Below are 213921 nucleotides of genomic sequence, written 5' to 3' on the forward strand. Positions count from 1 at the left end.
AGTGAGAAGTCAAGACTTCCCTAGCCATGGTGCTCTGACTCAGCCGTGCTCTGAGCAAACTGCATGCTTGATCTAAAAGCTCCTGTCTCCAGCCAAAAGCTCCTCTCCTTTAGCTGAAAGCTCCACCATTCTCAAGCCTCTGATCCGGGTAATATGCTGCCTTCACAAGCCTTGGATCCCTCTTCCTTCCTTCCTACTAATCACTGCTACCCCCTTCCTAAGCCCCCCCCTTCCTCCTCCTTCTTTCTCTGCTTCTCTCTAAATGTTTTATTTAGGATTTGTTAGATTGTTAGATAGCTGTAATTACTGATTGCACACACATATGTTAGTTAGGCACATTACACTACACTTTGAATCGGAAACATGTTTTTAATGTGGATTATTTTATCCTGATGAGCAACTCTTTATAATAAAGCCCATTGAACTTTTTGAGTGTGTCTCTCTCTATCTCTGTTTGCGCGCCAAGATCCTACATGGTCACCATCTCCAAGAACCAATTCAGTTTGTGTATGATGTGACTTTGCCTCTTTCCCTCTGAGCATGTACAGAGTGCGAAACCAGGTATAGTTCATAACATTGTCTAAATAAAACAGGATAATCCCGTGTTCCCCCACTCCCAGCCAGCTCCTTGGAGGAATGGTGGGATACTAATATGAAAGCTGCATACATTAAAAAATATCTTCACACATCTTTGTGAAAACATTTACAAAAATGTGTGATATGGCACATTGTACTGGTGCTGACTAATCTGTAATCATTCATTCAAATTTCCATATCACCCAAAACTTGCGTCTCCGGGTGGTTTACAATAAAAATATAATTAAAACAAAATGTAAACATTAAAACAATTTAAAATTTAAGGCAATGTTAAGTATTAAAACTATAAAAACTATAAATCTAATTACATGCAGGTAATCACTTGATGTTTCATCAATCAGTGGTAAAATATGCATGTGCAAACTGGCCCTGAGCTGAATCATAGGAAGTCACCATCAGGAACCCTATTCAGACACAGCATTGTACAACATGAATTCATATTTTGGAATGAATGAGTGTACTTGAGTTCAATTTAAATGTGAACCTGAATACAGGTCCCTTAAAATTCAGGGGGAAGTACTACTGTACATGCACTGAACATAATGTATTAATAACTGTACATACATACAGATCCATATATGCACACAGATGGTAAGTGCATTGAACACAATGTGTGAATAGGCTAGGATCATACACACTTTAGTTCATCATAGCTCAGGCCATATATATTAAACTGCAGTATGTTACAACCAAAGAACAGTGGCAGATATTATATGACACACTAAAGCCTCCAGAGTAATGTGAGAAGCCTGGGCCACAGAGAAAGAGCACTGTGGCACTTCCCAGCACCAGTACTGGATCTATTTCAGGACACATGATGCTAGCAAGGGGAGGAGTGTACAGCATGGGCTCCTCCCAGGCAGCTCAGGGCTTTGAATGGTGTAGGAAGTGGCTTCAAGGAAGCAGTATCCATGCTGTCATCCTGCACCACCCATTTGACAGGACCGCGCCAGCACTGTGAGAGACATCCTGAGAGTAGGACTACCTCCTCGGTGGCCCTAGCATCTATGGGGACAAGGGCAGCCAACCACCACTCATAACTCCCCTGAGATCATCATACCAGGAAGATTCCTCATTCAAGAGGACTTGATTCAGAGGACCTCATACCCCGAACTGGTTACACACCCCAGCTTCAGAACCTCAAAAAAATCACCACTGGCACCCCAAGAGCAGAGACACTGGTAAATTCAGCAGGTCCTAGATCAGAAGGCTAAGTGTCTACCTGGTGGCACAAAGCTGCCCGTCCCAAAGCCCGACTTGGGGCAGAGGGTGGGGAGATACCAGAAACAACACCTTCCCTGGGTGAGGGCCCCGCTGATGCTCCTGAAAGGGATGGAGTGGCAAGAGCAGCTAAAAAGCTGCTCAGTGTTTTGTAGCTGCTGATGCAACACCTCATTCTGCTTAGCTTCTAGCAATGCCTTTAGCTGGATAGCTCATCTGCTCTTTAAAAACCTTGCCCCCTGGCCTGCTGGACAGCTCCCCAGCCTTGCCAGTAACACAACTCTGAGCCCCGCAGCAGTGGTAAGAAGAATGGGACAGATGCCCAGTGGCTGAATTCAAGAAGCTTTCCAAGTGGCCTGGACAAGAAGTGTGTGTGTGTGTGTGTGTGTGTGTGTGTGTGTGTGTGTGTGTGTGAACTGAGGAAGTGAGCCACAATTCCAGATGTGGCAAGGAAAGGAAAAATGCCCAAATAATGCAAAAATACTAGATTAGGAAGCAAACTGATGAGCAGTTGATAGAAAGGCCACAGTCCCAAGCATACCTACCAGGGAATAACTTGTACTGAGTCAGTGTGACTTACTTCGCTTGGCATGAAGCTTTCAAGTTAGACCCTGAACATGAAGCAGAACCAATCTACTTAGATTTGAGGAAAGGAAATTAGGATGTCTGTGCACAAGTCCACCATCACGCAAGACCCTACCTCCAGTGGATTTACCAGTGCACCCTAGATTAACAATCATCTGTTCTTATATAATGGTGGTAATGATGTTATTACCACCTGGTAATAGGTGGTAATAGCAAAGCTATCCAGCTTCCATGATATGATCTTGAGAACCACTTTGAAATTATCAACCTCATTGATAGGGAACCAGAGGAACTGTGGAATTAAATCAAAGAAGTTGTTAAGGACAAATGTGAAAAGAGACTGCCAAAGACCAAGAAACAGAAGAAAGTAAAATGGATGTCAGAACAGATGGTGGGAATTGCCAAGAAGAGGAGAGAAGCCAAAGTCAAGAAAGATAAACCTCAGGAAGGAAGTTAATAGGGAATTTCATTAAGCTGTTAGAAGAGACAAAGAACAATACTACAATGATATCTGTAAGGACCTTGAGGATGGAAATAGACATGGAAAAACAAGGCATGTTTTTCAAAAAATCTCTGAATTCAGAGGGAGGTTCCAACCTCAAATTGGTATGTTAAGGGATGCCAAAGGACAGATAGTAACTGATTCAGAGAAGATCAAACAGAGATGGAAGGAGTATACTGAAAATCTGTACAACAGGGACGTCAACATCCAAGATACTCTAGAAGATATTCCCTATTTGCAAGAACCTCTAGCATGGGAAGATGAAGTTAGATCAGCACTCTGGTCATTACCAAGTCGGAAGGCTACAAGAACTGATGGAATAGCTACAGAAATATTGCAAGCAACAGAAGGAGAATCAGTCAAGGTTCTAACGAAACTATGCCAGCAAATTTGGAGAACACCACAGTGGTCAAAAGAATGAAAGAGGTACACACCCATACCAAAGAAAGGAGACTTAACAGATTGCACAAACCATCGTACAATATCCTTAATTTCACATGCTAGCAAAACAATGCTCAGGATCATCCAACACAGATTAGAGACCTAAGTGGAACGGAAAATGCCGGATGTTCAAGCTGGTTTCAGAAAAGGCCAAGGAACAAGAGACATCATTGCTGATGCACGCTGGATAATTGAGAAAGCCAAAGAATACCAGAATTAAGTCAATATGTTTTTTATTGACTACAGAAAAGCCTTTGATTGCATCGACCATGTCAAGGTGTGAAATATCTTTAGGAAAATGGGCGTCCCAGAACATCTCATTGTTCTCATGAGAACCCTTTACACAAGACAGGAAGCCACAGTCCAGACAGAATATGGTGAAACAGACTGGTTCCAGATCAGCAAAGAACTAAGACAAGGCTGTATACTTTCTCCTTGTTTATTCAATTTATATGCTGAACATATACTGAGAAAAGCTGGATTGGAAGAAGATGAGCGTGGTTTTAAAGTTGGAGGAAGAAACATCAATAACCTGCACTACGCAGACAACACCACTCTGATAGCTGAGAATATAGATGACCTGCAAGCTCTAGTAATAAAAGTCAAGGAGCTCAGTGAAACAATGGGACTACAATTAAATGTAAAGAAGACTAAACTAATGACAACTGGTACAGCAACCAGCCTCAGAATTGACAATGACGACATTGAAGTGGTGGATAGCTTCTGCCTTTTAGGATCGACCATCAACAATAAAGGATCCAGCAGTCAAGAAATACGCTGAAGACTAGCACTTAGTAGGGTTGCAATGAAGGCCTGGAAAAGGATATTTAGATGCCATGACGTGACTACACCTACAAAGTTTAGAATCGTTCGGACTATGGTTTTTTCCATGACATTCTATGGATGTGAAAGCTGGACGCAAGATAGAAAGAAGCAAGATAGAAAAAGCACTGATGCTTTTGAACTTTGGAGACGACTTTTGAGGATACCATGGACAGCCAGGAAAACAAATCAATGGATCACAGAATAAATCAATCCAGAATTTTCACTCCAGGCACTAATGACCAGGCTCAAACTATCATACTTCGGACACATTATGCGAAGACCCATCTCTCTTGAGAAGTCCATAAGGCTGGAAAACGTTGAAGGAAAGAGAAGAGGACGACCAGCAGCAAGGTGGATGGACTCGATTACGACAGCAATGAATGCACCACTGAGATACCTTAAAGGCCAAGCTAAAGATGAATCATCCTGGAGAGAATCTATCTATGTGGTCGCTAAGAGGTCCACATGTGGTCGCACTCCATCAATCAATCAAGCTATTGCATTCCAGTTACTGTAATTCTCCTAGCCTTTTCTTTGTTCCTCAATTTGCAGCTATCGCTTATTTCATTTAAACAACTTTAAAAACCAGTATTTGCACTACATAACTCCCTCCTGTAATTAAAAGAGTGCAAGCACAGTAATCTAATTTTTTTTAAAAGGAAAGGAAAGGAAAAAGAAGGACATTATGGTCTCAACAGCAGAACAGACACATGTTGACTTGGAAATTGGATTTACTCCCAGGAAGGTGTGTGTACAATGCAGCCACGATGTCACTGCAAACGATGACTGGAGGAAAGGGGAACAAATAATTGAGCACAAATTCAGGAAGTGATTTATCATGAGAAAAAGGAAACACTAACAACACATTCAGACATGGTCCTTTCCAGTTCAAGGTCCACGGAAGTCTCTGCAGAAGACTCTCATGGACCTTGGTCATCTTCTTACTACATAGGTTTGGTAAGCTGGAAGTACACAGCAGAATGTAAATGCTACTGTTCAGTGGGAGGGGCAAAACAACCAGCATTGCCCCACAACATTCCACTCTGGTGCCGACAGAAAATAGTGGGATGAGCTAAAGCAAGAAGTGCAAAGCACAGACACCCCATATAGTTCACTGCACAAGCCCACACAAGCTTGCTCATAAAAGCCCTCCATCTGGAAATACCCTGGGCATTGAGGAACTAAATGAGAAGCACCACTGCCACCAGCTGTCCAATCTGGGTGCAGAGTCATTGCGAAATAACTCAGATACTCTAGCCAGCCCCAGGACAGCATCTCTCCAGTGGCTGTTGTCAGTGTCTCCTTTGTGTTTCTTTTTTGACTCTCTGGGGACAGGGAATCATATTATTCTTTTTCTATGTAAACTACTTTGATAAGGTTTTGTTGTTGTTGAAAAAGTATATTAGAAGAAAAGATGAAGAGGAAAAGGAAGAGGAAGGAGGGGGAGGAGAAGGAAGAGGAGGAGGAGTCAGTTTAAAACAGAAGCTGAAAAAGAAATGAAAAAAGAAAAACACAGAGCACAGCTCTAACAATCAAACCTCTTGAGTTCATTTTTTCACTTCTAAAAAAATAGCAAAATTAGAAAAAAGTGAACTGCATCACAGATCTGTTGTAATAATCTTGGGGAAAGTATTCTGCTCCCACAGTTTAAGTGTCATTTTAAAGTTAGTCCTTGCCCCCTAGGTGCAAAGTTGTGATAACAGAGTGGAATATATTGCATGGTTATGGTAACATTACAAATTTGGCTCCATGCACTTTCAGCTTGACACTGAGCTAAGGAGAGTTGTAGCCAAGCAGAAATTCAACAGGTGCAGCCTCCCTCCAATTACTTGCTGGAGATGTACCTGATTAATGTTTGCCCAATGCAGCTCTATAAGTTACAGCAGTGCCTCAAAATGCTGCCTATTACAGTAAATGTCCTGGCAGAAATTCAACAGGTGAAGCATCTTCAACCTCTTGCTACAGGTGCATCAGATGGATTTCTGCCTGATGCACTGTGACACTAACCACAGCCTTTTTGGAGAGAATTTCTGTTGAACTTCTGCCTGAACACATGCCTCCCTAGCTCAGTGTGGATTTGAAAAATCAAGACAATTTGTAAAGCCAGCATAATATGCGAGGCTATGCAAAGACTTCACTGCTTACACACTGTGGAATTTAATATGAGCACACTTTGAAATTTCCATGCTTCTTAATACATGGATCCCAGAGATCCATCACATTCTAGAAACACATTTTATTACCACACACCAGTACCTAGCACTACTGAGTTCTCTTTCTGGGTAGGGATATGCAGATAAAGGGATGGGTCTATGCAGATATGTCTTGGTTCAATTCCTCCTGGTTCTTATTGAGCTGATTGGGGCACAGGAGCTAAGAAAGTTCCAGAGCAAAGGCGCTTTTACCCCGGGACTTTCGGGCCAAAGTCCAGGGCTTCCACATACCCCAAATCCTTTTTAGTCTGTTCTGGGTTGTGTGGTGGCATTAAAAAGGTGTTAAAAATACTGGGCGGGTGGGCCTCCAAAAGCCTTTAGGCCCAGGTTCCAAAATTACCTAGGTGCACCTCTGTTCCAAAGCCACGCAATGGCACAGTGGGGAAATGACTTGACTAGCAAGCCAGAGGCTGCCAATTCGAATCCACACTGGTATGTTTCCCAGAATGTGGGGAACTCCTATATTGGGCAGCAGCGATATCGGAAGATGCTGAAAGGCATCCTCTCATACTGCACAGGAGACGGCAATGATAAACCTCTCCTGTATTCTACCAAAGACAGGGCTCTGTGGTCATCAGGAGTCGACACCGACTCAATGGCACACTTGACCTTTACCTCTGTTCCAGAGTTTCCTGCGCCATCACAGAAGAGTCAGGGTAGCATTTTGCCTTTGCACAGGGCAGTGCTGGCTCCTGGTGAGTGAATCCCAGTAACTGCCTGGTGTGACCACCCTCAGCACCAGTCATAACCCAGCGTATCAAGTCCTCGTACAGTTTTAACATGAAGATTGAGGGAGGACGGGAAGAGGTCTTTGGATATTAGCAAAGTCTCTCATACATAACTAGCATTATAATGGAAAGTACAAAAGAGCTTGGAGAGATCCTGCAGGAATTGATTTTGCGTGAATTCATTGGAAACTTTCTATCCACTCTGACTCCATAGTATTCCATTTGTTAATTGCACATTTGTTAATTATATCTCTGCCCTGGTCATGCACAAAGCAGGGTTTGAGTGTCTAATTTTAACATCAAAAAGGGTATGCAGATAAGGTGAGCTATGCTTTCCCTTGCCTGCCCGTGGCCTGCTGCTTCAGACACTTTTCTCCAAGTCCTGCTCCAATACTGGAAGTGATCCAAGCTAGGAGGAGTGTGGAGGAAGGAATTTGGGTGATAAACAGCGAGGAAACAAGGCAGGGTGGTGGTAGTTCAGTGCCCCTCACCAGCATGCCATTTTTGATGTTACATTTAGACCCCCGTCCCTGAAGTGATAGGGGCAGACATGTGATGGCTGCCTCTGTCTTTTCTAAAAAGCCCTGAGAACTGAAGAGAAACACTGTTGCGTCTGAAGCAGAGCTGGCCCAACCACAAGGTCAGCTAGGCAACCACCTGGGATGCCGAAAATTCCTGGAGTGCCTGCCTCATTTGTGTAAATGCCACGGGTGCGGGGGAGAGCAAGAAAGCACTGCTGCCTGCACTTTGGGACAAGGCACACAGAGGCATCTGAGCACCTCATCAACTGGGCGGTATCCCCTGAATTCATGGGGACCCCAACTGAATCCACCAGTTGACATAAACAAAGACACAGCTGTAAAGAGGCAAAGTCAGGACAGACAGATGTGAGTGTTTCTAGCCTAACTGAGTGACAGTGCATAGGAACTGGGGATAATATTTAATACAGATTAACCAATGAGACTCTGTCTTTGACTAATGCCAGAGTTAAACTATTTGAATCATAGCTGGAGATGAGAGAATAATATCCTGGTCAACACTCGATCATGAAATGCAATACTCTCAATGTTTAAAATCCCCCACCCCAGTGGTTTATCAATTCACCCAGGCCAGCAAAAGCCTTCAGCCAGCCCTGATCTGGAGTAATTGATCTCCAGAACACTCTACATGAGGGGGGGTCCCCCCTGAATTTTGTTCCCTGAAAGCTTCCTTCTTGTCCCCTCATTATAAACAAACAAACAAAAAAACTTCTATAGGATTTTTAGGTATTTTAGTGAGGGAACAAGATGGAAGCTGTCAGTACCCTGTTGGTCAGCACCCAGGAGGAGGAAGAGCAGTACCTCAGTTCTGCCTTATGCCCCTGGAACTTCTCATCATTCAGGGAAGTATGGAGCACCAGTCAGCATATGCCTGAGTTTTACTGATTTTTTTTTTTAAAAAGAAATGACTTTTAATTTCATTGTGGTGGGGATCTTGATCATTTTATATCCTGTAGACCACTTCAAGTGCTGAGTGCTGCTTTTGCTGCAGAAAAGTAATCTAGAGATACACATATCAGGCACTATATAAATATGATAAATGAATGAATAGACAGACAGACAGACAGAATATGACCATTAGGTATTAGAGACCTGTTCCTGAATTCTATATTCAATCATTTATAGCCAGGATCCAAAGAGTGACTTTTGTGTGTCTAAGGGTTCTGGCATGTCCAGCAGGGCTTTTGACTTTCTTTTTGGACAGCAGATCCCCGCCTCCATTCCTCTGTCTGCCTTATCACAAAATACCTTGAAAAGTCCCCTCAGTTTCAAAAGCTAGCTGGCATGTGGCATGAAGGGCTGCTGTGCATGGGCAGCCATAACTTTGCTCCTGGCCCCAATCATTACAATGATGCAACAAGATATTTTTATTATCTGATGGACAAGTTCTACCTTGGTGTTCTACTCATTTTGCTCCAGTACTGCTGGGAATGGTTGGACCATTCCCCAGGTTAAAGGGTGGCAATTCAGTTCCTGGCAAAAGAGTACAAGAGAGGTGTGATGGGTTTGGGCTCATGCCTGTCTGCAGGAATAGAGTCCAGAACACCTGGACCAAGGGGCATGGCCCAAGGCTGCAAATCCCAGCAAAACTAGAAAGCAGGAAGAAAGAGCATGGAAACCAAACATTCTCCCTGTGTCATATAAAAAAATCTCAAATGGATGTAGTTCTCCCACCTACTCTGCCATGTTGAGCCACTTGGTTGAGACAAGTTAGGGAGCTCTATCTGAGAGATTCCTTCCATTTCATATACTTTCTCACTTGGCACCAATCCATCAAGAGGAGCAGCAGAAGCACTTCCAAAGCAAAGTCCCCTACTCCTATCCATCTCAAGAGGTCTAGAAGGAGTTGGCAGTCAGTTGTGTCAAAAGCTGCTGAGAAGTCAGGAAAGATGAGCTAAGCTGAGTTATGTGAAATGTTCATCTCTAGATACAAACAGCTGATCAGGGCAATCAATGCAGTCTCTTTCCTGAATCCTGACTAGAATGGACCAGAAAATCCATCTCTCATCCATGCATTCCTGGAGCTGTACCAGCACTGTCCCAGGGGAAGAGATCTGGTCTTGTGGTAGCAAGCATGACTTGTCCCCTTAGCTAAGCAGGGTCCACCCTGGTTGCATATGAAAGAGAGACTAGAAGTGTGAGCACTGTAAGATATTCCCCTTAGGGGTTGGAGCCGCTCTGGGAAGAACATCTAGGTTCCAAGTTCCTTCCCTGGTATCTCCAAGATAGGGCTGAGAGAGATTCCTGCCTGTAACCTTGGAGAAGCTGCTGCCAGTCTGTGCAGACAATACTGAGGAAGATGGACCTATGGTCTGATGTTCCACTGCCTGCTTGATTGCTTTGCGCATAAGAGGCAAACAAACAAGTGTCACCAACAGTTGTTCCAACAGGCAGGGTTAAGGGAGGGCATCCTTATAAACACGGAAGATAGACTATCACTAGTGATTGCGACGATACATTGCCTTTAGGTTCATGTGCCTAAAAGTCAATTAAAAGCAACATACAATGAGAGATGTGAATATATACAAATCCCAACCCACACCCCCCTTTTCACACATTCAGTTTTGTAAAGAGAATGAGAAAGAGGAGAGGCTGTGAATGAAGGAGAGTGCTGAGAGCGGGGCTAGAGCTACCTCTACCTTTCCTCTGTGGTGTCCTTGGCAGTAGCTGAAGAAAAAAAATGGAGGGAGTGGAGCAGAGAGTCCCACTCAAACCTAGAGTCAAGTGGTAGGATCAAGCGAAGGAGTGAGCAGGTGAGCAAGTGGGAGCACATCTCAAAAATATTACCACTCCTCCAAATCAGCTATCAAAGCACCTTGTTTCGGTAGGGCCATCTCTGCATGGAAACCCCCAAGGGCATGTTGTTTTGCTTTTGAACTAACTGTAAGCTTTTTGGGGCAGAGACCTGTCCTTTTCCTGCTCATGGTACTTTGTAACATCTTGTAGATGGATGATGCTGTATGAAATACTAACAATAATAATTTTAAACATTATACAGAAAAACATACTCTGCCTTCTCCTAAAATACCGCTATCAAGGTTTGGAAGATAGGAAACAAATATATAAGCAATAATACAGGATCAATCATGAAGTTAGCTGAAAGGTTTATTGTAAAAACCTACAAGCATAAACCTTTATTCAACCTACAAGCATAAACCTAGACCCACACAGATAAAACATTTTTTGTTTGCAGTGTTGGTAACATTGCATCGTCCAAAAGACCTTGTTCATTTATCAGCTTTGCTTAAAAACCTTTTGTTCACAGAAAATAATTCAGCTGTATCTAGTATCAGCTTGCAGCTGTTCAGTGACAGAAGGCCTCAAAAGCTATGGATATGAACATGGGAAAGCCCAACCCAAAGCAGAAGGAAGACACAGCAAGGAACAGCTGCACAATGGTGGGGGTGTGTGTGTGTGGAATTCTGATTCTCAAGTGTGAGAAAAATAGCTATAGTTTCTTTAAGCATCAGAAACATCATCCCTGAATTTCTCTAATCATATTTCAGCTGAGAAGAGAGGCAATATTGCTTCATCTGTGCCATCAGGGTATGTGTGAGATACTTCTTGTGGGCATACATGCTGAAACTGCAGAAGGAGAGGGAAATTTAAGCCAGATGCTGCGATCTTCAAAAGAGTTTTGAAAAAGCCAAGTCAACAGATACGAACCTGACAGTCTTTTGCATCAGCTGTTTTCAGACCAAGTTCTGGGGAACCCTGTTGGCTCCTCAGAGGGTTTTAAGCAGGGCAGAAGTTCCTCCATGAGACAATCAGTAATGGCAGATAGGCTTTCACGAAGAACAATTTGCTCACCATTATCAATCTTCCTCTCCAATGTATTACACAGGAGGATATGTTCACTTATTCACGCAACAGGTCTGGCGATCATGCCTCATGAGTTAAGTGGATGCCATACTCATCAAGTGCTTTTCAATTATGTTTCAATTTTTGGAGTATCACTTTCAGAGAATATTATATTTTGCAGACCATTAAGCTGTGACTAGCCTTTTAAAAACTGGGGGAGGGGAACAGGGAAGACCAATACTTACTACTATTAAACTACTATCCAAAGAATAAGCTTCTGCTTGTTGGAACATGCATTTTTATACTATCCTAGCACACTTGCGGGGGGGGGGGGAGTGATTATCATTGATCTCCCCAGTCTCCAGAAGTGTTCTCTGTCTTCTAGAAATATATCTCCGAGGGTCACTGTGCCCTCAGTCCATTGCTCTGGATGCATGTCAGCAACTGTCCACTTCAAATGGTGAAGAAATTACCATGACCAGGTATTTCAGGCAAGAAAGGAAAATAAATATGAACTCCTTGTTCAATTTCTCTAAATAATCAATGACTATTGAATCAGAGAAATAGCCCTAGCAGAACATTTCTTAAAGTAGAGAGAGATGTCAATTTTCCTGATTGGTTAAGTCAGAAAGAATTTTTTTAAAAATGAAAAGCACACATTTTGCACTGAACCTATGTTATTTTCAAAACCTTGTAGGTAGGGATTCACAAATTTAGGCTTAGCTCACTAGCCAGCCATTATTTGTGGTTGCCATCAGTTCCTTCAGATCCTTTTCAGGCACACAGGCAGAGGTCTGAAGTGGGTCTTCCATCATTTGCACTGGGGTATGGAGATGGTAGGAAACAGTGGGACCCCTCCCCTACTGATCAGAAAGGATTTTGCTGTTTCTTACCTTCTTAAAAATGGCACTGGAAGTGAGGTCTCTGGTGATCTGTGCGGTTCTGGGTGTCCTGCTCACCAGAGGGCTGAGGACACTCACCACTGGTGAGCTAGCAACAGAAGAACAGTCCTGCTGAATCAGGCCCAAGGCCTATTTGGTCCAGCATCCTGTTTCACACAGTGGCCCACCAGATGTTTCTGGGAAGACCACAAGCAAGAGATTAGGGCATGCCCTCTCTCCTACTGATACTCCCCTGCAATTGGTATTTAGAGGCATCTTGCCTCTAAGGCTGGAGGTGGCCTATAGGCACCAGACTAGTAGCCATTGATACACCTGTCCCCCATGAATTTGTCTAAGACCCATGAATTTGTCTAAGCCATCCAAGCTAGTGGCCAATGCCATCACCACATCCCATGGCAGAGAATTCCATAGATTAATTATGTGCTGTGTGAAAAAGTACTTCCTTCTGTCAGTCTAAATTTCCCAACCTTCAGTTTCATGGGATGGCCCCTGGTTCTAGTGTTACTAGAATTTTTCATCCTCTAGAGAGGATGAAAAATTTATCTCTGTCCACTCTCCCTACTCCATGCATAATTTTATACACCTCTATCATGTCCTCCTATAGTTGCCTCTTTTCAAAACTAAAAAACTCCAGATGCTGTATGCTTGCCTCATAAGGAAAGTGCTCCAGGTCCCTGATCATCTCTGTTGCCTTCTTCTGCACTTTTCCCAGTTCTGCAATATCCTTCTCATAATATGGTGACCAGAACTGTACACAGTACTCTAAGTGTGGCTGCACCATAGATTTTTGTAAGGGCACTGTAATACTAACATTCTTATTTTCAACCCCCTTCCTAATGATTCCTAGCATGGAATTTGCCTTTTTCACTGCTGCCACATACTGAGTTGACACTTTCAACAACCTGTCCACCACGACCCCAAGATCTCTCTCCTGGTTATTCACTGACAGCTCAGATCCCATCAGCATACATGTGAAATGGGTTGTGGGTGGGTTTGCCCCAATATTTATCACTTTACACTTGCTCACATTGACTGTAGGGACAAGTTACATATTTTTGCTAGGAGATCAGCAATTTCACATTTGGGTTCCTTTACAATTCTTGGGTGGATGCCATCTGGCCCTAGCAATTGGTTAATTTTTTAGTTTTCAAGACAGTTGAGAACATCTTCCATCATAACCAAAAATTGGCTCAGTTCTTCAGCCTCCATGCCTGAGAATCTCAGTTCTGGAGAGGGTATATGGTTAGTATCCTCCACCATGAAGACAGAGGCAAAGAACTCATTCAGCTTCTCTGCGATCTCCTTATCCTCCTTAATAATCCTTTTCATGCCCTCATCACCTAGGGGTCCAATCACCTCCCTGGCAGGTTCTCTGCTTCTGATATAATTAAAGAAGTGTTTGTTATTACCCCTGACACTTCTAGCTATGTGCTCCTCAAACTATCTTTTAGCATCCCTTATCAGCTGTGGTGGTACAGCTGCCAGCGGGGAAGCAGCTTGCCTAATCCCCGACAGTAAATAAATTTGTAGTCACCTTTACTGGGCAGCAGCGATATACGGAGGTGCTGAAAGGCATCATCTCGCACTGCTCGGGAGGAGGCAATGGTGAACCACTCCTGTATTCTACCAAGAAAATCTCTAGGAGTCAGCACTGACTCAATGGCACAATCTTTTCTTTTTTCCTATTGACTCCTTGTATTTCTTTTGCTCCAGTGACAGGAGAGGTGAGAAAAAGCAGCGGTGGGCAAGAGGAGGGGGGAGAAATAGCAGCAGTGGGCAAGATAAAGTTGTGGCTGGGGGGAGAGAAAGCGGCAGCTGTGGGGAGGAGAAAGCAGCGGGCCACGAGAAAACGCCCGAATGGAAGCACCGCCGGCCTTTGGAGGCAGGCGGCGGGAGCACGAAAAAGCTGGCCGGCCCCAAATATCGCACAGATGCTCTGTGCAGAGTTGGCAAGTCATTCTTTAAAGCAGGAGTTCCCAACCTTAGGTCCCCAGATGTTATTCGACCATTGTGGCCGAGGATGATGAGAGTAATTGTCAAACAACATCTGGGGACCAAAGTTGAAAGTCTATGCAGAACATTTTCCTCAAGACAACCAACATTATGTCTTATGTATGAGAAAAGACATATGCTCAGATTTCAAATTAGGCTCATCCATTGGGAAGCAAATGCTTGCCTGCGAATGATAAAGAATGCCCACTTATTAAAAGGATTCACTTTCTTCACCCTGGCAACCAGTACTGATATCAGTAATAATAGCTGCTCCACCAGAACAAATCAAACTATAACCAGGGGACTGCCAATTCAATTTAAAAGCAAGTAATTTAAAAATCTCTTCTACAGACAGATGTTCAGCCAGTGTGTTCATCCAGTACAACATAGTCTGCAATATTATCTGAATCAGGAACTCTTAAAAATACAACCCAACAACTGTACCACACCAGCAATATAATATCTGTACTGCCCACCCCCACCCCATGTAAACCGCTTTGAGGATGTTTTTTGTTGGAAAGCAGTATATAAATAAAATTTAGTATATTTAAGTTAAAACTGTTTTGAATATATTATTTTCTACAGTTTGGTCACAACAGTAGACATGTTTACAATTCTCTTCTGATCAGAATAAGGAACTGGTTGTTTTGGTGGCACCATTTTTGCCATCAAATGTAATGGAGGCAATCTGAACCATTGATAGGAGTAGTGGTTACTACACCATACAGTGTGGTTCTTTTTCTGTAAGTAGGGAAATCACCTACAACACCGGAAGGCCTTTTGATGAAACAGTCATACTTTTTTTAAAAAAGTCTGTTGCTTTTGATCATCTTCAGTCCTTTCCTAGTTATGAAGAATTTGGCAGGTTTATCTGCTAAGGCTTTGTTTGGTGTCTGAGGAAAATCTGGCATCATCCATGTGTTAGTCTTATTGCAAATCACACACAGTAGTTGTTGTGGGTTTTGAGTGCAAGTAAATCCTGTTTCCATACTTGGTGAGCCTTTACACAAAACTCATTCTTTAACATGTTTGAAATGTTCTCTAGTTGTGTGATTCACTGACCAACTTGATGCCTCCGCCTGCTTTTTGGCAGTAGGAGTCTGAGAAGATACTGTAGTTAGAATCTTTCTCACAAATGTCTCCATTTTTATAATAGTTCAGTCAAGGTACCAATATACAATCAATCAGACACAATTGCCTGATAATCTACTATTTATTTTATTACATTCTTATGCTGCCACATCCAAAGGTTCTGGGCAGTGCACAACAAGTAAAATATTTTAAAAAAACTGCATTTAAAACCAACAGATTAAAACAATATAAAAACAAATGTAAAACAGTTCAGAACCATTTAAAATGTTTAAAAACCAATTTAAAAACCTTGGAAGGCCAGGCCAAACAAGCAAGTCTTTAGGGCTCTCTTGAAGGCTGAGTGCAAACTACGGATATCTGCCAGGAGCTCATTCCACAAGCCAGGGGCAGCTACAGAGAAGGCCCGGCTCTGAGTCGCCATCAGTGACAGTGACAGTGACAGACCTCTCCAGATTACCTCAACATGCGATGGGGATCATCAGAAGAAGGCGCTCTCTAAGGCAACCTAGACCTAAGCCATTTAGGGCTTTAAAGGTGATCACCAGCACTTTGTATTTTGCCCAGAAACATATTGGCAGCCAGTGCAACTGTTTGAGAACAGGCATAATATGGATCCTTCAGGTTATCCCAGAGACCAGTCTGGCTGCTGCATTTGGAACTAATTGAAGTTTCCAAACTACATATAAAGGCAGCCCCATGTAGAGCGCATTGCAGTAGTCAAGCCTGGAGGTTACCAGCTGATGCGCCACTTGTTTTGAGGTCATTCTCTTCAAGGAATGGACGCAGCTGTCGAATCCACCGAAGTTGATAGAAAGCGCTCCTGGCCATAGCCTCCACCTGAGTGGAGGCCTGGATCCAAGAGCACTCCCAAGTTGCGAACCTGTTCATTCTGGGGGAGTGTAGCCCCATCCAGCACAGGAAGATCTAACTCATACCTCAAATTCCAATCCCCCACAATGAGCACCTCCATCTTGCTTGTTATCCAATTTGTTATCCCTCATCCAGCCCATTACTGCCTGTAGGCAGGCATTTAGGGAGTGAATGCCATTTCCTGATGAAGATGATGATAAAGATAAATAGATTTGGGTGTCAGCATACTGATAATACCGTGTACCAGATCTCCTGATGACTTCACCCAGCGGTTTCATGTATATGTTAAAAAGCATTGGTGACAGAATGGAACCCTGAGGGGTTCATTATAATAGCTTCCATTTCGAAGAGCAATCATCACCAAGCTCCACCATCTAGAATCTGCCCAAGAGGTAGGAGCAAAACCACTGCAAAGCAGTGCCTCGTATCCCTAACTCCCTCAGGCAATCCAGAAGGATACCATTGTCAATGGAATCAAACGCTGCTGAGAGATCCAAAAGAACCAACAGAGCCACTCCCTATGTCGATTCCCTGGTAAAGGTCATCCATCAGGCCAAACAAGGCCATCTCAACCCCATAGCCTGCTCTAAAGCCAGTTTGAAATGGGTGTAGATAATTGGTTTCCTCCAAAACTGCCTGGAGCTGATTAGCCACGACCCTCTCAATCACCTTGACCAACCATGGGAGATTGCCCTATAAATATCAGTTGCTGAGGGATCTAGGGAAGGGTTCTTACGAAGTGGTCTAATCATGTCCTCCTTCAAACAAGGAGGCATCCTGCCCTCCCTCAGCGATGAGTTAATATTAACTAGGCCATCTCCAATTCCTCCCCTTCTAGATAAAAGCAGCCAAGTCAGGCAAGGATCCAGACAACAAGTGGTAGGCTGCACCGCCCTGAACAGCTTGTCCTCAGGCATCACAGACTAAAACTGATCCAATCTAATAATGCAAGAGGGATTGCTGGACACCACCTTAATAGACTATGTAAAAACAGTGGAGTCCAAGTCAGCCCCAATACAAGAGATCTTGTCTGCAAAGAACCCATTAGAGTAAGGACTGGTTTGAACTGGAGGGAGCCTGAATCAAGCTTCACACAACCCAGAACAACTCCACTGAACATGAACCTGTAAAAGCAATATGTGCAGACCAGAATTGATTTTTGCTGTACACTGCTTCCGCATAAACCTTCAAATGGGCTCTATGTTGTGCCCTGTCACATCTGAGCTGAGTTTTCCTCCATTCACATTCCAGTCACCTACCTTGCTGCTTCAGACCCCACAACTCGTCTGTACACCAAGGGGCCACTTTTAAAGGAGCACAGAAGGGAGGCTTAGGAGCGATCGTGTTTACTGCCCTGGTGAGCTCCCTATTCCAGCTACTTACCAGGGCATCGACAGAATCACTGGCAGCACCAACAGTAAAACCTTCCAAGGATTAACCAGGTGGTGGTCCACCCATGACAATGGGGAAACCACAAGATCCCTCACCCACAGAACACACTCGACCAAATCGAGTGTGTGACCAGCAACATGAGTTGGTCCTGAAACTAACTGGGATAGGCCTATAGTTGTCATAGCCGATATGAACTCCTGAGCTGCACCAGACAAGTCAGCCTCAAAGTGGGTATTGAAGTCCCCCAGCACTGGAGTCTCAGTGACTCCAACACCAACTCCGAGACCAACTCAGTCAGCTCAGTTAGGGAATCAGTTGGGCAGCAGGGTGGACAGTACACCAACAGAATCCCTAATCTATCCCTAGTTCCCAGCCTCAAAAATACACACTCAGTATAAGTCAACTGTCTCACAGGGGCCCTGGTAAGGGAGATGGTATCCTTATGGACCACAGCCACTGCACACGTGCGCGCACACACACCCTACTTCTGCAAGCCTGCTCCACAACAGAGTAGCTTGGTGGGAGAAGCTGGGCCCAAATTGGGCCACTAGCCTCCCCCATCCAGGTCTCAGTTATACAAGCCAGGTCGGCTTTCTTATCCATGGATGATTTTTATCTTATTCTGGACTGACCTGGCATTGCAGAGGAGCACGGCCAGGTTCTGTGGATAGTTGGAACTGCTTCCCAAGGCCTGAGAGCTGATGAGGCAGCCAGAAGTGTTAACAGTTACTAAATTACTAGTTTCCTTTCCCCTGTAATGGCCAGCTGCCCTGCCAATACCAATTCTTCTATTCCCCACCACAACAGTAATAGCTGCCCCAAAGCTACCGGATGCAGCCCCCATATCACCCTTCCCAAGAGAGCCCAAACACATGACAGCAAAAGGCCTGGCACACCCCACTAAAAGGAGAATGAACAAACTGTAGCCCAGATCTCCAACCCAGCATTAATATAACCTCCCCACTAGGCCTGAGTCCCACACCAAAGGCCGGCCCTCTTTGGAGGCCGGCTTCAGCAGCTGCCTACAGGTCAGCCAGCAGCCGCACTGCCAAGGCTCCCTCCATCCTTATAAGCACCCCAAAACTCAGTCACCCTTCTCACAGGTGGTTCCAAGCTGGGGCAGATGACAATTAGTGCCCACAGATGGAAGTTCTCAGCCAGTCAAGGATGAAAGTTGCAAGCAGCCCAACAAAATAGCTGCTAAGCAGAGCTGATCCAGCTGTCCATGCTGGGCTAGGGAAGCTGTGATATATCTCCAGGCTGAGGCCAAGAGACAGGCTGACAAAAACCAAGTCCCCATACCTTCTCCTCCTGTCCACTCCCTGATGCCGCCAGGGCTCCCTCTGCCCTTAATAGTTATTTATTTATTTAAAATATCTCTGTACCACCCAAAACATGCATCTCTGGGCGGTTTGCAATTAAAATCATTTAAAACGTTAAAAACATTTAAAACTCAGTATTGATTTTTTTTTTTAAACTATAAATCTAATTAAAAGCCTGGGGGAATAAATTTGTCTTCAGTGCCTTTTTAAAAATTGCCAGAAGTTGTAAGAATAATGCCTTCTTACGAACCAAGACATACAGTTGCAATGGCTATGTTCAGCAGCAGACACATATGTGTGTGTGCATATCTCATGTGTATAATGGGGAGCCATACAGATATATATTTGTTATGGATTAGTCCAACTTAGGTGAAAAAAGAGGGGGGGTGAGAAAAACAGAAGGCAGGGGGAAGAGCAAAGGCCCATGATTTACCACTAATTTACCACTTTATTTATTTATTTATTTATTTATTTATTTATTTTTATATTTTATATCCCGCTCTTCCTCCAAGGAGCCTCACAACAACTCTGTGAAGTAGGTTAGGCTTATTCCATAGTTACAGTCAGCACAACAGCACAACATATCTACTGGTGTATAGTTATTCCATATTTATAGCTATTGGACTATGTCCACATACTACCAACCTGACGCACTGCAAGGTCTCACTAGTTGAAATGCAGGGGCCTACAATGCACCCCAGAATCCTCTGCAATGGCAAATATGCAGGGGTTTCTCAGCAGACAAATCGATATAGAAAAGATTCCCTGCATACCCAAATTCTGAAAGCCACTGTTGTATATACCATGCATTTTCCAAGGGTCTCTTTCCCAGGGATAGTTGCTTTCTGGTACTTATTCCAATCCTAGTAAATCACTGTTGCTACATTACCTTTGTGGGATGTCTTTTAACCATCTTAATGTGAAAGTTGTTGTTAAAGGTGCAATTTTTAAGGACCCCTTGCTTTAAGGTCCCCCATTCAGACAATATTTATTTATGTATTTATTTGATTTTGATACCGCCCTTTCAAAAATGGCTCAGGGAGGTTCACACAGGGAAATAACAAATAAATAAGATAAACAAAATGGATCCCTGTGGCATCTCAATATGCTAGGGCATCTCATAGGAAACACTCCCTCGGCCATGTGGGTATATGATTTGGGGTGTTTCCCAAGGCTTATTTTGGGGTGTAACCCCTCAGTTAGTGTTTTCTGGGAGTATCTTGTGTTTAAGCATGTTGTGTAAAATCAATGCTTTGAGCATGACTGAATTGTGAATCTCAATCTTCTAGTGATGCCTAAGCTTATTTGGGGGGTGCAGTGAGAAGAAAACTTAGTTTCTCATTTAGGCGGCTCATGAAGCTTTTTGTCTTTGTATGAATAAGGAACTGGGAGCGAGAGACTACGTTTTTGTCATGGACCAGAGGATTCTTCAGATCCACACCTATCCTGTCATTCTTTGGGGACTGTGGTGTGTGTGTGTAGCAGAGTAAACATTTAAGAATGTTATTGCTTGATCTTGAACATTAACAGTCCAAATGTAAGGCAGACATTGAATGCATTATCTTGCAAGACTGCAATATTATGCAGATAATAGGAAGTCCCATTGAAGTCACTGGAACTTATTTCTAAGTAATCATACACAGGATTCTAATAGCTATTTTAAGTATGGTTACAGAGAAGTAAGCCTCACTTACTTTCTTCTAAATAAGGATGCATTTGATTGGGCTAGCACTATGAACACTTCTTGGGGAGCATTTAGTTAATTAATGTTATCCTCTTTTAACCTCTTCATTAGGAAACAAAACCACACAAGTCAGTTTACAACATAAAAGCATTGAACTCAGTGACACTTTTCCAAGACAGACAGTATATATGTGTAAGATCATCATGACATAAGAACAAAACAAATTTTTCAAAACCTCCAGATTTTTCTCTTTCAACACCTTATTTATCAGTTCAGTTACTAAGATAGCAACGTTTAGGGAATTTTGTTCAAAAGTGTTTCTATTCTTTTGCATTCTCCAACTTCTCAAGCAAACGTAGGTTCTTTATGAAGTACCTGCAAATGTTCAGTTTCCAGTAATGAAGAGGCAGCGGAACTGACTTCCGAGTAAACATGCAAACAATCGGCCTGCAAGTACTGCATTTTCAAGTGCAATCAGCAGTAATCGCTATGGGTATCCCCCGCCCTCTTCCCCCTGGCCTTAAAAGGCCTATTTACAGTTAGCAAGGTGCCCCTCATCACAACCGACAGAGAATGAGCAGTGTGAGGGGGTTTAAGAATATAATAAATAAAAGTGAGAGGGTTTAAAAAGAGGTGTGTGAGAGAAAGGAAAGCATCCTTCCGCCGGCACCCTCTTGATTGCTCTCTGAATGCAGAAAGCGTGTTTTGCATACACACGGCAAGAACTGTAACTCTTAATTTTCCCCTATAGGGATGAATAACAGCCATTCACATTTGCGGGAGAGAGTCCTGTACTGTGGGCTAACCCGGTTCTCTCTCCTTGCCCCGAGGATCCAGGCAAGCCTGATCGCCTTGCATCTTTCTCAGTCGGCAGCACAGCCACATCCTAGTTTCTGTTTCTGCTCACGTTAGAGCGTACTGGAAAGGAACGGGGCGAGGAGATAGACGGATGCGACTGATAAGAGCAAGCGTGAATCTCCCCCTCGCATTTCCCCTTAACCGGATGTCGAGGGGAAATGCTTCTTCCACACAGAATAATCTGCCCGGTAACAATCAACAGCGCAGTAGCAAAAACCCCAGATCTATTGGCTATGCAAATCTAAGGAGGGGAAGTGAGCACTGCTCCCCCCACCCCCGACACTCATCAGGCTTTTAAAGTGATATTTTGTACACTCTCCTTTCTCACGTTTGCTAATTTCCCAGAAGGAAGAGCTCATCAAAACCCCAGAAACGTCAGCAGCCCAGCCGATCTCAAACAACCACGCTCTGCACACCCTCTTTTCTCCCGTTCTTTGTAATAGTCACACTTACTTGGGAGTCAGCCCCATTGAAAACAGTGGAATGTTATTCCAGGGTTCAGATGACCTTCTTCCCAAGTATGTATGGGTACTAGACTCCATGAGATGACCGGGAAAAATACTACATGCATTTTTATTTTATTTAAAGAATTGGAAGTCTCCAATGCTGGCCCAGCTACAGTTATGACTAGCGGCCAAAGTCATGTGGTGTTAAGCCCTACTAACTTGGCAAAGAGGCACCTTTTGTGGTGATTCTCTTTATTTAGCAGGGGGAGAGTAACTGGCCCTATCCAGCCCCAGGCACAGTATCTCCAGTGACTGTTACTGGCATCTATCTTATGTTTCTTTTTAGATTGTGAGTTTCTCTGTGTAAACTGCCCTGAGCCATTTTTGGAAGGGTGGTACAGAAATCAATCAATCAATCAATCAAATAAATGTGATGTGCGAGGTCCATGATTGGATATCCTGGCATTTTCTAGGACTTCAAAGCAGTCACTTCCATAATTTGATAGGGGCTGCAAGTGTTGCTGGAGGGGTCCCTCTCCCACTCACGCACACTATTGCAGTGGCAGCAGTGTAGGGGGTGGCGGAGTATAACTGCGGTACAATAAAATGGCTCCCTGTCCCCAAAGGGCTCACAATCTAAAAAAAAGAAACAGAAGTGAGACACCAGCAACAACCACTGGAGGGAAGCTGTGCTGGGGATGGATAGGGCCAGTCACTCGCCCCCTGATCAATAAAGAGAATCACCACTTTGTAAAGGTGGAACATAGGAAGCTGCCATATACTGAGTCAGACCATTGGTCCATCTAGCTCAGTATTGTCTACACAGACTGGCAGTGGCTTCTCCAAGGTTGCAGGCAGGAATCTCTCTCAGCCTATCTTGGAGAAGCCAGGGAGGGAACTTGGAACCTTCTGCTCTTCCCAGAGCGGCTCCATCCCCTGAGGGGAAGATCTTACAGTGCTCACATGTGGTCTCCCATTCAAATGCAACCCGGGTGCACCTTTTTTAGCAAAGGGGACAAGTCATGCTTGCTACCACAAGACCAGCTCTCCTCTTTGCTCAGTTAAAGGTAAAGTATGTCATTGAGTTGGTGTCATCGACTCCTTGTGACCACAGGAGTTCCCAAAGTGGTTTACATAAATATTGTGGTTGTCTTTGGTAGAATACTGGAGGGGTTTACCATTGCCTTCTCCCACACAGTACGAGATGATGCCTTTCAGCACCTTCCTATATCGCTGCTGCCCGATATAGGTGTTTCCCATAGTTTGGGAAACATACCAGCGGAGATTGGAACCAGCAACCTCTGGCTTGCTAGTCAAGTCATTTCCATGCTACAAGTGTTCTACTACTGAGCTGCAGTCCCTCTTCTCCCCAGGTCGTGGCCCCAATGAAAATCCCCCCAGCAAATTTGTTCTAGGAGGGAAGCTGCACTGCTGCTTAAGGTGGGGGAAAACACAAGCCAAGGAGTGCACAATCTCAACAAATATATTAAAAATAGTCCAAACAATGTTTTTAAAAATGCATCTACAGAGGCTGTGTTTTCCTGCTGAACATTGTACCCCACCAGCTGCTGGGGTTAATTGGTGGGATTTTTCTCCCAGAAGCCCTTCTCTCCCATGTCCCTCCTGCTTCAAAACTTTCGCCTTTGTGGCAGCATTGTGCAAAAAAGAAAAATGTCCCCCAAAAGAACCGAAGAACTATCAGTAATGTGTAATTCCATGCTCATTCTTGCCTGATATATGTTTAAGCAGAAGTTCCAGCGTGTCCAGTGGTGCTTACTGCCTGGTAAGCCAGCCTTGAATCCCACTGATTTAATCAAATTAAAGAGTTAAGGACATGCTCCGTTAAGAAAATCAACAAGATAGGAGGAAATGCTTAACTCTGGCTGGACTGCACCCTTCCTTTTTAAAGTAGCTGAAGAGAATGCACATACATACCAAGAGCAGCAATGGAATAAGCCCTATGAACTCATCGTGCTGGGGTAGAAAGTGATGTTTCTGCCAAACAAGTGGGAGAATTGAAACACCCACTTCAAATGGCAATGGCATGGATGTCCCTGCAAATATGTGGAGAGTGTAGGAAGTTGGTTTTGCAAGGGTGTGGTGCTAGAGAATGGAGCAGGGGAGCTCAAATTGCCCTTCCCCTTTCTGTGTTTCCTAGAAAGTTATACCAGTGTGAGTGCTGAAAGTGAGGGCAGTCCTAGAAAGTTATATCAGTGCCGGAGAAGAGCTGGCTGTCAATCCCTTGCACATTCAAGGGAAGGGTGTTGCAGTGGTGACCACACACAGCTCAGCCTTTTAAAAGCATCACAGGCAGCCTAAAAAACATTCCTCACACCCTTGTCTTGCACGACCCTCCAGGGCCGGACTGGGGACACAGAGGGAGGTGGAATGTATGTTGGGAGGGTGCCGGGTTTTGAGCAGAATGGGTGCAAGGGTGGGAGTATTTATTGCTGCTGAGTGTGGCAGGGCGCAGGGGCGCCCTGTGGGTGAGGCGCACCAGGAATCTGCCCTGTTGGCCAGTCTGAGCCTGCGACTCTCTCATCTTTACCACCCCAAAAGTTGTTGCCACAGAGTGTGAAGTTTAGGGAGGGATTTACCAGGGCTGTGTGCCCCCCCCCTTGAAAGTTCACACAGCCCTCTCTTCCCCACTGGAAGACCTTTTCTGTTCAATATTGTGCCCTTCTTGGGTGCAGGAAGAAACTTACCTTTTTGGCTTATGTTATGTTACTAATTCTGTAAAGCATACTGATGAAGTAACTAATAAACATATGAAGCTGACTTATTATGCTACAGAAGACCATTGCTCCATCATGCCCAACAGAGGCACTCTTACCCCTGGACTTTCAGGCCAAAGTCCAGGGCCTCCACACTCCCAGGGGCCCTCAAATCTTCTTTAATCTGTCCTGGGTGGTGTGGTCGCCACGCTGGCGGCCAACCATGATTGTGATCTGCCCTGGGTGGCCAAGTGTGACCTCTGCTTTAGAGACAGAGTAGCGGGGCTGAGGGAAGAAATATGTGGGTTGGGAATATGCTACGTTGCTTGTTTAAATGTTTCTGCTGTGCATAGTTGCATAAATATACCTGTTTTATATTCTTGAATTCTTGTGAGTTCAGTTGCTGTTTGTGCCCTCAAGAACCCATGTGTTAAAAATACTGTGTGTGTTGCAGTGTGTGTGTGTGTGTGTGTGTGTGTGTAGGGGGATTATGCTTAACTTGCAGCAGGGGTGGTGGTGGAGGGGGGCTTCCAAAGGCCTTTAGGTCCAGGCTCCAAAATTACCTTGGTGGACCTCTGTTGCCCAGTATCATCTGCCCTGACTGGTCTTTTCCAAGCTTGCATCTGGAAACCTTTGGATGAAGGTGTCAGGGACCGAACCTGGGACCTTCTGCATGTGAAGCAGATGCTCTACCAGTATTTATTAATGATTAATGATGATTATTAATTCCTGAGAATGTGATGGGTCTCCACAGTGCCCTAGTTTTCTTGGAAATATAATCCAGCAATGCTCTGTCATCAGAGAATCTGGAAAAAGTGTACCAGCAGTTGGCAAATTCTTAACAACAATCAATCTAGTTCTGCACCTCTTCTTTGAGTAAAACTGTAATCCATGAAACCCTACCTGTCCAGGTCCAGTCTAGTGGGAAGTTCCCCTGCACAAGCTCCGCTGGAATGAAGGAGAGCTGTCCATGTCAGAGCCTACTATGCACTTGTAGGCTCTTACACACTCAGTTCAGTCCAGGAAAATGCCCCATTGGAGTATGCCCATAGTCCAGAGGTTCCACTATTTTGAAGGCGGCAGGGACATGATCGATACACTTCAGTCAAGCCAAGTCCTCTTCCCACACTGGAAATGGGGGAAAGAGAAAGAAAGAACTCTGTCAAAAATCCCAGCATTTACATCTATAACACATACAGGGTATATCCATCCAATGTAAACACTTTCTCATTGATTTTGGCAAGAGAGACTGAAACATGTTCTTAAGGCTGCAATCCTAAATATATCTATATGGGACTATGTCCCATTAAACATATTTAGGATTACATTTAATCTCCCCCATGTATTTGTTAGTGGCTGCTGTTCTAAAACATGTTATTCCAAGTGACAGATAATCAGTGACAAAGAGCTGCTGGCATTTGGTTAGATCATGTCCATACTTCCCTTTAAGGCTGTAATCTTAAGCAGGGAAATAAATCTCATTGGAACAAATTGGGCTTACTTCTAAGTAAACCTGGGGCAAATTCGTTTTAGCAGGCAGTGGGGAAAGGAGTGTGGAGGACGAGGAGGAGGAGGTGGGGAGAGGAGAATGGTAGGCTAGAGCAGAGCTTTCCTCTTCCACACTTCCTTCCACTCCCTTTTGAAAATCCAAAGGAGGCACAGTACTAGTGGCAGCTGCCAGGTTACTGGGCAAAGGTCAGGAGCATGGGGTGTGTGCTGCTGCTGGGCGGGGGGAGTGGCACACTTTGCATGCTATCAGGGTGGGGGTGGAGGAAATCGCTGGGAGGAAAGAGGGGAGCAGCATGCTTCATGCATGGCTGGGGGTGAGGGTGCCATGCCACACTGCCTCAGGTGCCAATGGGGGCTTGGGCTGGCCTCAGAGGAGACAGCATTGTTGGGAAGCTGTCACGGACCCAACAAGGTACTCAAGAGAGCACTTTCTTTGCCATGAACCCAACCACCTATTAAGATCATCTGGGGAGGTCTGGTTACAGTTGCCCCCAGGCCTTCTTTGTGGCTGCCCTGGGGGCTTTAGAATGCACTCCCTGTCAAAGAAAGAGCACCTCCATCTCTGATTGCTTTTAGAAAGACCCTCAAGACACACCTGTTTTCTCTGGCTTTTCACTGAAATTAATTTTAAATTAATTAGTTTTATCCGGTTTTCTATCTTATATATTGTTTATATTCTGTTTCATAAACTGTTTTATTAGATATATTTTATTTTATTTTTAAATTGTTTGTTGTTTTAAATTGTGTACAACACCTAGAGAGACACATATCTCTCTGTGACACCCCTGCTAAATTGGCAAAGAGGCAACTTTTAACGTGGTGATTCTCTTTATTTAGCAGAGGGAGAGTAACTGGCCCTATCCATCCCCAGCACAGTACCTCCAGTGACTGTTGCTGGTGTCTGTTTTATGTTTCTTTTTAGACTGTGAGCCCTTTGGGGACAGGGAGCCATCTTATTTATTGTGTAAACTGCCCTGAGCCATTTTTGGAAGGGCAGTCTAGAAATCAAATAAATAACAACAACAACAACAATAATATCAGGCGATATATGATTAAGTAAACCCCCAGCACAGTACTTCTATTACAGTTGCTTGTGTCTATCTTATGTTTCTTTAGACTGTGAGCCCTTGGGAACAGGGAGCCATCTTATTTATTTATTTCTCTATGTAAACGGCTTTGGAAACTTTTGTTGAAAAGTGGTATATAAATATTTGTTGTTGTTAAATAAATAAGGACCCAAGAACTTCAGGAGGACCCACTGCCCAGCCCAGATTTCAGGGGACCTTCAGCAAACTGCCCTCCACAGCCCCCTCTCACCTGGATGGGTCATGAGAGTCACTCTGCCACTACTACGTGAAGGCTACAGGCACCGAGGTGGTCTCAGCTGCAGACCAGCTGTGGGTCCTTCTGAGGGCCCTTGGCAGCTCTCCAGCCCCCGCTAGCCCCGCCTGTGTCTTTGTGTGGTGGCAAAGTGACACTAATAGATAATACAGCAAAAAGTTGCTCTTTTATGATGGGTGGTGGTGGGCAGACATGTCTGCTGTGGCCACTCCTACCTCAGTGGCAGTGCCATTTTAGATCTCCCATGCTCCGCCCTGATGTCGCAAAGAGGTGTGCCCCCCAAGGAGGAAGCTCATCTGCTGCCCAGTTAGCTTTCCCAGGCACTTTGTGTGTGTGGGGGGGGTGTGCATAGCAGGATGGGGGCCTCATGTAGGGTTTTGCCCCAGGGCCTGCTGCAACCTGGTGCCAACTCGGAGCATGGGCACAATTGAGCCAGAGCCAGATGCAGGTTTCAGGGGGGCCCGTCGACAAATTGCCCTCCAAAAGCCCTCCCCCCCCACCATGAAAGTTCATGATGGATGGGAGAAGGTTTGGGTGTCACTCTACCCCCACCACACAAAGGCACAGGCAGGGGCTGGCATTGCTGGGGAGCTGTCAAGAGCCCAGGGCCCTGGGAAGGTGTAGCAGGTTAGGTTGAGAGATAAGTGACTAGCGTAAGGAAGTGTGTGGAGGAGGAGAGCTCTGCTCTAGAGTTGGCAGTTTGGGAGACAGGAGCGGAAAGCGGCGGGTGTGAGGGTGCAATTTGGTCCAGGGACTGCCAGTTGCTGACTCAACATTGCAGCCATCAGCTCAAAAGTGTGTTGAGGTTTCCAGTTTCAGATTGACTACAGTTTCCAGTTTGCTTGGCTGTTGTTGCAGGTATACTTTCAGGCTGCCCTCTCATGCATACCTGCAGTGGAATCTATGAATCTTTGTTCTGATGTATCATCTCATTGTGTTCTATGGCCCGCGGGTGGGGGGGGTTACTTCAAAGAAAACATGCATAGGATTACACTCTTGCTTAACAGTGGTTAGATCATGCCCATATTTGTTTGGGCATTAGGCATGTATAAGATTTATGCCATTAAGTGTGCATAAGATGCAGTAAGGTGTATTTTTGAGGATGCAATAATTAAATTTATATACCACTTTTCTGAAGCTCAGATAGGCTTCAGGCGTCCCGCCTGTCAATATGTTTTGTTTACTCCCTAAGTAAGTGCGCATAAGCCTGAAGCCCGAGGTGAGAGATGTCCGCAAGTGGAACTTACTTCCGAGCCAAGATGCTCTGCATGAATTTCAGCTGTGCAACTGCAAACCTGCCTGTTGCAAAAAAAAAAAAAAAATTGCGCGCAGGAAAGAGAGCGCCACCATTTGCTGGCATGTGTGTGATGTGCTGGGGCCGCGGGCGGACTGGCTCAGGGCCTCCTCCGGGACTGCGATCGCTTTCTCCCTCCGCCGTTCCTTCCTGTCCTCTTCTGCGTTTGATGTTAGCGAGCGGCCAGCTGCTGTTCTCCATAATAACAAACGGGGGGCCGAACTCAGCGTGGTTGTGCGTCACTCTGTTGCAACTTTGGGAGTGAAAAGACCGAGCGAGAGGGAGCAAGAGCTCCATCAGCAGGAGGAAGTAAGAGGAAGCGGGTGAAAAGCTCGACAGCAGCTTTTCCTCCTCTTCCTCCGCCCCTTCTCCCCTCCCTCTCCACCCCCCCCCGCAACTTTTCCACCATCCCAGCAAAAAGGAAGAGGAGGGAGGTAGAGCCGTAGATCTCTCCCTTCTGGAGCCATGGAGCTGCTGTGCTGCGAGGGGGCCGCCGTCGCCGTCACCACGAGGCGTGCTGCGCCCGACCCAAACTTACTGCGCGAGGAGCGCGTTTTGCGCAACTTACTGAGGATCGAGGAGCGCTACCTGCCTCGCTGCTCCTACTTCAAGTGTGTGCAGAGGGACATCCAGCCCTTCATGCGGAGAATCGTGGCCACCTGGATGCTGGAGGTTGGTGCCAACATTGGAGATGTGTGCTTATCGCTCCCCACCCCCTTAAATGTTGCCCTGTTGAATTCGGTGGGGTTTGCTCCCAGGTAATGGTGCGTAAGCACGTGTACCTTCTAAACACGTTTGATCAGGCCCACTGAATCCAGGGACTTGCTCCAAGGTAAGTGGGCGTAGGAACTCACTTACAGAAGCTCTTTCGGCTTATGAGTAAGAAGGGGAGCGTATTTTAGTAGATTTCCTCCCCCCCGCCCATTTCTTTTTATACTGCAGGCAATCTCCCCCCCCCCGCCCCCTCTCTGAAACTCTTTAAGTAAATCTTGGCCCTTCCATTTCCTGCAATGTTTTCCTTTACTGAGGGGGGAGAATGAAGAAAGCTCTTAAGAGTTTCTCTCGGCTGCATGGAGGTACAAGAAGGCATATAACGCGATCGTTTATTGCCCCCTCCGGCCCACACCCGGTCTGGAATGCCCTTCCGCGGCTGCCTGGCTTTTTGCAGGGAAAGGGGGGGTGCAAAAAGGGATTGTGGGAGAAGGAAAGTTGCAGAAGTCGTTTGCAAAAGGACTTTAAAAAGATAAATTGTTCTTCAGATCGGCACAAAGGGGAGGTTAGTTTTAAGAGGCCATCCCGGGGGACAGGGAGCTCCCCAAAAATAAATGCACAAAGTTGGGGTGTCTTCTGTTCCCTCACTATTATTTATTCTGGCTTTTTTGATGCCCACGTATGCAGTACTCAAGACATGCCATGTTTCGCCATGTTGCATGGAACTTTCTGTCTGGAGGCAATGACTTAATCCTGCCTATCCCAAAGCAAATCTGCACCCCAACTTTGAATTTATCCCCATAAATTGGATCCAGACTCCTGGGGTCCCTGGTTAAAAGATCTGTGTCTCTTCTCCCCCCCCCCTTTCATCTTAGGCAATGAGTCTGGGCCCCATGCTCTCCAACTAAGCTTCCTTGTCTGGTAGTAGCTCCATCATTTCTCCTAGAAATTAGTTTTTGGGGGTACCTAGTGCAACCCCAACCTGCTGCATTTGGAAGCTGAGACTCTGTTCTTGGTTTTCATGTGAAATTTGGCCATCTTTTATATGACCCTGATTTTTAAACATTTTTTGAAATAGTGTTCTCTTGCTGAAAAGCTTGGTTTTTTCCCATGCGCTCTCCACCCTTCACCTCCTTCCACCCCTTACTGATTCTCAGTTGGGAGGCAAAGTGTGGGGGGGGCAGCCCTGAGGAATTTTTGAAATAGTCAAGAATAATAAAGGAGAACTTGGGGGGGCTATTTCTCCAAAAATGGGGTCTCTGGGGTAGTTTGGATATTTGTATTTAATTTTTGAAAGGATGATAAAATGCAAAAATCAGAAGAGGAGGGAAAAGCCCAGGCTTGTAAATATTGGTTGCCAAGTTTAGAAGAGGGAGTTTCTCTCTCTCTCTCTTGCTTTCTGTATTGGATGAGATTTTAGCTCCCACACAGTATGGCTTGATTTCATTTCTTACTGAATGAACCAAAGGAATGTGAGGGTCGATTGACAGCTTCCTGGCCTCTTCCCCCTCCCCCAAATCTACCTCACTACCACCCACTCATTCACCTTCCATTAACTCCAGAGCAGTCTTTTGCAAAATCCTCATAGCAAAGGCACTCCTTTTTGTTTGAATTAAAATTGCAGGCACAGTTCACTTTTACAGCTGAAGGATCAGCTTACCGTGTAGAAGAATTGACTTCCATACTGATCTGGCCATGCCTTCTGTTTGGAAGAAGACCAGCCAGGTCACAATGGAGCAGTGACTCATTCAGAGGCATGGCAGGCAGCCTCTTCTGTAGGGTGGCCATTTTTGCTAAGAGGAGTCAAAGGCTCTCCTGGGTTCTCCACAGTTTCTCATGGTATGCACTTACGGGATTACTGCTCTTGAGAAAGCCATTTGTGTCCATTTCATTCCATCCGTCATTTTTTTCATGCCTTATTTAGTGACACCCCCTCCTTCCCCCCCTCCACTTTTTTTGCAGGTCTGTGAAGAGCAGAAATGTGAGGAAGAAGTGTTTCCCTTGGCTATGAATTATTTGGACAGATTTTTAGCTGTGGTGCCCACCAGAAAGTGCCATTTGCAGCTTTTAGGGGCAGTCTGCATGTTCCTAGCTTCCAAACTGAAAGAGACAATCCCCCTCACAGCAGAGAAGCTTTGCATATACACAGACAATTCCATCAGGCCTCAAGAACTGCTGGTAAGCTGCCCTTTCCTCCCTATTTTCCTTCTCCCAAACACCTCAATCCTTTGCTTTCTTGATGCATCAAGTGTTGGTAGTACCCCATTATAAAGACAAGCAACTTGAAAATACTGGCTCTGCCAAAGCTTTTCATTAACTGATTAATCAAATTTTTTTAAACTGCAGTGGAGAGAGCCCTCCAAATTGATTGGGAATTCATTTTTTAGACTCAACAATTTCTTGTACATTTAATTGAAAGGTTGATTAGCAAACAGTTCCACGTTTATTTTGGACTGCTTCGCTATAAATTTTACATAAGTGTATTTCTAAAATAAAACAATTTTAAGAAAAGAATGTGGTGAAGAACTCTTTCTGTTGAAGAGTCCATGTGCTCTAAAACCCTGGGGAGAAGCTTTTCTAGCAAAGTTCCTTTGTAAAGGTGGCTTCTTGTTGGGATTGTGCTGCCACCTAGTGTTAGACATGCACAAGTAGAAATGACTTCACCTTTGAACCATTGCCAGCCTCTTTTCCTTGTTTGCTTGCATCTTTCCCTCCCCCTTAGATTTAGTGTGGTTGCCTGGGGGGGTAGGGGTTGGGGAAAGACCCACTAAAATACCAGCATTGTCTTAATTGGCTTGATTCAGGTTACATGCACAATGATACAAATGTCACAGATTGCATGTATTGGAAAATAAACGTTGCATGCATTGTCCCTATGGCATTCTTCTTTATTCAAATAAGCTTTTGCAGACTATGTAAACTGATGGTCATGTTGAAATTAAAAATGATGACTCAAAGAGGGAGAGCAGTTGTCCCTATTGAAACCAGCATAACATCGCTCTGAATGGCTGTTGCTGGCATCTCCCTTGTGTTTCTTTTCAAGTTATGAGCCCCTGGAGAACCATCTCATTCCTTGTGCTGTGTAAACTGCTTTTGAGAACTTGGTGGTGGTTGTTGCTGAAAAGCAGTCTATACATCTTTATAACAGGAACAGCCTTTTGTGGCATTACAATTATCAGAAGGTTCATTCTTGCTCATGTGTCACACTTTGAGGTCATTCACTCAATCAAAAACTGTGTTCTCCCCAGGTTGAGAGCTCTGTGTGTTCCCAGTCATTGGTTGTGTAGAAACAAGGTAGGAAAAAAACCTGGGTAGAAGAGGTTGCATGTAAACAAGTTTGAAGGAAAACCTGGGTAGCTCTTCTTCCTACCTTGCTTCCACACAATATCTTCTACCCAGGTTTTCCTCCTACCTTGTTTCCTCACAACCAAAAATTGGGAACACACACAGCTCCCAACCTGGGTGGAACAGTTTTTGATTGTGTGAATGACCTCTTTGAAATCTTGAATTTGATCCTCCAAATCTCCAGGACTAGGAAAGCCTTTTGCTGGACACCTGAATTCCAGATAGTGCTACATTAGATGCATCTTTGGCCAACATAGTTCAAGGGCCAGTTTATATATACAGTACAACATAGTCTGCAGGTAAAGCTTTCCCTGGGTTGCATCACTTCAGGTTGTAGGGTGAGAGACGGCATGTCCGAACACTTCCAATGTAAAAAGTATTGCTGAGAAGGGTTCAACCTGTTCTCCTTGACAAGTTATTTTTCTGTGTACACTGTGGGTTCTGCCATAAGAAAAGATCAGGCATGCAGTTTCCTCCCTACATGCGTTCTCTCTCTCCCCCCCCTGTAATCTAGTCAAGTCTGTGATAATTACACAACTTCCATTTTTCTTAGTTAAAAACTAGCTGGTTAAGAGTTTGTAGTTTATAGCTTTGACACTGTGAGAAAGTTTTCCCATCAGAATGTTTTGTGCATTGACTCCATCGTTCCATCTCAGACCATGAAGAGAACTGGAAACAATGACATTTATTTTATGTTTGAGATAAAGTCTTCCTGATGTTGTGAATTGTCCTAGAGCTGGAACATTTCAGTGTTAACGAAAATTGGATTTAAAAGCCACTTTGGGCATTTAATGATATGCATATAGGGAGGGTGAGTGAGTTGTCCTTTTATTTTTTATGCAGATAATTAATATTTGAAATGTGGTCTCTCACATCCTCCCTTCGCAATGGTGATAAAACACAAGTATCTTCATGCAGGGATGATACGCCTATTCTTGCTGCTTATGTTCACAGTGTGTGCAGATAACAGAAACCTGACTTGCTTGTGCTTACTGTATTGGCATGTATCTAACAGTCAAAGCACATCTAGTACTGTCTAATACAGTCAAAATACTCTGCTGTCACATAACCTTTCTTCTGAGGAGGAGAGCTGGTCTTGTGCTAGTGAACATGAATTATCGCTTTTGCTAAGCAGGGTGTGCGTTGGTTTGCATTGGAAAGGGAGACTGTACATGACTACTGTACGATATTTGCCTTGGGATGGGTCCATAGTCCACTGAAAGATGGCATCTCCAGGTAGGGTTAGGAGAGACTCCTGCCTGCAATCTTGGAAAAGCTGCTGCCAGTCTATGTAGTCAATACTGAACTAGATGGACCAATGGTGTGATTTGGTATAAGGCAGCTTCCTGTGCTCATCTAGCCCTGGCAGGTAAGAATTCCCTTCAGGTAACTATACAGGGAAGACTAAAACTCTGTTCAGGCATTCACAGTATGCCTGCTGAACATGCAAGTCCTTACAAGTCCTGAAAAGGGTCAGAAGTTGGAGCAAGCATGACTTGTCCCCTTTCCTAAGCAGGGTCCACCCTGGTTGCATTTGAATGGGAGACTACGTGTGAGCACTGTAGGATATTCCCCTCGGGATGGAGCCGCTCTGGGAAGAGTACATACCTGCTTACATGCAGAAGATTCCAGGTTTCCTCTCTGGCATCTCCAAGATAGGGCTGAGAGAGACTCATGCCTGTAACCTTAGACAAGTTGCTTCCAGTCTGTGTAGACAATACTGAGCTAGATAACACAGGGTGATTACATGTGGTACAGTAAATCGTATTATGTAAGATACATAAATAGTATTATGTAAGATACATAATCATATTAAATATAATATAAAGTACACACACACTAGGGCATAAAAAGCCTGAAATGGCATAAAAGTGCATAAAAGACATAAAGGATGGACATAAGAACAGCCCTGCTGGATCAGGCCCAAGGTCCTTCTAGTCCAGCATCCTGTTTCACACAGTGGCCCACCAGATGCCGCTGGAAGCCTACAAGCAGGAGTTGATGGCATGCCCTCTCTCCTGCTGTTACTCCCCTGCAACTGGTACTCAGAGGCATCCTGCCTTTGAGGCTGGAGTTGGCCTATAGCCCTCCGACTAGTAGCTGTTGATAGACCTCTCCTCTGTGAAGTTATCCAAACCCCTCTTAAAGCCATCCAGGTTGTTGGCTGTCACCACATCTTGTGGAAGAGAATTCCATGTTGATTATGCGTTGTGTGAAAAAGTACTTCTGTTTGTTGCTCCTAGATTTCCCGGCAGTCAATTTCATGGGATGACCCCTGGGTTCTAGTGTTATGTGAGAGGGAGAAGAATTTCTCTCTATCCACTTTCTCCACGCCATGCATGATTTTATAGACCTCTGTCATGTCTCCCCCCAGTCATCTTTTTTCTAAACTAAGTAGCCCCAGGTGTTGTAGCCTTGCCTCATAAGAAAGGCCCCATATCATCTCTAGGCCCCTAATAATCTTGGTTGCCCTTTTCTGCACCTTTTCCAGATGGGGGGCATAAAAAGGGATGTAAAAAGATTAAAAGACATGAATGCATAAAAGCCTTGGTACTAAAACTGGATAATGGCCAGACTATAAGGCTATAAGGGGCGGTAAGAAAAAAGAAAAGGAGGAGCCATAGAGGATTGTAAGTCTTTCTGTTGAATCAGTATCGAATGAGTAAAGCGTAGAGCCCACCCTAAGTCACCAAGGGTCAGACTAAGGCTGATTAGACTCACTGCTTACAATCCACCAATGAATGCTGGTCGCTGCCACACAACCTGGCAATGCTATGTGATGGCAGGCTTAAAGTCAGAAAACAGAAAGGAGCTGTAGAATTGGTTCACACGTCCCGGATTCTTGCATACAGGGATGCACAAATGTCTCTCTAGAACAAACATTGGAGGAGGGCATACTCAGTAGTTTCGATCTGCCCTAGCCACAAGAGCATAGTCACTCTGCAAATGGAGTCCCTCTATAACTGCCTTCTAGCATTGCTGAAGGGAAGGCATGACAGTGAGCCAGAGTGAATGCCCTCCTGTGCTTTGGAACCTCCAATTGAGTGAGGTATGCTGCTGGAGAGACAGAATATCTAAGTGGTCTACTAGTCTGTGACAAGTGAAAAATGTTGCCTGACAAAGTGCGGGGTGGGTTGGGCGGAAAGTCCTGATGAGCAATGTACCAACATAGCTTGACGAGTGAAATATTTTGCCTGGCTGGTAAACTGAGCCAACATTTCTTCACCCCTAGGCATACTTGTGTATCAGTTGGTGGGCTAATTAGAATTCTTGTGGGCTAGTAACAGTTGAGGACTTATTTAGAAAGATGCTTTCTTTGCACGTTTACCAGAACTGGTTCTGTGAAATAAGATTGTGAATTAATTCTGCCATGAGTCTCTAAACAAATCAGAAGGGGATAATCAAGCTGCCCAGTTGGATCAGTAGAAGGCTGTGGGTGCTGACAGCGATAATCGGGTTTGCTGCTTTACTCATGGCACTGCTCAGGGTAACGAGCACTGAGTGACATAGTGGGAGCTGATATGCAGACTTGATCCACTGGAAACCAAGGAAGAAGCAGTGGATATATTTTAAGAGTAAATGTGAGATTTCAAACCATTTGGGAAGGCACCCCTTCAAAAGCAGGTGGAGAGGGCAGGCTAGTGCAACTGAAGATGCCTCCGCATTGGGGCGGGGAAAATGTTTTGCCTGTGGAAGGCTAGATTGCTTTAGCCTCATGCTTGTCAGTCACCCCAGTCCTTTTATACTCATTGGCCAAAAACACTGGTAGGAAGTGGCAGGTTCATTTCTTACTGAACTGATGGGTGGAATACAACCTGCAGATTTTCTTGTATCTCCAAAAGTAAAGGGCTAGAGATCTTCTTAATGAAAGCTGGAAAGTCACAGAAGGGGTCTAGGATATAATTTTGAAGAGAATAGTCCCTGACAGCCAGCTGCCCCATTTCTGGGCCCCATTTCTTTGTGGCTGCCTTGGGTAAATTGTAAAATGGTAGTTCTGTGGCAGCGCTGTTGAGTTTTTGTTTAGGAAAGAAACAATCTGTGCTTCTGATTTGCATCTATTAATGCCAAGACTTCTTAAAAAACAAACTTGTGGATCTCTCTGTGTGTTTATAGTGCATAAAACCTCACTTCCATTTGTCATCCATATTTAATTTTCTTTTACAAAATTCAGCATCTGGGAAGGACAATATTACTCTTTTGTCTGTCACATGCATACAGTATATTCTTGACATAAGAGCATGCATCCAAAAGGTTTCCCAGCCACTCTTTAACTATAGAAATTTCACTCTCTTTTTTTTTTTAGTATTCTGCAAATAATCTGATAACGGTAATATATGCCCCAGTGTTTTTGCATTGATTCCGTATTGCTTTTGTAGCTAAGAAAAATAATAATGCATCTGATGCAAAGACTCTTGGGTAGGCTCTCCTTGACTATTGCAGTGTGGTGTGAGGGAGACTAGAAGGCAGCCTCCTTACTCAGGGCTCTGTTGGATATTATTATTATTATTATTTATTATTATTATTATTTATTTACACATTTATATCCCGCTCTTCCTCCAAGGAGCCCAGAGCGGTGTACTACATACTTGAGTTTCTCTTTCACAACAACCCTGTGAAGTAGGTTAAGCTGAGAGGGAAGTGACTGGCCCAGAGTCACCCAGCAAGTATCATGGCTGAATGGGGATTTGAACTCGGGTCTCCCCGGTCCTAGTCCAGCACTCTAACCACTACACCACACTGGCTCTATGGCCTATGCTAGCCTAAAAGAACTTGGCAACATAGACCATCACTTAAGCAGGAGGCCTGACAACAGAGGTTCTACTGATCTGGATACGTAAGGCATAATGTAGTAGCTAAGAGACTTGAACTGTGAAGCAGGAAGTCCCTGGCTCAGATCTAATCTCTTTCATCAGTGTGTTACATGACCTTAGATAGGGATGTGCATGTTTCGGGCAGTCATGGGGTGGAATGCGGTAGTTTTAAGAATGAGGCACGCAGGTCCTTACCTACTCCTTCGCCACCTCGCCGCTATTCTGGTTGTAGCGCTGTCCTTGTCAAAAGCCACACATGGCTGCATGCCGCCGCTGCAGCGCAGCTGCACATGAACCTTTGGGAAGGACAGTGATGTGACTGGAACAGCAGTGGGGCAGGGGCGGAGCAGAGAAGGACCCGCGTGCCTCATTCTTAAAGACACTGCTCGTCCCCTGCCAAAACATTTTGGATACGGCTGCCTGGATCATTTCGGTGCCTTGTCAATGAGATGCCAGAACGATTCGGGCACATCCCTAGCGTTAGATCTCTCAACTTGAGGGAGCAGACTGTAAATTGGGGATAACAGTGGTAATCTAGGTTGTAGTTGTGGGAAGGATTAAGGAGCTGATGTATGTGACACACTCTAAAGCCTCTATAAATGCAAATTACTATACATAAAATAACAAAAGCAAAAAAAGATGGGAAGACTAGCAGCCAGCCTGATGAAGCATCTTCCACAGCTTGAAGGACATTGTGATGAAACCAGGTTCCTTGAAGCTTGAAAAGCAGGGCGTTGGCTAAACGCGCCAGACAATCCCAGCCTCACTGGCGAGTGTTCACTTTCAACCCTAGTGAAGACAAGAGGCTTCCAGGACTAGACAAGACGATTTTCTCCTCGTGACTCTCGATGAGGCACCCCAGATCTGGAATTATGAGCAAAATAATATCTCCAAGGTATGGGAATGGACTGATTCATTCTTATCAACTTCTTGATGCTCATCAGTGAGAACATCCTTAACGGTTAGGCTTTCCTGAAAGATGGTTTGTCCACCACTGTCATTCCCCCCCTCCCCCCGGAGTTTGCAGAGAAGGTTGAGTATATTCTGTGGCATATGCTCTGTTCATACAAGATAATGCCCAACGTGTGTGGTCTATACATTATGTGAATTGCTTGTGGACATGTGTGGGAGGATTCTAAGGCAAGGGCTTCATGACATGCCCGTGAGGGTTCCTCAATAGACAGCTCAGTGGGAAAATGATTTCCTGAAGGTGGTAGAATCATGATCTCTACCTCGATGTGAAATGATTTTCTATTTGCCGAACAATCATGGGCATCAAAGCATAGGGAACCAGTAACAGGCAAGTTCTCCAGGGTGTGCCCCATTGAAGTGTCCTTGCATGGCTCACGTTCATTTCAGTGGGGCTTGTGCAGAGGAATATCTCCATCACCATATTTCACTCAATGTCTAGCTAATATGAAGTTGGGTACGCATCTTTGATAATCTTCAGGCTGTCCCTGAAATAGGTTATAAGCTTCCCAATTGAAAATTTGGAATAGATTTGACAGCACTTAACAGTGCTCCAAATGATATCTTCAGAGGCTGATGTTCAGCGCAGACTGACGTGGATGGGTCCGAACCATCCTCAGTGCTGCAGGTGTTTAAAACAGCACCCACAGCGCTGCACAAGGGAGCTGTTATGCTGATACTTAAAACTGCAACTCCAGCTGCACAACACTATGCCCATTGGAAATAATGGACCAAGTACTGTGCAACTGCGAATGTGCAATTTTAAGTATTGGCTCAAGAAAGCATTTGTGCAGCATCGCAGGCATTGCTTTAGATGCCCATAGTGGTATGGGTGATTCAGAACGGCTTGCATTAGCCTGTACTCAATGTCAGCCAAGACTTATATGCCATTAGGCTGCCCTTAGGCAGATTTATATGCCATTGGGCTCTGGTATGAGGTCGTCCAGCTATTATTGGACTATAACTCCCATAATCCCTGATTATTGGCGATTATGGCAGGGGTGATGGAAGTTGTAGTCTGACAACACCCATAGAGCCTCATGTTACAAACATACGAAACTGCCTTATACCAAGTCAGACCATTGGTCCATCTAGTTAAGCATTGTCTACACAGACTGGCAGTGGCTTCTCCAAGGTTACAGGCAGGAATCTCTTTCAGCACTATCTGGAGATGCCAGGGAGGGAACTTGGAACTTTCTGAATACAGATGCTCTTCCCAAAGCTGCCCCATCCCCTGGGGAATATCGCTACAGTGCTCACATGTAGTCTCCCATTCAAATGCAAACCAAGGTAGGCCCTGCTTAGCAAAGGGGAACATGCATGCTTGCTACCACAAGACCAGCTCTCCTCACATCCCTGCTTTGATGTGGCCAAGAGCCAGAAGCCAGAATGAAGCTGTACAACTAGGAACAAGCTTGATGCTTAATGGCTGGCATTGCAAGAGTCAGGGTCAGGCCAGCTCCTTTGATTAAGGATGGAGAAAGGACTGCAAGCTTCCGTTCCTCTTATTCCTCCATCCATCAAACCTAGCCAGCCTTTAGTTTCTTCCACAGTAGTTTTGTAATAGGACATTGTGTGTGTGTGTGTGTGTGTGTGTGTGTGTGTGTGTGTGTAGAGAGGAGGGAAGATATAAATGCAGCCCTTTAAAAAATTGATATAAATTCATTTTTAAATGGATATAAATTCAGTCCTGCAGCCCTTTAAGTTCCTTGGAAAAGATCACCATGACCTTGGCAGTATCTCATTGTAGGCCAAACCTTCTGGGTGGGCATTCAAGACAAGCTACAAAGAAGTGAATCTTGGCAGGCGCGGCCAGTCCTCATTATTTTCCGCAGAGCCTGACATTTTTCAATTAAAAAGAATAAAATCAACAACTTCAAAGCTGTCGGAGGATATTGGGCGAAAGAGAATGCTCAAGAAAGGCAGGAATAGCTATGATATGATTAGCCTCTCAAAGGACTTATTTTTCTCCTTTTTGTGTCTCTTTCAGGAATGGGAGCTGGTGGTGTTGGGGAAGTTGAAGTGGAACCTTGCTGCAATCACTCCCCACGACTTTATTGAACACATCCTAAGGAAACTGCCCCTCTCCCAAGACAAACTGCTCTTGATCCGGAAGCATGCACAAACCTTTATTGCCCTCTGTGCCACAGGTAGGCATTGCCAAAAGAGAGAAATGCCCAGGCAACTTCCTCTCCCCCTCCCCTCTGCCTTTGTGCTCAGGAAAGCAAAAAGCTTGCAGTTCTGAGTGGCTGTTAGTTGAAGCCAGCTTGGATCCGTGACCTCGTGAGCTCTTTCATCCAAGGCCTAACAGATTGGACAGTGGCAAACGTTTGTCGCTGACCTAGTCCTAACCATTACAGTTCAAATGTTGATGACGCTGCATAGATTTCCTGCAGAAATGTACATGTAGTCACAAAATTAGTAGGGGTGGACAAGATGATTTTTTTCACTCCGTTACTCTTTTTGTGTGTGTGATTTTAAAAAAGCCAAATTCATAAAACTCAAACTGGGTTCATTATTGTTTAATTTATTTGTTGTCCCCCCCCCACCCACCCCCCATTGCCTTCAGTGGCTGACCAGGCTGCTGGGGCAAGAGGAATTACCCATGGACTGCAATAGTGTGAAGCTACTCTATGGGCAATATAATATAAACGCCAAAAGTCCAGCCCACACAGGGCAATCTTTTTACCTTAAGGGTCTTTTGCTCCTCCCCTTCTGCTCTCTCCCTTTTTACCTTGAGGGTCTTTTTGCTCCTCCCCTCTCCTTTTTGCTATCTCCCTTTTTACCGTAAGGGTCTTTTTGCTCTCCTCTCCCCCACACCTCAGCTCTTTCTCTGCTTGCATCCTCTTGAAGTATGGCTTACTTCTGACTTCCACAATGTCTCCATTCATTGCAACAAGAAGATTCAATGAGTGGCTGAGGGGTGGGGAACAACCAGCCCCAGAGGTCCTTGGGGCTGGGGGCTTTCCAAGGGTTATGTGTTTCCCCCACCGCCGCCACCAAGTGTTCTCTGGCATACCCTGTCTCTGACTCTCATTGATTACAATGAAGCTGAGATAATTCCATTGAAACTGGTGAGAGAGAAAAGGCTCTGCGTACTCTGCATACTGCCTGGCGGAGGCAAAAAGCAGATCACCCCTTAAGACCCTGTTGCCCCAAGGGTCTTTGGGGGGTGGGCTGCTTTTTCTCCCCACATGCTGTTTTTTACAAGCAGCTAGGTCTCCCATTGAAAGCAATGGGGAAATGGAAACGAATGAAATGATAAAAGGTAAGCTTTTGTTACCCGTTTGTTTGAATTTTGTCATTTGTGGAATAAAACTGGTTCGTTCTTATATTCGTACAAAACAAACACATACCCCTAAAAATGGCTTACTACTCATGTATAATAATGAACTTTATTTGTTAAAAGCTACCCCATAACAAATTGTTCTCTGGGTGGCTCACAACAGAGGAGCCGCCCAGATGTATGTTTCACATTGGCGTGCTTTAGAAGCTAGTGACGTTGTGATGTTTTATGCCATGCCTTTTAAATAGCGATTCAGTATGCAGTTAAGCCACCTAATAGCACAGTGGGGAAATGATTTGACTAGCAAGCCAGAGTTTGCCAGTTCGAATCCCCACTGGTATGTTTCCCAGACTATGGGGAACACCTATATCGGGCAACAGTGATATAGGAAGATACTGAAAGGCATCATCTCATACTGCGCAGGAAGAGGCAATGGTAAACCCCTCCGGTATTCTACCAAAGACAACCACACGGCTCTGTGGTCACCAGGAGTTGACACCGACTCGACGGTACACTTTACCTTTATGCAGTAAAAGTTGCAGACTTGACTTCCCAAAGATGTCTGTTTCTGGGACCAGTCTGTCCTGTTGGGATTTCAACAGCCTTAGACTACAGGGTTTGCTTTCCTTTTGCACAAGACAGAGCTTGAACATGGATTACTTAAGATGATGCTCTTGGGTCCCAAAGAGTATATACGAGTGAGTAGAACAGTGGTCCCCAACCTGGGTTATTATTTGATTTATTTTTATTTATTTGATTTGTATACCGCCCTTCCAAAATGGCTCAGGGCGGTTCCTCCAGATGTTGCTGAACTACAACTCCAATAATCCCCAGCTACAATAAATTGTAGCTGGGAATGATGGGAGGTGTAGTTCAGCAACATCTGGAAGAATCCAGGTTGGGAACCACTGGAGTAGAAAATGAATTTGGCAAGACAGGAGTGCTGAAGCTAGCCTGAATGAAGAAGATTATGATTAGCTTTGAGGAGGAAGGAAGTCCGGCAGTGAAGTGCCAGCAAAGGGCAGAGTCAGGCTGAGCCACCCCAGCGGCAGACCAGTGAGATAATTAAGAAGTAGAGAGGTCTCTTTGAGCTGTGTATCCCTTTTCTGATGGTAGGCTTCTTTGTACAGGGGGTAGGGGAGAGAGAGAGTGGTTTGGACCTCAAATGCAGGCTGCAGGCAATGGGAAGCATTTGAAAAGGTTGGCTCTGTTCTCCAACCTCGCTGGCTAGGAGCTTCCATTTAGCTATCCTGGCAAAGAGCCATTGACAGACCTGTCCTCCATAGCATTTGTAATAACGTCTTTTGGAAGCCATCTACACCACCGGCCAGCACCACATCTTGTGGCAGTGAATTCCATAAGTTAATTATGTGTCATCTAAAATAATTACAGGCCAGCTTCTGAGGCTTTATTTGGAATGGGCTCCCCTAAAATGAGTGAGTTTGGGCTTCCAGTGATGACCATAGAGGCCTCCCCTTCTCAACCTAATCCCCTAATCATTCCCACCCTTGAATGAAAATATGCCGAGGCCTCTCCAGAGGGATTTCTCCCTTCTTGATGAGAAAATCATTTATTGCATTTTTTCTATCCTGATAAATTTGGATTTTCCCTGGATATTTTGCCCAATAGAGTGGTACTACAGGTCGAGTACCCCTTATCCGGACTGCTTGGGACCAGCAGTGTTCCGGATTTCTGACTTTTTGGATTTTGGAGTCTTCTTTGCAGTACAAGGTATAGGTAGAACTCTCGTGAGAGCTCACAAGAGTTCCAGCGGCAAGAAACAATGGTGGCAGTGAGGAGGTAGACAGCTGAAGAGGGAGGAGGTGCTGGTGATGACAGCGGGGGGGGGGGGGGATGGGTGGCCTGGCCCTGAGGGAGGCGGTGGCGGGACAGCCCTGGCCCTAACTGAGGAAGGCGGCTTGATTGAATTTCTAAAGTTAGCTGAGGTGTTTGGGGGTTTTTTTTGGTTATGGTGTGGTGTCCGGATAAGGGATATTCGACCTGTATGAGCAAGGAGGGGCTTTGTCCAACTACTACACTCTGGGGACCATCAACAGGAAGATAGATATTCATCCTGGGAAGGCCTCTAGATATGATTAGCTGGTCTTGTAGTGGCAAGCATGCATTTCACCCTTTGCTAAGCAGGGTCCACCCTGGTTTGCTTTTGAATGGGAGACATGTGAGCACTCCTTAGGGGATGTGGCTGCTCTGGAAAGAGCATCTACATGCAGAAGGTTCCAAGTTCCCTCCCTGGCATCTCCAAGATAGGGCTGAGAGAGCTAACCTGCAACCTTGGAGAAGCTGCTGCAGATGCTCTTCAGAGAACGGCCCCATCTCCTAAGGGGAATATCTTACAGTGCTCACATGTAGTCTCCCATTCAAATGCAAACCAGGACAGACCCTGCTTAGCAAAGGGGACAATTCATTCTTGCAACCACAAGACCAGCTCTCCTTCCACTGCCCCCACTCCATGCAAGGTGAAGTATTTCAACCTGCTTGCCAAAGAGTTTGAGAAGCAGGATGAATGTGATAATGTTGATGGATCGAGTATGAGTATGTAAGAGCACTGGGATAGGAGTCTTTGTGATGGACGAGGGGAAATGGGAAGCTATGAGACATCCTCTTGGTCACGTCCCCCATGCACACACAACTCATAATTTTCATCTTTTTGCTTGCAATTTTGCACCATGAGGGCTAGAAACTTGTTCTATATGAAAGGAAACCAGAGATATTTTTTTAGATGGTTCACTAAATATCCCAATAAACTATTTTATGATCTACAATGTGGCTGTACCTGTGTATTGAACTTACAGCTCTGACCTAATCAAGTTTACTTGGAAGTAAATACCACTGATTTTAGTGAGATATAGCAAAGTATATTTGGTACTGCAGCCTTTGCCTACAGACCAAATACAAAAGGCAAGATGATGAAAGAAGATATAAAGGTGGGGGGGGGATGCCCCACCCCTTACATCTTCTTTCATCATCTTGCCTTTTGTATCTGGCCGAAACCATATGTATGGCAGATCCACACAGCTGCAAAGTAATGAGGGGAGAATATGATTAAGTGGTGGGCGGGAAGAGAATGTTTCACTATTATTCTGCTTGTTGCTTTTCCCCTGAAACACCTCCCCCCCAATCCTCTCGCTTCCAGCTGCTTTTCCCCTACAATGCAACAAATATACATCCAGAGCCTAGCTGGGAGAAAAGCAGCAGTGATGTTGATGCGATTTTAGAGGGGGGAAGCTGGGCAGGAGGAGGGCAAAGCACCCTGTTTGTCACTTCATTTCATAATTCTCCCTCTCCCTGCCAACTTGCAGCTGGTTGGCAGATAACTGGGTCTCCTCCACCCTAAGGGGATGGAGAGTTTCAAAATCTCTCATATGGCATAAAAATCCATACTTCTATATGCCGTTATATGAGAGATCCAGTTTATTTTCGTTTATATTTTTACATTCTGCTGCTGCTAAATATTCCTTGTGTTTATGAAGCAATGCTTACCACAGTCTATATCTTGTCCTGAAAAACTGAGTTAGGATCTGACATTTCTGGACCAGTTTTGACTTTTTCTTTTCACACTCTCACTCTTTCCTTTCGCCTTTCAAGCCCCTCTTGTTAATCTGCCTATCAACAGCCCCAGAACACTGCTGGGATTCTCTGTGCCTTGCCTTTGCTTAAATCCTTATTCATCACTTAATTGCTTCCTGTCCCCTTAATAGTTTCACTTCAGCAGTGGTCTTCTGAATTTTAAGAGAGCCAGGAGGCGGTGGCCAGGCTGCCCTGTCTCCTGAGATGGCTGCTTGTGTCCTTTCTCCAGAGCGGCTTTTTCTCTCTCTGAATCCTAATCAAAATGATCTCCTTGGGGTTATGTTGGCATGATTGCTCTCCCCCTCGCCTGCTCTCACACCTCTTTTTGCTTTTCTTCTTTTGGCCTTATCTCTACTTGCCATTGATTGAATTTTCTTATTTGTGCTGCCTTGAGTGTCCAAAGTCCCCCTTGTTCTGCTCTCTGTGTGGGTTTCCCACACAGGGTTTCCATCTTACAACCTGGGCACTCTACCTGTACCTTTTTTAATGGCACTGATATCACAAGAGAGGCTAATGATGTTGGGAACCCCTCCCCAGTGCTCTCCCTAGTCCCGCATCCACTTGAATGCATGAGGCAGACGGAAGAGGAGGAGGGAGAGCAACAAGCCTCAGGAAGGAAAAGGCAGAGTCCTGCAATGTTGGTACTCTTCCAGGTTGCAAGTTGGCAACAAACGCCTGTAATGCAAATTTTTTTAAAAGTCTCTTGCAGGTTTCTTGGTCTTTAACTATGCCCAGTTAGCATCACACCTTCTCATGTTGGCAAACTTTCTTTAAAGAAATAAATATGAAGTAATTACTGTAAGTTATTTGCTTATAACCAGAAGTCATTACAATCAAAGACACAATTACAATAAATACACAATGGGGTGGGCAGGGAGGAAAGAAAGTGTACAGAAAATAATACACAAGCCTAACACCTATTCAAACCATTAAGTGCCAGTTTGTACCATAACATATAAAATACGGGACTAAAATGCTAAGAAAACATCATTACCTTTGCAACCCATTGTGATGTTAATTAGGTGATCAGCACATAATTTCTGAGCAGCACCACAAAATTTGCAACTCGTTGAGTAACATAACATAACGGTTTTCATCTACCAGTCAACTGATGACAATCTCTTCCTCCACAAGACCACTCCAATATCTGATTAAATGGGACAATGCATCATTTCTGGCATACAGTATGACAAATAATGCAGAATATCCTCAATGGTCCCACTTCTGCAAATATTACATATGAAAGAATAAAGTGCTTTTCCTTCATCACTGAGCCACACATTCCAAATTGGAGCTTTCTTCCAAGGCAGATAAGTGTCCTGCACAAAGACCTCTCTCTTCCAGAGATTAACTTAACACAACGGCTGTACACTTGCTCACACTTCCATTGTACGGTGCACCCAGTTCTCCTGGTTAGTCATTGCCAGTACAGACCTATCAGTGTATCTCTAAAGTTAGGGGTTTTGCCCCAATATGTATCACTTTACACTTACATTGACTCTCAGTTGCCATTGTGGTGTCCATTCATGGGAGGGCAGGCCATGGTGAATAGGGCTATTCTAAGAGATGTTCTGCTTCTGGTTTCCTTTGCTCAGAGGCCTGTCAGCATTCTTTGATTCTCATCATGCAGAGAATATTGCCATCATCAAGGTTATCAGTTGCTGTTTGTAAACAAAATGCTTGTGTTACATGTAACTGAGGCACGATAGACTTCTGAGAGAAAGACAGGTATAGAAGACCATTAACTTATTGAACTAGGAACCAGGTAAAGGGGATTTTAATTGCTTCAGGGTCTCAGTATTTTGTTGCTTGTCATGAGTCTCATTAAATAATACGGTAAATGTAAACTGTACTGAGCCAAGTTCCAGCTGTGGGTCTTTTTAGTGCGGTATATAACAATATTAACAGCATATAGAACTGGATGGTATGGGAAACACCTTGAGGCTACAGTATTGCTGAAGCTAAACAGTGAACCTGGTCACTCGCTTAGAGGGGAGACCACAGGAGTCCTATCCTTTATACTATGCTGTATGTGTGTACAGATGTCTGTACACATGTACACGTGTTTAAATGACTTGTACATGCATTTACTTTAAAAGTGAACGCAAGTACAAGTCCCCTGAAATGTTTGAGGCACAGTTAGGAACTCTGCTACTGTATGTGCGTTGAACAGAACTGTACGTGGATTGTACATGCATTTAGAATAATGTGTGAATAGGAGTCGGGAGCCTCAGCAGCATATATACATAAATATGAAATTTGAGAGAGAGATGAGGACTGTGTTTATGATTGAACTGTTTGTAATGCCGAAGGCCCTTCCAAGTCTCGCCCACCCCTCCTAAATAGTTGCGTTGCAAACAGAAACTACTATTGAGGGAACTGCAAGCTGTGAGGAAAAGGTCCCCTTTTGTACAATTGGGGTTGATTTGATTTAAATCACTGCACAGAAGGACTCAATTTTAATGATTTTAAATTACCAGCCAGGAAGATTCTATTTAATCGTCATTTTCTATAAAAGTGTGTTCTTGTTGTCTAATATAACCCTAATACGTATTTAGAGAAAGATGTAGGTTTCATTTTTATAAGGTAGGTGCACACGATAATAGGCACACACTTCTCATACTGCTGTTTCATTCAGCAGCCAGGCCGTGCATTTTTTGTTGCACTCTTTGCATTTTGTATGCATGTTTTTCTTACCCACAGGAACTTCAATCCCAAATGGGGTCTCTCTTATAGCCTGCTGCCATGATAAGTGTTTCCTTTCTACAGTGGAGGATACACTCGGAAAATGTTTCCTAAGGGCTGCATGAATATGTTCTGTTCACTTTTGGTTTCACTTTCTATTCCCCTCCACTCCGAGTCCCATGCATTTATATCCATCCTCCTCCTCCTTGCTCAGATCTGTTGCATCCCCCCAATCCTCTTCATTGACCTTCTGTGTCTTTGTACTAGGGCGGGGAGCAGGGGCGTGTGTGTTTGTGTGTGTGTTTGTGTGTGTTGCATGTACACCACCTGTAGAATATGACTGATCAGGTCTTTTATCTTTCATCCCCATATACTGCTGTTAACATTTTTATGAATATTAATCATAATTATATTCTGTGGTGATAACTGATTTAAATCCTTTAAAAACAAATAATAGATTTTTATCAACCCTGTGTAGAATTGTGTAGATTTTATTATTATTTATTATTATTTTTATATCCCTCTCTTCCTCCAAGGAGCCCAGAGCGGTGTACTAAATACTTGAGTTTCTCTTTCACAACAACCCTGTGAAGTAGGCTAGGCTGAGAGAGAAGTGACTGGCCCAGAGTCACCCAGCTAGTATCATGGCTGACTGGGGATTTGAACTCGGGTCTCCCTGGTCCTAGTCCAGCACTCTAACCACTACACCACGCTGGCTCACTTTAGTGGCCCATTGGTTTGCTTTACTTATCGTGCAAATATTTCAATACGGCAGTCATGTAAAAATGATTTTGTTTTTGCATTTAAATCTTGCCATATACATGTGAACGCATACGATGTCATTTCTATTAAATATCATGCAGTATGGAATCTCAGGAACCTGAGAAATTGCTGATTCTGATCATGTGGTACCAACTCGGATTTGTTGTCAACATACATATCTCTGTTGCTGGAGAATGCAGACTGATTTCCATCTTTTGAAGAATTGTTTAATATCCATATTGCAAATCAGATTCACCCTGCAAAACCTTAAAAACAGCTGAACATCTGACTTCAGGTACTCCGGGATAGCGTTTTATTTAGGGATGTGCACAAACCACTGCTGGAGCACATTTTGGGAGCGGGGCCTGGGAGAGCTTTAAGAAAGAGAATAAGTCCTTATCTGCTCACTGCCACCACATGCAGCCTCCTGCTGAGACGGCACTTGTCCCAAGTACCCCTGCATTACATCAGCATGCCCATGGCATCTGCACATGTGCAGGCACTATTTGCATGGCCATCAACACCAGCAGCGGACGCCATGTGCATGCTTATGCCATGCAGGGGTACTTGGGACAAGCGCCGCCTCAGCAGGAAGCGGCATGTGATGGCAGAGAGCAGGTAAGGACTTGTTCTCCTCCTCCTTAAAGCTCCCGGGCCCCGCTCCCAAAATGTGCTCCAGCCGCAGCTTGTGCACATCCCTAATCTTATTGATATTCATTTTGGCTGGCGTACTGAATATGCAAATAGGCATTTCTGCTGTGGTTCAGGCACAGCTCTTGTTAATGGGTAGTTCCTCGGTAAAGGAGCTGTGCAAATTTATTTACCAGTCTTTCCTGCAGAAACATCATCTCAGCTGTTTCCTTATCTGCAATGATTCTGCTGTCAATAATACAAGACAGACATTGATCTTTTACTGAGAATGGATTTTCACACTCTCTGAAGCTATTCCTCAATGTATGTGTTTTTGTCTGCCTTAAGTTGGAATGGCGTGCATTGTTTATGATGAGTAAGTGAATCTTTCTCTTCATTTTGACATCACCATCAAGCAACTTAGTTACATAGGTGAACATAGGAAGCTGCCATATACTGAGTCAGACCACTGGTCTATCTAGCTCAGTATTGTCTACACAGACTGGCAGCAGCTTCTCCAAGGTTGCAGGCAGGAATCTCTCTAAGCCCTATCTTGGGATCGTACTGTATGCTTTGGTAGTTTGTTGGTTCAATAAAAAAAATCTTGTCCTATAAAATAAATAAATAAATAAATAAATCTTGTCCTATCTTGGGAGAAGCCGGGGAGGGAACTTAGAACCTAGATGCTCTTCCCAGAGCGGCTCCATCCCCTGAGGGGAATATCTTACAGTTCTCACACTTCTAGTCTCCCTTTCATATGCAACCAGGGCAGAACCTGCTTAGCTAAGGGGACAAGTCATGCTTGCTACCACAAGACCAGCTCTCCTCTCCCTCTGGAGTCTGGACCACCAGCCATTTGGTACCTCAGCGTTGAGAGATTTTTCTGTTGACCCCACTTCTCCACCATTACCTTCGACACTGGCATTATTTTCTTCATGTGTTTGGCCTAAATTTCTTGCCGAGAAGTGACAGTTTGTTGATGAACAACAAATTAACTAGCACTGAATACACAATGTATATCTAGTAATTTAGTCTCTCTTTTCTCCAGGTCCTGTAGATGAACTGGTAATCAGCATGCTTGATGATAGTGAAGGGGGCAGGGCAGTGGTGTTGGGGGAACCATGGGATCATCTCTTTCCAACTGTCATGATAGAAAGAGTACATACCTTCTCTGAGTAAATGGATGAAAAACAGCAAGATAACCCTTGAGGTTCAGTAAGGGCATCAAGCACTAGAACATGATCCTGTCCTTTTGGATCATGTGAAACACCATATCTAAAACTCAGTTGCCTCACTGTCATCTTTAAATGCTTAATACAAAACTTGTAAAGTGCTGTAGCAGTTGTTTGGTATGGTCTTCTTGCCTTGGTGGCATTTATTGTGTTGAGATGAGCATCAGCACGATCAGTATCCCAGTTTTTGCAGTGCAGTCTTTGAAACGGCTTCCTTTCATCCACTTATGACCACTTTTCACAAGATTGCTCCTGTGAAAAGCACCAAATTTTGTTAGGAATCCAATACTGTGATACAAGCCAATCTCAATTCTGTCAATTTTTGCCCAGGCATGCAGTGTTATGTTTTTTTTAATGATATCTACTGGATGCTTTATCATACTACTGAAGATGCTACAGAAAGCATAGACTCCTGTCCATGAAATGAAACTTCCGATGGCCTATATAACTTTGAGTGTAAATGAATCAGAGGAATGTTTTTTTCTTCCTACTCTTCTTTCTCTGGGTTTTAGCATTGTTACCATTGAGCACTCTGGTAAAGTAGATTTGGATTTTAGGAATGCTTATCTGACTACAGCAAACACAGTGGAAAACGCAGGTAAAACTTTGTTGGTCGATTCTGCTGAATATCAGAAAATCTAAACTCTGGAAATACAGGCAGTGGTTGTTGGACTATGGATTTGCTACTGCTGTGGAAGATACCACTGGATGTGCTACTGCTTGTGTTGCAGTTGTATCCTACAACTGCCAGGAATCCTCTAACCTTGCTGGGCAATTTGTTTTCATATCAAACTGAAGATGTTCACATTAGCTCAAAGAAGATTATTTACAACATGGGTGTTCATGAACTTGTCGGGCCATGTTCTGTAATATCTTCTCCAGCTTGTTTTTCTCATTTGTCCACCTGTTGAAAGTCTGAAGTCTGCTAGTAAAGAAGATCCACTGTTGACCTGGTGTGTGTGCCTGTTCTTCTCGTTGGCTCAAGACTTTTTAGCTACTTTCCTTAAGGAAAGTAAGCTTATGAGATCACCTGGCTCTGTGTTTGTGTGTGTGCCCCACACCCGCTCAACTTCACAATGCCCGATCAATAGGAACTAAATTTGCTGCAGCTGTAGGAACACACAGGGACCCCTCAGTGGTATAGTTTGTGATGAAGTGATGTCATCCAGCCTAGTTCAAAATGGTGGATGTGTGAACATTTGAGGCACAAGTGAGCTAACTTGTGGGCGTGGTAATTATAAACTGAGCCATTTTTTTTTTTGAAGGGTGGTATATAAATAAGATTATAGTGAAAGGAAAGTAGGCAGACTGGTTCTTACCAGAACAACTTGTTCTGTCTGCAAAAAATCAAGATGTAATATTAAGAGAACTGGTTGAGTAGTAATGCTATAATTTGTATGCAAGATCCATAAGGAATCATATTCGCAACAGCAAGCAATACTGAGTAGAAACATCCATTCTTAACTTGCCCATTAAAAGTGTTTGTATGCTCAGCCGCTTTTGTCTAATTATTTTTGCAGCTCTTCTCTGAGTTATATCATCTTCATCAAACTTGTCTTCAGGTGCATAGGGAGGGATGAGGTGCCCGTGTTCACATACAGGTGTCTTCCCCACTTGCGGCAGTGCTCCCATGCAGCATGATACGTCGAATAAATAAATAAATAAATAAAATTTATTTGTGCTCCCATGCAGCATGTATGCCCACTCACCCTCTGTCCATTCCACTTCCAACAGCGGGGTTCCCAGCTGGAAGGAGGGCGCACATGCACTCTCGATGGGTTGTGTGTGCGCCCTTCTTTCTTTGGCCAGTAGCTTGACCGTTGGAAGGAGGATGGGCAGAAGGCAAGTGGCCAGAGGAGGCAACTGGAACTATGCATCCCCGCTTGCCCAGCTCTGCACATCCTCCTTCCATCTGCTGGGCTCCCAGCCAATGGGAGGAGGGCATGCTCACAGCCCATTGGGAGGGCATGCGCACCCTTCTTCCATTGGTTGTGAGTCTTGCCATTGGAAGGAGGATGAGCAGAGTAGGGTAAGCAGCCGAAGAGGGCAGTGGCAGGTGGAGCCCTAGCCAGAGGAGCGGGGTAGCTCAGCGGCTTCTCCTGGAGGCTCGGCACGACAGGTTTTTGGAACCCATCTACCCTATCATAGCTCCGCCCCTGCTTGCCTCTCTACATTGTCACTGGAGATCAATAAGTATTATCTTCTGAAAGTTTTGCTGCCATCTCTGGAAATTGCGTGACCAAAGCTTTTCACACAGGCTGGAGGTATGTGCGTTCTGTGGATCTTTGTTGTTCAGCAGCAGTTGTATGTTGGTACATTTTACATTTGTACATCCGTTTGAAATACTGGATGCGTTTTATTTGTGTTTTTCATAGCTTTTGGCAAGTTAATGAGTTATTTAGAAGATGCCAGCCCTATTCAGACATTGTTGTACAAGTGTAGCGATGTTTGTACACTCATACATGTGTTTGTGTGAATGACTGTACCTGCATTAATTTTAAAAGGGGGCTAGGGTACAGCCCCCTCAAATGCGCAGTAAGATAGGAAGTGTACTGCTATACTTGTGTTCAATATGCATGTATAATTGTACCTGTGTGTAGATCTATAGTCACCTTAAGTGGTGCGGTGAGGAAATGCTTGACTAACAAGCAGAAGGTTGCTGGTTCGAATCCCCGCTGCTACTATACATAGGAACATAGGAAGCTGCCATATACTGAGTGAGACTATAGGCCCATCTCGCTCAGTATTGTCTACACAGACCAACAGCGGCTTCTCCAAGGTTTCAGACAGGAATCTCTCTCAGCCCTATTTTGGAGAAGCCAGAGAGGGAACTTGGAGCCTAGCGGCACCATCCTCTAAAAGAAATATCTTACAGCGCTCACACTTCTAGTCTCCCTTTGGTATGCAACCAGGGCAGATCCTGCTTAGCTTAAGGGGACAAGTCATGCTTGCTACCACAAGACCAGCTCTCTTCCCATGCACTATATCGGGCAGCTGTGATATAGGAAGATGCTGAAAGGCATCATCTCATACTGCTTGGGAGGAGGCAGTGGTAAACCCCTCCTGTATTCTACCAAAGAAATCCACAGGGCTCTGTAGGCACCAGGAGTTGAAATCGACTTGATGGCACACATTACCTTTACAGATCTATACCTGTATACACTGAACACTCATGAGTATTTGAACATAACATGAGAATAGGGCTTTTATCTCACTGAATAGCTGAACTTTGCCAGTCATTCTCACCAAGCCACTTGCCCTGGACTTTTTATGTGATATTTTGCTTACATGATACATAGCTTGAAAATAAGTTGGTCACTTTGTTGATCAGCTTCTCTATCTCCAAAAACTATGATGGTTTGCAAGGTGAAGCTGAAATTTATGGACAAAAGATGCTTCTGTTGTATTGTGTATGTATTTGGCCAACTCTTGACTGTCAAAGTCTGTTTAGATAACTTACTCTTTTAAGTACCTTTTCTGGCTCTTTTTACTTGTGAGTGATTAAGTGCCATCAAGTCGGTGTCGACTCTTAGTGACCACATAGATAGATTCTCTCCAGGATGATTCGTCTTCAGCTTGGCCTTTGAGGTCTCTCAGTGGTGCATTAATTGCTGTCGTAATCGAGTCCATCCACCTTGTTGCTGGTTGTCCTCTTCTTTCCTTTCCTTCAACTTTCCCCAGCATTATAGACTTCTCAACAGAGCTGGGTCTTCACATAATGTGTCCGAAGTATGATAGTTTGAGCCTGGTCATTTGTGTCTCGAGTGAAAATTCTGGATTGATTTATTCTGTGATCCATTGATTTGTTTTCCTGGCTGTCCATGGTATCCTCAAAAGTCTTCTCCAAAGTTCAAAAGCATCAGTGCATTTTCTATCTTGCTTCTTCAAGGTCCAGCTTTCACATCCCATAGAATGTCATGGAAAAAACCATTGTCTGAATGATTATAATCTTTGTAGGTGTAGTCACGTCATGGCATCTAAATATCCTTTTCCAGGCCTTCATTGCAACCCTACTAAGTGCTAGTCTTCAGCGTATTTCTTGACTGCTGGATCCTTTACTGTTGATGGTCGATCGTAAAAGGCAGAAACTATCCACCACTTCAATGTCTTCATTGTCAATTCTGAGGCTGGTTGCTGTACCCGTTGTCATTAGTTTAGTCTTCTTTACATTTAATTGTAGTCCCATTGTTTCACTGTGCTCCTTGACCTTGTACTGCAGTGCTAATTTTTGTGTCACTTGGCCCATTCTTAGGGTGAGGAGGAGTGTGTTCCATTCCACTGTGGCCTTTGAAGAAGTTCTGCAGATAAATGTCTGTGGCTAACATATCAATATTTTTGAATTCCCTGAGATGATTGGCCAAGGCCACATAGGTAGCACTGTGTGTTACTTCATTAGTGCTCTTTGCAGGACAGCACAAATCGCCATCATTTGGAGCCTGACAGGTGATGCACAATGATCAGTTAATAGGAGGCAGTTGTTCCTCACTGTTATTTCCCAAAGTCAATGGGAAACTGAATGTAAACATGATCCTGCAAAGCGAAATTTCTTATCACAACTTGCGGGGGGTGTGTATGTGTGTGTACACCATTACTCTACCTTTTTAATGCTTGACTACATCTATAAAGACTTGATCATCAGCTCTCCATGCTCATCCTTTCTCACTAGCTCCAGGGTTTGATTTCTAAAATAATACGTAGTGTCTGAAGCTACTCTAGTTGGAAGGCTTTCACCCTAGCCACACTTTTAATTATTGTGTCTCATATTTGGGGGCTAAGCTCCAGAATTCAGAACAGCTTCATCCCTGGTAAGCCAGGGTTGGTATTAAACCTCTGCTAGTTTCCCAAAACACCTTCCTTTCCAGAAGTTCTTTATGGATTAGTTGAAATATCCCTTTTTCACTCTACTAAACTTACTCAAACTCTGAACAGTCACACTAGCTGTGAATGCCATGCCATAAGGAAGGACCTTCATGAATGCATCTTACAGCACAGGACACTTGATTTGACTGCTGCACTTGCAGTTCCTCAAGCCCAACGGAAAGTTTTTGTGTGTTCGCATTTGTGCATGAAGCAAGGCAGTGGGCATACCTGAGGTGGAGGGCATGTGGATTGAGGTAGACTACGGGTGCTTGGGCAAAGTCGGTGTAGGATGCCCATTCATCTTCAAGGAGACCTGGAGAGGCACTTTGCAAACACAAGTCTTGAAATGTGAGTGGATGCTTGACACTTGGCCATTCCCCTCAGTAGAAGCAGCTGAACTGGATGCCTCATCTTAAATATAGAGTTTTCTTCTATTCAGGTAAATACAGCATTAATTTAAATTAGTATGTAAAACTCAGCCCTGCCCCATCCCCCCACCTCTGGCAATCCTTAGTGGTTGGTGAGAGCCAAGGTCACAGAAATGTTCTTCTGTGCTAGTCTTAAAGGCCCCTCAGGATCTAATCCTGATGGTCCTATGCTCCCTAAGCCCAGTGTCCCCAAGCCTCTTCCTTAAAACTCTGCCTCTTTCCCACTTTTATTCCCCTCAGTTTGATAGGAACATAGGAAGCTGCCATATACTGAGTCACACCATTGATCCATCTAGCTCAGTATTGTCAGACTGGCAGCAGCTTCTCCAAGGTTGTAGGCAGGAGTCTCTGTCAGCATTATCTTGGAGAAGCCAAGGAGGGAACTTGGAACCTAGATGCTCTTCCCAGAGCGGCTGCATCCCCTGAGGGGAATATCTTACAGTGCTCACACATCAAGTCTCCCATACATATGTAGCCATGGTGGACCCTGCTTAGCTAAGGGGACAAGACATGCTTGCTACCACAAGACCAGCTCTCCACCCTCTTGTACCTCACTCAGTTGCCTACTCTGTCATTTATACAGCAGTAGTTTTCTTCACTTGCCCTGTTTGGGGATTTTCTGTCCTTTAAGTTCTGAACTTCTGAGAAATCCTCCCAATGAGTTTTCCAGTCATTAGCTTTCCCAATACATAATCTTCTGTAGTACCTGTATGATGTTTTAATCCCAGACAAACTGATGACTTTCCATTCCCTCACAGAAGCTAGACTGTGAATGCTTTGTTGCCTAAGCAATTGGATTGCTTATCCCTGAAGCAGTTGGATTCATGAATGTTGTGTAAAACCATCCCAGCTCAACCAATCACGTTGGAGGCTCTGCCACCACTTCCAGTACAGTATAGAATAGATACTAAATGTGCTTAGCACCTTTTAGCTCTCTCTTCCCCACCCCATATCTTGAAAAAAATGGCTCACTATTTTGTTTTGGAAATTACTTTGGGAACAGAGTACTGTATAAATAAAATGATCACAGGAATACATGATTTTTCAATTTTTTATTTTTAAAAGGCTACCAAAAAATTGACACAGTTGTTTAAATGCTCTCTCAGCATTTCAGTTTGTAGGCTTTTCAGCTGGGAAATTCCTTTGCAGCCCAATTATATGCATATTTACTCAAAAGTAAGCCTAACCATGTTTGGGATTTGTTTCCATCTTACGGTTCATAACACATTTTAAGCCACACTCCTATGCAGCCTAAAATGGAAACTAATCCCACTAAACTCAGTAGGGCTTACTTTTGCGTAAACATGCGTATTTACACATTATGCTTTCATCTGACTTCAGTGGAAGCTGAAGCCAGCTGAAATGCAAATATCCTGGTTTAAGTGGTTTGGAGATGGTGGCCAGCAGTCATTTGCATAACATCCCCAGTATGAATCTGTATCTTTCCAGGAATGCCAAATATTTTGGTATACTCCTGAAAGCCTTCGTGCCTTTGCCCATTTTTCTGGCTTGAGCAAAACAGCTCGCCTTAGAACTTGAATAAAACCGATGTGGTGTGGCCCAGTGCGTGGAGGGAGGGTGAGGTGTAACTTGAAAATAACATTGTGCAGAAACCCGTGCTTTGAACTCCAGAGTGGAATGGACTCTGTGGGGGTTCAGTGCATCCATTTCTGAGGTGGTGCTTATGCTTTAGATTTTTTTTTTTTTTAACTTTGACAAACATTTCACATAGTTATGGCTTTTCTTGAATATGGTAATTTCAGCTTTTTCTTCCCCTGCTGCCTGCTCTTTTTCCATAGTCTCTTTCTCTTCAACCCTCTAGGTGGCCCAGTTGCATTGTGGCCCTCCATTCATTTGAATGAACTCTTTCCGTGCTAATAGGGTGCAGGGTGACGAAGAGAACCGTGCGCACAGAATTGTTGCACCGCCCCCTGCTCCTTTTGTGGGCATGCCAAGTTAAATTTATATCAGCAGGAAGGTCACTGCCACGGTTTTCAATGGCCTGAGATGAGGTGATGGCTCCAGACAATGGTGCCACACTCTCCGCTTGCCTCGCCAGTTGTGGTAGTTAATTGATATGCTAAAAATAGAAGGCAGTGATACAAATCGCTGCTTGTTGTACAACAAAAGCCAGGGCATGCGTAGCTTTAATAGCCGAGTTTATGAGGCTTGTTTATGGAGCGAGGTTAGCCGAGAGCTAGAGGCGATGGAAGGCTTTCTGGACGCTCTGCTTTAGCCACTCTGGGCCCCCGGCCATTCGCAAGCTGTCTCATTTGCATTATGAATGACATTAAAGGGAGCTAACAAGGTTATTGGGCATAGAAGGTTTCTCATGTGACCACACGTGGAAAGTAGACCTACAGCAATGCTCTTGGCAGGGGCACTGTAGCTCTTTATTTCCAGGTTCCATAGTAGGATCGTTTCTGGCCGAGTTATGTACTCCCAATGTAAAATAAACCCCTGGGATGGGGGTGGGGGGAGTGCTTTCAGATACACAGAAGGTTTGACGCAAACCCTTAAGTGGGAGGGGAATTTGGAGCCGAAGCTGGAATTCTACGAATTGCGGTTCAGTGATGCCTGACACACAGGGCAGTTTCAGGGCGATTTTGTCTGATGCTTGGAGACTCCTGCAATACTGATGGTTGGCACGGCAAATTAAAGGAGAGGAGGACATAATTCCATTCCTAAGTACAAGTTCTCCAAGGCCGGTGGTTGTTCTGCAGTCTGTGCTGCATCAGTTTTGAAATGTGGAATTTAAGTTGCGTAGGAAAGCTGGGGTTTGGGATGTACTAGTGCAGTGTGACAATCTTGTGGGTAGGTTTCCATGCGTTAAGAGTAGGTGATGTGGCACCTCCTGCATCCGTTCTTTGTGCTTGTATTGAAATGCTAGAATTTGTCTCAGCTGCAGAATATGTTATGGGTGGTTCTTCAACCCCAAGGTGCTGGTTTTTCATTTTCTAACAGCAAGTTTCTGGTCCCCAGGATTGTGGGAGAAAATCTAACATTTGAAAGAGATCAAAATACAGTAGTAGCCTTGGCGAAGCCTTTCGTGACATGGGACTCGGGCTTCCTTATTCTGTGTGTAACCTTTTGGGCAACCTGGAGACTGGTCATCAACTGTGAGGGGTCTCTCTCACTAAGAAGAGTTGTCACCCAGAAGACAAGGGAACGAAGATTGACTGGGTGACTTGCAGTGTTCCCTCTAAAAGGGATTCTCAGATGTTGCTGAGTACAATTCCCAGAATCCCCAGCTGAAATGGCTTTTGTTTGGGGATTATGGGAGTTGTGGTGAACAACATCTGGGGATCCCTGTTAGAGGGAACACTGCAAGTCACCCCAGTCAATCTTGTTTCCCAAGTCTTCTGGATGACAACTCTTCCAAGTGAGAGAGACCCCTCACAGTTGATGACCAGTCTTTGAGTTGCCTCAAGGTTACACATTGAAGAATAAGGATGCCCTAGTTCCTTAGTCTGTTGATTTAAGCAAAGGAGGATAGCAGTAGAATGGTACAGTTGGTTCCCTTTCCCAACCCCCAGTGTCCCAGAGCCTCCTCTGTTTCATGAAGTGAGCAGATGTAGCAATCCAGGTGGTAGCCCAGCAGCCTGGGTGCTCTTACCCTCCAAGTAGTAGGTCAGCCTCTCTGGAATGCTTGAGTGTGCAGGCCAGGGTTGCAGTTTTAAAATTGCTGCAGGTTTGGCATGTTTAGGTTGTTCCTCCATAGCAAAGAGGTAGCGCAGCTTGAGTTATCCTGTTCCTTTCATGAGGGAGTAATTTAGGCCTTTCTCAGGCATATCCCTCTCAGGGAAACTGAGCCACATCCTAAACCCAGTTTTGTAAAACAAAGACCACAGTGAAACCATTAAACAGCATAAACCACCTTCTCTTGTTCTTTTGCAGCCCCTTCTATTATACAAAACGGAGTTCTCATGAGGTTGGCTTATATTTATTTTATTGATTGATTTAAAATATTTATACCCCACCCCTCCAGTACACTACTGCTTGGGGCAGCTCACAAATGCATTATGCATTAAGAGTGGCCGCCTTCAGAAGTAACGTGGAATTGTGGGTCCAATGGCTCTCCCCCCGCTCTTCTGTCCATGTTTGGACATACTGGAGAGTGTCCTCTCTGCAGTCAGTAAGACTGCAGAGTGGCAGGGGAGCTGGCTGTGTGGGCTTCCTTCTTTCATGAAGGACAGCCCGCACAGCCAATAGCAGCTGGAGTGTTCGGACATAATGCTGGCACTGCTAAACTACAGGTACAGGGGGCAAAACCTAATGCAAACCAAAGGTATGATTCTCTGTTCAGGGAGGGAAACTGTGGGTCCATTTTTGGCTTAAACTGAGGTTGCGTGCATAACTGCATTATGCAGTTGGCAAATCCTGAGGTGAAGGGACCTCCGGGTTTGTGTTACATGCGAATGTGGCCCGTTTCTCCCTCTAGGTGGCTACAAGAGAAAGTATGCTAATCACACTGCTGCTTCCCTCAGACTTGCACACATCTTTTTAAAAGTATTCTAACTGCTGTTGAAATGGATGCCTGCCTTTAGTAACTCCAATAACAGCCTCTTTGTTTTTAAAAAGAAATTGAAAACATATTTTGTTCTGACTGTCCTTGTTTTGGTGGCCTTTTCAAACAATGTGTGTTTTGGTATAGTGTATTAAGTGCATTTTATTATTAGTTATTGTTGTAGATTTTGTTATTGTTACCTGCCTTGTGTTGCATTTCTAGGAAAGATGGGATAAAAGTGCTTTAAATAGATACAGTACTCATCCTGTCCACATATGTGAGATATGTGCTGCAGTCCTAAACACTCTGATGAGGCCATAAGACGCATTGATCCCAATGAGACTTGTTTCTGAATAAACATGTCTGGGATTGCATTGTAGGTGTTACAGATAGTTTTGAGTAAGACTGCGAATGCACAATTTGCTGTGCTCCCATTGTAAACAAATGCATGACAGTGATGATGATTTTTTGGAGGCATTTCTGGCTTTTGTTAGTGTTAATTTCACCTTTTCACTCCCTTGTAGGCTGACTAGGTATGCAACTGTAACAGCATTAGTAAGGCACTTCTTCACACCATTATTCTATTCTGACTTGGTGTGACTAACTGAAATCTTATGAGATGTGTTTATAAAAATGGAAGTTATGTCATGTCATCTTTTAATGGCAATTTAATTGGACCCATATAGTACAAATTCGCTGATTCTGCTGAAACCATCGTTTCATCTTTTTCAACTGCCAGTTTATCCTCCTCATGGCCTCAGTCCTTGCCCTTTCTCTTTGTCCTGTCCATCAACTAACTATTGAATAGCTACAGGTGACTGTTTTACCTCTAGGACTGTGATCGAGAAACTAGACAGAATTCCTGTAAAAGGAATTTCCTTTTAAAAGCCCAGCTCATTGATTGCAGTGGAGAGATATGCCACATCTCTGCCACTGTCAAGTGGTGATCAACAAGGAAGGCGATGGTAGACCCCTATTTCTATCCAGCATCTGCACAGATGCCGGACCTAGACGCCATTTCTATTCAACATCGCCCAGGTATGACTTGTCTTCTGTTGTGAGGTGGTTAACTGTTTGCAGTGCACACCTGAACCTGAAATATGGCAAAATACTTCTTAAGCACTTGACAGGATGAAACAGAGGCCGGCTACAGATTTCTGTTTTTCCACGTATCTGTTGTCAGTACATAGTAAAACATTCCACTTGCGCTCCTTGCCTGGTTGATACAACCATTCCAAGCTACTAGAGAGCGAGAACTCAAACAACCAGCTTATCAAGTGAATATCAGCCCTCTGTAGCAAAGTATCACTTAGATATGGGCTGTCTCCAACTGTCAGCCATTTTTGTTGTCTGCACAGAACTTACTATCTTTTTGTACAATATGTTGAATAGTAGCAACAGGTCAGTCCTGTTCAGACATTGTGTTGTATGAGTGTACAGACATTTGTGTAAATGACTGTACCAGCGTTTTAAAGAAATGAACCTGAACGCGGACCCTTTCAAATGCATGGTACAGATAGGAAGTGTACTGCTGTACCTGTGCTCAAACGAATGTGTGAATAACTCTACCTGTGTACAATGAGTATTGTGTAGAGTTATGAATAGGGTTGTGGTACTAACTTGTTTTGGGCCTCACAAGCAAGGAAACCGTGCAGCAGGATATAGCCTGCTTTTTCTCCATTCTTGTCTGTGGGCAGATATTTACCAAAGTGATATCTTATCATGGTTTACCAATTTTCTGAGCTCATACAGATGGTCGAAGTATCCTAAGGAATCTTGGCTATCTATATCTTCTTGCCAAAGAGCAAGAAATTTTTTGCTGTACATCAGGTGAGAGATGTCATAAAATTGCCATCTGTACCCACTATGTATTTGCCCTCTACGAAGCATGAAATATCTCTTTGCCTAATTTTTCTTGAAGAGTTCAGCCAGGCCAGAGAGCTCACTTTGCTTCCTAGCTAGCCATTGCTTTCTTTCTTTTTAAAAATTGAAATAATTCCGAAATCTCTCTTTACAGATTTTAACTTTGCCATGTATCCGCCATCAATGATAGCAACAGGGAGTGTGGGAGCAGCTATCTGTGGCCTTCAGTTTGACGAGGGAGAAAGTCCTCTCTCTGGTGACATCCTAACAGAACTCCTGGCCAAGATCACAAACACAGATGTGGTGAGTGTCTCCAGAAACCTGGACTTTTTTTTTTTTTTTTTTTTAAGGAAGCAATTTCAGTATGATAGACGTGGTCGGTGATAATGATTGGAACCAAAATGCACTCAAATTAAAATACAGCTGTGAAACACCATATACTCAGGAGTCATAAAGTGGCCACTCCTCCTACAAAGAGGTGAAATCTAGCTGTGGGAAATGGGATGCCATTGCAAGGAGAAGGGATCAAACTCCCTTCCCTTGATTGTTGCCTACTCCCCAACACTCCTTTGAAATGTGTTCATTTGTGCATTCAGCTGAGTTGCACATGTAGCATGGCATGTGGAGAGAAATGTTTTATCCCTTTCCATTGTGATCAACCCTATCCCCTACAGTGAGGACCCTTAAGTCAAGAAACATGTTCTGTGAATAGTGGGTGAGGGCATGGAGAGAGAGAGAGAGAGAGAGAGAGAGATATTTTTCACACACTTAGATGCTTGACGCCCCCGTCCCTAAACCTGAGATGCAAAGACCTGTATGGGTGATTCCCCCACCCCGAAATGCAAAATCCAAGAATTTGGGCAAGCAGTGAGGGACCCTCTTATGATATATTTTCTGTTTCAGAATGAGGAGTAAAATAAGCCCTCTTTGGTTGTACCCCTTCATGTATTCACTTAATATGTGGAGAGAGAAGCAGGAGTGTACCTGTTGGCCATGCCATTTAGCCCAATGCTTGAAAAGGTCATCAGCTCATGTGCACATGTAAGGGCTTTCACGTGTTGAGGAATTCCAATCACACAGGGTTCCTGATTGAAGTCCCTGTTCACATTGTGGGATACGTGCATAGAAGCCCCTATACAAATGCAACTGGATATGCAGAGGTTGGGGGCATGGCCTGTAAGTGCAGTGACACTGTAGGGCATGGCGCAGGTTCTTCTTGTCTGTTTTCTGCCTACCTCAGGTGGTGCAAGAGGACACAAATGGTAGGAGACCTAGACTAGTCAGAGAGCTGTCCAACAGGGAAAGATCAGGGATTTAGCCAGAAGTCTTGAACCAGCAGGAGCAGGGCTGCAAGGCTAGGTTAGGGAGGTATGTAACCCTGTGGATTCTCCTGAATCTGTTAGCAGCATTTGATATCGTTGAGTATGGTATTTTTCTGGGCTATCTAACAGGAACAAGATGGGCAGGTACAGTGGCCATCAGTGGCTCTAATTCAGTGTTCTTCGCTACAAGGCCAAGAAACCTGTGGCTGCTCCCATCAGCCCTTAAGTGTGGCTCTCTAGCTAATTGTTTGTTAGGCCTGTGTACAGCTTCAGCTGAAGCGGAGTACTCAGCCCAGCCTCGCTGGTACCTCATGAAAGCACCTGTTCCCACCATGCAGTGCTGCTCTTTGCCTAGTGCCAGTGGGACTGCCTTAAGAGAAGCGGAGCCCTCTCAGAAGGCACACATGGAACACTGGGGAGTATAGTCCTTCCCAGCAACAGCTAGGAAGGAGTAATGCCGGGGACTGTACTTACCAGCACTCCATGTTTGCCTTGCCAGACATTGCTGGGCTCAGCAGAGCTCAGTTTCTCTTAAAGCGCACATGCACATACTCACTCACTCACTCTGTGTGGAAGTCAGTGCCAGGGGAAACACCTCTTTCATTGAGGGTGGGGGTTTTTTGGACAAAGAGGACCCCACACTGCTGTAGTTCTTCCTAGATGATGGTCCTGAAGGTAACATTGGATGACTATTGCTTTGGCCCTTGTGGGGGTCCACAATATTCCATCTTGTCTCCGATGTCTGCTGCAGGGTGAGGTGATCCAGAGATCTGGTATGCTGATGACACCCAGTTTTCTCTCTCATTTTCATATGGCACTAGGGAGACTGTGGAAGTCCTGAACTTGTATCTGAGGGCAGTGTTGGATTGGATGAGAGTGAACAAAATGTAGTATAACCTAGATAAGACACACATGCTCTTGGTTGGAGGGTCAGATGCTGATTCTGACCCTCTTATGGTCCTAGATGTTCTGGAACCTGGATATCCCAAGGACCATCTCCACCCTTATGTACCTATCTGGCTCACCCGGACCCCAGTGGTGGCCCGGCTTGCCTCTCCTCCTCCCACTGCCACCTCTAGTCCTTTCGGACAGCTCCCTCTCTCTTGCCCCTCCTGTTACTGCATGCGCTCTCGCTCTCTCTCTCTCTCCCCCTCCCTCTCATTCTTGCCCTGCAGCCACCAAGCTAACTCTTGCTCCCTTCCTCCTATTATGGCACATGCTCTTTCTCTCTCCCACTGCCACGGTTGCTGCCTCGCCCACCACAGTCATGTGTGCGCTCTCTCTTGCTCTGCTCCTGCCCTGTCACTGCCACCACTGAACTCTCACACATTCTCTCTCTCCCTATCCATCTCCCCCCTCCCCTTCTCGTTTCAGCGTGTGTGCAGTCTGTCTTGCCCTCCCTCTGCTGTGGCAGCAGCCACTATGTTCGCTCGCTCTCTCATTCCCCCTCCCTGCTTGGAATGAAGTCTTTCAGAGGCTGTGGCCCCCACTTTAAAAACAGTGAAGAGTATTGACTTAGAGCAACACCAAAGGTCCTTCTCTGTACCTCCGACCAACCTACATATGGCAGATGGGTACACGCAAGGGCCTTTTTAGCAGAGGTGCCACAGTTGTGGAATGTCCTCCTGAGAGAGACCCATCTGGCCCCTTCAGCCGCACTGCAAATACATTAGGGATGAGCACGAACCTGTTTGGAGGCCCTCTTGCAGCCCTCCGAACAGGTTTGAAAGGCCAGAGGTCCGGCTGGTTCGAAGGCGGGGGGGGGATACCTTTTAAGGGTGAGGGAGGATGCTCTTACTCCTCCCGCTGCGTTTCCCCTGCCGGGGCTGCAGTTTAAAAGAGTCTGGCGGGTCAGCAGCATACCTCTCTGCTGCCCCATTTCCTCATCCAACCGGAAGTATCCGGTGCTCATGCGCACATTGTGCATGCGCGCTAGGTACTTCCAGTTAGGGGTGTGCACGGAACCGCCACACTGCGGTCCAGCACTGGGGCGGGGGGTCGCTTTAAGAGTGGTGGGAGGGTTTACTTACCCCTCCCGCCACTTTCTGCCGTGGCACCGTAATTAGTAGAGTAATTGGGGCGGCAGGATACCTCCCTGCAACCCCTTCCCCGCAGCGGCTCTGCAAAGCTCCCAGTAATGCGTTGTGCGCGCGCTTCACGTCACTGACGTGCGCGTGCACAAAGCATTACTGGGAGCTTTGCAAAGCCACTGCGGGGAAGGGGTGGCAGGGAGGTATCCTGCTGCCCCAATTACTCTACTAATTACGGCACCACGGCGGAAAGCGGCGGGAGGGGTAAGTAAACCCTCCCGCCGCTCTTAAAGCGACCCCCCAATCCGGACTGGTCCGGGCCCATCCCTACTTCCAGTCACTTCCGGTCCGAGGCAACGGGGCGGCAGGGAGTATGCTACTGCCCTGCCGGACCTTTTTAAACTGTAGTGCTGGTGGGGGAAATGTGGGGTAAGGGCACCCTCCCCCACTCTTAAAGGTTTGTTAGCCATCTTGGGATCTTTTTAAAACAGAGAGGCAGGATATAAATATTTTTGTTAATGAATAAAATGAATTTTCAGAACTTTTTCTATTAAACTGAGTCCCTTGTATATGTGCATGAGCCCCACATTTAAATATAGATGATAAAACTTTTGCTTACTCTGAACTTGGTAGGCTTTGTGTTCATTTTTTTCTTCTTCCTATTAACAGAATCAACGGGTACCTTTTTAGAAACATCAGTTTGCAGCTCCATTTAACCCTGGGTATATTTGTAACTGTTATAATATAATAAAGGCAACTATACTCTGAAATTTCATAAAACCCAGTTTACCGAAACATATTAGAACCAGGATTTTGATCAGTGGGACTAAGTTAAGGGCACATGTATTTTTAAGCTATTTTAACTCTTGTATTACTATAAATAGGGCCTGGAAAAGAAAATCTTAAAGATGGCCTTTCCTCTAACAATGAGTGATAGCTTTCATGTATCTTCTACCTATTCAATATTTGAAAAATACAGATGTTGAATTTTGGTAATATGTAAATTTAACTGGCTGACATACTGCTCAACTTTGTACTCAACTTGTAACATTGTTTTTGCACAGTTGTGCAAGAATTGCTCAGCTGGAGTTGTGCAGCGATACAGCCATTGAAAATAATGGCCATATCATTGCACATTTTTGCAATTTGACAAATTGTGCTTGTGCACATGCAGCTTTGTAAGATTAACATAGTTGTGTGGTATGTTAGCCACTGTAATCAGTTAAAAGGTAGGTGATTAATCATCTAAATATTTGTTAGTCGCTTTACAGCCCTAGTTAGAACTTTATTCAAGTTTCAAATGCATCGCAGAAAAGCTTGTGGATGCTTTTTAGGTGAACAGCAAGATGTCCTGTATTTTAAAAATGGTACAAATAACCTACTCCATAGGTCTCTTGTGGTGGCTTCTGTTACCATTCTGTAATGTACCAACTTCTGAAAGCCCATTGACTGGTTTAGCTGCACCTAATGCTGTGGCACGGTTGAAGCTAAGCCGGTGTGGAGCTGGTCAGTGCCTGGATGGGAAACCAGTGAGCACCCCAAGATGAGAGAATCACCCCATATTTTCCTAGAAAGAACAAGATATACATAAATAATTTTATATTTTATTCCAAACTCTCTCACACGCGCCCTTCTTTAGATCAGTTATTCCCAAACTGTGTGTTGGGGGCTCTGACAATTTAATGTTAGTCTTTTTAAGTCCAAAGTACCACAGACAGATGAAGCTCTCTACTCTACTTAGCTCTGTGTTGTTTGTTTTTATCCTGCTTTTCTACATACAAATATATATGCAACTATTTAGAACCTAATAATAATTATATAACAATAATTGTCAAAGGACACACCATAATTGTGGTGCCATCACCAGGAAACCTCTGTCCCTGGTTCCCAGCAACCATAGATAAAAAACAGAAAGTGGGGCCTTCAAAGCTGATCCTAAGACTGGGGCCGGTTCATAAAGGCAAAGGTGATCCCTAAGATCACCTATTGGCCGCGGTGGCGCAGCGGGGAAGCGACTCGCCTAGAGTGCAAGAAGCTGACGGTTTGAATCCCCGTGGGTGTCGCTACCGCGATCATGCCTCGTAAAATATAACTTTAGTCTGTCGGTTGGTTGTTACACTGGGTTATGGGTCCTGCCACCTGCGTAGCCTTGGGCAAGTTGCACAGTCTTAAATGGCCCTCCATGGCAGGACCACCATTTGGGGCTGAGGAGCAAGCTTGAGGTGAGAAGGTGAGTAGGGCCCATGACCCAGGGAAAGAACCGACCTTATATTTAAGAGAGCTAGCATGGTGTAGTGGTTAGAGTGCTGGACTAGGACCGGGGAGACCCAAGTTCAAATCCCCATTCAGCCATGAAACTAGCTGGGTGACCCTGGGCCAGTCACTTCTCTCTCAGCCTAACCTACTTCACAGGGTTGTTGTGAAAGAGAAACTCAGGTATGTAGTATACCACTTTGGGCTCCTTGGAGGAAGAGCGGGATATAAATGTAAAAAATTATTAATAAAAAATAAATAAAAGATACCTTAGTCTCAAGCCATTAAGGACTTTAAAGTTATTACTAGCACTTTTAATTGAGACTGGGAACGAATAAGTATAACCATTGTAATCAGTACAGGATTGTCATGATGCCTTACTTGATCATCTCCACTTGCACTCTGATGCACAGTTTCAGCAGAACTACCTGCACTTCACCTTTACCTGCTCTTAAGAGGAGGCTGTGTGTTTCGTCTCTGCACAAGTTACTGCTCCAAGTTAGCCTCTTTCCGGTCAGGGTGCATGTCCAAAACCATGATTCTCAGAGACCTACAGGTGTTGGGCAGGCAGGCAGATTGTGACTTTTATAAGCTCCGAAACTAAATTGAGTTCGGAGTGCCTCCAGTTTTAATACCTGGGGGGCAGGGGGGAGGTGTGCCTCAGCTAAGAGGTCAGGGACAACACTGATCCAATTTATAGGCCCAAGGTGGGTCCTAACATTTGTGAGCTGGAGAGGTTAACTTACCTTGCCATTTCACACACACACACACCCCACCAAGGTGGCTCAGTTCCCTATTTCCCTCATTCCTTTTGCTTAATGTGCGTAGGTAATTTGTTTCAGCTCTGTCTCTCCCTTTCAAATAGCCCAGAAATTGCAGACCCAATGTCTAGCCAAGATTGTGGCTTGGAGAGAGAGGTAGCTGACTGAATCTTAATCTGGATGCCCAGATATGATGCCAGTGGAATGACGGAATAAACATTTGAAGGCAGGCATAGAGGTAATATCTGCTCCCTTGAGATGGGCTGAGCTCTCCTGGTTTGCCAGGCATCCTACAGAATCACACTCTGCTCCTGGATTTCCATAGGTAGGAGGGAGGTTTCTGTAAAATCCTTAAGTTTCTCAGGCAAAAATGAAAGCATTTTCCCATTTCCCCCCCAAAAAGCATATGAACGTTTTTCTTCCAGAATCCTATGTATTCTATGTATTCTACCCTGAGCTCCTAGAAGGTAGGGCCGGACACACACACTATGTAACCATTAGGTAAGCTGTCCACTTGCATTATCCTGCCAAGCAGTGAAGAGAGTAAAATGAAAAAGTGCAGAAATTTGGGCAAAATGATTTCGCTTCCAAAAGCGATTGTTTATTCAGACCCCTTCTAATCCTGTCTGGGCAAAGAAGGAGGGGAGGAGTCCGTATTTTAGTTGTAAAGCACATGTTTTGCATGCACGAGGTCCCAGGTTCATTTCCCAGCCTCTCCACTTAAAAGATCTCTGGGAGCTAGGAGAGACCTCAGGCCTGAGATCCTGGAGAGGTGTTGTTGCCAGTTGAAGCAGACTGTACAGCTCTAGAGGGACGAATGTTCTGACTTGATTTCATGCCGTACGGTAATACTGTGGCCTCTCAAACACTCTTGAGACTTTGCACAATGCCAAATACAGCAACCCACCTGCAAAACAGCAATGCTTCCCTTTCCCACAGAAGAAATGGCATTCATATTTTCATCTAACCAAATGCTTATAGTCACCGTTTGCTGAACAATTTGGCTAATGGGGCGTTTGTTTCTAGCCCTAGAGGGACAAGACTGATTTTTCACTTCAAGGCTAGCCTGGTCTGTGTCCTACAGCTGTAAAGTTGTAAACCACCCAGAGATGGAAGTTTGGGGTGGCCTACAAATTTGATTCATTGATTAATTTAAAGTGGTAGCATGTCTTAAGAGGGTTGCACTCTTAGAAGGAGGTGTGCATGGACCATTGCCCAGGACCCAATAGCCTAGGATAAACCGGCAGGCAGTTCCGATTGCAGGTGTTTGTGTTGCTTGGCACTGGAGGCCTGCTGCCCAGGAGGAGTGTGCCGCCTTCATCTTCTGGGGTGCTTTGGCTGACACAGAAGGTAGTCTTGTGAGGTTTAGGAGGAGGCCAGGATGAGGTACTTTCCTCTGTGCAATGCTCTTTATACTTGGTTCAGTGGAGCAAAGCCAGCTGGACTCCAATATAGATGGTAACGTGGGTTGCCACATAGATGCTACACATATGGACTATGCAGTGTACAAAATCCCTCCTGATGAATTCATTCCCCAGCATCACTTTGGAGACCAGGACCAGGTTAGATGCTGTTAAATCCTCCATGCTGGGCACAGTAGTGTAGGGGAAGTAAAATCTGAGCCAGGGTGACCACACTAATAGCTGTCACTTTTCTATCAAGATTCTTGCAAGCAGGGGGTGGGGGATCCATTTATTCTTACCCAACGTGATTATGCACCTTGCTGCTGCAAAGTGATAGCTTTTGGTGTGGTTACTCTGGAGTCAAACACATAGATAGCATCATCATATTTTGGCAAAGAGGCATCTTTTAACGTGGTGATTCTCTTTATTTAGCAGGAGGAGAGTAACTGGCCCTATCCACCCCCAGCACAGTACCCCCAGTAACTGTTGCTGGTGTCTGTCTTATGTTTCTTTTTAGATTGTGAGCCCTTTGGGGACAGGGATCCATCTTATTTATTTATTATTTCTCTGTGTAGACTGCCCTGAGCCATTTTTGGAAGGGCGGTATAGAAATCGAATGAATGAATGAATAAATAAATAAATAAATAAATAAATTTAGCGCTAGAAGGGGCCTTAGGGGTCTTCGGAGGCCCCCGTTACCACTGCTAACTGAGCAAAGAGGCACCTTTTAAAAAGTGTCCATTTTCTTTATTGAGCAGGGGGATCCACCCCCCAGCGCATCATCCCTCCAGTGGCTGTTGCTGGTGTCTATCATGTTTCTTTAAGATTGTGAGCCCTTTGGGAACAGGGAGCCATCTTCTATCTATTTAATTCTCTAAGGCGTACCCGTGGCCAATCCCCTGCGTGGCAGCCCTTGTGAGAGTTGATGAGCAGCTGCCACATCGCCACAGGCACGCTGCCGCTCACTGGGGGCAGCAAGGGAAAGCGCTTGCTGGGCCAGCCAGGGAGGGAAAGCACCAGCCAGGCCTGCGGGTGGGGAAGAAAAGTGTCCGGCGCCGGCCAGGCCAGTGAGTGGGGAGGGAAGGGAAAGCAAACTGGGAGGGGGAGAACGGACTGGGGCTGAAGGGGGAGAGGAGAGACAAGGAGGACTAGGGGCGCAAATGCTCTGCAGCAGGTCAGCTAGTTTTATTTGTTTGTTTGTTTTTCTATGTAAACCACTCTAGGAACTTCTTTTTTTCAAAAAAGTATATACATACTTCTATATGTATATAAATATTACAGAGGTCTATAAAGATTCTTCCGTATATTCTTGCCATTTCAACCCATTGGCTCTAGTCCAGCCCTCAGGACTAGAGGTCTTCTCCTCCTCGTCCTCCTATATGACAGCCCCCCTTCAGGCATTTGAAGATAGCTATTATATTCCCCCCCACTCCAACTTAGTTTTCTGTTCTCCGGGCTAAACATACCCACTGCTTAGCCTACGATGAACACTTCCTTCCATTGCGCCTCCTAAGACTTGATTTCCAGACCCCCTCACCATCTTTGTGAACGCCCTCCTCTGAATCCATTCCAGTTTACTGATATCCTTCTTCAAATACGGTGCCCAGAACTGGACACCGTATGCCAAGTGAGGTCTGACCAGCACAGAATCGAGTGGAACCATTCCTTCTCATGATCTGGACACTATGCCTCTGTTAATGCAGCCTCAGATTGCCTTTGCTTTTTTAGCAGCTGCATCACATTGCTGGCTCGTATTCAACCCATCCACTAAGGCACCCAGGTTCATTTGGCATGTACTGCTGTGAGGCCAGGTCTCCCCCGTCCTGTACTTGTGCATTTGTGTTTTCTTATCCAAATGCAGGATTTCACCTTTGGTTCTGTTAAACTTTGTTTTGTTGGCTTTGGCCCAATACTTGAGTCTGTCCAAATCAGATTGAATCTTGATTCTGTCTTTTAAGGCAGGGATCCTCAACGTTGGGCCCCCAGATGTTCTTGGACTTCAACTCCCATAATCCCCAGCCAAAGGCCACTGGGCCTGGGGATTATGGGAGTTGGTCCAAGAACATCTGGGGGCCCAACGTTGAGGATCCCTGTTCTAAAGTGTTTGCTATCTCCCCCCACCCCACCTGCTCCAGATTTGCAATCTGCAAATTTGATAAGCATCCCCTCTACCCTCTTCTCCAAGTCATTTGTGAAAATGTTGAACAGCAGAGGGCCCCAGACAGAACCCTGTGGAATTCTACTCAGTACTTGCATTTACCCTGTTTATGGAATAGCCTCCCCAGTAAGGTTTGCCTGGTTTCATCACTTTGTTCTTTTAGATGCCAGGTAAAGACTTTTTTGTTCGCTCAGACCTTTTACTTTTTAAAAAATTTGTTCTGATTAAAAACATTTTAAAAATGTTTTTAAAATTGTTCTGTATTTTGTATTTTCTCTCCCCCTCTTTTTGTGTGTGTCTGTCATGATTTAATGTGTTGTGTGTTTTTATCTCATGTTTTAATGTTTTGTAAGCCACCCAGAGAACAATTTGTTATGGGGTGACTAACAAAGTAAGTGTGTTAGTGTTAGTACTACTTCTTCCGTGATGTCACAGCCACAGAGATGCTCAGCATGGAGGACTTTACAGCATCTGAACTGGGCCTCAGTAAACATGTTGACAGAGGACTGTATGAAATCTTTTAGATTTGCATTCCTCAGAAGCCCTTGCATGCTGACTTGGCAATGTTCAACATTCCCTTTCTATACTGTTTATTTTCCATGCCTACATGTGAATATTCATAATTAGCCAGTGTGTATGTATATTCTCCATTCAAAACTCATTAGCCCAAATGTGTGCATAAAATGTGCCGAAGCTAGTTAACTATACGACCTAGAACACAGTAAAAACCATTGATAACTGATGATGAGCTACATAGTGCTAACAATCTGTTTTTAACCATCCCAGATACATTTCACGGTTGCTTTAAAAAGTTTCTTTTTCCCCCTTCACTGCTTCATTTAGTGTCTGCACTCTTTTTAAGCCTTTTGTTGTCAGGCATCAGCTCAGCTCCCAGGAACACTGCCACTTTAGATGTAGGTTGTATAAATCTTGTTCATTTTAGACATTCCTCATAAATTTTATAGGACAGGTTCAGACCTGAATAACTCACAGATGTGTAGTATAAAACATAAGGCATTAAAGAAGATGGTGTTCTTACCTTTACATTCTTGTCATGTTTTGATAGTGAAGTGTCTCACACATACACACACTCTATTGAAAAATGCAGAATATATATATATGCTGGTTTTTCACTCCCTTTGTCATTACCTGTTTTAGCAATGCAAACTTATATATACTACTACTGGCACAGAGTGTTCTTTCCCTTGTTCATGACTAACCTGTCCCATTAATTTCAGTGGAACTACTCAAACCCCTCCTGTATTTTACCAAAAGAAAACCACAGGGCTTTGTGGGCGCCAGGAGTCGAAATCGACTTGACGGCACACTTTACCTTTACTCATGATTAACTTAGTCTGGGTGCCAGCTAGTGTTTCGGATTGGCCCATATGTATTTTCCTACAAGGCAGGGGATTATGTGCAAAAACATCTTGTTTGTATTTTTGATTAGGAAGTAGTCGAGCCTCCAACTTTTAAAGCTATAATGTGTTGCGCTTTTGTGGACATGCGAAGTTGACCCATATATTTTTAGAGGCAAAGCAATGTTTTGAAATTAGGATCTCCACCTGTACTGTTTTTAGAAGTACACTGAAAAAGCTGATTAGTTCTTCAGGGCACTTGAGATGATGGGCTTCTTAACCCCTTCAGGAAGCAGACAAAACTAACATTCTGCTGTTGCTCTTTCATCTGGTTTTCAGGGTTCTACTCCTTCCTGTGTATGCATTTATCACAGTTGTATCCCCCCACCCCTACCCCTTCATCTTCACAACTAGCCTGTGATACAAGTTAGTTCATGGTTTCCATCCAGTGAGCTTTATGACTGAATAGGGATTTTGAATCCAGTTCAGGTCCAGGACTCTATCCATTGCACATCACCAACACGTATAAAAACGTAGTTTGTGCAAATAGATGACGGCAATTATTAATCAGTAGAACAGCTGAAAAGCATTTAGGGCACTATAGTAGATACACACTGCCATAGATCACACCAAGCAGTTAGAATATTGTGGAACAAAAAGCTCAACAGGAAGTACCTCAAAAGCACTTCCTATTGTACATGGTGTTTATATTATAATGGTTATATTGTGCTTGTATTTTAAATCTTTTTAGTCAGATCTATGTTTTTATATTCTAGCTTAATATTTTAATTGTGTAATTCTTATAGTCTTGTGTTAATTTTTCTGTGTGAACTGCTTTGAGATTCTTTTAATGAAAGTCAATATACAAATTTAACAATAAAATAAATAGATAGCTAGTCTTGGCACAAGAGTACCTGTGCTGTGTGTATTGCTCGTTCTGGATCATTTAGCTATAAGAAAATGTATTTTGGAAAAATTGTGATCATTTTAGCAGGAGGGATAGCATTGCTGGCTGTAAGTTAAACTTGTAAGCTCCTCAGGGCAGGGGCTTTGTATTTTTTCATTACTCTGTAAAGCTCCATAGCACTGATGTTGTTGTAATAAGCATAAAATTATAGGAAGCATATGGAAAGTGTGCATGGTTTTTTAAGTATTGTGAGTTAATTCTCATAAGAAATGAAATCCCAAGGGAAAATACATTTCTCATGAACCAAGGATTCACCACTTCAGCAAATATGTGAATAAAGAAATGTCAAAGAAGTCCAGCAGAGATGCATTGGGCTTCAGAAGAAAAAGCTTCTCAAAAATGAGGGGACTGGTAAAAAGGAAGTTGAAAGGGAAAGTCGGGAGGGTCAGATCACTCCAGAAAGCATGGAACTTACTAGAAGCTCAGTTGGAATATATACCAAGAAGGAGGAAAAGTGCCAGCATAGCTAACAAGTAGAGTCAGTGAATCTATAAAGGGGAAGATTTCCTTCAGAAAATGGAAGTCCTGCCCAAATGGAGAGAACAGAAAGGAACATAAACTCTGGCAAAAGAAATGCAAGGATACAAAAAGGGATGCAAAGAGAGAGTTTGAGGAGCATATAGCCAGAAGTGTCAAAGGGGATAACAAAACTTTCTTTAGCTATATCAGAACTAGAAAACCCGCCAGGGAAGCGGTTGGCCCTTTACATGATGAGGGCATGAAAGGGATTGTTGAAGAAAAGGAGATTGCAGAGAAGCTGAATGAGTTGTTTGCATCTGTCTTCACGGTGGAAGATACTGACCATATACCCTCTCCAGAATTGAGCTTCTCAGAACTGGGCCAATTTGAGGCGAAAAGGGAAGATCTAAACTGTCTTGAAAAACTAAAAATTAACCAATCGCTAGGGCCAGATGGCATCCACCCAAGAGTTCTAAAGGAACTCATATGTGAAACTGGTGATCTCTTAGCAAAAATATGTAACTTGTCCCTACAATCAGGCTCTGTACCAGAGGCCTGGAAAGTAGCCAATGTAACTCCAATTTTCAAAAAGGGATCCAAGAAATTACAGGCCCGTCAGCTTAATTTTGGTGCTGGGTAAATGGATGGAAAGCATACATAAGGACAAAATTGTTAAACATTTGGAAGAAAAAGCCTTGCTAAAGGAAAATCAGCATGGCTTCTGCAAGGGCGGGTCTTGCCTCACTAACCTTTTGAAGTTCTTTGAGAGTGTCAACAGACATGTGGCTAAAGGTGATCGATCCAGTTGACATAGTGTACTTGGTTTTCCAAAAAGCTTTTGACAAAGTTCCCCATCAAAGGCTCTTGAGTAAACTTAGCAGTCATGGGATAAGGGGACAGGTTCATGTGTGTATTGGTAACTGGTTGAAGGACAGGAAACAGAGGGTAGGAATAAATGGACAGTTTTCACAATTGATATAAGTAGGAAGTGGGGTCCCCCAGGGATCAGTACTGGGATCAATGCTCTTTAACCTGTTCATAAATGATCTAGAAGTTGGGGTAAGCAGGGATGTGGCCAGATTTTCAGATGACACTAGAATATTTAGGGTAGTGAAATCCACAACAGATTGGGAGGAGCTCCAGAAAGATCTCACCAAACTGCAAGAGTGGGTACAAAATGGCAACTGAGGTTCAGTGCAAGCAAGTGTAAAGTTATGCATATTGGGGCAAAAATCCAATCTTCACATATATGCTGATGGGATCTGAGCTGTCAGTGACTGGCCAGGAGAGAGACCTTGGGGTTGTGGTGGATAGCTCATTGAAAGTGTTGACTCAGTGTGCGACTGCTGTGAAAAAGGCCAATTCCATGCTAGGGATCATTAGGAACGGAATTGAAAATAAGAATGCTGGTATTATGTCACCTTAAGTGGCGCAACAGGGAAATGCTTGACTAACAAGCAGAAAGTTTCCGGTTCGTATTCCTGCTGCTACTATATTGGGCAGCTGCGATATAGGAAGATGCTGAAAGGCATCATCTAAAATGTGTGCGAGGAGGCAATGGTAAATCCCTCCTGTAATCTACCAAAGAAAACCACAGGGCTCTGTGGGTGCCAGGAGTCAACAGCACACTTTACCTTTAGTACTATATTGCCCTTATACAAATCTGTGGTGGGGCCACAAGTGGTGTATTGCGTACAGTTTTAGTCACCGTGTCTCAAGAAGGATATTGTAGAACTGGGAAAGGTGCAACAGAGGGCAACCAAGATGATCAGGGGCCTGGACTACCTTCTTTATGACCCTTGCATCTGGGGTTCTTTACTTTGGAAAAGAGGTGACTAAGGGAGACATGATCTAAGTGTATAAAATCCTCTATTTGCATGGAGTGGAGCGAGTGGACAGAAATAAATTTTTCTCCCTCTCTCACAACACTAGAACCAGGGGTCATCCCATTAAACTGAAGGTTGGGAAATTTAGGACTGACAAGAGGAAGTACTTTTTCACCCAGTGCATAATTAATCTATGGAATTCCTTGCCATGGGATGTGGTGATGGTGACCAGATTGGATGGCTTTAAAGGGGGCTTAGACAAATTGATGGAGGACAGATCTATCAATGGCTACTTGTCTGGTGGCTGTGCGCCACCTCCAGCCTCAGAGGCACTATGCTTCTCGATACCAGTTGCAGGGGAGCAACGGCAGGCGAGAGGGCATGCACATACCTCTTGCCTGTGGGCTCCCCAGAAGCATCTGGTGGGCCACTGTGTGAAGCAGGATGCTGGACTAGATGGGCCCTGGGTCTGATCCAGCAGGGCTGTTCTTATGTTCTTAATTAACATGTTTCTTATGTTAATGTAGTGCTACATTAGTGAAGTGTTTCTGGACTCAACATGTAATAACACAGATAATAGAAAGGGTATAATTTAAGATACTTTTTCATTATGTCATCACAATGGGTGGAGAGACCAGCCATATTTTTCAGTAACTCTTGGTCCCTATGCCCAGGGACACAACGTATCCCATATGATGCATATATAGCCTCATTCAAACATTATGTTGTATGAAAGTATAGATGTCACAAAAAGGCAATAAATCTAAGATCAAGTGGAGAGAGAGAGTGAGAGTGTGTAGCTCTCTGTATACTCAGACATATGTTTGAGTGGATGACTGTACCTGCATTCATTTTAAAAGTGGTTGGGCAAGGTGATTGAGCGGGTGGTGGCCTCTCAGCTTCAGGCAGTTTTGGATGATGCAGATTAACTAGACCCATTTCAAACTGGGGTGGGTTTTTTTTGGGCTGTGGGGTTGAGACCTCAGCAGGAAATGGCATATCTTCCCTAAATGCCTGTTTGGAGACAGTAATGGACAAACTGAAGTTGAATCCAACTAAGAGGGAGGTACTGACTGTAGTGGGTCAGGATCCCAGAGATGGTTTAGAGCTGCCTGTTCTGGATGGAGTGACACTCCCTCTGAAAGATCAGGAACATAGCTTGGACCCCAAGCTCTCCCTGGTTTCTCAGGCTGAGGCAGTGGCTAGGAGTGCTTTTTATCAGCTTCAGCTGATATGTCAGCTACGTCTATGACCTTAAAATAATGGTACATTTGACTATTGTAATGCACTCTTTGTGGGCCTGCCTTTGTACGTAAACTGGAAACTACAACTGGTACAGAATGCGGCAGCCAGATTGGTCTCTGGGATGAAACGAAGGGACCACATAACACAAGTTTTAAAAGAACGGCACTGGATTCTTTTAAAATAGGATAGGATCTTACTGCTGTACTTGCATCTGTGCATACAGATATGTACCTGTGCACACTCAACTGCACTTTGATGAGATCCTTCTTAGTGGAGGCTAAGAAACCCTGACAGCAGGATTTGTTCTCGTTGTTGTGGTATCCCTGAGTGTGGTGCTTTACTCTTCTCCACAGAATTGAATGTCAGCTATTCATTTTCATGGGAGAAACTAAGGGGACATCATTTTTCTCTGCCAACTCCACCTCTTATTCTTGACCTGCATAGCTTTCTCAAGTACCAAAGGAAAGCTAGCACTGAAAATCTGGAGAGGGAACTGTCCAGATTTAAGATGCTAATGAAACATGCTTTCTCTGCAACCTCAAGCTGATGGTAATAATTATTTAGCATTCATATAGCACATTTCAAGTGTTCAGGTCAATATACATTAATGATGATGTCAAGACTTATATTTCTGATTTTGAAAATACGAATCTTAGAAGCTTCTGATGCCCTCCTCAAATATGAGATGAGCACTATTGGCTGCTCATTCTTCTCTGGCTCAGGTTTTAACTGAGCTGGAGAATCCCTCCCCGCCATCTACCTCCCACCCAGATTGACCCTTCCCCAAACTCCCTCATCTCTCCCTACTCCCTGTTGGCTTCCCAGGCCACAAGTATCTCCTGGGAAGGACAGTTTTTCCCTAGGGCTACTGCATTGTGCCAGGAGTAGCTCTTCTCAAGGGCTACTGGTGGCCTGGCATGCTTCAGAGGTCTCCCTCTGACTATAGCTTACCACCGCTTGACTGTTAGCACAGCAGCTGCTAAAGAAGCGGGGTAGGGATTTGAAGGATTGATGGAGATAAGGTTGCTGGGAAGATTTGGGCACTGCTTGCGGGTGGGTTCAGTTATGGGGAAATGACAGCTTCTCTCTTTAACAGACCTGATACAAGCTGGGGAGATCTCACTCATTTGCGCTTCACAAACATGATCAGTAGTCTTTACAGCAATCCTTGTAAAATAAAGGTAAAGTTTTGCCATCGAGTCGGTGTTGACTCCTGGTGCCCACAGAGCCTTGTGGCTGTCTTTGTTAGAATACAGGAGGGGTTTACCATCGCCTCCTCCCGGGCAGTGTGAGATGATGCCTTTCAGCATCTTCCTATATTGGTGCTGCCCGATACCAGTGTTTCCCATAGTCTGGGAAACATAGCAGTGGGGATTTAAACTGGCAACCTCTGGCTTGCTAGTGAAGTCATTACTCCACTGTGCCATACCAGCAAAACAAAATTCCAGGTGCCCAACTAGCTATTGGCACCTAAAAGGTTAAGCTTCCAAACTGGTGCTTTCTGGTTACTGAAGAGAGTAGAAAGCATGTTCGCTCTCCTTTCTTTTCTCATTAGCATGCTCAGTTATCTATCTCTCTGACTTTAATCTGACTCCCAGAAAATCTCACTGATGTCTAGAATGAGGATGGGCTGGAGCTCAATGATAGAGCACATGTTTTGTCTGCAGAATGCCCCTGGTTCAGTTCCTGGCATCTCCAGGTAGGGTTAGGAAATTCCCCTCTCTGAAACCCTGGAGACTACCTGCCAGACAGTTTAGACAGCTAGATGAGATAAGTGAGATGAACGAAGAGTCTGACTCTATATAAGGCAGTTTCCTATGTTCAGTCTTTGCAAACATTTATTATCCCTGTATTGAGGTTTGAAAGGGAATAAGAGAAGTCTTGTCTAAGGCCACATTGCAGGATGGTGGCTAAGGTGAGGTTTGTTCCAGGGACTTCCTGTTTCATACTGTTAACCACACCGTAGGGAAAAGTGCCACCTAAAGTAGTTAACTTCTTTCTGCTCTGTGTTGTTTTAGAACTTCCTATAGCCACTTGCATGAAAAGGATCTTTAGGCAGACCTTTACAAATTCAAATGGCATTGAGTGCTGCTATATTCCAGATTAATATATTACCATTGAAGCTTGCCATAAAATTACAGAATGCCTCTGAAGAATGTCTAATGACTGTTAGGATAGTGTTCTGCCTATGAGCCATTCATTTGATCTCCTTCAGTATTTGCAGGCTGGCTTTGGATACTTGTCACAGGGCTTGCTGTATTCTCTCCTGCCGTATTTGTTGCAAGCTGCATTTTGTGTATGCAAGGAAACGGCAAGACAAAATAGGCCCCCAGAGAAAGGAAGAATGAGATAGTTTCCTAAGTTGTCTTTGGCCCGAGTTGGCAGCTGCTCCATCTCATTCAGCTTTTTGTTCGCCAGTGAGTGGTGTGCGTGTGTAGCAAACAATGAGGTGATGCAGCTAATGCTGTAGGCTAATAGTGGAGTTCCGTCAGATCCATTCATAAATAAAGAGAAGGGGGGCACTGCTGGGAGAGCAAGCCAGCATTCAGAGGAAGTGAGCCCCCCCCCAATAAGTAAAGAGTCCAACATCAGAAACAGAGCTGTCGGAGTTCATGGTCTTGGTGATAGACGACCGTCATGAGGCTGGAATATTGCCCCGGCCTGTGCCACTGCAGATGTGTGAATTCAAGCTGACAGGACTAATTGATAACTCATGGCAGATATTCTGAACACATACATGGTAGTGTAACTAGGGTGGGCCAATAGGAGCACCTGGACAGGAACAAAGGGTGGACTTCAAAGGTCATGTATTAGCAGTTGTTTGAATAATACTGGATAATTTCATTTTGGAATCCTTAGACGTGCTCTCTGTATAGGAGCTGAAAACTTGGACATCACCATGCTGGGAGATCCAGTTATAGCAGTTGAGCAGCCAAAATGGCACCCTTGCAGCTTTTCACTGGCTCTGTGACTGCAATCAAACTCAGTCATGCACTATTGTGTTAAATCACTCCAATGCTGACCAGTGCCACTGGAACTGGGGAGGGCGTCGGGCAGGGCAGGTGGTTGCAGGACAGGCCACGGCTGCATTTCTCTTCCCACCCTAGCTGCCTGCCCCCCTCCCCCCCCCCACTTTTAACTTGAACCAGATGGGCTGGTCATTTGCCAGGGATCTCAATCCATCCAATGACCACCTTGCATGAGGTGAGGCAGGGCAGCTAGGGTGGGGAGTGGAAGGAAAGAAAGAGAGAGAGAGATGTGTGTCTGTCTGCCCTACAGCCTCAGCATCACTGATGCATTCTTGCATCTCACATCTTGTGCATATTTGCTCAGATATCTGTCCCACTGAAAACAGTGGGACTTACTCCTAGGTAAGTATGTATGCTATTGCAGAGTTGTGTGAAAAAGTACTTCCTCATCTTCGTTCTAAACTTCTTGGCAAGTAAAATCATGACAAGGTAACTATTCTAGCATTCTGAAATTGCTGGACCATATATGAAAAAGAGGAAGTGGCTCAAGTGTGATAAATGATGTTGAGTGAGTGCTTTAATACATTTCTGCCCAGACTTCCTCAGTATTCCAGAAAGTATTTATCAGCCCCCCAAAAGAAAACCTTTTATATTTTTAAGTATTATTTATCTATCAATCTTTACTGATACAGTCACAGACCAGCTTAACTTATTTAGTTACTTATTCATACTAAAATGTATTGGCCATCTTTCCAGATATATATTCCAGTCAAGCTGGTTTACAATAAAAATGATTAAAAAGAATAAAATTACAGGAATAAAGCCAAAGCACAATATAATCATTATAAAATGCATTATCAAGTCAGTAGAAAGGCAGCTTCCATGCAAGGGAAAAGCAGACAAGGAAGCTCTTGGAGTCTCTGCAACCTTCCCTGATACCTTCCGTGGGAGAGAACCTTTCAGATTCCAAATAGGCAGAGCAGGGCTGGCTTTCCTATGCCCATTCATTAAGAGCCTAACCTCTGAATTGATTTTAGGGGCTGCTCTTATGAGCATACATCTCATCAGAGCAAGCCAAAGCTCAATCCTAGAAGAGAGGAGAGTTGGGCTGAAGAAGAGAGCTGGTCTTGTGGTAGCAAGCATGACTTGTCCTCTTTGCTAAGCAGGGTCTGCCCTGGTTGCATATGAAAGGGAGACTCCATGTATGAGCACTGTAAGATCTTCCCCTCAGGGGATGGAGCCGCTCTGGGAAGAGCAGAAGGTTCCAAGTTCCCTCACTGACATCTCCAAGATAGGGCTGAGAGAGATTCCTGCCTGCAACCTTGGAGAAGCCACTGCCAGTCTGTGAAGACAATACTGAGTTAGATGGACCAATGGTCTGACTCAGTATATGGCAGCTTCCTATGTAAGATGAGTGCTCTTGAGCTGGTTTTGAGTGCATTTCCTTCATTGTCAAGTAACTACAGATTATCCCCACATATCGCAGATTAGGGAGAAAGGCTTCTTGACAAACATGAGGTCAAGCATTTTACTTCATTAACTAGAAGAAATAAGATGTCTGGAAATAAAATAATATGACCATCTCATTTTCAAAAATGTAAAATTAAGCACAGTTAATGTGTACTGTGAGCACTGTATAGGGAAAAGCTAAGCTTCTGTTGTCTCTGTTTAGTTGGAACAGTCCCTGTCTTTTGGTATTCAGCACTAGTAAATTGTTGTCACTGCTGTCTTCTGGGGATACCTTTTAGAAATTTTGCCTACAGTAATATTGGCATTCTTTCCATTTCACTTCTCCCCACCCACTTGTGCCCCGAGACTCTAAAAGTTAAATATCGCAGTAATGAGATTTACCTGTTCTCTATTGGACATGCACATAAATGCACACAAACAAATACTGAGGGATCATGTAATGCATGCCTGCCATTTCAGTTACAGCCAGGGTGGGAAGAATGTTCATTGCAGTCAATCAATAGACTACAGGGTGCTGTAGTCACAGTCAGCTGTGACTGTCCCAGTATCTTGATGATATTGATCATACTTTACATAGGAAGCTGCCATATGCCGCATCGGACTATTGGTCCATCTAGCTCAGTATTGTCTACACAGACTGGCAGCAGCTTCTTTAAGTTTGTAGACAGGAGTCTCTCTCAGCCCTATCTTGGAGATGCCAGTGAGGGAACTTGGAACCTTCTGCATGCAAGTATGCAGATGCTTTCCCCCAGAGCGGATCCATCCCCTAAGGGGCATATCTTATGGTGCTCACACATCTAGTCTCCCATTTATATGCAACCAGAGTGGACCCTGCTTAGCAAAGGGGACATGTTATGCTTGCTACCACAAGACCAGCTCTCCTCCTGCTCCTTTGGAACAACAATCAGTACAGAGCAGTGGGTACGCTCTTCTTAAGTAGAGAAACAAGCCAGTGCTGCGCCCACTTGGAAGCCCCAGTCATTTGATTCTAGGTAGCAGCAGTGCCTGTTGTGTGGGCCTCTGTGCCACCTGTCTGCCAGTGCTTCTGTGAAAAGTGAGGCCCGGGTCAGTACAGTGACAGACATATTGGGCACAGTCCTGTGTGTGTAAGGGAAAGAGAGGGTGGCAGGCAGTGAGGAGTATGTGTTTCTAGTATATTTTTAACCAACAGAACAAATACACTCTCTGTTTTTGAACCATATGACCAGCCCCAGGCAGTGACTAAGTTGATTCTTTCTTGGGCTGCTATAGTAGCCATTGCCTTTGGAATGGATGTCATTGATCCACTCAGTTGTTTATGGAGAATCCAGACAAAATAAATGCCAAACTGTTGTATTCCAGTGTTTTCTGTGTGTGTTTGTATTTATTACATGTGTATACCGTCAGTCATTAAATTGTTAGTTTACAACACAATGGATTAAAATGATTAAAAACCACAACAAAAGCCTGATTCATATGCAGGTAGACCTTACAAATGAGTGGTGGGGATCATGCAGAAGGAGGCGTTATCCTAGGTAGCTGGTTCCCAAGCCATTTAGCGCTTTAATGTTAAGCAGCAGCACTTTGTATTGTGCCCCCAAACAAAACCACAACCAATGCAATGATTTTAAAACAGAAGTCATATGGTCTCTCTGAGTTACCCTAGAGACAATCCTGACTGTCCAATTTTGTACTAACTGGAGTTTCCAGACTAAATTCAAAGGCAATCCCACATAGTGTGAGCGCATTGCAGTACTGAAGCCAAGAAGTTACCAGCATGTGCACCCATCTTAAGATTATTGGCTGACATGATGGAAATTCCTCAGACTAGTCCCATTGAAATTAAAATGACTTGACTTGTCTTCTTAATTTCAATGGAACTACAGTACTTAGTGTAGCTCTTGTCACTGTGTCAACTACTCTCTCCTGGAAACAGATGCAGCTGCCGTATCAGCCAGAACTGATTAAAAGTGCTCCTGGTCACTAGTACCAAAGAGAGGCCTGGATCCAGAACAGAAGCACTCCCAAACTGTTCCCTGAGGGAGTGCAGCCTTATCCAGGACAGGATAGGGCATTCTTAGAATTATAACCTCCACCCTCCTCACAATGAGCACCTCTGCCTTGTCCTCCCATCTCTTTAAAGGCTTAGTTTATGGTGATTTTATTGGCTTACATGATGCACAACATTACAGAGATGTAACAACACACCCCTACGTAGGAAGCTGCCATATACCAAGTCAGACCCTTGGTCCATCTAGCTCAGTATTGTTTACCTAGGCTGGCAGTGGCTTCTCCAAGGTTGCAAACAGGAATCTCTCTCAGCCCTATCTTGGGGATGCCAGTGAGGGAACTCGAAACTTTCTGAATGCAAGCAGGCAGGTGCTCTTTCCAGAGCAGCTTACAGTGCTCACACATGGAGTCTCCCTTTCATAGGCAACTAGGGCAGACCCTGCTTAGCAAAGAGGTCAAGTCATGCTTGCTACCACAAGACCAACTCTCCTGGACTGCTGCAGTCCCTTAAGGCAACCGTGACCCTGTTCAGAAGCAACAGTTGCAGAAGCAGCACTACCACAGTTCCCCCCATTCACCACAGTGAGGAAGACAGCAGTGGCACCATTTACGCAGCCTTAGGAGCAGGCCTCGCGGGGTAGCATTATGTCTCTGTAATGCTGTACAGCGTGTAAGCCTCTGACATTAAATGCAACTGTAGAACTTTCCAGTAGCTGACAAAGGACAGTGCATTAGTAGGAGTAGTGGGAGGAGAACTCCATAAGGCAATTTTTGATGTCCTTCTGCCCCACCTTTTTGCACTGTTTACTATGCACTCCTCGGTTGCACTTCCATTACTATGGCTCCTTTCTGCATAGATGGAATGCAGTAAAAATGCATAGATGGAATTGCTTTAAAAAATAGTAACCTCATCTCTTTTACCTTTTGCTTTTTAATTTAAAATGACTTCACTTGTTTGTAAGAATACAATTGTGCTAGTAAAAAAAAAGAGAGAACCATCAAATGGTACAATTTCTCTTACAAAAGAAAAAAGGTAGTCTGAGTAGAACTAATATAAGCTAGTTGCCACTTCTAATATGCCCATTCTTGCCTAGGACCCATGTGTGTCCATGCTGTGAATTTGGTTTGTATCTGACTGTCTCTGGCCCCACCGCCTGCATCTGATGTCAGATGCAAGGGGCTGGCTAGCCACGTCCCTCGTCTGACATCAGATGCAGGGGTGTGGTCTCCCTCCCAAATGGGGCCACATGGCCCCATTTGGAAGGGAGATCAGCCCGCGCTGCGTTGAGCAGCGTAGGCCAAAGTGACTTTCCCAGGAACGGCTCTCCCTGCCTTTAAAAGGCCTTTAAAAACGGCTCCCTGGCTTTAAAAACGACTCTCCCTGCCTTTAAAAGGCAGGGAGACTCACTCCAGCCACACTGCCAATGCCGTGCGGGCTGATTTTGGTCCCAAACGGGGCCCCATTTGGGACCAAAATAACGTGGGCCCCCCCCCCATGTCTGACATCAGACACGGAGGGCGTGTCCAGCGGCCCATGTGGGTGGCAGCCCAGGTTCTTTGAACCCATTCACCCAATGGTGGCTCCGCTCCTTCTGTCAGCACATCAGCTTCAAATGGGTGTTGTCTATACTTTGACTGACTGCCATCTTGAAATAAGATTGCAGATCAGCAAAACAAAAACAACCCTGTTGGGGTCAGTGTAGCCCCCTCCCATGTGTATCAGATTAATTGTAAACACAAATGTTGTTAAAGGAGGCCCACACAGAGATACATGATGATTTGAGAAGTCCTTCCTTTGGGAAAGCAGCTAATGAGTAGGGATGTGCATGGAACCAGTTCGGCACTCCTTTTATGGAGCGCCAAACCGATTCGAAATGCCGGCATTTGAGCTAATTTGGAGGGGGGGGGTTGCTTTAAGGCATGGGGAGGGTGTCCTTACCTTTCCCGCTGCGTTTTCCCCACAGGCCATGCTGTCAAAACTGAGGTGGAGTGGCTGAGTACCTTCTTGCCTGACCTTCTTGGTCAGCATAATATTGGCAGTGGCTGGCACGTGTCCATGACTGTTATGGGAAATACAGTACTATGTGTGAAGTGCCATGTGGAACTGCAATTCGAATTCTGCTTCTATCTTACTGTGGAAAAGCAGTATCTCTGCAGTGTTAAAGGGTCCTAGTATGGGAAAGATCTTGGTTTCCTAAACACATACATGCTAGTGAATGCTTCCCGAAGAAATGGAAATATTCTTACATTTTTTAAAAAGCTGCTCAGATTGGTTTCCTAACACACCCTGCTTCTGAAACTGAGTGCAGGGCATACTGTAGCAAAGGAAATACAATCTACAGTTTGCATAGGAGAGCATAGCTACTTTTAACCCACTATTAAATGGGCAAAGAGGCACCTTTTAAAGCGGTGGTTCTTCTCTTTAGCAGGGGGAGATCAACTGCCCCTATTTCACCCAGCATAGTGTCTCTCCAGTGATTGGTGCTTGATTATTATTATTATTATTTAGCTGGAGCCCCAGTGGGACAAAGAACTTTCATTTCTTTTGATAGAGAAAACATTTTGAGAGCTTTTTGTTGAAAATGTTGTTAATAAAAAAATACAGTGTGCTGCATTTCCACGAATGTAGAGAAAATACAATGTGCAGCACATGGGGGTCGGGGGGAGCCTGTAACAAGGTGCAGGGGAGTGGTGGGAATTACTTACAATCATTGGGGAGTACTTAGTGATCATTGGTGGGACTTCTTACAAGTATGGTCCTGTCTGGATCTATAAAAGGCTGTTGGGGCAGGGAGGGCATGATGCAATAATCCAATATAATGTTTTTCCGCTTTCCTAGGACTGTCTGAAGGCGTGTCAGGAACAGATTGAGTCGGTTCTAGTAAGCAACCTTCAGGAAGTTCGGCGGCAGCAGCAGCAAGGCAATCCTTCAAAGACAGTGGATGAACTGGATCAGTCCAGCACTCCCACAGATGTGAGGGACATCAACCTGTGAAGACATCCCCACATCTCTTCCAGCCTTACTTTTAGTGTTAAACCCTCTTTATCATTTCCCAGATAGAATGTATTTGAAACTCCTTTTTGGATTTAAAAACAAAACACCAAAAGCACAATTCGCCAGAAGTCCCCTGTACAAGCCCCACAGAAAGGATGGTTGTAGCTCTTGTGTCGCTCCCATTCATTTCAGTGGGGCTTGGCAGGGGAAGTACTTGGTAGATTGCGCCCCCTCCCAATGATTATGAATGATATATAAAAGCATTTAGTGCCTGTGATATACAACAGAAGGGAATCCCACAAAACTATATTTTATAACTGCTATTTCAAGTATATATCAATGATGTGAGATGCTTATAAAAGCATTAAAAATAGCTAGCTAGCTAGAAGCCTGCAATTTGTGGGAACAAAGTAGAAAGTACTTGTTTTTGATATGTGTGTTATGATCTAGTGCATACACTCCTTTTTTAGACCTAAGAAAGGAATTGAGTGTGCAGGTTTTGTTTTGGTTGTTGTTGTTTTTTGTTTGTTTGTTTAATGGCTTACCTAGATTGCAAAGCAATAGGGGAATGGGGACAGGGGCAAGGTTAAAAGTAAATTGGGGAAAGACACCTGAAGCGTCCGAACTGCTTTGGGTGCAGGAGAGATTCAAGGTGCAATCCCATCTGGGCTCTTGTGCTGCTCCTGTTCATTTTGATAAAGCGTTCAGGATTGCTCTCTGACTTGCCTGCCACCTCTGTTGCTAGTTGAACATATTTGTTGGATCTGTTGTCAGTTTGCTTCCTTTTGCTCTCTGTGGTAGCTGCTACCTAAGAAAAAGATGCTTTATTTTTGCCAGCCAGATGGACAGGATTTTGCTAATTTATTTTCCATCCCACCTAAACATACCTAAACCTTTTCCTCTGAAAAACACACTTGCCTTTTCATATACAGTAATGTACCTGGCAGAAGTGCAATCCTGCTTATTCAACTGTGGGCCACTCCAAAGCAATCGGCAGAAAAAGCTGCAATCCAGAGAGGAGCTGTCCTGCAAAAGTAGTGTTTCTGCTCCACTCCAATTTGTAACAAGGCTTGTTAGGGGAACTCCCTACTGGATTGTGGATATAGACAACCATTTTACCACAGATTCTACCATGCATTGACAGTTGATGAGTGGAAAATGGTCCTTTCTGCTTTGTAGGAGAATGACCAAGCTACCCTGAGATGAGGATCTTCATCCCAGGATTGTTTCCTATTCTAAAAGTCGACATTGTATGAGGGAAGAAAAATATTCCAGTTTAAGATGACTAGTCAACCAATCAGCACCCCCTTCTATTCCAAGGCCCTGTTCCAGCTCTAGTGGTGGTCCATGGGTCGTGTGTAACTACAAGTGATATATCAAAAGATGTCTGTCGATCTTGGATGAGCATGCAGAGTCTTATTGGCCACATATGTGGAAACTGATTCTGCATACATATCTCCCCTGCTAAATCGGAGCACAAGGTTTTAACAGGTCGTTTGTGAAAGGTAGGGCTGTCACTAGTTAAAATCCTAGAAGGTTAATCATATGACTTTTAATTGATTAAACATGTAAATTAGCATACAAATAGAACATTTTAAATTTTCCTCTGTAGACATGTATGTATTATAGCTAGCATCACCTTAAGAGGCATTATCCCTCTGTGAGAAAGAAGAATGCCTCTTCTAAGATTATAGCTGCCGTCTGCAGTATTTTTAATATAAGTACTTACATTAAACATTGTTTAAAGCTGCATCACCTAATTAGGGGCAAATTTTTAATCAAACAGTTTTTAATCAGTTAATCTAATCAATCAATTGACTAAGCGCTGAAGCCCTAGTAAAAGCACCATGATTTATTCATTGTTTTGATAGTGTGCCTCAGCATTAGCTCAACTTGCAAATACCGTATTTTGCGGCAGGAACACCACATTGAAGAAAAAAGGCCAATTTTTTTTAAAAAAAACAACCATCAGAAATGCTGCATCACCAGAAACGCCGCAACTAAGCCAAGTACATCAAGTACAGTGAATATAGCCATTCACACTCACCTTGTCTGGGGCGCAGCTTCTAAAAGCGTGCCACGAAGACGTGCCCCAAGAACACATGTGTAACCTGGACTTGCCGCACCGTAGGCCCAGCCTGGCCACCCCCACCCTTTGGGGGAAAGATAAAGGGGCCCAAATGCCCCCACGCAGAGCAAACAGCCAACATGGCCATTGGTCTCTCTTCCATTGGCCATGGGAGACAAAAAAGGGGGTGAGCAAGCAAACCCAGGACCAGGAAGACCCAGCTGTGCTGTTACCGCTCCTCCTCCAGCACCTCCATTGCTTCCAGGCTCCGTAGAAGCCTCTCATCGGAGCCTCATGGAGGCTCTCATCAGTCGGAGGGCCCTGCTGCCGCCACACCTCTTTCCATCACCCCTACATTTGCATGTAAGCCCCGCATCAGTGTAAGTGCCGCAGGTGGCGAAAATCAACTTTCAAACATATATGCACTGTGGCGTTTCTGCTGAAAAATACGGTACATTTAGAAAATTTACTAGCCTACCAATCCATATAATCTTTTAGTCATTTGTAGTCCTAGGATGAAGGACAGTAAACAACTGTAAATAAATAAATAAATAGTCCTAAAAATAGAGAGTGAGGAAGAATCTACTTTTGTAAATCTGACCTGCAGGTAATCCTTACTTGCCACAGGTAGCCAAGTCAGCAATTAACTGCCAGCTGGTAAACTGTGGCAACTTCTTAATTTGATATGATTGCGCACAAACTGCTCTCTGCCAGCTTCCTTTTTGATAGAACTTACTGCCATATTGAAAGAAACTCCCCCGGCCCTCCCATATCTTCCTTGAGAGGAGACCCATGTTATCTGGTCCACAGTTAGCATTATTATAAACCATTTCATTCGAAAAGCACTTTGAAAACTTGTTCCTAAGGGATAAAAGATGAAATGGCTTATGACGTGCTGAGCAAAGCAAACCACCACCAACAAAAATATATGTATATAGCTTTTTCTCCCTTGGTATCTGGTGTTCCGTGTTAGTTATGGTGTTGCTGGAATTTCCAACACCTGCTTTGGATGACATTCCCATCACAACATTCCGGATGAAAGTCTTGACAAGACTATGAATTGTTTGAAGTCACAGCAGAATCTTAATACCACCTGCAAGCTTATCTATGGATAATGAAAGAAGATGCTCATGCAAAACACACAGGCGGCAAACATCAAGGTGCGCAAGTTTTATTCTTCTATAATTGTTTATTATTATTATTATTATTATTATTACAAGGGTGTATTCAATGTACTTGAATTTTTAGTTTCATGCTCCATCTGTTCAAGAAAACAGCATTTATTTGGCAAAGAAGATGAGAGAGAACAAAAGTGTCTCTGCACAATTATGTTGACAGTTTTCAAATATCCAGCGTGAAGCTACTGGATGGATTGTTAATGGTTGCATTTTTAAAGATAAAAAATTCAGCAAGAACACTTGATATGCTGAAGAATCTTTAATGAATGGACTCTTGCCATTTTTTTTTTGGCTAAACAAGGGTAGAAAGTGGAGTAAGAATCTAAGGGGGGTTATTTTGCGCTGCTAAAAAGCTACGATTTAATTCTTATTCACATTAACAGTACTTAGCTGTATTGTTTCACTGAGTGTGCTGCTATTTTATAAACATTTTTATAATATATTATTTTACTGCTTAAATTTCAAATCCTGAAGTAGGTGGTTAAGTGGAGATATGAGTTTCTTTGATTTACTGGAAATGCCCTGTACATTCGCCCCACACACCACCCCAGTAACGTGTTTATTATTATTATTATTATTATTTTATTATTATTATTTTAAAATTTCTGATCACATCCTGGTATATTTTACCTCAGGTTTACTGGACAACAAAATGGTTCCCATTTTCACATTACCTCACAACTTTACAGTTTTCCGTTGGGAGTCTCACAAATGGTCAATGCAAAAGGCAGCTGGAGCTGGTATTTTCAAAAGGCAAAGGCTTGTGGCTTCAGCTGCAGTGGGGAATGCTTTCTTAGATATAAGGACATTTGACTCCCTCGTGGATTTTGGTATCCTGTCATAGTGGAAAAAATGCAGTAATACTGAGAATCTGGAAGACAAGAGTTATACTCCCAACAAAGCCCAAGAGTCTGCTCTAGAGTGAGTAGCTAGTTAATTGCAGTTCTAGGGTACAGTTTCCCCAACAGTGTGCCTGCCTTCTTGAAATGAATAAAATCTTGTGAGCAAAATTCTTGGAACATGCATAAAGTTATCCTTGCTCTATGCTTATCGAATCATTAATACTTGTGAGGCCTCATGGCAGGAAGACTTGCTGTGTATCAAGCATCTGACAGGATACAGTACATTTGTTTATGGAACGAATATTGAAAGGCTTGTCCAAAAAATATAAGAGTTAGCAACACTGAGATTATGGCATTAAATGGCAGCCTGTTTAGTGCAATGCCTATTTCTCAAACGATTCAACAACTACCTAGTTAATTCAGACTGGATCAGCATGCAGGACGTTAGATGTTCTTAAGCTTGCCAGCAGACTCCAAGGAGTTCTGTGGCATGCACTTCTGTTCCAACTCTGCTAACCATAATTCATGGAGCCAGCACAGCATTCTTGAAGCTCTCCCCCTGCCCCCGCTTTTTTTTAATTTATGCAGACCCACAATGCCACTTTTCAGCCTATGGGATTACCTCCAATAGCAAGCCTTACTCCCAGTCCAATGGGCAAAGGCAGGACCCTTATTCATCAATACATTTTGCAACTATTGGCCCAGATTTGAAGTCTTGGGATAGTTTTCCAAGAGTGTGGCTTATGAGAGCAAAGCCAGAATTTATTTTCTCAGTGAATGGGTGCCAAAGTGGGGGCGGAAGTGAACATATGAAGTTGCCTTATATGAAGTCTGAGCATTTCTTTGAGCCCATATTCAAAGTGGCTTAGCAGAAAGGTTATACTGTTTGTGTTATCTCTTTAATGTGGAAGGGGGTCATATCTCACTTGTAGAGCACATACATTGCACAAAGAAAATCACAAGTCAGTCTCTAAAATCTTTTTTTTTTTTTTAAATTATTTCAGTCTTTGGAACCTTGGGTAGCAGAGCTGGAAATCCTCTGCCCAAAAATCCTTGTGAGCCACCACCCACTAAAGATAATATTAGATGGATGAGTGGTCTGACATTATTAAGAAGTTTTGTATGTTCATTTGGTGCATATGCCTAGAACTGTGTTTCTACACCAAGAAAAAAAATTTATGCAAGTTGAGAAATGTATCTTGCTTTGTATAGTTTTCATTTTGCTAAACACAGGGAGAGACAAAGAGCTCTGCAGGGCATTGAAGTCCCACCCTTCCTGGCCCACTGGGACACCTGATTAAGCCACTTCTCTGGCTTCTGAGATTTCATCTTATAGGCTGTAGGTAATATTATCTACTTTGTTTACTCCCACTAGAGTTAGTCCCTTAAATAGAGCAGGATTGCAGTGGATGGAAGTCAGCACAAGATTATTGTTTTATATGTATCACTACCCTCACTTTGGACAGCATTACTATGCAAATAACTGTAACTTGAAACTATATGAAGAGGTGTAGGTCAGCAGAATGAGACAACGTTGCTAAAAATGCTGGCGAAGCTCACTAATCGCAGATCCAAGTATGAGGTTCAAGGTTCATAAATGTTTGCAGAGGTGAGCATTGTGAATCTCCCCAAATGCCTCTGCAGCTCAGATTAAAATCTTCCCAGCTCCCCCGCCCCCAGCCAACCAGTCCCCATCTCCCTGAAACATTGCATGTTCTCTTTTTATCTTTTCCTGAGTGAGGAATACATCTAAGATCAGAGGTGCACCTAGGTAATTTTGGAGCCTGGACCTAAAGGCCTTTGGAGCCCCACCCCCCTGCAAATTAAGCATCATTTTTTAACATGTAGGTTCTTGAGGGCACAAACCACATCACCCAGAGCAGACTAAAAAGGATTTGGGGGGCCCCAGGGGGTGTGGAGGCCCTGGACCTTGGCCCCAAAGTCCAGGGGTAAGAGCGCCTCTGCAGAAAGTTTATAAAATGGAAAAGCATGGACTTAATTATTTCTAGGTCAAGAGGCATTGGAATGCCCATGCTGTGGTGGTGTGTCCATAGCAGCAAGAATTGCCACCTTCCAACTTCTCACCAGATTTGTACCTTTCCAAACAGTTTAATCAGACTTGCCTGAGGAGAGGCTACATCAAGGACCTGGTCAAAACTATAACTGATCTCAGCCTTGCAAAAAATGATGGGCATGTCAATGTTCAGGGTTCTAAAAATTAATCATTCACATAGGTCTATATGGGACTGCCAGGTCCTCATGCTATTCAGCCAGAGCAGAAAGTAGGTGTGGTTGCCTCATCAGGATACTTCTGTACTGTGCAATTCCCATTCATTTCAGTGGTCATAGGGATGCCCAGTTCATGATGGATTGCATTAGTTAAAAATGGCAACCTTGATGATTGGCCTAACAATGCATAGGACTGCAGCCTTAACGAAAATTAAAAGGTGTATACCATTCCCATACACATGGTTTTTTAAACCTTGCAATTCTGGAACACAGGCTGCTTGATTTGATTGGAAATTGTCGTGTGCCTATATTGCTCAGTTTAGGGAGAGAATTTTGGCTTTTCTTGTTATATGAAAACACCAAATACAATCCAGCCACACTTAAGCAATTTGAAGTCCCACTTGTTTCCGTAAAAGATTGCCAAGCATGTACTTACAAGTTCTCAGGTTTTGCTGGATCATTCCCACTGTCATTGAAAGCATAAATGTTAACTTTTTCAGGTACAGTCATCTGGGGGGGCGGTATTACTGCATGAAAAAAGAGAATAAATTCTGTGCCAAGAAAAGCTGCCATGTGTGTGCTGTCTAAATTTTGCAGGTTTGCATAATTTCTTACTTTTTGCTACCTTCTGAGATGTCACCATTTTCACCACACACTTCCAAATATATCTTCTTGGCTATAATCTGCTCAGATTCTCAGGAAGCTGAAATCTGTGCCCAGTATCCCATTCTCTGCTTTTTCTGTGCTCCCATGGAGTTGCAGTGTATGCAGTAGAAACAGATTTTGTGTTCTGTTTTGAGCTCAAAACAAAACACAAAATGGATGAAACCGCAGTTGAAACCTGGCTGTTTCGACGGAACAACTCAAAATGTTTCCAGTGTTTCGGCCTTAGGGAACAATGTAGAGCTCGAAACACCCCATTGTTCCCCATGGATAGCTCCTAGGGACGCCAAAGTGGGTTGTGTGGTAGGGCATGATGGGAGCTACCTACTACCCAACCTACAAAAGAAATGGGCATGCAGGCAAATTTTAATAAATCATTAAACCTTTTCCCCAAAACCCCATAGGATCCTGGCATGCAAGGGTTCTTGGGGGCAGTGGCTGGTCATGGTGGAGAGCAGGTACCTGCTCCCTTTTTTAAAAGATCCTGCTCGTCACTCCCCTCCCTGCAGCGCTGAACCTGTGTACGAACCTCGGTTCGAGCACATCCATACATCACAGCAGTTGCCAAGGAATATTATACATACACATGCACTCTGCCACTGTCTGTTTCTCACAATATCTCACAAACAAACCACATCTCAAGGAAGGTTCAAGACAGGCACCCACGTTCTGCCTTTGTCAATCTGAGATCCAGCAAAACCAGATAGTTATAGCAGCAGTAGCACAGCATATTATACTCAGTGCCGAGATAAGAAAACCACAAGATCAAACTACCTTTTCTCCTGTCCTGATGTATCCTCTTCTTCAAGAGAGGCAACAGTATAAAGGCGCTCTCTCTGCCTCTCAGTCCCTTTGAATACATTTTGAATTTGAAATTCCCTCTTTTTGTGTTCCACCCTCCCCCCCAGCCAATAGGGGCACAGTTGCCCATGGCAACACTTGATTTGTTTGATAACAAGCCAACCAAGAAGCAAGGCAATAGCAAGCCAATCGGAAGCTAGTGCCAGAAAACCAAGCAACAAGGGGAAAACAGACCTCCAGAATGGTGCTCGGAATGTCAAAATGTTTCATTCAAAATAGAGTTGTTCTGCTCCGAACTTGAAATAGGCCCTTTTTTATGTTTCAAGCTTGAAACTGTTCATTTTGAGTTGAAATATTTTGCTGGCGAAACGTTCTGCGCATCCCTAGTATGTATAGGCCTCATTATAATCTACAGGCATCCTTTCAAACCATTTGAGCTACAAAGTATGTTTTAGACTTCACTAGTGTTCAGAATAATGTGGGACATTATGGTTAAACATAATGGCACACAATGCAATGGGAACATTTAATGTGCAGTCCCCATTTAAATCAATGAAGCTTGTGTAGGAGAACATCCTGATGTATTATGCCATTGATTCAGCACAGATTCTTATTTTAGTAACTGGACAATGAAATTCCTTGTAAATAATGTTGATTGCTGCATTTTTTCCACTATGTTTATTACCATATTACCATTTACCTCAGAAATCACTGACAGTTGCACAATCTCTGTTCTCAACTTTCTTCTTCTTCTTTTTTGCTTTAACAATGTGTGATGCCATATCAGTTCAATGTGATTATCTCACAAATGTGCTCTCTTAAGGGGTATGGATATTTTTATATGGTCAGGGTATGCTAGAGGATGTGGTAGACGACATGATCAGGTGTTTTTTTAAAAAAACATATTTAGGAAGTATGTGAGGCTGCTTGGTATTTGATGGGAAAGATTTTGACACAGTGTAGTCTTTTCTGATTACCTTCCAAAAGGTCTTAGCTGTTAAGTGTTATGTCACTTATGTTGTTAATCCCATGTTTTGGCTAGGTACAAGAAGGTTTATATGCAATGTGTTTTTGGAGGGATTCGATATGTTGTATGGACATTAAACTCACCTTGACCTAATCTATTTGATGTATTTTTGTAATTTATATTTGTGTCATGTTATGTTGGTATTTTAATAAATTACTTTTCAGCACATGTTAGGTGATGTGCAAAATAGAGAAAATCCAGACAAGACTCTGCCCCAAGAGTAACTGGAAGATAAAACACAAGGGCAAGGAAAGGGACAAGAAAGTGAAAAGTGAAGATCAGCTGCTAGGGAAAGCCAATTAAAACAGATGAGAGTTTATTAATGTATTAAATTCAGTTAAGTTAATCTCAAACTCCAAAGAAAATGGAAGAGGAACAAGTTGTTCTAATAAGAACTAGTCTGCCTACTTTCTTTTCACTATCTCTACAACTGCACTAAACTTGGTCCAGATTGGTTAAGTGGTTCACGAGAGCACCATTATGCCTCAAATGTTCACGTGTTCGCCGTCTTGAATTGGGGTGGATTACATCATCACAAACCACACTGTTGAGGTGTCCCTCTGCTTCATTCACTACAACTGTACCAGATTTGGTTCAAATCGGTTAGGCAGTCCATAAGTTAGCCCTCTTATGCCTCAAATGTTCACACATCAGCCATCTTATTTATTTATTTTATTTATTTATTTATCATATTTTTATACCACCCAAAACCTACGTCTCTGGGCAGTTTACAACAAGATTAAAAAGCAAAACACTAATTAAAAACAAAAACAACAAAAATTTAAAAAACAAGGAATTTAAAACACAATTTTAAAACAATATTCTAAAAATATTTAAAACAATCAAAACAATATCAGTTAAAAGTCTGGGTGAAGAAACACGTCTTTAAGGACCTTTTAAAGGATGTCAGAGATGGGGAGGCTCTTATTCACTAGGGAGCACATTCTAAAGCCTCGGGGCAGCAACGAAGAAGGCCCTTCCCTGAGTAGCCACCAGACGAGCCAGTGGCAAATGCAGACGGACCTCTCCTGATGATCTCAATGGGCGGTGGAGTTCATAACGAAGAAGGGAAGGGAAGATCTTGGAAGATCTTCTCAGAAGGGAAGAGGGAAGATCTTGGGCTGGCAGTGACTGTGTTTCTGCTTCTGCCCTACCTTTCTTCAGGTGTGTTCCATCTGTGGGGCTGACTCTGTGGCTTTAAAGCTCAGGCTGGGCCAGGGCCTGAAGAAGGGAAGAGGGAAGATCTTGGGCTGGCAGTGACTGTGTTTCTGCTTCTGCCCTACCTTTCTTCAGGTGTGTTCCATCTGTGGGGCTGACTCTGTGGCTTTAAAGCTCAGGCTGGGCCAGGGCCTGAAGAAGGGAAGAGGGAAGATCTTGGGCTGGCAGTGACTGTGTTTCTGCTTCTGCCCTACCTTTCTTCAGGTGTGTTCCATCTGTGGGGCTGACTCTGTGGCTTTAAAGCTCAGGCTGGGCCAGGGGCGTGAGCCTCTTGGCGTGCGCCGAAGGGCGAGAGCACAAGGGCTCTCGTCCTTGTGGCTCTCAGCCGTGGGGTGAGCTGCCTGGGGCCCTGAAGATTTTTTCCTTCTGCCCTGAAGAACTGTCTTCCCACAATCAAGAAGCTAGCTGGAGATCACGCAAGTCTGGTCTTGGTTTTTTATTAAGCCAAGAAGCCGTGGTGGTTTATTCTGGGGAGATGTGCCTGGGGGAGCGAAAAAGTGGGTCTGGAGTGGGGGCGGCAATATCACGGGTAGCGGGCAGAGGGAGGTATGGTGGTGGGAGTTCGGCAGGCCGTTACAGGGGAAATCGGTCCAGGCAATTGAGGCCTGTTCCTTTTTCCAGCCCTTCTCCCAACCCTCTGACTCTAGGGAGCTCTGGGAACACTCCTTCGAGGATTAGGGTGCTGCTGCTGAATGCCAGGTCAGTTAACACAAAAACATCTCTTATCCACGATCTGATTGTGGATGAGCGTGCTGACCTGGTATGCGTGACGGAGACCTGGTTGGATCCGCTGGGCGGGGTTGGTCTCTCTCAGCTTTGTCCTCCAGGTTTCCAGATCGTGCAGCAGCCCCGCCTCGAGGGTCGGGGAGGAGGCGTTGCAGTCATCTTTCGTGAGACTCTTCCCGTTTCCAGGTGCCTGGTCAGGCAATCTCAGAATTTTGAGTGTTTGTCCTTGAGGGTGGGCCTCCGAGATAGGCTGGGGATTCTGCTGGTGTACCGACCACCCCGCTGCACTTCAGTCTCCCTACCTGAGCTGGCAGGGGTGGTCTCGGAGGTGGCTTTGGGTTCCCCCAGGCTTATTGTTTTGGGGGATTTCAATGTCCACGCTGAGGCCCCCCTAGTGGGTGCGGCTCAGGATTTCATGGCCTCCATGGCAACCATGGGCCTGTCTCAATTGGTATCGGGCCCTACCCACGTGGCGGGACACACTCTGGATCTGGTTTTTGCCGACCGGGAAATAAATGATCTGGAGGTGGGGGAATTTGAGACCACTCCCTTGTCATGGACAGATCATCACCTGGTGGGGTTTAGTTTGACTGCTCCGTCTACCCTCTGCAGGGGTGGTGGGCCGATTAAGATGGTCCGCCCCCGGAGGCTTATGGATCCGCTTGGATTTCAGACGGCCCTCGGGGAGTTTCCAGTGTCCAGAGCTGGTGACCCTGTCGAGGCCTTGATTGATCTCTGGAATGGAGAGATGGCCCGGGCTGTTGACACGGTTGCCCCCAAGCGCCCTCTCCGGCTTGGTGGAGCCCGTTCGGCTCCTTGGTTTTCCTCGGAGCTTAGGGCGATGAAGCAACTCGGGCGACGGCTGGAGCGACGCTGGAGGAAGAGTCGTCACGAATCCGACCGAACATGGGCTAGAGCCCATTTTAGGGACTATGCCGTGGCGGTGGGGGCGGCGAAGAAATGCTTTTTCTCCACCTCCATTGCGTCTGCTCAATGCAGACAAACAGAGCTGTTTCGTGTGGTGAAAACCTTGCTCCACACATCCCCCCAGACAATGGGGGAGGAGCCATCTACAGCTCTTTGTGATCGGTTTGCCTGTCGCTTTGCAGATAAAGTCGCTTGCATCCATGCTGACCTGGACTCCAGAGTTTTGGCAGTTCCGGCAGACGTGCCTTTGGTACCATCTGGTCCCGTTGTGTTGGATTCTTTTCGGTTGCTACAGCCTGAGGATGTGGACAAGATCCTGGGCAGTGTGCGGGCGACTTCGTGCGCTCTTGACCCTTGCCCTTCATGGCTAATAAAAGCTGCCAGGGAGGGGACAGGTAGATGGCTGGAGGTGATCGTTAATGCTTCATTAAGGGAGGGCAGGATGCCATCGTGCCTTAAGGAGGCGGTGATAAGACCTCTATTAAAAAAGCCCTCCCTTGATCCCTCCAGCCTGGACAACTATAGACCTGTGTCCAACCTCCCCTTTCTGGGCAAGGTGATGGAGCGTGTGGTGGCGTCCCAGCTGCAGAGGGTCTTGGATGATACGGATTATCTGGACCCTTTTCAATCTGGCTTCCGCCCCGGGTATGGGACTGAGACTGCCTTGGTCGCCCTAGTGGATGACCTACGCCGGGAACTAGACAGGGGGAGTGCGTCCCTGTTGGTTCTGCTGGACCTCTCGGCGGCGTTCGATACCATCGACCATGGTATCCTTCTGGGCCGCCTCTCGAGTATGGGAATCGGAGGCACTGCGTTGCAGTGGTTTCGGTCCTTTCTTGAGGGGAGGGTTCAGAAGGTGGTGCTGGGGGACTACTGCTCGGCCCCGTGGCCGTTGGCCTGTGGGGTCCCGCAGGGATCGGTCTTGTCCCCCATGCTGTTTAACATCTACATGAAGCCGCTGGGAGAGGTCATCCGGAGATTTGGACTGAGTTGTCAGCAATATGCGGATGACACTCAGCTCTATCTCTCCTTGTCATCTGATCCTAGGGAGGCGGTGGATGTCCTGAATCGGGGGCTGGAGGCCGTGATGGGTTGGATGTGGGCTAACAAACTGAAATTGAATCCGGATAAGACGGAGGTACTGTTGGTCAGTAGGAGAGCCAATCGGGATGAGGAGATTTTACCGGTTCTGGATGGGGTTGCACTCCCCTTGAAGGAGCAAGTACGCAGCTTGGGGGTACTACTGGACCCGGCTCTGCTTTTGGAAGCTCAGGTGGAGGCGGTGGCTAGGGGTGCCTTTGCACGGCTTCGGCTGGTGCGCCAGCTGCGTCCCTTTCTCGAGAAGGCAGATCTGGCCACGGTTACCCACGCCTTAGTCACGTCGCGGCTGGATTACTGTAACGCGCTCTACGTGGGGCTGCCCTTGAAGAATATCCGGAAACTGCAGCTAGTGCAAAACGCGGCAGCGAGGGTTTTATCCGGAGCTGCCCGTTGGGAACATATCACCCCCATTTTGAAAGAGCTGCACTGGCTGCCGGTTCGTTTCCGGGTCCAATTCAAGGTGCTGGTTTTGACCTTTAAAGCCCTAAATGGTTTGGGCCCGGGGTATCTGAGGGACCGCCTGCTCCCACGGGTTGCTGCCCGCTTGACAAGGACATCTGAGGGGGCCCTGCTCCGGGTGCCGACAATGAGGGAGGCCCGGCTGTCGTGCACTCGGGACAGGGCCTTCTCTGTTGCTGCCCCCAGACTCTGGAATGCTCTCCCAGTGGCCATTCGTTCCTCGGACTCCATCACGGCTTTTAGAAAGCTTTTAAAGACTTGGCTTTTTACCCAGGCTTTTACATGATCGTTTTCTACTGCAGCTTCTTTGTGTTTTTATTTGTTGTATTTGTTGTATTGTTTTTATGCCTGTTTTTATGTTTTTATATTTTTAACATGATGTTTTTATTGTCTTTTTATTGTATGTTTTTAACTTTTGTAAACCGCCTTGGGGTTATCTTTTTAACGAAAGGCGGTATATAAATGCAAAAATAAATAAAATAAATAAAATAAGATGTTCTCTTAAAAACCCAGGGCCCAGGCTTTTTAGGGCTTTATAGGTTATGACAAACACCTTGTATTTTGCCCGGAAACATATTGGCAGCCAGTATAACTCCGTCAATACGAGAGTAATATGGTCTCCCCTAGATGACCCAGAGACCAACCTGGCTGCCGCATTCTGGACCAACTGTAGTTTCCGGACTATGTACAAGGGCAGCCGTACATAGAGTGCATTGCAGTAATCCAGTCTGGAGGTTACCAGCAGATGTACCACTGTTTTGAGGTCATCTAACTCAAGAAACGGACGCAGCTGACATATCAGCCAAAGCTGATAGAAGGCACTTCTGGCCACTGTCTCAACCTGGGACACCTAGGATAGTCTTAGATCCAGAAGCACCAGTCTTGGATTGGGATGGATGACATCATTACAAGCGACACTATTGAGGTGTCTCAAATTTGGTACAGTTGTAGTGAGTGACACACAGGGACACCTCAACAGCATGGTTTGTGAAGATGGCATCCACCCCAATTCAAGATGGCAGACACAGGAACATTTAAGGCACAATTCAGATAACGTGTGAACCACCTAAGCAATTTGAACCAAATTTGCTACAGGTGTATGGACACATAGGGACAGCTCAAGGGTATAGCTTGTAATGATGTCACCCACCCTGATCCAAGATGGTGGACATGTGAACATTTGAGGTGCAAGTGGGAACCGACTCACTACAACTGTACCAAATTTGGTTCAAATCAGGTAGTCCACAAGTTAGCCTACTTGTGCCTTAAACGTTTATGCATCCACCATCTTGAATCGGGGTGGATGACATAACAAACTATGCCATTGAATGTCCCTATGTTTCTCTACAGCTGTAGCAAATTTGGTTCAGATAGGTTAGGCAATTCACAAGGTAGCCCACTTGCGCTTCAAAACATTTACACGTCCACCATCTTGAATCAGGGTGAATGATATCATCACAAACCACACAGGTGAGGTGTCTCTGTGTGTCACTCACTACAACTGTACCAAATTTGGTTCAGATTGGTTAGACATTCCACAAGTTAGCCGACTTGCACCTCAAACATCCATACGTCTGCCATATTGAAATGAGATGGATGACAGCATCACAAACGACGTTGTTGAGGTGTCCCTACAACTTTACCTGATTTGATTTGTATTGGTCCAGGCACTGTGAAATAGAGGGCTGTGGGGACCCACACACAGAATGCTGGGTGATCTCATAAGCCAACTGGAAAGTAGGCTAAAATCTGTTACCTTGAATATAAAATAAGGGTTGTATGCTGTCTTTTGCCACACTGGTGTAAATCATGACATCATGAGAAAAAACTGCTCTGGTAACTGCTCTGATATTTCAAAGAACTAATGCATCTTGCCGATAATTACAGGTAACATATAGGACTGTAGTAACTAAGGACTGGACTGTGAATCAGGAAACAACACCACCCCCGCCTGTTTGAATCTCTTCTCTGTGATGGGAACATAGGAAGCTGCCTTATACGGAGTCAAACCATTGTTCATCTAGCTATTATCTGACTGGCTTCTCCAAGGTTGCAGGCAGGAGTCTTTCCTAGCCCTACCTTGAGATGCCAGGGATTGAATGTGGGACCTGCATGCAAAGCAGATGCTCTACTACTGAGCTGTGGCCCCACCCCAGGCACTGACCACACCAAGACCTGATTAGGGAAGAGAGCTGGTCTTGTGGTAGCAAGCATGACTTGTCCCCTTAAGCTAAGCAGGATCCACCCTGGTTGCATACAAAAGGGAGACTAGAAGTGTTGTAGGATATTCCCCTTAGGGGATGGAGCCACTCTGGGAAGAGCATCTAGGCTCCAAGTTCCTTCCCTGGCATCTCCAAGATAGGGCTGAGAGAGATTCCTGCCTGCAACCTTGGAGAAGCCGCTGCCAGTCTGTGTAGACAATACTGAGTGAGATGGACCTATGGTCTGACTCAGTATATGGCAGCTTCCTATGTTCCTATTAGCTTCAGCAAGGTGGCTGTATCACGTGCCCTTAGACCAGGCCTGCACAACATAAGACTTTTGGGCTGGACCCCAGGTAGGAATATCCTGCAGCAACAGCAGAAGCCACAAAGAGCTCTTGCTTGTCCTGGTGATAAGCAGCAGCAGCTGGCCACTTGAGACCAGACGAGAAGCATGTAGCAGTGATGGACCAATGAGCGAGTGAGGCAGCAGCTTTGATGGCTGGAGTGGGCTGGAACAGCGGCAGCAGCAGGCAGACATAGGCAGAGTGCACCTCAGAAAGGACGTCATTCAGTCAGTTCCCTCTTCTGGGGTTGGGGGAACCTTCTCCAGAACCTGCCTCACAATGCCATCCTATCTATATTTACTTGGAAATATATCTCATGGTGAACCCAGTAAGGCTCACTTCCAAGAAATCTTAACTAGGATTGCAGCCTGAAAGCAACCAATGTTTAGGGAGAGGAGAGAGCTTGCCGTTTATTTGGGTTTGCATGCACTATAGGTGCCCCACTGACAGAGCAGGGACAAGGCCTATTTTCTGGCCACTGTCCTTGGTTAAAATGGTGGGTCCCTTGATGAGTGGGGGAGATCCACACGTAGCTAGTAATTGCTTTCATTAGTGTTTTTTAATTAATTTCAATGTCATAATTAATGCACTGAAAATTGATCTCAGCCCAACATACCAAGTTATGGTTGCTTCCAGCCCTCCGGGACTGTTGAGTTGTGCACCCCTGCCTTAGACTGTGCTCTAGAATCACATATGGCCATAGGCAAGCAACTTAGCCTCAGCACACATGCACCCAAAATCTTCAATGTGGTGGTAATATAATACTGCCTGTAATGAGGTTTATGTGGGAGGGGATATAAAAACAACCCTGTCCACAGAAAAACAAGGCAAAGGATAGGTTTACAAGATAAGTGGAACTTGACCTTAATTCTTCCACTCTTTGCCAGAAGATGGCAGCAGAGTAATTATTTCACTTTTTTGTGTTGTATTTTGAAAATTAGTGTGCTTTCCTGGGCACTGATGTGCCTTGCCCATGGACGCTACCATTTCATGTGAGGGGGATGATGCCACATTTTTTTTAAAATGTGTGTGTGTGAAAAATTTCCTGCAAGTGGAAATCTAGAACAACAAGGAATGGTCTAGACCAGAACTTCTCCCTAGTGTGCTAGTTCTTTACTTAATAGAAATTTTCCGTTCAGTGGGGAACGTTGAAAAAGTGCAATCAGTTGGAAGTGGCATAATTCACTCTACCACCTCATTCTACTACATGTAGAGTAGGCCTTTGAGCAGTTGGTGTCTCAGTTCTGGGATCACGTTTTGTTTATTGTTCAATTTATATACCACCTTTCATAAAATTATCCCAAGGTGGTTTACAAATATTAATACAGTAACATTTCATAAAATCATATTAAAGTCAATTAAAACCATAAAAACACCAAAAACAACAGCCATGAAAACAAAGCAGAGCAGCTGAAAAAGAGAGAAGAGAAATGCAACACAGGTGCGGGTTTAGCCGCACCCTGATGAGATCCCTGACTGCACAGTGCACACCTGTACTTTCCCTCATATAAATGTCACTCATTCCTATGGGGAAAAACATAATACTCCACTTTGGATACACGTGATGAGAACAAAAATCCTGACACTGGGTAATCCCTGTTTGTGGAGGGCACAGTGACATACTTGATCTCTTCCAGTGGGTCTTGCTACTTACCATCCCTTCTACAGTCAGTCATTTTGCTTGCACATATTGTTCTCATTAAAGACATTGAAGTTGACAAAGTAAGATAATGAAAAGGCATAATAAGCAGACAACCCTAGAACAGGACCATGGCTTAGCAAATGATTGAGCTGGCTGATGGATGTTGTGGACTGGTGAGAGAGAGAACCTAGAAGGCTCTGCAAAAGACTCGAGAAACCCAGTGTGTTGAGGAGGTTTACTAGAAACCTGTTTAATTTCATTTAGGATAGAAGACAAGTGCAAACCACAGGAACAACATAGGAAGCTGCCATATACTGAGTCAGATGATTGGTCTATCTAGCTCAGTATTGTCGTCACAGACTGGCAGCAGCTTCTCCAAGGTTGCAGGCAGGAATCTCTCTCAGCCCTATTTTGGAGAAGCCAGGGAGGGAACTTGGAACCTTCTGCTCTTCCCAGAGCGGATTCATATATTGCAGTGCTCACACATCAAGTCTCCCATTCATATGCAACCAGGATGGACCCTGCTTAGCTAAGGGGACAAGTCATGCTTGCTACCACAAGACCAGCTCTCCTCTTTTTGAGTTATGCTCTCTTTGAGTTATGCTGTCCAGATTAGAAAATCAAGGCAAAATGATGGAAGGGACACAATGAATCATTTTCACGTCAAACTCCTTGCCAGCAGGATTGTTTCAAAACTATAAATCTTTGGCCAGAGTTGTCCAACTGCATCTCTCGTGAGTGACCAGATGCAAGTGGGATCAAAAACCGATCAGAACCATAGCCAATGGTCAGAACTTTCCAGGATCCTCTATGAGCAACAGGTAACTGAGGATCACCACAGAGATAGAAAACAGGAGAGGGGTTTTCAAATCTCACCAGCAGAAAAGGTGGAATCAAGATGAAACTTAATTTTTGCGTGCTTGACCACCAAAAATCATGTTGGAGGCATGACTATAACCAACACGCCACAGTTCACACAGCCAGAAAAGTCCAATGGTCCTCTCCAAACACAGGCATGGGAACTTCAGCATGTGATAAATGGCTATCCAAAACATGGGCAGTGGAAGGCATCCAAGGCCATCAAGGGGAACAGACAACTCAGCCTGATCAGGCTCCCTTAGGGAACTGGTTCATAGCTCACTGGAAGAGCACCTGCATGCTAGCATGCAGAAAGTCCCAGATTCATTCCTTCACTGGCATCTCTAGGTATCGCTGAGAGACACTCACTCCTGCCTGAAACCTTGGAGAGCCACTGCCAATCAGCGTAGACAGTTCTGAGTTAGATGGACCAATGGTTTTTGACTTGGTATGCTTCCTATGTTCCCATGAGTACATGCTACCCATACAGTGCAATCTCCAGCACCCAAGGCACAAATAGGGAGCCATGGATGGGAAGCTGTCATCTCCTACCACACTGAGGTGCACATGGGATTAACTGAAGGAGGCCCAGAAAAAACAAGAGGCAGGACACCGCAAACACAAACAAGCCCACATTGCCAGTACAAAAGTGAGGTGTGGGGGAGTAAGCCAGATATCACAGAGCTGTCCCATCACCACCCTGGTGACCAACACCATGGTGCCAGCCAGGCACAAACCACACCCGGATCATGGCCATACAGTTCCTCCCTGTGTTCAGAGAGCAGTGGAGGCTCATCAGCAACAAAGGCCTATAGCTGGACAAGCTCCTGCACAGCCCCAGCCAGTGGTTTCAAGAGCACCTGCTTTGCAACTACAGCCTGCTGCAGCCCAGGAACACCCATCTCCATCCATTCCTGCAACCAGGCAATGGCTGTGTACCTAGCAGCCACCTCTTGCTGGAGTGCCCGGAGCTCTCTGAGCATGGCCGGCTAGCCCTCTTGAGAGCTTACTCCACAGCTATCTGCCACTGCCATCCAGCTTCTACCAGCTCCAGCCATACCTAGCTGTCTATCATACGGAGAACCTCCATGCACAAGAGGACAGAGTAGCTGGGAGTGAGGGTGGCCTTGAAGGGTCATTTTCAGAAAAGAATACAGACATAAGAAGGTTTAAGAACCCCTTTCTCTCCCAACCAGTGTATACTTTCATGACACTCAGCTCTCTACCCTCCATCTAATCCTGCATCTCCAAGTGCCTCTCAATATTTCTACCAAGACACTTCAACATCATCTCAAGTCAGTATGTCCAAGACCAAACATCTTGTTTCCTCCCAAATAGTCCTTCCCTCACCCACTGACAATATTACCATCTACCCTGCTGAACAACAGGCATGAAGTTTGGGTTTTACCCCTCTCTTCTACCCCTATGCCAGGGGTGGACAACTCAAAATGCTCCAGTGGGCCAGAACCAACCATGACTGGGTGTATGGCGCCAAGGTCAATTTTCAGCACAACAATCATGACATTAAAATTAATTATTAAAAATATTAATGAAAGTAAGGAGGCAGAAGATTGAAGTCAGGGGAAAAGGCGAGGGGAAAGAGGGATGATGCCAACAGATTCTGGCCCACAGGTGGGGGGCATCTGTTGGCAACTGCAACCATCATGTGGGCAACTGCACTGAGCCACCGCTGCTCATCAGCAGGCCAGGCCAAAAGCTCTTCATGGCTCCTGATGTTACTGCAGGATATCCCTTCCTAGGAGGGCCCAGCAGAAAAGTCCCTGCAGGCCAGACACACACACACACACGCCTTATATCATGCAAACCTGCCCTATGCAGTCCATTGCCAAATCATGTTTCTTCTCCCTTTACAACATAAAATACATGGTCCTTCCTTATACTCTAGTTCATGCCCTTGACATTCCTTGATTACTACAATCTTTTCTTTTCTAATCTTCCACTATCTCACTTTGGTCTCTTTTCTTCTCTCCGGCACTCTGCTGCCAACCTCATTCAGTGCTGATATTGACCCCCCAAAAAGGTCAAAAATAGGCATGATGCTGCCAAACTTCATAATTTTCTCTCTCTTTCTCTCTCTCTCTCAACTTAAGAAGTTGAAGAAGTTTGAAGAAGATCGGAGGAGGTGAGCTCTGGCCAGAGGCGTATCTAGAGAAAATAGCGCCTAGGGCAAACACTGAAATTGTGCCCCCTGTCCAAACATCTGACATCCATCTTTCAGATAACTTTACCATAATATCAGCTGAAAAATACAAGTCAAGCTCATTAATCTTTTAATATTTCAAAAACTATTTAGCAGTGGACATAGCCAGACCAAAAAATGCTGGAAAACTACCAATTTCAGTATGTTGGGGCTCATGAAATACCCAAATACTATGTGGAGGTGTACTTGGAAAACTAAACAGAAGTGCCTGTCTAATTCTCTACTATGCATTGTAGCATCACTATTACATAAGTTTTAAAAAATAAATGGAGAATTTGACTTTTCCCAGATACTCTGAAAATAATTAAAGGATATGCAGAGTAAACTGTGTCACTGCTTGGAATATAGTCTAGTGTTTCAGAAAGACAGTTAAAATGAGAGAAAGAGAGCAAGAAACTCCCAGTGGACCTTAATACCAAGGATTTCACACTGATTCAAAGACAAACTCATCATTAATAGCCATATTATTAAGACATCATATTTAACTTATCACAAGAAGCAAAGTAAGAGCAAATTAATACAATCCTAGCTCATAAGCTTCAGCTCAGTATTCACAAGCCCTGATTCTCTGTACATAGTGCCAATTTGCCAAACTAAATATGTGTACACTGACTTATATTATTTAAAAAATAAATTTACCTGTAGCCCCTTTGGGGGGCTTCTTAAAGGCTAGTTGGGGGGGTCCTGCAAAGGTTCCCCCTCCCCCCCCACTGCCCTCTAGGGCCTTGCAGGGACCATTTGAGCATGTGCAGTGGCCATTTTTTAAAATATATTTTTATATCTCCAATGCTCTTTAACATCTACATGAAACTGCTGGGAGAGATCATCAGGGGATTTGGTGTGGGGTGTTATCAGTATGCTGATGACATCCAGATCTACTTCTCCATATCAACATCATCAGGAGATGGCATAATCTCCCTAAATGCCTGGGCTGGATGAGGGAGAATAAACTGAGACTGAATCCAGATAAGACAGAAGTACTTATTGTGCAGGGTCAGAACTCCAGAGACGATTTTGATCTGCCTGTTCTAGATGGGGTCACACTTCCCCAAAAGGAATAGGTTCGCAGTCTGGGAGTACTTCTGGATCCACACCTCTCCTTGGTATCTCGGGTTGAGGTGGTGGCCAGAGGGGCTTTTTATCAGCTTGGGCTGATATACCAGTTTCATCCGTTTCTTGAGATGAACAACCTCAAAACAGTGGTACATATGTTGGTAACCTCCAGACTTGACTTCTGCAATGCTCTCTATGTGGGGCTGCCTTCGTACATAGTCCAAAAACTGCAGTTGGTCCAGAATGTGGCAGCCAGGTTGGTCTCTGGGTCATCTTGGAGAGACCACATCACTCCTTTGCTGATGGAGCTACACTGGCTGCCAATAGGTTTCTGGGCAAAATACAAAGTGCTGGTTATCCTCTATAATAAAATGGTAAAGTGTGCGCCCGTGTCTCTGCGCCCGTGTCTTTCTCGGCGGTTCTGGGCATGCGCAGAGCGCATGCCCAGAACGTCCGAGAAAGATACGGCCGCAGATACACGGCGGCCATGTTGTCTCCCAGGCCAGGGGGAGGAGAACTGGGGAACGGGGAGGAAAGAGGCGGCAGCGGCGAAGGAGAACAAGCGGGAACCGGGGAGAACGAAGGACAACAAGCGGGAAGGAGAACAAGCGGGAACCGGGGCAGGCAGAGGGGGCAGCGGCGGGACCAGCCCTGCAGCTAAAACGAATAAGAAGAAGCGGGAACCGGGGAGGGCACAGGTGGTAGCGGCGGGACCAGCCCAGCTGCTAAAAAGGAGAATGAGACGCGGGGACCAGGCAGAGGCGGCCATGAGGGAGAAGGGAGGAGGAGAAAACTAGCACCCCCCCCCCACTAGAGCCCATTATTTGAACGGGCTTAAAAATACTAGTAACCTATAAAGCCCTAAACGGCTTAGGCCCTGGGTATTTAAGAGAACGTCTTCTTCATTATGAGCCCCACCGCCCACTGAGGTTGTCTGGAGAGGTCCATCTCCAGTAGCCGCCAGCTCGGCTGGCGGCCACACGAGGACGGGCCTTCTCGGTTGCTGTCCTGAAACTGTGGGATGCGCTTCGTACTGAAATATGATCCTCCCCATCTCTGACAATTTTTTAAAAGTGTTTGAAAACCCACCTCTGCACCCAAGCTTTTTCAGCTTTTTAAATTTTTAGGTTTTAATCTGTGGTTGATTTTTAAATTTTTAAATTGTTTTAAGTTTTTGTATATGTTTTGTTTTAACTTGTCTTATGCTATTGTTTACCGCCCAGAGATGAAAGTTTGGGGCGGTGTACAAATGAAATGAAATGAATGAATGAATATCTAGAAAACTAGCTGGGCACCCCAGATCAGAACTGGGACTACAGACAGAGACGGGTCAGTTAACTGTTTTCTCTCACACTAGTGAAAATAATTATTCAGTAGCTTACCTGTTGGTTCTGGTGACCGGACCCAATGTTGATAGTTTTTATTATATCTAAATGGCCTGCCATATCTGTCCCCTTTCAGGTCTTTCTGGTGCCTTTAAGTGCTTCTTGACAAACATACATTCAACAGGTGCATGACCCCCTCTCCCAATTACAGAACATCACTTGCTAAATTCCTATCAAAAGCACAGAGCAGAAAAAAGGGTTCAACCACTCGTTGGACAAAGCTTTTACCTCTGAAATGGACATTAATATCACTCAAACAATGAATTTTAATTACTCTCATGTCGAGAGCTAGGTTCTTCACTTTAAGCAGATGGTTTCATTTATCATGTTTGTATTCCACTCTTTCTCCAATGAGGTCAAGCTGAAATAAAGTGGCTGGTCTAAGGTCTCATCACTGTTGTGTGTTTTTGGTTACATTTTCTTTTTGTGCTATTATTTGTTCAATTATTTATTCCATTTTGATTCATTTCATTTTTGAAATTTTGCCCTGTTTATTTATTCAACATATACCCTGCTCCAGATTCACAAGGCAACTTACCAAAAAAGGCCCAATAAATTATTATTAAATAACACAATTAAAATTTTTTTTTAAACCCTACAGCCTTCCTGGGGAGTATGGTGACTATAAACTCATGCCATGCGTGTTTGCATATACACACGTCCTCACTCAGTCATCCTACCCATATCTCCATTCACGTCCGCTCCATCTTCAACTCACAAGCAACTTCCTCCAGCGAATCCCAATCGGGAAAGAGCCGCACACCTGGCCTGCCTAAAGAAGCCGCTTGGGACTATAGACTTCTGAAATCCAGAGTCATGCACACCATGCGAGTTGATTTTGGAGTGGACCTGTGTTAAAAACCTTTAGGCCCGTAAGAGCCGAAAGTGACAGCTGACCATAGAAAACCGTGGAGAAATCAGAGTAGATTTTCTCCCCTTCCCCCACCCGCCAAACAAAAGGTAGCGGCAAAGACAGAGGATCATGCTGTTTCTAGCACCCCGAGAGTTAAAAAGACGTGTGAAAATGCGATTTATTTATTCATTGCGCTTTTCAACATTTAAAAGGTGTGGCAGACCTTCGTGCAAGACAATGCGGCGGAGCACAAGGCTTTTACATGCAAGTAAGCGCCGAATATAGACGGGGGGGGAGCCTAAGGGGGGCGATTTAATTAGATCGACCTTTGCTTCAACCTGGGGAGCGTTTTGCGAACATCTGGCTAGAAATCCAAGCGAGAACAGGAAGTGACCAGCTGGGCAGGGGAATAACTTCCACTGCAGGTTTTTAAAGCAATACTTAACCTCTCTGAGGCTCAAGCGGCGCCTGCATCGGTGTTTTGGTTTTTTCTCCCCTTATGCGACAGACAGGGAGAGGCTGAGACGTTGATAGCAGCAGCCCCATCATGCACTTCCCTCTAAATATGCCAGGATACTGGAGTAAACCGCAAGGTTGCCATGCACTTCTCTCCGCGGTCCCTCCTCCCCGCAATATGGGCATGAGGGCTCCAGACTGCCTCGCAGGCCTGCCACAGATTACCCTCCTCTCTCAGCCGTAGCTCCTCCCACATTTATAAAATAGGGATAACCAACTATTGACTGTATTTGCATTCGCGGGACTTTTAAACGATGGTTTTAAAACTCGGAAAAAATCACTTTTTAAGACGAAATACGGTAAGACCTGAATTAGAAGGAACATAAACTTTGGTATTTGCTGTTTTTGTTGTTGTTATTATTATTACATTTATATCCCGCTCTTCCTCCAAGGAGCCCAGAGCGGTGTACTACATACTTGAGTTTCTCTTTCACAACAACCCTGCGAAGTAGGTTAGGCTGAGAGAGAAGTGACTGGCCCACCCCGCGTCACCCAGCTAGTTTCATGGCTGAATGGGGATTGGAACTCGGGTCTCCCCGGTCCTAGTCCAGCACTCTAACCACTACACCACGCTGGCTTTCTTTGGGGGGGGGCTGGCCACTCACTCATGGCTACGCTAAAAACCTGGTTTTCTCGCTTTTTTTCTATAAGCAACGGCCTCTTCTTTGGAGGAGAGCAACGCCGGGCGATCAAACGCACTCAGGAGGTCCAGAGTCTAGACGATTGAATTGTCACTCTAGTTGTCTGTCTCTATGACAACGATGGCGCCTGCCTCCCTCTGCTCTGCTTCTCGGCGGAGAGACGCTGGTTGGTTTGCAGAAGAAGCCCGTGACGGCATCATCTTGAAGCGAGTAATGAGGAAAGCCGGCGAGGAGGCGGGGCTTTGAGGATGAACGGGGCGGGGCGTCTCGCGGCAGCCGCAGTGCACGTAAGGGCCGGCGGCAGCAGCAGCGGCGAGTGAATGACAAGCACAAGGTCGACCATGGTCGTTTTCGGTTTGACCATCGTCCGGCAGTGAGTAACCTTGACTCGCTGCTCCCGTCCTGCTCCTGTTACCAGGCGACGCTTCCTCTGTTCGTCCCTCCCCGTGAACGGACCCCATAGCACGGGAGGAGCGAGCCGAAGCCCTCTCAGGCCCGCCGTGTGGGCGGAGTCAGACCTCTTCAGCGCAGCTCCTGGAGAGCTGCCGCGAATGGTCTCTGGCTCTGCTGCTGAGCCGGCGGCGGATGCTGCAGTAAGGTTGGCCCATTGACCCAGTTGGGAAGGGTTAAGGGACACCTCCGCTCTCCTTGAAGCGAGGGGAGGCTTGCTAAAAAGGACAGGTGCTGCTGCATTCAAACTGCATTGCAGCAGGTTAAGCCAAACTTTTTAGTTCAAGTACCGTGTGCTAAAGGGGGTGGCTTTTTGCAAGCGCGCGTTCTAAGCCCTGTTGATTTCGCTGGGAGAAGATTAAGCTCATGCTCGGTTCCCAAGCCTGACCCCACTTGGGCAGGATGATGCCACTGTCTTTTAACTTACTTTTTCTATGGCTATTTTTAAATGAAATTGGGTTCCAGGTGTGATCTCTGATAAAGTTGCTCCAGCTTGCTTTATTTATTTATTTAGCACATTTAAATATGTGCTAGAGAGCCAGCGCAGCATAGTGGTTAGAGTGTTGGACTAGGACTGGGAAGAGCCAAGTTTGAATCCCCAGTCAACCATGAAACTCACTGGATGACTCTGGGCCAGTCGTGTATCTCTCAGCCTAACCTACCTCACAGGGTTGTTGTGAGGATAAAAATAATCATGTCCACTGTGCTGAGCTCCTCAGAGAAAGAGTGGGATATAAATGTCATATGTGTGTGTGTGTGTATATATATATATATATATATACACGCACACACACACCGCCCCATACAAAAAGTCCCTGGGCAGTTCACAATATAAAACCAATTAAAACATTAACATAACTAAAACAATTTAAAATACAATAATAACGCTAAAATTGAAGCCTGTTATACATGTTTACTTAGAAGCAACTTAAAATGCAGACATCGACAGCTGTTTTGACATATCCTTGGTCTGGCTGAAATATAATAGAATTGAAATAATGTACTTGATTTGTTTTGTTGATAACATTTCAGCTTCCAAAAATATTTACTTGGACATCACATTGCTGATTGCTGCTGTTCTAGTCATAGGAGCATCATAACTCAGACTGGCTTACTGTTAAATTGCAATAGATAAGAAAACTGCATATCTGTAATGATTAATTTCTGATACAACTTGGCACTGACGATGAGAAAACAGCTGCTTGTGACCAGCCATTTGTTTCTTGGTCATCACATATTATGCCTTCACTTTTTTGGTGGGGCAGGGGCTATTTTAAACTTTGTTATAACCATTCAGCACATTTTATCAGCTGCCTCTTGTGTGCCTGATTACAATAATGTATGCAGGTATTGCTACCAGATATTTTTATTTAATATGTATTTTCTCAGCCTTGAATGAAGTATTATGGTGAAGAAAAAGTTAGACGGGGCCAGGGCTGTGGACTGAAGCCACATTGTGGAGTCACCTTGCTGAAGTAAAGGAGGTCTGAGTCTGTCCAATACCTGGACGAGAGATCACATGAGAAACCTGCATACACCACTTTGAGCTCTGTTGGGGGAGGCAATTTGTACTAACTTTACAATGTTCCCCCTAACGGGGATTCCTAGATATTGATGACTGCAACTTCCAGCATCCCCAGCTGCAGTGGCCTTTGGTTGGGGTTTCTGGGAGTTGTAGTCAACAACCTCTGGGAATCTCTGTTAGAGGGAAAACTGAATGAGGCACCTTTTCAAGCACCTTGGTGCATTTCTTTAGTATTAGGGAGGAACTGTCCCTATTAGTAGATGTTGCTAGGGTCTTCCTCTGGTTCTTTTTAGATCATGAACCACTTTGGGACAGAAAATCTTCCCTTTCCATTTGCTACATAAACCACTTTGATTTTGGTGGTTGGTTTGTTTTTTTAAAGCAGTGAGTGAATTAATAAATGCAATAGGAAAACATAAAAAGAGCTTGCAGTGAGTTCCCCAACCAAAGGATGAGCCTGACTTTGCAGTTGAAGAGAGGTGTGCATGTCAATGAATTGCACATTGGCTTAGTCATCTTAACTGCCTTTTCTCCCATACTTCAGGAGCTTTTTCAGACGGGCTGCTTTACTGTGGCAGCAGTTAAGCCGTTTTGAGCACTACGCCAAAGTGCTCCTTTTTTAGAACACACATAATGTGCAGTAACTGCAAATCGTCGGAAGCAAAGCTGAAAATTGCCATTGGCTGTATGAATGGCACCTTTTGTCAGCCATGCTGACATAACTGTAAATGGTTCCCTGGTATGAACTCCCACTACTCAGCCTAAATATTGCGAAGCTGTGTTCAGTCTTAGTATGGAAAAGCTCCAAGTGCAAAATCTGTCTGTGTGTGTGAGAATGGTTGTGTGGCAGTTGTAAAAAGATGACTTGATACATTTACCAATTTGTCCTCATTAATTTAAAAAAACCATTTTTTAAAAAATGCAAAATTGCTTCAGGGATGTGGGATATTTGTGTCTTGGTAACATCACAAACACCAGCCAATCGGCACCATGCATAACCAACTTCTGCTGTAAACTAGAACTGTTTTTATCAGAGTTTGATCTGGAGGGGAAGAGAGACATTTGAATGGACTACCATGAGGCCGCTTTGAAAGTGTGCCCACCACCGTTTGCATGTTATGTCTGTTTTCTCCATTAGTGTAGGACTTTTCTTCTCTGAAGTATTTTCTCTCTTTCAGTGGGGAAACAAGATACAACAAAGAGAAGATACTACAAGGTTTGTGTCTTCTGCAACTCTTAAGATTGTTCATAAGTCAGTTGCCTTTTGGTTTTGCATCTTTATGCCTGCCATTAAATATAGAAATGTTATTGGCTTGGTTTGTCAAATTTTAATGTTCAGATGAGTTTATTTTTTTAAAGACCTTGTCCTGAATCTAGCAGTACACATGCACTTTTGTTTCCCAGGGTTGAAATGCTTGATTTGGGGCCTATAGCTGCATGTGAGTTAGGGGGCGGGCACAATGCTGGATTTAGGCAGTTTAACTCTTAAAGCAGGCTTTTCAGCTTGGAGAAATATACATGAAGCAGCACTTGTTTGTGCCCAGTTCCTTCTCCTGCTCATGGAAGCCACCTTCTGTACACAAATGGCCCTAGCTCAGAGGACGAGCACCTGCTTTGCATACAGAAGGTCTGAGGTTAAATTTATTTATTTAGATTTTTATACTGCCCTTCATCCCTAGAGCAGTTAACAGCCAGATAAAAACAGTAATAAAACTTCAAATAAAAACAAACTGCCAAAACAGTAACACAGCTACATTAAAAAAAAGAACCGAGGCCACTCATTCGCCAAATGCCTGTTTAAAAAGGGCAGTCTTCAGATCCCTCCAAAAGGCTGGGAGAGAGGGAGCCATGCTGATCTCAACTACGAGCAAGTTCCACAGCCTGGGGGTAATCACTGAGAAGGCCCTGTCCTGCATGCTCAACAAATGAGCCTCAGTAGGCGTTGGCACGTGGAGTAGAGCCCTCCCAGCCAATCTAGTAGTTAGGAGCAGGTACCTGGGGTCAAGCCATTTAAGGCTTTAAAGATAATAACCAGCACCTTGAATTGCACCCAGAAACAAATAGGCGACCAGTACAGCCACCTAATGGCGCAGCGGAGAAATGACTTGACTAGCAAGCCGGTTGCCGGTTTCAGTCCTCACTGGTATGTTTCCCAGACTATGGGAAACACCTGTATCGGGCAGCAGCGATATAGGAAGATGCTGAAAAGCATCGTCTCCTAATGCATGGGAAGAGGCAATGGTAAACCCCTCCTGTATTCTACCAAAGAAAACCATATGGCTCTGTGGTCGCCAGGAGTCGACACCAACTTGACGGCACACTTTACCTTTACAGTGCCTTCAGAACTAGTGTACTAGATCCAGGAGAACCCCCAAGCGGTGAATCTGCTCCTTCAGAGGGATTGCAGCCCCATCTCGAACAGGCTAAATCCCTGGCATCCCTAAGCAGGGCTGGGAAATGCCCCTCTCTGAAACTCTGGAGAACTGTTGTTAGTCAATGTAAATAGTACTGCGCTAGATGGACCAATGCTCTGACTCACTAGAAAATGGGCTTCTATGTTCATGTGGCCCAGATGAGATTTAGGGAACTAATGACAGTTCTTTTGGAAGGTATAAACACTATTCAGGTATTCAGTTCTGGGATGAACTCTCTGCACAGTAGTAGTTGGGTTCTCATTTATCCTTGCCCCCTCTGCTCAAGGCCCCAGATACCTTCCTGATTTGTACCTGGAGAATAATCACATGTGGACTGAGACCAGGGTGGATTTGATTTAAATCAAACTGATTTAAATCACGATTTAAATCACTAGCAGGGTGGATAAAAATAAAAAAAATCCAATTTAAATCAAAAAAATCGGATTTTTGATTTAAATCGGATTTTTGATTTAAATCGGATTTTTGATTTAAATCGGATTTTTGATTTAAATCGGATTTTTGATTTAAATCGGATTTTTGAGATTTAAATTGGATTTTTTTGATTTTTATCCACCCTGCTAGTGATTTAAATCGTGAATTAAATCAGTTTGATTTAAATCAAATCCACCCTGACTGAGACACAGAAGGGGAAGTATTGCTCCTCAGCAGCACCCTTTGGGTGTGGCTATTGCCCGGAGGGCATGCTTTTAGTGTGACAGTTTTGGATTGGCAATTGCTCACTAAAGGGGTGGAGTGGTTAGTTGGAACTGATCCAGGTACAATGGATGAGTGCTTAAGTACAACAGATTTCAGATGGCACTTGCTTGATGTGGGTGGGAAGATGAAGGATCCAGGCATGATAGATGGATGCCTCTTTCTGACAACAGCTATGCAAAATAAGTACAGTTATTCTTGGCTAAAGCTTTGTGTATGTTCAGATGCACAAATATATGTTGTTTGTTGTGCCATCTGTAAATGGGGCTTTACAGGGTAAACCAAGACTTAAAAGATGGCTCCCAGCCCTGAGGGGTTTGCAGTCTGTGTTTTGACAGTGGAGGGAAGGGAGATGGGGGAAAGCAAAAGGACTGTAATAAAACCAGATATATTCCATCATTGTTCCTCTAGGGGTGGGGGTTAAGCGTTAAGCCAAAGGCTTCTCTGGTGGAACCTCTGCACACCAGGCTTCAGGAGGCCCTTGGCAAGCTGCCCTCCATGGCCTCCTGCTACTTGCGTGCTCCCCAAAGGTTCATGGTAGGATGGGAGTGATGACAAGACTCTCATCTCTCTCTCTCATCTGAGAGAGCTGCTCTGCCCCTCCCACACGAAGGTCATGGACACAGAGATAGTTTCAGGGACTTGCAGAAGCCCCTTCTGGGGACTTGGACTGCCAGTAGTTACCTAATGATGCTGACCCCTGACACTAGTTCTGCTTGCACACAAAAAGTGTCCAGTAATGAAGGGACTCAATCCATGATCCGATTCTGTTGGTGTGTTTGCAGTCTGTGGATCTGAGTAGTCGATGATGGGTTTCTTCTTAACAAGTTGCCTTATTTTTCGTGTGTGTGTTTTGTGTTTTGGCTGTTGCAGGACAGGGTGTAGATGAGCCCCTCTCTGAGACTGGCTTCAGACAAGCCAATGCTGCTGGTGTATTTCTAAGCAATGTAAAATTTACTCATATCTTCACAAGTGATCTTGTTCGGGCAAAGCAGGCAAGTATGTTGAAGGTGTAAATAAAATTAAATACAAGGTCAAATGGATTTGATTTGGGGAATTAGTTTTTATTGGGGAATCATACAGAAGTTATGACGATATAGTATCTGCAGATCTAAAGCTACTTGGCATTGTGGATTTCTTTGCTGAGTATAAGTCATAAATAGATATGCTATTCATATATAATATGAACATTTGCATCCTTAAAGATGTCCGCAGTAATATTCAGGCTGTGGCTGTGTGTGCACATTGTGCAAGAGACATGCTGTTTGTGTGTGTTCATATTTCATCTGAAGTGTTGTGCTGTTTGCATATGACGTGCTGCTTTGTGTGAGGGAGAACGAGAAGAAAGAGGCACCTTTTAAGAAGTGGTGATTCTCTTTATTTAGTAGGGGAAGAACAACTGGCCCTATCCATACCCAGCACAGCATCCATCCGGTGGCTGTTGCTGGTGTCTATCTTATGTTTCTTTTTATTAGATTGTGAGCCTCTTGGGGACAGGGGGCCATTTTATTTGTTTGTTTTTAAATATCTATGTAAACCACTTTGGGAACTGTTTGTTGAAAAGCAGTATATAAAGATTCGTTGTATTCGTAAGGTTACACTCCCTAGAATGTCAGCCAGTGATTTCTAGCTCAGCCACTGCCCTACACTATAATGAGGCAGAACCCTAATGAACTCTAACGTTGTCAGAGTATTTTAAAAACATTCTCAAAACCTCCCTATAAGGCAAAATACGTGCAGCAATTTACCAGGAACAGGCATCAGAAAAAGGAATCGTCCCAGGTTTCTAGGGAGAGTTGGAGCTTATGCAGTGGCCTACCCTTTTTTTGAATGTGGACATCCATTTCATAATACTGAAGAACAGGACAGACGGCAAAGGAAACAGTGCAGTTCCATAAAGTGCAGGTTACTTTTTTCTGGTTTACTAAGTTAAGAACAGCCTTCCTAGATCAGGCCTATCTAATGCAGCATTCTGTTTCACTCAGTGGCCCACCAGATGCCTCTGGGGAGCCCACACCACAGGCAAGTTACACTTCAAATTACTGGAAGTGTACAGAAAATGTTTGAAAACACTCTTATGTCAATTTAAAAAAATGACTTGCATTGCTTAACATTTTAGACGACCGCCTCAATTATTGGAATGAGTCAGTTTTGCAGAGAGGTTGCTGTAAAATATGATGCCAGACTTCGAGAGCGGGTAAGTATAGAAATGGTTGTTTCCACCATTAACATTTGTTCTGCAGAATCATGAACTTACTGAATCCCTGAACTAGAGGTCTATAGATGCTCCATTGTGCATGTGAAGCTCCAAGCAAGCGCTTGATTTCCCATTAGCTATTGTGATGGGGTCAGCTTTTTCATACATTAAAGATCTGGGTTCATGTAAATGTTTCATATGTGCAAGGAGTTTCTAGATAGGGATGAGGAAATGTACACTGTAGACTGACTTGTATCTAAACAGTGTGCACAGGTCCAATGTGAATATTGTAAGGGTGGGCTGATGTGAGCAAATAATTGCCATCACCAGATGAAATACTACATGATAGCTGGTCACCTGACAGTATCCATTGATAGGAAAAGATTTTGCATACAATTTTCATGTACTATATTAACAATTAATAACAATAACCATTAACCAAATTAATCTGGTTATTTTCAGATCTGGTTAATCTAAAAACAACCAGATTAATTTTCCAGATAGGCCCTGGATATGCGGAAAGTTCATCTAGATTCCAGATTAACTGGAATTATATTGAGTCCAGAACAGGACCCCAAGCCTTTAAGATGCCATCACTATTTGCCAGAACCTGGAAGCCAGCACTCTGGCAGTCTCTGAGTTGCAAATGGAACCTTTCCTTCTGCACTCCACCCCATTTTTGCATGACAGAGGTGGTGGGCAGGGGTCCATTTGGGTTAAAGGCTACAGCTATACCAGGTCCTTAAATGTAATACATGTGAGTGCCCAAGGTCTAAGGCCGTGCTGCAACTTGAGCCCTCTGTTAAGTAATGTGAGAGAGCAAGTGGTGAAAGGGAGGGCCTTATTCATCCTGGAGATCCAGATCCATTTTAGTCCAGACCAGACCCCAGATAGTCTGGGCTCAGTTCCAGAATTGATCTGGGAGGGGCAAACTCTTGAGAAATAGTGTGTCTGAACCCTGCTTTCTATTTCAAAGTTTGTTACCATCACATCTCAGGGCAAGTGGACAGAAGGGGCTGTGGGAAGCGGGTGCAGGGTTAACAATTTACATTTGGCTTCCTCTTAGATATGAATATCACCTTTGCCAAGAGAATGCTGAAGAAAGTGCTGTTTGGAAGATTTGGGAGTGTGCTTGAAGATGCACGTGTGTGCTTTTAGTGGAAAAAGGTGGAGAGAAGAGAGGCTGGCAGAATTTAAAATAAATTAGAACAAAACTTTCTGCAAACTTCCATTTGTAGCTTTTTTTTATAGAGAGAGAGAATTTAAACATTTAGCTCTTTCTTTTTCTTCTCCCCCCCACCACCATAAACTAATATATTTATTAGTTCTGGGTGTTTCCGTTGCTCTGCTGTGGCCTCTCAACTGCTGTACCTGCTCAACAGCTTATAAAATAGAAGCATTTGGTCCAATATATCATTTTTAACATGATTGTAGAAATTTCTCTGAAGCTGACTCTCTGAAAATAAGCGCAAGTCTTAGGAATGCCTGAAGAAACAAAGTATGAAGGCTGACCACAACTAGCCGATATCAGGGGTGCAAAAATAAAGATTCAAGTTTCTCTTTTTATTGATGTGTTCTCAGGGCTTAGGAAGGCTTGTATTTCCAGAGATAACTATAACATAAGAGGTTCCCTGTCTGTTAAGGCTCAAAATAATTTCTCTCTCATCTTTTTTTAAAGCTCTGTTCTCTAGACTGAGAAATCTCAGTAATAGTTTTGAACTTTTGTAGATTTGTGAGCACAGTCAAATATTGTCTCGTATTCCATGAAGCCAAGAACATCCTTGTGGAAGCATTAGTTGAGAGGAACATCTGACAGCAACAGCAGGTTGACAGTCCCTTGTTCCCTAGCCCTACAGCACACTTACATATGCTCGCACACTTTTATTTAAGATCCAGCATCTCCTGCCTGGCAGCTCTCTCTAGATAGCTCATTCTATCTATCTCTCCCCCATTAAGCTATATGACCCAGCTTCTTATGCTGTATCTCTAAACAAGAATAAAAAATTAAAGAGGAAATGAACACACACAGACTGGCATCGTAGTCCACCCAATCACATGCCCCAAAGTTGGAATTTCCACTGAGCCCCCTGAGTTGGCTCTGTTGAGGAGGGCCCAATGGTGTACTGTAGAACTCCTGGGAGGAATTGTTGAGTACTGTGGTGGCTGTAATAAGCATCATTCTCTCTGTTCTTTGCTGTTCTTCTAATAAATTCATGCTTTAAATAGTTGACTATTTTGAACCATTGGTTAGATAGTTGACCAAGTATTTCTGGCCAGACAAATGCTAATCCTACTCACGCCATATTTGGTTTCATTCACTCATTCATTTGTTTTTAATTCTTCAGAGACTGAGTGCTCCACGATAGGGATTACTGCTTCAATTGACTGCAGTGAGGCTTGGGCAGGAGACGTTCTTGCTCCATTATGCTTTGAGAGTCGGTCTCAAAATAACAGCTGGCTTTGAGAGATACAATTTATTTGTTTAGAATTAGAAAGTGCGCTTATGCAGATTAGCAATAAAAATTGGCAGCTTTTCATATAGAAGTTTGTGTTTCAGGTATTCTCTCTTTAAACAGATATCTTTTCCTAGTTGGACAAATTGGTTTTAAAATGAACAGTTTAAAAAATTGAATATATTATAATTTGCCTTCCCTGACTCGCATGCTTAAATCATCTGGAACTTTTCCTCAGTGGGCAGCTTTCTACAGTGATGGTCAGCAATTTTTGTTTCCAGATGAGCTGGTCACTGGGCAGGGCCAGTGCAAAACCATTTAAAGTTTCTGATGGGTCTTTGGCAGAATCTGGAGTTAAGTGGCTTTTTAGACTACTGTAGAAGAAAGTGCCTGTCAAGTGAAGGATCTTGCCTTTTGGAACACAGAAACTTATGCCAAATCAGACCATTGGTCCATCTAGCTCAGTATTGTTTACACCAGGGATTCTCAAACTTAGGTCCTCAGGTGTTATTGGACTTCAACTCCCATAATCCCCAGCCTCAGTGGCCTTTGGTTGGGGATTATGGGAGTTGAAGTCCAATAACACCTGAGGACCCAAGTTTGAGAATCACTGGTCTACACTGACTGGCAGCAGTTCTCCAAGGTTTCCAGTAGGAGTCTCTGAGAACTTGAATGAAATGTTCTTTTGGTACCTTGCAGTGTCCTCTAATGAGGATTGCAGTCATTTAATATACCAGTGGTTTTTCCCCCAACAGAAATATGGAGTGGCAGAAGGAAGGCCATTGAGTGACCTCAGGACTATGGCAAAAGCTGCTGGGGAGCAGTGTCCATCTTTTACACCTTCTGGAGGAGAAACACTAGATGAAGTACAGTATTCCTTTTCTTTTTGATTTGTTCAGTCTACCTTGCAGTCATGCAGAAATGTTTCTGTATTAATAATGTATCTCATTGGACTACAGGTCCAGTATATCTCTTGCCAGGGTCATGCTCTAGTAGTGATTATACCGTAATGTATATTTTGTGATGGTAGCTGATGAAACCGTTGGTAGTGATTGACTGAGCTGGCATTGTTTAAACTGCTTTGATCCCAGAGAGCACTGGGGCAGGCCTATAAAGAACAGAGAAGCAGGAGCCCAGGAAAGGGAGGAGCAGAAGAGGAAAAAACTAGAGAAGGAAAGCTGAGAGGGGAAGGAAAATGAGAGCGTGAGAGAGAATTGATAGGGAGAGGACCTGCATGTAGCCTGAAACTGTTGAAGTGAAGAAGGTTGACGTTCACTTATTTATTTAGAATAACTATCACAATATTTGGTTGCAGGCCTGCTGCTGCCTGGTAATCATCTTGTTACAGGTGGAGCCAGGGTCTCCATGAGTTCCAGGCATTGGGTGGGTGGGGGGAAAGCAGAGAAAAGGGCAAAACAGTGTGAAAAGTGTGCAGTCTTTGGACAGCTCAAAGCAGTTTTGCTTTTGGAAGAGCAAAAGCCTTGGGCTGGAAACAAGGAGAGAACGATTGGGTGGGTCGAGGCAGTTTAAAGGACAAGGTATTGGTGCTGGATGGGGAAGGGTGTGGGAAGGCAGTGCAGGGATTTGAGGAGGAGCAAGTCTGCAATTACTTTGTAACCAATGTCTATTCTCATTCTGCTTGCCTTAGGTAAAAACACGTGGGAAGGATTTTTTTGAATATCTCTGCCATCTTGTTACCCAAGAAGCATGTCAAGAAAAGCAAGCTACCCCAAGGACAGCAAGAAATGGCACAGAACTGGCAGAAGGAACTTCTACTGCCTCCTTGACAAACCACCACCACCACCACCACAGGGGACTGAAATTTTATTCGAATTCTGATGGACCTGCTGAAGTGCTGGATGCCAACATACTGATTGTGAGTCATGGGGCCTTCATGAGAAACTGGATTGGCTATTTTGTATCGGACCTAGAGTGCACTTTACCAGCCACTCTGACAAAGACTGAGCTGTCTTCTGTTAGTCCCAATACTGGCATTAGTCAGTTCATTGTGAAACTTGAGAACAGAGACAACATTAAACTTAAAATCTGTTGCATTTGTCTTAATAGAGATGATCATTTAGGTAACATGCCAACTGAAAGCATTTAGCTCTGAAACATTAAAAGTATGCAGCGTGTAAAAGCATATTTTCTTTTAAATTATTTGAGTGGTATGGTGTGTTCTGGACAGCAAAATACTCTCTGCTCAGGAGGGGGGGAAATGAAGCAAATTCATATTCTATCTGGAAAGTTGACTTTTAGCAATATATTGTTAGCATTACATATAGTATTACAGAAGTTAAACTCAGTCATTTACTCAGATGCACAACTGAAATTACCATGGATGTTTTGGCCTGTACTGCAGTATTACCTGAAGTACCCTGTTTGCGTGGAGAGACTTGTTCAGTCCCACCACATATTATATGTAGGACACCCCCACCCCCATCAAAACATATATTTATGTACCTTAGCACTTTACCAAAAGATTACTTGTCAGACAAGGTGGACTGACCATTTTGGCCAATGAATTGGGGCATCTGTGAGAGTGGCAGAAAGAGGCAGATCTGGCCATGGGGTAAAACCCACCAGGAAGTTCTGTTGTGCAAGCCTCACTGAAATGAACAGGAGCTGCACACAAGCCTTTGTGCAGCTACCATTCATTTAAATGAGACTTTTGCAACAGAACTTCCTGGAAGATTGTGCCCCATGTTAATTTGCGAGAGGGGGGATTCTGCTTTGGATTTTTAACCATGGGCACCAAAATGCCTTAGGCCAATCCTGCTTTTTATTAATACATGTTTGAATGTATACCTTTTTAAAAATACTTGGGAGCCAATTTGGTTCCATTCAAAGCCAGCCCCTCCCTTTTCAATATGTAACAGAGGGGAATATGACCAAGCATGAAGCTGGACCTCCCTTCCCTCAGCCCTATCTTCCTTATTTCTTGCAGCGTGAAAATTTAAATTCAGTAAATAGGAATGCACATGGATTACAGCATCTTGTCAGCTGGTTGTGACTCTCAGGGTCTCAGTCTGGGTTCCACAGAACCTTTGCCTTCTGACATTCCTGTGTGTAAATGTTATCCCAATTAGTTTTTGAAATCTGTAGTACAGTACAGTCCACTATCCATAGAAAACAAAATAGCACATGCTTCACAGGTAACATCAAATGAAGTAATAGGCTGTATGAGATATGCTGAGGATCAGTAACTGGAGGCCACATGGCCAAAAGAGTACAACCTAACCCTCACTAGTTGCCAATGTTGGAAGCTCCTGAGGGCTCTAGAAATTGGATTTGCAGTCAGTCCACTTTGGGATAACTGAGAGGAGTGGAATCACCTCTCTGTATCCCTCATAGAATGGCACTCCTGTAAAGCAAGCTGCTAACCAAGGTCAGATGCTGTCTGTTGATCTAGTGCAGGAGAGTCAAACTGCAGCCCTCCAACGGCTGTTGGCCTACAGCTCCCATCATCCCTGGCTGCTGGCTATTGTGGTTGGGGACAAGGGGACTGTAGGCCAACAGCAGCCAGAGAGCCACTGTTTGACACCCCTGATCTAGTGGCTAGATCCAAGCTTTGCCTTGGATTCTGACACTAGCCTAGTTCACACAATTTATGAGGCCTGGTGGAAAAGCAGCATACTGTCTCCCCTCTCCAAGTAAATGATTTGGGCAGTCCACCCCAATGCTGGATTATGTGTGGGCCCTGCATGAAACTGCACCAGCAGAGCTTCTGCATAATTGTTGGTGCGGAGTGTCCGATTTGTCGATTAATCGCTTGCACGGTGGGGCTGAGGAGGGAGTGCCAGTTGCACCATCATGCAAATGTCTAGTGAGCTGAATGAACCAGCGCTTTAAAGAGTGAACCTAGATGAACTATACTCTTCCTCTATATCTCTGTTTTTCCAGGATAATAGTAAAGTTGTTTGTTTAACTACCTCTTAGCAGTGGAAGGAAGTTTAGTGAAGCACTTTAATGCTCTTCCAGTGGTGAGCACAGTATAGATGCAAATTATTCAGAGCTGGTTTTCTTCCACATTTGTAATTTGCATGTACCCCCAAAAAAGTTTATCCTTCAAAAAACTGCTAGCATGGATGCTTGCTCTAATTTTAATAGTATTTCCAGAACTTAAGATATATGCACAGTTTGAGACCTTTTTGTTACTTTAAAACGTGTGTGTGATTTCCCCACCACCACTCCATTTCTTGTGTTTCTATGTCTTTGGGATGTTAGTGCTGTCTACCAGTATGTATATGCAGAACTATTTGTGTCCTCATATTATAAATATTTTCATTTGCTGAACTGAGTTTTTTAAAAAAATTAAAAGTATTCAACTCTATTTGTCTACTGTATTTATTTGGTGTATTTTGTACTGGGCCAGATCAGATGTTATGTGGAATGATGTGCAGTGTGACTCCCTGAGCCTCAAGAACATGCACCCCCACCCCGCTCCGCCCCCAGCTGTACAAGCCTCCAAGGAATTCTAATTCCACTTTAGGTTACAAGCAAACCAAGACATGGTTTTAACAGTCATGACTACCAAACCATCCAATCTTGATTTATTCTAACCAACTTTCCTAAAATAAACAGATATATGAAACCTTGGGATGTCATGAGAAACCAAGGCCTGAATCGATTCTGCTTGACATCTACATACAACCCTGGTTATGATTTTATAACATTGCTTTCAGAATATTTAAAGGATATAGGGCTTGTACAGACAATGCAGCTCCTTGCCACATTGGGAGCAAGAGTGTGCACAACCCACTTCTGTTGAGATTCAGGCAGAATTCTGAACTACACCTAATCCTGTGGTTCCAATACTACTGAAGTTTAAAATAAAGATTTTCACCCCACTCTTCACTACAGTTCAGAGTGCCTTGCAAATGAAAAACAATAATAAGCGTGACCATCTTCCGGTTACACTCCATTTGAAAACTATTGATCAAGATATTATGGAACCTCCTGGTGATTTAGGGTTATTTAATGCAATCCAGCCCAGACGACTTAAATGGACCTCTCAGTTAAATGAACGTGTTACTAACCACTTAAAGACTGAGGCTTGCATGCAATACCGTGCTAAGATGACAGATGCTACAGATAGTCATATTTTAATAGAAAATTATAATAATCTAGTATGCTCTTTTTACCCAATTTTAACTGCTAACAATTCTAAAAATACTAAGCCCTGTGCTGGATTTTCCCAGCCGTGGTTTGATTACGAATGCCGTGCAGCAAAAACGGATCTTATTAACTCTTACAATCTTTATCGATCTAACTCTAATCAGGTCACTTCTCAAGATCTGATTGTTAAAAAAAGATTTTATAAAATTTTACTTGCAAAAAAAAAAAGGGAGGCCAAAAGGCTAGATTGGCAGCGTCTTATCTGTGCCGCACAGGCTAAAAACGTGTCTTTGTTTTGGTCTTTGGTATCATTCTCCTCTAAATTCAGACCTTCCCCGCCATCTTTTTATATACCTGTTGGAGAATGGACTGAATATTTCCGTGCTCTATATGCTAGAGAGGGAGCAACTACAACATCTTTACAAATAGAACAGGAACTGGACCCTAACCTATTACCTGAGTGGACCTCAGTAACATGTACAGAGATTGCTTCAATAGTGAATCAGTTTAAAACTGGTAAGGCCCCGGCTCAGATAATTTGCCGGTAGAGGCCATCAAGAATAATATGGATTGGTGGCTGCCGGTATTAGCCTCTCTGTTTACAGCAATTGATCAGACAACCTCGCCCCCTAGTGAATGGGGATTGGCGATTGTAATTCCTATATACAAGAGAGGCCAAAGACATTTACCATCTAATTATCGCCCTATTAGCCTTCTTAATGTTATTGGCAAAATGTATGCATTTCACCTACTTAACAAATTCCAGGACTGGATGGACAAAGAGCAGGTGCTGGCTGATGAGCAGGCAGGCTTTAGGGCCAATCATTCTACTATTGAGCATGCTTTAGTCTTACAACATCTAGCGGAGAAATATTCTAATCTACCCCGTTCCACTCTTTTTGCTGCCTTTGTGGATTTTAAATCAGCATTCGACTCCATATCCAGAGATAAATTATGGGAAAGACTGTTTGACTCCTCTATTGATCGACGTCTGCTACTTTTAATATATAAACTCCACAAGAACTCATGTCTGAAGGTTCGATGTAGCTCAGCTGGAATCCTCACTAAAGAAATTCCTACCTTTCGAGGAGTGAGGCAAGGCTGTATACTTGCCCCAGCTCTTTTCAATTATTATATTAACCCCATTGTGGATATTATTACTAATCCATCTTTCCATCCACCTAAATTGGCCAGTAGACAGGTTAATATTTTGCTTTATGCAGATGATGCAGTAATTTTATCTCGGACTCATGTTGGCCTCCGTAGAGCGCTTTGCTCTCTGGCTAATTTTTGCCATGAATACGCTCTGGAAATCAATTATAGCAAGACCAAAATTATGGCCTTTGCTAAACATCCAAAGACCTTGAAATGGTCTTTGGCTGGACATAAACTAGAACAGGTTAAGATCTTTAAATATCTAGGGGTTGTTTTCCAGGCCTCTACGAAACGCCAAGCACATCTGCAATACGTTACCCAAAATGCACGTAAATCGGCATTGGCCATTCAATCATATTTCCACCAAGATGGGGCTCAATTTGTACCAGCTGCCCTTAAGTTATTTACAGCTAAAGCCTGCTCTCAGTTGCTTTATGGGTCACAGTTGGGCCCGTATACTAACTGCACTCCACTAGAGATAGTTCAGACAAAGTTTCTGAGATCTATTCTACAGATTCCTAGATGTGTTCCCAATGTAATATTGAGGATGGAAACTGGCATGCCTAAGATGGAAGCCCGGATGTGGTTTTCCATTCTCAGCTTCTGGTTGAGATTGTCTTTCTTTTCTACAGGCCTTGCTCACTTAATTTTTATTGATAAATTTAATTCTAGTTGGAAGCAGTCAATATCTCGCCAAATAAGTTTATATGGCTTTAGCCTGGATGGTCTATTAGAAATGGGTTTCTGTCACGCGAGACTGATATTAAAGCAGCAGATCTATGATATGGAAATGCAGACTGATCGATCTTTAATCTCTAAAGAAGTTTTCCTAGGTTTACAAATGTATAATACTAAACCTGCGAATTACCTGGGTAAGATTACTATCACTAAATATCGCAGGATGTTTACATTGGCCAGATTTAATGTGCTACCTTCAGCTGAATTAGAAGGTAAATTTAGAGGGATCCCAAAAGAACAGAGACTATGTCCTTGTGGCTCTGGAGAACAGGAGTCTATCTTCCATATCTTACTCCGCTGTCTTTTTTATAGGGACTTACGAACTTGTTATATTTCCTCCTTACTGACTGATTTCCCAGGGCATACAGATGCATTTTACGTCAACTATCTGCTCTCAGATCAGAAGGAGGAAGTAACATTTAAAGTTGCTAAGTTCTGTGAGGCAGCTAAGAAGGCTAGACAACAGATGGTAAATCAGATTATGCTAACGGGAAATTGCTGATTAGGATGAGTCCATGTTCCTGATTATATTATGTATATATTATTACTATATTACGTGTATTATTATGTATGTAAATTTTGGTCTATGACCGTAAATAAACATGACTGACTGACAATAATAAGCCACAGTAAAACAGACGGAAGCCATAATCAAATGTTGAACAAGGAATGCTGGATGAGGAACACTTGATGAAACCACTGTAAAATCCCATATAAACTAACCTGTGGAGGGAACAACCTTGTCTAAACAAAAAGGTCTCCAATAATCTAAAAAAACTGAAGAGAGAAGGCCAACTGAGTCTCCCATGGAAGGTAGGAGAAATCACCATGGAAAAGGCCCTATTCTGCATGACCACCAAACAAACTTTAGACAATGTTGGCACACATGCCTTTCATCTGATCTTATAGAGTGGACAGATTGATGCAGCGGAAGCTGACCCTTCCAGTACCCTGGATGCAAATCAGAAATGGCTAAACAATTCAGCAACCTGAACTGTGCCCAGGAACAAATGAGCAACCAGTGCATCTTGAGGAGGATTGGTGTAATACAATCTGTCTGTGATTCAGATAGGATTCTACTGTTTATGCCATTATCGTCAGAATCCAGCCCTGTCCAAAAAAGCAAATTCATTGTTGCCCCCTCCCCCAAATTGGGATAGACTCCTGGTTACCGTGAAATCCTGAGCTGAGCCAAAAAAGGTGGAATCAGCACAAATGTTGAAATCCTCTGCATCACAATCTGAGTGACTTCCAACATTATCCCACCTCCACCTGTTCAGACAATAAATCTACTGGGCAGTTACGGTGGTTTGTCTGTTTTACAATAGATTGAACTATTCAAATACCATAGTATTCCCCATCTTTCTCTGGAACTCTACTCCAGCCATGCACAATGAAGGCCAGCCACTGCTTGTACAAGGTACTTGCACAAGGAGAAATATTAACAAAGAGTAGCAACCTCACCACTTTATCCATTAGTATGAGGTTAATAATGGACCAAGTACCCAGACAGAGTGAGGCAAGATGATCAGTGAGACCCACTGGAAGGGGTTCTGCGGGGAGAGTGAGCTTAACCTGCAGATGATCACTACTGCAGCCCTGGGCGGCCGGATTGGCCGCCCACACAACTGCCAGCTCCCTCCCAGAGCTGGCAGGGGTTGTGGAGATTGGGGGGGCTGTGTGGCCCCCGGAAGTTCCAGGATGTCCCACAAAAGAGCGTGGGGCATGCTGGAGCAACCCCTGAGCCTGGGAGGCTGCTTGCAGCCTCCCAGCCGGGGGACTCCTCATGTGTTGCTGCAGCACGGAGCTGCACTGCAGCAACACACAATCAGGAAGCCCGGGAACTCATGATGACTGGAAAGTAGGCTAAGTTCCCTTAGCCCGCTTTCCAGTGACCGTGAGAATACCCTCAATGAGTTGTGCCAAAGTCGCAATAGACAGACAATTGTATGTGAACAAAACGGAAAGTATCTCCAAATTACCTCATGAGGCATATTGTTTAAAACCTGTTCCATTTTGTGCAGAAAAGTGCCCTGATGCGCAGAGGCCGCCCACACAACCAGCCCTAGCTGGGTAGAACAAGTAGTGTGCAGTGCCAGGATCCTCTCAGTCCCAGCCTCCACCCCTGGGTAGGCCTGATTTGAAACCTGGGTTAAATGTGAGGTCGAACAATGTGTGTGCGCTCAGGCTGCTGGCAGCCATGCTTACTATACAGCTGTGGGAAAGGAGTAGCCCAGCAGCCAGGAAATATCCTAATGCGACTCTTGCTGCCCTAGCACTTTGGAACGCGCTCCCTACTGAAATAAGAGCATTTCCTTCTCTGTTGTTAGGAGGACCCTGAAGACATTCCTATTTTCCCAGGCTTTCAACTGAGACCAAATTTTAATGTGTTTTTATCTATTATAATTATCTTTTTATGAATTTTAAGTGTTATATTTGATATGTTTTAATTTTGTACACCACCTAGAGATTTCTATACCAGGCAGTATATAAATTCAATAAATAATAATAAATAATGCACCTTGCTGGTTACACATTGCATTGTGGGATGTCTGGCGGCCAGGCTTCCTCCCCTCCCCCACTGCCTCTCATGGAGGCGCAAGGGCAACAGAGCCCTGTTAGGGCCCTGGATCCTGTGGGGGAAGGGAGGTAGGATCCTGCTTTCCCCCCAGCCCCGAAGGTCATGTGAACAACATTATAAGATACAAAATCAGGGACAATTTTAGTAGACGCCTTCAAAGTGTCCTGCCTCATACGCTTTCTGTTTACATTATTTACATACAATTTTTCTGTTTACATCATTAAATTACATAGCTGAAAACTAAAGGCAGTATAGAAGTTGAATAAATAAATAAATCTGTTTTCTGTGGAAATGTTATGTTTATCTTTCAGAGCAAGTGAGTGAGGCCTGAAAATGATATGCTTTTTTTTTTAATAAACTATATATTAGGGCTACGCAAAGACTTCCTTCATCGCATCAGGCCTTGACTGTGAGCTAGCTCAGACATTCAGTTTACAGGTATATGGGTGCGAGTAGGGACGTGCACAAAACCGGTTTGCCTGGTTTGGTTTGAATTCGAACCGGGTTCAAACCAGGAGGGGGAGGTTAGGTTTTGGTTTTGCTCAAGCCCCCCCCCCACCAGTTCAAATTTGAACCGCTTCAAACTGGTTTGAACTGGTTTGAACCTCCCAAAGTGGGTGGGGTGGTAGTTGGCACCCATGGGTGCCTACCACCCAACCTCCAAAGCAATTAGACTCTCCTACGATTTTTTATGAACTTCTGAAATATTTTTAATTATTTTTCTCGTAAGGTATAATGGGACTCGAACTAGCCCATTATCTCCTATTGTGGAGCACCTAGCGGGACAAAAGTGAGGTGGGTGGTAGGCACCCAGGGGTGCCTATCATCCACCAAACCCCAACAAGGCAATTGGACACTCCTCCAGTTATTGGTTAATTTTAAAAGTATTTTTGAATTCCTAATAGTTTCAGCAGCCCCATAACTGCACTGGGGGGGGCTTGCTGGGGTGGCCCAGAGCAAGTGGTGGTGTAGTACACAGAGGGTGCCAACCACCCCCATGGGTTGCTAACCCTTGGGGTACTGGGTTTTGTTTCTAAGGTGTTCTGAGTGTAGATTTTCTGGTAGTATATGAGATTTTCAATGACAAACCATGCATCCACTCTCATTTGCTACCAGAGAATCTACACCAATGCCTGTATCCTCTCTAATAAAAGCCTTGGTGTCCGTCCCTCCCACGGTGGTTCTGGGCATGCGCGGAGCGCATGCCCAGAACACGGCAAGGGAGACGCGGCCGCCGGGAGGAGGCGGCAGCCATGTTGGGGAGACCGGTGGCGGAGCGGGGAGACCGGGGAGACGGACCGGGGCTGGAGCGGAGGCCGGCGGCGGCACAGAGGCCGGCGGCGGCACGGAGGCCGATGGCGAAGGGTCCGGCTCGGCTGCGGAGGCCGCCGGTGGCCCGGCCAGACACTGGGTCACGGGGGGGGGGGCGGAGGCGGTGGTGCACCCGGCCCGGCCGTGGAGGCCACAGGCGGCGGCGGCCGGCCTGGAAAGGCAAGGCCAGCGGTGGCGGGGGGCCCTTGCCCAGCCGGGAAGACCGGCCGCGGCATGGAGGCTGGAGGCGGCGGGAGGGGGAATGGCGGCGGGGCCCCCGGAGCGCACAACTCTCCTGTTAATTTAACGGGCCTAAAAAAAATTAGTTCTCCAATAACTCCTTAGAAATTTCTCTTATTCTTTTGCAGACTTCCCCGTTCTCACCTGTAAGGCAGCCTATCGGGCATATTTTAATATCCCAAAAGGTTCACCTTAGAGCATATAAAAAAAGACTTACCCACCTTCAGTGGAGCCCACTAAGAATCTACTCGAGTGAGAAGCAAACTAGACATGACTACAGTAGATCCAGGTATTCAAAATGAACCCCTCACTCCACACCCCCTACATGAATTCAGCAGCAACATGAGGGACGCAGCAGTCAAATCCTCTCCCTGCCTGCACTTTTTGCCTTGTAATTGCTGTGCCTTGGCAATCCACCCCATTGTGGATCCAAAACTGGAAGAAACCCTCCATCCCCACAGGAGGAAAATGGCTTTGGCACAGTTGTTTGGGGGTTAAGAAAATGTATAGACAGAGGCAAAGAGTTCAGTTCTCACGGCTTATGCTATGCTCCGTTTTCACATCCTCTTTTTATAGAAATTAGGCAGGTGTTTGAATTATAAGGAGAGCCATAGGAAGTCTGTCCTTATCCTTTGTGATCTCCCCCTTATTTTAGAAGTATACAAGAGGAGCCATAATTTGGCTGAAATGGGGAGTCAGGGTGTGGTTTGTAGATTTCATTAAGGGCCCCTTACCTCCCACCATTCAATAATACAGGCTATGGGTAGGACCCAAGTTGGTTCTGCCACTATCACAACCAGTTTGAACCCAAATCATTGTGCTGGGTATGCTTCCTGATTGGGTTCTTGTAGAGACACAACAGGCAGCCTCCGGGGAGGGGGGGTGGGCGGCAGAGGGAGTGGTAGATAATTCTGCAGCTCCAGGCAAACTATTTGAATGTTCCAATCATCTTCAGTGCAGAGATTACCCCCAGCAGAGATTCAGTGTAGTACTTGCCCTCAGCAGAGAATCAATGTATCCCACAGAGATATACAGGGCAGCCTACTCTGTTGCTAGGCATCTGGGCTTACATGCAACCTTCACTTACTTATTTCTCACATCACACTTTTGTGCCCCAGCCAAATGTTTCAGAATGACCTCATTAGATTTCCTTGGGAAGAGGGCTTGTAGACCCACAGTAAAAATGACACAATTCTTTCTTTTTTTTTCTGAGAAAAATGAAACGTTTATTGTGTCTTGATTATAAAATGGAATTGAGGGAAATACATCATTATAAATATTCATAAATACTTCTAAAATTGGTCAATCATTCAAATAAATAAATAAATAAAGCAATATAAAAATGCACTAATCACGTTTCTTACTAGCTGGGAATGTCCAGCGCCTCCTTTTGAACCATTTACTCTAACACACCAGCATTTTAATTGTTGAGATTGTATACAATATACAGGAAACCCTTGAATATCACCACGGTAATATTCCACAAAAAGAACCAAGGAAGTTAAAACTGTGATATTCAAAATTTAAACCTAACCTGAAAAGTGGAAATAAGGTTCCTGGGAGTTTCTGAGAAACAGCATGGGCTGCTCATTCACTTTAATTTTTAAATCCCCAACCCTATGAATGAACAGCCCACCACCGCTTCTTAGCTGATACGAAGTGGGGATAACTTCTTTAACTTTTAAATCCCTAACCCCTTCTTAGCTGAGAAGCAGTGTGAGCTGCATTCATGGTACACATCTATCAGTGGTAATTTGATTCAACTGAAGAGTTGGGGATTTAAATTTTAAAGGAGTTTTCCCTTTAACTTTTACATATCAATTGAAAAACCCCTGCAAAAGACCAAAACTACCTCCATTATAAGGTCCCATAGTTGCCCATGAAAAGTCAAAGCAGTGGAAGCTAAACCCATGATATCTGTGGGTCTCCTGTACATTGCTATGAAGAAAGCCATTCTACATTTTCCAGTGGTACAAGGATCCTATAATATTACTGTACTGTTGCACAAAATAACAGTTCATAATAAGGAAATATTAAAACTCCTCCCTCACATCATCAGATGGCTAGTCATAAGAGGGAGCTGATCCTGCAGCTCTTAGTTAACCAACAATGCAATCCATACATGTTCTGGTCAAACACATAAATGGATAGGTGACTCATTAATGAGGCCTAGCCTATTCAAAAAGTTCAATATAACCAAACACCAGACAAGGGCACTACAGATTGTTACTGTGTGCAAAGAAAGATTATTCTCCAATGTCCAACAGATTGATTTTCCTACTTGTAATCTCAAGAAGTTTGAAGAAAGAGGAATATGCTAGTGCTAGCCAGGTTAAGACTGAAACACTCCATCAGAAGTTCCAGTAGTGTACATTTTGCTGGGATATAGCATTTCAACTGTAAATGGAGGATTGTGTGTTTGTCCCTCATATCCCTCTCCCCACAACAAATAAAAGAAAGAGAAAGAGTATAAACTTCTCCCTTATGTGGTAGTTTTGGATTTACATGAACTTTTTAATATGACCATTCAAACATGTAATTTTATACCTGCAGTGTCAAATGGTACAGTCCATCAACAGAAGCATCACATGATTCTGCTGATCATGCTTCTTGACTGTTCTAGAAGTCAACAGAATTATATGTTGGAGCTAAGACTATCAATTCTATGATAAATAATATTAATAACTTCTAATATTACATATATTTATTTTAAGGACATAGTTAAAATTCTGAGCCCTTAGGGCCACAAGACAAAAATAAGGCCTGAAAAATATTTTGCGTTATTGCTTTGCAACTGTATTTTTTTTCAAGTATTATTAAAACCCCACCTGCTAAGCCACATACCAGTGTGTGTTAGCTAGAAAACCAAAGTTGGTTCCGATGTGCCATGTTTCTAATAGATTATGAAGAAGCTATGCAGATCAAACAGTTCTGGACTGGCAGCCAAGTATTTCTTATTTTTATCTTCACCCACATCTTCTTTGTCCTTCTAATACAATTGGGCAGCCAAGCTATTACATTTTCAGTTCAAATTCAGCTGGAAAAGATGTTCCATTCGGTTCCAGCTCAGGCCCATAGAGGTTCATTCAACATTCTGGCACTCTTAAAATGGGATGAGTTCCAGTTCATGTAGAAAAAAAATTAAATATCAGTCCCATTATGATGCTGATTTGCAAAGGAGAAGAGATTATCAATATCATTGTGATGTTATCTCATGATCTTAGTACTAGATGGTTAAACATATTGGGCAAAAAAGCCAATAATAGGTAGAGAAAGCTGTAGAATAGTGAGGAAGAGGTAAAAAAGGAAACCAATGATCTACAAGCATTTGAAGCTATCAGACCATTGGTCCATCTAGCCCAGTACTGTATACGCTGGCAGCAGCTCTTCAAGGTCCCAGACAGATATTTTCCCCATTTCTATTAAACTAAAGATGCCAGGGTAGCCACCTAATGGCGCAGTGGGGAAATGACTAGACTAGCAAGCCTGAGGTTGCCAGTTCGAATCCCCCTGGTTTGGTTCCCAGACTATGGGAAACACCTATATTGGGCAGCAGCGATATAGGAATATGCTGAAAGGCATCACCTCATACTGCGCAGGAGATGGCGTTGGTGAACCCCTCCTGTATTCTACCAAAGACAACTACAGGACTCTGTGGTCTCCAAGAGTCGACACCAACTCGACCACACACTTTACTTTAAAGATGCCAGGGATTGAATCTTGAACCTTCTGCATGCAAAATGTTACCAATGAGTAATGTATCTTCCACAAAGCCCAAATGTAGCTAAAGCTAATCATTACCAAGTCTTAATGAAACCAATGGATCAAGATAATATGGCAGAATCAGAACCCTTATGTTGATCCTAAATTATTAATTAATATTGGAAAATGTAGTATTTTTTAAAAAAACTTGATCAAGCTTAAGCAACAGTTTATGCACTCTCTTGCTCATTCCTATGCCGATCCATAGCTAACACTGCTTATTCCCTCTCTTTACTCCCTTACAGCTATCTCAGAACTGGATCACTGAGAGTCTGCTGAATTCTTCTTACTGCATGGAACCCCGCAGGCCTAACCATGAGAGAAGTCACAGTTTGATGAACAAATACCCTGATCCAGCAAGGGGCTATATGCTCATGTAAGATTGCAGAGATGCGCAAGACTGCAGCGAGGTGGGGGAGCTAGCTGTGTGGGCTTCCTTCCTGACAGAAGGGAGGAGCTTGCTCCCTCAACTCTGGTTCAAAGGCCAGCAGTCTGCGGTTCTGAAATCGGATGTACCACAGGCTACTGGGAACCTTGGGTTGATGTGACAAAACTTCGTTCAACCTGAGGGTTCAGACTGAAGTCCCAATCTTGAACCTTGGTTTCATTGCCCTGCCCGACTATTGTCCCAGCCCCCCCCCCCCACATTTGAACATAATGTCCGTGAAACCGCAGGCCTTTTCAACTGGGGTTCTACGTTACATGAGAATGCGACCAGAGAAGATTTCAACAACAGCTTTAAGAGCTACATCTCTATTAAACTCTGTTAAACTCTGGCTGTAGCATGGGAAAGACACTCTATGAAACACAACCCTGCTATCTTTACCCAGCCTGTGGTGCATTATAGCTTTAAAAAGCTGACAGTGTATGGAAACCTGGGTAAACAAAAAAATGTATAAAAATCCTCCCAGATTTTTAAGTGCTCATGATTCATTCTGGCTGGGGCTAGTGAATGTGCCACCACCAAGTATTATTATCATTATTATTTGCTTGAACTCTTATTCTGAACTGTTGACTTGAAACAATATTTAAGGTCCATTATAGTTTAGGTTCAACAGAGACTTTCAAATAATTGTTCAGGTTATGTTTTGCTTCAGAACAAGAATTAAATTACTACCATTCACATCTCATTCTTTTATGAACTTCTAGGACTCTGAAAACTGCCGCCAAATGTATTTTCCGGGTCTGCATTACTTCCAACGCTTTGTTGTAGTGACTCCGGAGCTGATCTGAAACTGCCCAAGGGATCAGCATTGGCATCTCTGGTATGTCTGCGAGGTTCTGGTGTGTTGAACTGGACCAAAGGAATTTCATTCCTTCTGGTCAAGAACTGGGAGTAAGGTGGTGGATTCATACTTGGAAATAGAGGTTGCTTAGCTTTTCCCAGGCTGACCAAATACTTGTACTTGGGAGACTGATAAACATCATAGCCATTTTCCAGGGTCCAGTGTTTGAAAGTACAGTCCTCAGAACTGAAGTAATGCTGAAGAAACCAACAGAGAGGACAGTATTAGAACTAGACATCAACATTATTTTGATGTTGAATATTGTCTGGATATTCTAGGAATATTTGCCCATTTTTGATATCTTTGTCTACCTATTATATTTGATTTCCATGTTTTATATTTCACAGTATAGTAGTTGATATGCAGTGGTATCTAACAGCATTTGATAGTCAACATGCAATGTAATTTAGGATTTGACAGTATTCAATAGATTACCTGTTCTTGTCTTAATATTTGACAGTGTTTGATAGCTAACCATTTGTAAGGTTTCACATTTGATTTCTTCCAAAACAACCAAGATAAACCACTGAGTCTAAGCATCTGAATTTTGAGAAAGTTTTATATGTATGATCAGGTTTTAAGTTTGAAATGTCACCTTCAAAATGCAAATGTTGAAACTGCAGATTTTGAATGTTTGAGAATATTATTTTCAATTCTAATTAAAAAATAAAGTATGTTTGAATTGCTTAGTGAATCTGCAGATAGGTTTCACTCTACTGAAATACCTGCTATCTTTACTTTGTTGCCCAATGAAAATCCTTTGTTAAGAGCTGTGTGTCTGCCTGTGTGAATACTACAAAAGATGTACAATACATCTTACAAAAATGGTGGGAGCACAACCTGGTTTCCTACTTGTAACAGTGGCAATATCTGAATCCTGAACATTCAGCAAGGTTCCAGTCCTCATGACCGCGGAGAACTGCAAAAATGTGATGTAAAAGCAGACAATAGAGAGGGACATTGCAGCGATCTCCTCTTATCAGTCCTTCCCCACAGCCTATATTAATGTCTGTGACTTTTCTACAAATGCCAAACTTTCTTCTTCAGTTATACACAAAAAGTGGGAACATAACATTCCAAATTCTGCACAGAAAAAAAATACTCTCATCTTGTGCAATTATGCAAACTGTGTTGCATGCAGAAATCTAGGGAAGCGATTAAATTCTCACTTTGGAAGGACAATACAGTTGACTAATTTACCAATTAGTTCTTTGCACACCATGGTCATTTTCCATTTGTCTGTATTTTGTGGTGTGTGAGTGAGAGTGAGTGAGAGAGTAGGGGTAGGTAAAGCAATATTCACACAGTATTATTTGGGAATGTTCTATTGTGTCTTGATGGCTAACACTTATTAGGATACATCCAATTTGGCAGTTATCTGAGTTACTAGCAAAAATGCCCACCATTCTGACAGGTGGTTATGTGCAGATGGAAGGAGGGTTTGCATTTTGCAAGCGTGGAAACATCTCTGTTAAGTAGCTCACAGAATTGGACTTAAAGGAGTTAGTGCTGTTGCAGGGGAACAAGTCATCTCTGCACATTCTCTATGGCAGGTTAATGGAAATGCGATTCAGAAGGAAATGAAAGAATCCTGCACCCAGTGTTCCCTCTAACAGGGATTCCCAGACGTTGACTACAATCCCCAGAATCCCCAGCCAAAGTCCATTGCAGCTGGGGATGCTGGGAGTTGTAGTAAACAACATCTGGGAATCTCTATTAGAGGGAACAGTGCCTGCACCAGTTTTTTGGGGGGATGGGGTGATGTGGGGCATAAGAGTTACAGAGGACTGGCCAATGCTATACTAGGTACGCACGAAAGAGATCCACAGCGTCTTGGGAAACTGACTTGTTGCACTTCACAGGCATAGGATAATGCTTTGCCTGCCATCATAGCTGAAGCCCCTGCTACATGGGGAAAAGATGCCAAATAATTGTACATGATGACTCACCGATCCAAAGATATTCCCATTAATGTCCATACAGAGGTAGCGTCCACTCTTCACACCATTTATTACTACATAGCCTGCATTTTCGGATTTGATCATCAAGGCACCTGGTTAAGGGAAATGAAATTGCATGAGGGGATTACTGAATACCTTAAACCAAAGATGTCTAATTCGCAGCCCATGGGCCAGAACCAGCCAGAACATTTTTGTCTGGCCACCAGCTGCAGCCTTACCAGATTTTAGATGAGGTACAGCAAAAAGCTTGCCTTCTCTTTCAGTCTCAAGAAAAATGTTTTAAAGTTATAAGGAACAAGCACCTACATATACATGTTCACATTTGTACTGTATGTAATGTATGTTATACACAAATATATGTGGTCCAGTATTGTGAAACTCTTACTGATAAATGACACCAACTTGATGATGATGGGGTCTGACCACTTCTTAGGAAGCAAGTTAGTGCCTCAAAATAACTTCCAGCCCCTAGAGAATGCTATCTGAAGAACAGAATGTACCCTGATAATATATAAGTTGGTCATCCATGCCAGTAATTCATTCAGAATAAGGGCACATGAAATGTAGGCTAGACCAAGACATGTTGACATCTGACCTGGGAAATAGAAAAGACATTCCCCACCATACACCTAGGGCAGATTTAGAAATATTGCACCATGATTACCCTATGGTTTAGCATTACTGTTTCAAGAATTGGGCTCACACACACATCCTTTGCAGACAAGGGGAAGAAATTAGCAGGTTCCTGGTCCATCTTCATCTCCCCTCAATTTATCCACAACCTACAGAGCAGGGCTACTCAAGTTTGTCCCACCAGCTGTTGATTTTTAAAAAAACTACAGTTCCCAGCATTCCCAGCCACAGTGACCAGTAGTCAGGGATGATGGGAGTTGTAGGTCAACATCTGCAGGAGGGCTGAAGTTGAGCAGCCCTGATACAGTGGGTACCTGTTCTGATCAGGCTACCAGTATGTTTTCTTGCTATCCCTCTGAGCCCTGGTACTCACAATACTGTTTTGAAGTAGCAAATATAGTACTTGCACATCATAACTAATAGAGTTGTGTATATACCTTCCCACACTACATTTTTTAGTGTTTCCACAATTATTTTTCACTTGTGCATTTTGTCTTGTGTAGCATTTTATTCAACAGTACACATTTGTATGCATGTTATTGTTGTAGGATTCAATTCATCTGCTCTACAGAGTTTTTTTCAAGGTTTCCCAGCAATTGCTGACACAGTGTGGGGTTAGGGGAGAGAATTGCCTGATGTGCCTGCCAGGAGGCATGTAAAGTTTAACATCCCATACCTGCCAACATATCCCTATTTTCCCATTCAGGTGAATGAGAAAATAGGGACATGTTGGCAGGTATGACATGCAACAGGAGAAGGCCAAGGTGGACTCCCGGACTTCCCTGCAGCAAGAGCGAAGATGCTAGATAAGGGAGAAGGAGAAGGAGAAAGTGTGTGAAAACAACCTTCTTTTGTTCTGGACTTGAGACCATGGGGTCAAAGGTCAGAGCAAGAGCAAAAGTCCTCTGATGGCCCAGGAGGAGAGACTGGAAAAAAGTAACAAGGACACAAAATAATCTTGGCTATCGGATCAATATGCCACATAAACTACTATGCCATGAATGGGGGCAATGTGTTACCACATAAATGACAGCATGAATTCTGCACCTTCTTAAAACCTCTAACAAAACAATTGCATTCTATAGCCTATTATGCTTTACTGACATCTATCACCTGATATATACATCTCTAGGCAGTGATGTATATATCAGACATGATGAGGAAAATTACTCAAAGTAGTCCCAATGAAATTAAAAGGACAAGTTAGGAATTGCCTAACTTATCTTTTTAATTTCAATGGGACAGCTTTGGGTAATTTTCCTCATGATGTCAGCCACTGGTTTTATGTTAATTCAAGGCACATCCACGCTACACATTTGTTTGTTTTGTTTCAATACCGTTTTTCCACAACAGTGCACAGATCTATTCATTTCATATCAATTTAATTTTCATGGTTTCCCTCTTCTCCAAGAACCTTGGACTTGGAGAGGCCACTGAGAGAGAATTACCTGGCTAGAGGCAGACGGTAGACTTGAAGTCAGAGGAAAGTGGCTTGAGAAGGGCTTTATATATATATGCACACTGATTTGTTCCACTTTTGTCTCTGTCCAAAGAGGTTTTTGCAGGTTTTTGAAAGAAAACAAAAATCTACAGTACCAGAGGCAAAAATGGGATATGTGTGTACGTCATGTACAACAATTCCTCATTCAAACTAAACCAATTCTCTGGGGGGGGGCAGATTCTCTGACAGCTTCCAAGTTCTGTAAAATATCCCTAAGCGTAAGCAGTAGCTTTCCTGAAGGTGCTTTGCAAAATGTCTCATCACTTTGGAGTTTATACTCATCCCTTTATAATCTCAGACACAGTTTCGCAGGGTCTGTAGTGTTTCAGAGAGTCTGTGAACCCCCATTTAAGCTGAGATGGCAGTGGGACAAAAGAAGTGTGTGTGTTGTGTATGTGTGTGCGCGCGCGTGTGTGTGTTGTGTATGTGTGTGCGCGTGCGTGTGTGTGTGTATCAAGGGTGATGATGCTTTTGTCATACTGCTTTCAGTTTTTTGAAAGCAGTTATCTGTCTTCACCCATGTGGGGCAGAGGGGGCTTCTTTATGTCCCCTGGAAGTTTTTAACCCCCGGATTTTAGTGTGCATCTCCTCCGGAATTGAGGAGTGTGTTCACATATCGGCCAAATTTACCCACAAGTCCCTGTGAGCGATCAGAGAGCACTTCACACGCAATTCGGGTTTTTCACTGCATGTTAGAGTACAGCCCGACTTTTATCCAGGGTAAAAAAATCCACTTTCTGCATCAGTTTTTGGGAGCAACTTTGAACTGGCAGTAAACCCATGGTAAAGCCTGCTGTCTGGGAAAGCTCCAGGTGTTTTTTTCTGCCTGAGCTTTTCTTGTGTTTCTTCCCAAAGGGAAAAATCAAAGCAGTTTGAGAAGGGCAATTTTCAGGCAGTGGGGAGGACACTGGAATTAATATTGCCAAAGCACATCACTTGCATCTTATCGTCTGTCAATTGAATGATTAGTTGCCGATTATGAAAAACAAATTCTAATTTCCCTTAAATTCAGAGTGGGGTGGATTTCCAGAAAACATCCCCCTTGTGCATATTCAGATTTCCCTGCACTATGAAAAATTTCCCTATATTGAATCAAAAGTGGCATGGAGTAGACGATGCGTAGACTGCACCATCCACAAAGGAGTGAATATGTGCCAAATTATCATCTATGTTTCCTTAGCATCTATGTCCCATTAATGTCAGCAGAACATTTTTAGACATGCTAGCTTCAGATTACCACCTTATTTGAGCAGGAGGGGGTCAATTCATTTTACATCACTAATTTTTCTCTGTGTGCTGCACATGGTAATAAATTTGCGGTTGCAGTTATGAATGCTAGCTGGCCAACTCTTTTACTGGTCAGATTACTGCCTAATCTGCCTGCCTTGGGCAGTTTAGTCCAGGAGACCAGAGGATGTCTCTGAATGAGGTATTCATGGCTCTGAAGTACTGTGAATGGGGAAAGCCATAAAAGCTTGGTAAAATGGCATCAGCTCCACCTGATGGAAAGAACTGATCTAAGATTATAAGGTTACATCCCCCACCCCACCATACCACACACATCATGTGCATTTTAAGGAACATAAGTAGCAGCTTGAAAAACAGACAGGCAGTTATTGACAAAGAGACATATACTGAATTTGAGAGAGGTGGGAATGGAGAAGCTGGGCCAAGAGTTGTTTTTAGGGTGCAAGGTTTTCAGTGCAAGGTTTTCTGTCTGGGGATCTGATATAACTTCTTGCTACTTCTAGGGATGCTTTGTTGTTTCGATACCATCTAATGCTCAATGTGTATATTTATAAATAAAACAAGTATTACAAAGATATGATAAGCCTCCTCTAGTGGAGTAACAAGTAACAAAGTACTTGTTACTTTGTTACTTACTGTAAATGGTTTGAGAAGGACTTCCATCCACGTGGCCATTGGAGTTAATCTGCAGGTGGAAGCTGCTCCTTGCTGTGGACGTGTACAGGTGCAGCAGGCGGTCTGTGTTTCCCCAGTTGGTGTTATGCAGCGGTGAGGCATTGGGGAAAGCAGCAGTTGCTTCCAAACCACACACAGCAAGCAGTATGAACTTCAGGAAGCTGTACCGAATAGCCTGGGACATGGTGCTCCTTCCTTAGTGGCTGCAGCAGGGCCTGAAACCTGATCCTTGTTCTGTCCCTCCCTCCTTTTCCTTTGGAGTGTGAATTCTCTGATGGGTTCCCTACAATTTTTGCAGCAGCTTTATAGAGGGCAGCTGAGTGACATCACACAGGGGGGAAGAAAAGAGAGAGATTATTTTGTTTTGTAATAGTAGCAACATTTTAAGAGTGCCTTGAAACCTCAGTGACCTAGAGGCAGGGCGGTGGGGGGGAGAGAGAGGGATGTACGTAGGTTTCTCAGGGAGTTGCGTGTGGTTTCCAAAGTCAGCTTTTGGATGCTAATAACATGTTCAAATGTTATCTGAAAAAAACTTCTGACATCAGAATACTTCCCACTGGTTGTAATGAAATCGGCCCATTCTTTTGCAAATGAACGTCATCTTGTTCCTTGTCCCACACTTTCCTCTAGAGTGGTTTCTTTAATTCCTATACAGTAAGTCAAGGGAGTCACAAAAAAGGCCAGAGCATCTTATCTGTAGATCTCCAGTATGGCCTGAGGCATAATAAAATCGTCTCCAGGGCTGGAAAGCTGGTGCCTTCTGCTTTAGGGCATAGGGGCTGACTTGCCAAACACAGCAACTGCAGACCTTCAATTTCTTCCATATTGGCCTCTTCTCCCCATCCCCTTTAACTGAAAAGTGGATGTCTAGACTCTCTGTTCAACATAATTGGTGTGTGGAATTTGAATATGCAATTAGAAAGTTTGCATTGAAGGCAAGCTATAAGAGATTATCTAAGACTGTCCTTGCTTGTTTTGTAGTTTGGACTGATAAAAGGAACATTATCTTGCATATTCATTGTTCCCCTGTGGCAGTGATCTCCATTATTTTTCAAACTGAAGGCGCTTTGGCAAAAAAAAAATGCCTCTAGAAGAAAAGTGACTGAGTGACAGTCCTGCAGATCCAAGAGTTTTGCCAGTTAAGGCCTGTTTTGAGACCACAAGCAAGGGAAGGATGGCCCCTGATAGTGTTTAAAACTCAATTTGCTATACATCTCCACCACTGGCCCAGTCAGACCATGGGAGGTCCTGTCTGAATAAAGAAGGTTTCTAAATCCGCTTTGTCTCCTGCTCCTTCAGGCCCAAGGTCAGGCCAACAAAGTGACTGGTTGTGAGTATGCCTAACTAACAACCTTACCTAGGGGAAGATACTACATCCTGTCTTGCTCTTTCTTTCCCAGTCTCCAGTGTATACACACACCCATTCTTCCTGCTTTGAGACAATTCAGAAGTAATATTTGTTCTATCAAGCAGTAAGGCTGTGTGTGAAAAGACTGAGAGATAAATACGGTGTTGCAGCTGCATTCGTATTCAAAGCTGTGGATCCACTGATGAAACAAACCTGATTTCTGGGTTGCAACCACAATTTATTTTTCTATTTATTTATTCAAATTTTTATACCACCTGATATGTACATCTCTAGGCAGTGTACAGAATCTAAAACACAATATAAAACAGAGTACAAACAGTTGAAATGTCACAAAAGACAGTAAAAACAGTCTGATGAAATAACAAATTAAACAGTTGAAAATTAGTTTCAGTTAAAAGCCTGAGAAAATAGGCACGTCTTGAAGGTCTCCCTAAAGGCAAACAGAGAATGAGATGCTCTTATTTCAACAGGGAGCATATCCCAAAGCCCTGGGGCAGCCACAGAGAAGGCCCAGTCCCGAGTCACCACCAAACAAGCTGGTGGAACCATAACTGGACTTCTCCAGATGATCTTAACAGGCAACAGGGTTCATGACAAGGAAGGCACTCTCTTATCCTAATGATCATTCCCAGTATTAAAAGCAAAGCAAAACTGGATTTGAAGTCAACCATCTTAGTCCTGAAAGGAAGGGTCTCAGTCACAGGTAGTTATAAAGCTCCTCCCAAATCTTATTTTGATCTGAAATGGGGTCTTTTTGGAGTAAGGAGGTGGAGCTAAACTGATGCTAGCAACTGTGGAGATGCCCCCTATGGTTTTGTGCACAACAGCAGACAAGTAGGAGGGGCAAGCCATTCCTTTTTGCCATTGAATGTTCCTGTGCTCTCTTTTGTGTATTTATAGTCCACACATGCAAAGAGAAGCACAGGAATGACTCATGAACTCTAGAATGCTGTAACAACAAATTGGAGTCTAGAGCAGTTTCTTGTGGGTAGGTCCTCTTAAAGCTAGGCTGTTCAGCTTACTCCCTGAAACACATAAACCGATCTACTCATGAGTAAATCCTCTAGTTGCTGTTTAAAGTGGCAAGTTTGCAACACATGAGTCTCCTTCAGATGTTATTAAAAAGCTCCGCTGCAGCTGTGTACAGTGGGGCAAAGTGGGATGACATCCTGTCCCGCCACATCAATCATTCACATGCCTTGCTGCTCTACCCTTCCCTGCCTGTCTGAAAAGGGAAAAGCCCATCCCCGTGATGGTGGGCACATCTGTGATTGCAAGGGTTGATTGATCCACGGATTGATCATGGATGTGCTTGCCATCAAGGGATGGACTTTTGTACACAGCTACAGCAGGTCATTTGGATAACATTTGAATCAGGCTTTGGTCGGGGCGTAACTATAATAGGGCAAGGGGAGGCAGTTGTCTGGGGGCCCACTGCCTTGGGCCCCCCCCCGAGGCAAGTCACATGACTGACTCCCCCAGCTGCGCACCTGCCTAGGCTTCTTTCAGTTGTATTCATCCTCCGAAATCGATGTGAGTGTGAAGACCTGGAGCTACCAGAACAGCATGTCTTTCTCTAGTACCATTCAATGACTTGCATTGTCAACAATTTACAAAACCTTTTTGAAAATAATTTAGGATGATGTTCTATTGTGGCAAATAGGAGATATATAGATAGATAGATCGATAGATACATAGACAGATAGACAGATAGATAGTTATAGTTATAGTTATAGTTATAGTTATAGTTATATAGTTAATGATAACTATATAGCTATAACTGCTAACTTGGCAAAGAGGCACCTTTTAATGTGGTGATTCTCTTTATTTAGCAGGGGGAGAGTAACTGGCCCTATCCACCTCCAGCACAGTACCTCCAGTGAGTGTTGCTGGTGTCTATCTTATGTTTCTTTTTAGACCGTGAGCCCTTTGGGGACAGGGATCCATCTGATTTATTTGTTATTTCTCTGTGTAAACCACCCTGAGCCATTTTTGGAAGGGTGGTATAGAAATTGAAATTGAATGAATGAAAAAAAAAATACACACACACACACACACACATATACATATACATATACATATACATATACATATACATATACATATACATATACATATACATATACATACATATATATAATTAAAGATTTCTTTACTTCATGAGCTGAGCTTCAGTGGGGGGGGGGTGCATTTTAAAATCTTGTCTCTGAGCCCACTCCAACCTTACTATGCCCCTGGCTATGGTTTTTCTCATTATGTCTATCTAGATTATAAGAACATAGCAAGGAAGTTGATACATCTCTAATGAAACACTAACTTCCTCAGCAAAACCTGGAAGTTCAACCCCTTATTTGCAATAGGAGGGAAAAAATAATGCTGAACTACTTTGTAGTGTTGCTATAATGGTAACTGAGAAAATGTGTTTGAACACTCTAAAGGATGTTTTAGAGGAGAACGTCTTTTATATGAGAGAACTGTGTTTTGAGGGGAACCACTGTTCTTTAATGTTACAGCCACAAGCCAAAACAGAAGAGAAAGATTACAGTTATATAACAATAAATTGATTGTTTTGAGGGGTTTTGTGCGTGTTTGCTGTTGCTGCTCTGTGTTTTGTGTGTTGCTGTTTTATATAGGTTTTTAAACTTTTAAAGTAGATATGTAGTATTTTTATATTTAAATTTAATATTTGTACTTCTAATTGTGTATTTTTTTAGTCACACATTTTAAGTATACTGCAAACCACTTTGGGATTATTTTAATGAAAGGCAGTATATAAATTAAACAATACAATACAATAAAGGATAACAAAAATACTCAGATTTATCTCTGAAAGCGAAACCTGTGAGTTAAGGTTCAAATTAAAAACCTCTTTTTGTGATTCCCTTGATGTATAGGAATTAAAGAAATCTCTGTAGAGGAAAGTGTGGGAAAAGGAGGAGGATGACATTCAATTGTACAACATAAGACCCAGGCCAGGGCCACATGCGGCCCACCTAGACATTTTGTGTGGACGGCCGGGGCAGGGCCCCCTATAGCCATGCTGCTGCCTGTTGTTTCTGGCTGGCCAGACTGCTTGCTTCCTCCACTTAGAGCTCTTCATCTTGTCTCATGATGTGCTGCGGTGTGCTTACCTATTTGCATCTGCCCTACTGAAGCAAGAGGTAACTAGGTCTGGAGTGAGAGGAGAAATAGCTGGCCAGCGGTTGGGTGTCCCCCCAAAAGAGATGGTCTGAAGAGGCCCTCTGTGGAGTTCAACTCATCTGCAGTGAGATGCCTGTCGGCAGGGGCGTATCTAGGGGTAGGGCAGGCAGGGCACGTGCCCTGGGCACCACTTGAAGGGGGGCGCCATTTTGCAAAATTATTATTTTTTTTAAAAAAGGCTGCCAAAAACAAAATGGCCACTGTGCATGCTCAAATGGCCTCTGTGAGGCTCTAGGTCATGCCAGGCTTTGCAGAGGCCATTTGAGTATGTGCGGTGGCCATTTTGTTTTTAGTCGCCTTTTTTTTTAAAAAAAAAAGATTATTTTTAAATACTGCCACTGCACATGCTCAAATGGTCCCTGCGAGGCCCTAGAGGCCAGCGGGGTGAGGGGGAATCTTTGCAAAAAAAAAAAAAAACCCACCCCCCCAGCCTTTAGGAAGCCCCCCAAAGGGGCTTTGGGTAAAAATAATAATAATAAAAATATAATATAAGACACTGTACACATATTCAGATTGGCACTATGTACAGAGAATCAGGGCTTGTGAATACTGAGCTGACGCTTAAGAGCTAGGATTGTATTCATTTGCTCTTACTTTGCTTTTTGTGATAAGTGAGTTAAATGTGATGTCTTGCTAATATGGCTATTAATGGTGAGTTTGTCTTTGAATCAGTGTGAAATTCTTAGTATTAAGGCCCACTGGGAGTTTCTTGCTCTCTTTCTCTCATTTTAACTGTCTTTCTGAAATACTAGAATATATTCCAAGCAGTGACACAATTTACTCTGCATATCCTTTAATTATTTTCAGAGTATCTGGGAAAAGTCAAATTCTCCATTAATTTTTAAAACTTATGTAATGGTGATGCTACAATGCATAGTAGAGAATTAGACAGGCACTTCTGTTTAGTTTTCCAAGTACATCTCCACATAGTATTTGGGTATTTCATGAGCCCCCACATACTGAAATGTGTAGTTTTCCAGCATTTTTTGGTCTGGCTGCATCCACTGCTAAATAGTTTTTGAAAGATTAAAAGATTAACGAGCTTGACTTGTATTTTTGAGCTGATATTATGGTAAAGTTATCTGAAAGATGGGTGTCAGATGCTTGGACAGGGGGTGCAATTTCAGTGCTTGCCCTAGGTGCTATTTTCCCTAGATACGCCTCTGCCTGTCGGTGAAAGAAAGAAAGAAAGAAAGAAAGAAAGAAAGAAAGAAAGAAAGAAAGAAAGAAAGAAAGAAAGAAAGAAAGAGAGGAATGTCCATTTCCCCTTGGTGGGGGATGCCACTCTTTACTTTTCCAGGAACTCCAATGAGTTCCTGGAAAGAAGCAGAAGCAAACCGCACCCACCCACCCCACTTTCCACTGCCGTCATCCAAGCAAGGGGCAGGACTCAGTGTGCAGAGGGAGACTTGAGCTGAGGGGGGAGGATCTGCACTCTGAGACTCGAGTCGGGGGGGGGGGATACAAAGAGGAGGGAGCTTTGAGCATTGGGAAGAATGATTTTTGTTGGGGCTGATCAGCCCTGTCCATGCTGGAGGAGAGGCAAGTTGGGCAGATGAAGGCAAGATGATGAGCCTTTTATTCACACACATGTACATTGTGCTGGTATGAGAAGGAGCAATGAGGATGAGGCAGGGAGGTGGTGTGAAAGACTGTGTCTGAGAGAGTGATGTGGCACCAGCAATTACAAGAAAATGCATGTGAGGCAAGTGTGGTGTGTCTCTCTCTCTCTCTCTCTCTCTCTCTCTCTCTCTCTCTCTCTCTCTCTCTCTGCTGTGACAGAATAAGGATGTGAAGAATCGTCTGTGTTCTCCAGAATTCTTTATCAGGCTGGATAGCAAGGAGAAGAAAAAAGAAAACGGAGACGTTGGGGTTCTGTTTTGTGACAGAAGTGCATGTGTTGTGCTTCCTCCACATGGTCATTATTCCCCCCCCCCCCAGCCCACTTATTTCTGGTCAAGGTTGATTCCAGGCTGCATGAACATTTAAGTTGTGTACCCCTGTACTAAAGCAAGAAGTGACTTATCCAGAGAGTGGCAAGGGAGAGGAAGGGTTAACAATCCTAAATTAAAAAACCCTAATTTTTAAAAGGAAAAAGAATGCTTGAAAGCAGGAAAAAACTTTAAAGGCAATATCTATAGTCACAATGTGACAGTGGAGGCTTTAAACAAATTTACTTTAGTCTTGCAGCTTAAGCAAACACAGCTCAGCAAAGTCAGAACAGGCAACAATGACCCTACAGGAACCTTTTCCAACATTGCCATAGCAAAAGACCCAATTTGGGGGAAGGCAGTTTATTTCTGTGCCAGGTGAAGCTAGAGATGGCTGTTGATGGTATTCACTGAGACAGAGGCCACATTTGCACGTTAACGTGAAACCTGAGGTTGTTGGACCCGCAGTTAATTTTTCAAACTATGAATCGCGTCACAGACGTTCGCCCAACCACTGTCTAGCAATCTCCATTTTCAGGGCAGGGGAGCCCCTTCCTCTTCCTGGTCCACCAAGGCACGCTCTGTAGTGCTCACGTCACCAGATGCTGGAGACATGCTGGAATGAGGAGGACAACAAAGAGGCCTGTGGCACCATAAAGACTGAAAGATCTATGGTGGTATATGCTTTCCTGGAAGCTGTAAAGCCAAGCTTCCAGTGATCATGGAGTTTGAAAAGTGCTATCGCGCAATACCAGATATAAATGCTGTGGCTTTATCTCTCAGGGCTATGCCAGGTTACACACCACATCCTCCACATGCAGCTATGGTCATGCACCAGGTTGAGGGCAGCTTGTGTTGCTTTGCACGGAGGAGCTTCAGATCCAGCCCTCAGTCTCCCTGATTTCAGTACAGGCAAACTACATTTTTCTGACCAGTTCTGTGTCTTTAAAAGCTCTGTCCCACAGTACAAATTCAGCCAGGGTAGCTGTCCTACAGCCTTGCTTCTCCAGGTCATGACACATAATGAATTTCTGCCAGTCACGAAGTTGTTTGAAAGCCCCTAACTACAGGGAAAGCTGCACGTCCCCCTTTTAGTGGGTGTGACTTCCAAGTAGGTGACCAGTTTGGACCCCCATGTTCTCACATTTAAGAGCAAGGGGAGGTGCTGTCATTTACACAGGTGCATCCTCTGGAGCAGAACCATGAGTGTTATCAGACTTGGTAGTCATGTACACAGGTGCATCTAGGAGCAAAACCTGGCACACTAGGGCAGATGTAAACAACTGGACCAACACAAAGCATCCAGATAAACTATTTACACTGGCATAAGAAGGCAAGAACAACCTTGACTCTCCATGCATTATTTCTCAGTCCACTATTCCTGGGGACCTGCCGAGTAAAATGTTACATACTCCACTGAAGAGGCACATTTCACATAAAATATTCAGTCATCAAGGAGGAAAACTGCATAAATAAGTAAGTAAGTAAGTAAGTAAGTAAATAAATAAATACATTTATGATAGATAGATAGATAGATAGATAGATAGATAGATAGATAGATAGATAGATAGATAGATGATGCCCCCTCCAGAAAGGACATTTCCACAAGTATTCAGACAGGGGAATCTTGCAATAGACACCTCCCAAATGGAAAATTCAAATTAACTAGTAATAAAATAAAAATTTTAAGTGGGTATTGTTAGTTTTCTGTAATTTTTAAAAACTATGACTGTGGAGAGAGAAGAGTTCTTTGCCACATTTCTTCACTTCACTTCAAGTCAAACCAATGATAAATCCACTTGTTCAAGACTGTGTAATTATAAGATGTTTGTACTGCATTTTCAGCAGTGAGTGAAAGATTACATAAAATAGATCCATTCATGCAAATCTCAACAAGAACAATCAAGTTTTAACTCGAGTAAGATTAGCATATATCTCTCATAATTATTCTGCTCAGTGTTGGAGGGGGTGTAAGCAAAAGGGAACATTTTATCACATGTGGTGGTCTTGTGAAAAGGTGGTGTGTTTTTGGCAAAAAAAATATTTGGAGAAATAAGAACTATAATGAGACAAAATGTGGAGTGTTCTCCGGAATTAGGGTCATTACATATATTTGTAGGAAATAATGCCAAGAAAAAATAAGGAACTTGTAACTTTTTAAATCTTGGCAGTGAAAACACTAATTGTTCAACAATGGAAATATTTGGATCAATTAACAATTAAGCAGTGGTATAATAAGGTGTGGTCAATTGCACTCTTAGAAAAGATCACTGACAAGATTAGATTAATGCAGGCTGTGAGAGCAGAATGACAGTTCCACTGTATTTGGGCAGATTATTATATTAACAGTACTAGATATGATTTTGGATTTTCTTGTGGTATTTGGAAAACATGATTGTTAAATGTACTGTGTTGTTATGCTACTGTTCTATGTTATTATGTGAATATTGCAAATAAAAATTAAAAAAAACCCAAGAACAATCAAGTGACTAAATAAATAATGGTGGGGGGTAAGATTTAAAAAATTATCTTTTATCTAAAAGCAGTACTTTTGTTTTTAGCAATGCTTATGCATACAGCACAGAGAAATGTATTAGTATTTTAATATTTAAAGTTTCTTACACAAGAAAAGTGATTTACTTTAGTTATCCATGAATCTTGTTTATTATTTGATTTTCTATGTACACCAATTGAGCACTTTGTTGAAAAGCGGTGGATAAATATTCGTAGTAATAACACACATATTAAAAAACAGCAAAACTGATACAATAAAATCATAAGCTAAAATCAAAATGACATTATATAAGTAACTTTACATGTTGATAATGGTGATTCAAAAACATCAGTAACTTTTCTCCAGCTTCTGCCAGGATTACTGTATTGATACTCCCATACTCAGAGCCAGTGTGGTGTAGTGGTTAGAGTGCTGGACTAGGACCGGGGAGACCTGAGTTCAAATCCCCATTCAGCCATGATACTAGCTGGGTGACTCTGGGCCAGTCACTTCTCTCTCAGCCTAACCTACTTCACAGGGTTGTTGTGAGTAGACACTCAAGTATGTAGTACACTGCTCTGGGCTCCTTGGAGGAAGAGCGGGATATAAATGTAAAATAATAATAATAATAATAATAATTAATAACAACAACAACAACAATAAATAATATAGGCTCTTTCTCATTTGTTGTGGTCCTTTGGCTTATAGAATAAAACGTTTGTTGTTGATTTTCACAGTTTCCAAAATATACAAAATATAATATGTCCATTCTTTACAATCTCTTTGTCATGATCTTCCATTGTCTCACCAAAATAATGTTTGCTGCCATCAAGGTTCATCATCAGTTCACCAAGAGAAGAAACACTGAAACAAAATGTCAGACAAAGATAAATCCATAAGCTACAACATTCTGACATGATCTTAAGGCTGCAGTCCTATGCACACTTTGATGAGAGGCAAGCACCATTGAACACAGCTTTACTTTCAAGCAAATATGCATAGAAGAAACTGCTTTCAAGATAACATTTATATGTTTTTAATTCTATGGATGCCAACATTTATTTTCCAAAATTCTGATACCTGGGTGGGCCAAGGGAACAGAGCCTGGAGGCTTTTCAGACAGCAGGCTTCACCATGGGTTTACTGTGAGATTTTACTGTGAGTTTGGGGCATAATGGATACTCCGACACAAAAATAGGATTTTTTTTTAGCCTGGACATAAATTGGGCTTGCTTCCAGTACGGAGGAAAAAACCCAAGTCATGTATGAAGTGCTCCCTGAAATATTGCACGTAAATCTGGCCAATATGTGAACCCACCCTCCCAAAGTAAAGTTGCAGCAAGTCGCTGTCTGAAGTGGCTCCTGGAGGCTTTACACACAGGGCTTCTACCCAGAATCTCCTTTGGGAGAGAGTATGTGTGTTCACACACCAGCCAAACTTACCCCGAAGTCCCTTCGAGATCCTCGGACGCACTCCACACACAAGTCGGGCTTTGTCTTACCAATTCTAGCTTATCTTGAGGTATTTCCGGGTTTTTAAAATGCTGGTTTTAAGCTACTTTTTCCGAAAACGCAGGAGCAAACAGAGAGAGGCACTGAAGTAGAATCATTAACATGATAAGAGGGATACTCTCTTTACAAATGCAGATGTAGCTCTTTAGTAATCTCTCCCACCCCACCATTGGCTAGAAGGCAGGGGCGTAGCAAGGTTGGAGTGGGCCCAGAGACAAGATTTTAAAATGGCCCCCCCTCACTGAAGCTCAGCTCAAATTAGGCTGCTTTGTAAATTGTGGATGATGCAAGTCCTTTAATGGTACTAGAGAAAGACATGCTGTTCTGGTAGCTCCAGGTCTTAACACTCACATCAGTTTCGGAGGATGGATACAACTGAAGGAAGCCCAGGCGGGTGTGCAGCTGGGGGAGTCAGTCATGTGATTTGCCTCTGGGGGTCCCTCAAGGCAGTGGGCGTGGGCCCCCAGACAACTGTCTCCCCTTGCCCTATTATAGGTACGCCCCTGCTAGAAGGAAAACACGATGTGAACTTGTATCAAAAGCAAACCCAAGAGCAGAGGGGAGGTGTACACTCAATGCTGCAAGTGTACTTCAAAGTGGCTTCGCTCAACATTTACCATGCAGCATGAAGCCAGGTGTGAATAACTCCCTGGTGACTACTAGTGAAGGTGAAGGAATTACACAGAGAAACAGGTAAGATCTTTGACAATCCTGATCTTTGGCAATCCCGCTTTCCTTGGCTCAACAGAGCATATGTGGAGCCTATGACAAGGCAGACATGCACATGTAGCAGCATATGAAGGGTACACTGGAGTTTGCTCACTGATTTTACACCGTGCACACACAAGCTGCACATCTCAAGCAGATGTGCACTAAGTGAAAATGCTGCTTAGCCCTCACAAAAACCAGTCACCTCTGTTCAGTCAACTTTAACAATATACACTTTATTGTGCATATCACAATCTCAGTGATGGAAGACAGCAGAGAGGCACAATTGCTTTTTCAGCTAGCTGAAAGTGACCATTCCTTAGGAAAGCACTCAGTCACCTGTGGTTTCTTGTTTTTCTGTGTCCATGTGGAAATGCCCCGTAGTCCTGGCTGTGCAATGGCTGTGCAATAAGACCATGTTTCCTGAGTGCAATTTCCTGTCTATCAGTGCTGGCACATCTTGAGGTAGGAAATGCATGTGAGTAATACAGTAATGACAGTAAGTTGAGAGAAAGGGCAGAGCTAGGCTTATACTATCTTTTGCAGTCTGAAATTCTGGCCAAGCTAAGCTAATTTCTTACCAGTACTTACTGATCACAGAATATTACAGAGTTTTACCCCTGGACATCCTCCTTCTCCCTGCACAAAAAAATTTACATTTACATTTACACACACACACACACACACACACACACACACACACACGCTACCTGATAACTGGCCCAGAGACCAAAACATGCCATTGTCAACCCTAACTGACTTGTGCAAAATTGAGAGATATCTTGTAGAAAACATTTTGAAAAGGAATATCCAACAAACAGAATCTTAGCTTTAAAGCAATTTAGTTAATAAGTGAAAAAGAGGTGAAATTGTAAACCTAAATTTAGCAAGTTCTGTGGCGTTATAAAAAGTTAATCATTTCTTATAGCAAGGTTGGTATGCAAATATTTCTCTGATATACCAAGGGCCAAACAAGATGTTACATTAAATGTGCAGCGGCCACTCAAAAATGGCAACTGGTCTCTAGTTTCCTCCTTCCCCTTCCAAATGTCTAGAACAACTAAACTCATGACATCACAGCATACTGCTTTCCTTGACATTAACCAGCGGCTCCCAGTGATATGAAGCATGGCCAGGGAAACATCAGTGTGTTATGACATCACAATGCAAAGGAAGTTGTTACAAGACATTAAAGAGGAAGAAGGGGTATTAGACACATGGATGCTGTTTTTGACAGCAGTTGAATGCTACATTTAGTATAACATCTGTGCTGGTCTTAGACTGTAACAAAGATTGATTGATTGACTGAGTATAACATCTAATTTAGCACAGCCTTCCAAAATGAATAGCTGATGACCAAGCAATTTTGAATAACACTATTTCTTTAGAATAAATAAGATATACATTCAACAAATTAAAAATGAAAAAAATAATTTTCTTTTTTTCCAGGGCCAGACAGATTTACAGATGAATATTGTAAGAGACATTCTCACGCCTGTCATGACTCAATAATATAGCAACTTATTTATCAGCAATCAGATTCTTGGGCAGGGTGAGAACAAAGCTAATATTTTCCCTAAGTAAAGGAAGAACCTGATGATGGTCAAATAGAGACTAAGTTGCTTCTTCAATATTGATTATAAATTAAGGTTCTGAACAAAATCTTATGTAAGTATATCAAAGAAAAGAAGAACAGTTTTATACCTGGAAGCTGGCAATGTTAGGAAGCTGATTATTGTAACTGCTATGATAAATAAATGCCCCCAAACAAAATCTTTCTTGATGCTCAAAAAGCGTTTGAAGGATGTGCTTAAAAAAAATCTCTGCACTTTTCTTTTTTAGCTTTGTTATAATCATGGGCTCTAGGAAGTTCATGTCTTAGTGGAAATAGGAAGGTGGGTTGTTTCTATAGCAGTTATATTCCAGGAATAATTACAGGCCAAGTCAGTACGTATCAAGGATCCTTTGTATGTGTGTGCTTCTTGCCACAAATCTTAGCCCAAGTGCTGTTAAAGCACACATCCTGCGGCGACCGTATTTGGGCTTGCCTGTCTTTGTCACACAACCCACACAGAGCAAACTTCCTCGTCCAGCTTACCTACGTGAAGCAAATCAAGTCAACAGCTCCCTAGGGGTTAGGGCCACATGCAGTGCCAGTGTGCTGTGCTGTGGCTGCCAAAAGCATTATCTGTACTCCTGGTGGGCCTTCTGCACATTTCTCCCCAGCTGAGGACGTATTTCCTTAGTAAAATTTTTAGAACGTTATTTGCAGCTTTGAAACTCTTTCTCTCTCTCTTAAGGGAAGCCCAGTCAGGCACCTCATGCAGCATATTGCTGGGAAAGATAGTCTGAAACATTTCTAAAACAAGCATAGTACAGGATATGTGCCTACCTGGTTTATTTTATTTTATTTTATTTTATTTTATTTTATTTTATTTTAATGTTAGCTAGTATTGAGAAGGAAAAACCTTTTATTGTAACTTGCTTAATCCACTGACCCTGAAGAATAGAAAATGACAAGGGCATTAAAATTCCCAATCATCTTCTGCATATAAAAAGACAGCTCTCGACATTCTACAACACTCTAGCAAGTCTACACATGTGTATCAATGTATGTGGAACTAAGTAAGAGAGGTTGGGGCAGCAGTCAGGAACAATCACACAGCAACACAGGAGGAAAGTACAGACAGAGGGAACAGCTTCTAGGAATTACTTGTCAATACTGTTGGAGGGTGTAATTTACCCATGAGGGGTTTTGTAATTAATTAGCAGGGCACTATCGGAACTATCCACTCCAGTTACAGAGTACATAAGAACAGCCCTGCTGGATCAGACCCAAGGCTCCTAAATTTCCAGGCAATCAATTTCATGGGATAAGCCCTGGTTCTAGTGTTATGTGAGAGGGAGAAGAATTTCTCTCTATCCACTTTCTCCACACCATGCATGATTTTATAGACCTCTATCATGTCTCCCCGCAGTCGTCTTTTTTCTAAACTAAAACACCCCAGGTGTTGTAGCCTTGCCTCATAAGAAAGGTGTTCTAGGCCCCTGATCTTCTTGGTTGCCCTCTTCTGCACCTTTTCCAGTTCTACAATGTCCTTTTTTAGATGTGGTAACCAGAATTGTACTCGGTATTCCATGTGTAGCCAAACCATAGTTTTGTATAAGGACATTATAATATTAGCAGTTTTATTTTCAATCCCTTTCCAAATAATCCCTAGCATGGAATTGGCCTTTTTCACAACTGCCGCACATTGAGTCAACACTTTCAACGAGCTGTCCACCAGGACCCAAAGATCCCTCTCCTGGTCTGTCACCAACAGCTCAGATCCCATCAGCGTATACTTGAAGTTGGGGTTTTTCGTCCCAAAGTGCATCATTTTACACTTGCCACATTGAACTGCATCTGCCATTTTGCCCAACCCCCCCCCCCCACACACACACCCAGTTTGGAGAGATTCTTTTGGAGCTCCTCCCTATCTGTTTTGGATTTCACTCCCTGAAAGAGTTTGGTATCATCTGCAAATTTGGCCACCTTTAATTTATTAAGGAATAAATTAAAAAGCACCGGTCCCAGAAGAGATCCCTGGGGACCCCACTTCTTACTTCCCTCCATTGTGAAAACTCTCCATTTATTCCTACCCTCTGTTTCCTGTCTTTCAACCAGTTAGCAATCCACACATGTACTTGTCCCCTTATCCCATGACTGCTAAGTTTCCTCAGGAGTCTTTGATGAGGAACTTTGTCGGAAGCTTTTTGGAAGTCCAGGTATACTATGTCAACTGGATCACCTTGATCCACACACTTGTTGAAACTCTCAAAGAACTCCAAAAGGTTGGTGAGGCAAGATTTCCCTTTGCAGAAGCCATGCTGGCTCTCTCCCAGCAGGACCTGTTCTATGTGCTTTTCAGTTTTATCCTTGAGAATGCTTTCCATCAATTTGCCTGGAATGGACATTAAGCTAACCAGCCTATAATTTCCTGGATGGCCCCTGGATCCCTTCTTGAAAATCAGTGTTACATTTGCTACTTTCCAGTCCTTCGGTACAGAGCCTGATTGCAGGGATGAGATATATATTTTAGCAAGGAGGTCAGCAGTTTCACATTTGAGTTCTTTGAGGACTCTTGGATGGATGCCATCCGTCCCTGGTGATTTGCTGGTTTTCAATTTTTCCAGACGGTTTAGAACCTCTTCTCTTGTCACTTCTGTCTGACTCAGTTCTTTAGCCTCCATCCCCAAAAAGCCTGGTTCAGGAACAGGTATATGCTCAGTATCCTCTGCTGTGAAGATGGATTTAGCTTCTCTGCATTCATTTAGCTTCTCTGCAATCTCCATATCCTCCTTAATAATCCCTTTCACTCCCTCATTGTCTAATGGTCCAACTGCCTCCCTGGCAGGTTTCCTGCTTCTGATGTATTTAAAGAAGTTTTTGTTATTTCCCTTGATGCTTTCAGCTAAATGTTCCTCAAACTCTCTTTTCGTCTTCCTTATTGTCACCTTGCATCTCTTTTGCCAGAGTTTGTGTTCCTTTCTGTCCTCTTCATTTGGACAGGACTTCCAATTTTGGAAGGAAGTCTTCTTCCCTTTTATGGCTTCCTTGATGGTACCAGTAAGCCATGCTGACATCTTCCTGGACTTAGTGGTACTCTTCCTCCTTTCGGGTATACAGTCTAGCTAGGCTTCTAGTATTGTGGTTTTGAATAAACTCCAGGCATTCTGGAGTGAAGTGACTCTCCTGATTTTCCCTTTCAGCTTTCTTTTCACCATACTCCTCATTTTGGAGAAGTTCCCGCTTCTGAAATTCAAAGTGTCTGTGTTAGACTTCCTTGGTGTTTCTCTTCACGCATGTATGCTGAATTTGATCGCACTATGGTCACTGTTCCCTAAAGGGTCAATGACACTGACATCACGCACCAGGTCATGGGTGCCACTCAGGATTAAGTCCAAGGTCGCCTTCTCTCCAAGTTGGTTCTCCAAGTTGGTTCCAAGACTAACTGTTCAAGGGCAGTCATTCAGCATATCTATAAATTTGACCTCTTTGTCATTACCTGACTGTGAATTTGCCCAGTCTATGTGTGGGTAATTGAAGTCACCCATTATTACTGCCCGGTCTCTCCTTGACACCTCCCTGATTTCCTCCTGCAACTCCCAATCACTGTCAGCATTTTGATCTGGAGGGCGATAACACATCCCCAGTAGCACATTTCCTTTCAGGCCTTGTATTGTCACCCACAGGGTTTCTGTGGAGGACTCCAGTCCACCTAGGTTTTCTAGCTTGTTAGATTCTACCCCTTCTTTAACATACAGTGCTACTCCACCTCCAAGGCACCCCTCCCTGTCCTTTCTATAGAGTTTATATCCAGGGATAACAGTGTCCCACTGGTTCTCTGTTCCACTATGTTTCTGTTAGGTGCACTATATCTTTTTCTGTGTTAGCAACCAAGCACTCCAGCTCTCCCATCTTGGCTTGGAGGCTTCTGGCATTGGCATATAAGCACCTATATGCTGAATCTCTTCCCTGGTGTATGCTATTTTTCTTTGGACTCTTTAACCAGCTGGCAGGGCCTTCTGTCTGCTCTTTATGTGGTTCTGCTCTGTCCCCTTCTGTTTTATCTGAATCCTCTGCACCTTCGCACTTTAAAGGATGGCTTTTGCCGAACCGGATACTGTCCAGCTCCTGTCGGCTATTCCCCAGGAGTCATTTTAAAAGCTGCTCTGCAACCTTTTTGATTTTAAATGCCAGCAGTCTGGTTCTATCTTGGTTCAAGTGCAGCCCATCCCTTTTGTACAGGCCTTGCTTGCCCCAAAATGTATCCCAGTGCCTAACAAATCTAAACCCATCCTCCCGGCACCAACGTCTCATCCACGCATTGAAACCCCTCAGCTCTGCCTGTCTCACTGTACCTGCGTGTGGAACAGGTAGCATTTCTGCGAATGCTACCATGGGGGTCTTAGACTTCAATACGCTACCTAAATTTGGCTTCCAGGACCTTCCGACTACAGCACTGCCTAACAGCCTATCTGGATGCTGCCAGGCAGACAAGTCACCATGCAGTCAACACGTGGGTCACAAACCTATCTCTCTATACATCTAAAGATCAAATTACCCACTACAAGGAGGCTCCTACCCGCCGCCGCCCCCCCGGAAGAGTATCTCCTATGCGAGAGGAATAGTACAGTTAGTTGTTGCAGCTATTTAGAGAAGACACATGAAGATTCTTGTAGAATCAAAATACTAAGTAGATTTATTGATGAAGTACATTTTGGATAGGAAAGACCTAATTCTATCTATAGACTACATAATGAATAGGTAGGGTTTCCAAATTACCCTCAGCCTGCAGCATACCTCACTCGCTTGACCACATTAAGTCAGAGGAGAGCATTTTCACAAGTACAATTCAATGTGTTGCCTTCTGCCATCTTAGATGGGAGATTTAAAGGAATTCCCCTAAGGAATCAGTTATGCCCATGTGGTGGGGATGATATTGAGATGGTAGCCCACATTTTACTAGACTGTGCTTTCTATAAGACCATTTGCTCCATCTGGATAGAACCATTATTTAAAAATAGGCCGGGTCACTCGGATGATTATTATGTTTCTCACTTTTCAATGGATAGTCACATGGAGGTCCCAGAGAGGTTGGCAAGATTTTGTGCAGCGGCTAGCAAATTGAGACAAGAATAACTCAGCTGTGAGTGAGTTTTTAAAGTCACTTTTATTTAAGTTATTGTTCTGAACTTTTGTGTTATGTTTTATGCTGTATTCTGTTTTATAATCTGGTCATGGAACGTAATAAACTATTCATTCATTCATGAATAGGTAGGCAGAGAGAGAGAGAGAGAGAGAGAGTGAGAGAGAGAGAGAGAGAGAGATGTTTCCATCTACTGTCTAAGAGGAAAGGAAGGGATTCTGACTCATCACTGGAGATGCCTGAGGAGTCAAGGCAGAGGTCATAGAGTAGAGGTAAAGTTTGGATAGGTAAAGAGACCCTCACTAGCTACCTCTACTCCCAATGCCCCTAGTGGTCATTAGGATAGTCGGTGCAAAAGGTCAATGCACTGGAATTCCATCACCAACAAACACAACATGGAGTAGGAGTAGGGGCGACTCAGATGGCTGTTGAAGGTGACTCCTCTAATAAAGGACTTTTGTTATATACTCCTGTTCGATCCTTGAATGAGTGCAGCACAAGTGACATTAATAATGTAACTGCAATCACACCAAGGGTATTTTCTTTTGTGAACAGCATGTGTAGGGGGTTGATCTGGGTAAAAACTGTCGCTAAGAGTGTGGGAGATGTAACACTTTGCCCCTCCTATGGTCCCATTCTGGATTGCCCCCCTCATGGGGCCTATTCTGTAAGGAAAAGGGGCAAAGTGCTGCCCATCTGAATCAGGGGCCCATGTATGTGCTGTTTATGAAAGAAGAACAGCCCCAGCATGCTTGCAGATATGTTATCAACATGGCTTCAAGAAATGCAGGTGAAAAAAACACTTACACCACACTTTGGATATTACATCTGACTTTACTTCTAAGGAACCCTGAAACACTCAGGATTATAATTTGCATGGAGGAAGTGTCGCAAGGTCCAACTATTCCTCCTCGGACAAATGCTGAGCCTGAGAAGAGCAGGGTGTGTGGCTAAGGACTATATTAACAAGAAAACAAGAGGGAATTGCTGGCATGTTTCCATTCCTTCTCTCCTTGGATACAGTGAACCTAGTTTTAGAATGAATGCATGGGACTATAGTAACCTGACTTATTTTTTAAAAGTCGAGAAGTGTTTAATAGAAGGTTTAAAATAACATGGATCTGGTTCTAGAACAGCTGCGATTTAAAATAGTCTGGCAACATTTATTAGTATAGGTCATCATGGGAGAGATGGAAGATGCACTGGCAGGTGATATTTGGAGATAGTACAATTCTGGACACTTCAAACTGCAGGTGGTGTGTGTGGGTATGCAGCATGTACATGAGAGGTATCTTTCTGAATGCTCCTCTGTAGCATCAGCATTGTTAGTATTGGGCACAAGGGGCATATGCCCCACATATTTGGCTGGTTGCCCTGAACCTCTTGCCTGCCTGCCCTCCCTCCCCCCACCACCCTTGTTTGGATGAAGCAGGAGGCAGTGGTGACGGGTCAAAAGCAATTCCAGCCCAGCAGACACTCTCTATCACTCCTTGCTCTGTTGCTGAGCCTCCGTCCTCCCCTCTCCATGAAATTGTAATGGAAAGTGGGAGGGAGGGAACTGAGAGCCTTCTTCCCATTGCCTCTTCCACTCTCTGTCCTTCCCTTTCCACTGGTGGACACACTGGAGGGGAAGGCATTTGTGCTAAGGCTGGCCCTTTCAGCTTGCAGGGCCGTTGGCCATGTGCCCAGCAGCAACACAGCTTCTAGGCTCAAGGGATGGAGTGGTGAGGCAGCCCTCATGCCCAGCAGCAGTGCAGCTTCTGGGCTCAATGAAGGAGGTGCTAGTGACTGCCCAGGAGAAGGAGGTGGGCTGGTCCCTCATATAAAGTACTGCTAACCCCACCAAACTCTGTTTCAAACAACTGTGTGGTGGCAAAGCTGCTGCTGCAAAAAGAAGAGACGAGATGAGGGGTGAGCTACTAGTGCACCGTAAACAGCCACCAGATTTCAGATGCTGGCAAAGGCTATCATAAGAATGGCATTGACCAGATGGTATTGACCTTTTGCACCAGTAACCTTAATGACCACCAGGGGCATTGGGAGTAGAGATAGTCAGCTAAGGTCTCCTTCTTGTTCTTGTCTATCTCTGACTCTGTGACCCCTCTATTGATAGAATGTACTCAGGAACTTCCTGGGAGTGACTTCCTCCTCCTCCTCCTCCTCCTCCTTCGTCCCAGAATGCTTCTAGCTCTCTCTCTGAGCTTCATGCTTCTGTAGGTCTCTTTCTGACCACCATGTAGCCAGACATTAGTTATAGATCTTTCCCTGACATCATGTACTTCTGAATAAAGTTTAGTTTAACCCTACATGATTCTCCATGCTTATCATTTACAAGCTTATCATTTACAAGCATTACATCAGCATCACCAGTATGCTGATGACACCCAGATCTACTTCTCCATGTCAACTTCTTCAGGACTTGGAATATCCTCCCTAAATGCCTGCCTGGAAGCAGTAATGGGCTGGATGAGGGAGAATAAACTGAAGCTGAATCCAGATAAGATGGAGGTACTTATTGTGCGGAGTCAGAACTATAGAGACGATCTTGATCTACCTGTTCTAGATGGGGGCACACTTCCCCAAAAGGAACAGGTTCGCAGTCTGGGAGTACTTCTGGATCAATGTCTCTCTTTGGTTTCTCAGGTTGAGGCGATGGCCAGGGGTGCTTTCTATCAGCTCCAGCTGATACGCCAGCTGCGCCCGTTTCTCGAGATCAATGACCTCAAAACCGTGGTACATTTGTTGGTAACCTCCAGACTGGACTTCTGTAATGCGCTCTATGTGGGGCTGCCTTTGTACGTAGTCCGGAAACTTCAGTTGGTTCAGAATGCGGCAGCCAGGTTGGTCTCTGGGTCATCTCGGAGAGACCACATTACTCCCTTGTTGATGGAGTTACACTGGCTGCCAATAGGTTTCCAGGCAAAATACAAAGTGCTAGTCATAACTTATAAAGCCCTAAACGGCTTAGGCCCTGGATATTTAAGAGAGTGTCTTCTTCGCTATGAGCCCCACCAGCCGCTGAGGTCACTTGAGGAGGTCCGTCTCCAGTTGCCACCAACTCGTTTGGTGGCTACACAGAGACAGGCCTTCTCGGCGGCTGCCCCGAGATTGTGGAATGCGCTTCCTACTGAGATACGATCCTCCCCATCTCTGGCAATTTTCAGAAAACACCTGAAAACACATCTCTTCAACCAGGCTTTCTCAGCTTTTAAAAACTTGTTTTTAAATTGTTTTGATTATTTAATTGTTGTTTTATGATGTTTTTAATTGTTAATCATTGTTTTATGTTTTATAATTTTTGTTTAATTATTAATTGATTTTAATGGTGTTTTAATGTAAACCGCCCTGAGCCTTTGGAAGGGCGGTATAAAAGTTTTAATAATAAATAATAAATAAATAAATAAGCTGCTCCTGAGACCGTGTTAACATCTGCTGTAATGGGAGTGAGTTATCTCCTGAAATACTCTGCTATATAAGTAGTTACTCCCCAACAAAGAAGTGATTGCAAATGGGAGGAAAAAATGAAAGTAAAGCAAGTACTGTGGGGCCAGGGACCCAATCTTAATAAGACCCCAGGAACGCCCCTGGCCAAAGCATGCCAGATGTAACAAGAATGTGCTAGTGAATATTGGCTTCAAAAATTGGAAGAGACTTGGATTCCTTTAGAGAGCTTGAAAGGGTTTGATGATCAAAAAGTGAGGCGGTGGTGGGCCTGGGCCCTGGATCTTTTTAAGTACCTAGCAATGCTCCTGCTGCATGTAAAAAAGAAAAAAGACCACCCCCCTCCACCAAACTCCACCTTATTTGATTACATTTATTTCACCCTGTCCGATATATTAAAATATATGCTGTTGCATCAGTTTTATAGGCAAAGGTCTATAAATAAATGCCCAAATAATTTGTCTGCAGTTGGAGTTAGTCAACTAGCTCTGCTTCTGAAGTCTGTGCTGCATCTTCTGGCAGGAGGTTAGAGATTCCTCCCACCCGACTCAGCTGTTGCCTCTTACTATAGATCCTCTGCAACACAGAAGATATTTATTTATTTATTTATTTGACATTTATATCCCGCTCTTCCTCCAAGGAGCCCAGAGCAGTGTACTTCATACTTAGGTTTCTCCTCACAACAACCCTGTGAAGTAGGTTAGGCTGAGAGAGAAGTGACTGGCCCAGAGTCACCCAGCTAGTATCATGGCTGAATGGGGATTTGAACTCGGGTCTCCCCGGTCCTAGTCCAGCACTCTAGCCACTATTATGTAAACTAGGGCAAGTCTTAGGAGTTAAAAATCAACATTTTATCTGTTTCTTTAATTGACTGCATTTCTGTAAGTTGCGTTTTGTTAATAAACTCACTTTTTGGTAAATTATAACTGATCTGATTTGGGTGAATTCTAACCTACTTTGCATCACCCATCATAACTGCTTGGGATTCTTAGCCTAATTACTGTAGTTTGCAGGGATGTAGCTATAATTGAGTGGATGGGTTCAAGGAACCTGCCCCTCTCCTGCTCCATCCCTCTGTGTTTTCTTCATTATCTCCCTCACTCAGAGGACCCACGGAGAAGAGGGGTGAACACGGTCCCCATCTCCCCTATCTACGCCCCTGGTAGTGTGTGTGCTAACCTTTAGGAGCTTTCCCAAGTGAGTGGCTTTACTGAGGCAGGAAGTGCCTACGGTTAAGCTGTTTTGAGCACTACACCAAAGAGCTACTTTTAAAGGACGCATATAGTCAGGAAAAAAGCTGGATGGCTTTTTGGCCATATGGACAACAGCTTTTGCCGCTGTCCTGATGTTGCTTTAAATGGTTCCCTTGTATTAACTCCCCCCTAGGCTAAGTGTTTTAAGTCCTAAGTATATTTTCAATTAGGTGGGAAAAGCTCTAGAAGAGTTGGGTGGGTTGAGTTGGGATACTTGTGCAGTTGTAATTCAGTTTAGATCTCTGCCCTCATAGAGAATCTATTGATTCTGTGACTATTTTAGGGTGGATCTTGTCCAGGTAGTCAAGCTGAAGTAATTAGGCACCCATCTAATAAAGAAAATTCATGACTCCCCGCCCACCTCTCCCTCCCTCCCTCCCTCCCCCTCTCTCTCTCACACACACACACACACCTTTTCCCTGACAATAAGCAACCAAGGAGATTGATAATAATAATAACTGAATATACAAGAATCAAAACAAAACTGTGAATGATTAAAGGCTCTAGGGCAGGGGTGCCCAACCTGTGATACTCCAGATGTTGCTGAACTAGGTAAAGGTAAAGTGTGCCGTCAAGTCGGTGTCGACTCCTGGCGCCCACAGAGCCCTGTGGTTTTCTTTGGTAGAATACAGGAGGGGTTTACCATTGCCACTTCCCGCGCAGTATGAGATGGTGCCTTTCATCATCTTCTTATATCACTGCTGCCCAATATAGTACCAGTGGGGATTCGAACCGACAACCTTCTGTTTGTTAGTCAAGCATTTCCCCACTGCGCCACTTAAGGTGACTGTGGCTGAACTACAACGGCCATCGTCTCGAGCTATGATTCATTTTGGCTGGGGATGATGGGTGTAGTAGTTCAGTGGCATCTGGAATACTTCAGGTTGGGAACCCCTGCTCTAGGGGAATGAAGATGGAAAATGTCCACAACTCAGGCCTCAGATTCAAAAATATTTTTCAAAGGATGGCAGGAACTTCACAACTGTGTTCAGATAAACCTGCGACCTTTTGTTGAGGAAAAAGATCACCCCCTGCAAATGCTCATCCTCCTAGGAGCATCAACAAGGGCGGGAAAACAACCGTTCTTGAAACAGAGTAAGGGACCATTGTGACATCAGCAGCCTGCATAGAATAATCTTTGCCTTTGCCTCTGTGTGCATGGGGTTTTTGTTGTTATTTTTGTTGTAATTCAAATAGGGTGTGCAGAATAATAAATATGTTCACATGCAACCCCTTAAACACTGTATATTCAAAAGTGCTTGTATCAAATTATGATATTCTGCTGCTGAATTTGTAATTGAATCTGTAATTCAGTGCTTCAAATATGTAATTAAGTTCTAGTCTCAAGGCAGCACTAAACCCCACTCCCAAAAAACCTCTGTCCCTATTTGCATGTTTGGAAAATCCAAGTTGTAACTGGCCCATGCTGCTCATGGCCTTTTGGTGGACATTATTCCATAACCACACAAGTGGGATTTCAACAATAATGTGCAATACTCAGGGGCGTAACTATAATAGGGCAAGGGGAGACAGTTGTCTGGGGGCCCACTGCCTTGGGGGGGGGCCCCAGAGGCAAGTCACATGACTGACTCCTCCAGCCACACATCCGCCCGGGCTTCCTTCAGTTGCATTCATCCTCCGAAATTGATGTGAGTGTTAAGACCTGGAGCTACCAGAACAGCATGTCTTTCTCTAGTACCATTACATGACTTGCATCCTCCACAATTTACAAAACCTTTTAAAAAATAATTAAGGATTATGTTCTATTGTGGCACATTGTGTGTGTGTGTGTGTGTGTGTGTGTGTGTGTGTGTGTGTAAATTTTACTATGCTTTTTGTTACCACTATTCAGCCTCATTTAAGATTTCTTCACTTCATGAGCTGAGTGTCAGTAAGGGGGGGGGCATTTTAAGATCTTGTCTCTGGGCCCACTCCAACCTTGCTACGCCCCTGGCAATACTGTTGCAGGGGAATAATCTGTGTTTAAAAAAAGATCTCATGAGATGTTAACTCCCCTGGCAAGTGAGCAAATGCTGAGAATTCTCTGTCAGAAATTCCTAGATCTAGACCTAGATCTAGACTCTCTCCATTTTCTCCACACCATGCATGACCTTATAGACCTCTATCATGTCTCCCCGCAGTTGTCTTTTTTCTAAACTAAAAAGCCCCAGGTGTTGTAGTCTTGCCTCATAAGAAAGGTGCTCTAGGCCCCTGATCATCTTGGTTGCCCTCTTCTGTACCTTCTCATCCGACTGGAGTCTGGTACATTGGGGGGCAGGGTGGACTGTCATCCTTCTCGTGAAGGTCCGCCATGGCAGCCAACCCAATACAGAGAGAGGGAGCAGCTTCCTACCCTCAACTCCAGTTAGAAACAGCAGCAGCCTTTGGACGACATGCTGCCACTTTCTAACTGAAGTTATCGCCCGTGAAACCAAAGAGCAACTGAGGCTGACAATTCAGGTTTGTGACCTGAAACCTCGGGTCACTTTTCAGACGGAACCAAGGGCTCCCAAATTTGAACAACCGGAAACCCCAACCTCTGGCATGATTGCCTGAGGTTTGGCCTGATGTCCAAAGGCAGCCTGCGTGTTTCTAAACCAGTTTTAAGATTTTAGTGTAGATGGTCTTTGATCCATTAGCACATTCTATATCCTCAACATGTGATCTCTTACTTTGTGAGAAAACATGTGCACTGATTCTGAGTGAAAACCTAAAGTGACTAGCTAGTATTGATGCAGTGTATCCCCCAACAGCAGTTTCAGTCTGAACCAGGATCTTTGTGTTGAGATAACTATTGTAAAGTAGGCAGTAGCAACACACAGACTGATTGATGAGTTTCAATAGAACTTTGGCTGAAAGGTTGCTTGGAAGCCTGTCCAGGTTTGCCATCCAGTTGGCAGCGGTTTGCTGAAAATGTTCACAGACCTTTCTGTAAACCTTGGCCCACTTTCAGGATTGTCATGAAGCCCATTCCTGGAATTTAAGCTGGTGAAACTATAAGCAGCGATAGCAGTTGTGCAACTGCTGCTGCTTCCTTCTATTCTTCATCACATTAATAATAATATTGTAAGATCTTGAGGCTCTTCACACGATTTGTGTGAAGACCCTCTAGTGGATTTGCGGGGAGAGCTGGCTTGGCCTGCTCTCCCCGCACATGAGCAGCAGTCTGCTCTAGTCGGCCGCAGCAACTGTCCACACGACTGCTGGCTCCATCATGGAGCCAGCCAGGGCTGGGGAGTTTGAGGGCTGCATAGCCCCCGGAAGCTCCAGTTCACCCTGCGCAATGTGCAGGGCATACTGGAGAGACCCCTGAGCCAGGAGGCTGCTTTTCAGCCTCCCGGCCGGGGGTCTACTCATGAGTAACCGTGGCACGGAGCCGCGCCGTGGCTACTCACGATTTTTAAAACCGGGTTCGCAGAGCACTCGCTCCGCAAAGCTGATTTAAGGGGTGGGCTACTGAAGCGGGTGACCCGCTTGTAAGCCACTAGGCTTGCCTGCGAGCCCGGTGGTTTACATGAGCAGCAAAAATCGGGCTAGGCTCTCCTAGCCTGATTTTTGCTGCTCGTGGGAATAGCCCCCTTGTGTAGTATTTGCACAGAATAATTCCAGGCAGAGCTCTTAACAAAGCATTTTCATTGAGCAGCAAACAGCTAAGTAAAGATAGCAGATGCAACAGCTTGGCAGATTCAACATACTTCAGTAAGAGTGAGACCTAACTGCAGATTCACTAAACAATTCAAACGTATCTAACATTTACGACAGCAAGGTAGATGGACAGCATTCAAACTGGTTAGTCAGGATTAAGAACCATTGAAATCAGTGAGGAAAGTTAAAAATGATTAGCTTAAATTCCATTAATCAGGGACAATCAGCGTGGATCGGGGTTTCTTAACCCTTGGACTACAACTCCCATCATCCCCAGATATGGCCTTTGCTGCTGAGGATGATGGGAGTTGTAGTCCAAAAACATCTGGGGGCCCAAGGTTAAGAAACCCTGGTGTGGATAACTGCCTATGGTGTTTCAAAGGGCAACAATAACAAAAAAGACGGGTGAACCAAGTGACCAATGAACTTACCATATAAACTTCAGCAGCAGGACAGACAAGAGAAGGACAGAGAAGAGAGACATACTAACATGGTAGCTTACCCTGCCAGTCACCCTGAGACTGAGGGGAAGGACATTCTGAGCCAGGGGCATAGCAAGGTTGGAGTGGGCCCAGAGACAAGATTTTAAAATGGGCCCCCCTGCAAAGTCCAGGGCCTCCGCACACCCCAGGCCCCCAAGGATTTAAGTCTGATATTCCAAAATAAGTATGCTGCCTGCAAATACATTTCACTGAATACACACACGCACATGTCACAATATATAGTGATATACATTGAGTACTATACATTTGTATTACTTTTAATGCCTAGAACACACTAGAAAGATGAATTATTAAAATGGGCCCCTCGCTGCAGATTAGCAAAGGAGACTTTCAACCATGCAGGGTGAACCTATGTTTGTTTTCTCAGAATTCTGAACAAATTCAGTCAAGTTTGATTGCAGGAGGTTTTTCACAGGAGGCTTTTAAAGCCCTTTAAGACACATCTCCTCTGGAATGGAGGTGCTGCATTCACATGTTGGCCAGATTTACCCTGAAGTCCCTGCAAGTTATTGGGGAGCAGTTCACACACAAGAAAAATAAAATAAAAGCACCACACATGCTTCACGGTTCTCACTCAGACCTTCTGGGTTGCAAAACAACTTGAACATAAGTGCATTTATAAATGAATGAATGAATAAATAAAATTAATAAAATACTGTTCCAGAAGTTTTTGCAATTTTCTGCCATGAAACAAGCCACTTATAGGACTTTTTAGATAGTTTTTTTAAAGTCAGCAAATTTTCCAAGCTGTTTCAAAATAAATATTCAGAGACTTCTCGGTCCCTCCCCCCCCCATCCAAGCCCTATGGCAAGCAGATCCCTATATATGGGGGGGGGGGGCGGGCGGGAAAGGTAACCACAAAAAGGAGTTCACACTCTACCTGGCAAATGCTGGTCTGGGTTAAGCAGGGCAGCAAGGGGTCTTCTGCTGCAGAGAACACTCTGGCTGCCTCCTCCTTCCTGGCTGGCTTGGGCCCTACTCGAGTTCAGGCTTCACTGCGGCCTACACGGAGGCCTCCGTGGAAGCCCCGCCCACCCGCCGATCAGCTGAGAGGCGGGAGAAAAGGAGCTCTTTGCCGCTTGCCTGCTGCTTCGATTGCGGGCCAGCAGAACAAGCAGGAGAGACGGCGAAGAGGGCAAGTGGCTGAGAGGCTATGGGGCTGGGCAGGGGGCAATGGGGAGTCACATGAGGTGCCTCTGGGGTGCCCCTCCAGGCAGTGGGGCCCCCAGACAACTGTCTCCCCTTGCCCTATCATTGTTACGTGCCTGTTCTGAGCCCTTTCTCGTGACCAGTTTGCAGTTTGTGCTTGTGTTTAACTCAGGAATTTCTCCCTCCCCCTCCCCTCCTGGACTCCCTCCACAGAATTTCACCAATCTGTTAAAACCCTGGAGGCCCCAGGGTTGCAAATACTCAAAGCAGACCATACCAAACACAACTGTCAAACTCCCCTTTACTGAGTTTTGAAAAGACTCCGAATTGCTGCCAATGGCCACTACATACATCACGGGAGAAGCGGCGGGGCATAACAGAAGTCTTGGGTTGTGGGTTGTTGTTTTTTAGCTGTTGGAAATAGAGGATTTTTAAAAAGCTGGACAAAATCTGGCCTAAGCTAGAATGTGCAGACTTGATTTGGGGAACAACAGAGTCATATCGCTCGCTACTGGTCCCTGATAGTCTGCAGCGACTTCGGGGTAAATGCAGCTAATATGTGGACTGACACATTCCATTCCGGAGGAGATTAGAAGTAGAAGCCATGCGTGTAAAGCCTCCTGGAGTTGCAGAAGCAAGGATATTCTCCACACTCAAGCCCAATTCAGACATTAAGATATCCAGATATCTGTAAATCAATACATGTGTTTGTGTGAATGACTGTAACTGTGTTCATTTTAAAAGTGAACCTGGATAGAGGCCCTTCAAATGCATAGTACAGATAGGAAGTGTACTTCTGTACCTGTGTTCAGAATAGCATGTGAATGACCTGCACAGATCTGTACCTGTGCAACACTCATTGTTTGTTTGTTTGTTTGTTTGACTAAGTGCTGTCAAGTCGGTGTCGACTCTTCGCAACCACATAGTTGTCTCCAGGGTGATCTGTCTTCAGCTTGGCCTTTAAGGTCTCTCAGTGGTGCATTCATTGCTGTCATGATCGAGTCCATCTACCTTGCTTCTGGTCGTCCTCTTCTTCTCTTCTTCATCTTTGTAGGAGTGTCAAATGTGTGGGACTTCAGTGCAATACAGATTAGAAGCGAGACCTAGAGCACAACCAGTAGCAAGGGAATACCTGGATTCACACAGGTTATTACTGCTACTGGTTATGCCATAGGTCTTGCTTGTGGCCTGTATTGCACTGGGAGCGGAGAATACAATTTCCCCTGGCACTGCAACAGTCTTTCAGTAAATTAAAATTCTCTAGGGCTACCAGCCTGCCTGTATTTACCTGAATGCAAGGCAATGCTGAATTTAAGATGAGCCCCTTTAAAAAACAGAGGTTAAATACAGGTTAAACCTATTTACCCCAAAGGAAGAAGACTCTGAATTTAAGATGAGCCTCTAAGTACTTGCGGGGGCGGGGGACGACGACACCTAGATGGAATGGAAAGCTGATGGGTGGGTGACAGTGAGGGGGCTTGGGCTCATGGTTTGGCTCAGAAATAAATGGATCTGTTTCTTGATTTGCAGGGAAAGGGTTTGGCTTATTTCCAAGCCAATCTAAGGGACTTGCCCATCTCTAGTTGAGAGCCAAATGTTTAAGCAATTGGGGTAATTGGTCCATGGACACTCCCCCTCGGCTCTGGACTCTCAGGTGTCGCTGTGCAGGAAGGCTGGCTCCTCCCAGACATTTCTACTGGGTGACTATACCCAGTTTTAGACCTGGTCCTTTCTGTATACTGAGCCTGCATTGTCCTACAGAGCTAAGGCTGCACATGCAATCTTCCTGCCTTCCTGTTATGTATGGCTGGCTGGGTCTGTGGGCTCAGTGGCTGGGGGACTGCAGTGGCTTGATGATTCATGTGGCTATGTGGTCAGAGGGAAGAGAAGTGGGAGAGAAGTTGTAAGTACTAGTCCTGCCAGTTCTTGTTTTTTTCTGTCTGACATGATTCATGCTGGCAAGGTACCAAAAAAGGTGAATTACTCCATTACCTTTCTTTCACATTACTTTATTCCTCATTACTCCATGTGTGGAATCCCTCAATCTTTCTTTCCCTTTCTTCACTTATTTAAAGTCCTGCCAGGGAGTTGTGATTCTGTGAATCCTATTAATAAACCAGTTAAGTTACCAACTCCTGTGTGGAACCTATACTCCGTAGTCAAGGTTCTACAGACAGCACAGAGGGGTTCTAGGCTAGTCTTCTCCCTAACCTGGGCAGCACAAGGATGAACCTCCTTTAATCCCCAGCCACAGTGGCCAATACTCAGGGATGGTGGAAGATGTAGTTCAGCATCTGCAGGATGGCCAATCCCCCCTCCCTCCCAGCCTGAAATGGTGCTGTCCAGGAAATGTTTTGCCTTTTGATTCTGATGATAGGATAAATTGGCCCTGAGACTTGGGCAGTCCTGTTGATCTTGAGGTTTGGATTAGATGAGCCATATACATACTACAGATTTTTTCAAAACAATCTCTCTCTTACAATGCTCACTTCAAAACTGTCTCTCCAGTTTTCCCTTTTCCTCATTTCACTTTCCGTTTTTCTTGTACCTTGATTCACCAGCCTTTCTGCCGTTCAGCTAGGACTAGGAAGCAGAAACTCCAAACTGTCCTCATTTACAAAAGACAGATTCTGTTTTCCCCCTATTTTTACTGTAGTGTGTACTGCTAGTTACTGTCATTCCTTAGGATTCAGCTCCCTCCCGAGGGTCTCCGGAAGCTAAATCTCTGAGTGGATATATCTTGTTTCAAGGTGCACATGTATGCAAAAGAGCAGCCACAAACACTAAACACCACGCAGTGTGCAGCTTCCAACTTTGCACACTGCAGCAAAGGAGGCATCTTTTGAACTGTGGATAAAATGATATGGCAAACATCTGCTTGGCCTTTGAAACAATGCCAGACAGGTGAGTGCAAAATAAATGAATGCAGCAGATAGTAGAGCTTTCAGCAATATGTAAAGGGTAAGTGGGATGCTTGAGCGGTGATCCTTTGTATGAGAACAAGAGTGTTACAAGCACATCCCTATTGTAATCTCTGAAATGTTGGAGGTTGTGAGGAGAGGACTTTTTTAAAAGGCTGACATCACAGCATAACATCGGCACAGACTAGTGGCAGGGTCAAGTACAGCAAGGCGAATGGTCAGATAACATTGGGAGAGGAGGAGGAGAATGAAAGAGATGTAAGAAAGCATGATACACTAACCATGTGAAGTCGAATGGATCCACAGAGGAAGCGTTAATGAGGGAATCTGAAGACAGCACTCATCTTATCCATGCTACAGTGAATATTGTAGCAAAGTTACACTTTACAATAAATTGCATCCCTGTGTAGAGTTCTTCTCCTTCTTGTCGCAAATCCTACTCATGTTGTGATGTCATCTGGCTATATTCTTTGCTCCCACTCCATATCACTGGCTCCACTGTCAGGGGTGGCAAAACAGTGTCAAGACACAAATAAGTGTTTAGTGTGGGCCAGTTCAGAAGGATTTCACACAACGCATAATCCACTTGTGGAATTCTCTGCCACAAGATGTGGTGACAGCCAACAACCTGGATGGCTTTAAGAAGGCTTTGGATATCTTCATGGAGGAGAGGTCTATCAACAGCTACTAGGCAGAGGGCTATAGGCCACCTCCAGCCTCAAAGGCAGGATGCCTCTGAGTACCAGTTGCAGGGGAGTAACAGCAGGAGAGAGGGCATGTCCTCAGCTCCTGCCTGTGGGCTTCCAGTGGCATCTGGTGGGCTACTGTGTGAAGCAGGATGCTGGACTAGATGGGCCTTGGGCCTGATCCAGCAGGGCTGTTCTTATGTTCGGAACATAGGAAGCTGCCATATACTGAGTCAGACCATTGGTCTATCTAGCTCAGTATTGTCTTCACAGACTGGCAGTGGCTTCTCCAAGGTTGTTCTTATGATGTCTGCCAGCCTGCCCTAAACACATTGGGGTGGGAGGTGCCTAGGGCAAGCACTGAAATTGCGCCCCCTGTCCAAACATCCCACACCCATGTTTCAGATAACGTTACCATAATATCAGCTCAAAAATACAAGTCAAGCTCGTTAATCTTTTAATCTTTCAAAAACTATTTAGCAGTGGAAGTAGCCAGACCAAAAAATGCTGGAAAACTACAAATTTCAGTATGCTGGGGCTCATGAAATAACCAAATACTTTGTGGAGGTGTACTTGGAAAACTAAACAGAAGTGCCTGTCTAATTCTCTACTATGCATTGTAGCATCACTATTACATAAGTTTTAAAAATAAATGGAGAATTTGACTTCTCCCAGATACTCGGAAAATAATTAAAGGATATGCAGAGTAAACTATGTCACTGCTTGGAATATATTCTAGTATTTCAGAAAGACAGTTAAAATGAGAGAAAGAGAGCAAGAAACTCCCAGTGGGCCTTAATACTAAGGATTTCACACTGATTCAAAGACAAACTCACCATTAATAGCCATATTATTAAGACATCACATTTAACTCACTTATCACAAGAAGCAAAGTAGGAGCAAATGAATACAATCCTAGCTCATAAGCTTCAGCTCAGTATTCACAAGCCCTGATTCTCTGTACATAGTGCCAAATTGAATATGTGTACAGTGACTTATATTAACTTAAAAAAAAATATTACCTGCAGCCCCTTTGGGGGGATTCTTAAAGGCCATGGGGGGGGGGTCTACAAAGGGTTTCCCTCCCCTGCTGGCCTTTTAATTCAAAATTGCAGCGTGTCCCGGGCTGAGGGCCTCGCAAGGACCATTTGAGCATGTGCTGTGGCCATTTTTTAATATATATATATATTTTTAAAAATGGCCGCCAAAAATAAAATGGCCACTGCCCTTGCTGAATTGGCCTCTGCGAGGCCTGGCATGGCCTAGGGCCTCACAGAGGCCATTTGAGCATGCACGGTAGCCATTTTGTTATCAGCAGCCATTTTTAATTTTTTTTTTTTTAATTTTCATTTTAAAAAAATGGTGCCCTCCCTTCAAGTGGCACCCGGGGCATGTGCCCTACCTGCCCTACCCTAGATACGCCCCTGTGCCTATACTTAAGATTCAAAAATGACAGGTGGATTTACATTTCTACTTATGTTGATGATTTGATTATTTGCTATGAAAAGAAACAAGACAGTCAGATTGTGGAGCACCTGAACAAAGAAGCAGAAGTGAAAGAACTAGGAAGCATTTCCTATTATCTTGGCATTCAAATAGAAAAAGGATAGAGGTTACCTTTTCAACCAGAAACAGAAGATAAAGGATCTCCTAGAATGCCTGAAACTGACAGAAGCCAATGAGGTCAGTACACAAACTTCCTGAAGCAAGATCAGGACAGTGAGTCATTGCCAGACAACAGTCGATACAGAAGAGTAATTGGGAAAATAGAAACAGTCACAAGGCCAGACAGCTGCAGCAGTGGGAATTCTGAGGAGAAGAGTAAGTGCACCAACCAAGAATGACTTGGCCACAGTTAAAAAGCTGGAAAGATAACTGAAGGGTACAGCACACTTCAAACTCAGGATACCAGCAAACAGCAACCCCAGAATAGAGTGATACATGGATGCAGATTGGGCTGACGACAGAACTGATTGCAAGTCCACAAGCAGACACCTGTTTTTCTATGGAGGCGGAGCCATCAGTTGGACTAGCTGAAAGCAATTGTTGCACAATCAATTGTTGTGCGTTCATCCACAGAAGCAGAGTACATATCAGCTGGCCAAGCATGTCAAGAAGCCACATGGCTACACGAGTTACTGATTTTGGAATTGATGAGCCATAGCCAACTGAGATGTTTGAGGACAACCAAGGGTACATCCAACTCTCCCTGATGGAAAGGACAATGTCATGAACAAAGCACATAGAAGCAAAGCACCACTATGTTCGAGAGGCACAAGAGAACGGGAAGCAAAGCACCACTATGTTTGAGAGGCACAGGAGAATGGGCTGAAATACTGCCCAACTCAAGACATGATAGCAGATGGGCTGACCAAACTGCTACCAAGAGTCCAGTTCCAGATTCTTTGAGAGAAGATGGGAGTCGTGGATCAGTGCACGAGACAATGAGAAGAGGTGTTGGTGATGCAGCTTCTGATGACATCAACTCTTAGCACCAACAACCCTATTGACCACTAGGCCATTAGGGATAGAGACAGCCAGTAAGGGCACTTGCTCTCTGCATGTTTTTCCTGCTCTACTTCCCCTTTGTTAGAATGAAACCTGATTATCAGTCTATCACCTGGGGGAGAGAGAAATTTCCTTCTTCTTCCAGTTTTCCTGTATGTAGCTAGCAGCAAGGCATGTAGGCCTTATCTATCTCCCTGATGGATTTCCTAAACAAACTACTTTATTTAAAACTTTTAACCCCATGACTCCAGACAATATTAATTAGCAGTGCTCTCCTTACCTGTGCATTTCTACAGCAGCTGGGGTAGATAAAGAAATCTCCCCTCCATGCTCTCTAACAATGAGCAGAATGTGACTTGATGCTTGTTACAAACAAACTTTAATTAAATTATTTTGAAGTGTGCTTTTTTTATTGGTATGTCCATGACTTCCTGACACTGTATATCTATAACTATTCTGGGCATTTTGCTGTACGTCAGAATTTATTGGCCAGGAACAGCCCCACTTTGGTGTCTTGGCCAAAGTGTCAGGAAGTGCCTGCTGTGTTAGGAAATAGCAAGGAGTGAAAGTGATCTTATGACACTGTTGTGAAGAACAAATAGGAAGAAGATAGATCCAGGTAACATGAGAAAGCATCCTCAGAAGCCGAGTCAAATGATGTCCAATTGCTCAAAATGCATTATGGGAAGAAGGCTCAGAATGCAATTAGAAACCCACTGTAGGAAATGCATGCTACAGGTTTCCTAAGGGTATGCCAAAGGTGATTGGTGGACCCATCTCCACCTTCTGTAAAGGCCAGTTGGCTCTCCAATTTGGAGCAGGAGATGTTGAGTGTCAAAGCTGATCTTCCTTCCTCTGTTGAAATCTGATCTGAGGAATCGGATCAGCTTCATCTCTGAGGTTTCCTGAATAATGTAGGTCACTTTAATGTTATGTGTTGTCAACTGAAGAGAGATCACCATTTCTCTCTTTTTTTTTGTTTAGCTAACAGCTGAAGTTATTTCCTTAATGGTTTTCAAACTTGCCAGTGGCTAGAAGGTATTAGACATACTTACCTGCAAGGAGTGAGAGGGACTGAAACCAATGTGTTTGTGTGAGACAAAACAACAACAGCAGCAGCAGCAACAATCTGGGGTTGAAATATTGCTCAAAAAAGGAGAGAGTTTTTCTAACTGGTTGGTAGTGGGGTGGAGCGCTCTAAGTTTGTTTTTGTTTCTTTGGGGGGGGAAACGATGCTGTTTTAAAGACAAGTGCAACCTGTTTGAATGCGTGCCTGCTTTTCCCTGCTTGGTGTGTGTGTGTGTGTGACTTACAAATAAAGTTTATTTTAAAAGTTAGATAGGAACACAACTCTTGAATTAGGTTGACATAATTTAGGGGAATGATTTAGAACTGGTTCCATGCGAAAGTATTTCTTGGCATCTTCCCTGTAAAATGTCAGTCCTGGACATAAATAGTAGATTCAGGAGAATTCAGGAGTAGCTATCCCAGTGGAGCTGACTGTGTAGCTAGGCTCCCTCCTTGTGCTTGTTTGTAGGATTGTATGTTGCAGGGATGTCATTAATGGGTGGGTCAGGCCTCCAGTGAATGGCTCAAAGCCCTGAATCTCACCAGCCACCTCCTTTCTGACTGGGGGAGGGGTGGGCACTGGCAGTCACCTCTGCTGCTGCTCCAACAGCAAATATGGTTTCTTATCTCTGTCTTCTCCCTAGAAGGTGCTGTGATGGGGACAAAACAGATGCCCTAGCCCCTAGTACAGCACTTCTCTCCTCCAGCTTCCATTTGAGGAGGAGACAGATGTAATTATTCAGGGAGGGGGCATGATTGAGTTTAATTTTCAAAAGGGGGCTGTGGGCCCAGGGCCTGGATCTTTTAGGTACCTAGCAATGCCCCTGGTATGTTGCTATGTGCATACAAGAGACGTAAATACAAGGAGATCGTGTATCTGTATGTGCAGACCAAAAGAGCAGGATAGATGGGGAGAGGAGTATGAACCACTGGCCAACAGCCCGCCGCCCCCAATCTTAAAAATTAACTGCCACTGCTGCAATAGTGGCAATAGAAAGCCATGCAGATGTCTGATTTACTGAATACAGCACCTCTGGAGTAAGCACGAAACAAACTTTAATCGGGAGTTGGATTCAGAATGCTACAAGAAACATATAAAAAGGATTTATTCAGTGAATACATCAAAACTCTTGTGCACAGCACATACGTATAAAAAATAAAAGCCATTACACTTTACTGACGTGATTGAACACATACATCTGTTGCGTCCAAATGTACAATTTCCATAGTTGTCCATATTGACTCCGAATATGAGGTATATTTTGTCAGAAGGGGTTGATAGAAAGAAGGCACCATTTGATTGTCCATCATAGGCTGCTGAAACTAACAAACTGATGAGGTATTCAAAGTAAGTGTACACTCTGGTTTCCTGAGCTGTATAGGGCAGCTATTTTCATTAAGACCTGGAGATAGATCCAATGAGCACAAGAGAAAGATTTCAATCATCCTTAACAAGATGACAACCACAAGTTGTGCAGGCCTGCAGAGCTTGTGGTCCACCAAGATGAATGCAGCCCACCAACCACATATGGTGGCTCAACAGGTGTGGGATAGCATCTCTGTTTTTGGATTTTTTTGGTGTTGTTTCCCCCCCACCCCCCCGTCTCAGGTGGGCTTGTGTGTATGGCTTTGGCTAAAGCCAAGGCTGACTCAAATTAGACAACTTCAGGTTTTGGACTGGGAGTCTGAGGGCCAAACTACATGCTAGCTTTAAATGCATGCCACTGTCGAGCCACATTTCCTCCCAGATTTCCCTGGTAATGCTTAGTTAAAGAAGACTCTTGCCATGATGTGATCACTTGCCCTCTTACAGGTGAAACTCGGAAAATCAGAATATCGTGCAAAAGTCCATTAATTTCAGTAATGCAAATTAAAAGGTGAAACTGATATATGAGACAGACGCATTACATGCAAAGCAAGATAAGTCAAGCCTTAATTTGTTATAATTGTGATGATCATGGCGTACAGCTCATGAAAACCCCAAATCTACAATCCCAGAAAAGTAGAATATTACATGGAACCAAGAAGACAAGGATTGAAGAATAGAACAATATCGGACCTCTGAAAAGTATACAGTGTACTGTGCTTGACTGGCCAGCAAACTCACCTGACCTGACCCCATAGAGAATCTATGGGGCATTGCCAAGAGAAGGATGAGAGACATGAGACCAAACAATGCAGAAGAGCTGAAGGCCGCTAATGAAGCATCCTGGTCTTCCATAACACCTCATCAGTGCCACAGGCTGATAGCATCCATGCCACGCCGCATTGAGGCAGTAATTGCTGCAAAAGGGGCCCAAACCAAGTACTGAATACATATGCATGCTTATACTTTTCAGAGGTCTGATATTGTTCTGTTCTACAATCCTTGTCTTCTTGGTTCCATGTAATATTCTAATTTTCTGGGATTGTGGATTTGGGGTTTTCATGAGCTGTACGCCATGATCATCACAATTATAACAAATGAAGGCTTGACTTATCTCGCTTTGCATGTAATGCGTCTGTCTCATATATCAGTTTCACCTTTTAATTTGCATTACTGAAATTAATGGACTTTTGCACGATATTCTAATTTTCCGAGTTTCACCTGTATGTATGTCATTGTTGCTTTGCAGGGATGGGGAAAATGCTGAGCATGATTTCTGTAACTAAACCTTGCCAGGAAAATGTGGGAGAAGTCATGGTTTGGTGAAAGTCACATGTTCAGGCAGGGCAATATGTAGTATTGCCCTGAAGCTTAAGGCTGATTCAGTGTTGAGAGATGTGATAGAATATCCCAGTGACTGCCAGGACTTTTGATCGCCCAGACCCTTGAAAAATGATCTATTATCTCATGTTATTCTGAGGATAGAGTAGTCCACATGAGCTGTCATATGAAGGCAAGAATTTTAATATGGAGTACTACTAATGGTTCATTTTCTAAGCCAGCATTCTCTGTGCAGTTGAGCTGGATACCAAAAGGCTTCAGAAGGACTGTGAATCAAAAAGCAAATACTGTAGGGTGGATTTCTTTTCTTTCAGCAAGCAAGTACAAGTTTAGAAAAAGTGAATTTTCAAGAAGGGCTTGAGGTGAGAGAATGACAAACCAGACTACATTATTGGGGAGGGGGGAGCCCACAGACAAGGCACCCTCAGTGTGCTGCACTCGTTTCACCTGGAAGCAGCAAGACCTGTGAGCCTCTCACCCTGCCTCCCACCTTCTTGGGTGCCCTTTGCTGGTCTTCAGGTCCTAAAAATGGACAACCTCAACACCCTCCAGCGCTGGCCCTGGGTGTAGATAGAAGAGCTTTTAAAAATGTCTTTAGAAGTGAAAACTGAGATCCTCAGGATGTTGAATGCCATGTCAAATTCTGCACTTAAATGGCAATCCCACCAATGGGTGAAATAATATACACCATACTGACAATGTCCCTGTTTCATGCTGATGGCAATCATCCCACTTGGCCCTCAAGTTACAATGGCATATTGCCTTACACATTACACTGGTACTGGTTATAGCACTTGGTTCAGGAGCTGTGCAGAAGGCTCCTGTAAGGCACGTGTTTCCTTGGACATCTCACATACGTCTGAATCCTCTTCACATCCACCAAAAACAATGGTTTTATTATGTGACAATGCAACAAATGCAAGATGTGCCTGAGCTTCTGAAATGCGCCTCATAGAGATGAACAGAGTTTTGTCTGTTCTCCAGGAAGTGGGAGGGGTGAAAGATCGCAGCCTGTGGGGCTCTGCAGAGCTCAAGGGGCCAGACCAGACAACTTCACCATGAGAGACAGCTGAAAGAAGAAGCTCAACTGCAATATCTTGAACACCAGCCACAGAATCATCTGGCAAAAGGATGTCCTTTGCAAATGGCTTATTGATGCAGTGAGAATGCAACTTTGTGTATATGTGTACACATTTATGTAGATCTTTGGGCAAATTTTCAACTGGTGTTAATTAAGCAGCTGTCGTGTGAGACTGCATTCATTTATGCAATTCTGGCACCAGCTAACTTTTAGAGCCACACAAGATATCTTTGTAGGGATTCAAGGGCAGTGTGGGAGAGTTATTGTTGTCTGCAGGACACCCATTCATTAAATAGGAACATGTGTACTGCAGGCAACAGTGCCATCATATAAGGTTCAAGTCTTTGCAACAGTATTGCCTATGCACAGCTTAATATATTGAGTCATGTATCTTAGTCTAAGCTGGTGTCACAGGGTTGTTACGAGACTAAAATAAATGCCTTTCTGAATTTCTAGTAGAAAGAGTGGTATTCAAATGCAATAAATACATTTAAAAATATATCAGTATATACCTGAAAGGCTTGCAGTTGCTACATGGACATATTTAAGACTGGTGGTATTTTGGTTACACATGAGATATAGTATACCTTTCTCTTGGACATATGGTTCAGCTGCAACGGGGTCCGGAAAATGCCCATGTTCTGACATCAGACTAAATGGTATTTCAGATTTAGGAGAGCCCCTGTCCATGCAGGCATCTCAAGGCTTCTTATCATAGACATTTATAGTGTCTATTGACTTAGGGCCTCTTAAAATACTCTTTAAAGGCAGGGAGAATGTGGCATGACTGGTATTCTGGGGAAAGGTTATATAAACAGATGAGCAAAGTTGAGTGTCCTCTACATGTATTCTTGGAGAGAATCTCTGAGGCGAGAGGTTGAGGCATGGGGGTAGCATGAAAGCCTGCAACAGATTTTCAAAATAGTGTGTGGAGGTAAAGTATATTATTCAGTGACTTAAAAAAGACAATTCTACTCTGGAATTCATAAATTCCACAGTCTGTATTCAATCATCAGGTCATAAATCAAAGAGCTTCCAAAACTCTGTTCTGTGTCTATGCCAGTAGTTTTCAAACTGTGTTCTAGGGAAGGTTGGGGTCCTCAATGAGAAGATCTGTAATGGCAGACAACATTCTCTCAAAGACACTTAGCCCAAGACCTCCAATAGTCCCCCACGATATGCACCTTCAGGTGAGTGTTCTGGTCTAGTGTGTTTTAGGGGATTCTTTCAGTTCACCCATGGTGATGGTGAGGCTCAAGAGGCCTGTCCAATATACTGGGGGAACTGAGCACACCTCCTAGAATCTAGCCCAGAATCCTCTTCCCCATGGAAGTATTCGTCAGGAGAGAAAGCCATGTGGAAAGTGCTCTCTGAAAGCAGACAATTTTAAAACCACTGGTTGATGCAAATTAGTTTAATACATTTTACCTGTGAGTAAAAATGTTGATGTTCAAAGACATCTACAGAATAAGTGACAAAATATAATGTGCATATTTCTATGTGTTATAGACATATATTACAGCTGAAATCAGGTCAAGTTTGACATTCATGTGTGGAAACTGACAATCACAAATAAATATTCAAATATTGAATTTTGAACAGTGAATGTTGACAGTTACCTAAATAAAACACATTTATTTATTTATGAATTACAACATATAAGGACATACAACAGTGAATGCTGACAGGTATAGTATTTTTCTGGATGATCAACATTCACTGCATTTTGGACACCCACAGAAGGATAACACTTGCAGATACTCAATGCCTAGCTATACTGGTTAAATGTTATCCTTTTGTGAGGAAAACAGCTATGAGGAATGCAAACTAGAAATGGCTATAGGAGGTAGATTTTTCTTTTAAATAATGCAAAATGTGAATAGTGTTTGCCAAAGTTTTGGAGATTATGCTGGTATTCATCATAATTCTGTTTGCCTGTATTGGTCCAGATGCTGTGGTGCTGGATACCTTATATTTTACAAAACAATTTGAATTGTTCCTTTGAATCATAAACTCCATAACAGATGCTCCTTATTGCACAGGCATGTTCAATATTATATGGTCCTTACTCTCAAGATTTTGATTTGACAGTCCTCATTTATGTTGTCACATGCTGTAAACTTTCATGGTACCATATAATGGTAAGTTTGAACTTGGTCTAGTACTGTGATTTTCAAAATGTCCACTTTCAAAGAACACTTTCCACATTGGTTTATATTACAGAGAGTATTCCACATTGCATCGCAGACAATTCTGGAACATGTTCTAGGGTGCAGACTTCGCTCTCACAGAGCACTAGTTAGGTCCATTGGACCTCACCACTGCTATATGTGAACTGAATGTGCACCCTACAACACACTCAACAAACTTCTATACCTGCACATTACTGTGGGGAGGGGAGTGTCATCAGTATGTGAGCAAACTTTATTTCAGAGAAACTTCTCCAACATTACTTCCTGCTGAGACACTCTGCATAGACTTCCAGGAAACCTAAGGGTTCCCAGGAACACAGTTTGAAAACCATTAGTCTAATACAATTAGCTTAATTCACAAAAGCCCAGCTCAAAAGTTTTTGCTGTAACTGAAAAATGACCCATGGCACTTCTAAAAATCTCAGATATCTGTTGTTCTGCTAGGGACTCACAAAACAGCACCAAGTTCCCCTGTTCAGCTAGACAACAGCAACAGCACCCCATGCTTCATGTTTTTTTGTAAATGCAAACAATCCCAAAGTAGACAACAGAATTAGACAAAGCTGTAACTTTCTGGACATCTGGTTAAATATTTCCTATCTTGAGAGCTTTATAATGAATATAGAGAAATGGCACCTTGCATACTTAGTGTAATGGATCCCGTACAAATAATTTTATCCAAATATATATAAATATATATATCTATATTCACAGAAAAGTGAAGATAAATACTTTACCTGGGAGATTATTCACATGTGCAAAATGAATCAGAGTTGTTTAATACACTTTACTCTGGTTTTCACAATCTGGGTAAAAAGTGTGTGACCGTCTGAGCAAGAGACACTTTGCTTCCTCTTTTCATTCTCCCATGTTTGCTGAGTGCTATGTAGAAGCCTTCGTACATGAATGATTGGTAAGCATTGTAGTTATTGGGAAGCAGAGTTTCTTTGAATTTGCATTCATCTTGAAACGTTGCCTGAACAGAGGGGGAAAAAGTCACTGTCTGGTTATAACATGTACCAGCATTTGCTCAGATTCATCATCACTTGTTGCCTGTGCTTGTCCCCACCATCTGTTGCCTGACTTGATACTGTAAACCCATTAAGACCCATGTACATTGATGGCAGTGTCCAAATGAATGAATGAATGAATTCAAATTCATGTGGGAGGAACAATCCATCAAGCAAACTTGCTGTTTCCTTCATTCAATGGCCTTTCAGGTAATCAAGAAGCTGTTGGGGGCCATATCCCTGCTGCTACTCCAAGATGTCACTGGAAGTGCTGCCTTCCAGGAGTAGAAGAAATAAAATAGTGATTACTATTGCCAGGCAAAGACTGAGTCTATCAGCCGATGTTGTGCCACAACTGTTGGTGGGTACTATAGATCAGGGATCAACTGGGTGGGCTGTCTTATGGGCATGGGCCCTCAGTTGGTGCCCAACTTGGCTGACCCCTGACATACAGTAATTACGAAACCCAACAGAGCAGCAATATCTTCATTTAAAAAACCACAACAGACTAACAGGCCTAAAAATTCTAAATGGCCTAGGCAAATGAAAAGTCCACCTGGCACCAAAAGATATCCGATTCAGGGTGCCACAACCAAAAAAAGGCCTATTCACAGTCACACCAACCTCCTTTTTGAAGGCAGGGAGACAAGGAGAAGCAGGAAGACATGGAGTAGGAGACATGGAGAAGCAGGAAGATGTGTCTGAGCTGACAGTCTTTTGCTCAGCATGAAGGCCCTTTAGGTACTTGGTTCCAAGATATTTAGGGCTTAAATGGTAAGAGAATTGGATAAATAGCCAGTGCAGTTGTTTCTAGACTGGCAAGATATACCACTTTCCTCAAATAGTAACCTAGTCACTGTTTTTTGTACTATCCCACCATCCTACCTTAAGGATGGGGTTCATACATTAGGACAGAATACATGTTGTTTTTAAGTTATTTGGTTACTGCATCATAGTGAGCATTGAATTCTGCAAAGATGCCTAATGGATTCCAGAGACCCCAAACAACATTTTGGACACTGGAGATCATGAAAGGTGCTGTTGGCAAGATCAGTGAGCAATGACCTCCCACATTGTGCTGCTTATATAAATGAGCAATCTTCATTGTACAAAACAATTCAACAATGGAACAAAAGCAGGCTTAGAACTGGTTCAAACATTCATGTCTGACTACATCATCGAGTGAAAACATGCATGTGTGAATCAGACATCACAGTTCTAACACCAAAGCAGAACTTCCTTATCACCTAATAATCAAGCCCAAGTACCATGTCTGGGATCCAAAGAGCTACTTTAGGCATGCCCCAAACTTGGGTGAGCCTAGCAGGTTTTCTTTCTGTTTCTACTCCCCACCCTTAGAACAGACTCCCATTCCATATTGCAAACATCTTTTGAAACCCCTCCCACCCCCACCTCCAGTTACACAAAAGGTTTGCCATGAAGTTTTTCATATAGGGCTATTAGTTTGCACCTCCTCTGGAATGGCAGATGTGCATTCACACAGAGATGCTCTTACCCCGCCCCACCTGGACTTCGGAGCCAATGTCTGGGGCTTCCAAATCCTTCTTGGTCTGTCCTGGGTGGTGCTGGGGGGAGTGGGGAAAGAAATATGTGGCATGGGGATATGTTAGGTTGCATGTTGAAATGTTTCTGCTAATGCATATTTGCATAAATATGCCTGTTTTATATTCTTACATTCTTGTGAGTATAGGTACTGTTTGTGCTCTCTAGACGGAGGCGCTCTTACCCCTGGACTTCTGGGTTGAAGTCCAGAGCCTCCACAGCCCCTGGGGGCCCCCAAATCCTTTTTTGTCTGTCTCAGGTGGTGTGGTCACCCAGCTGTAATTTGCAGGCAGCAGTGGGGGGCCTCCAAAGGCCTTTAGGTCCAGGCTCCAAAATTACTTAGGTGCACTTCTGCATTCACATAATATCAGCCACATTTACCCCAAAGTCCCTGTGAGCTATCGGGGAGCACTTCACACAAGATTTGGGTTTTTCGTTGCGTGCTAGAGTGTAGCCTAATTTCTATCCAAGGTTAAAAAAATCCACTTTTTGCGTTGGTCTTTTGGGGCAACTTCAAACTTGCAGTAAAGCCTCACGGACAACCAGCAGTAAAGCCTGCTGTCTGGGAAAGATCCATGTGACATAGGAGACTGCTATATTATTATTATTATTATTATTATTAATTCAATTTCTATACTGCCCTTCCAAAAATGGCTCAGGGAGGTTTACACAGAGGAATAATAAATAAATAAGATGGCTCCCTGTCCCCAAAGGGCTCACATTCTAAAAAGAAACATCAGATAGACACCAGCAACAGTCACTGGAGGTACAGTGCTGGGGGTGGATAGGGCCAGTTACTCTCCCCCTGCTAAATAAAGAGAATCACCACATTAAAAGGTGCCTCTTTGCCAAGTTAGCAGGGGTTGAAAAATACATGAAAAATACATTTTCAAAGCTTCCCATTAGCCATGTGGAACTTGTCATACAGTTTTTAAAATCCTAAACCAAAACTTTTCAATGCAGTCTGTTCAGCTCCGATTCATCAAGTGCGGTATAGATTCTAATGCAACGTGATCAATTGATCTATATGCATGCGTGAACTGGCACCAAGATAACATATCCTTCAGACCCATAATTCTTTTTATAGTGTCCATATTTCATGCACAATCCAATGAGCTGATATTAACATAGCTGATATATTTCATAATCCCTAACTGCAAGTGCAACTTTTACAGAGGTTGCTTCCATTCTAGATTAGTTGGTGGAATTAAAGTGGAAGTTCCAGCATTTAATATAGCACAATATTATCCAGCAATGCCCTTTCCCAACACAAAGATCCTTTTGTAGCATTCACTCACATGCTAGTCCTGTTCAGCAAAGACCCTTTCCAACTTTAATTTAAAATGTCCTGCTTTCAGGTCCTGCCAGTTTTGTCGCTTCTGCTCTTTATGGCTGGAGGGGGTGAATGATGAATAAGCTCTTAATTGCTCCAATTGTCAGTTTCTGTTCCCAGGGGGAGATAGGATTTAATTAATTGTACCTCTGCTAAATGATTGAATTAAAGCAAAGAAGAATCTTTCAAAGTGGTGATTCTCTTATATTTAGCAGGTGGAGTGCAACCGTCCCTATCCATCCCCAGCACAGCATCCCTCCAGGGGCTGCTGTGGGTGTTTACCTTATTTTCTTTTTAGATTGTGGACAGGGAGCCCACTTATTCATTATAATTTATTTTTCTCTGTAAACTGCTTTGAGAACTTTTGTTGAACATTGGTACAGAAATAGTAGTTGCTGGTTTATTTGCATTTTCTTTTCATGTTTATAACAAAATAGCACTTAATTCATTATAAAACATGGAAAGGAAAATAACTAATCACAGATTCCTCAGCCATCATCAAAAGGAAGTGTGAAATGTTGCCAGGTGGAGCAAGGCAATGGGAGAGCACCGTCTGTCTCGGGCAGCTGACTCAACTTCCCAAGAGGCCTCACTCTACCAGAGGGGGTGTACCGTTACTTGAGGTGGTGGAGGTTTCACTCAGTAGAATAGGGAGGGGTGGACCTGGGAGGCCTGGGTTCTTTAAACCCATCCACTCAATTATAGCTACAACAGCTTCCTATGTTCAACTAGCAGGACCTGGTAACAAGACATTTTGAATTAAAGATACAGGAGCCCTGAAAAGCCTCAATAGGTATTTGTCTACACTGGGCAGGATGGTGCTGCAATTGCATTTTAAAAAAAACAAACACCAAAAAATTCACACTTCCCAATCAGATCTCAAAAACACAAGAAGGCAACTTAAAAAAGAAAAAAGCTGGATTGAAACTATTTGACAACTATGTTGTCTCAATTTTCCATAAAAAGTGAGTGAACAAAGGATGGCAATTCCAGAGCAAAATGACTAGAGTGGAAGCAAAAGCAACCAGAGACAAAAATATCTAAGAAATGTTTTATCTTTATTAGAAAGCTATTGAATATTTCTGAGCAAATATCTGTTTCATGGATCAGTGTTTCAGCAACAAAAAACCAGCCTCTATCCATACTCACTGTGCCATATAATCTCCCTTTGTCGTTCATTGCAATGAAGAGGGCACTTCTCACACCAAACAAACTAACTACACCTCGCTCTACTGTTGATATTTCCAAGAGACCTAAAGAAGCAAACAGATGCAATCATGGCATTACCTGTTTTATAGCTGCCTATGGAACATTAGTAATGTAAATATGAAAACCCTTCTAAAGAAGTTCTATAATATTTGAGTAGAAGAGATTATCTTTTATGCAGTATTGATTTCTTTTTACCTTAAACTATATTACAAAACTGAATAAAAAGCTTATTCAAAAATAGCATTGTCCCTCAATTAATGCATTATAGTTGATTTATTATCTGCCTTCTGTTTCATTAGGGGGGAGATTTAAGGTCAATCACAGAAACTCAGTATTCTAAAACTCTCAATATTTCTTTGCCTTTCTGAGGAACAAGGCAAGCAGACATGACAGGGATAGTCAATGCTTGTTGTTCATATATCTTTTCCAGTAACATATGAAGCAGGACATGAGTTCTAATTTGTACATGAAAACCTGACCCCTCCCCTCTCGCTGTCTTTCTCTCACACACCTATTCATCAGCTAAAGCATCACTTGACTAATCTACTGATTAAACAGATCTGAATGCAATCCTCTTCACACTTAACTGGGAGCAAGTCCCATGAAGTTCAGTGAGACTTAACTTCTGAAAGTAAGTAATGCTTGTGGCCCTATTTGATTGATATATATTTTGTAGGAACTGTCAGTTAATGTGAGTAATTAAGTGAGTTACTCACTTAACTGTGAGTAAAGTCTATTGGTTTTGAGAGCAATTTCTGTAAAAACCAGTGGCCAAACTACATGTGACATCAGGTGATCAGTTATCAGATCTCTCACTAGGTTAAAAAAAGCAGCTATAGAGAGGCCCAAATCTGATCAGGACCCCAGAGCTGGGTGAGAAGTTTAATCCTTTCCTAACATGGCATTTTGCTAATTAAAATCGCAATAGGACTGAGAAAAAGTTCTCATGTTGGAATTTTTACCTTGAATTGTAGTTCGGGGGATGAGATTGGAGATTAAAGGCAAGGGGAGGCTCCATCGGGGAGGTGAGGGAGGCAAACTAAGGTGAGGGCAAAACAGTTGCCATTTTTATCTAAGATTTACCTAGATTTGCCCTAGAATGGCACTGTGTGATGACATAGTATTGGTATGATCAGGACTTAGGATGCCTGTCTTAAATGTATTGCATCCTGCTCTGAGCTTGCTGAACATGCAAAGAGGTTTCCAGGAAGGGCCTGCTGACTTTTGGACCAGCAAATACAATGTTAAAACATCATGACAGCGCTGCAGACTCAGAGCCAGTATGCTGGTAGATTCATACCCTCCAACATACTAGACAACATATCTGTTCTGTGATTGGGGCCTGTATGCTTGATTTAAAAAAATATAGATAGTACACCTGTGGGGCTCAGCGGGGCCCGATCCAGACCAGAAGAACAGTTAGTGACAATGGGAGCTTTTCTCCTGGGGCAAGTAGCAGTTGCAGGGAGGGGATCCAGATTGGGACCGTGTCGGGGACAAATGTTTGAAGCTCTGTCTCTCACAGCGGTCCTGATGAGGATCGCTCCCCTCTGCACATGCTATTTACATTACAAAAATCAAGTATGTCGGCTGCAATCATGCGATAGGTGTATTGTCTAATCAGGTCCTTAGTCTCATGTTTCTTTCTTGCTGGATATTGCATGCATGTACTTTGCAACAGCCTGTCCTATCCTGAATTCTTAAGCAGGATGTGCAGCTTTATTTTGGAACAAAAGAATGCTCCATAGAATCTTTAATTTCACAAGAGATCTGATTATTGTTATAGAACAGCTTCAGCCAAGACACCACCAGCAACATCTGGATGGGTGGTTTTGGGAAGGGTGGGAAGGAAATGGTTCACTGGCATTCTGCATGCATGCATGCATGCATGCATGCATGCATATTTATGTGCATGTGCATTAGAAGTAAGATGTGCAAACACTGTCGTCCTAATTAGCTGTTATGTAATGTGTACAGTGTACATGGTTACAAATGCTACTAGAAATCCCCACCCCTGCAGTGACTTGATTTGATGCACTCCCACGGTGGCTATCCAAAAGGATACTAATCCCTATTGTCCTCAAGAGGGGACAATCTTCCTATTCTGACTTGTGATCTTCCTGGCTTGTGATCCAAAAGGATATTAATCTCTATTGTCCCGCAAGAGGATACTAATCTTCCTATTGTCGGAAGAGACAAATGCTTGATTTGGGAATAGTACGTCCTCAGATGCAGCAGAGCCCAGAATCTCTCCCTGAGTTTTGTCTTCCAACAAACACTGTCCTCATGGAGAGTGGGGGTGGGATCTCCATTCAAGTCAGCATTTGTAAGCATTACACACAGCTGAATTAGGGCTACACAGAGAGAGAGAGGGGGAGAGAGAGCTGAATTAGGCTACAGAGAGAGAGAGAGAGATATTTGACATCTAGAGCTGTGGGGAATCTGTCATAATATGGTAACGTAGTCTGTGCTGGTACAGAAGCCAGCAGGCCCCTCCTAGCTACTTCTCTGCATGCTCAGCAAGCTCAGAGCAGGTTGTATTTAAGACAAACCATAAATAAAACTCCAGAATAAGCCCACAAATCCCAACACATTTACAATGACCTCTTTACATTCTCCCCACTCCGGTGTGTATGACAAATCACTAATGGCATTTTAGTTCCCTATAATGCATTAACTACATGCAACCAATTAGTGACACTGTTTGTAAAAGCCAGCTTTCTAATCTTGTTGATCATAAATCAATGAAATCAATACAAATCAATATGTTTTTGTTCTTTTTTTTTTTTAAACGTGCTTCATGATTTCTCATAAAATATTCTCAAGCTTTTGCCAAACAATGATTCAAAATTATGTACATATAGGCTGCAAGTTCATGTGAGCCTTAGCAAAATGAATCCACTTGCAAAAACTGATGGAAGGAAGGGAAGAACATTGGAAAGAAAGATTGAAACCACTTTGCCTTTTCAAAGCCACAGAGTCAAACTGAGTAAAAATGAAGTGGTATCAGGTCATGTTTCAGCACGGAGGTTTTGGGTGCTGATTGAGCCTGCATAGTGTTAAAAGGCAGCAGATGTACCTTAGACTAATAATATAAAACAGTAGCCTTTGGCTTCCTGGAAGAATAATGATTAGAGATAAGAGTTATTACATGACATCAGTTCTATCATTTCACATTATGATGCAACTCACTGTATTGGTTTTCATCATGCACACCACTTATCCGTCCATCTGGAAATATCTGGAGGTGAAACCCAATGCCCACGTTGCAGTAAAGCCTCCGCTGTCGCTTGATTCCTTGTAAATATTCGGTCTCCCAGTTGACTTCAGATTTCTCCCCTGACATTCCAACGAGGGACCTGGACAAGAGAGACTCCCATTCTTTCTCCAGCAGGGTGCCATTTGTTTTGCTCACCACTGGATACGATGAAACAAATTCAGCCAGAAAACCCAGGAGAACAAAAGCCGGGAACGTCAAGTGAACGCTGGCTTCACAGGACATAGTGATGAGAAGTCTTTGTGTGATGGCCATCCGGTTCACCTCCTGGGCACGTGGTCAGAATTAATGGCCCTAAAAATACCGCCCTTCTTGTTTTTCTCCCTTCAGCATGGCGGCAGTGGCTTATTTTTGGAAAGCAGAGGAAGATTTTGGACATGAAACTAAAGCCTGAGAGCAGTTGGATCAGGAAGGGAGGCAGAGAGGCACTGCTTGAACTGTTGAGGACCATGTTTTGAATGCCTCTTGCTCTCCAGTGGGTAGCCTGCTATATTTGATTGGTCTATCTTTATATTTCAAAGGCTGGCCCAACCTTCAGCATCACTCTGACATCAACGTTTTGCTCAAGGTAAATGCGCTGCAGCTGTAACCCTAATCCACGCCCCTCCCCGGCCCTCTGAAATTTGACACATGCTGTGATCCAAGATATGAGGTAGGAATGAAACTCTATTGGATGAATAGCAGCAATCATTTAATGCAAAGGGGCCAAGGCAGTTGGGCAGTCAGATGTCTGTTTTATTTAGAGAAGAAGGTGTAAAAAATGTGTGTGAACCTCACTAGCAAGCAATGGAAACTTTGTCAACCACTTCACATGGGTTTTGTAGATCCCTGGTCAGCAACTGATTTTTAACATGGGCCATATTTTGAACTGAGACAGAATGAAAGGGCCAACAACACTGGTTCAGTTCACTGACTCACTGGTTTGTGATGTAAGACACAGGCAAAGCTCACTAAGTAACATAACAATACAGCAGCAGGTGGACGCTGCATCAAAGCAGTCATATATTTGTGAAGTGTTAGTAATAATCATTGGCTAAATACTATTATTGGAACAGTTATCTGATGATACAGGCATCCCCTGAGTACCATATGTCGATGAACTGGAGGTGCCTGAGGAACATCTCCTATTAATGAAACACGTTTAATGGCTGAAGAACTGGTGGCATTTATTCAAAGACAGGAAGGATATGGCAATTCCCACTGAGAATTCTGCTGAAATCACAATGACCATGCCTTCAAGGATGAAGAAGATAGAAGTTACATGCAGATCAACAAAGAATTCAGCTTTGCAAGACTGTTAAGACAGTGTCAAGTGTGGACTTCCAATTGTTCGAGCAGTTGTTGATAACCGCCCCCACCCACCCACACACACACACTCCAAGCACATAGGGTCAAAGAATTCTTTAAATGATCAATTCTTTAGTTTGCCTTGACAACAGTGGAGATGTAATTGTAGTAGAAATCCAGAAGGCTGAAGGAACTGCCAGCCTTCAAGTTAATTTCTAGACCTTTGTTCTAAAGAGTATTACTACCGGACATTGCCAAAGCCTCCAAAGTCTGGATCATCGAAACAGCGCAAAAGAAATGAATGCCTTGGAGACCAACTAGTTTATGCCTTAATTGTTCAGATGAAGAATGAGATGTTTCAAATATCTGATATTTGAATATTAGGGAGTATTAGTTAATACTCCCATACTAAACCATTCGTATGATGTGGTTATTCTTTCTTTCAAACTCCATATGCATAATTTGTGTATGGCAGATTCCCCCCTTCCCCAATATTATGATATATTAGAACATATATTAGATAGAATCTGTACTAATGTTCTCAACTTTAAAAATAAAGGTTATTGCAAAACAGAACATGTATACTAGATGCATGTTCCTTCTCCATAAATGATCTTCTACACAGAAAGAAAAACTACCAAAAAGGATTTGACTAGGAACAAAACTGGTCATTCTGGTGGCCATCATGTATTTTTCAGCCATATTGCAGTTTTATTTTGTTAAAAAGGTTTGATGATGCCAAAATTTATTTTCTTGGTCTTGAAAGTCCCCAAGTACATATTATATGCTGCTTTGTGTAACTAGTACTAGGTGTAAGCCATTTTTGGAGCATTTTGGCAGCCACCTTTGATTTAGCCTCAAACTGGGAAATGCCCACATTTCTGGAAATGTTTTTTGATTGATTGATTGATTGAGTACCATCAAGTCAGTGTCGACTCTTAGTGACCACATAGATAGATTCTCTCCCAGATGATCTATCTTCAACTTGGCCTTTAAGGTCTCTCAGTGATGCATTCATTGCTGTTGTAATCGAGTCCATCCACCTTGCTGCTGGTTGTCTTCTTCTTCTCTTTCCTTCAACTTTTCCCAGCATTATGGACTTTATCTTCGCATAATGTTTCTGAAATATGATAGTTTTAGCCTGGTCATTTGTGCCTTAAGTGAGAATTCTGGATTGATTTGTTCTATGATCCATTTGTTTGTTTTCCTGGCTGTCCATGGTATCCTCAAAAGTCTTCTCCAGCACCAAAGTCCAAAAGCGTCAATACATTTTGGTATTTTGGAAGGTTACACCAGCCCATTTCTTTTGGCACACTTTTCACATATAGAGAATGCCTTTACAGTATCTGCTGTGAAGGCCACACTGCTGTGTATTGGTGGAATTTTATCAAAATACCAGACAAATCTGGGTTCAGAAAATGGGTTCAGATCTTCATAAGCAATTTTTTGAGTGAGGGATACCGTTTTTCATGGGAGGAACTAAGAACTACTAGTCTGAGTTTCATTGTGGCCTTTTTTTCTCTGGTGAGTGCGTGATGGAGAAGGCAGTAGATAGCCATGTCCCTTTCATGTATTGGTTGCTGACATCTTCAGTTAAGCCATTGTGGAGATGCCCTTCAGTGATGCTGCAGTGGCCTAGTTCACACAATCATTTGAATCTAGGTTTAATGTGGGCTACTGTCATTTGCGTGATTGTAAACTAAACAGCATGAAATTAGCGTGATTCTAAGCTAAACAGCTTAGGCCCAGGGTATTTAAGAGAACATCTTCTTCACTATGAGCCCCATCACCCTTTGAGAACATCCTGAGAGGTCTTTCTGCAGTTGCCACCTGTATGTCTGGTGGCTACTCAGGGATAGGCCTTCTCTATCACTGCCCCGAGACTTTGGAATGTATTCCCTGTTGAAATAAGAGCCTCCCCATCTCTGAAAGCTTTTAAAAAGTCCTTAAAAGCTTGGCATTTATTCACCAAGCTATTTAAATTAAAATAGTGGTTTTAAATTGTTTAGATGTTTTTGTTTGTTTTATGTTGTTGTAAACTGCTCAGAGACATACATTTGGGGTGGAATGCAAGTATAAATAAATAAATAAATTTAAAAAAAAATGTATTGGCCCACACTATGATGTGTTATGGCCCAAGATGAATCTGAGGTTCCCACTTTGTGTGAGTTCACAAAATCATGCTAGTAACCCACATTAAACCTAGATTTGAATGATTGTATCCACCAGGCCAATGCCTCTTGTATAGAGTATCTGTCCGAACCTGGGTCAAGCAAGGCAGCACAAGCTCTGAATGGGAGCTGTTGAGTCAGCAGAAGCCTGATGTCAAATGAGGGCTTACGTAGCTGAGGAGTGCCCCAACCATTCCTGGATCCTTGGTTCAGAGGAAGCACCTGAACTGGATTCCCCTTCCTCCTGATAACCTCCTCCCCCCCACAAAAGGTAGTAACAGAACCCAATTGATTACATGTAAACCATTCTTGTGGGAAGCTGTGGCTTCTTTTGAAGCTAGTTTTTGTAAGAAACTATCAGCAAATACGTCAGTATATTCTGTTCTCTGAAGAGCATAGCTAATGTGCTGGGACTGTTATTAGCTCCTTTTTAAATTGGACTCTTCCATCTGTTGAATTGTGTGGCTGCTTTTCTTTTTTTTAAAACAGCATTTGGTTATGTGTCTTAACCCCAGACATATTACCCAAAGATCTGCCTTGTTTCTTCAGCTTATTCTGTTGCTCTTGAAGAGACAATACACAACAATCTGCTTTGTGGCTAGTGTCTCTGCAATTCATACACAACAGGATGGCGGGCTCGGTGGGCCTTGGGCCTGATCCAGCAGGACTGTGCTTATTGCTTCTGGAGTTGGGGGTTGACATACCACACACACTGTGAGGGGATTTGAACTTGCGCTGTCCCCGGTCCTAGCCCAACCACAAAGTCATGCTGGCTCTCAGTGTTATACCATGATCTAGAAGAAAAGCTAAGTGAATACCCCTTTTGTGGCAGCACTGAATACAATGGCTGACATACCACACAGTGTGCTTCCCATCAAAGAGGGACATGCACAAGGCTTGTGAGCCAGTCAAGAGCCCATCTTCACTGGCAGTAGAGGTGGAGGAAGCTCAGGGCACCTGCACAACTGCATAACTACTGCTCTGCTGCTACTGCTATTATTCCCAATGGCAGTATCTGCTAAGCAGTGGTGAAGAACATAAGAACCTCAGAACACCCCTGCTGGATCAGGCCCAACACCCATCTAGTCCAGCATTCTGTTTCACACAGTGGCCCACCAGATGCTGCTGGAAGCCTACAGGCAGGAGGTGAGGGCATGCCCTCTCTCTTGCAGTTGCTCCCCTGCAACTGGTACTCAGAGGCATCCTGCCTTTGAGGCAGGTTATGCACTGCTGTGTGTGCCCTGAGCCGCTATTGCTATTGCTATTGCTATTGCTATTGCTATTGCTATTTCTTCTTCTTCTTCTTCTTCTTCTTCTTCTTCTTCTTCTTCTTCTTCTTCTTCTTCTTCTTCTTCTTCTTCTTCTTCTTCTTCTGTAGTTGCTTAAAGGAAAGACATCTCCCAAGCCAGAGGCTATGATTTCTGAGTAGACTTGAGTCTTTGCCCCTCTCAGTTAAGAATTTTCTAGGAAACAGGCTGTGTAGGGGAAGGGAGAGAAGGAGAGAGACGCAAATTATACTGGCAAAAGCAGGATTTCTCCTTTCACTGGCATAATTGGACCTCTGTTCTCCCTCTATCCTTCCTGACTGATTCTTAGAAAATCTGGGGGCTCCTACATGTCACAGTCATTCACTCACTCCTGTTCTGTGGTCAATCAAACTTGTCTGGATTGTTTGGAGGAAGGCCTGGCAGTTAAAACTGGTATAAAACTGACACATGTCCATTGCTTAGATAGGCCCACAATATTGTAGTACTCTGTATGTGTCATGTAATTTCCCCTCTCTCTATTGGTTTCTTTATTCCAGAATCCCTGGAACCAGCATACCACCTTAAATGTAGGGACATAGGAAGTTCCCTTATGCCGAGTCAGAACCATTGGTCTATCTAGTTCAGTATTGTCTACACAGACTAGCAGTGGGTTCTCCAAGGTTTCAGATGGGAATCTCTCTCAGCCCTATCTGGAGATGCCAGGGAGGGAACTTGGAGCCTTCTGCATGCAAGCAGGCAGGTGCTCTTCCCAGAGTAACCCCATCCCCTAAGGGAAATATCTTACTGCACTCACATGTAGTCTCCTATTCATTTGCAACCAAGGCAGACCCTGCTTAGCAAAGGGGACAATTAGTGCTTGCTACAGTAAGTGGTGCAGTGGGGAAATGCTTGACTAACAAGCAGAAGGTTGCTGGTTCGAATCCCTGCTGGTATGTTTCCCAGACTATGGAAGACACCTATATTGGGCAGCAGCGGTATAGGAAGATGCTGAAAGGCATCATCTCATACTGCACGGGAGGAGGCAATGGTAAACCCCTCTTGTATTCTACCAAAAGAAAACCACAGGGCTCTATGGGCACCAGGAGTCGACACTGACTTGAACGCACAACTATACCTTTACCAGTTTTGTTGGCTGACATCCCTTTTGCTGTAACCAAAGCAGCATTTCTCCTTGGAGTCACAGTCCCGCCCCCGAACCCCCCCTCAAATGACACGATGTAATGTTACAGCGCTTAGGGAAATTTCCCACAATCCCCCCCTCTAAGCATCACTTCAACATTACATTGTGTCATTCCAAGGAAAATGGCAGCTGCCAATCGATTGGAGGAGCACTGCTGCCCTCAGTGAGCTTTGTGTTTCCCCCCCAATTTTGCAGCCATTGGTGGGGAGGAATAGCAAAATTGCCAGCAAATGGGGCAGCAAGAATGGGTGCGTGTGTGACATTTTGACTCAGACTCTAATTTTGGAAGCCATGCTGAAAATTGCCATTGTGTTGAATTGAAACAAATATGTCCAATGCTTATTCTGACTCAAGAATTAAAAAATTAAACCTCGCATTGCAGGAGAGAGGGACTGTGCTATATGCAACAGCAAACTTGTGGCTCCCTTTTTTTCCAAGCCATACAGCAAAGGCATCTGTTTGTGACGGCTCTTAACATATGCAAGATCAAGATCAGATGTCAAAAGTATTCTGAAAACCAGTAATAGCCCCAACACTGACAGTGGTTAAATATAAAACATAAGCAATTTGTTCTATTAAAAAGACAGAATCTTATTCCGTCAAGTGATGTTATGAGAGCATGTTCTAAATCAGCGGAAGCCTCTTAGAGTCGTCGGAGCTCCACTTCTGTCATTTTTGAAAACAAATTATAAAGGAATATAAATGAAAGGAATATCAATGAATTATGAATGTAACTGATCATCATCATCAGTTACAACTTCGGCTTTCAGTGGATATAGAGATTCATAACTGATTCATCATCCAGCTTTTAATTTAAAAAAGCAATAGCAAAACGGTGCACAAAGGACTGGTGCAGGAGTCAGAGAAGTCTTGTACTGAAAAGGTTGCTGCCCAGGACCCGGGGGTGGGTGGGAGCTGGATGGGTATATGGGAGGGGGTGCATGGACTTCACCTAATAAGTCATAGCCTGTGCACTCTCCGTCTGAATATGCGTAGAAAATGTGCTTGTAGCTGAGGGCCGACTGGGAAGGAGAAAGGATGGAAGAACCCTGAACCTGTCCCTTCCCGCACTCCACCTGGGTCTAGGCTGGGATGGAATGTGCCCTTAACCCAGCTCCTGGGATCGTGTGTCAGTGCGAGCTGCTTGCAGTTCACGCTGACACAGAGATGGGCGCCTAGAACGCCTGTCCCCTGGGGGAAGCCCCCAATGGGACATAGGGACATAGGAAGCTGCCATATACCAAGTCAGACCATTGGTCCATCTAGCCCAGTATTGTCTTCACAGACTGGCAGCAGCTTCTCCAAGGTTGCAGGCAGGAATCTCTCTCAGCCCTATCTTGGAGAAGCCAGGGAGGGAACTTGAAATTGAAACCTTCTGCTCTTCCCAAAGCAGCTCCACCCCGCTAAGGGGAATATCTTACAGTGCTCACATGTGATCTCCCATTCAGATGCAACCAGGGTGGACTCTGCTTAGCTAAGGGGACAAATCATGCTTGCTACCACAAGACCAGCTCTCCTCTGCACGCAGTGCACTGTGAGACTTGTGAGATTCACAGAGAGACTCGTCTCAGCCTCTGTTGACCAGCACTTCTGGGAGCAGCGCGGAGAGTCATCTGCGCGCTCCCGGCAGCGCTGGTCGTGTGGGTGCATAGCTTGCATGCCGCAGGGGCTGCAAAGGATCATCTGGGGAAAGATTGGTTGAACCCTGCCTTCTCCGCCCCACCCCCCACCCCCCACCCGAATAGCTCCCATAAATGCATATGCATACAAGTACAGGTTGCCAAAAATGGAATGTCGTTTTGACACAAATGACAAACACAAAATTGAGGGTTGTTTTTTTTTTGTTTTTGTTTCTTGTTTTAAACTTAACCCTAATTTTTAAAGGCAGTTGAATTCTGCACATTTGGAAGAAGACAGCAAATGTTGGGACCTCTTCACTGTGCCACGATTCTGACTTTGATCACAGACCTGCTGATTCATAGAGGCCCTGGCACATAGGATATGGCTGAGGCTAAAGACCTCTAAATAGTTGAGGCTCATTCGTAGTTGCTGTACTAATGATGATATGCAGGTATTCCAGGCATCTCCTGTACAGAATGCCTATTCCGCGTGGGATTAGAGAATAGCTTCTGTCTGATGCACATTAGACGAGTGGTATGGAGTGGGGTCAAGGCAAGCATGCAAGGGAGGGCCAAACATTCCTCTCTGGAATAGATGAGCAGCAGCCATATGCTCACAGCTGGAATGTGCATGGAACTTTCTTCTGCAAAGTCTCGAGGCTGACCTTTTGCTGCATTCTCACAGCAGCTGTAAAATGGTTGCTCTGAAGCAAACTGACATCTTCAGATGCAACCCTCAGCTGTCCCCTTCAGCCTAGCCCTTTCCTTGATCTTTTGCAAAATGCAGGGAGAAAAAACATTCTCCACTATAAAACAATCGGGGAGGGGGGGGGAATTAACACTACAACTCAGGCTCACCCAGTTAAGTTAACTTGCCATTGTCTAGGAAGCACTTCACACAACAAATAATTGACGTATAGAATTCACTGCCACAATACGTGATGCAGCTGGGACAAAAGATTGGGCAAGTTCATAGAGGACGGATAGGTCTATGGACCAACCTAGATCCTTTCTACTATGAGCAGATGTTCATTCATGGAAAGGGATTTTCCTTCTTCACGCTTCCTGCTGCAGTCTCTCATTTCCCTCCAAAGTGGTTACTAAGTGGTTACTATAGGGTGACCATCCAGAACAGTGTGGGAAGTGGCATGGCAGGCTGCAGAGGAACGGGAGAATCATCACAGATGAAGGACCCTTCCTCAAGCTCTCAAAAGTGCCTTCTGTTCATACCTTTGGATCCAAGTCTGAATGCTGGACAAGATGGACTTTGGTCTAATCCAATAAGGCAAGTGTCATATGTTATTAATTATAGAGGGACCATTGCTAAAAACTATGATGTGATGTCAGCTCAGCAGTGAAATGAGGCCATCCCAAAATAAATTAGTGGCTGTTGTATGCTGGGGGGACTCCCCAGGTATGCTTTAGTATACAGTATTTGTTTTTTAAACGCTTGAGAAGGACCTGCTCTCAGTGGCTTCTAGCATCTATTGAGGGGGTTTATTGGAGGGGGAAAGGAAACTGTGGAAGGAATTTGGCTGGAATTTGGCTCCTAACTACTTATAATATGGTAATTCAGGTCAGTTGGATGTGTACCATGAAGTTGTTTTTTTAATAAAAGCCCCCTCAGTGTACTGTATGGGGAAGTTTCAAGAGGGATGAATGGGGAAAGGATATATTGTTCCTTTCCTGCTCTCCAGACACCCTGCTGCTGTATAGCACCAAATATATATATATATGTCCGGTTCAAAGCATAAACAATAAAGGCGAGGCTGTGGAAATGCTGGATTGGTGTTTGGAGTCAGGGGTGGAGAGAATGAGGGTCAATAAATTGAAGTTCGGTCCAGACAAGATGGGAGTATGGTTGGTGGGTAGCTTATCTGACTTAGGAGATAGTGTTTGGTCTTTTCTGGATGGGGTTGCACTCCCCCCTCCCCCCAAATCAGGCTTATTACTTGAGAGTGCTCTTAGCTTCCCTGGATGTCATCTGGCATTAAGACTGATGTCCTTTTTGCTCCATGTGAAGACCTTTTTATTTGCCCAAGCCTTTTATATCTCCTGTTTAGACCTTGGATTTTATTGTTTCATACAGCGTTTGGTGCCTTTGCGCTTTAAATTAATTCTTATTCATTTTGTTGTTATATTTTAATTATGTAAATAACACTGAAAGTCTTTCAGGCAACAAAGCAGGTAGTGAAATTCTTCTAATAAAGTACTCAGATTGGAGACTGTCACCCCCCCCCCTTGAAATCTCAGGCTCCTGTTCTAGACTGGCTGGACTTCTGAACTGGACTGGGTCTGGAGCGCTCCTGTAAGGGGTTGGGGAATGGGATGCATTCCAATCAGAGTGCATCTAGATAATTTTGGAGTGTGGACCTAAGGCCTTTGGAGGCCACCCCACTGCAAGTTAAGCATCATTTTTTAACACGTAGGTTCTTGAGGGCACAAACCACACCACCAAGGACAGACTAATGATGATTTGGGGAGTTGGACTAGAGTTGCTATGCCCCCTGGAATTTCAGGTTTCACCTGGATTTTAAGCATCTCACTCAGATTGCTTAGGCCACCCAGATTCACCTGGATTTCAGCTTTCAAAAAACAAACAAAAACAAAACAAAACAAAACAAAACAACCCAAAAACTAAGCTTGTAGAAGTGGTGTTATGGAGCAAAATGTGCAGTCACTAATCTGCTCAAAAATTATTTTCAAGCCAATTTACATAATATGCAAATTAGGCACCCGGATCGGAAAACCAGAATATGACAACCCTACTCTGGACTTTGGCCCCGAAGTCCAGGGGTAAGAGCTCCTCTGATTACAACCTTTTGTTATGGGTCCCTATTTGTTCCTTCTAATACTGGCTGACACACTGTGCCAAAGTTATACCCATTATTTTCAATGGGCCTTCCTTTGTGTAATCTAGTTTGTGCAAACACAATGTTACTAGAGTGACACACTCTTGTGCAGTATGTCAGCCACTAAACTTAGTGATCCCATGCCTGGCAGTGAAATGGGGTCACCTACAAACAAGATAGTGGTCCCCAGGTGTGCAGAAACATATGAATTAGAAGAAGGTGGGGGGCGGGAGGCAGATGAAGGCCCATTCACGTGTCACGTTAAGCACTCGTACAATGAGTGTACAGTATACACAGGTACAGATCTGTACAGAGATATAGTTATTCACATGTTATCATTAACACAGGTACAGAAGTACACTTCCTATCTGTACCAAGCATTTGAAGAGCCTGTATCCAGGTTCAATTTTTAAATAAACACAGGTAATTCACACAAACATGTGTATGAGTGTACAGACATCTGTACATTCATACAGCATAATGTCTGAATGGGGCTTAAGTGTACTCAGTAGCCTACAGGAATCACAAAATGTTGAAAGTGTCAGTCGGGGACCAGCTCATAGTATCATGGAGGTGGGCTTTAAAGTTTAGGAAACACACACCATGATGTTAAAAACAGCCCTCCCTGTACTATATGGAGAGGTCTCATGAGGGAGGAAAGGAAAAAGGTGTCCTTTTCCATTTCCCACTCTCTAGAATGCGACCCCAGGGCTGCACAACTTTGGACTCCCTGCAGATGTTGGACTACAACTCCCATCATCCCTCACTGCTGGCCACTGCTGCAAGGTGTGTTGTAGTCCAGAACCAGATGGAGGCCAGAGCTGTGCAGCCCTGCCCTACCCCCTGCTAAATACCAATACAGGTTTGATGCTGACAGCTTGTGAGTGAAGATTCCAGCAAATGCAAAAGCAAAAAATATCCTTCTCCTCACCTCCTGAAGTCATCTCTCATGAGACATGAAGAGCTCTACAAGGCTTCTGTTTCAGTCTAGCTGCTAGCAGGAGCCCTGCGCAAGAGCATTCCTGTTAGAGAGAGGGACATACTGCAGTATTTGTTGCTGGTCCAGAATTGTTCCTCCTCATAATACATTTCATTGCAGGTATTTAGTTTGTAAGCAAACCTCTGTATGAATTCAGGAGTGGGCAGACTTAAAGTTCCTGGAAACTACTTTTCTTTGTCCTGGGAACTATCTGCATGAAATAGCAGTTTGAGGAGGCCAAGGTAATAACACAGTGGCAACTTGTTAAAAAAACAGCAACTGCTACAGTATAGATTTTATTCTTTCTTTCTTTAATTTATATACCGCCGGACTCCAAAGGCTCTAGGTGGTTCACAAAAATAAACACAATGAACTGTTAAAACAAAACAATTTAAAACATGCCAAGATTACTAAAAGCCTAGCGGGGGGAAAGTGTCTTAAAGACTCTTTTAAAGGCTAGTAAAGATGTTAAACTAAGAACATCTATAGGGATTTCATAGGACAGGAGTGACTAGTGAGAAAGCCCATTCCTGAATCACTGCCAGGTGAGCTGGTGGCATCTGAAGATGGACCTCTCTCAATGACCTTAATGTGCGCTGCGGAGCATGCAGAAGAAGGCACTTTCCCAGGAAACCCGGTCCTAAGCTGTTTAGGGCTTTAAAGGTAATTATCAGCACTTTGTATTTTGACTGGAAACCTACTGGCAGCTAAGGGTGTGCGCGGAACCTGTGCAGGTCATGCCAGGCCATGCAAAGGTGCATTGCACAGGTGCGGCGGCCTCCAAAATGGTCAATGCGCCAGGGGGAAAGGCCAAAAATTTGCCGAAAAATGGCAGAATGGCCGATTTCTGGACTAAGGGAGGCTGGTGGTGGGAGGGGGTACCTTCATGGAACCCCTACCACTGCCTTGGACAACTCCCCGGTAGTGGGGGTAAGTTAGAAAAGAAAAGAAAAGAATTTTTTGGGGGGAGGGAACCTTGCAAAACCCAGGGCAGGGGGTTTCGGTCTGGGGTTGGACTGAACAGGGAGTGGTTCGGTTCAACCCCCAAAAGTAAAACCAAACCAGTTCGACGTTGAACACGTTGGGCATTGAACCTGTTTGCACATCCCTACTGGCAGCCAATGCAATTGTTTTAAAACAGGCATAATATGGTATCTCCTACAAACCCTGGCCGGAGACCAAGCTAGCCACTGCATTTTGGACCAACTGAAGTTTTTGAATTACATACAAAGACAGCCCCGTGTAGAGCCATAAAAATCCCAGACAATTATGCTGCAGGATAGGAGGGTAGCAAGATACTCTGCATTGTGAGGGAAGAAAATTGGGAGAAATGAATGGGAGAGAAAGTAAAGCAACCCCAAGTGCCCAAAGAGAAATTAAAAATGGCATGGCCGCGCCCCTATTCGGCCAGCCAATCAGATCTGCAGTACTGACTGAAAGAGAAGGGAGGGAAAAGCAAGCCCAAACACCCGGAGAATCACTTCAAAGAAGCCCAGGAGCTGCCAAATGCCTGCCTCCGCCATAGTTCATGGATTCTAGAAGTGGGAATCCCATCCTGTTAGGGTGCCAATGTTATTCCGGAATCTAGCACCATTGCTTGTTTACTGTCCGGAGAACAGAAGCCCCCAAGAACACTGCAGTTGGTCATTTCTGCTTTAAGTCATCTTAATAGACACCCAAAACATTTTGACTTTAATATAGCAAGGGAGATTAGCACATGGAAACAGCTTCAGTGTGTGGATTTCCATATTAGGTTAGAAATCCCTCTACAGGTGAAACAAATATTTCCAGATATTTGGAAACAAATCTGATTTTTTCTCAAAATACACATCTGAACATTTTGAGGTCCTTTGGCAGCTCAAATGTTTGTCAAATTAAATAGACACTCAATATTTGCTTTCTTGGTTTGAAAACTGATGGCATCCCCCCACCCCCAAATATTTTGTATTTGACTTCAGTATTTGATTTCAACATTCACCCTTCATTTTCTGAATTCGATAGCTGATATTTAAATAGTATTTCAGATTTGACTGTTGGTGTGTAATTGGTATTTACTACATGATGGTCAGCAGATTATAAGGTTTCCTCTTTGATGCTTGTCAGCACAATGATGAGACGACAAATTTAAATAAGTTCAATTTGATTTGTGAGGTCAAAAGGTCAAGATGTGTGTCCACATTTTCTCATTCGAAACTCAAGTGATTAAATTGGAAACAATGGCACACTTTGAATGTTTGTATTTGTTTCAACCCTGAACTCTACACCACAAGCTGGATGCTGATGTGTATTGGGCTGTAAGCTCACATTGAACTGCACGGTGAGATGTGATGTATCTGATGCAATGATGGAGACAGAGAGGTGCTTTTCATCTCCATGGCAATGAGTATGGGAAAGTGCACATAATTATAACTTAACTGGGGTCTGCTTGGCACAAATACCAGGTTAATACACTGCTTTTTTACAAGGATAGCAGTCGTAGCCATGAAACATTGAAATCTGTCTGCGATAAACAACCCTATTTTAAAAAAGCTCTAGCCCCTTCTGAGGATATATTTTTATCTGCAGCTCAAATCACTTACAGGAAGGATTCATAAATAGAGCTCAGCAAATCTTAGTTCTCAGCTGGTGGGTGTGTGCTGCTGCTGTTTTGCTTGTAGTAAGATGGGTTTGAATGTTGTGGCCCTGATTTATGGGCTCTTTGAAAGAATGGACCGCTTCCATAGGTAGGTAGAGCTGTGCAAAAGGAGAAAAACACACAGACAAGTTGGAAGCCCAGCTTGCGGTTCAACCACAAGTGGTCAGCTCTAGCAATCCACATCCTTTTGTACAGCTAGTCAAAGCTCAAGGAAAAACATGTGTCACTGATCCTCTGTAATTTTACTCTTCTGTTTCCATGGCAAAGGCTGCAACAGCTGCTTCTCAAAGGAGAGAGAGAGAAAATAATGATTCCGCTTGGGCTAGGAGGAGTTCCGTTACAGCCTGTGATATCATTCACTGATCATCTGAGCCTTCCTGGCTTCCTGAATGTTAATATCATTATTAACATCATGATATGTTAAGTATCATGCATACAGAAACGAGGGAAGACCTGACTCAGCCAGACCATTCCTGTTTAGCCAGAGTCCAGAGAAAGGTCTGAGGTTACATATAGTGCTGTCACACTAAGAGCAATTACTTTACATCTCTTAATAGTTAACCTTCTGCAGTTGGGGTAGGGAAGTAGTGGCGTTTATCATTTACATGAGGATGATGCACTCTGCTTAAAAAAATAAATAAATCTGGTGTCTGTTACTTAAATAAAAAATATTAAAAGGCCTATATTCGACAATCCCTCATACAAATGTAGCTTCCAACACCCAAATTTTGCAGTGCCACATTCAGCTTGTGATGGCCACGAGTTTTATTTATGACACCGATGTCCTGCTTTAGTTTGCAGAGCCACTTGACAGCTTCTATAAGGGCTGTCAAGCAGCCTTCCAGCCAGAGCCTGACAAGGCCACGGTTGCTTAGCTGTCTAACCACAGAAGCTTCCCTATTAAGAGATGTGAAATAAGTGTTATCCATTCAACATATTGTGGGAAAGATGACGTAACTGATTTGTATGGTGATTGTGCAAGCTGCTAAAAAGTTTGCAATTCTTTTTATTCACTAGAAGGGACATCAGCACTAAGTGGGCAATGACGGAGGGAGGCCAGCAGCGGCCTGGGTCCAGTCTGCTGCCATGGACCCCCCTAGCCCCATCCCTGCATCTGACGTCAGACGCAGGGGGCGTAGTTTAGCTTGCAAATGGCCCCATTTGCGAGCAAAATGCGCCAGTGCCGGTGCTCCCGGCCACACTGCGAACACTGCTCTGGCCGCTTTTGCTCACAAATGGGGCCATGCGGCCCCGTTTGCCAGCCTAAACCATGGCCCCAGCGTCTGGCATCAGATGCAGGGGGCGTGGCTGGGGCATGAGGCGGTTTGCGCAATGGTGACTCTGTCCCTGTATCTGGGGTATTTGGAGCCTAGGCTCATCAAATGATCCTAAATAAATGATCCAAAATAACCCCCCAAGCAGTCCATCCTGCCTCAAAGTTGCTTAGTCATTGAAGTTACAGGGAATTACCTAAGCTACTTGGGTTCCTCTTCATCTACTTCTTTGTCTCTCATCAGTTCCCATATATCACAATCTTCCCTAGGACATAAATTCTTCAGATGTTGAGCTTGAGGAAGTTGCTTCCAAATTCACTCCAAAATTTTGCTTTAGATAAAATCCAGCGATATCTTAGGAATGGCTTCCATACTAGGCAGAGAAGCAGGCATCTGAGACGCATGTGCTGCTTGTGAGCCCCAGTAAAGCATGCCCATGCTGGCTGTGAAGGCAGGGCTGCTCCATGCCTACTAGTTGCAATGCTGTTCCCCATTGGGAACGATGAGAGTAGCATTGCATTTGTGCAATGCTACTCTCGTCATTCCCAATGGGGAATAGCATTGCAACTGCATTTATGTAATGCTTAGCAGGCATAGAGCAACCCTGCCTTTACAAGCAACATGAGTGTGCTTTACAATGGCTTGTAAGTAGCATGCACACCTCCCTCTTAGATGTATGGTTCTCTGAGCTATGCAACTTACTATATCTGGACCCTACATTCTCACCTAGAAATGTCTACATAAGTGGTTCTGCTAGCCTGACGAAAGTTTCTTTTGGCTTCCCTCAGATTTCCTCAGATGTTTTTCCTGATGAGGTGTCCTCACATATCAGTTAGATTGACATTTCAGTGTCAACTCCAGAGACTATCAGGGTGACAGCAGGTGTTAAGAGTTAAGCAAGCTACACTTCTGGGATCTAACAGGAAAGGGGTGTAACTATAATAGGGCAAAGGGAGGCAGTTGTCTGGGGGCCCACTGCCTTGGTGGGCCCCCAGAGGCAACTCACATGACTGACTCCCCCAGCGACACACCCGCCTGGGCTTCCTTCAGTTGTATTCATCTTCCAAAATTGATGTGAGTGTTAAGACCTGGAGCTACCAGAACAGCATGTCTTTCTCTAGCACCATTAAATGACTTGCAACGCCCACAATTTACAAAACCTTAAAAAAAAAAATTGAGGATGATGTTCTATTGTGGCACATAGGTTATACACACACACACACACACACACACAGAGAGAGAGAGAGAGAGAGAGAGAGAGAGAGAGAGAGAGAAATTTTACTATGCTTTTTGTTACCACTATTCAGCCTCATTTAAGATTTCTTAACTTCATAAGCTTTCTTTACTTCAGTGAGGAGGGGCCCTATTTTAAAATCTTGTCTCTGGGCCCACTCCAACCTTGCTACGGCCCTGCAGGAAATAAAAGCTGTCAGTCTTTTGTATTACCTTCAGCTGATCTGGAGGGTAGGTTCAGAAGGATTCCTAAAGAACAGAGAGTCTGTGTGATTCTGGAGATCGTGAATCGATTTTTCACATTTCACTTTACTGTTCCCTTTACAGGGACTTTCATCAACCTTTTATTGCTCCGCTATTGGTCGATTATCCAGGGCATATTTTATGTTAACTACTTGCTTTCTGATCAGAAGAAGGAGACAACGACTAATGTCGCAAAGTTCTGTGTGCTGGCTAGGAAAGTTAGGCATCTGATAGTAGACCAGCTCGTGTAACTTGGAGTTTATTTGTTATGCTGAGATATTATACCAAACTACTGTAAGCACTGTTGCTTCTTCTTTGTACATATGCTTTGAATTCTGGTCTTTGACCGTAAATAAACTTGACTTGACTTATCAGTCTTTTGTAGACAAAGACCAAAGTAAGAGCAGTAATGAGCGCAAAGAAAATATATGAGTGAAATGATGCTAAAGACAGTAGTAACTGTGGGAGCTGGAGATACTAGAGACTGATACATGCATGAACTGTTCTCCTGACTTCTTCTCACCCTCTATCCCTTATGTCAGGTGATAATTTTATGTCCTATTAGAATTCCGTTGTCCTCCCAAGGAATGTGGTCTTGCACATACAAATAGAAACACCCCGTGCCTACCAAGTCATTTTCCTCTTCATCTCAGACAACTTTTTATGATCCAGACAGGAGCCTCTCCAATGGCTTTTCCCTGTAAATTGCAGGTTGCTGTTTTGTCTGCATGAGCTAGCTCCATTGCAATTATAACTCCTAGCCAGGCAAGGAGAGAGAATGACCCAAATGGGTGTGTGTAGCTCTGTGCTATCTATACACATCCACACCCACCACCACTCAGCTAAAGCAATATTAATCCAGTTCACTTAAGGATCTTGCCACTATCACTCACATAGGGCTAACCAGTGTAGTGGTTAGGGTGTTGGACTAAGACCAGGGAGACCTGAGTTCAAATCTCTATTCAGTCATGAAACTCACTGGGTGACTCTGGGCCAGTCACTTCTCTCCCAACCTAACCTACCTCGTTGGATTGTTGTGAGGAGAAACATAACCATGTACACTGATCTCAGCTCCACGGAGGAAGAGTGGGATATAAATGTAAATAAATAATCTCCACATTTGAACACACTGTGGTTCTTGAAACAGGTTCAGAAACTTTGGACAGAACTCTGTGTGGGTTATTAACAAGACCACTTGTAGAACATTTGCAATGACTTCCAATTTGCTTTTGAGCCCAACACAAGATATCTTTAAATCCTTAAATGCCTGGGCCTTAAATTGAGTACTATAGAAACTCCTTCTCCTGTATATTCCCTCCTGCCCCCACCAGTAATAAAGTAAATCTTTGCATAAGAAGATTCCCACTGGATCAGATCAAAAGACGCATCCAGTCCAAGCATCCTGATTCCCACAATGCCAAACCAGATGACTCTGGAAAGCCCATAAGCTGGGTTTGAAGGCAATGGGGCTATTCCCACAATCAGGCCAAATCGGGCTATGGGAGCCTAGCCCGATTTTGCCTGATTGTGGGAGCCACCGGGCTCGCAGGCAGTTAACCCGCCTAAGTACCCCTTCCCTAAAACCGGGTTTGTGGAGCGAGCACTCCCAAACCTGTTTTTTTTTTATCGTGAGTAGCCACAACATGGCTCCACGCTGCGGTTACTCACAAGGAGACCTCTGAAGGGGAGGCAAAAACCCACCTGGCGCAGGGCATGCTGGAGCTTCCTGGGACCAATTGGCCCCCGCTTCCCCCAGCCGGCTCCGTCACAGAGCTGGCAATCATGTGGGCAGCCGATCCGGTCGCCCAGGGCTCCCGCCCTGCTCGTGTGCGGGGAGAGCGGGCTTAGCCCGCTCTCTCCGCAAACCGGGTCTCACTGATCACGAGACCCGGCTCAATCACTTTCTCCTACTGTAACTACTAGAGATGAGTGAATCCCTCAGTGCTCACCTCAGACTAGTCTGGAAATGATCTGAGTTTTTCACTGCATGTCAGGAAGAACCCTGATCATTTGATGAAGGCGGGAAAGTGATCCACCCCCTCCCTGCCAGCTCATCTTTACTGGCTGATATAAATAATGAGAAAAGCTGCAGCATCAGTGTCACGCAGGACAGAGGGGCCCTTTCTTACCCACCTTCTGTTACCCTGGTGTGCTCCAGATCAGCACACCATGTGAAAAGCAGTGATGGTGCTTCTGCATAGGGCCCGAGAGGCTCCCCCACCCCCACCCAAGCTTTCAGTCCACCAAGCAAAGGCATGGTGGCCCTTGAGATTTAGTCTTCCCAACTACTATAGTAGCCCCTAGGAGGACTCCCAGTCCCAAGGGCTACCTCAACCTTGTTTGGCACACCGCTCTTCAGGATGTCAGAGCAAAAACAGAGGGGGGGGGAGGTTTCCCAAGCCCCGTTGTAGCATCAACTCCAGCATCATGTGGAGCCACAGTTGCGAAGACCTCTAAAGGGTAGGGGATTGAGGGGAGAGGAGGCAACCTTTAAAGCTTAGAACTTTGGGGGCTCTGGAAGCCTGCCTTCCCTTGCAGCAGAGTAGATTTTCCATGACCCCCAAATTTTTCTGAGCCCAAATTATCCTTCACAGATTTGCCTAATCTCCCTTTAAAGCCATCTAAGTTAGCAGCCAACACTCCATCCTGTGACAGTAAATACTGCAAAGTAATTATAGGTTATGTGAAGTAGTTTTTTCTCTTGTCTGTCCCAAATCTAATGCCAGTAACTTTCATAGAGTGAATCCCAAGTTCGAGTGTTATGATCAAGGTTAATAATATTATGCTTATATACTACTGCCAAGCCAGATGTTTTCCCTATCCTGTGCATTTGAATTCCACCCCCCGCCTCGCTTTGTGCAGAATTTAGCATTTGTCTTTGATAAATTTCATTTTGTTAGTTTCAGCCTAATTTCCTATTCTGTCAATTTTGAATTTTAATCCTGTCCCCTGAAGTGTTAGGTATCTCTCTTAGTTTTGTGTAATCTGATAAGGATCCCCTCTCACTGCTACATCTAAGTCATTCATAAAAATGTTAGAAGATTACTAGAGCCATAGC

The 213921-nt window shown here is 43.9% G+C and overlaps 4 protein-coding genes and 3 long non-coding RNA genes across 13 annotated transcripts; 4 read left to right on the top strand and 3 right to left on the bottom strand.

Annotated features, from left to right (window-relative positions):
* Positions 1 to 28684: 28684 nt before the first annotated feature.
* CCND2 (cyclin D2) lies at positions 28685 to 96651 on the top strand. The gene is made up of 5 exons (XM_053252767.1): positions 28685 to 29540; positions 31542 to 31757; positions 40695 to 40854; positions 62700 to 62848; positions 87595 to 96651. Exons 1-5 carry the CDS (start codon positions 29334 to 29336, stop codon positions 87748 to 87750), a joined length of 888 nt encoding a protein of 295 aa, XP_053108742.1. The 5' UTR covers positions 28685 to 29333; the 3' UTR covers positions 87751 to 96651.
* On the bottom strand, positions 83665 to 112782 carry LOC128326256 (uncharacterized). 2 transcript variants are annotated; one of them, XR_008307908.1, is made up of 5 exons: positions 112671 to 112782; positions 110694 to 110866; positions 94504 to 94594; positions 91671 to 91831; positions 88424 to 88558 (listed from the first exon to the last, which is right to left on the bottom strand). It is a non-coding gene; the product is annotated as an uncharacterized LOC128326256 (long non-coding RNA). The 2 variants fall into 2 exon arrangements; XR_008307909.1 differs by lacking the exons at positions 110694 to 110866; positions 112671 to 112782 and adding an exon at positions 83665 to 86815 and having other exon boundaries at positions 87462 to 88558; positions 94504 to 94608.
* An 86-nt stretch (positions 112783 to 112868) lies between these two features.
* TIGAR (TP53 induced glycolysis regulatory phosphatase) lies at positions 112869 to 126792 on the top strand. Of its 2 annotated transcripts, none has more exons than XM_053252770.1 (6): positions 112869 to 113079; positions 115860 to 115897; positions 118683 to 118804; positions 119929 to 120006; positions 123215 to 123325; positions 124108 to 126792. In XM_053252770.1, the coding sequence occupies exons 1-6, from the start codon at positions 113027 to 113029 to the stop codon at positions 124564 to 124566; spliced, it is 861 nt and encodes a 286-aa protein (XP_053108745.1). In that variant the 5' UTR covers positions 112869 to 113026; the 3' UTR covers positions 124567 to 126792. The 2 variants fall into 2 exon arrangements, with proteins under 2 accessions (XP_053108745.1, XP_053108746.1); XM_053252771.1 differs by lacking the exon at positions 112869 to 113079 and adding an exon at positions 113110 to 113299.
* A 5276-nt stretch (positions 126793 to 132068) lies between these two features.
* Positions 132069 to 138650, top strand: LOC128326255 (uncharacterized). The gene is made up of 4 exons (XR_008307907.1): positions 132069 to 132489; positions 133731 to 133891; positions 137610 to 137740; positions 138514 to 138650. It is a non-coding gene; the product is annotated as an uncharacterized LOC128326255 (long non-coding RNA).
* Positions 138031 to 172327, bottom strand: FGF23 (fibroblast growth factor 23). 4 transcript variants are annotated; one of them, XM_053252775.1, is made up of 6 exons: positions 156845 to 157005; positions 156223 to 156342; positions 154472 to 154527; positions 144630 to 144984; positions 140600 to 140703; positions 138031 to 138847 (listed from the first exon to the last, which is right to left on the bottom strand). In XM_053252775.1, exons 4-6 carry the CDS (start codon positions 144850 to 144852, stop codon positions 138500 to 138502), a joined length of 675 nt encoding a protein of 224 aa, XP_053108750.1. In that variant the 5' UTR covers positions 144853 to 144984; positions 154472 to 154527; positions 156223 to 156342; positions 156845 to 157005; the 3' UTR covers positions 138031 to 138499. The 4 variants fall into 4 exon arrangements, with proteins under 4 accessions (XP_053108750.1, XP_053108747.1, XP_053108748.1 ...); XM_053252772.1 differs by having other exon boundaries at positions 156594 to 157005; XM_053252773.1 differs by lacking the exon at positions 156845 to 157005 and adding an exon at positions 156465 to 156567.
* LOC128326258 (uncharacterized) lies at positions 152535 to 157650 on the top strand. Its single transcript, XR_008307911.1, has 3 exons — positions 152535 to 152645; positions 155671 to 155868; positions 157333 to 157650. It is a non-coding gene; the product is annotated as an uncharacterized LOC128326258 (long non-coding RNA).
* Positions 172328 to 184619: 12292 nt separating the features above from the next.
* Positions 184620 to 194559, bottom strand: FGF6 (fibroblast growth factor 6). Of its 2 annotated transcripts, XR_008307906.1 has the most exons (4): positions 194038 to 194559; positions 190786 to 190889; positions 186468 to 186706; positions 184620 to 184651 (listed from the first exon to the last, which is right to left on the bottom strand). XR_008307906.1 is itself a non-coding variant. In XM_053252777.1 (3 exons), exons 1-3 carry the CDS (start codon positions 194375 to 194377, stop codon positions 186530 to 186532), a joined length of 621 nt encoding a protein of 206 aa, XP_053108752.1. In that variant the 5' UTR covers positions 194378 to 194559; the 3' UTR covers positions 184938 to 186529. The 2 variants fall into 2 exon arrangements, 1 of the variants encoding a protein (XP_053108752.1); XM_053252777.1 differs by lacking the exon at positions 184620 to 184651 and having other exon boundaries at positions 184938 to 186706.
* Positions 194560 to 213921: the final 19362 nt, after the last annotated feature.

This window comes from Hemicordylus capensis, chromosome 5, assembly GCF_027244095.1.
Source record: "Hemicordylus capensis ecotype Gifberg chromosome 5, rHemCap1.1.pri, whole genome shotgun sequence".
In the NCBI taxonomy this organism is placed as follows: domain Eukaryota; kingdom Metazoa; phylum Chordata; class Lepidosauria; order Squamata; family Cordylidae; genus Hemicordylus; species Hemicordylus capensis.

What these genes read in the sequence shown, in the direction of transcription:
- CCND2 (XM_053252767.1), top strand. Translation starts at nt 29,334, where the DNA reads ATGGAGCTGCTGTGCTGCGAGGGGGCCGCCGTCGCCGTCACCACGAGG. An exon ending in TCAGGCCTCAAGAACTGCTG is followed by an intron (nt 31,758 to 40,694) that starts GTAAGCTGCCCT and finishes TGTCTCTTTCAG; the next exon opens with GAATGGGAGCTGGTGGTGTT. An exon ending in AGATCACAAACACAGATGTG is followed by an intron (nt 62,849 to 87,594) that starts GTGAGTGTCTCC and finishes CCGCTTTCCTAG; the next exon opens with GACTGTCTGAAGGCGTGTCA.
- TIGAR (XM_053252770.1), top strand. Translation starts at nt 113,027, where the DNA reads ATGACAAGCACAAGGTCGACCATGGTCGTTTTCGGTTTGACCATCGTC. An exon ending in GGTTTGACCATCGTCCGGCA is followed by an intron (nt 113,080 to 115,859) that starts GTGAGTAACCTT and finishes TCTCTCTTTCAG; the next exon opens with TGGGGAAACAAGATACAACA. An exon ending in ATCTTGTTCGGGCAAAGCAG is followed by an intron (nt 118,805 to 119,928) that starts GCAAGTATGTTG and finishes TTAACATTTTAG; the next exon opens with ACGACCGCCTCAATTATTGG.
- FGF23 (XM_053252776.1), bottom strand. Translation starts at nt 144,852, where the DNA reads ATGTCCCAGGCTATTCGGTACAGCTTCCTGAAGTTCATACTGCTTGCT. An exon ending in TCCTTCTCAAACCATTTACA is followed by an intron (nt 140,704 to 144,629) that starts GTAAGTAACAAA and finishes TCCCTTAACCAG; the next exon opens with GTGCCTTGATGATCAAATCC. An exon ending in ATGGGAATATCTTTGGATCG is followed by an intron (nt 138,848 to 140,599) that starts GTGAGTCATCAT and finishes TGGTTTCTTCAG; the next exon opens with CATTACTTCAGTTCTGAGGA.
- FGF6 (XM_053252777.1), bottom strand. Translation starts at nt 194,377, where the DNA reads ATGGCCATCACACAAAGACTTCTCATCACTATGTCCTGTGAAGCCAGC. An exon ending in GCATGATGAAAACCAATACA is followed by an intron (nt 190,890 to 194,037) that starts GTGAGTTGCATC and finishes TTGCTTCTTTAG; the next exon opens with GTCTCTTGGAAATATCAACA. An exon ending in AAGGGAGATTATATGGCACA is followed by an intron (nt 186,707 to 190,785) that starts GTGAGTATGGAT and finishes CCCTCTGTTCAG; the next exon opens with GCAACGTTTCAAGATGAATG.